Source organism: Ostrea edulis, chromosome 8 (assembly GCF_947568905.1).
Source record: "Ostrea edulis chromosome 8, xbOstEdul1.1, whole genome shotgun sequence".
NCBI lineage: Eukaryota > Metazoa > Mollusca > Bivalvia > Ostreida > Ostreidae > Ostrea > Ostrea edulis.
The window spans coordinates 52,200,584-52,457,540 of NC_079171.1; the positions used below are offsets into that span (position 1 = coordinate 52,200,584).

General features: G+C 39.7%; 3 protein-coding genes, 1 non-coding gene and 1 pseudogene across 4 annotated transcripts; 1 reads left to right on the forward strand and 4 right to left on the reverse strand.

Annotated features, from left to right (window-relative positions):
* The first annotated feature begins 80,321 nt into the window (after positions 1-80,321).
* On the forward strand, positions 80,322-243,468 carry LOC125661419 (uncharacterized). The gene is made up of 5 exons (XM_048893413.2): positions 80,322-81,628; positions 237,099-240,471; positions 241,415-242,123; positions 242,396-242,502; positions 242,876-243,468. Exons 2-5 carry the CDS (start codon positions 240,346-240,348, stop codon positions 243,050-243,052), a joined length of 1,119 nt encoding a protein of 372 aa, XP_048749370.2. The 5' UTR covers positions 80,322-81,628; positions 237,099-240,345; the 3' UTR covers positions 243,053-243,468.
* Positions 96,417-96,509, reverse strand: Trnai-uau (transfer RNA isoleucine (anticodon UAU)). Its single transcript has 2 exons — positions 96,473-96,509; positions 96,417-96,452 (listed from the first exon to the last, which is right to left on the reverse strand). It is a non-coding gene; the product is annotated as a tRNA-Ile (tRNA).
* Positions 108,553-109,542, reverse strand: LOC130049744 (integumentary mucin A.1-like). The gene has a single exon (XM_056147702.1). It carries the CDS (start codon positions 109,540-109,542, stop codon positions 108,553-108,555), a length of 990 nt encoding a protein of 329 aa, XP_056003677.1.
* LOC130049745 (mucin-2-like) lies at positions 141,308-143,608 on the reverse strand. Its single transcript, XM_056147703.1, has 2 exons — positions 142,791-143,608; positions 141,308-141,731 (listed from the first exon to the last, which is right to left on the reverse strand). Exons 1-2 carry the CDS (start codon positions 143,606-143,608, stop codon positions 141,308-141,310), a joined length of 1,242 nt encoding a protein of 413 aa, XP_056003678.1.
* A 2,956-nt stretch (positions 243,469-246,424) lies between the features above and the next one.
* Positions 246,425-248,473, reverse strand: LOC125680054 (uncharacterized; annotated as a pseudogene).
* Positions 248,474-256,957: the final 8,484 nt, after the last annotated feature.

The following is a 256,957-nucleotide window of genomic DNA, read 5'->3' on the forward strand; positions in this document are numbered from 1 at the left end:
CCATGCCACTATAATCGTATTTCGGCACTTGGTTAAAACTACCAATCGGCCGCACGGTTTTCTCATCATCGATTGTGAAGTAATCTAGCATACACCTGAATGAAGAACTATCTGTTTTTTTCAAGTTCAATCGAACGTATGTGTGCGTGTTTAAATTATAGAACGTGCCTAGTTGATACTCTAGCTTAACCAGCAGCCATTTGTCTTCCATTGTAATCGTTGTTGACATTTTTAAATGCTTGGACAGTGCATACAGTGTTTCAATTGATTACACAATGACCGCCAAATGCATCGGATCTGACAATATCAATTAGAAATCGAACGAGTTCGATATTTAACGGTCGGAGGCTATGGAGGGCCGTCCTCCGTGCCGCTCTAATAATATATATATATATACACCGTCAAAGTGCTGCCCTCTTATAGACTCCGTAGCTGTATCGAGTGGGGTTTAGACTCGTATATACTAACATATTTTTACGAGATGTGGGTTAGTTTTTGAGTGGTATGCAGTGTGTGTAATTATTGTAGAAAAATAAGCAAGTATTTATCTAAAATGTACGCGTTATAGGTTTTCGTGTTATATAGAAATACGAGATACAGGTGTCCAATTAGAAAACTATTCCAACAACATGAATCATATGTTTCCCGACGATAGTGTGTGCGAATCACCAAATGTTCACGATGCGCCCAATGCCGAATTGTTTAGATTGCAATCACAGCGTTTCGATGCATCTGATAAAGCTACAAGTGAAATTCATCTCCTGGGACAAATGTACGTACCGGGCTACCATAACAAACTAGAGAATGGATTTACGGGCTTTGATTTGGGACTGACGAACACAGATCAATACAGGATGGTCGATGGTCATATGCTCAGGGATGGTAGTTACCGCCAGGTTGTCGCGTTGGTGGACAAACCAAATCGATTGACTGGCAAACCTCTAGTGATCGGCAGTGCTGAGTATACCGACCACATGCGCAAATTGGTGGCCAGACAGAACTTCCGTAGAGAGTGTCCGATATGGGCGACACAATTCTTACATCTATGCATGGCGCACGAACCCGGACAGATGATATCCATGACGTGTGATCGCACCATGTGGTTAAAATTACTGCAAGCATTTAGTACGGCATTTACTAACAAGGAAGTCTTCATCCCGATACGCAGTCTTACGGAATTCCCACCAGTCTCCGAGGAGCGCAACGAGTGCCTCGCGTCGTTAAGCGAATATAAGTTCGTTATAATCATGACCGGAGACAAGACTGATGACAAGCAGATACGATTCTGGGAAAGGTTTGCAACGGGAATCCTGTTAGACACCGATTTCGATACGCACGCACCATGGGTTCGAATAAATGACTACCCGCCTAAGGTCATAGTGCTCTCGGACAAGGAACGATCGTATTCGCCGACTACCTTACAATGCACTGGACCAATCAGTGGACCTCAGTGACAATAGAAGTTTTATGTGTGAATTTGTATTGAATGTGATGGTAGACTTGAAGTTTATTCACTGTGGAGGATAATAAGGAGGACAGCTTTCTGACGGTGTATATATATATATATTATTAGAGCGGCACGGAGGGCGGCCCTCCGCAGACAGCTTCGATCCGAAAGTGGGTTTTTTCCAGACCTCGAACACGTTCGATTCTTTAGCTGCGGAGTTGCCCTCCGTGCCGCTCCAATAATATATATATATATACACCGGCAAAGGACTGCCCTCCAGTACACTCGATGAAATAACTTCAATTTAAAACACAACCCTAGTATTAGAGGCAGATATATATCATTTGTCAACTGCCAGACACGTGTTTGTATTTACATTTGATGTATTTTATATTTGTGAACAGTACTCGCATATAAGAGATTTAAAAACATTTTGACGCAGCACACGTGTTCATGATAGAAACATGTGATCCATTGTATCATAACACCGTGTTGGTGATAAAACATGTGCATAATTATATAGCGATACCACTGTTGGTGATAAACTATGTGTAACCCAGTATTCGTACCTCAAACACCTAGTGTTTCTGTAATAAACCATTTTGTTGAACACGTTTAGTTTTGTGCTTTTATATTATTCATACACTGGACAATCGTTACAATTTCTCGAACATTGTACGAACGTGATGACCATCGGCAGAAGTTTTGTGTAACCGGCACGTGAATGATCGTAACATTGTATATAGTTATAAATCGATACATGTTTCGTCATTCTCGCATCGAGTTATACGATATGATCTACATAAGAAAAAAAACGCAACCAGAATGTTTTGGGAGGTCTACAATTCATCAGGTTTATTATCCGAATCCATAATCTTGGACATGAATTTCTCAGCATTGATATACTTTAAAACATCGTCAATATTGACAAAATATCCCAAGATAAATGTGAATAATTTTAACACAATGCATATAATCAGAAATCTAACAATCATTCCTATAAAAACTCCCCATCTATCTGCGAGTGTGAGAGCGAATCCGATAGGTCCAGACACCACAGTGAATTCGGGCACCAACTCCACACGATGTTCGTTGCAATCCCACACTAAAGCTCCAGAGTACACCTCGGTGTAGGCATCCGGCAAGTCTGAATGTTCACTCATCGCACGCATACAATCCTTGAAACTAAACTCTTGCCTACGCGTGTTCGCTGATGATATTCCAGAATATTGTCTGTATCTGGAAACTGTTATGTTGGCCCCAACGTTAGATCCAGTAGTGTAATACTCTATGTTGATGAAGAAATCGTCATCGTCCACAAAACCTTTGGGTAATACACCGTATAAGTCTCCGAAAGATATCCTGAGATTGGAAACGTTCGGTATAGTAGCCTGATACATGTCGATACTCCCCCGGTAATTCAACTTGAGTCCATTTTTAAGTAGTAGACTGGTCATTTTGTCGTTAATTTAGATAACTGGTTTAAGATAGGGTATCTCCTCTCAAAATTATCGACAGATTTTAACACGGTTCTTCTAAACAGCGTACAAATCGATCCTTTGACAGATTGGTCTAAATCATATTGATATTTGGATATTTTCATGAATTCGCGATGTATCGTATTTATTATTAATATACATCGAGGCACGCTCAAGTTATTTACAGCGATCGCAGTTTCTATAGACAATTCGTGACGCTGTAATATGGCTACGATACCATCAGCCATCGTTCAGGAAGAGGCGATGCGAAATATACCTCGCGATGATAGCTTAGGACCATTTTTATTTAATAATCAGAACATCGTTCCAGCCGCACCATTTACAATATTCCCATTGGTGGCATCCAGTACCAAATCTATCAATGTGTATATTTGCTCACAAAAACCGATAGTAAATCTTCCGAAGATAGAAGCTAGAATCGTACCATTCAATGGTGTATCAAACGCTCGTGTTAACGTGGAATTCCTACATAAGAGAATTGTTCGAGTGGAAATCGCGAACGCTCTACTTATCGGGATAAGAATGTCTGATAAAGATAACACTGTGGTTTTTAACACGAAGCATGAAATTAATTCTATTATACAATCACTCAATTATAACCTTAAGAAGAACATTATGATACATTTACCGACAACGAAATTTTTCAAAGCGGATCTGATGTTGAATCATTTTAAAAACGGTGGTGCGTACTTGACTACACTACGAAAGAGAAACCTTAAGCACGATCACCCCATGGTTGCGCATATGGAAGAGTCGGTGCTATATATGAATGGCGTCAGTGAACACGAGTGGACAGCTACGTATTGTATGGACTTCTCTCAACAATTCATATTCACTCGTGAGGACACTACACAATTCACTATGGGATTCGATATCGATTCGATAGTATCATTAGGACGAGACGGGTGTATAGCACTCGGTCAACCTGTTTTGTTAGACCCAGATTGTGATATAGAGTATAAAGAATCTTGTGATATGTGTGCGAAATATAATAAAGATGTTGTGCTGTATATACGAGCTACCAAGCAGAATCGGAAGCACCGCAGTTAGACTAACATTGTGTAATACAAAAAAAATATGTAAATGGATCGGATTGTGATATACGAATACAAAATTTGGGGTTATACCATGGCCGCGAAAAATAGTGACGATTGCGAATTACTAGAGGTAGTTAAGGTTAGAGTTCAAGGAGGATACTGGATACGAAATGTTACCAATGTCACTTTTAGAGGGTATACCGACTGGACATTGTACACGAGACTCGCCGGCTCAATTGTCGTTCATAGTAGGTGTATATTATATTCCGAAAATAATAAGATGTTGTACTACTCAGATCGAGATATAAAGCATATGTTTGAAGGTGTTGGAATAAATTCGCAATCGTTATCGTTGAATGGAGTGCTACTAAATATAGTCGACAACACAAGATGTGAAGTTAAGAAAAAGCGTAGATCTCATGGTCCGAACACGTATATATTACATAAACAATCGTCTGTGATAATGCCTAATGAGTGGAGGATGGAGATCAGTAAACCTAATCCGCGCATCGATGGTGTGGTTATAACTGAGGATGGGCGATTAACATTTAATACTAGAGACAAGGATCTTAAAAAAATGCCACAACAATGTAAACACGTACGGGGATACACGATTGGATCTATAATAATCCCGACACATGCCGACGAATCGCCAGTGATCAAGTGGTTTATTAAAAGCCAAGACTTCCCTTGTTCAATGTGCAAAACTATCAAAATGATTGCTAAATCTAACCCACGCGTAAACGTTAAATTAGCACTTGCGGAATCCGAACTATTAATGAATATGTAATATTTAATACAGCACCGCTCATGTGATTTTTTTTATTAAATGGTATCGGAAAATAACGTACACGATACTGGATAGCAAAGTATTCGCACGATGATATCGACACTTAAAATCGCAACCTTAATGGTGGTATTTGGTACCATTAACTCCGTCTTGGTACCGTGCTTATGTCCGGATGAACCGGATGCTAACGGATGTCATAGATCGTCGATTAGTAGATGTTATCCACTACCAGTCGATGCCGATGGTAAACATGTGAATATTTTCATGGCTAGTTACGATATACGAAATAATGTCACCGGGGGCCTACTATACTGCATGAACAAAGCTAACCTGTCGGTATTCTCAGGACAATCGGCGCACACCTTTAAACTCTGTGATAATACAGGCATCCAATGCGGTACACGACACACTCTGAATTTGAGAGACTGTGGTTTCGCATCGAACACTGTTACGAGTTTCGAAATGCCAGTACCAAAACTCAGTCGAGCTCAAGATCAAACCACCACTGTCATAAACGCTTATGCTACAGATCAGGCTACAGCATATTCGAAGACCAAGGTGTATCCTGCGGTTATTCATTTCAACTTCAAACCTCATTTGGGAGATCACACGTCCACTAAGTATACGGGACTGAGTTCGTACACCGTGTATCAAAATTATAAAATGTCGATAAACATTGGATGTAGATGCCCCAACAGGGGTTTGCAGTGTATCGATATGTTAGCGACCATCAATGGAACCAAACGGTGCTTTAGCACAGTCTACGACGCGGATGATGTCACATTCCCAGATATTGACGGGGATCATATGACGGCGAAATTATTATTCGATGTTCATAGAACCATATACCCACACAAACAATTCATCATAGCCAGAGACCCTAAAGTCTCAGGTTCCGAAATATTGTGTTCGCACGCATCGTGTGACGAAAGTCTTGCCATTAAGATCTATGAAGTCACACATTTCGATGAGTGTTATCGCGGGAAAGGAATTGTTACACCAACAAACGAGGTGTTCATCTATCCGGATGGGAGTCTACCGGTATACGATGGAGCAATGACCGGTAACAGATTTGGTAAGACTTATCTGGACACGATCACAGACTGGTTGGAAGAACACGATAAAGTTGTGGCACATTCGGACACTGTTATCAATAAACGAGAACAACTCAGGAAAAACGAAAACCTTTTTAAAAATTCATTTAATTGGCTCGTACTGTTAATAGGAACGGGATGTCTCACTGCAGTGATTATCGGAGTATTGATTGTCAAAATGGTTCGCGAGAATAAGTATCTCGGATATAAAAAACTAGATGGGGATGATGATGACGATTACGATGATGATACGGATGTCGAGTACGAACATCCTATCAGCAATGATGAAGTTGTAAACCATTTAATAACAGCGAATCCGAACAGTGCCATCTTTAATAATGGTGGGTTTGCACAGGATGAATTCGATGACGACGATGGTGATAGTGTGGGTAATGTGAGTGTCATACACAAAGCTAAATTTGCTGAACGAAAAGATAAACCGTACGAGTCTGAGGAAGATTTAATGCCATGAAACTAAACGTTGAATATATCATAGTGTGTGTTTTTTTGTTATATTTATTAACATGAAATTATTGTGTATATACGATATCGCTATAAAAAATACAAAATGACAAACTCCATATACTATTTTGTTATTTTATGCACATTGGCGTGTCTTCGGTATGGCTCGGCTACCGAAAATCATGTATGCTATTGTATAGAAAACATCAATACGATGAATGTAGATTCGGACTACGGGTACAGATCGGTCAAATATGCACCGTTTTATCTCAATCAATGTTATTATGCTCCGGCAAATGATGCCGATCGAACCAAAGATGTTGTGGCGTACAGACGTTGGAAAGCCATATATATCGATCGTGTAGCACAAGTATTTAGACGAGTAGACGTTGTTAGACCGGCAGTTTGTGCGTACGGTCAATTTTACTACTTCACTAGAGATATAATGTATAGAAAACGTAATTGTACCAAACCCAGGAGCATAATGGAAGGATGCGTATTCAGCGATATTAAACATTATAAGAGCGATAACGGTTTCACAGGAATGGTGACATATCTAGATTCTACAGTGATTCCACGGGACGATTCTGTCGATTACCCATATCCACACTTATACGGAAAAGTCAATATAGATCCCAACCCGAATCCTAGAGATCCGTTTGTAAATACTGTGGAGCCTCATTATGTTAGGTATCGTAGCAGATTGCGAATCGACGATCGAATGAAAAAATATATTTATTCTGTATAAAATAACACATGGACATCAACCTCTCGATACTGAAACATTTGCGATTCGATTTTTTTGTAAAGATGTATAACCTGGTATATATAGCGGTGTTAATTACACTGATGAACTATACGTTTGCATACGACTGCTTATGTATCACGAACGTTAAACCAAACACGCCGACCGGCATTAATAGACGAGATCTGATAAATGGTGAATGCTTTTATCCACCAATCAACAATATTACGAATGAAGTAACCATGACGAGTTGGACCAGACCGGGATATGTTAACGGCGCGATTCCGTATGGTGTGGAGATCCTTAAGAGCGTATGTATGGGTACAGATTATACGTTCATATCCAACTTGGTGGATTTCACAATGGCGCAATGCATGAATGATAGACCGGCATCTGAAATTTGTTACGATCACGAAATCATCGATGGGGTTTTCGCAAACACTGGGAAATTTAGCATTGAAATGGGTGACGTCGCGACTAAATCTCTCCACTTACACTATCAACATGGACACGAAGTGTATCAAATTGGGCGTGAGAATGCTATGTGCGGATCTACGTGTCAGGATTTACCCGTATATGTAGACGGTAAAATCGTATGCTACACTGTAGCTTTAGAACGAGCTAATACTACTAATGTGGTAGAGTATATAAACGATCTTCAATTCTCGGTCATATGGACTAAATACATTAACAAACACATTTATCCGATAGTTAAGAATTTGGATGGTACATTTGGAGACGCACCCAATGCGCTCGCGAGAACATTGGATCGGAAAATTTTATATATACACAAAGACGACGAAGACAGTAAGCAGTACAACAGGTGTAACCGATTTAAACACTTCAAACCTAACTCATTACAACCTAGGCTAAACACTATCGCGAGTGTTACTAGAATCGGATATATACCAATATCGAATGTTGATGTAGCAAACGCCAAGACTTCGTCCACCAATGTCGTGCTCACACAAAACAACACGTTTCTAACGATACCATTATTCGCAGGAGTTGTGGGGACTCTGGGAGGATTGTTACTTTTTATTTGTACCATCAAGATTATGATGTTTTGCAAACGACGAGAGTTGTTATGTTATGGAGAATCACCACTGTCTTACGAAATTGATCATAAATGGTCTTTAGATTTCAACTTTAATTGAATATATGTATGTAACGATTGGTAAAATAAAAAAAATCACTATATATATCATTATACAATATGTTTATTATTTTTTAACAACGTAATATTAACAAACTTTGGCTTATAATGCATACAAATAACTAATTGTGTACTATATATAATAATATAATATTACACTATCTAACATCCATATTCCATTTGTGACGTACTATTCGGATGTCTCTCCTCCGCATACCCGACGATGGTTTGATAATCGACATCGAATATATGTGCGATATAAGTCATACATTTGTCTTTCAGATGTTGAACACTTTCATCAGCACATACAATATTGATTGCGGAACAAATATCAGATATGTACACATTAAACCTGGCACGGCTTGATTGCCTAACTCTGAACGCTATAGTTTCTATATTGCTAATCCCTCTTTCTAATAATTCCAAGAATATCCTACAGATTTGAACAATGGTTTCGGTACAGTTACCACAATTAGCATCGGCTATAATCGTGTTTATACAATTAACCAACATATTGATATGCAAACTGGACGGAATTTGCGAGGAGGCGAAGCCGCAGCTGTCCAATACACTAGCAACCATCGACCGACGCTTTATCGTATCTCCAACTAACCTAAATGTTATCACCGGACCTGTAGTCTCAAACATGCCTGTGGATTCTTTCGCAATCTCCCTCGTATGCGAGTCTGGTATGATATCGTACATATTGAAACCTAAGGATCTCATGGTGGCATAACCATCGTTTGTCAAGGTTCCGCTATTCACCCCATTATAATATACAGTGTTTACATACTCACAATAACACGCGTCACAAGGAAATTTGTTAGTCAATGACATATATTGTAATGTGTCCACTACAACGAGGCTGGACGCTCGTCTCAATGCGCACATGATGAAAAATCTACATATCGAACCTGATCCCTTCCCATCTATTTCCGGCCTACCTCGATCAGTAGGTATAGTTAAGCACCTTAATATAAACTTTGGACCCGTCTGGAATAGAAATTTGTCTACATATCCGGTACTCGCACACAACTTCACGCGTTTTTCCAAAATTGGTTTAATATTCCTTATGTATGTTTTGAAAGTATCGAAATTTTTAATCACATGCTTTCCGTATTCCAGCACATCCCTCTGTTTATTAATTAACCAGAACGACTCCGAACTCGTCACTCGAGTTTCCCATGCTTCCATAAACAATTGTTTATACTCGGGATCTGCAGATGTGAATTGAACGGGTACTAGTACAGTACCAGCTTCTTCAGTGAATGAGAAGTGAAGTTTCGTACATTCGTTGGAACCGTTAGTGTTAGATTTAATCATATCTTGTACAGTTTTGGTGTTATTCAGCTCTACCGACTCTATTTTCCTAATTTTCTGCAACATATCTAATTCCGAGAACTCGTGTCCTTTATACCGATCGGTTTCGTTAGATAACTTCATCGTCATAAATGCGGTTAGCATTCTTAACATTGCATCTTGCGACTGCTGTTGGGTAGTCATCATACACTTTAATAAATCGTTGTTGTTGCTGCTATTATCATGTTGAGATTTTGACACATCTCGGTCTTTCGACTTGTTGTTACTCTGTATGATACCAATGATAACTTCCATAAGCTTACTCATATCTAACGAATTATTCTTATCGGAACGATGGTCGGGTCTAACCGCTTCTATCAATTTCGCCATATCGGCTAAATTCACGCCACCACCACCGCATCCTTTACCACACCCGCCACCACTACAACCGTTACCGCTTCCACCAACATTGGTAGTGCGGTCCTCTTTTGATTGTTTTCTGCGATCATTGACAAGCTGGTCATACCTCTCCTTACACCGTGACGTATCTTCTTTCTGGTTATTCAATTTGCGTTTCAATGTCTCTATCGAACTATTCGCGGTGTTAAGACTTGTTTCCAATCGACTAATCGTACGTTTAGCAGACTTCAAATTTTTATTAGCATCTTTACATTCCTCTAGTTCTGAGTTTAACCTACGCATCTCGCGATTTAATTTCCCGATCGCATCATCTTTGCCGTTTTGTATTTTGGTAATTTCAGTATTGTATTGTAATTCCATATGTCTCAATTTACGTTCACCATCCTCGATTTTCGTTTTTAAACGTGTACATTCACTCACACTCCCAACTTGCTCCTTTGTGTGTTTTTTTGTTAATGGTGTAAATATTTGGCATAACTCTAGCCTTGTTGCTACGAATAGCAATATCATCGGGTGCTATTGTAGTACCAACGTTTCCGTTTACTGTGAATGTCGGACATAGGTGAAGGTTTTGTACTCCACATATACGCCTGCTAGCCGGATCTGCATTAGAATGCAGGCCTTTATGTATACCTTTAAAAAGAGACCATTTGTCTGATTCATCACCACCCGTTTGGTCGATATTAGCAATTACTGAATCTATCATCAAACTATTATAAGAACAGTTGTTAGCCAATAACTTGAAATATGCATCTTGGTATTTTAAACAATTGATCGCTAGCTCGCCGATATATTCGTAGGTTAGAGTTTTGCGCTGTACTACACATTCGCGCAAGTTTCCGCGCACCGAATTCATCATTGATTTGCAATCATCTATAGATTTCGCATGAGCAGCGTACCTGTCTTTACAACTACCATTGATATTTTTTCGATTGGGTATATCGCCAGTAAACTCGTGCAATATGCGGTCATGTATACGGGTTGAAAATTTGTCGTAAAATGGATGTGAATCAACATCCATATGAAATATACTATCCAAAGCCTGTATCAATTGTCCAGCAACGTCTCCGCGACAATAATTCGGCGCTTCGGTATTGATATCGGTATTGAATATCGCACGTATCTCACGTAATTGATCTTCATATAACTGCGCGTGCCAAAGTGAAGAACGCACACCTTTTTGAACATCATCCGCAGTTATTTCTCGACCAGTTAATCTACCCAACCCCTTAGTTGAAAACGCTTTAATGCGTTGAAGGTTATCTTTGCATATCTCACATTTGTTATTGTCGGTATTGTGTACTTGCAAAATTTTCATTTCTACGTCAGCCGGCTGTGCATTTGAGGATCGTTGGGGTAGATCTATCGGTTGTGATTTGGTAGTTGCGAGTGTTTGTCGGTTATGTATAGATTGTTGTTCTGGAAGTATAGGTTGTTGTTGGACAGGCATAGGTAATCGTTGACCATATGTGGGTGGTGGTTGGCTAATTGTAGGTGGCGGTTGACTAATTGTAGGTGGTGGTTGACTAATTGTAGGTGGTGGTCGAGAAGACACATGTGGTTGTCGAGCAGTTGCAGGTGATGGTTGGGTATACGCATGTGATTGTTGCTTCGCTCGCTTGGTTGGTTGGGGGTCATCTTCGGTTTTCACTTTTCTCACTTTACTATCATGAAGGTTTTCTGCGCCACCATCCAAAGATCGTTTATTATTCTCCATATAATTACCAGCCATTATTACATCTTCCGGTGCGCCACCCGGTGTATCGATTGATGCGCTGATTAAGGAAGTATTATTCGACTCTTGAGTAGACGATGGACCAGCTGCTTCGAGCAGTTTTAAAAAGTCATTATCGGACATCGGTGCGACCGATGGGATGGTAGCCGATGGGATGGTGACCGATGGGATGGGAGCCGATGTGCTCGCGACCGATGTAGTGGGAGCCGATGGGATGGTGACCGATGGGGTGGCGACCGATGTGTTGGTGGCCGGTGTGTTGGTGGCCGATGTGTTGGTGGCCGGTGTATTGGTGGCCGGTGTGTTGGTGACCGATGTGTTGGTGGCCGGTGTATTGGTGGCCGGTGTGTTGGTGACCGATGTGTTGGTGACCGGTGTGTTGGCGACCGATGTGTTGGTGGCCGGTGTATTGGTGACCGATGTGTTGGTGGCCGGTGTATTGGTGGCCGGTGCGTTGGTGGCCGATGTGTTGGTGGCCGGTGTGTTGGCGACAGATGTACTAGTCGCCGAATATGACGCGAGATTTGTACTCGAAGTGGTTGTTGGAACTTCGGGTGCAGCTGTAACTAACACAGAATGTTCTACATCCATTAACGCGGATAGTTCGTCATGGTGTATTTGTCGGTTAACATCATCTTGCACATTATGCGTCTGATCCGCAGTGGTACTCGTAACATGTATAGATCCTACAAGTGATCTAGACCCACCTCTTTTTCTTACAGTGTTGCGGTCCTTCGGAGACCTAGATCTACCCCTAGATGTAGACTTAGATTCATCATCATCGGTAGACTCACTATTATCATTGTGCTTACGTCTAATCGACTTCTTAACAACTTTTCTACTCTTCATATTGGTTTTTGGTCTATTTGACTGTTCGTGACACATTTCTTCATCTTCACAGTCCTCTTCGGAGTAGATATCTTTATCGCCATCTATACGATTACCTGTAATATGTTTATCACCACCGTTTACAACACCTCTATCCGCACCTTCGTCTTTATTCGTATCGTTCGTCGATGTATTCGTAGAAGGTGGTATATTTAATAACTGGGTAATCAAACTAAGCGATTCGTCGACCTCTTCGGCCACTTCCATTGCCTTGGTTACCATACCACCTAGTGATGTTGCATTAGATGCTATATTTCGCAGAGACTGCTCAGGACTTTGTTTCTGACCGAACGTATCAGTATCCGGTGTATAAGTACCGTCGAGACTTATTCCAAGCGCGTCATGTATATTGGAAATCGTGGACGTACTCGACGATTGTTGAGATGATACCGTACTTAGTGTATCATTTTGTGAGTCGCGACCCAATCCGAATATACAATTCGTATCAGGCGACTGCAATGATAGCGTACGATTACCGCTTTGATCTAAACTGATATGTCTAGCATCTGTACCCTGTGTTGGACAATAATTATAAATCGATACTGTACTCGAATCTTGTTTTTCCACTTGATGAGGATGCATTTGTGTCTCATCACAGCGACTACGACTAAATATATCACACATACTTTCTTGTGGTTGTGGTAAACAACTAGACATAGAATCAGGAGAAATGATGGTTGATGGAACCGATTGGGTGATCGAATCATCGTTTGGAAATGTCAGTTTCGTAGTTTGAGGTGTGTCTCGTGTAGATTTGTGCCATTCATAATTCCCGGCTCGTTGATAATCATGGTTATTATAATCAGCGTTGTGAGAGAAATCGAAACCTTGACCCATACTTTCTTGTGGTTGTGATGAACAACTAGACATAGAATCGGGACAAATGATGGTTGATGAAACCGGTTGGGTGATTGAATCATCGTTTGGAAATACCAGTTTCGTAGTTTGAGGTGTATCTTGTGTAGATTTGTGCCATTGATAATTCCCGGCTCGTTGATAATCATGGTTATTATAATCAGCGTTTTGAGAGAAATCGAAACTTTGTCCCCCTAGCGAAAAGTCTTGCAAACCAGTCTGTTGCGAATCGGGACGTTGCGATTCGAATGCTACCCGAATTGACGAGCCACTACCTATACTATCACGATTCGAGCTTTGAGTACCAATCGAAGTTTGCGATTTGTACGTCGAATTCCTCATATCAAATGACTGCGATTGTGAGCTTAGCGATGCATCATCAATATCATCAACTAGTGAAAAATGTAATGAATCGTTTCCTTGATCTAATCCATTGTCATCGATCAGTTTGTCATGAGCATCTTGAAATTCGTCATGTTCATCTTCACTAACATCTACAGAAACAGCTGTCTGCTGAGATTCTTGGTTTAGCGGTATTGTCGACTCGAGTTTTATCTCCAAACTACTCGTACTGTCGTTTGACATAATTACGAATATATGTTGAAACTAGAAACTTACATTAACGGATGTAGTTTAAACAGTTAAAAAAACAGTTAACAAATAGTTAGAATCACCAATGTCATGATCCACGCAGTGTGATGGACTCAATCAATGTATTCAATCTTGTCTTAAATGACGTAAAATTTCCTAAAAGCGTCTTGATATTATCAGTATATACTACGATATCTTCTTTGACAAGATTACAATATTCTCCCACACTAGCGTACAGATTATTCGCACCATTCGATTCGCGAGGTCGTATAGCACTAAATATTCTACTAGCCCAAGATATCACTTCTGGAGCGGTCAATGCTGGTGTTCTGCGAAAACCGCACTGGTTACTAACCTGTTCTAGTGCACTCTTTATATCTACATCTTTATCTTTTAACGCGCTTACGATTCGTTTTGCAGTTATTAACATTTGATCCAATGTGTTCGTTAATTCATTATCGATTTGACTAATATCGCCATATGCGAAATGATCCTGTTTCATTGGTTTAAACTTGTTGAGAATATCGAACTTAGCATCAAGTATGTCCGTGTTTAATTCACATATTAAGCTATGAATTATGCAACAATATTCATATGATCTAATGCATATTGTGGTTAAATAGGCCATCCTGCTAGATAGACGCTCTGTTTGGTTCGAAAAGTCGTCCGAGTTGTCTGTACGTTCGATATTCAGTTGTTCAATACGCTGGTCTCTTTCCGCAACTAATTCCGCCATTTCCGATATCCTTCGTTCTAGTTCATTGCAGCGTACTCGTAATTGTTCACATTCGCCCAATTGCTTCGTCAATCGATCGCAGTCCGTCTCACGATCACGTAATTGACCCTCAAGTGAAATTTTTACCGCTTCCAGCTTTTGGGTATCATTCAGCAATCCGTCAATTTGCACCGCGGTGCTAGCCGCGGCTTCCTTCGCAGCTTCGATACGTGTACGCAGATCTTCTTCCAACTCAATAACCCGGTTTTCTAGTTCAATAATTTTTGTATTTAATCTATCGTTCTCTTGTTTATATGCCAACAATGTTGTTTGGTACTGGTGTATATCGTTAGCAACCGAATCGTCCGCTGCACACATTTGGGCATTACGAGTTTCTAAAAGCCGAATATTTGTATCCCGTTGTCCAATAATATCCTGCAATTCTTTAATTTTTTCAACATACTTATTATTTAACTGGTCGCTTTGCGCAGCTTTTCCAAGCGCTTCCGATATCCTTCGTTCTAGTTCATTGTATCGTACTTGTAATTGGTCAAATTCGGTCAATCTCTCCCTCAATCGATCGCATTCCATCTTATACCTAAGCGATCCCTTCTGAAGCTCGTCGTTTTCTGTATTCATGTTTTGGAGGTCGGTAAGCAATCTGTCAATTTCATTCTTGTCTTCTGTCGCAGCTTTAATACGTGCATGCAGGTTTTCCTTCAAATCACTAACCTCGATGTCTAGGGCTGTAATTCTTTGGTTTAAACCTATAATACTAGCATTCCGTTGTGCAATTTGACCATTCAATTGTTCAACTGCTCCATCACACGTCTCTTTCGATGTACAAAGTTGATTTCGGAGATTGTCAAGTTGAGTTTTTAACGCACCATTCTCTCGATCCAATTTGTCAAATTGTTCGTCACGTTGTGCAATACGTTGATTTAATACAGTAACAGATTCTTGAGATGTAGTGTATTGTTGTTGGATATCGGCCAGTTCTTTTTGTAATGCATCGGATTTGGCAAGATACTCTTTTTCGTGTTCGCCTAACGTATCAGTGCATACTTTAATATTCGTCGTCAAGCGTTCAATAGTTTCTTCACATTTATTTTTTCCCTCTTGAAGTTTTTCAATTTCATTTTCGCAATCCTTTATTTGGGTAGATATCTTACCATTGCTTTCTTGTAATTGTTGCTTTTCAATTTTCAATCGATCACTCGTCTGGGTAACCCCTTCCAACTCGGTGCGTAACGATTCGATAAGTTTCGCATTGTCTGTTAAGCTACTATTCGTCACCGATGCTACAGCTTCCAATTCCGATACAGTCTTTTGATATTCGGCAAGTTTTTCATTAGCGATACCCAATTTGTATTCCGAATCAGTATAATGCTTATTAAGTTGATCACTATCGGCTTTCAATTTATCCAATGTCTCCGTAAGGGTTGTATTTTTTTCACGCTCAGTGTTTAATGCCTCTCTAGTGGAAGTTAAATTATCGTTTAAAGTTCCCGCTTGTTGTATAAATGCCCCCGAGCGATTCTTCAATTCTGACAATTCATCTTCACGTTTCTGTAATTCTTTAGCACTATTCGCATTGAATCTCTTAGCACCTTCTAATTCAGTATTTAATCGTGTCGACTCACCTTGTACAGTATTTAATTCGGTTCGCACTTTCGCCAAATCATTGTTAGCGGTCTCCAATTCGGACTTCAATCCTTCCGAAAGTTTTACAAATTTATTTAATTCGGCCGCATGCATCTTTTCCCTTTCGCTAGCGACTCCCATTCTGACAGATAAATTCTCATTATCTTTTTTTAAAACCGCCAATCTTTCTTCCGATGCTGCATAACGTCGTTTATATTCGTTAGCGGCTTGCAGTTCACTTTGTAACCGTGCAACTTCTTCATTGGTATCGCCACATTGTCTTTCATATCGCGTCAATTCCGACCGAATCCTTTCCAATTCATTAGTTACATCATTAATTCGTTTATCGTGAGTAGAATTTAATTTGGTAATCTCATCACTGAGTGATTTATTATGACTTTTCAGATCCTCTAATTGTGAATTCAACTGCGAAACAATATTATTGTGACCACCCTGTTGATCAGTTAAAGCCGATTTAGCATCACCTAATTCTCCACGTAACTGGCGAATAGTGTCATTCGTACTTGTTTGTAACTCTCTATATTGTTTCTCTATATCATTCAATTGTGCAGTTTGCTCGTTATATTCCCTAATCTTCGCACATCGCTCGCCTTGCAAAGTAAGTACTTGCGATTCAACAGTCTTCAATTTGGTACTTTTCTCAGATAATTCACCATATATAGTATCATAACGGTCACTTTTTACTTTTAATCTGTCTCTGAGATCAACATTAGTCTCGTTCAGCGATCGATTAGTGTTTAGCGAATCAGTATAATGCTTATTAAGTTGATCACTATCGGCTTTCAATTTATCCAATGTCTCCGTAAGGGTTGTATTTTTTTCACGCTCAGTGTTTAATGCCTCTCTAGTGGAAGTTAAATTATCGTTTAAAGTTCCCGCTTGTTGTATAAATGCCCCCGAGCGATTCTTCAATTCTGACAATTCATCTTTACGTTTCTGTAATTCTTTAGCACTATTCGCATTGGATATCTTAGCGCCTTCTAATTCCTTATTTAATCGTGTCGACTCAACTTGTGCAGTATTTAATTCGGTTCGCACTTTCACCAAATCATTGTTAGCGGTCTCCAATTCGGACTTCAATCCTTCCGAAAGTTTTACAAATTTATTTAATTCGGTCGCATGCTTCTTTTCCCTTTCGCTAGCGACTCCCATTCTGACAGATAAATTCCCATTATCTTTTTTTAAAACCGCCAATCTTTCTTCCGATGCTGCATAACGTCGTTTATATTCGTTAGCGGCTTGCAGTTCACTTTGTAACCGTGCAACTTCTTCATTGGTATCACCACATTGTCTTTCATATCGCGTCAATTCCGACCGAATCCTTTCCAATTCTTTAGATACCTCATCAATTCGTTCATTGTGTGTAGAATTTAATTCGGCAATCTCATCACTGAGTGATTTATTAGTACTTCTCAGCCCCTCTAATTGTGAATTCAACTGCGAAACAATATTATTGTGACCACCCTGTTGATCAGTTAAAGCCGATTTAGCATCACCTAATTCTCCACGTAACTGGCGAATAGTGTCATTCGTACTTGTTTGTAACTCTCCATATTGTTTCTCTATATTATTCAATTGTACAGTTTGCTCGTCATAGTCTCTAATCTTCGCACATTGCTCACCTTGCAAAGTAAGTACTTGCGATTCAACAGTCTTCAATTTGATACTTTTCTCAGCTAATTCATCATATATCGTAGTATATTGGTCATTTTTTGTTTTTAATTTTTCTTTGAGAGCAACATTAGTCTTGTTCAGCGATTGATTAGTGTCTAGCGTGTGCGATATCTGTTGAGCAAATTCAGTCGTTTTTTTTTCAGACTCGGCAGTTTTTTGTAATGCGAATCTGAGTCGCGTCTGTAAATCGGTCACGGTTTTATTAGCATTATCAAACTTCTCCTGTAGTGCCCTCGATTCGTCTGTCAAATCTATCTGTTTTCTATCATACTCAATTTTAAGCTTCTCGTATAATTCGTTAATTTTGGATAGTTCCGCGTTCACAACATTATTACTTTCTAGAAGACTTGTGCATCGTACATTCGATTCTCGCAATTGTCCTTCAATAATGGTCGATCTACCCAGTAAACCGTCGAGTTGCGATCGATGCGACGCGATAGATTTTTCTTTGAGACCAACTTCTGTTACTAGTTTGACAATTTCCGCATTTGCATTTGCTATGTCTGTATTCAATCTATCATTATCAGCTTTCATCGCAGCCAATTCGATATCATGGTTGTTTTCCACTACTCGTATTTGCTCAATTAATGTTTTTTTCTCCTTTGTTAATGTTCTGTTTGATTGTTTTAATTGTTTAAGTTGTGCTGTTTTTATATTTGTTGCATTATGTGAGTCATCCGTTCGATCATTTATCCTACCAATTTCATCTGTTAGTCTCTCATTCGATTTGAATAAGGCAGTCATGTCGGCACACACTTGGTCTACAGTAGCTTCAATATCGCTTTCGTTTAGTTGCCTGGAATGCGATCGCTTATCGTTGTTTACAATGCAGGCATTCAATTTATTCAAACATCTAGCGACAATCGTTGATTGTTGTTGGTTCTCCATGTTGAGATCTCCATATCTATTATTTGCCAAACCCAATAAACCATTAAGCCGATGAATTTCCGAGTTTTTTCTTGCTAATTCATCTGCCACTGTTTCGCGTAGATTAAAGGTGTCCGTTACGGATCTATCTCGTTGTAGAATTTCTGCAACGAATTCGCGTATGAAATCAATAATTCCAGCTTCGCTTCTAATGTTATTTGGTTCACATCCAAGGGCCAATCCAATTGTTTTTATATTTTCGACCTCACTTATATGGATTAGCGACTGACTATCTATAGTTTTCGCTATATGGTCAACGATTTCGTTTAAACGCACCGTATACGTGTACAATCCCTCTGTAGTAACATAATTTGGTAGTACTATCTTCTCGGTATCCTCCGCACCACTATCGATCATCACCAACTCGCTCAGCTTCGTATACGCATCCATACATTTTGAGGCGCACCATTGAAACCCTTCATCTTTAATCAGATGAAACTCCATTGTATCAACATCTTCTAATTCTGCTGTGATTATTTCAACATTAGGTTCACTGTCGCGTAAATATAAGATGTATTGTATAATTGGCATCCGCAGGTTGTGTACAACCTCGAATATCCTACCAGAACTACTATTTTCAGTATATGCAAGGTTGTAAGTAATATCCGACCCGTTTAGGACACCCTCCATCGTATCTCTAACATCCTTGTCGTAAAATGCAAGTGAGAATGATGCGAGGAGAATATTAATGTCCCCTAGCGCCACTTTAGTAATGCAAGTGGCGAAAACTTCCATCACTCGTTTTATATTAACTTTTTCTAGTTTAAACACGTCCTCAAAAAAATATTTTGCATAATGATGAGCTGCCGATAAACACGATGTTGTAATCTCCAACTTTTCAACCGCATGTCCAAGTTCGATAACTATGTTCGAAAGATCTCTCACAGTTTTGATTGTGTTGAGTCCTGTAATACAATATTCAACTGTATCTATTAGTCTCTGTATCATCACTGGATACACGGGTCGCTCTATGGGATAGCATAACAATGCATGTAATTTCTTTAGCGTAATTTGTAAACGATAGTCTAGTACACCCATAGCCTGCTGACTCATATGCTTAGCATCAATCCCTTCACATTGGAGAAAATTGGATAGGTAGCTCTCGAGCTCTGGTTTGCGGTGAGTCCACCCATTAGTATATTGATAAAAATCCACACTTAATTCATCTCGACCAAAATATAGATCAAGACTTTCAAACGAACTGTATTCCTCCATTGTGTCTGTCGCGGTTTTAACAATCTAGTGAAAACAGCAACAAACGGGTGTTTTTTATCATCGATACTCGATGTGGATAATTTATTAATAAATAATAATACAACAATCTCAACAATTTAGCTATACCATCGTTGATTTGTAGATTCGTCATCCGATGTATAATGATCCGAATCTGAACCGACATCTGTATTTTGTACACAGGTGGAATCTTCATGAGTATGCGCCATGACGGCATGTTTAACTTCATCGTATACATTTTTAGCCTTAAACATAGCCTCGACCATCATGCGTCCTTCCATATCTTCAGCCTTAACAACGGTTGCGCTATCTGAAGAGCACACAACATAATTTCCATTGGCGCTAACGTTACATTTACCAAATAATAGTCTTAAACAAGGAAGGATGTATGTGTTGATGGCGTTAACTCGGCTGCGCTTAAGAATAGTTATACCGTTTGTCGTTATAACTTTGGTGACAGGAAATACTCTTTCGACCAAAGATTTCCATTTACATTCCAAATCCACTCTCACAACCTCGATTGTATTGTGATCGATATTGGTCCGCATATCTCCTTTACAATACGATTTATCACCAAGGTCTATAATTCGTGGTTCCCATGTAACATGTTTGAACCGAGTTGTAGAATTCGATATTCCATCACGCATTCGAACTTGCACTGAGTCCATTTTTTTTAGCATGGACACTTTGTCGTTTAGTAAATTTACCGTGGATCCAATAACTCTATTGAGTTCACGTTTGTGTCGTCTCTGCAATCCTTGTTCTCGTTTTTTTATCTCCGCTAACGTTTCGGTCATGGTATCTACACTAGATTTGGTTTGCGTACCACCAGTTACGGTCGTTGTAGCTACCGGATTTGTCGTCCCAGACGGTCCCGCAGTGGCCCCAGTAGCGTTAGCTCCGTTTGTTGCGAGATTATGCGTTGCGCCGCTAGGTCCCGGCATGTTTCCTTGTAGAGAATTGTCGCTCATGCTGGGTAGCGGTTTTGTGAATAATGCATCCATCACTTCGTGCGCATTTGATTCCGTGAGTTGATTTCTCAACTCTCTATGTTGTAACAGCTGATCCGATACTTGTTTGTTCATCGTAGCAGATTCTTGTTGAAATGCGCTTAGTGCATTTTGCATAATCTCCAATCTAGTGGATTGAGATTCGGAGAAGTCGTTGACAGATCTCACGCTGTAGGCATGTATATCCGCATTTTTTATGTTCATATCGGCCAACTGCGTCTGTAAATCTTCACACATCGTTCCCGATTGCGCAAATAATTCTTGCATCAAATTGAACGTTTTATCAATAGATTTAGTTTTTTCAACATTTTGCTTGTACAGTTTTTCTCCTATACTGATAACATCCTTTAGGACTCGCTCAATCTTTTTGGTATTCTCAATTTTCGAATCAATTTCCTTTTTCATCGCACTGTTCAATGATCGTTCGACAATTTTCGAGTCATTGTACATTTTTTTGTACATTTCAGACGTCGCTTCTATAGTTGCTATTTTTTCGTTGAGTTTACAATTCTCTGCAATTTCATTTTGCATCTTGGTTGTTAAATGTTTCATTGTAGCCACCATTCCACGATTCTTTTCGGCGATAGCATTAACTAGCGATGCGTAAGTTTTGCCACCAGATGTTACTAACGTGGTTTTGTTACCCGTATTCACAATATCGCCATCGAGCAACCCCTCGCTAATACCATCGTTATCGGTTTGGGCGATCAGTCCATGAACGTTAATTTCGTGTTGAGCTTGGTCCACCAATAATGCGGGGTTTAAATGTGAAGTTTCCAATTCTGTTAATTTCGTAATCAAATCGTCGTAAATCCTCTCAGTTCGCGTTATGGTCGCATTAACATCTTCCTTAAGAGTCGCAGATTGCTTATTCATTATTTCGAGGACTTTATTTTCCAATGCGGCTAGCAAATATTGATCAACGTCATCTTGTACAACAACACCGTTTTGTGATGAATATGTGGCCAATCCCGACGTTAAATTGGACAACATGTTCGAGACATGCTTAAGGTTACTTCCATCCTGTTGTGTAGCGGTCAACAACGTTGATAGCGCGTCTATATCTATTAATGTGTTAACGCTACTATCTTCATCAACTTTTTTCATCAATTGGTTTTTGGCGGCTATGATTTGCGCGTGCTGATTAACAAACCCTGGAGTTATATCGTTAGTCAGCTTATCTAATATCTTCTGAGCCATTTCTGGTTTGGTTTTCGCAAGTTCTTCACGTTTTTTTCGAATTTCGTCCAACATAGTCTTAGTTTGCTCCTTAATCAAATCGTTAGTATCTTTTTCGAGTTTGTTTTGAGCGCGCCTGAAAGCTTCGTATTCCTTGAGATTCATTAGATCGATCTTAGATTGCGCAGCTTGATTAGCGTATTGAAACTTTTGAATCTCTCTGGCACGCTGACCTTCTTGTTTTAAGCGTTCCAGCTCAATCTTTCTTTCTGCTAAAGCTCTCTTTTTGTCTAAGAGTATTTGGTCGTGCACAACATTAGATTTGTTCCCCGATTTATCCGAACCACCCTTCTTGGTGCCATAATATTTATCATCTTCCATCGCGTATCTCGCCAAAGTCTTCAATCTTTGCCGATATTCTTTATCTGCGGGAGTGTCTTTCTCGACATCGGTAGCTATGAAGTTTTGTAAGTCTTCTATTTCAGACTCTATGCTCGATTCGACTTGAGGTTGCGTTCGATGATCGGTTATTATGTACGGTCTGGGCACAGCGTTTTGTTTGTAATTGATCCACATGTTAGAAAAGTCTATTTCTTCCGATAACAAACCATTGAAGTATCCAGTCTTACACACATTGTCGAATTTCTCGATGCTGATAGAAGTGGATCTATCAATTCCATCATGTAAGGTGTGTGAATCGAATTCCATTCGCATGACAGACCCATCGTCTCTCAAATTTCGTACGTCGTAACAGTGTAAATCGCCATCATTAGTAGATAATATGACGACGTCGTTAAAATTTGGTATACATCTGAGCGGTTCGTGGTAAAAGCACGCGTCATTGGGTCCTTTCAGATTCACTCGTCTGGTTGGTATATTGATGTAAGGTATGCAATTGAACACTGTCGCATAGTCTACGAATCTATCAATTGCGACTTGGAGTTCTGCAACTTGAACTCCTTCCATTATACTATCGGATATATTGTTGCAATATCTCCTGAAAATCTGATCGGCTAGCGTCGTGACATATTCGTCGACCGAGTCATTTTCCGGTTTGTTAATATGATCCAGGTACTGTCGTACGTACTCGACTATCTCATGTCGATCTAATTTGTACCTCGAGCTCGTTTCCATGATCGCAAACATGTATAAGCACGATTGGATCGAAAGTTCACTCTTGGCTACACCGTACATGTTGTTAAACCCGGACCATTGTGTATTAATCGAGTCTTCATTTTTCGTGTAATCGCTCACAAGGAATGGCGTTCCGTTAATCATATTTAGACAGTTGATTGATGTTTCTGTCGGGTGTATGAGTTTGGTACCCGTATATCTATCCATCAATATATCTTCATGTTTGTAGCGCCTCGTTGTCCTTATCGGGTACTCTTTCATAACAACAGTACCAATCCAATCTATAACATCTGATTTCATCGAGTTGCGCATATCTCCCCAAATAACAAGATCCCTTTCTACTATAGATTTACCTATAGATTCTTTGTTTCGCATGGTTCCGATGAGAGCATTGTAAGATGTTGTTATGTTGGCTAATTTTTCATCGCTTTCGATACACCTTCTTACTTTTGAGACAGATTGGTTATAATCTATATCACCACACATATCTGCAAGGACGCGCTTAATCCCTCTGGGTTGATTATCCATCTCACATTCTTGGTTTAGGTCCGAATCGCCTAATACCGCGGCATCAATCGACCGTATATTGGTCACTTCTGCAGACATCTTATTCCCAAAGCAATTCATGATCGTATCAGTGTGAGATTCGATACTATGAGATATAATTATAATAAATTAGACGACACAATGTTCAATATACATATTTGTTTTTATTATACATCACATATCAACGTTCACAAATTTGTCATAACCTATGTGGTTCATGATAGTTAATAGAAATTCCATGGTGTCTGGAAACTCGAATATGCCCCCAGTTTTGATAATCTTGTTCACTAGATTTGTGATAAATTTAACACCGTAATCATCATGTTTGAGAGCTTCTGTGGGCATTTGTGCAATTATTGTCAGATAGCTAAATGTGCCTTTGTGTTTCCTCAGACTAACGGTCTCTTTACTGTTCAAGAGGTCTGGGTATTTGGTGGCTATTATATGATTGAAAGATTCGTCGTGCAGGGTGGGCGGTTGAATTTTCAATTTCTTGGATTTGATAGTCGTCAGTTTAATGAGCGACGTATCTCTAACGTTTTGAAATAGTTGATCTAAACATTTCATTGGTTGCTGGGCGGACATATGGTCGCATATGTGTAAACGGCGAGCTATGTCTTTGATGTAATCCGGATTGTGAGTTAGAAATAATATTTTAAATATTCCCACAGCATATTTGGGCAGGAGTAATCCACTACGGAGTTCTATATCGAACATCATATCGTGTAGTTCATCAAATGATTCTTTGTACGGACTCATGGTGTTAATGAGGTACGATGTGTTGTCATACATCAAAACGTTTGGGTGAACCCTGGTCGACACCGATTCGCTGTGTATCAGAAAGTCCCGTTTAACTATGTCTGCACTCATGAGCTTCATGACCGGGAACGATTCCACTTTTATAACACACGGTTCGTGAAGTAGAAACCGTTCTCGAAAGGTGTGAGAGTTTGTATAGCCGTACTGCACACCTTGTATATGAACGTTTTGGTTCGATAACTTAAAGCCGATTTGGTTGTAGGTAAAGACACAGGAGTTCTTGAGATGCGGGACTGCACAGATGAATTTCGTTCGTATGGATGGTTCCCCACCCTTTATGTTAATGTTGATCTTGAGATCGCTGGTGTATTTGATGTCGGTATTTCGTTTTAAGTGTTTGTATTTACACCAGGTGCAACACTTGTATTTGATGACTAAATCCGCTAAGGGTTTGAAGATTATATTTCTCTTGCATATGTCATCGACTATGCTGATTGGTAGATGTATGACATTTCCGATATAATCCGCGCATATTTTGTGTTCGTGGTCAATTATGGACCTAACGACTTTGATTTTTCTGTAGATGAAGTCATTGTACGAATCCTGTCCGTATGTAGAACCGACATTTTTGTACTGCAAGATTTCCAATCTGTTACACAATTTCGGTTTTTCACAAGTCCGATGCATTTTACCATCCACCGTCGTCGTGACACGCATAGCTCGTTTTTTGTGAGTCAGAGGTTCACAGTTAGATATTCTGTAGTTGAAGGCTATGAAGTCTTGAGGAACCGCTTTACTCCTGCACATGGCTATGTTGTAAACTGCGAGTACGAAACCCAAGTCGCTGTCATTACCGGATATGGTGCCGGATTCATAGTCGCTGTAGGATCGCGTGATCTCAATCGTGCCGACAGATATATGTTCGGTTATGGTCTTAAGCACTAGATATTTCTTATTGTAGGGAGTGAAGTGAACTACATCATCCTGTGCGGTAAATCTCTTCCCCATCAGCAACATATCCTTTATGGCGTGGCACACTAATGATTTTAGGACATGGTGTGGACCAGCCCGATAAAATTGTGTGATTTCGTTGTTAAGAATCGCTAATTGATCCCTACCGGACATATCGAATGTGATGAGTTCTGTTGTGAATTTATCATACAATCGATCGGCGTTGGACTTGTACGAAGGTTTCGTCTCTCGACCATCCACAAATGCGGGTTCGATTATGTACCGATAACCGTCCTGTGAAAAGCACATTTTAACACAATGTTGGTTAAAGACAAATCTGGCATATCTACACGGAGACGATCTTGTAAAAAATTCCGTCGATGTTGTGATCACACGTTTCGTTCCAACTTCCATGCAATATTTCCCCACCGCCGGAACTGTGCGAACTCGCGTATCGATACTGATGACCACACCGGTTCCGAACATATCTAACACAACTAGTATGTGTAATATTGGAATGTGTAGATAATTCAATATGTACGTCAGTTGTAGGAAAATTCCCGTCGAATCTTTATCTGCATCAACGATCGGTGGTTCTAATAAAATGTCAACTATAAAATTCAATAAATCCCTGTCGTATCTAAATACACACCGTTCTTCTGGCGTCAATTCTGATTTACAGGCTACGTTGTATGGTTGTTTATAGCCAATCCCTCCCAAGAAGTGCGTATCCATATCTTCGAGACTGTAACACACATATCTCGAGTCGAAATAGTTTTGGACTAATGTTTTGACAAACCATTGTGTGAATGATATATTCGTCGATGTGTAAAACGAATACAGAACACCTCGTCTGTTTAGGTCTGGTTCATGTTTAAATTTCGACATAATTTTATAGATGATTACAACGAATTAAATGTTATCACATCGTTGCGAGTATCAATGCTGTTAAAAATCGAAGGAGTTCGACTTTTAGTGAGAACAATAGCTATGGAGGTTGCCCTCCGTGCCGCTCTAATAATATATATATATATACACCGTCAAATCTAGTCCTCCACAGTGTATTGAAAAATATCGTAGGATTGCTAAAACTCGTTAAAGGATAGGTTTATTCTGCCCATTTCGAACATCGTCGTTTGAAGCGATGTACACGTTTAAGTAAAACGTTATATTTTAATACATTTACAGTTTATTAACAATCTTTTTAAACCATTTTAAACCGTGTTTGTAGAAATGCGCTGTGCAAAGATGTCCAGTTTTATCACACAATGTCTCATTATCGCAGCATTATTCACAAATGTACATGTGACGACAGGTTGGATATTTGGCGATTCTAGACGGGTTATACCTGTCGCGACTACTACGACAACACCACGCCCTACGACTACACCTACGACTACAAGAGTCATACCAACCACGACTACAAGAGCACCCACCACGACTACAAGAGCACCCACCACGACTACAAGAGCACCCACCACGACTACAAGAGTACCCACCACGACCACGATCAGGACCGAACGTGCAGCAACGAGGTCTACCCCACCGCCAACCGAACCGTATATAGACTTAGCGGGTTGGTGTGGAACATCGTGTGAACGCGGCACCGGTTCTTCAGATCCAGATATTGATGGAGGATACGTGTTGCATTATAACGACGGGGGTACGAATTGTGTATATCTGGGCATTAACGATTATCGCAACGCATCGTCTAGAAAGGGGTCTGAATTCAACACAAATAGTGATCCTCAAATGAACAATTTATTGATGTCGTTTTTCTCCATGAAAGGCCTCCATGTGACTACTATATCTGGTAATACTAGACTGTACACCGCAAGACCGACGGACACATACAGGCCCATCTTAATACCGACTGGTCCAGTCAGATATTGTCATCGAACTAGTTATACTGGTAGAAAATTTAAAGCCGTATTCGTATACTATAAATCACGATTACCAAATGCGATACCTTGCGAATATCGAAAACCATCATGTTTTACCAATACTACACCACTTAGAACATGTCGTATGTAAATAAAACAAACTATCATCATATTTATATCATGTGTTTTTATTGTTATATACTAGATATTATATACAGCAAATATAGCGATATGATCATACTAGACGATTCATACGAGTGTGTTGTCGATGCAGATATGGCTGGGTTTGCAGGATTCCAAGGCCATAATTCCCACGCATCATTCGTGGATGTAGTTGCCGACTGTGTGGTAACCAACCAAGAATCATCGTCATCGTCACCTCCACCAATTACTAGTGTACGTTTAGTCGTTGTCCTGGGACTCGTAGATGATGAGTTTGTAGATGGGGAGTTTGTAGATGGCGATCTCGTAGATGCAGTTGTAGGTATCGGAGTCTTATATAGTCTTTGTAAAGTTAAAGGGTCATAATCTGTGTCACCAACAGGATTGCACGCATCCGATTCTCTCACGAGTCTACCGTTGCTAGCGTAATTGTCATACCTAGACACATTCGATGTCAACATGATTATATCATTAGGTGAATATATAGCATTAAAGGTCGATTCGGTTAGAAACCTTTTGCAAAGTTTAAAACCTATAAGTTCTTTGACCTTTAACACTTGTCGAAGTTCGCCATATTCGTTTGTCCCAAAATCTTCATATGGTACACCATTTTGTTTCAAAGCTGCTCGTCTACCTAAACTCGCCACATATGTTATTATAACATTTCCTAATTCTGTGTCGTATCTGATGTCTAAAATTTCGCTCGATAACAAAGTTTCTACAATGCATTTATATCTACCGGTTGATGATATAACGACAAAGCTTGGTTTTGATTCATATTGTTTTTGACAAGACGGTGCACAATAACCAATTGGTTGGATAACCGATTGTGTATCTCTCCTTTTCGAATATAATACCGGTTTAACACCGTGGTCTATATAGAAGTATGTATTAGCACAGGTTTTACGAATTGGATTTAGGGACGATGATGCATCCTCAGGTCGAATCCTACACGTGTCCACCATGGTCGATGGCATGTCTGGACATTCTGTCAACATGTATTCTTTGATACGTTCGTGGTCGATCAGTGCGATATGACCGTTCGAATCGCAAACTAAAATGTTTGGCGCCTGTATAGTACCATCTTGTGTATTGTAACGTGTGACGGACCCATTTAAGAACACAGATGTTTGTACATTCGTATCAAGGCTGGGTAAGTAATAACACCTATCATTAAAGTATGATCTGTGATTACAATATTGGTTATTTTGCATATTTTGAATTCCAATCCAATCGTAGCTCTTTATCGAACACATGCACATCATAATTGCACTAGTGTCACTAATCATGTACATTAGCATTAACGGTATCGATATGGTACTCTTCATTATGAACGATACGTGTAGAGATTTTTTTGTGGAGATGGTGTGTTGTAAACATATAATAATAAATATGCATGTATCATGAAAATAAACATTTAGTTAATATAGCATATACATAGCATTCATATATAATAGCATTAAAGATATACATTGATTACACACATTCATGGTTAACGTATTGGATGAACTTGGCGATAATAAATCTGCTAGTTTCCACGGCCAATCTGTCCAAGTCCAATCAGAGTTGGTCGCATTACTAGGAGTATCATCGGGGATTATTATCCAATCCTTTTCTGTAGTAGTAATATCGTCCCCAGTTGCATTAGTAACGGTGGGTGGTCTACTTGTAGTCGTGGTCGTGGTCGTAGTTGTAGTTGTAGTGCGTTTAGTAGTTGTAGGTTGTGGGTTAGGTTGTGGGTTAGGTGCTGGCGTTGGGGGAGGCGCTGGCGTTGGTGCTGGTGTTGGGGGAGGCGCTGGCGTTGGTGCTGGTGTTGGGGGAGGCGCTGGCGTTGGTGCTGGTGTTGGGGGAGGCGCTGGCGTTGGTGCTGGTGTTGGGGGTGGCGCTGGCGTTGGAGCTGGTGTTGGGGGTGGTGCTGGCGTTGGAGCTGGTGTTGGGGGTGGCGCTGGCGTTGGTGCTGGTGTTGGGGGTGGCGCTGGCGTTGGTGCTGGTGTTGGGGGAGGCGCTGGCGTTGGAGCTGGTGTTGGAATTTTAGTGGGGGGAGGACCATTCCACGGAAATGGTTTCCCACCAGTCGCCGGCGGTAGTTCTTCATAAGAACGATGAATCGTTTCTACACGGTGCCGCTTGCAATAAGCGTATGCTCCTAGACTTTTAAGCATAACTCGAGGACGTCCATACAGCGTTGTTCCATATTGTTTACCATTATTCTTTATAATCGCTTGTTTTCCTAACGACGAAATATATTTAAGTATAACGTCACCAACTTCCACCATTCCTCGAAGATCGAATACTTCACTCTCGAAATTAGTTTCGACAATACACCAACTGCCACCAAAATCCGATATTATTATAAATCCAGGGTTTGGAGTCACTTCTCCAGGAGCTGCACAAAGCGGGGCACAAAATCCTATATATGACATGGTATACGTAGCGTCTTGAACAGTATTGTATATTACAAAGTTTGAGGGATGCTTGGGGATAAATTTTACATTGTTACAAGTTCTTACAAGACTGCCGGATAAGGATTCTATATCGTTGGGATTATATAAACATGGTGTCTGAGCTCTTCTCAGCATATCTGGACAATCGGTTAACGTATATTTGCTCCAATACTCCGGGTGTAGTAACGCCGGTCTCCCATTACTATCGCAAATTAAGTTAGTAACTTTACTAGACGCATTATGATTGTACATCGAGTCGCCTATATATGCTAAAGATTGGCGACGATCATATATATTTATCGGTAAGTAATAACATCGGCTGTGAAAAGATACTTTTCCTCTACAGTATTTCCGGTTGTTATTATTATCCACAACTACCCATTCGTGGGCGCTTCGTGAACACATGCATTTCATGACAGCACCGACTGGTGCGATCAAAAATACCATTAACCAGAATTCACGCATTGTGGTGTAGCTACTTTTTATATATAACAACTAAAATTGTTACAAAGTTTGGTGTAGTTATATACAAAAAATGATAATACACAAATATACAAATCTATGTTGTAAAAAAAGTCTACATGATGTAAAATCGACCCTTTGGTCTGTGCAATTTCCAATCCAAACGTATCTCGCAGATACAGAATCGTTAATATAACATATATATAGCATTCATATATAATAGCATTAAAGATATACAATGAGTATATGTGTCCATGGTTAACGTATTGGAAGAACTTGGAGATAATACATCTGCTAGTTTCCACGGCCAGTCCGTCCAAGACCAATCAGAGTCGGTCCCATTGCTAGGAGTATCTGCGCGAACCATGATCCAATCTGTTTCTGTAGTCGTAGCGTTCCCAAGCGCATTAGTAACGGTAGGTGGTTTACTTGTAGTCGTATTCGTTGTAGTTGTAATTACATTAGGTCGTAGTGTAGGGAATAGTGTGGGGAGTGTAGGGGACGGCGCGGGGGCTTGCGTAGGGGCTGGTGTCGGTTGTGGAATTCTAGTCGTACTTTTGGTCGATGTAGTGGGAGGAAGGCCGCCACTCCTAAATGGATACCCACCCGTCGGTGGTGGCAGTTGGTCGTAAGCACGATGAATCGTTTCTACACGGTATCGATTGCAATAAGTAAATGTTCCTAAACTTTTAAGCATAACTCGAGGACGTCCATACACCATTGTCCCATACGGTTTACCACCACTCTTTATAATCGCTTGTTTTCCTAACGACGAAACGTGGTTAAGTATAGTGTCACCAAGTTCCTTAATTCCTTGAAGATCGAATACTTCACTCTCGAACTTAGTTTCGGCTAGACACCAACTGCCACCAAAATCCGATATTACTATAAATCCAGGGTTTGGAACCACTTGTCCACCAGTTGCACATGTCTTGGCACAATATCCTATATATGTCATGGTATACTTAGCGTCTTGAACAGTGTCGTATACTGTATATTCCGTTGGGGGTTTTGGATTAAATTTTATATTACTACAAGTTAGTATGAGACGTCTGGCTACGGCCCCGATATCGTTGGGATTGTACATACACTGCGGTTTAACTCGTTTCAGCATATCTGGACAATCGGTTAACGTATAACTACTCCAATAATTCGGGTGTATTAACGTCGGTATACCATTACTGTCACAAACTAAGTTAGTAACTTTAGTAGTCTTTGTATAATTGTATGGTATCTCGTATATCGATTCCCCTGTATAAACTATAGATTGGCGATGATTAAATATATTTATCGGTATGTAGTAACATCGGCTGTTAAAAGATACGGGTCCTATACAATATCTCCGGTTATCATTGTTATGCATACCTATCCAATCGTGGGCGCTTCGTGGACACATACATTTCATGACAGCACCGACCGATGCGATCAAAAATACCATTAAGCAAAATTCACGCATTGTGGTGTAGCAATTTTTTATACACAACTAAAAAATGTTACAAAGATTGGTTTAGTTATATACAATAATAATACACAAATATATAAATCTATGCTGTAAAAATGTCAATATGGGGTTAAAACCGATCATTTACTCTGCGCAGCTTTCCAGTTCAAACATATATCGCAGATACAATCTTTGCACTCGAGTTCTTCTTCGGGTGTGATGCTACAAAACTTCGAACACTGGCATGCTAACCACTCTCTCTGGGTAGCGCTACAAATTATATAACCAGCGATTCGGCAAGGATGATTGTTCATGTTTTTCACCATCTCCTGTTTCTTAAGAATATTCTCCTTTTTATAATGTGCGCAACCACAAGAACCCCAATGTCCTTTACAATATCCGCACACCATAAAATCGTCATCGTCTGATCCATATCGATCATTCGACATTGTGTAGCTACAAATTGGAGGACTGTTATTGGGCAGTATATCATATAGTATTGGAGCCAATGACAATGATCATGGGTTTATAGCAAATAAATCTAGAACACGTTAGATTCATTGGCTGCGGAGTTGCCCTCCGTGCCGCTCTAATAATATATATATATATACACCGTCAGAGAGCTGTCCTCCGGAGGCAGCGATGAATATATGCTCGTCTATGTAACACTCTCATTTTGAGAAACCGAGATGTAGTCTTGTGTGTGGATTGTGTAGTGAAGCTTGTTATATTTATTTGAGACGTCCGGTGTGGAGATATTTTGATGCCGACACGAGTTTAAGACACTAGTGTAGCGTAGAGTTTCTTAAGACGTAAAACATCGACATCATGCTCGCAGCGATCGTCATTCTAACGACGTGCCTCGTCACCGATATAGTGCGGGCTGCCGACCCATACATCGACTTATCTAGGACCTGTGGTTATTCGTGTAGTACCAGTACTGGATCGAGACATCTGAAAAAGGATAACGGTTATGTGCTACGAAACAGCGATGGTGTGGCGAAGTGCTTATTCATCCTACCAGATAGGATTGCTACCTCGCTACCTATCGGACCGGACTGGAGAATTTACGAATCTAAAGGCGATGAACGAATTAATAACTTACTGATATCGTTCTTCTCCATGAACAAACGGAGCGTCACATTCGCATCGAATGGTACGTACATACACACTCGATCGCCGGCGATTCTACACCATCCGATAGTGTCGCCGAATTTTAGAGTCAACTATTGCTACACCATCAAAACTGTAGCGAGTCGTTTCTACGGATTCCCGGTGTATTATTACTCGAAACGACCAAACGTTATACCATGCAACCACGATACGCCGTACTGCTTTGGGGATAAAATACCTCCTACAAATTGTAAATGGTGAATGGTGACAAACGACACGAGAGTACCCAAAATACATACAGAAACAGACAAGAAGTGCCTTTATGATGAGTTTTTCGTAAGTTCACGATTCACTGTGGAGGCTAATATGGAGGGCAGCACTTTGACGGTGTATATATATATATATTATTAGAGCGGCACGGAGGGCGGCCCTCCACAGACAGCTTCAATAATACTCGAACAGCTTCGATTTTTAAGGATATATATGTGTGTGAGATGTCTTACTTAATGTACCTTCGTTTCCCACAAATAAAAAATATACAGTAACAATTTGGTAACACCTTTATTTTTTACAATTACATGTTATGATGGAGTATTAAAAAATATGTTTACAAATATATACAGCACAACTTTCACATAAATTCATGATACACATATATAGCGAACATTGTGTATAAATATATAAACGCAATGGTGCGGCTTGCAGAACTAACTGGTGGATGTGTAGTCAGATCCCATGGCCAACGACCCCATCTATCAAACGTGATATTCCGAGATAATGGTGGTTGTGTAATTACCCAATAAATATCATCTGCATTCTGTTCATCGGCCAAATTGCCTCCTAGCACCAACACTAATTCGGGCTGTTTGGTAACAGGCTGTGTGGTAGTCTTCTCGTATATGTTGTTAACAACGTGCGCTGGTCGCCGAGTAGTCGTAGTAGTCGTAGTATTAGTCGTAGTAATATTGGTCCTCGTGACAATCGATGGTTTAGATGTTGAGCTAGTAGTAGCAGCAGCAGTGCTTGTGGATGTGGTAGTAGGTTGTATAATGATGGGTGCTATGCCAGAAAATTTGCGTAAAGTGTAAGGGTCGTACATTTTGAAATTTATAGGATTACATGCATCGGAATCTCTAACTAATCGACCGTTATTAGAGTAACTAGAACCGCTCGACTTGTGAGCAAACTTAAACATCAATCCGCTAGTCGATGATATAGCGTTATGTGTAGTCTCAATCTTAAACCGCTCACATAAAGAAAACGAATGTTGTTCTTTCACATTGTACGGTGTACGAGGACGCCCGTATATGTCGGACCCGAAATCTTCGTAAGCGCGACCGTACTGCTTCAATCTAGGCGCCCGATCAATACTATTTACGTACGTGAGTATAGTGTTACCCAAGTCGATTTCGTCATTTATATCATACATATCTTCCTCAAAAGGGGTCTCTATAAAGCATCTATAGCGGCCAGTGTTTGATCGCATCTTCACAACTCGCACTACAATATCCAATTGACTGCACAAAGAAACTAGGGTCCTCGTGTGTAATTTCTAACGTGCGAGGCTTGAAGTAAGATGGGTAAAATTCCACGTTGGGACACGAGCGACTCACACGGACAGCGAGGTCTTCCTCCTTGTCTGGATCGAATTTGCACTCTGCACTTACATTTTTGGGCATATCTGGACAATCCGTCACGATGTAACCCTTGAGATTTTCGTGATTGATTAAAGTTGGACGACCATTGGAATCGCATACCGTGATGGCACTGTATTGACCACCGTTCTTAACGACGACTCCTTTGAATAGAATCGATGCTCTATCATCCAATATGCTCCTCGGTAAATAATAGCATCTATCTACGTAAGTTGTCGAATTTGTGCAGTAACGCTTATTCAGTTCGTTCTGGTAGTCCACCCAATCGTATTCCCTCTTGGAACAGAAACATCTCATTGCGCAATCACCGTGTCCAAATGCGACCACTATCGCTATCAGCGATAAGTATACCCCATACATTATGTCTACAGATGCGTATAAGATTTTAAGCAAATGATAGTGGAATTTTACGATAAATATACTATTTTAAATAGTATCAAAAAGAAATATTTAATAAAAATAATATGACCAAATAGTAACAATTACTACGGTACGACAAAACGAACACGTTCGAGCTATTCATATAGGTCATACAAGTGGTACAGACGCGCGATCACAATGTCTAAACCTCAAGCGAAGACAGAGGTGCGGAAAATTTCCAACTCGGAAAGGAGAATCAGCAAGAGAATTGAACGGGCCAGCTCGCATTTCAATTCTAGCAACGCTTCTTGCTCGAAATCCAACCAGCACACATGTCATAAAATTGACTACCACTTTAAGTCCTTCATAAAGTCTTATGATGACTCGGTATACAACGAATGTGTTATGAAATCCGGATTTGTGAAATCTCCTGTCAGTTATAAGTTGCTAAATAGCAATAGGGAAATTTGTAACGTTTTAGGTTTAACCGGAGTATACAGAACAGACGCCGTAGAGGAGAACACGAATACGCCGGTCATTGCAATTCTGTGTCGACAAGGGAAAGAAAAAGAAGCATCGAAAGCATTTGCCGATCACAGATTCCAAAAAGAACTGGTACCTTCAGAAAGCTTCAATTATGCAAGCAGGTGCATCATACTCCCAAGAAACACCTTCGGTGACACAGCGAGACCGGTTGGTAGACCAACATATGGATAGACCGCCTACCAAGGTCATTCTACATCCACATAAAGCATATGTGGGTGTAAGACATACTGCCAATTCTATGCGTACACCAATCGTCGACTATACCGATGCAAATTTTAGATCCATGGATACACCCTTATTAAGGTGGTGTATGTACGAATATTACGTACCGAAAGAAGTGACCGAAGATATATTTTGGATGAGTGTCGCCAATGTGATGAACTTTTGTCATAGATTTATTTTCAAACAGAGTATTATAGATACCCCTTACACATTCATTATGCCCAAGGATAATCTCAGTTCGTCGATGAGAAGCGCCAGCAAGGATCCCAGAAAGAAACCTAGCATATGCGATCAAGCTATAGAGTCGCTCAAGTTCCAACTACCTATCACAGCCAATACTGTATTGAACAATCCCAGACAGAAACAAATCGTCGATGCTAAGGAATTGGTGTACGATACGTCCCTGTTGAACTTTTTACACGATATTCACGACATAACGTGTGTGAATCCTTTCATTTTTTGCGGGGAGATTGCGGATATATTGATGACGTACTACACTAAATTCCCAAACTATGACGGTAGTTACCCAATATTTTCCAACCCGTCGTTTATCAATTTTTTATTGAACCGATTGGAGTTATGGAATAAGTACCGATCGATAAGTGTGAGCGTCGATATACACGACACCTTCCAAAAGTGTTTGGGACCATACAACAATAGGTTCAAGCCTGGCAAGACTAGGTGTTTCATATGTCTGAATTGTTACGATGCTACCAACTTCTACGTTGCGGAAGCGTATAATTACACCGATGAATTTCGAACGGATATCACGTACACCTGCAGCGAGAAGAGCGTACACCATTGGGTTATACCCATGGTGATGCTAAATCATGAATCTCGCATGATTTATGCAGAATTAAAGATTCGCAAGTGTAGTACCACAACCAAAACTATAACCATGTATATTGCCGAAAACAATGATCTCGCCAAATGTACAATGTCGATGTTAGTAGACGGAGACTTTGTCAAAAAAAACGATACATCTCAGGATAATAATTATCGCTGTGAACAATTTACAATCGCCGAAGCCTGTGTTGGATGTTATCCCATCATGAAGAATGTCAAAGCGGAAGTCTGTGATGACGATGATGAATATATATATGACGATGATGATTACGACGATAACAATTTTGTGTAATATAAAACGATAAAAACCTCTAGAAACTGTATATAATGATTTATATAATATCACATCATATGTTTTTACATACATGAATAAAAAAATGAATTTATATCTTTTGGCATAATTTTTACTTCTAGCAATGCGAATAAACCAACGACACATAATGATAATGGAAATGCTAATATCGATAGTAATAGGATATTACCGGGTGGTATGAAATTTACGATGTCATCAATATGTCCTTTCATGACTATCGAATAATGTATGCAATATGCAAATAAAAACGCCCATATCAAACAGCATGGTAGAAAACTTTGTAACAATATAACTTGAAAGAAACTATCATAGTCCGCACCCTCGTACCCCATGTCTGGAAATAATACGGCCTCGTCGAATAAACTGTATAATATCACAGCCACCACAAATACGCCAGTCTGAGTCCTCTTAATAAACGCTTCCAAATTTCCAACACTGTGCGATAACTTGTTCATGCTAACTTCTTTATGTACGAATGCAAGTTTTTGGTCGAAGAAATGCGTACAGACTGCCAGGTATAGGAAAATTGATCTGGTGGTATATGTAGTCATCACCATAAACTGAGCCATTGTGAACTTGAAGTCTTTATCTATGTTGGTACTGGATGTGACGATGATGAACACTATGCTCACGAGCACGTTTACTATGAAAATCAAATTCGCCCAGTTCATGAGGTGGGCGAAGAATCTCCAACACTGTTGTCTCTTAAATGATCTGATCATGAAGAACATTATCACAAAAAAGTCATACATGAATAAAACTATTCCGGATAGCAAATTCACTACATCTTTAGGGCGCCAACACGCTCGATTTTGGTAAACCATCTTTGGGCCACCTCGTATATTAAACGAATTCTAGCGGAATTGTTAGCATTGGTGCAATTATCGTGATCGAGCATTAATAGTTCGAATTGGTTAAATTTAACCCATAGAATAAGCATATTGGCCCAGCAGCAATCGTTCTGTAATTTACTTTTTGTATCAGATCCCGGGCCTATAGCCGGATTCAGATTGGTCCAATGTTCGGGTTTGACACCGTATTTGATATACAATGCATATTGGTATAATCCGCAAACGGTATCGTTAGTCATCTTATGAATTTCCGGTATTATCGTGTATTGGGAGGGGGGTATTATCTTATGCTGTAATGAACATACCGTATCCGACAGAGAAGGGATTATTCGTCTCTCCATGAACTGGTGTGGAATAACGAACGCGTTCGACGATTTAGATTTAACTGAGTATTGTACACATTCGCCGGGTATCATATGCTTTATAGAGCAGTGTATGGCGTTAACTCGTGGACATTTATTCGCCTTCATATCAGTTATCTGATTCTGCCACCAGCTACTAGCGAACGAACATATCAAATTCTTGTGATAGCTATCATCGTCTTCGATACGCATACCGTGTAAGACGACCACCATCGATCCCTCGCATATCGGTTGTCGCTTAGCAACTGGAGCGATTTGATTATACAAATTGATAATATTACTATTATCATCAGCGTCAACGTCAGTATCAGCATCGGCATCATCAGCTGTATCATCATCATCAGTGTAAACATCGGCCGCATCAGATCCGTAGTCTACACCAGTCTCGACATCAGATTCATCTTCAATTTCATCTTCGATTTCATCTTCGACGGTATCGTCGGTATAATTAGAACCGTCGATAGGATCATATTCGCAATCTATCTCATTCGAAGCCATGTCGTATTTGTACGATCCGAAACGCGTGATGTACCATATAAATGATGAAAAATATGTAGATTTATTAGACAATATCGTCAGATCGATTGTATTGGGTGAGATTTGTAAAATAGACAACAAGGCGCCAAACATAGTTCTGACTGCCAGACGTCGTGTTTGGAGATTCATTATCAATGCGAAATATTTTGTGTCCTGCTACCCGTACAAAACTCAGACCGATCTGGATAAAGTGCTTATGAGGAAATGTAATGTGGAACCGTGTAGATACGATCCCAAGATAGAATCGGTGATCGCTGCTGGCACGTACACTGGTATAACATCATTCACAACCCTAAAGAGACGCGTGTATGATAAATATGAACCACTGTTATACGAATCCGTCATGACTAACATAAAGTCGCAACTACCAATATGCTCACAATACATCGAAGCGACACTTAAATCTATGGAACCAAACGATGACGGTTACATAAGACCTCACGACTTTACAGTGGTGTGTCTGTACCTCATGATGAATGGTAAACTCACATTCTCCAATCAAGTGGTGGGATCATACATATCGGGAGCATTTAACTTTATAGAATACATGTACTTGCAACTATACAAGATTGCGCACTTTAAATACAACTGCTTACAACGTAATGTGGTCGTGTTTGAGGATAGTCCATGCGACAGATGGTGAAATACGCATTTAAGATGACTTTGTGTATAATTTTGAAAACGGTATCGACACATCGGTGTGACGGATTTATATAAAAAACGAACACGTTGCATAAATTCATCGAGAATTTACTATATATGACTTTGATTCTCGCATTAAACATTCATATTCTGATACGATACTACCACTGAACGATAATGGGTAAAATGGTAAACAGCCGAGAATCCTATAGATTTAGTATACTGATACGCCGTGGCAGACCAGCGATTCGGCCAAATGTGCGTGATATAGAAAAAGAGGAAGAAGATAAATTGATAGCTGCTGCGAAAATTTCACATCCTGCGAATATGGCCATGGAGTATCCAAATCTGAGAAGTGTGAGAACTCCCATGAAAACTCAAAACGTGGAGCACATGCGGTTCGGAATAGATGAGTGTATGTGGGACGGGTGTGGATCTGGAGAATTGGAAAAATGGATCATAAATGGCAAATTCTTCTTGGATCATGTAGTCGACTCGATACCACTAAAACGTGATTGGTTACACGGATTTTGCCTATGTCGCGAATACGATGGTGGTGATGCTGTCGGAAACACATTTTTCAGCGTGAAAGGTGTGATTAGTTTCGATGCCGAGCATCAAGACTATGCATTAGAATTCCTGCGCACGGTGAGGGATAAACTGTGTATGATAAACATTTATAGTATGAACTATATCATAGATCGTCCGAATGACCTAATTGATGAAGAACCTTGTAGCCTGGATTTCATCAAAAGTAAACTCACAAACCTCACAAGCAGCGACCCCACCGGTGTGTGTTTTGGTTACGATAAAGACTTGATTCACCCACATATGAGAGCCGCCAAATCAGCTGTTCGCTACGCCACAAAACCGGACTTCTCGTTACTTAAGGAGATTATCGACCTCAAACCACACTACCTCCAAAAATGGGTGCCGTTCTTTTTCGACGTTGTTGAGAGACTAAAACACACCAAAGTTTTCGAAGATCCTATATCGAGATATAGATATGATGAGTTTAGAGTCTATCATACTGTGGTGATACCACCAAACTTTCTAGATGAAATCCCGGAAAATAGCATTGTGCGCTGCATTTTTAAAACTTGCATCTGTGCCGCAAGACATGACGATATAATGAAGTGCAAACTATCAATCAATGGGTTTCTCAGCAGAAAGTGTCCAAATATCATGATTCGTAAACTGGAGCCATCGGAGCCGGGTTACATCGGATGATTCTTAGAGACTAAACCTGTTATTATTTGCAAAAACATTATATGTCTGTGTATATCGTTATTATTGACAACATGTATACAAAATAAAACAAAATGTTGAATAACTTTGGTATTATAGTCTTTATTTATTATCGAATGTGGGGAAAGTAGTATCGACACATCGATGTGACGGCTTTAAAAAAAACGAACACGTTGCATAAATTCATTGAGAATTTACTATATATAAATTTGATTCTCGCATTAAATATTCATATTCTGATACGATAATACCACTGAACAACCATGTGTAAAATGTTAAACGACCGAGCGATCCATAGAGTCAATATACTAACACGCCGTTGCAGACCAGCGTTTCAGCAAAATGTGCGTGATATAGAAAAAGAGGAGGAAGATAAATTGATAGCTGCTGCGAAAATTTCACATCCTGCGAATATGGCCATGGAGTATCCAAATCTGAGAAGTGTGAGAACTCCCATGGAAACTCAAAATATAGAGCACATACAGTTCGAAATATCTAAATGTGTATGGTACGGATGTGGATCTAAAGACCTCGACACCTGGATCGTAAATGGAAAATTCTTTTTGGAGAATGTGATCAATTCGATACCGCTAAACACGGATTGGTTGCACGGACTTTGCATATGTCGCAGATACGATAATGGTGTTGCTACCGGAAACAGTTTTTTCGACCTGACAGGCGTGATGACTTTCGATGTCGATCATCTAGACCATGCATTAGAATACCTGCGCATGGTTAGGGATAAAATGTGTCTACTAAACAAGACTGGTGTCACAAACTGTCCGGATGGTAAATATTATGCAGAACATTGCGACCTGGATTTTGTCAACAGTTATATCAAGATCATCACATTCATCGACCCCACCGGTGTGTGTTTTGGTTACGATAAAGATTTGATTCACCCACATATGAGATCTACCAAATCAGCGATTCGCTACATCACAAGAACAGACTTCTCGTTACTTAAGGAGATTATCGACCTCAAACCACACTACCTCCAAAAATGGGTGCCGTTCTTTTTCGACGTTGTTGAGAGACTAAAACACACCAAATTTTTCGAAGATCCTATATCGAGATATAGACTTGATGAGTTTAGAGTCGATCATACTGATGTGATACCACCAAATTTTCTAGATGAAATACCGGAAAATAGCATTGTGCGCTGCATTTTTAAAACTTGCATCTGTGCCGCAAGACACAACAGTGTACTGAAATGCAGGTTAGCAATCAATGGATTTCTCACCAGAAAGTGTCCAAATATCATGATTCGTAAACTGGAACCATCGGAACCGGATTACATCAGATGATTCTTAGAGAATAAACCTGTTATTATTTGCAAACATTATATGTCTGTGTATATATCGTTATTATTGACAACATGTATACAAAATAAAAAAAACGTACTGAATAACTTTGGTATCATATTCTTTATTATTATCGAATGTGGGAAAACATGATAAATTACAGTATACAATTCAGTAATAAATACTAATCGTTATGAGCATGCTCTTCAACACTACGTCCGTTGTTAGCAGATCTTAGTTGAGCTCGTAATTCGGAAACCACATCTCTGTAAACTTCGTCTCTATAATATGCCGAAATTATAATTTTCAATAAGATGACCGGAACTGTTACTATAACGAACACGAAAGTTATAGCTTCGTCGTAACCCAATAGTCCGTTAATTTCAGCCTGTAAACTTATGGCAAACATCGCCACGGTGATGAGATGGAATATTGCGTGATGGGTGCATGATCTAAACATGAAAAAATCTAGAACGATGAGTCCCAAAAATAGGCAAATTCCCAGGATGGATGCGAATGACACGTCCCACACTCTGGATACATTATCGCTATCGATAGTGGTGGCTCGACACACGTTCATGATGAATATTATACAGTTGTGTGTCCATATTCCAAACACTAAGTTGACGGCTCCGCTATGGTTTAACAGTTTGTGAATATTCTTACGCTGGAAAGGTTTCGCCCAATAAAAAAAACTAGTCTTCCAACCCAAATGTCTTTTAGATATGGGCATGTCGTGAACAATTTCTATATCTTCGCCATATACCCCTTGGTTGATACGCTTGGCATATCTCACATATTGAAACCTCCAGAATATCACGAATGGTAGACCGGCTGTGGCTATTATACCACTTATGACACACAACGTTATAACCTCTCCTAGACCCAAGTCCAATTTGTATCCCGTTATTATGTCGCAAATCGTATCCACCATAGGCATCAGTTGTAATGTCATTTTCCCTATCAACACTTTCTTGGTGTATCGTTTTCGTGTTGTGTTATACGCACACAAACATGCTATGATGTATATCAAGTTTACGAATTGCATAATGAATACCCATGATGAGTAAATACGTGTTTTATAATACAAATCCTCCATGCTAACACTATTTGCCCAACGTTATACTCTCTATTCGAGAAAATGTTAAATGTCTATTCCTCTGGAAAACTGTATCGCGACCCTCCGGTTGAAATGCTTCGGCTATAACATTTACATAATCTGGTTTAATAATTAAATAATCATCATTGTGTAAACGGAATTTCACGTAGGCTGTGTAGTATTGTAGATCGAAACCGATTAATGGCTCGAAGTTATCTCGCGGACTCAAATCGTCAGTTAGGATGCAGTCGATGTAATGATCCACGGTGTTAAATTTAGAGGTTATTGAAGAACTATCGACTCCTACAATTTTTATATTAATATCTGGATAGCTCATCTTTAACGATTTAATCTTAAACTTGTGTTGGTTATAATCATTAGTGACGATTACAGCGTGCGTGCCCATGGCCATCATAAACCATACGTATACACTAAAATATCCTCAAGACTTATGGAAATCGTGCTCGGACACCTTCCGTCGTATATATGGGTATGGTTACGATGATATGGAATATATGAATAAATGTACAAATTTCGTGTATGAATTTATACAATCCATTTGTAACAAGGGATCGAATGGTGGATCTGAGCCTATAGCGACAAGTCGAGAACCGATATTATACACGAATCGTGTAGATAAAGGAAGAGTTGTACAAGGGGAGTATGGGGTATTGCTTGGTAAACGCGAACAGTATACCGCGAATAATCGGCTGGACGATTGTAAGTTATATAGATGGTTATCTCAACCATTTACTAATCAACCTTACATCTACGACTTTCGTGTATCCATAGAAGATTCTATCGCTAGAGTACGCATTGAAACTAACTTACGTATAAGAAAGTCAGATGATGATTCGGATGTGCATCCCGGTGACATATTGGAAACGTTATTGATACAATGTCCGGCTAAACTATGGTTCTTAAAAAATAATAGCTCAGGTACTTTTGAGACAAAAATATTATTAATAGAACCAGATTGTGTAAATCATCGATTATCGAACGAACGTTATATTTACGAATCTACAACTATATTTCGACAGTTGACGAATTCAAAATGTTCGTAATTATAATACACATCGTCCTTATCGCATTAACAAATGTGTGCTTGGCTGAGTACGAACCCGCAACTAATTCTGTAGTGTTCTTAAAACAAGAGCGGGTGTATTGTAGATCGAACATCATTCCACAAGCCAAAGGATTTGTTATGGTTAGCGTTTTAAATAAGAACAGGGTACCCATGCGATGCGCATATCTAGTCAACAGAGTGCCTATGAGACAGGGACTCAAACCTTTCGTGGTACACAGCGAACACGAAGAGACTGCCATATTGGCGGCGGGATTGGATTCCAGACTTACAGTCGATGATAAAATGGTTATTGTGTACAAGTACGCCCCCATGATATCGCAAGAATATCGATGTGTGGATACTCCGAACGGATTGGACTTTTATTGTTACAGATTCGACGGTTATGCATACAAGTGTACGGACATTGATAGTCGTGGTTCAAACGTTATGTACGCCATAGAAGTATCCAACAAGGCGGACTGGACGGTTGTTGTGGTACAATCTAAATCTGTACTAGATGGAGACGACATCACGTTTTCTAGCACCAACATCGAATTGAGCAACAATAGACTCAATGTGAGAGACAGCTCGTTCTTAGAAATTGTGAGTGTTGGAGAAGGTATTTGTATACAGGAGCAGATATACGATAAAATGTACAAGAGTTATCAGGAATATATCGCTGATGAAAAACAAGCTAACGATATCGATCGCGCATTTAAAGATGCTACGACCAGACATGACTATCTAGGGATCATATTAGCCGTCGTGTCTACAATTTTATTAATCGCCACAATAATAACGTGTGTCATCATCAGGGCTGTAGAATTTAAGTTCCACGCACAAGAATTAGAAGAAGATGATAATATCGCGAAAGAGTCGAATAAAGGGACGGATAAACTAAAACGAATCTTTGGCAAGGATAAAGATGCTGATGAGGACGACGAAAATGGTGGATATGCTACAATAGGAAAACGGTCTGCATTAGGTAGGATGCGAACTACAGCTAGAAACATTAAACGTAGAATTAAAAATGGTCGGAAACAGACAGATCCTCCTCGATATGACGATACTCATTATCAATTTGACGAACTGAATCAAGCGCCCGAACCTCCACCACTAAACCGTATACCCACTCAAAAAAATCGGATTCCTACACAAACTGATGCTGGAATTCTTATAAATCTCGATACCGACGACGAATCGGAAGTTTAAAATATAGAATGTCCAAAAAAACTGTTATACATTTTATTTGTTTTTTATATGGTCTAATAAAAATCTACATGATATATATAAACGCTGTTATATTATCTGTATTACAAACAAAGCTGTAGCATTGGTGAAATGTCGTATATATATATATATATATATAACACAAGTCTTATATAGTATAAAATGGACACAAATTGACTCATTAATGTTCTAAGATATTCTCAGAAGTGTTTTCAGGAAAAACTATATCATCACACAAAATGTTCATAGAACGCAATATGTTACCAAATTCTCGCGATCTCAATCATTACGTTGTCTTAGGTTTCTTAAATTTAGCAACCCTTGCTATGGCTCCTGCGCGAGCTTCAGTTTCGGCAATTCGTCTATTCTCCTTGTTATTGGGTACCCTTTTCTTTGGAACGGCAGTATCAACTTGCTTTGCGAGTTTACACCGTTTTTTAGTGTTGATGACGAAACTTGTAGGTTCTACTATCTTGTATTTATTAGTATCAGCCAATTGCATGTGATGTTGTGTCGAGTCGAAGAAATAATCGTCATCATCAGGATATTCCTCATCTGGATCGGCATCGGCGTTTCTGATCACGTACTTATCCACAAACTGTCGTAGTTTCTTTTGGTAACTTTTATTACTCTTCACCAACTCCCGCTGTTTACCAATAATGTCGTAATATCGTATCGCATTTTTCTTCTCATCCTCAGCTATTCTGCTCAACAGCTTAGTGCGCACATCAGCATCCTTAACATTACGCTCAATCTTCGATCTTAGTTCATCGACGTGATCTAAGTAATCTAACTTCTTATTATTCCACAAATATGCTGTACGCCAATGAGATAGTGTACTGATGGACACGCCGGAAAACTTATTTATCTCGTGCACAGTGAAATCTCCATGCATTAGCAAATACGTTAAAAACGTGCACGTAGCATTATCGTATGTGCGCGAAGTCGATGCTCGCCAAGCTATATTATCGATCAGATTAGCTCTATTCATCTCCGGAACACCATCTGTGTCACAGCTAGGTTGAGAGCTGGCACCACCAGTTGTCGGAAACGAACATTTGTACGCTTCCTTCTGATTAGGATTTTTTCTCGATTTGTTCTTGCTCATGATGATATTCACCTTATCCATTTGTGATAGATTCAAGTCGATCGCATCATTATCTACCTCGTCGGCGTACGAACCGTCGAAACCATTGATGTATCCTATAGCCAGCATCATAGCGTTCTCGCAGTCTATGTCACAAGTGTGATCATTCATCTTTTTGTTTTTTTGGAGTTTGGGGCACCTGCGAATATTGTGTGCGGTCTTACTAAACAATTTGTCTAAAGCCTTCATGTCATGATCGCTCAGAAAGGATATGTGTTCTACAAGAGCGTTTATGCGATTGCACATGATCATGGAAGATGCTACAATACGATCCCTCAAGCGGGCACACATTTGCACAGCAGGGTGTTCGCCTCTTTCTCCACCGATCTTATTCATGACATTGTGCTTGGGACACCCCTTATACTGAGTTACCTGACCGTTGTAGATCACCTCTGAAGATTTCATCATGTAACCACCCACAGCGTTAATGGCGAACAGATCCTTAAGTGGAAATGGCATGTTACCAAATAGAGTTTTCGGATCGATGTCTCGCACGTCCTTCACATCCTTAACCCTTGTGTTATTAATAACGGGCTCTATTATCGTCTTCCGCAATTCTCTCTGAGCGACATCATCACCATCGTCGGCAGATTGGGTTACTGTACCGGAAAATTTCTCTTCGAGGTTGGAAACGGCAGTTTGCGATATCACCTTACGCGTTTCATTCGCAAGCTTCTCTTGGGTCATTTTAGGAGTGTGCGATTTAGGAGTCTGTGATTTAGGAGTTTGTGATTTGAGAGTGTGACCCTTACCACTGTCGGGAGTTTCTGACTTACGTCTTTTACTAACAGATTCTTCATCATCATCGTCACTATCGTCATCCTCGTCATTTTCATCACCATCATCAACATCAGATTCGTTTTCGCTACCATCGGATGAGTCAATCGCTCGTCTGCGTACATCTTCATGAGCACGCCTAGCCGTTTCTTGACTTGATGATATGATATCATCGTTCTCATTATTTACATCGGTCGTGAAGTTCAAAAATCTGTCATAATACGATTTGTAATATGACACAGCGAGCAGGTCACCGTTGGTTGTTGTCAGTTTTAATGTGGCAGCAAATACCAAATGTTCGCTCAATTTAGATTTCAAGCCGGATCGTGCCTGTGTGAATAGTTGTGGTCCATACTTTGGTACTAACACTTCAATCCATTCTATATATTTCAGATAATCGGCTGTATTTAACGCTAACAAATACATTTCGGGTATCGACATACCGTCTACTACAGCTTTAGCCCTGTCGTTATTGCTCATACTACGATCACTTATGATCGCTTTCCATTTATTCATATTCTCTATAGCAGCCCTGGTCACACTCGGTCTATCTTTCTCATTGTGAATTTTGAACAAAAATGCCTCTACGAATCGCTTATTTGACAATTGCTTAAATCCCACACCACCATTGGACTTAGCTATTAGAATCTTGCCACATGTTTCAGAATCCTTATCCTCATACAATTTCTTGGCCTTAAATCGGTCCTCTAAGATCGATTTTATGACGGGGTAACGCTTAGCGTCACCATCGGCATCCCATAATTTCCCCAATCCAGACAAGAAATACGATGATATTTCACCTATTTTATCAAGTTTGGATGCCATGGCTATTTTGTTTATTAGAACCAAGCTACAGGTTCGATATATATTTTACACCGGTATGCGCAACAATATTTAGCAAATGCGTATGATATAAATAATACAAAAACTAATACATAAGTCTCCACATTTATTTTAATTTAGTATGCAACATTTTACTATAAGGCATGCGAGAAGTACATACATTCATAAGTTTGTTCAACAGTCTAACAATTTTTTTGCTATGACACGGTGTATCATCTCTTTCAACCAATCGTTTTTGTCTCAAACACGCCGTGTCTTCTAGTTCCCAATTAATATCGCCATACAATGCGTAATATAAACATATACCAACGTTCCATACGGCCATGTAGTAAAATAAGTCAGTATAGACATGATTACTTTGTTCGTACTCTGGTGGTAAATATTCTTCAGTGTAGACAAGACTGGATTGTCTCAACTCGTTCACGCGAACGCACCCTCCGAAATCAATGATGTAAAAGTTAAATTCGTCATCCACGAGAATATTATCGGGTTTAATATCCAACATGATAAACCCACCGCGATACAATATGTTTAACACAGTCTGAAATGTCTCGAACAATTTCTCAATCTGATCCACAGTCAATTTCCCACATTGTAGCAAAGTTCTAGATGGGATATATTCCATAATTATCACCCATGTTGAAGAACTATTGTCAAATGTTCGTACAATTTTCGGAACGTGCTTACACGATTTCAACAAATCTAAACAATCCTTTTCATTTTGAAAAAAGTCCTTCACTCCTGTAATTCGCTTCATAATATACTCCTTGTTTTCGTCGTATATATCGGCACATTTAACAACCATCGAGTTCTCCCTCTTATGGTAAACTTCTCGTTCTCTATAGCGATTAATGGCATTCATTTTCAAAAAGTATAAAATATATAGTATAAGTATATCGACTACGTAAAATATATATAATATATATATATATATAAAAAATTCAACCCATATTGTCTAACGACTGGTGAATAGAATTCTGTCAGGGATGACCGTCAGCCCCAGTTCCGCCTCGCGTCTCCAATCGTTCAATACTTTGAACACCGTCTGCTTTAATGCGTGTACATCATTGAATTTCGTATGGTCTGAGAATATATTGCGTATATTCGCAAATCTTGAGTTACTTCCTGAACCCGTTGTGAACACCTTAATGATGATCTGACAACACGTTTTCACCTTCAACTCATCAGGCATATTCCTTTTACCAAGACCTTTCTTATAATGGTATTGCTTGCCGACAATATGGCACACTTGATGACTCTTCGCCTCATCATCTTTGTAGCTAATTAAGTAGTAATCCAAATTGTCGCTATACGTAGGGTGATTAGTTTCCGATCCGGTCACAACATTCAATATGCCAAGTACCGCTTTTAGACGATCTATTATGCTTAGTCTAACGTACTGACATGCATGTAGTATAGTATGCTTGTACTCCCCGAGAAGCAATTGATGAGTGTTGTTGAATTTGACACATGTTCGACTGTCGCATCCGGTTACATTAGAATTTATATTACACATCACACCGTCACCATCCCCGACCACATGCAAGGAGCTTGTGATGTGGTATTCCGGTAGAACATCGCCTATATAGTGAACCATCTGCTGATGACAAGTGCGGTACTGATCGATGTACTTCAGTAGCTCTGTTATCTTCGCGATAATGCGATCCATTTGTGACGACACTGTAGTCTCGGTGTAACTTTTAATATCGTCCATGAACGTTCCAATCCTGTACCCGAACACCTCGGAGAACTTCTCGTTGATATTTCTCATCTCACCGCGATTCATACACGAATATAGCACGGACGCTATCAGCGCCCCGTTTAGAGGCTTAGACGACACTGTCGAGTTGGTCAAGTCGTACACGATTCGTCCCAAATCTTTCTTTCCAGTCTTATGTCACAATACGGCAGCAACATGAAACGTGGACATTGGTATGTCTTGATCTTGAAAGAATTCAAGTAATTTTTTAACGGATTCTAATCCTGTGGCAGCATTACTGTACGTGTCATCAAGCCGAACTCTGTGTTTTAGAGGTATTCCGCACCAATCACCCAATCCTAAACCAAGTTCGACGTTTACGTTTAGATTAGCAGAACTAATCATGGTGGTATTGTTTAGAACAGAGTTTAGTTCGTGCAGTTTGCGCCAACTAACCAAACTATCCTTAGAATTTAGAGGTATTTTTAAGACGACGCGTTTGTTGTGCATCACACCACTAATGTTCAAGAACGAACCGTCTGTGAAATACTCCAATCCATCATTATCATCGTTCGATAACTTAATAGTTACGATGTTACGGTTCCCATCCTTGTTATACACATGTACATCTAAGGTATCATCATTGTTGTCTATAACGGTGGTGTAACAATCTAAGATTGCCGCAATCTTTTCCAAATCGTCCCCATCGACCGGCCTAACATCGTCACTACTTCTCGAACTCATGCTTTATTAATCTGTATAACGGTATTATATTCGATATAGCCGCTACGTCTTCCTTAACCTTTTCTCTTACAAAATCAAACTTTGTAACGATATTATCAGTGCTGAAATTTGACATAAACAACTTCACTTTTTCACGCAAAACGCCTGGATAATTTTGTGGCTGGCGATCGCTACAAAATGTAAAGTGGTAACCGTTATATTCGAATATACGTATAGCAAAACACGCGAAATAAATATGTTCTTTTCTTGTTGGTATTCCATTCTCCATAATATCCCAATGTCGAAATGTTTTTTTGTAGACACGTCGACCGTGTTCAAATCCATCAAATTCGAAATATCTACGATCAGAGAAGTGAGATCTCCACATATCATCATTGACATCGAATGGTTTGGTGACACGATCCGATCTTGACTCTGCCCGACCCTTGGTCAATTTCCGTCTAATGTACAAGTTTTTTTTGCTACGATTATTAACCCATCGTTGTCCCCCACCGTTGTTGCATATGATCAACGGGAATTCACGACGCAATTCGGCCTTCCTCTTATAAATAGTGACTCTAGACATGTTCGATCGTCGATAATCAATGGTTATATGATTGAATTAATGTATGTGCGAATCACCTACTGCCAACCCCCAAAAAAATCGAACGAGTTCGAAGTATAACGAAACTATGTATTTTTTTAACAATGCACTATTTTTATCACATATAATTCAAAAAACAACATAACATAAATATCATCAACATATAAAATAACATTGGTGTATATAACGAATTAATCATAATACACATCGTGGGTACACTGACAGTATATAAATTTCTCAATATCGAACCATTTTAAGTCTAAGCACTTGGTGGGACACAAGCATTCGATCGCTCGCTTCATCGATATGATATCATCTTCTTCCTCAGCATCGACCAGATTGGTGTACAGACTCTTTATCAAACCATCTTCTAAACACGTAGATCTGTCTTCATAATTCATATACTGTTTTAAGCCTTTAACGAAGTCGTGGAAATTTGTATATGACAATTCTGTGGCTCTACTAGATAGACTCTTGATTTTCTTGATTATGAAATTGATACAGTCCACATACGTATCTAGAATGTCAGCTTTCTTGTCGCGATATTCACTGAACAAATCTATATCTAACACACAACTCCTCCTTTCATTACAAATCTTCACCAATCTGTTGGGTTCAAATTCGCACAGTACTGACACGAAACCCTTTATGGTGTAGTACGATGACAGGAAATTGAAGAATCGGATTTCCTTGGCACTGGTGTTCATATTCGTATCTGCATCAGGTCTCGTATAAATTTCGTACGAGTCGCATCCCGTACACATGTTTGTCACATTGATCATGTGCGTAGAAATGGCATTTTTGACGTCAATGGCTTCTGTAGAGGCGTCCTTACCGCTTATTCGTTGAATCACTTCTCCAAATGTATCAGGTTCGATTGCACAAACGGCATCCACGGCGCCTTTCGCGTCTCTATGTAATACACCGTTGACTAAAATGTCAACTTCGATGTTGATTGTGAGTCTCTTTAACAGACAATTTACGAACACGATGCCTGACACGTTCATTTCGCGCTCTATCCCGACAAACGATTTGATATGTTTGATAACCTTCGATGCCAATTCGTGTTTCTCGGGATATTGTACGCGCTTGTAGCAAACTAACTGTTCGCCAGTAGAGGAATCGACACCATCGAAACCGGTCGATTTGGTACTGGGCCAACACACCACGATCTCGTCACTATGTCGCACACGACCAATCATCTGCACCATGTCTGAAACGAGAACTGGGTTTCTGCGGTCTATAAATGTGTACACCCTGTCGAATTTGGTATCGGAGATGTCCACGCCAACTTTGAGGCAACTCGTGTAAATCAACAACTTGCACGAAGCGATTTTGTTCATGAAAGTATTCTTCACGTACGTAGTCGAGTCTCCCGTAACGAGAATAATTTCCTCGTCGGTTCTACCAAAATGTTGAGTAAACAACGCGTATATCATTTTGGCAGTTCTTTTAGTTGAGCATACGGCACTGCATCGTTTGTTCAACTGCACAACGTCGACAAATAACGAGTAGCCACCATCGTTAGATAATAAATTCTCGTCGTGAGATCCCAAATCTCCGGCATAGCACTTGGTGAAAACTGCAGCCAATCGATTCAGAAAAATGAATTCCTGACGCGAACTCAATTTTCTAGCGTTTGCTATCAGTACGTCTGCACTAAGGACTGCCTTAAATGCAGATTTCTCATCGTCGTTAGTCTTGGTGTTTCGAAATACGTTGTAAAACGTTCCCATACAGCTTGCTGAGATGGTCGATGCATTTTTTAGTTCTATAAGTTTAGCATTACACGTTATGCTCCTTGGGTAATCGTTAACTAATATGCGTGCCATACTAATTTTAACACCGGTCAAACATTGCATCATGAGGTCTATGTGCCAATTTGTCAAGTTAGCATCGCACGCTATGATGATATTGGCGTTGGATATAACTTTGATGAAATACGCTAAGTTCTTAGTTCTTTGATACGCATCCATAGTCCCAGTACAAACCATTTCCTTGAATATTGCATCCAACTCGTCCAGGAATACGACACTCCAATGCGCGTTTTTCTCAGTGGTACTAATGTCCAAAATTCTGCGTAATGACTGGTACTGTAGTACTAACTTTGGGTGATCTAAGTATGTGATTGGAGTTTCGCGAGGAATATCCCGATAGTTAATAAACTGTGTGTATTTAGAAACTATATCATTGGTATAAGTCACTCTAGTGGATAATATCAATGCGGACGATCGTTTATGCACATATCGGTTAAACGCTCTAGTTTTACCCGAACCCATGTGTGATCTACAAAATAGCACTCGTTTAAACGATTCATCGATACGATTGTCTTGATTGGTTGGTTTGGTAATAACGGTGTCGTATGGAGCGATGTATTGATTGCTTGTACGCACGACATCTATCCCGTTATACTCCTCGAGTATCTTATCGAATGTTTCCGATACTCCAAAACATATTTGCATCCTATCATCTATATACTTCCGCACGCCTTCGAATATCGCCGTCTGCTCGTACCCATCATCGGTTTTAGTTGTCTTGAATGCTCCGATATGTAATTCGTCGGGAGAACCCTTCCTCTTACGATTACGCATATTTTCGCAATAATATTAAGTGCGGAATTTTGAATTAATCAACGTATATATATGTACACGAGCACTACAAATCGAACGAGTTCGACATTTACCGATATATATGTGTTAATTTTTAGTTCACGATTTTAAGTAAAGCCGGAACATTACACCATGTCGAGCTGTAACCTCTATGAGAACCGTTCATTATATGTTCAGAGTATGATGTATGTAAAAGTGAACTATAACCAAGTGGCATTAAAATTCCCAATGGGGAAGGTGCTCGCTAGCAATAAACCGTTTGCAGAATTGATATCTAGATGCACAACAGACAAAAATGGTGATAACAAGATTCCAAAATTGGGCTGCATTCAACTCCACTGTCTATTGGTGGACGAAACTGAACCTGATGCGAATAATGAAGATGCTCCAAAACCCGACGAATGTGGTGCTATAATAAAAGACCGAACGGTTGTAATCAACTGCATTTGTCCAGGATACTCGTGTTACGTCGACCCTTCGGTAGATACCGGTGCGCTAAAAACGCCAGTATCTCGCAGAGTTAGCGAAATAGATTGTTTTGATGTGAAAACTAAAACTTACAAACTTAAGGACTTGTGCAATGTAACATATGCGTACAAGAATGCGCACGACCTACAATCTGTGGAGCCAGAATTGATTTTCGATAACAACATTGACGATATAACGTCGTTCACAATCAACAAGAATAATAGATTCTTGTGTGGGAAGTGTAAATCGGTAAAAGTCGATTCTTTGTGCATACCGTGTAAAGGATTCCGATGCTTCGATTGCCATAATCACGATGATACCCACTGCAGCATAGTGCGATACACAAAGTATATCCTCATAACGCAGAAGTTGATCAAGTGCACAACTCCACTAACGACTAAAGTAGGATCCGTATTGGCGGAATATGTGACATTCGAACATCCTTCGAATTTGGATTGGGGCGACACTGTTCAGCACGAAGTGCATATGAATGACAAAACTGTTCAATTCTTTTTTTAAAGTATAACGTTTTTTATTCATACACATGCATAATTGTCATACATTGTGTGAATTTTATAAAATAAAATGTTTCTTACAAATATAATCACATAATGTTTGTCTATTGTATACACAATAATAATGGTCTATACATAAAACAGTTAATTCGCCATAATCACATAATCTAGCCTCGCAACAAATGTTAGTTTCAATATGCAATCGTTCAGCAAATCCCCATTGTACGATCTCCGTTCTACATTGAACATTCTTTTAGCTTCTGGAGTCCTGGTGTCGATTATATTATCAATCGTGATAGGTGGGATTGTAGAGTGTCGTCCCCAAGTCTTGTTGTAAATAGCATCGAATGCTGTCACACCTTGCTTAACATCGGAACATGTATACTTCGATACAACATAATCGGAAGGTTGTATTGCATAAAACTCGTTTCCCGACGGTATGTAAATAATACACAGCCTATGATGACATTTACACAAATTTTGAGCTGATAACATCATGTTAGCAATTTCGCCCACAATAGCAGTATCGGTAACGACGACTATGCCAGCATCGTGCATACCTTTACTAGTAATGTTTGGACTAGACTCTAAATATCCGGCGTAACTGTTAGTTGAATATATCGAACGAAGCTGCGGTACCCATGTGCCACACTGCAAATACAGATTAGAGAAGATTCCGGCATAACACGTGAGCGTAATAAGCCTCATGTGATCTCGGAATCGTAATGAGTTTATGAATGCTATAGTCTCCATGTGTCGTAAGCACATTATTGATAAACTAACCTTCGATGAGGCTTGACCAATCGGATTGTCTAACTTTATACGGTGGTTACTTTGTAGTTTATCCACAATATCATAGCCAATTTTTACCATAATCATCGATCCGTGTATCATACACAAGATGTGTAGATATTTCACCCAATCTGTTCCACCACACTTCCTTATAGTCGGACGAACCGTATTTGTAACCTCGTACCAAGCTACAGGACAATTATACGGTTCGGAGGTTTGTTTCATATCGGCAGATTTGTAAATAAAAGTGTAAGGTTGTTGTATCATATATGAAAACTCCTCATTTAAGCATATCGCCGATACGGTCACATTATACGTTGGCGTCTTGTGTTTCTTATCGATTTCTGTACCGCTGCTACTCATCTTAATTGTGCAGTCGTAGTGGATTTGATGGCGGTGTTGGTCGTTAAGAAAGATTCACATCCAGTCTTAGTCTCGTATATGTAAGATAACATAGTGTTATTGGATGTATTTGATAAAACACATAAACAGATTTCCGCAATCTCGACGGCCACCAGCGCGCGAGTTTCTTTGCGAGAATTCACACCTAAGGTCGTAGATTTCATCGATAATTCTCTAATTGTACCTACACTATCGATTTGCATGCCGTACACTTGAGTACCCAGACCGTACAATAGGGATATTAATCCAGGGTACCATTGTGATATTACACAAGTCTTACCCATCATTAGACCATTAAGTTTCACCAACTCTCTCCCATTTAATAAAAACATTAGCACTTTGCACAGCAATATTTCGCACGCTATATGTTGATACATCCACGATGCGTAATCCGCAAACACCAGTACATTCGTCTCCTTGGTATAATCTATGGATAGGTCTCCATTTATTCTGGTTCTAAGTTCATGTTCAGAAAATAGTCCGTTCAGATCAACATCTATAAATCCGGATATGGAAGTCTGTGTAACTTTTATACCATTGACAAAATCGAAAAATGTTTTCATGTTCGGTACGTCCTTTCGTGTGTGTCGCCAGCTAAGCTTGTAACAATATCTAGCCAGAGTCATCGCTGTGTAATTACCATTAGAAATCGAATTGATCATGCTGCACATTCTATTTATTAACTTAATGTTCTTAGCCATCAATTTGGCGCGGCCAAGGTTCGATACATACGATGTCTCCATGTCTATACTAAACACATTATGCACACTTTTCAAAAATTCACCAGTATCTTTAATCAATTGTACCATGGGGATACCACCCATCACGAATCCGTCAGACTGATAATGGGGGGCAGATTCGCTCTCGTGAGTGTAGAATTTAACCGGATATTTGCACCAATTTACACACGAATGTATTGCTATTCGACTAGGAAAAAAGTTCTGTTTAAATACGGTCTTATGGTATGTATTCATCGATTTAGTAACACCTTTCCGAACGTTATCGTGTATGACCACGCTTCTGGTCAAGTATAGGATCGATACTTTTGCTTGGTTCATAGCTGCAGTATTCGATAGTGGAATCCTATTGATAAAACCGGCTCTGGTATGACCCAAAGGGTTTGCAGTTGGTAATGGCATATTGAAATCATTTTTGCCAGCCTTGTATTTGACAGTTCTAGTTCTCAAATTATCGAGACAAAACGCCTCTCTAACGCACATGTTCATTATCCGATAGAAACATCCATTTACCATTTCTGTGACTTGATTGGCGAGCATACTATTCGATATCCAACCCGGAGGTCCTTCTGGGTACTTATATTTCATGTTGGTGCGATTCTTGCGTTTCTTACCACCAATACTACCTCGTGGGTCTGTATAAAAATTATACCTCGGTTCATCATCCGGTTCTATATGCGACTTCCGAATAGGTATAGATTTGGGCTGTACAATGCGTATACCCACGTTAGGTAATATGCGTGTAAATGGGTCTGATTCTTGAATAATTTCTTGTTCAGCAAAACGCGATTTGATATCGGATTTTTTTTCACCCACGGATTTTAGTTTTTTTACAACGTCAGGATCTATCGCTATACATCCACGTCGATTCAAAGATCTCAATCTTCTTGAAAAATCTCTGTCCTCGGTTCCGATGTCGAACGTCATGTCTAATTGGATAGATTTTTTATCGGATTGTCCATCTGGTTTGCCAATATTACAATGTATAATTTCGTCGTTTGATACATTCGTTATTTCATCTTTATTCACCCGTCGTGAAAAAGATTCAATCGGCTCTGACGATTCCCCATCTAAAACCACACTATGAATCTTGTTCGGCATATGGTCAGCATCGTCGTCATCCATCTCTTCCATCACGATCGATTCGGTAGCATCATTGTTGCACACACGTTCATTTTCATCACATCCTGTAAACTCGCGTATAAATACACTTAATTGATCGGTCATATCACATATTGGTTTTTCATCGTCAGATATTTCCATCAATCCATAATCTTCGTTAGAATGGCTAGTAGTATAGAAATCATTATGATATACATCTTCATCATCATCGTCGAAATAACGACTCGACGATGGGCCGACATGTTCGCGCGATGGCTGAACTAAATCTTCAACATCAGTATTATCACCACTACTAATACCAATATCAGACAAACTAATCAATGAAGATGAACTGGAACGTGAACTATACGATGATTGAGGACTGGCCGGAATTTCAGACGGTGTGTCAGTTTGCGAACTAAGTGTTCGCTCACGGGTGGGACTACCATAATCGCTAACGCGCTGTACACGATGTGTTGTAAGATCTAGGTTTGGTACATCAAACGATCGTCGTTTAGTATCTTCGTATCCATCATCGCCATTATCATACTGACTCGAATGAGACCAGTTATTATTAGCGATGCGATAGATACTGGGGGGTTTGGAGGGGGATTTCGTATAGGTATATTTTGAGAATTTTCCGGTTTGTTCGATACGATCATCCAATTCAGATTCCTCAGAACTAGTGTATGTTTTGTTTTCACGTGTACGACATGTCGAATCACTAACGCTTGATGACTCGTATTCCGGCAATTGACCATCATCATCGTTGATATTGTCATATCTTGATCCAGTATATCCCCAAGCCGGTACCTGTTTTGATTGAATAGCTAATCTCGGGTCGTTTCGACATGGTGATTTATGTCGTATTGGCTCAAGCGTATATTCACTGTCTTCTAAATGACATTCTAGTATCGATCCATTATGATCAGAGATCTCGTGCCGTACGTTAGATATGTCAGACTGTGGGGTGAACGAATCGGACAAAAAATCGTCAGCGCACATAAATCCCAATCGATAAGGCGAGGTCTGTTCAACTGTACCATACCCCCAATCATGTACGTCAGACTGTAGATCGTGTGACGCAGGTTGATGTATCGGTGTAAGTATTGGCGATTCGAAATGATGATCGTCGTCAAGGGCAATTCGTGATTGGGTCGATTCATTCTGATTAAATATATGCGGGTCATATGTACTAGGCTGTGATATATGCGGGGCAGGTTGTGGAACGGGCTCGTTTTCAGTTACACGACCTTGCATCGAGCGTCTTTTTTTTGCTACATTCTGTATTTCTGTATCATCACCAGACGCAGTACGTTTACGTTTGTGCTCCACATTCATTTTAGGTCCCTGAACATTTTTAGACCCCTGGTCTTTGTTAGGTCCCGGTTCTTTGATAAGTCCCGGATCTTTGTTAGACCCCGGTTCTTTGTTAGGTCCCGATTCTTTGTTAGGCCCCGGTTCTTTGTTAAGTCCCGGTTCTTTGTTAGACCCTGCTTTAGTTTTAATTTTAGGTTCCAATTTACCAATAGCAATCGCCAAGCTGCTAATTAAATTATTAGCGTCTTCTAATTCGTCTAGGTTAAGGCGATTCGCATTATGCTCGGATCGTAAATGTTCCGTCGGTTGCGCAATTGGTCCAGTTTCTTTATATGTATTGTGGAGTATCGAGCCTTCGGGCACTTGTTGTGATGCAAGTTTCGGAATAGTTTTGTTGTAACCATTTATACATTTGTCGGTCTGCGATGTGCATTTCGAAGTAGTTCGGATGTAACCACTAGTACATTTGTGGGTCGATAGCATGGTACCTTCATTACCAGTTCTAAGCTTTGTTTCTTGATTCGCAACATAAAATGTGTTGCAAAATATTATCGAACGTTGTCTATTAGCCGGTCTACGTCGTGAGTTCGCACCGGTACGTGTGTTACATGTAACGAAATCATCATCGTATAACTTAGAATCCGTTGTGGCCACATTAATCAATGATCGTATGATGTGCTCTATCCAATCATTAGGAAGATTGAATATAGTTTCAGTAAACATATCTGCTGGCGAATGTCTAGCTATATTCACAATCAACATCATCGCTATCTCCATACTCATTATCTGTTGCCATTTGCGTGCTGCCGATATGGACGACATGTATGTCACGTTTGTTGGGTTTGTTACACCATGTTTTTCCATAATTATGGCGGTATGATCAGGAGCTAAATGATTCGGTGAATGTATGGTTATCATACGCTCACCAGTCATGTCAACATATGAATGTGTAACACACACGATATCGCAAGTCGCCCAAAATAAATATATCATTGGCCTTTGTAATTCAGGTTTGGGTTTTTCGGTAAGCGCGACGATACGTTCATCGAATATATAAATACGATCACTGAAATCGTGGTGTATTACGCTTAAACATGATTTGTAATAATCCACCCAATCACCATCCGTTACACCCACATCATCTATCGTCACTGTGTACGGATGTGTAGTCCGATCGAAAAAGGGTTGGTCTGATGCTTTGGGGGCATCTGTATGCATAGCATCCAAATCCCATACAATATCTGCATACACATCTTTGAAGAATTCGTCACGATTATCGATGTTTGTAATATGAAAGTTAATATCAATATCTGGACCAATGTAACATACTTGATCCAAATATACATGTTCCATTGTGACGACAATATCATCTTTCGACCTTTCGCATTTTTCATTATATCGATTATTACTTCTAGGATTCGATACATCTGCAACATAACAATCCGCCGAGGGTTCTACCATAACCGAGTTGATTATAAGAGCTGATTGATTTTCATAAGCGATCACACGTCGATACATCATATCCGATGGATATATTTTCCCAGTAATGATAATGTTAAAGAAGTCTCGCAATACACGTCTATAGTTTTCGTGCAATAAAGATATCGATTCTATCATATCACCAATTAAGTTAATTCTACAAAGAGTTAACGCTATTAGACACGATAATGGTCCACACAGTTGTGTACCGCCTTGGTTTATTGGCGATATGAAAAATATGGTGGACGTTGGTGAGAAAACTCTCTTCACTTCTGCCAAATCGATACTCGACGAAGTACTAGAGTATTGCACCACATCATACTCCCCATTGGTGAATCTCCCATGTAACACAACGAAATGTGCATTTTTATGAAAAAACACAATGTGGTCGCGAATACTGTTATTAATCGGTACAGTTGTATGACTTTGCATAATGTCGCTATGAACGATAAATTGGGAATGTCCATAGTTAAAGTTCAATATTGCAGCAAACCGACTAACACTATTGGCAGATTGTTGTTGATATATAGAATTAGAAGTTTTAGCCTCCGTGATAGCTATATTTCGCGCAAGTCGATCTGTCACATTATCGGTTCGCAAGACTAACTGCATATCCGACGGAGGTATTGGTCTTGCCATTTTGATTTCTGTTTATCCCCGATATCTTTTTCCAGTTCGATGCTAGCTCGTGTCTAGTTCCGTAACACATTGTTGAAAAGTACACACTCATTATAAAACTAATAATAAGATCGTCACTTGTGGTTCTGGTCTTCTTGCCAGAGTAAGTACGCGACGAGTCATCCATACTAAATGTTTGGGCTTGAAATTTAAATCTTTCCATCAGTAACAGATTTGATGATGTTGTACCACCTAAATGTGCCCATATTTTCACACGCCTGTTGTTACACCGGTTCATAATATGCCAAACAATTTGCGTTTTATTTTGATCCAGCCGATATCCCGGCATAACGGTATTTTGTGTCGTCAAGGTCATGGGATCTCTGTTGGAAACACCACCATTCGGAACGCTATAATATAGATACGATCGGTGTTTAACATTTTGATCCATATATTTCGATATCATGCTGTAAATACTTTGAGCACAAGCTTGTGAAGAGTTGTTTTCTAGTATTATGAAGTATTGTGGTTTAGCACCTCCATCGACATATTTATCAATGTGATCTATAGCACTTAACACCATCTTAGCGATATTGGTTTGAACGTTAACCATATCCTGCACTCTATTGAAAAGTTCTGCCATGTACAACACGATTGGTGTAACATTCCCGTTATGTTCTTCTACTCCAACAGCACACAATCCGTTACCCGACTGATCTGAGAAGTTGTAGCTCGGATCGATGTATATGTACACATACGACGGTCGATGATTAGTTGTACATTCGTAAGAACATATGTAGTTAATGAAATTTGCCGAAAACTGTTTGACGAGTATGTCTGTATCGCTACGATAAAACTCGTCTCGAGTGTTAACTAGGTCGGTCATGGTCACGATACCCATTTCGTCCGAGTACATCTTGTTGCTACCTGTTAAAACATCGGATACCAGCTTGTTGGTGAAGTCCAAATTGATATGTCTGGGTTTTGAAAATATTAGGTCTCTGCAACCACTCTGTTTAATCGCAAACTCCATGTGATCATCACATCCGCAGAAATAATTAACCATGATGAAATTGATCCCGCTATCTCGTTTAGTGAGTACGGATATGCAGTTTAATAACATTTTCTGAGTAGACGCTGTCGGACTGGAGTATATTCCAACCTTACAAGATTCTTTATGCGTCAAGGCCAATATCGAATGGGTGATTCTAGCACTAATCGTTAAGGCTTCGTCTATATAGCATACTTGGGGATCTGGTCCGCGAATTTCGTTCCTACCATGAGTAGAATCGAATACCGATGTGGTATTTCCTGGGTACACCATAATAAAACTGCAACCTCCTTCGTCTCGTTTTATTTTGTATTCAGCTCTTTCCACCAGAGCCCACTTGGCGAGAAACACTGTGACTTCCGAAGACATGCGTTTTGCATTTCTGAGATCCTTCGATACAAACATGACTTTAATATCCCTGTACGATGCTAGCATTGCTGATATTCCCAATGAAATGCAAAATGATTTACCATGTCTACGAGGTATAATTTGCATGTGATGTCTGCGCGTATACATTGCTATGAAATGGTCGATGTCATACGTATCCATTCCAATCATGGGTGTGAGAGCCATAACGAAATGTTTGAGAACCCCAGGAGTTGTCGATCTGATATAGTACATCAAATGTTCGTACAACGAACTCTTTTGAAAGGCTTCGAACAGTTTTCCATCATCTCTCATTAGATGCGTGGCGATATCTAGAGGTTTTCTATGCTTTTTAATTTCGTTTAAAATATATAGCATATGTTCAACATTCCCTTCGAATACGTTGTTGTCAGACTCCGACGCTTCGTTTTCTTCTGCATCCATATCACAATCGTCATCGAATGGGTCTCTCATATTTGGTCTCGTCACATATTGCGTACGATACGTGGCACCAATGGTCATATTGGAAGGGTCGTGCCACACCATTGTAGATAACATGTATTTCTCGTAATGGTTTTTGATTGCGGTAATGCACGTATCTACGTACGACATGTAGCCCCACATTAAATCGTTAGCACATTGTTCTCCATCTGAATTTCTAATGAACGGGATACCATAAGTCCCTCGAGGTGTAGTCAAGTACCGCATATTTACAAAAGTGCGTGACTTTTTTAACCAACAACAAATATATTTCCAAAAGATAAGTAATTTTATTTCTTCTAAAACAGTGTATAACTTACATATATAAAAATGCCAATCATTACATGTACGAAGGGTTGAATTTATCATCCAGTCCAAGATGGGTGATGTTCACAGTAGCTTTAATTTCCACGACAGCATACAAGTCGGCACCACTATCTTTGGCTTTAACAAAAACGCCATCCGGTGCCGATAAAATTCTCAGTTTGACAAGTTCATGCGAATCCTGTTTTAGTGTGTGTATCAACTCTCTGTCTACAACAATATCCGAATGATACGCGAGGAGTTTAAATGTGACAAAGTACGTGTCGTCGTTCGTCATCGTAAACTGTCCTTTGTTGAGAAGTTTGAATTTGTTGTTGATGAGGAAATACTTGACTTGAGATAGTAAGTTTTTGTCAGATATAATCTTCCCTTCCTTCGCTAGGTCCAAATCAATTGTGGTTGTAAAATCGTCGAACGAAGCTTCGCATTTTTTCATGTATTCCAGAGATATAAGATCGCTCGGTGTGGAATCACTGATGCTATCCAGTACCGCAAAGTCTTTTTTTATCACCAGTTTGCTGCTAGCATTGATATTCCTGAGTGACGAGGCGGTGAGTTCGAATGGATAAAATATCACTTGACCGGAATGTTTTTGTCGAACTGTTCGCTCATAAGGTTTAACCTTTCTATATCTATATTTACCCAGTCTCATATAAAAACGTCGCCTAAGTGGATTGGTGTTGAAATTTTCCATTATTTATCTCAAAGCGCATATACGATATTTGCATCAAAATAGTGAATATCACCAATTGACAAAAATGAATAGTCTAAAGTTATTCAATGGTTTTTCCGGACCGCAACATACGCGAGGCCCGTCGTATACGGATTCGGACATCGATAGGTTCGACTACAACGACCCCTTGTTAAGAGTTCTACAATTACCCAAACAGTTGTACGTGGAAGCGAGAACGCACGATAAAATCTCGATAGATGACTTCGCGCCTCAATTAACATACTTGGTTGGTCACTGTTACCTGTACCACACAACTAGATCTCTAGCCCAAGATCCACTAGGTTGCGCGTTCGCTATTTCACACACCGAACTAAAACCTGAGACCGTACGCGATTTCAAGTGGATGGTGAAAGTGGACACCACTCCTCCAGCAACAATCACTGTACCGGGAGCAGATACCCCTGCAGTTTCATCCGTCATGATTGGGTTCACAGCAAGTTGGCCCGAAATGTCCCTAACGATAGGGACAGAAATTGATACACAGTTGTATCAGTATTACAACAACATACTTAAACAGATGGCTCATATGCGCATCCCGGATAGAATTTACGACCACATGGAAACAGCATTGGATGCTAAGGTTGATTACAGCCACATCCAGTACTTACATATGATAGAGAGGTTTATACAGATGTGTAACGCCAGCGCACACTCTTCGACCATATCTCTCATTAGCGGAGGATTGATTCAGGCCACAGAGACATTGTTCAATTCGTCTCCGGATATAAGTACTCTACCCACAACTTGCGGGACTAGGCACAATTACAATAATGCTGACTACTCCCGCGAGCTCACCTTGAATTACCAGAAGAATACATTTGGTATGAATAAGGTTGGTACCAACATGGGGTCTGTAGCGTGGGTTAGACACGCGATAAACGTTTTCGAGAGGAACACGTGTATGACACTGACGCCGCACATACGACCCCATGTGATGTCCGAAGGTACGCGATACGATATAGACGGAGTTATCGTGTGTACCAAAGAAATTATCGACGTGATATCAAACAGTGCCAGCATCGAAAGTCATCGCGGCACACTTGTTCAACATCGAGGAGAAACTCAGTTCTCCGGTGAGGATCTAACCCCTATGACTAGCATGGCTACGGCCACATCTCTTAAACGAAATGGTGTAGGGTACGATTTTAAACCCGAGGAACACATGAACATCAAGGTAGCTACTGGTGACGCAGACAACTTCTTATTCCTAACGCATAAGAAGAATCGATACCTACTAGCAGAAGTCCATATTGGACCAACCAAGGTTGTCGAGAATATGAAGCATGCCAAACTGGTACACAACGCTTGGTATGACGAGTTTGTACCCACCGGTATCATATTCAAAGACTGTTATCAGCTGAACGGCATCAGTGCACACCACGTGCCTCAGGAGACCGTATATTACGATATCGGTCAAAATGTTCGTCACACACTATCCGTGTCTCACGCAGCTAGTTTCGTGCACTCCGTGATGGATGGCTACGCCTCTTTAAACAACAAACCCGGCGTCCCTTGCAACCTGGTGCCATTTCCGCATAAATCTTGGAAACAACATACTAAAGGCAATATCCCAATTTATTTGTGGAATGTCATAGTAAACAGTGGAGGTGCATCTACAACATTTCCGTTTGGACATCTAGCCACAGCACCCGCGGTTAGACGGGGTACTAATGCACACAAGATGTATTACCACAACGATTACATGATCGATAACTACTACATGAATGCATCAATTTTTCTATCCAATGCGCGCGTATTGTACAACACAGGAACCGCTTTGCTTGGAATATCAAGTCTAACATTCATGGCAGTCAACACCCGGTTGATTAATCGTCACATGATGCAAATGATTACACCTACGACTAATGGTTGGTGCGGAGAATTCGGTAGAGAGTTTAAAAACAGTCCAAAACATTTTGTTACCAAAATGAAAACGGCCTTGATGTCGATGATAAAGGGACTCGAATCTGATCGCGCCGAGTTGTTTGTTTGGTTGACCATAAGTCTAGAAAACAACGCCAGTAATCTACGACAACTATTGGCTTCTGGAATCAACCCTGGAATCGGTGTGAATTTCTTCAAACGCCGTTACGTCGAAACACACGGTATGGTGATAGCTCAACCAAATGCCCTGAATATAATCCAGGCTATGCACACGGCACACAAACAGACATATGCAAACGGCGCCAAAGTCGATAAGATCATATATTCAGGGAAGGCGACGTTCGCTCCGAATTCGCTCGGAACACCGTCCATCAGATCGTCGTCCGCCTACAAGGTCATGACTCACGGACACGACGCATCGGTGATATTCGACCCTAAGGATGCCAACCACGTCGACATAATGACCGACGTATATAGTGGTAACGATAGTACATACCAGATGAGTAAAATGTTTTTCCCAGTGCTAGTGAACCCTATGCAGGACAGCTACATTTTAGAAAGAGGAACGAGTCCGCTAGGTAGATCTCCTCTACAGTTTGACTCACAACAGAGTTTCGATGATGGTTTCTTCAACCACGCAGTGAATGATTGTCTGAACCCCGAATGTTTCACAACAAATCTAATGTGTGACAACATGCGATTTAACGCCAACATTTTAGGTTACGGACCTGATATGTTCAAGAAAGATGGTGGATTATTTTATCCGTACTGTAATTTCGTACCAGAACGGGCTACGATAATGCGGGAAGTTAAAATGCACAACAAGAATGTCGAATATGCTGGCGGGAACAATAACGGTTATTATCCAGGGAAATACCCCAAAGGTTGTACGCTCAATTCGTGGTCACCAATCAGATCTGACGCCATCGCATGCGCTTCTGCCAGAAAATGTGCAACGGACACTCAGCTTTTCACATCTAATCATAATATTAATAACAGTAATGCGATCCTTCACTCAGCAACTGACAATTTAGGTCTATGCTTTGCTTATACTGGATCTACAATACTCCAAGGCTTGGAAGCTAATACAAGAGGAGACTTTTAATCAGACAAGATCATCGATTGTGTATAGTATTTCTTGAACAATTATGGAGATTTTTAATACATCTTACGCTAGCGGATCATACCTAACGTCACAACATGACTTTCACAAGTTCGACAATAGCAACGCGATGCCCATGCTAAATGCCGAAACGATGACATTCAATAATGTGAGCTGCAAATATGAGGACCTTTTCATCCCTGCACCAAAGGATGCTAGTATCTCTTCTGACAGATTGTGCAAACTTAGCGTCGACCATTTAAATGCTGGAAAGGCGTATTGGCGAATGGGCGACCATATATTAAGAGGCCATGATGTTAGAATGGATACGAGAACGCAAGTTACCATTCGACATAGTGGAGTGGAAGCGTTGCGTGTCGGAAGTATCGGTCATATATTACCGCCATGCCCAAAACTACAAATGGAGAATAATAAATGGGATAGTCCTAAGTGGTATTTTAAAATATCACAAGTGGATGATGATATGTACTCCTTACCATTAGTCGTGTCTCAAGTTGAAGTATCGAACATGAAAGATGATAGTGATATGTTACATCGCGCAATGACCGACTACGTGAATAAGTATGGAGATAAGAATTACAAGTTATTGGACAAAACCAAATTCAATAAAGCATTTGCGAATGTACCGATCAAGTCTCGTTTTGCCAAAGTTTTAACTCCTTGGTATTTCAAACAGATATCGGTCATAAATAGCATTCCCCAGAGAAATAAGTTTAAGATTCTATCACGAGTGTCTCCTCAAACGGCGTACTTGGGTCAGGCTATGAATGTCAATCCCGGAGAGAAAATGCTGATAATGTGGTTGTAACATTTTGTTTGTATGCTGTGAACTATTTTACGCGCGCTGTTATATTCCGCCATCCTCCCCCAAATGATAATATCATTTGATTACATTGTTACATTGGGCATGTTTGTAATGTTATTGTTTTATATTATTTATAAACATATGCGTATTGCGATCATTTTATTAAATCTGTGTCACTATATATACCAGCATTTCTTAGTTTTGATATCAACATGGATGATAACAGGTCTATCGCAGTTGATGCTACCAAAGGATTTATCGAGGCGGTAAACCCATCGATAACCGAAGGTTTTGGATGCGAATTAACGTACGATAATGTCGGCAAAGTGATGGTTCTGAATACCATCACACGATCCAATCGGCAATATTCATTGACGCTCGAGGATATGTTTAAGACTACTCCGAATGTCGAACATGCTTCAAGCGCACTTACGTACGAATCGGGACTGGTTTCGAAGTATCTCGCGGATATCCTTGAGAAATGTAGAATATTGAACGAGCGCGTACCAATAGAATGCTGTGTGGGTGAAAGCCAATGTTAATTATTTGTATATTATTTATAAATGTGAAACTGTTCTATACCAATGGTGATTATATGACTTTTACAAGTGTTCGGTGCAAGTTTTACAATCAAGATGAAGTGTCACAGACTGCTAGGCTTGGTATGTACGTCGATACTTGTTGCGATATCGGCACTAGTGTTCATTTTAAATATGTTCACGGAAGTATACAACACTCAATTGATTTTCACCACGACTGAACACAAGTGGTTCCCTTGTCGCGGTGCGAACATCGTTATAAATTGTGCGCCTAACAAGGATTACCAATTGTTCAAAAAGAACGAGAGTACAAGCGTTAGAGTCGGTTGGGCGTTGATGATATCAACATTGGTTAGCGCAATAACATTCCTGGTTCGATACACTTGCTTGTGGAAGAAGATTGAAGACTGGGTGACAAGTGACGAGAATGGCATAGATTATACCAGATGGGTGAATTTAGCAATAAACCAGAGCGTCAAGTACGCGTTCATGTGTCACATGATTGGATCTATGGGTGTAAACGACTGGGTTTCAAACATTTGCATAATGGCGCTAGTTAGATTGTACCCAATATTCGTCAACAACCAAAATCGTCTAGGAAACCGAATTTTGCTAGTATTGACACAGTTGGGAGTGTGGGGCGTTCCAATATGTAAACTAGCAACTTCGTACACTTGGGCGAACATGGGAGGCATCCCCGTGACCGTGAGAGCCATCATTGGAGTCACTTCGTTCCACATATTTTCCATAGACTTAATCCAGGCTTTTCAGATTAACAAGTATAATCGTGTGGGGACCCATATTGCATACGACGTGTCTCATACATTTTTTGAATTTGGCGTAGTGTTTGCATATTGGTTCGCTCTGTTTAAAATATAATGTTGTACATTTTATGTATCCAATCTTCTTTGTATAATTTAAAAAGGTAAACACCAGTCTTGTAATATTTAGGATGAGACATTTTTTATTAATTGTACCATTTTGTATAACATGCATTAAAATAAAAAATTCATTGAAATCGTATAATTTTCCCATTATTTCTGTATATCACATCATAATAGCCATCATCGATACTCTTAGTGATTAAGAGTTTAGAGAGTTCGTCTTTGGCGTACATGTTTGGAACTCCAACGATGTTTGCAAAATCGACAGACATTATTGGAAAGAAGTCTAATTCCACAGGCCTGACACCCTGAATTTTACCAGATGTCATGTATATAAGAATCATACACAATATACAACAGTCGTGACTAGTGCGATCATCCGATCGATCGTTATCGCGCACTTCCCGATCGGCATTATCACGTTTAGGTTCACGTTTGATATCACTCGCAAGCAGATCTACGTAATCGAGGAAGTGCGATTTGCTTATAGCGTCATGTATACTTCCATTATACAAGCCGGGAGCTTGTGCTATACACATGTATGGTAGCTGGTCTACGTCTGCACCGACACCCCTATGTTGAAAATAGCAGTTGTGTCTCGTACACGGCGATGTGAGGTGCATGATCCAACCTTCTGGTAATTGAATGTTGAATAGATTTCCCAGATACGCAATTCTTTCAACTAATCTTCGTTGTTCCGGAATCATCGCTCTAATGCACTGTTCTTTGGTATATAGAGGTGGTGGTAAAGTTTGGGCATTGTTGACTGCGAGTCCAATATCCGTCGTGAATCGATTTATAAATTCTTTCGTTGCACAAGCGGGCGGTGCTATATCCACACCAAAATAAGGGTCAGTATTCTGCTTGGCTTCGATTTCTTCCAAAGCCCGCTTAAAGTGTAATATCGATTCATTAAGATCTGCATGAGACGATCCCGCCATACTCGAAATGACCGTGGTGGTAACGTCTGGTGTGATACCCAACAAGTCCGAGTTTTCCACAACTATCGCATGATTACACGTTGTCGCATTATACATATCTACAGCACTTAGCAAATACTTAGTCTGATTCTCATCTAACATCATATCATCGTTTATATCCACATCCATATCACAAGACATTTTGTTTGTTTTCTATCAATTATATTTTGGTCACAAAGTATAGTACAATACATACATAATATATACATCCACAGAGTTCAAAGCAATCGCGTTTAATGACAGTAATCAGTTAATTCATAGTAGTCCCATGTTTTAAAAATCAAACGCGTTCGTCGATATTAAATCTCATGGGAATCTTAGCTTTTGGAAACATCTTGTCGTAGGTAGCCTGAAAGTTTTCTGCGGCAAGCTGTATTGCACCATCATACTCCCCAATGGATGCATTTACATTCGTGTTCTGGAACTGTCTAAATCCAAGTCCATAAGATGTCGATGGTTGAGAGTTAACCATCCGACGATTCGGTCCAACATCTACGGTGTCCATATCCATATCATCGATGGGTGGACCAGCATTTTGTTGAATCATCTGATGCTGCTGTTGTTGTAGCTGTTGTGGAAGTTGTTGCTGAACCATCTGAGGATGCTGTTGTTGTAGCTGTTGTGGAAGTTGTTGCTGAAGCATCTGAGGCTGTTGTTGCTGTTGTGGAAGTTGTTGCTGAAGCATCTGAGGCTGTTGTTGCTGTTGTGGAAGTTGTTGCTGAAGCATCTGAGGCTGTTGTTGCTGTTGTGGAAGCTGTTGCTGAACCATCTGAGGCTGCTGTTGTGGCTGTTGCTGCTGCTGCTGAACCATCTGAGGTCGGCGCCGAGCGGTCTGAGGACGGGTCGGGGGTCGTTGCTGCACAATCTGAGGGTTCTGTTGTGCGGGTTGAGAATTTTGATGATCGAGTTGAGTGCTCTGCTGCATATCGGGAGGGCTCTGCTGAATGTCCCGATCACTCTGTTGAACGACCTGATCACTTTGCTGGATCTGTGACGATTCCATCTGAGCAGGTTGGGTTTGCATAATTAACCGGGGGTCTTGCATCGGTTGAGACTCGATGGGTCGCTCGATCTGAGCTGGATCCATCTGATAATGGTGTTCCATCGGTCGTTGTCGCATTCGCATCTGTGGTTGCATCTGTGGTTGCATCTGTGGTTGCATCTGTGGTCGCATCTGAGGTAAACGATCTTCGTACTGATCGATATACGCATCTTCAATATGACTCATTCGGCTTACCGGACGCCTATCCACGTAGGATCTAGGGTATCTAGACTGCAAAAATGTAGATCTACGGTCATCTTCCGGTAAATCTATAGGTCTAAAGTGATTTTGCTGAAATTGGGTAGTTCCGGCGGGAACATATTCTTCTGCATAATATCTGGGTTGATTGTACTCTCTACGAACCATTTTGGCCTGTGGGTAATCGAGATCGTAGTCCGCCGATCGTTTGTTAGATCGGATACGATCGTACCCGTATTGTTGAGGCCTAGGGATCGGTTCGTAGAATTCTGGATGGGGCAATTCTTGCGCCATGTAATCGTGATAGGCTACACGTCCAACATTCTCGTATTGAGGAGATAGTACTTTTGTGAGCATAGCGTCTGGTCTGCGAAATGCCATGGTTGTAATAATTTCGTGTTCGGGTTCAATGTTAGAATCAGCTGATGCTGTTAGGTACTTTGGTTGTAGTATGGGTTGACCGTACTCAGTGCTATGAATTCGATTCAAAGATAATTTTTGTTGCCGAAAGGGATATCTTAAATAATCCAAAATGTATACAGAAATATAATGGTTATACGTGCTACTACTAGTTCCATTATACAGGGGTTCGTGCGAAATGTTATTAGGTTTTGGTATGAATTCGATCTCTGTACCCATTCTTGCCGGAACATTCACTAACGCTAGGTGATCGACTGTACACATCTCGGTATTATGCGATAGACTAACGCTGCTAAATACATTTTTGAATATATCATCGAACGCCGTTTTAGATTTCTTTCTTTTGTAAAGTTTGTGCATTTTCTGTATAGCTTGCAAAAATGCCACTCTGTTGATTACGAATTCGACGCATATTCCCGCCGAAGTGTTCGTCACTTTATAAATTTCCCCCACTTTATCAAGCTCAGCATCGTGATCCACGGTAATGGGTATCTTATTGCTCCGCATATAGATTGTTAGTTGTTTGGCCATGTCATCATCGATGTGATATTTGCCGGGAGGGTTTGGGCACACATCTTCTTTGTGAGGACATTCGTCCCGACACCGTTTGTAAACATATGCTCTACAGTACAAGACTTTAACAATCTTATGCCTGTTCATGATTGAAGCGTTTCACTTATTATATCGTGCATTTTCTACACAAATATATAACTAATAACCGAATAATTTGTTTGATGATACATGTTTTTTAATTTGAGTATATCGACACAATAAGATACACACATATGATAGGTTCATTTCGAATATATAAGCAAACGTTCAAATTGTATACAATGCATAAAAAAACCACACACCACAGACTGCACCCAAGAGAGAAAAGTGATGGTCGCTAGCATATGTGTTTCTACTATCACAATCCAGTTCCTCGTACATTGTTTTTTTGTCCATAATTCCCGTAGCGAGAGTGCTAAAGAAGGTCGATGCTGCAAACAAGATCCACACTGACACCAGGGGATGTTTGGCTATAACGATAGTTTGTATACTGATGATTGTGATTACAGACATGCCAATTAGACACATTCCGAATATCGCCAGTACGGTGGCGAACATACAGGTACTGAGGTCTTTCAATCTAAAGCTTGGGCTGGTCAGAGCATAGTCCACTGGCAATTTAATCATTCCGATCGTGAAGAACGACAGACCCGATGCGATGGTTGGGTGTGTTGCGAGAATTGTGGGCGCGGAGTCTTCGTGTGGTAGGTAGATTGCCGTGAGTAGAATTACTGCATTCATGAACATGGATACGATATGTAGTAGAGCGCCTCCAGAGATGGTGTCTAAGAACGATTTGTCGAATAGCGACTGTGTATACTCGGCGGAAGACTTCGTGATGGTATTGTTGGTATACAACACATCGAGCATCTTGAATACGTCTGTGTTTCTAAACTCGTCATCATCGTGACGAATGAGTGGGAAGATGGCGAACATGGCAGTATACACGGCATACCAGCACGCTACTATGGCAAAACACACGAACGTATCTGTTTTATAGGTGGTGTCATTTTTAGCGAGCGATGGTAGGATAATTTGGGCTGCCGAATACAAGGATGTAGCTAATCCTACGAATCTCCATACTCCGGCAATCAAACTGTAAGGGAGTTTATATAACATGTTTAGAATGACTCCGGCCGCGTAGTTCATGAACATCACTGGTAGTATGAGACCGGTAATCCATTGTATCGAGATTGGTGATCCCCACGGGTAGTGTGTGCTGGTGTACACGATCCAAGGCGTCAAAACTAGGTTCCCCATGACTATGCGGACCATGTATCGCCTCATCTCCCACATATATCCGTACCCGGTGTTATCTGGGACGAAAACTTTAAGTCCAGCTGCAAACGATACGATTGAGCATACGATCAGGGTTATCGCTTGGGGTTTGTTGGCCGTCGATAACATGGTAACATTCTGGATGGTAATCATGGGTGGTACAATGGCAAAAAAGCATATTACTCTCAGCCACGATGCTAAAATTCGACTGGATGAACCCTTGGTGCGGGTCTTGGGTGAGGTCTGTTCAAGTTGACTCTCCACATCCAGCTTTACGGTACCATCTGCATTGACGTATCGAATCTTGTTAATGCACATGATGTAGCTTTTGATGTAATCTACCAAGAACTGCTGAATCTTCATACCTAAGAGTAAGGTTTGCTTGTGTTTTTTTAATATACGATTCAAATATATATAGTTATACGGTATTAAATGTGCAACACATTCGATGTTTGTCCGTACCCAATCTAAACACAGTGACTAATATCTCGAACTCGTTCAATCTTTATGAATACAATAGCTGTGGAGGTTGCCCTCCGTGCCGCTCTAATAATATATATATATATACACCGTCAGAGAATTGTCCTCCATAGCGAACTGGAGGGTAGCTCATTTTGTAGTCTACCACCGTTAAATTGAATAAAATATTTAGTGTATAACTCGTTTAATAGAGGTCTATGCATGTCATTTACATTTGTCGTCTCACTTTTTGTGAAACTAGTTTTCTAACAACACTTCTATCATATCATATGTAACAACAGATATTAACATGGCGTATATAACAGCGTACATGCAAACAACATACAATCGATTGATGATGATTATTTTCTCAGATGCAAATATTCTGCTGTAGTTCATGATCAATACGAATGTTCCCAGTATATTTGGCAAAAACATGGGCCAGGTCGTTACGACTAAGATTCTTTTAAACAGGATTATATACGCAAACATCACATCTGATGCCATACAAACGAACATGGCGGCAATCGCTGATATTAATGGGATGATGGTAGCACCCGTAGCGTTCTCACACTTTGGAATGATACAGTTGTACAGTGCATATAGGACTCCCACGAGCACCAGCGACCCCAACCCCATAATTCCATCCAAGATCGACACTTGTGGATCAACGGTATTTCCTTGAAGTAATTTATTATATATCGGAGCAACAATGTTCCAAGCTTGACTTCGTACTGTAACGAGACCAATGAATGTGCAGAGTGCAACGACACCGGTTACTGGCAACCAAATGAAGGCGCGTCTGAATTCATCCAATGATATCTTGACGTGGGGTTTTTGTAAGGCCATCAGTTCTTCGCCAATATCTTTTCTACGCTCTTTGAGTTCCTCTACACTCAACCCATCGTCTTGCGAGTCGATATTATACCCCCCAGCGAACGAATAGCACACAGTGGCTATCAGTATAGTCGGCAACTGTCCCGCAACAAATACTGCTGGATTGAATACGTTGTACGGAATTCTCTTGTATCTCGCGAACGAAGTTATTTCTATGATGGTTTGGAATATGCCGTGGGTTATCATTGCAAAAAATGCCCATTTTGTAACATTCACATTTTGCAATCGCGATAGATTGGTCACGATGGCTCCCGACTTGAAACTCATTATCGCTAGTGGAAATACGTATGGAAAACACCACGCAGGTCCCATGACCGTTTCTATGCCAAACGCGTGATATATATACCAGGGCATGGCTAGAAATAATCCAATGATGAGAGTGTGAGCGTTCCGATGCGCGTCTCGCAACAATATCATGTCTGTATATCGTTTGAAATCATACTGTCGTTCGTACGCCACTCCTAGTCCAAATGCGTAACATAATATTATCATAGCACCTTGGTTAACGAATGGGTTCAGAACACTCAACGGTCTACTCGATGATACACACACGACAAATGGAAACATCGTTAAGTAGCTCAGCGTGTATAAACTGAGGGCTGACACTGGTACATATTTTTCAACCGTTGGCCACAATATTCTTTTGTCATCATCGCTCTTTGGGAACGTCTCCTTCACAACTTTTACATCGGCTGACTCCATGTTGATGTCGGTTTTACAAATGCTATTACAACATGTATTAGCATCCTTTAAATACTGTCTTTTTTCAATATACGGGTTTCGTTCCCTGTTTAATATAAATTCTCGCGGCACATCGTTTAACATTTCAATTTGCATATCGGCAGGTGACATGGCTTCAAATTCTAATTTGCTCATCGCTCGCTTCGTGAATACGTATCCTTCCACAATCGGCGGTCTGTTAATCGCGTACCTCACATATTCGACATCTGGGAGGAGTAGCATGTGTGTGACATTATTCGAGTAGAATGATATCGTGAACGACCAATGCTGACTCATTTCAATCACATGCATTTTATACACGAGTCACAAATACTTCCCAAATCCTCAATACGTTCGAGTTCTTCACTGGTTATGATCTACCAGTCAGTTTAAAGTGGTGACCTCCGGAGGACAGCTCTCTGACGGTGTATATATATATATATTATTAGAGCGGCACGGAGGGCAACTCCGCAGTTAAAATAATCCAACGTGTTCGAGAAAAACTGATATATACAAAAAAATTGAAGTTTTCTTGCATTTAATGACAGTATTAAAGATCATGTAGTACTTATATAACTTGTTACAATAAATCAATGAATATAATAAACGACATGTCACATCAATGTATACAATGCTAGTCTACAGTTTATACATGTACATATACGTTTCCAATTAACACGATTGTAATTACAAAGCACAATTTGTGTTATGAACTAGCTGAGTTGCTACGCTAGCGATCAATAGTCCAATAATTGCAGCGACTACCATGTTTTGGAGCCACAAGTTTCGTTGCGATACCGATTGTGTTATATATGTGATAGATGCAAGTGTCGTAGTATGACCGATCACTCCGGCTGCTGCAGTCGCGGTCACAACCCACGATGGTATGAAAAATTGTAGTGTAATCATACAAAATGTTCCATACGCGAAACACGCTAATACTACGAAATAACACAGTGCCGTTAGAACATATTTGATTTTACCAGGCGGCTTTACAACTTTCTTCTTTATCAAACTGTCAAAGCCTTTCTCTGCATTACGATCGTAATAAATGAGTCCCGCTATAACCATCATTCCCCCTATGGCCACACCAATAACTCCGTCTACCGCGGACAATACAGTTAAACACATCTTTCCACATCCGGTCCAATTCTTCATTTCAATCAGTCTCAATTGGATAGATAACATGATTGAGAAGATGATATATGGTATTGCTGGAAACACGTGTAGGTACACATGATCTATGGGTATTCGGTTGTTCGCGAAAATGCCCGACCTAGCATTCAATGGTTCGTGAGGTTTGGATAGCGGCGTGTTACCGCCAGCATCCACAATAATCTTATTGTCCATGAGATCGCTACTTCCAAGCATGTTGGTCATAATTATTATCGCAATTATGAACACTATGTATAGACCAAACACAATAGCGGGTGCGTGACGAAATGTTCCCGATAGTCCGACATTAAGAATACACGAGGCGTTTACGATGCCAAATGCAGATCCGAGCATACACAATGCTATGTATGCGGGTTGTAAAACTTGCACCGATTCGAGGTGTTTCACACAGGACAAGATGGCCCCACCTTTGAATGATGCGATTGCTAGCGGAATGAGATATAAGTAACACACTAATCTACCAACAGCATCATCGAAACCGGTATACTGAAACATTGACCACGGGATCGTTGCGGCAACGGCCAATGAAGCTTGGGTCATGTGTGCGCTCATATCTGCCACAATCAGCCCATCATTCGAATCCAATCCTCCAATTTTAGGTACGCTAATCCCCAACATCATGCCGCACGCAAGAACTCCTACACTAACATCGTATAGTAAACTATTGTGTAAAGATAATGGTCTACTCGCCGATAGCACTACGAATATTGGGAATAACGCCATACATAACGCTAAGGTTATGCGTGCGCTTAAACATTTACTAATGTCATCGAGAGAATCGCGTTTGATTTCATTACGCCTCTCCTCCTCAACTTTGGGAGGCTTGTTTGTCAAGCCATTTATTATATTTATGGTCTTGGCGAGATCTACAACATCCTTCTCAGGGAGCAGTTCTGCACGCACGTCTAAATTTATGGACGAAAACTCGACGGATTCTGTATCCAATCCGTAATCTACATCAGACATTCCTATGATTGTTTCCCCAACACCCATGATGCATGTATATGTTTTTTTAAAATACAGTCCGTCGACTATAACATAATAAAATGTATATAGATCTAATTCATTTTAATATGTGAAAATAACATTTTAAGGCGGTGACAACAATTATATCACATTATAAAAAAATACAAGCATATGCGTATACATGAAGTTTTTAGTACTTTTACAAGGCGTCAATGTTCTCTACATTAAATCAACAACACACAAAACAATATCACTAGTTTTACACTTTCGTAAAAAAAGAAGTCATCTTTTTCATCCCGACCGAATGATCTTTTTTGCCTCTCCGCTTACTTGCTGGCTTAGACTTCGATTTCTTAAATGTTTCTTTCTTAACATCGGTATCTATATCCATGACAATACCACTGTCTTCACCTTCCCACTCCATAACGATAGCACTTTGGTCTGACTTCTTCGACTTCTTTGATTTTGTGGATTTCGACTTCTTAGATACGGGTTCTAAAGGGTCTACATCACAATCGTCCAGTCGCGTTCTCTTTTTATTGCACTTGTGTCGTTTAGGAACGATTCCTATGGTGGGTTCCGCGCTAATCCGCACACCATCGACCACGGTTGCTGGCTTATGGTCAATGATATTAACAGCATTATCCATCTTCGTCCATGTTGTGATGTCACGAATCGTCCTTGTGGTGGACTTAGTTTGTTTAGGACGACACAACTCACCGACCGCACTAATCCGATCTCCGGAGTCGAAGAAGTCATTCATGAATGTCAATTTAGTTGTGCGTTTGGCGACAACTTGATCATCGTCTTCTTGCCCACAGTCTTTCTCGATCGCCATTGGGTGTTCGCTCTTCTTATTACCAATGATGGTTAGCATGCTGTCTATTGATTTCGACACGATGGCGACATCCTTTGGTAATCTGCGAGCATTATTCGCTGCGCGTATTTGAGCCGAATTGTACGTAGAATTCCGTGGTTTTTGAGCCAAGTTAACGATCGATAGCGGTGGTGCAACATAGCGGTTTGAGGGCTCGCATCTTTTGGGGATCGTGAACTTGGTGTCTGCTCTATATACGCCTCGAATTAAATCTTCGAATTTGGCTCCGGTGGCAACATCCCAACACGTGCATAGCTGTAACATTTCTTGCATCACATCGTACATGATTTTCGTCGTGTGTAACTTATAACGGCCGTTGTTCTTCGTTTCGAACTGCGACACGGAGACTAACGACCATTCGTTACCTGGATTGATGGGTGTAATGAATAATTCGCGGATCTTAACTTTCGTGCTTTGTACGACCGGATCGTGTTCGTCGCACAATCTTTCGATCATCTTGGCCGACTTACTAGTGGTACCCAACTTGGATCTATCGTACGATGTGGTCTTACTAATACTGTGTAACGACAACGAATTCGAGTCCACATTCCGACCATCTGCCATATCTAAGATTGGCGATAATACGGTTTCACCAATGTAACGGTATATATCACCAACACAAGCGTTGATGTCCGAGTGCATCGCGGATAAATCCATGACTTTGGCCATGATCTGTTGCTGCAATGGCATGACGGCACGCGTCTTCACCACAGACAGTCCCTTCGACAGTAGGGCGTTATCCTTTAGTGGGATCATGCCCGCATATCCCTTTTGTCGATACTGTAGAAATGGCACCATGACTTTTTCCAGTTCTAAACCGGCCACACACGTGTTGATTGCTGTCAATTTTTTAATCATATACTTCGTCATTATCGCTGTAATGATGAATGCAGATCGATACTTGGGGTTATCTTTCATAGGTTTACTTTCCAATTCCTCGAGGATTTGTGCGGTTGCAGTTTCGTCCACTGCGAAATCTTCAGACTTGAAAAAGTCGCAAATATCACCTGCAGTCCATAGCGCCATTTGTGATATGGGTACACGGAATCTGAGGAACGTGGAGTCGGTATCACCGTACTGAATCGCCACTTTATCAGCACCGTAATTGTCCAGCAAAAGGGAGAGAAAAAAACTATGTTCATTTTATTTCCGACAGTATATTTTTATAGAGGAAATTTGTTTAGATATTTATTTATATACCTGGAATTTTTTTTTATTATGACGGACTAATTAAATGAACTATGATATATCGTGCGATCTAGGACGTTTCGGTGTTGGGCAGTAGTTGTCGTCAGCTCCTTCTTCCGATTTAGAGTTTGTAGATTTTCTGTCCGAAGCATAGTATTTGTATCTACATGCATTGCTTAATGTGTCATGTTCATGTTTGACAGAGACAAAAAAGTGTTTTTGTAGAAAGCACTTTGCAACTTCATTTATCAATAGTGTATGGTTTACGCTGTTTATAATATCGTTCAGCAGCTGTCTTTACATTGCACGCATTTCTACACATCTTTGTAATAAAATGTTATAATGATTACTTATAGGCCTAATCAAGCTCAGCGTTTAACATTATATCAGCTATGCATATAGAAATGTACAGCTTAATTTACTATTATACTGTGTACTAATCAGGGGCGGGTACAAAAGAGATGTCATGTGTAAAGAGGAGGGGGGTGAATTTTTCTTTAAAATGTTTATCCAAATGGAGGTGGGGTGGGAGTTGCAACCCCCAAACCCCCCTCTAAATCTACCACTGCTTTTGAATTCATTAATCAAAACCAAATAACCAATTTCATACACAGAGAAAAAATTATTATATTTTTCGTAATATACATTAGATACTGCAAGATTATTTTGCATGGTGATCAAGAATGATATTTTTTCATAACGCCTGAGTAATATAAAAACAAAGAAAATAAAACAAAGTTTGAAAAATAAAATCTAATTAGGGTGTCTGCAGATGTGTTTTAATTGGTCTCTCATATTCAAAGTCAGTAACTCAAAGATACATTTCTAGCGTTATAGGATTTGATCACGTGACCAACTTCATGTCATATCCCAATAACATTCAAAAATGGTATCTAATTTCTTAAATAACTTCAATTCAATTGATATACGTTTATGGTTACTCTTACATGTATATGTTGAAAAATGATGTGTTCTCCACAGGATTTGAACATAGGACCCCCTGCTTACAAAAGAAGTGCGTTATCCACTGCGCCACCGTGACTTGTTCTCGGTTGTGTATCAATTATATCTAGTTGTTCGTTAAGCTACAATGTATATATAATATGTGTGTAACATTCAACAATACATTTTTCTATCATAAACATTACATTGTAAGCAAGTATTTTGACATTATCTACGAACATACAACATTAATTTCATATTTATATTTATCGGCACAGCTGAGTTATAATTATCGAGATCGTTGATGACCTACGTATACTATATTCATGGCCAAAGTATATCTGACAATTCGCTGGTGCATACTGTTTTTTTGTTATTTGTGTTTGTATGTGTTTTTATATTATTATAATAAATGTCACATATTACGAACATCATTATTTTGTACATCATTTGTTAGATTTTGAAAATCTTATCATCAAGTCACAATGGCAGACTACCACAATGACGACGAATATGAATATGAATATCGCGATGATGCGCGAGAATTGCTTAACTACGATAGATTTATGAAATATCGTGTCTATCGTAATGGTAAATATGTTCATGTTGGAGGCGGTCTGGAATTCCATGATGATTTCGATATCGAATTATCGGATCTTGGTACCTTCATGGAGAATATCGATTTTTTGAATAACGACGACAAGCGGTATTCGCGAATTAATGACGATGATAGATTTGAATTGTATAGTAAAGTATTCGAAGACTGTGCGAACAGACTCGCATATGCCATTGTACAAGAAAGGTCGAAGGTAGATGGCGATAGTGTTGCGATCAGCAGTGTCGAAATTCGAGCAAATGCTCTGATGATCGACATCGGTAAGGATAAGCCGTGGAAGAATTTACAGTATACTCGGAGGCGTGATCCTAGCAAAAGTTCGGCGATATATATGAACCTAGCCAAACTGACCCTCAAATTTGTGAGTGCAGTGCTTAGTGTGGACAATCCAAAATTGTTGTTATTCAGTGGAGATCCTCACGTTAGGGTGGCACGTGACGTTAAGCCAGTATTCGAAGCTAAGCCAATATTGCGGAGAAAGAATCCATTAAGAAGGGCTAGACGTATTCGTCCGTCCGATAGATATGCTGAATTGGTGAGGTTATCGACAATGTGCGTGAACGAAGACCCATACGAGTCTGCTGACGACCTCGGGTTCGCGGTTGGTGTAGAAAACGAATCGTCGGATGAGTCTTCAGATGAATCGTCCGATGAGTCTTCAGATGAATCGCGGTGTGCTACACCGGATAGTCTATCGGATGATGCGACAGATGATAGCGACAACGACGATTGATGCGGTAGTATTTACTACTACGCAAATGTTTTTATAATGACATTGACTATTCTTTGTGTAGTTTTATCACACAACCTATCTTAGCTGTTTTAACTTTATTTACGATATCAACTTTTCGATATATAATACAATGTGTGTTTTTGTATATTATTTTAAATCTTATTGGGATAGTTTTATATATCGCAAAACCATCAAGAATAAAAAAAGTACAAGATGTTTAGACGTTTAGCATTGGTGTTTTGGTTCGTAGTGTGCACACTACAGTATGCATCGTGTACAGATGAAATGTGCGTATGTCTCCGTCATGCTAAACGGTTGATGCACGATCGTATATCACCATCAAACGACTTATGTGATACGAAGATGATAGACGAGTGTTATTACTTTCCTGTAGAAAACATTGGTGGCGGTCGGCTAACTTACAAGGTATCGTCATATCTGTTGGGTCCGATGCAACACATGCATGCTTTTGTCGCATGCGATTCTACTGGGAAGAATATATACATAACTAACGGTGTTGTGAAAAAATGTCATCAGCGCCCTAAATTCTTAACGAGCTGTAGAGCGTCCAACATCGATCGCGATTTGGAGAGATGCGTGAATGTTCCTGAACGACAAAGAACTAACTTGGGTTCTTTTCTTGAGACTGTGAATTTGGACTATGCTGTTAGACCATATTTCGAAACTTACGGTAAATGTGGATTTTGCGGTTCTGCATCGAAGTCTCCCGAATTGGGATATGTATTAAATATTGGAGGAGAGCATTCTTGCGTAAAGCTGACTACACCCGATCGTACAGACCATGTGGACGAAACCTCTAATATTCTCGAGATGGTGACCCAGTATTTGAAATTAACATTTTTCCAAGGGATTGGTTACAATGTGTTTTTGACATATGGTGTAAATGATACTATGATGCGAATGTATCCAACTACTAAGCACGACGCATATTACGGTTTAAACACGTCTAAGACTGATTGGGAGTACTGCGGTCGTTTGAGGTATTCTAACCTGAACGGAGAGATTTACCCGATATTTTATTCTGCTGTACGACCCGATATGTTATTAAGTGGTGGTCGTTTTTTCGACTACAAGACGACTTGTGGTTTTGAGAGGAACGAGTCTTGCTTAGTGTACGCAACCGATGTTCCTCAAGAGCAAGTGTTTAACCCTTACACGATTCGCCCAATTGAGACTGTTGGTCAAGATGTTTTACATCATGCTCCAATCAAGATTGTAAAGGACACTTCGTTATTGAGTTCCATTTTGGATAAACAGCGGTGGAGTTTAAACCCTATCGTACCTGCACCTTTAGGCATGCGAACAGGTCGTTCTGTCGAGTCCTTTGCATCCGGAGCTAGTTCTGCTGTAGGAGACGGCTTTAACGACCTGTTTGACGCTATTAGCAATACGATCATGTCTAACCAGAATAGCACCCATTCTGGCGTCGATTCTGTTTTATATATGTCAATCCTGTTGGTCATTTGTCAATTAATAACTACTGTTGTACGTTTCTGCATGTTTATATAATGAATAGCATGGTACAGTATGCAATAGATGATAATATACAATGATAATTGATAATAAAATATTGTTAAAGTTAATCGATTTTGAGTTTTTCTCAATTATCATAAAAGCCTTGTGGCGGTGTGGCATGAAGTGGATCCATATCTCTGTCGTCGACATTCTGCTCGAATTCAGGCTTGATGACACTGAAATATTCCCAATCTGTGTCTTCATCGGAGTATTCGTTTTCAGTATCGAGTGTATCGTATTCTTCGATATCCTCAAGTTCTTCAAGGTCTTGTTTCTCCACAACATTATCGTCACCAAAAAAATCTCTCAAGGTTTGATCAACTTCTTCAACAACATCTACTTGTGCAACTTCTTCCTCCACAACTTCATTCATAGATTCTTCCTCCACAACTTCTGGAACGCAGAGATTCGAAAAGTCTCTCAGTACGCATGGTACATATCTCCGCGGGATACTTGGTATACCTCGGTCCTGCACGGTTTTTGTTTCGGCAACCCAATCATCTGTATCGCGTGGTTCCTGAGAATCTCCGATAGCACTAGCTCCTATATCGGTCGCGGGATTGTTAAATATCTCCTCGAGCGCATTCTTCACGAGTTTGATTCTTTTGTCCCAATATTTGGCTTTACAGTCCGCTGTCCAACCTTCGGTATCTGCGTTCAGGGTTAGGGTTATGATTAGATCTTTGGACTCATCTCGATCAATCTCTGCATCCCAATCTTCTGGACCGGAATCGCACTGTTGGGGTTCTTGGAGATCATCCACTTCATCACGGTCGTTATCGGAACATTCGGCTTCAACCTTCTCGGCTTCAACCTTCTCGGCTTCAACCTTCTCGGCTTCAACCTTCTCAGCGTCAATTTTCGCAGCTTCAATTTTCACAGCCTCGATTTTCTCATCAACTATATCGCTATATAGATCAGCAATGCTCCGTACTACATTCTTAATTATATCACTCATTTCAGGATCAAGTGATCCAGATGCGAGTCTCTCAGTTTCAAGTTTTTCAGGTTGATTCATTGGGGAGTCCATGATCGTTTATTTAAAGGGTATTTGTTAACTGAAATTGGTATTGCAACTTTACAGTTATAAATGAAGGTATGATTTTCTAGTTCGAAGAATGATGTATTTATATGATTTGATCCCGCGGTCATACATCGAACACGTTCATTTTTTTTGCTACGAATGTTAATCCTCCGTGCCTCATCATATGTATATCAAGTTTTTTAATACCTCATTATTTTATACAAATAAATCTTCAAGCAAATACAGTTTCGTGTAAACAATTTTATCCATGTCAAAATATCTCAAATACAATAGCTCTCACACATAACTAACGCACACACGATTTTCTAAAATAGGGTCCAATATAAGCTTAAGTTTTTGAATCCTGCGTTCAAATATGTGTCGATTATCACTCATAATCATCCAGATACCAATCCGGTCTTCTTCGGGTATATCGTGCACTGTATTATTATCCAGATTAAAAGTCACACGCTTATTTTTACGGTTCTTCTTTTTATTCCTGCTCTGTCTGTAGGTCGAATTCGTTTCGATTCTCGACTCATCAAATGTATCAGTCCTAGTACTCATGATTCTATTCAATTCTCGATTAAACGCCGCCTGCAACAGTGCTACATCCATGATGATGATAAAAATCGTTATAATATACCACAAATGTATAGAACTCGTTCAATCTTATTACCCTGTGGAGGGTGTCCTCCTTGCCTCTCTAATAAATATATATATATATTGTAAGTGTGGTCGTTGTCCTCCACAGTTTGTGTTCGTCTGTTTGTCGGCTGTTTGTATTTGACTGTATTAGTTCGTTTTTTGTCTGTTCTGTGTGGTTATCGTTATAAAATCTTTGTTTGTTAATTCCTTGTCGTGGTTTTTAACCTAAGTTCCTTTTTGTAAGTCCTTGGTATGCTTTTTAAAGCTCCTTTCGCACTTGGTTTTTGTAACTCCTTTTCGTAACTCCTTTTGTATCAGTTTAAACTCCTGTTTGTTTGATTTGATAACTAATAGCATGATTTCGTTTTAGATGTTTTTTATATAGTAAAAGTTGGCACATTATAAACATGGTTGCATACATTCATAGATACAGACATATAATGGTGCAATGGTACAATGATACAATGGTACATGATTAGATACATAACTGTCATATATAGTTAAACTGTCATTAGCCGCTTGGCGCCCCTCATTGCCAGATCCATTTTTTCGCTATGGCGTCGTACCTGAGTGGTTCGTCGTCCTGGTTTTGGTCCCAGTTTTCTGCTTCGCTATTGCGGCGCGTGTGGGAGACTCCTGCATCCCAGTCGATGACGGGTGCGGAAAGTTCTTGTTTCACTACTACTACTTCTTCTTCTTCTTCTTCGTCGTCACTATCGAATGTGAGTTGATAGTGCGCATCGGTAAATCCATATTCGAGCATTGCCTCGGTATCCCAGTCTTCCGGTGGGCCAGACGGCTCTTCGCATTTTGGTTGTTGTTCGCTAACGTCCTCAGTTGCGAGTTCTTCGCTGTCTCCCGCATCCATCCAGTGGTGGGGGCGGTAAACGATGGTGCGACAACTGTCGGCGAGTTCTTTGGCCTTCTTGGCCGCGTTTCTTGCTCTCCTGGCCGCCCCCTTCGATTTCTTGGCGGGTGCCTTGGCGAGCGTCTCCCATTGGTGTTCTTGCATTTTGGAGCGTTGGACTTCCTCGGGATACCAATCGTCCACGGTATTACTGCGGAACATCTTGGCATTTCCGTCAAACTTGTCGGCCTCATCCGTAGTGAAGGACACGAACCATCCATTGAATTCGTTGCCGGATTTTTTCAGAAGCATGTTCATATCCATATTTGCGAGTTGTGGTATTAAATCCTTAGAAGATAATCCGTAGAATGTGATAGCAAGTCTTAATGCTGGAAGGCAGAAGGAATGATTTTGTAATTAGACAAATGAAGGTATATATATGTTTTGCGGCGGTGTTATATCGAACGCGTTCGATTTTTTTGTCATCGGTGTTAGGGGGCCGGTGTTTGTTTGTGGCTCGCGAAGGTGTTATAGACTCTGTGTTTGTGTGTTTTATGGTCGCATTATAGATCCTGCGCGTGTTTTGGTAGAATATATATCTTTCTCCTTTATAGAAGTCCCAGTGTTGATTATTTTGTGTGTGTAAAAGACTGCTAGAAAACTGGTTTTGGTTTTATAACAAGTTTTTATTGCGTGGAATGGTGTTTATATATATAACATACATGCATATATACATACATACATACAAAGATTGCACACATATGAAAAGTAGATATCGTTTTTTGGTGGGGCAGGTGATCGATCATCATCATAGCCCGATATCCGCCACCGCCGCACTCAGCGCATCGCTCAACGCTCGATCTGTCTCTGCGTCGATTTTGACAGGTTTTGGTCCACCGACGACTTGGTAGCACGACGAGTCGTTTGAGGTTACGGGTATAGTCTGTGTGTATGCGGGCACGCAGTCGGTCACTTGTTTAACGTCGAAGAAATCGTTGAAGTACATGGGTTCGTTGTTATCGTCCAGCTGCCAGTAGTCGTAGACTATGATCGGTGTGGTATCGGGCTTCATTGGTTGCCACGGCGGTAGATGCTCGTCTGGAGCTTCGTTGTTCCAACTCTGATTACTATCTGATCCCCCCTCCGCGTGCGGGTTGTACTTGACAGTTTGTCGGTCGTCGTCTATGACCACCGTTTGTGTCGCATTTGGTTTGGTGCATTCATACTCCATGTCGGATTCTTGCGGGATATTGTGGGAGTTCATCTTGGTTTTTATTTTGTGGTTGGGGTATGGTTGCGTGCGTGTTTGTATATATATATATATTTCTTATATGAAATAATATTGATGGCTTGGTGCGATGCCGATAATATACGGCAGTTTCGGAGGTGAATATATATACGAGTTGATGCGAGAACTTGTTCGTTTTTTTCTATCTGGGAGAAGTTTTGGTGTATATCGTGGCTACTGGGTGCCCTCCGGAGGACAGCTCTCTGCGATATATAATATATATATATTATTAGAGAGGCACGGAGGACGGCCCTCCACAGACAGCGTCACTAAATCTCGAACTCCTTCGATTTTTTAGAAGTGGGTTTTCCCCGGGTCTCGAACACGTTCGATTGCTTAGCTGCGGAGTTGCCCTCCGTGCCGCTCTAATAATATATATATATTATATACCGGCAATGTGGCCCTCCACAGTTAATCGATCGGTCGTGTTAATGTGGACGATTTTGGGTGTAAAACTCGAGTTATTGAGGTCCTTTGTTTGCTTTGTGTCGTGTCTTTATGTGCGTTTTGGGTAGTTGTTTAATAAATTTTTTACAAGTATAGAACACAAGCATACGATCGACGTTTGATAAGTCGCAAGTATAGAAACACAAACGTATGGTTGGTGATTTTGATGAAGTTTTTTTTACAAGCGCACACATCATTTGCCGACTTGCTAGTTTGATAAAAAGTTTACAAAGTGCATGTGTGTGTATCTACATCTATATCTATATATATGACAAACCCCATGGTCTAGCGTTCGTGTTCTAAGTGCGTGTTATATACGCAGAGAGAGAGATGGTCAGGCATAACCCGACTATATGGGTGGTTCAACCGAGTGCACTTTTGAGGTCGAAGGTCGGAGTTTCAAGATAGATAACTCGTGATAGGACTGTGTTCTGTCGCGCTATTTCTCTAAGTATGACTTGGTGTTTTTTTGAAATGATAACATCGCCCAGAACACAACCTCAGTCCAGAGTTACTAAGTAAAAACTTCGACGAACGACCGAGTTCAACTACCCAAAAATACACACAAAAACACACAAGTAATGCCTTTCTGATGGGTTTTTCATAAGTTTATCATTCGCTGTGGAGGCTCCCATTGCCGGTATATAATATATATATATTATTAGAGAGGCACGGAGGGCAACTCCGCAGCTAAAAAATCCAACGAGTTCGAGCTCGGGATGACCATCTTCGCAGCTCTATGTATTTCCCAGTTTTAATCCACAAATACTCCCTCGATAAAAAACCAGTGTATAATCTTTATACACTCCAACAATAAAGAGTCGTGTTTTTTAGTTTCAAACTTTTATATAAAAAACATATCAAACGAAATAGCAATAAAACAAGAACATATATACATACATACATACATAAAAGCATCACAGCAATTCAATCAATAATGTCTTGTACGAACAGTTCATTTACGTGGTCCCAGCACGCGTTTTGTCGTTAGTCTCAAAGTGCGTGCTCGAACCGTGGGAACTTGGTCTGCTACGGGCGCATCTCGAACCGCGGGGACTTTGCGTGGTGCTGTAACTTTGCGGACGACGGGCGATTCGTCGATGTCCGGCAAATCGTTATTATTGAATGTACCAGAAATGGGTGCATTGTCACTACTTTTCACATTGTCACTAACATTGTCCGTTGCGGTCGGAGCACTCTCAGTAGACACAGTGTTCGCAGCCACCACGTTCCCCGCCCGCCTCGTTAAACGGATGGGACGACCTCGACGACGACGAGGAGCAGCATCCACACGTCTCCTGCGACAAGCAGGGACATTCGAGCTCCCGTCCTCGTAAGTGAAACTACCATCATCCCCTTCTCGTATCACGACATTGTCCGAATCCTCATCACTCAAGAATCCGAATGTGGATGGGGCCCGCAAATACGGGTGAACACTTGCCAGCAAGGCCTCCTGTAACGCCTCGTCGTCCTCGTCATCGTCACGTTTTCGCTTAAGCCGCAGCGGGGAGACACGACACGTCGGTTTATCTTCCTGCGTACAAGTGTAGTTGGCAGAACACACCTTACAGTCACACATGTGCCCGCGACCTTTACCCTCGGATCCATCACCATCGTACGGTAAAGGCAGTACGTCGTGACACACGAATTGTATAATTGGCGTACACTTCGGGTATGTTACATCCTTCTCTCGAAATACTACCACCACGGGCTTGTGGGTCAGAAATGACAATTCAGTGTTCTCATTCACGGACATGAAACCACCAGACAAACACTTCAGGAATTTTATCAGATTCGAATCGTCCCCTCCCACATTGTCAGAACTCGTGTACAAGAAAATAAACTTAGCATCTTTCACCCTCTCGAACACACGAGCGAAATTCTTCGGGGCAGGAGCGCCCACACACACCAAGTCCTTCAGCGGCTCCTCCAGGAAATCCCCGAAGTAGCCGTAGAAATCTCTCCATTCGCTCTGAGGAGCACTGATAGAAAAGCGCTCTCCAGCACTAGCACTCAGGGTCACGCGCATGGAATCGAACCACGCAGGGACGGACTTCTCGGCATACTGGCGGAGAATCAGCTGGGTATTCAGGAACTCATGATGGCTCGAACCCAGCTGAATCGTGGTCTTATAGTCCAGTTGCATAGGTCCCGTCAACAACAAGTGGGTATCACCTTCAGCACCGGGCTTCTCGATCGCGTCCCGATCGCGGTCTGCGTTGATGTAATGGCGCAGACCGTCATCGTTCTCGCGAAGGCGCTCAAGTTTCTCCTCAGCCACACTGATCACGTCCAAACTGGCGCACACCAACTTGGGATTCTCTTGAAACCCGGGAGCGACCGACACAGGAGAGTCGTGTAGCACGTATCGCTTGACGAATCCATCGCACCCCGCCAATTCCATCATCACGTTTCCACCTTCCTCCATTTCGTCCTCAGACGCATCTTCCTCATCACTTATCAGTTCCACCACTACCACATCATCATCATCATCAGCATCAATAACATCGTACGCGACAGTCTTAACGACCGATGTAGTAGCGGGACTACAGTCGGCCCCATCGTCACACTCGCTGTCACCGTCGTAATCAGCCTGAGAACTCCCGTCCAGCTCGTCGCAACTGTACAGACCACTGTCAACACTTACGTTGCAGGCAGCGTCGTAATCCTCGCCGTCCTCACCATCATCCTCACCATCATCCTCGGAATCCGAGTCTGCCCCGAACGCAGGGTCGGCAGCAAAGTTCTTGATCACACACCCGAAGTAGTTCGGGCGATTGGCCAACATGCACACACTCTGGGCGCGAGTACCCTCGGGAGCCGGAGGACAATTTACGTCCGTCGCAGCACAGTCGTTAGGATCATCGTGCACCCAGGGAGCTCCGTACACCGTCGGTAACCAATTACCGATATGTCCGTCGGTGTCCGGATAATCGAACCGAGGGCGAGCGGGACTAACACTACTCGGCGACAAGTATTCCCGCTCGTCCTCGTCACTGCTTATGTCCGAATAGTCACACGCGCCGGACACGGGCGACTTCCTAGCAGATCCCGCGCCACTGGTACGATCCTCGTCCTCAGCATCGCTGATATCAGAGTAAATCGCCGGATCGCCCACCTCGCAGGTAGCAGCAGCAGCTACAGCGGCAGCAGAAGGACCGGCAGCACCGTCGCTACCCTTCACACTCTTATCCGGGTTCGGCCAGAACACTTCGTCACAACTGTAATCCATACTAGTGTCAGTCAGCACACTACTGGCATCGCTAGCGCAGCTGTCGCTCTCACTGCTGCTGCTATCACCGTCCGAATCGCTGTCGGAATCACTGGCGCTCTCGGATCCCTCGGGAGTCTCGGGTACCATCGCCTCGTTACACTCGGGACCACCCACGTCCACATCGGGACTGCCACCATTACTACTACTACCACCAGCTCCCTCGCTATCGCTAACAGTCACGGCGGGGGTGCTGGCGGATAATTGGTCCAACAGCGAATTAACATCATCCTGATCGTCCAACCAACTACTCAGGTCGATCTTGCTCTTCTGCGAGGCCAACAAACGACCGCCTCCCATCACAAAGTCCATCAGATCAACGCTATCGGCCATAACTAATAACAATCTATCTTTCTCTATCCAAAATACACAAACTATCAGCTACCATGCACAAACGCAAATCACCAACTCGCACTGCCCTCCATCTATTATACACCATAAACATCCAACGTGTTCGACATTTTACAAAACCATAAACATCAAACGCGTTCGACACACCATCGCGGGGCACCAGCCACGTTCACAGCCACACACCGGGGACCAACTACAAAACTATCGTACACCCGGGGGCACCCTCCCCGCAAACAAACAATCACAAACACACCCTCACCCACCAAAAACACACATCTCAGAACCACGGAACGCACTACACTCCCCCCATCCACACCAGAACCCTCCACACTAAACCCCAAAACACTACCCGCCCCCACACTCACCCCACACTACACTCATCCCCACAACGCACTCACCCCACATCGCACTCATTCAGCAACACTCACCACTCGCACAACACACACACATCAAAATTAAGGGGGGGGGGGGTCTGCGCACAAACAGGCCACCCCCCAAAACAACACAAAAAACACACAATACTCACTAACGTCCCACTCCGTCGCTAGGATATTTTTTTGGTCGGGGAGTCGGACGCGTTCGGTGAGGGCGGGACGGTCGTGCGGGCGGCGGATCCGGTCCGGGCACCCACCAAAACCGAAACAAGATCAGGGTTAACTTGTGTTGGGTAAAAGTTGTGTTTATTTTTTTTTGCGCGGGGTGTTGGTGTGTGTGATTGTGTTTGTGTTTTTTATTGTTTTTTTTTAATGGTTGTAGGGGGTGTTGTGATTGGAGTGGACACTGGGGTCGGTGGACACTAGTGGGGGATGAGTACGATCATGATACGGCGCCGGTATGGATAGTCGCGCGCGCGATAGATTCCGACCACCGGTGACTAGGGCGAATGTACACCGACTGCGGGGACACTAGCCGCCGTGCACACTCGCTGCGGGGACACTGGGGAATCTGTACACTCCCGCTAGTTACAGTACTCTCAACAAACTACAGGGTTGGAAAAGGGCCCTGCTCTTGGTTTGGTCGTTCTTGACTGCGAATGGTGTTTAAGGGTTCGCTCTTGATCTGGGCGTTTTTGACTGGGGGACTGTGTTTAAAAGCAGACTGAGTTTTTGGTCTGTGATGGGGGTGATGATGATGTGATGGGGTTTGAGTTGGGGAGGTGTTGTAGATTGCGCCCCGGTCTTGATTTGGGGAGCTCGGGTTGGCGATTGTGTTTAAGCAGGGTCGTTTTGGCTTGTGATGGTTTGCGATGGTTTCACGATGATGTTTGACGTCTGGATGGTTGGGGAGTAGTAGTAGTAGTAGTTTTTTGATCGGCGAGATAGATGTAGATGTGTTTTGTAGAAAGTAGAATGAGTAGGAGTAACATCGGTGCGTGTTATACGATCGGACGAGGGTTGGTCGAACAGGTGGTTAATTGGGTGTTTTTGGTCTATTTTGGCTGGATTGGGTCGTTCCGATGGATCGCTGTGGAGGGCTACTTTGCCGGTGTAATATATATATATATTATTAGAGCGGCACGGAGGGCAACTCCGCAGCTAAAACATCGAACGTGTTCGAGAGTGGGCGTGGTCGTTGGGGAATTCCCAGTTGGGACTGTCCCGAGTTGGCGGTGCGAGAGCTAGATGTGGGTGAAATGGGGGTGAAATGGGGTGGAACGATGGTGAAATGGACTGAAATGGGGGCGGAATAGGTGGCTACGGCGAGGTTTCCGTGCAATCGGTGCTCAAATTCGCAGCCATTCCGACCGATCGGTGCTCAAATTTGCAGCCATTCCGACCGATTCGCTCCCATTCGCCACACCGACGCACGGACCAACGGAGGACGACGGAGGACAGCGACCCGCGGTATATAATATATATATATTATTAGAGAGGCACGGAGGACGGACCTCCGTAGCGAGCGCCAAAACTAACAGCCGGACACTAATAACCACACGTTAAGCACATATATCGATACCGGTGTATAATATATATCGAAGAAGTTTGTTAAGAAATCACGAACGAGTTCAATATAATCCTAATTTTTTTACTATATATTACTTTAATTATCGTAATACAAACCATTCAATTTGTCGCACAACATTATAACTTAACCATGGCGATGTCAAAAGAGGTATACACTAATTATGTGGATATGATAATCTGTCCAAAATGCGAAACTCGACACAGCAAAACTTTCAAAAAGGCTCACGCGTTAGAATGTCCGGGAAAACCAAATGAACCAATGAAATACATTGGTAGACGTAGAGCTAATTGCGATTACTGCAATAAACTCATATGTGAGGGGTATATGAGACACCACTGTCGAAGAATGCACCAAGTCTATCTTCCCAAGAAGAGGTGTGGACGCAAATCTATCAAAGATGATTACAAGTTCGATGTGTTCCAAACATTATCCAGTATGGATGACGCCTTCGGTAAAGAATGTATGGACAGATTCCGGGACATATGCGCTAAAGCTTCCAAGCAAACGGTGCAACCGGATACATTGGAACTACCAAAACCACCACCAAAACCCTCAGCATCGAATGTTATATGCATGGAAACGTTCATTAAGCTGGAGCCTGACGAACTTGTGAACGAGACGGATACCCCGATACAAACTGAGTACATCACCATAAAAAATGAACCGCAAGAAGAAGATATAGACGTTGGGGTAGAAGAACCATTCGTCGTGCAAGAGAACGATATGGCCTCGTCATCAACGAGATGTGCGATAAACAAGATGCGCGACGCGATACAGTCGATTCCCAATAGTACCATAGCGAGTGTTAAACCTACAGAATCGATCGAATCTTCCTCGGGACACACATTGGATTCTGACAACATTCAACTAACATCTAATCAAATCAAACAATTAAAGTTGCGCCATAGAAGACAAGCTCGTAAGATGAAGCGACTAATAAAAAAGAACGACAGGAAGGCTGATAAATACAAGATCGACTCCCTCCTCAACGAATCTCGTAACGTCGGATGCTCAATAATATCCGATATTGTAAATATGGTGAATCAGATGAACGTTAAGTCCAAGATTGAAGTAAATTTCCACGCATCCGAGTGTAGAGCACGAATGGTGGAGAAAGTCTTATCTAAGAAGAATATGTTGATGAAATTGATAGATGCAATTTCTGCAGACTGTGACGTGGTTGATATGGCCCCTAACTCGGCGACGGGCAAAATTAATGGTAGTGATATAGTGTTTAGCTAATATATATACTCTCTAATGTAACCACATATGCTACAATTTTTAGTATCATTTTATGTACGCTTATATTTCGTGATAAATATCATGTATGATGCACCATGTCGATATAATAAAACGTATTATTAAACTATATCTGCATTCCTTACATTTTTTATAAGATATATATTGAGACGTATAATCATGATTTCCACACATGTAGTAGTAGTAATCTGGGTAACTATTATGGCGCATTCTGAAGCTAACTATTGCGCGTGTGATACACGAATGGACACGACTGCAATTGGAAATATGCAGTGTAATGCGGATAGGGATGTTAAAGTCACGACGACCCAATGCTTTTACTTACCAACCTTAGACTCGGCATTTGCGATAAAGATGATAGTCGACTCGCAGACTGAAGAGAACGCATATATCGTTGTGTGCAGTAACGAGGTTGGAGCAATTAGCAAACCCGTCTTGATACCCACAACCAACATTGAAAATTGTTATCATGCTCCGAATAATGACAGTAAATGTACATTGCGTAGCGTGGATACGATCATTGATTACCTGGGGGAATGTGTAAACTCGACGCCAGGATACTCGTTAAAACTGGATCATTATCCATATGTGCCATATTCAGCTGTAAACTTAAACAATTATATCAACAAGTATTATACCATTCCGGATCGCAAATGTAAAATCGAAGGGTCGACTGCTGAAGGAATCGTTGGTGTCGCGAATGAGATGGATACTTTTTGTGTACTGAATGGTAATGTTCAAAACGCCCCTCGACTGAACGTTGATAACGATAATAGATTGGGGTATCTAATACATTCGTATTCCGAAGGAATTGGAGTTGTTCAATTTAACGAGACGCACGTCATTGTGGGGAGAAACAAACGTCCTGACTGGTACTGGGTTAGAGGATCTTTCGATTACAATGTTACTTTAGATAACATCACAAGATCATCCATCGTACATAAGTCGCTGCGAGAGTATAAATTTTATACCATAGAACCGATAGATACGTTTGTTACCGGAGGATGTAATGTATATACACGTGCATTTTGGCTATCGTTGTTATCAGTATGTTTTGTAACAATGCTATATACTTTATGAACTATTCTGATGCCAAAAAAAAACATAAAAAAATCTGCTCCGGGTGAGGATCGAACTCACGACCTCCGCATGCCTTACGCCAGTCACTGATTATAAGTACGGCGCGCTACCACTTGCGCCACCGGAGCTCTTAACTCAGACCTTTATTTTTGTGTATATATGCGAGACGAAAACATGTAGTTGTATGTTATGCAATTTTATTTGATGTATAATAAAAATGGTATCAAAAGTGTACAAAACTAATTCTTCTTTGTATAATAAAACATACCAACATAAAAAAAAGTTCACAACACGAAATGAAAGTACATGAAGTTCATCAGTCACTAATTCTACGCATTCGAAATTTATTAAATTCGATAAAGTCTTTGTGATTGGTACCGGGTACCGTAGACTGCAATGATACATCCATTTTATTGTTGCTCATAGACATTAGTCTAGTGCAACAGGTCTCCAGTTTACGCCAGTCACTCTTCAATAATCGTCTATCGAGAGGAAATGTGTTCAGCATATTGTAAAACGTCAATATAGCGTATGGTAACAATTGGTTTTCTGCGAGAAATCCGTGGGGTGTTATGTGAGATGGTAAGTTTGGGTCGTTATGGTTGGTCCTGTAAGTTTTCATGGATTCGTTACTCAAACAAATCAACGTCCAATATTGGCGCGCATCAGTTTTAGAATCTGCCGGTGTCGATCTGGCTACCTGAATGTACATACCGCTAACTATATCGACAGGATACAGTGAATTGTCGACTCTTGTTACAACCATACGCATGGGGACTTTTATGCGATTTAATGGCACTGGATTAATTTTCGAATTGTAGAATTTGACCCCGGTAGAGCCTTTTGATATAGTATGTCTGCGAACTGCCGACCTCATCAATTTCATCTTCACACTGGTCCGTATCAATTCCGCATTACCCATTATCATAACCAACATTAACCCTATTAATCTCAAAGGGTGTCTCACACCGTCTACATACATGTGAATCTTGAGTGTACCGTAGGCGTTTGTGTAAGTCCACATTTTATACTGATCAATCACATTCGCGGTTAACGCAAATAACATCCAAGCATGTTCTCCTCGAAAGGTGAAGCGCACAAAGTCTGGTGTTATGTTTTTAAAATTCATTATAGTAGTCTTCGTCGCTATAAGTTGATAACGAAAACTCTCCTCCGTTGTACATCTCGCTATCATGTTCGTATTTGAGAAGCGAACAGCTTTGCGTCGACCATTCCGAACCGGAGATATCTTCCCATTCAGCCGACGTGCTAACTTCGTAACTGCGCCGTCCATTTAGTTTATGCCTAATCGTGCTAACGACACATCCCATTTTCTTAAAATAATATGTTATAATCTAAGTGAACCTAATGTAACTACAAATGTGTATATTTTATATAATAATTTTAAATTCGCAAAGACTTAACGTGTTTCTTATCCGAATATATGCGATATTTGTTGAACTCGATGGTGTCGGTACCTCTAGTAGGATATTCTTGATCTTTACACTGTGTGAACTTGAAATTCGAAGTCTTCATAAATCTGTCTACTGATAACTGAAGATCGTTCCAGATGTTTTCGCTAGATAACCCCTTCGTTGTCGCTTGGAATATATCGTAAAATAAAAACACTATATCTTCGATCCGCTTATCTTTAGAAAACCTATACGGGACAATATGTCGTTCACCCGTCTCTGGAACAGCGTTCTCGTAGACATGCATTGCACTATTGCTCATACAAATCAAGGTTAATGTTTCGAAATGTGTAGAGCCCGCGTATCCAGGATATCTCGTGATCTGAACATACATCCCATCAATACCTTCGGGTGCACACTTGCGATCTCTGTCGAATCTTATTATCGTCATCCTATCCAGATAGCTATCCACACTCTTCGCATCAAACTCGTTGTACACAGAGTCGTATCGTTTAGCGCAAACGCCTGTTGGGACCTTGTGGCTTTTAACAGGCTTCTGCAACGGCTTCATAACCATGTTGTCTACAGTATCGATATCGTCGCTCATCATAATTAAGTATAGTGCTATCCAACTTAAATTATATCGTACATATTCGCCATACATGTGTACCTCCTGACCATGTTTTTCGGTTTCATAACACCATATATCGTACTGTTTGACAACTTTTTTGATAATTGGTATGAATCGCATGGCATTATCTCCATACAATCTAAAATAGACACACTGGGGTGTATCGCGTGGAAATTTGTTCATAACACGCCTAATGTCGCGAAATTGACTATTGTAGGATTCTACTATCGTGTTGTATGTACCCACCGAATCCACAACGTCATTGCTATCGACATCGCCGGCCACCCGACGTCTTACTCTTTTGCTCAATCGTCTAACAAAAGCCATGGTTTGGAGTATCGTACTGTGGCAATCGTTTATAAAATTTAACACGTTTGATTATTATAGATTACTTTTCATATATATAATATAGTTTTTTTAAAACGTACCCGCGCGTCGCACGATACCCCAATAATGTATCCGGTTGTGGGAGATACATACACTAATGCGTGCTGGTTGGAATTCGAAGGTTCCGATCATGATGTACAAATTGATCGATTTGAAGATGCCATTATACTAATCGTTAGATATATGAACTGTGTGAACAAGAATCCTCGGTTATATATACTGAACGAAATCGTTATACCAGCTGTCCAAATACAATCAAAAAACGTACAGAGTGGTGAAATAACTGTTAAGTCTACAAAACCTTCCAAGAAGACGTGGACGTATGAAAGACTTACTGCTAAGGCACTGAGAGGTTATGATCAGTTTACAGTGATAACCACCAACTTAGATCGTTGGATGCATTGGGGTAACATTTGCATATCGGCAGCCACGACATTAACATTCTCGATATCAGATGGATTCGTTACATGTATGACACTATATGAAATTGAACCTCCGACCAGTCCCCGCATCACCTTAAATACTGACCAAGGAACTGGGGCTTTTATGTGCGGTGCGGGCGAATGTGATGTTATTATAAAAGACCGAGCTTGTGCTGTGAAAATAACTTACTCTACAGACGAACTATCATACAGTTGCAAAATGTATGTATGCGTTAAAGACTTAGCTAAGGCTACACAGACGATTAGACGACATCGTGCTAGCCGAGGGTCGGTTACAGTGTATGGTGATGAAGCATGTGTATCTTCGCAAAGTGATAAATTCAGCGACGATATGAAAGATATGAACTTTGATGTAGAATTTGTTTACAAAGATACAACAGATATTGTTATTTGAAAAACAGTTTATTGTTATGTATATATTTCTAGTCATATGTGTAATAAACATGTTAAGAAACGAACACTATATTTTGATTTCTTTATAGTCTTTAGTTTATAATCAAACATAATCGTTATCTCTGGCATGCTCGATATCAGTCTTGAGTGATGCTAATCTAAGCAGATCCTTCAGAGTAGACATGTCGACATCTTCGTCAGTCCCATCCCCCAGGTACTTGTACTTCACATATGGATCGTCTTTGGCTCCGTAGTGTATTTCTACGTATATCCGCCTCGGAAACTCCTTGGTGAACATAGTTACATCGTCCCAGTTTACAGGTTGGGACTTGAAATGTATCACAATAGCCTTTTGTACGGCACAATTGATCCCAGCCGCATCTGAATCGTTTACAGTGTACGCGTTACAATAAAGGGCTCTCTTGTCGACAACGAAGAATAGGCGAGTTAGATCGATGTCTACAGACTCGGTCTGTTGAACAAAGTATTCGATGAAATCTATAGGGTCGCACGATGATACTACTGTTAAATGAATACCATTGCTAAGCATCTTGCTTAAAACCTCGATATGTTTGTATAAATCATTGAAGAATTTTGGAGTCTTCCTTCTACCAGTACACCAACCGTTTTTTGGTCTGATCTCCACATCGTGAAAGAATGTCACTTGCATATTATTCGTAATTTCACGAAATGCAGTTACAGATGTATACGCCATGTTTTTTAAACGCTGTGTATGAGCATAGATAATACAAACAATGATGTATAAGTTTCCATTTTAGTATTTTAATATTTTTTCACATCAAACATATAACATATCAATCATCTTCATTTCTGTATTGAACATAGCATAATACACCTTTAATTGTATCAGAACGAGCCATGAATTGTGCCACACTGACCATCTCAATGAACAGTTGACGGTGCACTTGACCATTAAACAGTCTAATATTGCAACCGGTACCATTTAATGGCTTGGTTAGATACTGCCCGATATCCTCACAGCCAGCGAGTGTGTGGTTAGTGTCTTTGGGAGCGTATACTCGCCACGAAGTCTTCATGTTTCTCTGTACATCTCTGCATTGAGAAGCCGACATCCAACTCGGTGGTTTGGCGCACCTATTATTTGTCAATTCGTCACACTTGTCACCCTTCATAATCTTTAACCAATCGTATGCGTTGTTGGAGTTCATGTTTGGAAATGCAGATGTGATTGTCGTGGTCTTAACCTCCACCACACCCACAATCTTCGAACATTCCGACCCATATATATAATCATGTCCACTCTTTCGGAAATCTTTCTGAAGTTTGGATAGTTTGCATGCGGGGCGCACATCGATGGGTGGTCTCGCATTTGGTACAGGTTGTGGCTTATCGCGTTTTAGTAACACGAAATCTGGTGTCACTCCAACAATGGGACAACTGTCCAGCAATATTTTCCCAACACTCACGACCCTATGGTCTAAACCAAGGATTCTCACTGCAGCCATTTCTCCAAAAAAACCAGCAGCCTGTGCTGCTTCAGGAATATGTGCACCCCCTCCTTCTGTTATTTTAAATTTAGGGATGTGTAGAGCGGAATTGATCTTACCGCCTCCAGCTAACATGACTGCAGACCTCGATCCAACAAAAAAGTCTTTGAGTTTCAGCCATACATCTTCGTTGGTTGTAGATGTCATGTGTATAAATCTCGTAAATGCCTCGGTATCGTTCTTTATACAATCGTCCAATTCAAATCCGGTGTACACATTATCCAAACACGTCTTGGCGCGCTTTAACGCTATGTTTTTATCAACGAAGTATTCGCGGCATAGATAATTGCACAATTGTTCACCAATTCGCAACACCAAGTCGACTGGGAGTTCAATAGTTGCTACAATAACAGAGTCTAATTTCGAATTGGTCTGACTAAATACACCTTTGCGTAATTTGCCGGGTTTATCGTTTGAAACCTTCAACTTTTTCTTTTTGGGTTTCCAAGCAACGACCGATTTCTTACAATCGCCCTCATCGGATGATGAGAATGTGTGGATCTTAATTGCATCAGATTTGCGTTTTCGAACGATTGGTGCTGGTGGAACATACGTTTTCATGTAGGACTCGACAACCTCGTCGTCTGATGAAAATTGGTCGATCACAACTTCATCGTCTGATGGATATTGTTTGATTGTAATTTTATCAGCCATGTTTCAGTATATATAAAGTTGTAACAGCCCAATGATGATATACTGACGCAAAAAAAGTCTGATACCAGAGTGAATTATACTTTATATACTACATAATCTCGAACACGTTCAATTTTAGACATACAAGTTTATATAAGTAATTTTCATTTTCGCGAAACCCGTCATTTGGTTTAATGCCGATTATAAGTGTACACATCATAGTCTATATATATATCATTCTGTAACCATAACACATTCAGGCTTATCTCGTTTCGACGTCCTTTGCTCTGTCTTTTTTCTAGGCAACGAATCCGCAACTATAGGTAAGTCACTAATCGCCAATGCTTCGCTCGATCCATCACTAATGTTTGCGGTTTCTTGTGACAATTTAAACAAATGATTCAATACATGACTTCTAGTTTTAGTATTAACATTGGTTGTAACACACGATCGGACTAGTTCATGATACTTTTGAGATGGAATTATAGCGTCTGACGAATCATTCAAAAATTTAAGCACTATATCATATTTTGATCTAGATACACTGTCCAGTTCTGCATTTTCGAACATACTCTTGAACGAATTGCTAGCCGAACCAGCACCTGGATTATCGATGTCATCGTCATCGGGATTGGCGTTCCAGTTTGAGACGTAGCAGTTCCTCATATCTAAAGATATCAGTGGTGTACCAATAGTCGATTCGTTATCAGACTCGATTGCGCATGGATTGATAGATATAAATTTACCACCATTGTTATCAACAGTTACAGTATCAAACGTCCAGGATGAGTCATCAATCTGTCGACCCTTTTGATGACGATATCGACTGCATCGAGACATACATGGCACATATGTCAGAAGAGAAAGACACGTCTCCATATTGGAACTGTTTGATGATACCTTTCAATAATACCGTGCGTGAACCTGAAGATGATGTGGATAAAAAGCAAATCACTTTTAGTAATTGCGATTCATACCAATATTCTTTTTTATCACCAGATAATATGTGCGACATGCATACTTTTGCGGCCAAAAATCCCATTAGACTGAAGTGTTTCGGGATACTCAACGATGCGCGGAACGTCAAGTTTCAACACTTATATACAGTGATCATCGATGACTTTGAACAATTGGCCAAAGATAGATTCATGGTATCGAGAAGCGAGTTTGAGCTTATGAATAAGCTGTACGTGTACCCATTTCTGTCACTGCCGGTGTATAAAAATCGAGTGCGAGTCCATGGACAGTTCAAGTTGAACAACAACTTTGTTTCCAAACATCTGGGACTAATCAAGAATTTGCAGTACTTCGCGACTAACTGCGAGTTGAATCCATTGCGATGGGGTGCAGTCATAACCGCATGTATAAACGAAAATATCACCCAATTCTCACAAGGAGGCGCGCACGATTGGGTCGTGTACTCTCAACACGCCAAGTCGTTTCAGCAACCGAGCTCGTTCAATACGGACTATGTGACCATGGTGACACCAGCCGGAAACATGGATTTTTGGAGCATACAGCAGACTAGCGACACTTTAATTGCGTACACAAAGGCTTGTTGCGCGGTTGTGCGAGACATGGCTATGTTACACAAGAAAAGCACAATTCTCTTTGAAGCGTGCAATGCTAAAACTGTAAACATGGCTTGTACGACGGTCATAAACATGTGCTTTTACAGATGTTTGTCAAGGGAGCTACCAACAGCCAGATCATTGCTCGATTGTGCCAAAGCTGAAAAGGATAGAATTGTTGCCCTGTTTGGTGAAATGATTAATCGGTACGAGTCGGAATATCGTGATGATATTCGTGCGTATTACAGCGAAACTATGCAATATAAACAGATCGACAAACAAGAATACAAATCTCTCGACTCGTATAAGTTCGTTCCCACCGCAGAAGCGGTCAAGAACGGGCTGGGTAAACGTCACACAGCCTCGCAAATATTCCAAACCATCAATTCGAGAATCGCCAAGACTGTTGGAGCGACCAGGATTGGTGGAGAGTTGTTAAAAACTAACACTCCTGCTAAATATCTGTACAATGGTCAAATCAAAACTGTAAACTACTTCTTCTCTAGAGAACCTCACGTATCGACGGTATCTCACGAAGCCTGGGGAGCAGCATCGACAGTTCCTCTACTGACAACAATCTCGGACAAAGTTCACAGAAACTGCGTCGCGGTAATAGCACCAGACGGATTCGATGCCCCATTCCACAATAATAAAGAATTGAAGAACCAGATCTGTCTCATGTTGAAGCATAAAACTATAGCATCGTTCGACAAATTTGTGAAAATTTGTACTACACTCATAACCGATTGTAACTACGAATACAACGAAATGATCCAGAGGGGAGTTCCATGTTATCGGCTCGTTGTCGATATCGACATTACGGATGTGCAAACTATTGTCGGATTTTACAATAGACCTATCGATAGGAGCGGAAATGAGTTGCTGACATACAGATGGTTGTTCAGAGAGAGACTTATAGATTGCGCCATTGAAACATTCGATTTGGTTGGAATGAAGGTTAGCCGAGAGACAGCTAAATTTTACCTGTTCGAATCAATACCTCAGGCTGGTACTACCGTCAAAAAAGTCGGGTTGCGATTCATTGTCGAATTTGATGAATATATCCTCGCTGACTCGATTGTAGTTACCCACATCATAGACGTGCTGCAATGCGTTTGTCGCAAGAGTGGTCTAATTGAACTCGATGCGTTCGATACAGCGATGTATACAAAAAGCATCGGTGGATTAATGCGATTACCACTGAACGCCAAACGATCTGGTACCCAGTTGGTGAGACCGCTGATACCAATCATCACCGAAGCCTCCGGTGCGTTGGATCACCTGAAACCATCAATTGGACTAATACACAGAAAACATGTTGCGCCATCAAAATTTAATGCAGATACAAAAATGTACATTGTGTCAGTAACAGATACAGAGAAGTGTGAAGCTATAACGTCGCTCACAGACGAGTCAATAAATAGATCGCTACTGGAAGACAAATTCGCCAGTTCGGACGCGAATGTTGATGAAATCACTGGAGATTACTCATCTTTAATAACAGAACACATGATTCCAATGTTGCAGGAACACTTTTGTGAACACAATCCCACGTTCTTCTGTCAAAGAGGTTTTCCGCTCAGTTCACAAAGGTATCTAGTAGCGCAGCATTTAATTGGTGTTTGCGGGAAGAAAACTCACGTCGACGCCAGTAAGAATCAATGTGTGATTTATGTTTTTGTTAAGCCAGATCTGTGCAATCCTGAAAGTGTTATCTTGAGTGCGTCTGTGTACTGCCACGGTAGTGGATGCAAACGACAATCACCTGTTGTCACTGTTACTGTTGGTAGAATTGTTAACACCGTTGAAGATGCCAATAGTTTGCTTGAGGGTAGTGATGTTTTTTGACACTAACGAATCCCACCCTTCGTTATACATGACTTGTCCGAGATATTCGGTTGCACGAGTAAATGTGTGTATACGTTCCTTTTCCATCTGGTCGTAGACGTCTGATTCAATGGGTTTGTAATTATCAAGTGCTTCCATTACGCGGGCGAGCTCTCGTGCTTGTCGCATCTGCACATCCGATCCAGACATTTGTTTAGACATTTACAAAATTTGCAGCACCCGCAACAAAGAATGCAATATGTTAGCAATATTATTATGGCTAAACCGATCAAAATCCACGCATATAGTGGTAGAACGGGCAAGTCTTTGTCGATAATAATATCGTCTTCTAGTGCTGATACTATAACATCGGTTATTGAAGACATTGTAAGATCGAACGTGTTCGAGTATTTGTATACTGTTCACTTCGGTATGTATAGATTTTTTTATAATGACTGTTATATTATAACAAATTGATGATAATATATAATAAATTTTATTGAAATATAACACATGCATTTTATGTTCTTTACATCTTCATATATCTATAAACTCCCATATCATCCACTACAACAGGATCTCTTAATATTCCTCCAACATTCGCCCTAGAAGGTTTCATGAGGTATTTAGTATTTCGTCCGCCAACGTTACCGATATATTCTTCATATGCGTCGCGAATTTGGTAGAATTTCATCTCTCCAATCAAATGCCATTTGTAATGGAATCCACTTTTATATTGCAACGGGTCTCCTGTGCAATGATAGATGAAATGAGGTACTGGGGCCATGGACGCATATATACATTCGGGATCCCAATCTGGCTCCTCCAAGTACAGTGTAGATGTCATATTTCTAATAGAATCTTTTAAAAACCAATTTTTTAAGGCTATTTTGTTATCTGGTAGTAAGCTAGGTACCATTTGAAAAATTGAATACGGTATAGAATCACCACCTCCATTGGTACCAAGTCTTAAGTAATTCCATCCTTCACCGGAGTTAAAAATGTATAGAATATACTCCGTCAGGTTAAAACTTGGTGTTATGGGAGTATTAGCCCGAAATGCGTTATGGACTATAGGTAGCAAACATCTAGTTTCTTGCGTCGCTGAATCGGTAACTAGAAATCCCAAAGAAGATGCCCAGTGTCCTACAGTCCCGTCAAAAGTGACAGCTGCTTTCCACCAATCCGTGTGAGTCCAACACAATCTGGGCTTGTATTCCCACGGTTTAAGTGCCATTGTAACTTCATCTTCTATCAATTTGTTGATGGTTAATTGTGTGAGAAATCGTCCAGGGTTCAATGTGTCGACAACTAAAACGTTATCCTTAAACGTAGATCTGTTGAAGTGCACAAGAAGATCCGGGTCATCTTGCGCACTTATAGCTTTTGCAGCGAAAACTAATATAAGTGTAAACCACAACATTGTGATACCCATTATAAATTGCAATTGGGTCTATAATTGTATCTAAATAGTTTGATACATAGTTCTTTTTATAATAGTTCAGTTTATCACGAATGTGATACGTTTGTAGCTTCAAGTGTTTGACGTTTTAGTTCCTCTGCTCGACACCTTATGATATTTCTCCGATTTTGTTCAACCTTCAATGATTGATATTGTTTTTCGTATATATGTGAACAAACTAAGCCATCTCCTTGACTGTTATTGAAGTCTGTATTCATATGCGGCTCATCCTCCACTATGGTATGTCTACACGGTGAATACACTCGACCTATGCCGAAATGTGGCGAGTTAGCAATGCATATCGGGCAGCGTTTAGTACCACGCTCCTGAGCACAACATCCTTGAAATGTTACGTATGAAGCGAGTCTCGAATATTTGATACTATATTTCCATAATAGATCCAATTCTTCTTTTACACTCATGTGATCTTTACTAAGCCAGTAATTTAGAACTTCATGTATCATCAAATCTACGAACATCTCCACTGTGGGTGGCTTAATGAGAACCTTTTTAAGTTTGCGAGATAGTACGTGGTATAGTTGCATGTACATGAATCTGCGTATAAGCATCAGGTAGCTACATTCTTGGTACTTATCCACAGATTTCAGCTTGGTGGCACAGTATGCGTGCATATCTGTAAAACATTCGTGCTGACATATTTTGTCACTGTCCACACTAGAAACTAGATCGATCGTTTCTTTGATATCCATAATCGTGGTCATAATCGAGTTATCCTTCTCAGATCGCAATATGATAATATATATGTTTCAAATTCGATCGATAAAGAACAGTATATATAGTATATCGATGTTCAGTGTTTTATTTTATACAACACATAGTGTAATACTATAAATATAACAAACTTTTATAATCAGTACAGAACTTTTCAACACACATTAAAACAATATAGTATTATTATCATGAGAAGCTATTACAGAACATGTGACATGTGGATCTGCGTATAGGATCAAGTGTATGGGTATCCCAATCAACCCAATGTCTCCAGTGCTTTTATCGTATTCTACATGATCGTACTCAACGTTTCCGACATTTTCAGAATTGCATGCGGTGACATCCAACTGCGAGAGCCCATCTTTGATTTGGGTATATATCGAAGATACGCCGTCTCTGGATAGTTTGTAGTCTGTGAAATTTACGGCATTTTGTCGAATGTTGTCAACCATATTGTTTGGAAACATGATTGTTGAGTCAGTAGTGAAGGATTCGAAGTCGTTACATGTAAACACTCGTCCGGCGATCACCCGCCCTTGTGTGTCAAATTTCAAAAATGTAACTCTTTGTGATTTTGGAAAGTCGCACTCAATTCCAAAAAACCCCTTAGTGTTGCCGCGTGATGTGGAACAACCTTTCAGTCCGTACCACATATCGTAATCCTCACCCAGGGTTATATACTTATGTCTGATATCGTCAAAGCATAAGCTTGCCATACCACTAGTTGATGACACTAGGCCTTGTGTAATTGTATCTTTGTATATCGTGTAATAATCGAGCCGTAGGTTCTGTGGTGAGACGGTAGATTTCGTGGCGAAGTCGTACAATATGACATCATTATCGGCCGCTTGTTGTATAAATCTGGGATTCACACCCCTATTGTCGACAAAACCGTGAACACCAATGTACACACACATAGTAATAAGGAAACACCTAACAATATTACGTAGGAGGTTAGATCCATGGTATTGTCCGTCATAATTACAGACTTTTGTGATATGCATCATACATATATAACTATAACTAGCTTGTAAGTTTGTATATTTTATAACAAACAATCAAATTTTTTATATATAAAATAACGATTGGGAATACGTATTAAATAGTTCGGTTTCATCTGAGTCTGAAGACTGAGGTTTAAACAATTTGACTTAACGTCTGAACTTGGGGTTTATGGTACTCTCTTCTGTGTCAATTGGTTCTGGCGCAAGCGGTTCTGGCGCAAGCGGTTCTGGCGAGATTGTTTCTGGAGCAACTGTTTCTGGAGCAACTGTTTCTGGTACAACTGTCTCGGTTACAATTGGTGTTTCAATAGCTTCAGCGTGTGAGTCTTGAGTTGCGTTGAGAAGTGGTGTCGTAGATTCATTAACTTTCTCTGCGTCTGTAGCGTTTGCTACGGTATCATTATCTTTAACTACTGTAACAGTTTTAGGTGCTACAGTGGGTTGATCATCGACATTAGCCACTGTAACAATCTCCTCTACAACTTCGGGTGTAGTTGGCACTTCTTTAACTTCTACAACTTTGGGTGTAGTTGGCTCTTCTACAACTTTGGATGTAGTTGGCTCTTCTACAACTTTGGGTGTAGTTGGCTCTTCTACAACTTTGGGTGTAGTTGGCTCTTCTACAACTTTGGGTGTAGTTGGCTCTTCTACAACTTTGGGTGTAGTTGGCTCTTCTACAACTTTGGGTGTAGTTTGCACTTCGACTTTTTCAGTTGTAGGAGCATCTGTAGTTTTAGGGTGTTTTTCAACGAAACCCATTTCGGCGTTGATGTCGAGTATAGTATTATCAACAATTGTGGTCGTAGACATGTCTGTATTCTCAGAAGCGATCATGAATGTGATCACTGCCGGGCACCTATTTGACATTGTTACCAACTGTGGTGTAGTAACAATTCTTAAACTAGCAGTACACGCATCAGATGCTGGGGATTTAACATCCATGAGAACAGAAGACCCGCAGCCACCATTGATACAATATATGCATGCGAAATTGTACGGACTGTTGATGATTTGGTTGAATTCGTTGTTTGACGGGCACGATCCAGTTAGTGATGATACTATAGCTAGCACGTAGTACGTATTACGTTCTCTAGATATCACGTCGTATCTAGGTGTTTTCACTGTCAGTGTCCCCATAGATAGCACACTAGACACTAGCGTTGATAACGCTAATACTGCGCATACACGAGAATTGATACCCATTTTGTTAGGATGTGGTGTAAAAACTACATATAATCACTATACGATGTAAACTATAATAACAGATATATAAAAGAGTTGAATCATTTTAATATATTTTTTTAACACACAAATGTACACGCATGACAATAATGCGATCTCTAACACATACCATATCTACACATTGAACCCATACATGGAACAAACTTGCATTGGACTTGAGCAGATCCTGTTAAAATTTGTCCTTTTTTCACGAAAGTTATTTTGTCGAATGTTGTTCTCAAATGTCCAGATGTAACTTCTTGGAATGGTGGAATCGAAGATGTTGTGGCGCACCCATCCTTTACAAATGCGAACTCGTCTATAGTACACAATATTGGTTTTATAGAATACCGCGATGATGTATTGGCGTATTGTGCTACAGCGTTGATTACGATTCTAGGACCCGCATCTTCAACAAGCATGTGTATTCTGTCGATGCCGTGAATCGCATTAAATACTGTGGGGGCGCGATTAGCTGGTGGTAGGTCGACTACAACTAATCCTTTCTGTATCGAACCGTCGATTGTTACGTATTCGTAATTAGTCGATACTAGCTCCGATTTAAATTCGTCACCCTTAAACGTTCCTATGATGAATGGGATACCAATGCTAACGCCGCACTGATATAAGTCTATTTCCATAGGTTCTGTGAGTTGCTGTAACGTAGACTTACGCACACACCCTCCAAAAATGATATTATCGGTCAGTCTAGATGTGGGGACTCGAACTTGAGCTGTACCATATTCGCTAATGTCGTATATCATTGGTATATTCGAGTCGGTTATAGCGAAATTAAAGTACTTGCGACCATCGTACAATACTTCTACGTTTTCGAGACCCATGAGATGCGCATCAATATCGCATCTGTATAGGGCAACACCAATATCTATGAATTTGATGAATTTAGCAAAACCCGCGTTATTTCCAGATATGTGTAGGTATATTTTTTTGTCACCTTCATACACTTTGGTGTATTGCGTGGGATCTAAAGTTTTGACTTCGAACATCAATCGTTGTTTCGCTGAAAATGTAACGATTTTAGCAAGTTCGACACTCGAAACCCATCTGTAATTGTGCTCTCTAGATAGCTTGATGGTCATATCCTGAGCATTCGCACACTGTAGATATATAAAGACAATACACAGGATCGACGGTATACCATATTTATAACCCATGTTGTTGTAATACAGTATTGGCTAAAGTACTCAATCGTTCTACAAAGTTACAATTATTATTAGATTGTAAATTAATATTCGAATGCATTATTTCATGAGACCAAGAACATAATAATAAGAGTGAACATGGCATACAATTTCTTTGATTCAAATGTGTCACAATTAGTTTGGATATATTACCAGCACAGAAACTATTACTATCACTAAACTGTTCTAACAATTTCAAGTTCTTCAATCCATTGTAGAGGCAGAGTTTAGATCCTTTGTGGAACGCGATTTCTTCGTGTGTAACCCCTGGTATAGGAAATGCATTTCTGTTAGCTGCCAGCGCAGCTACCGTTTTATCGTTGCTGTTAATCAAGGATTCTGCAGCACTAGCGAACGTTGTTAAGTACCATTCGTCAATTTTGGGTTCGAACATTGTCAACTCGCATATCTTACACCTAGCGTACGACTTAATAATGCATGGTTTGATATTCTCAACATCCAACGGTTCGTCATCAGTTTCATCAATATCGCCATCTTCGGCATCACCATCATCGGCGAGAATTTCGTCGGTTAGGTAACTGTGAGCCTCTCGGAGTAGATTGTAATGGTTCACTTTCATATTCTTCATTTTGTCGACACATAGATCTATAATATTAACGACATCGCCAGTTACGGTATCGACTACAACAGACTTGCGTGTACACTTGCGTCTGTTCTCGGATATATTCTCGACAACTGTTTTAAATTTGGCACACGCACCATCGCATTGTTCTAGTTGTTTAATCGAATCTTTGAGTTCTCCCTTGTGGTGAGCGTTGAGTTGACCGTTGATTCTGAAATGTTTGGCCGCAGCAATATATCGTTCTGCAGAGGGATTTGGCGTTTCTGTGTGCAGAAAGCAACATCTCGCGAATAGATGATATTCTATCGCGTGAGGATTCACGTATTTTCCAGAAAATTGGTACAATATGGTACCCGCAGTCATTATTGTGACAGCGGTCATGGGCATACACAAGAATACCAAATTGAACAGATCTCTGCATGCACCGGTATCTTCCAGCACTAAGCATGTTGTGCACATGGGGACGTCACAACTATCATCAATTTCAGTCTTACACTTTTCAACATAATCGGTTAATGCCAGCACAAATTGGTCTGCTTGCGTTTGTTCGAATATCAACTGATATATTGTTGACATTTTTGGCGAGTTGTAATGGACACCCCTTAAGTCCGCTATTATTTTTCTGCCGATTGATATGTTGCACGAATGCGGATATAGCATGCCATTTCATTTCAGTGATATATTTAGCAATAGATAGTCCGTTTTTTTCACCTAATGGCTTAACTATCGCCTCTAATGCTGTCAATTTGTTTACGACATAGTCCTTATAATGATCCAAATCGAGACTGGATATCAACATTACGTTGACTCGTTTCATCTTGGTCAACAGTAGTTCTGCATTCTTGTTCAATTCCACAGTATCACTAATTGGTGTCACTGTGGACATATCACTTTGTGACGGCACTGAGTAGCGGTCTCCAACAAACTGATTCGTTATAAAAAAGGCTGGCATATTCTTACCAGAGTACTGCGTATCACGATTAAATTCCTCAAACATGGTCTCACCTGGCACGACCGAATCGAATGTGCTCATGAAGTCTTTGACCAACGGCGCATTGATATCCTCCTTTGATACTATCTTCATGGCGTTTTCGCACGCCCGATCAAATATCATTTTGAAACCCACAGCTCGATCTTTTCCAACTACACCTCTAACTATCAGTTCGTCGCTAAGTAAATCGCGCCCCATGTAAGAGTTGGCATCCTTGTAGGTGGCAGTGTTTTTTTTTAACTTATACTCGGTCTTCATTGGGAAATTTGGCGAATGTTTAAACTTGTAGTTGTTAACACCGCACACTGTAATCCCATCGGTCGTAATTGAAATTATCGATCTATCGGCGTTTGCCACTACAGTTTGTAAACACATGCAGACGCTGGCGTATTTTGTGAGATAAAACAATACTGGATCACCATGTTTGGCTCGACCGATTAGGGACACCACATTCAATTTGGCCTTCGGAGCATACTTTCGATTTTTCACGCCAGTTTGGAGCACTCTATGCACGTTAGAGTCTAGGTTGAAGTGTTTAATACATGTTGCGTAAAAATTCGAAAAGTCGTAACATGTACTACCATTGTCTGGAGAGTAATGCTTGCGACCCATCACGACGGCTTGTTTTTTGAACAGTTGCCATATGGCGTATTTATCAAAGTCGTCACAGGGTCCGTTGAAATCTTTAACCGTGCCGTCCCACGTTCTACTTTCGGGCGTATCGATAGATATGGTTTCTCCAGTGATATCCTTCACGGCACATCTAAATTTTTTATCAAAGCGGGGTGTCATGAGCGATACACACAGTTCCATCACGCGAACTATTCTGGGGTCTTGATTGGTGACGAGCGTAGTCTCATTCTCACCAAGATACTTTTGCACGTCTCTTCTGGTCGTGGCGAGACCACATTTTGCGTACGCATCTTTAATTTCTCGCAGCGATCCAGAGGCCACGATTCGTCCATTATGCGGTGTGCATATTATCGCTGGTGTTAAACGCGATTCCAACTTCTTGTCTTTCGCTTTATTTGGCGGTATGAACACCATGGGGAGCAGAGCTGCGTACTTCAAATCGTCGCATCGCACAACGTCGTAAGGGGCGTTGTGTACAACATCGTGGCTCATATTGCATATAATCCCTTCTATAGTCCGTTTATCACCCAAAGGCGCCAACAGGTCGACTTTGACACCTTGGGATATTATGTGGGTGCAGTTCTGCAATTTCGCATTCGATTTTGAAAATTCCTTGTAGTGGTCACCGGGGTCTATGAAACATACTCGATTGAGTATTTCATCACAAACGTTCCATCTGGGTGCGAGCATGCTGGCGAATGGTACCATTTCCTCATACTTAGCTTTGACCAATTTTATTATTTTGGTGTAATATATACCTTTGTGACCAAAAAACTGAGGTTCGAAATCTGAGCCGTGCATGAATATGAATCGTTTGTCTCTGGGTGTATAAAATTGCCCGTATCGATCACCGTTTGATATCAACACATGATTGTTCAAAAAGTTTGTAACTGTGCGGAGCGCATTGCTGTTAGCAAATTTCAAAATACATTCCGATTCTGTCACTTTGCCAGCACAATTAAGTCCCAGGACCGTAGACGTTGTAACATCATCGCAACAATTCATCTCTATCACGAGGTTCACCATAGCTTCCATGTATGTGTAGTCGAAACTTTGTATCTCGGAAATGTCAATGGATTTGATGTATCGGATGTTGAATTTGGTACACTGTTCATCATCGTCATCCATCGGCTCGTTTAGACCAGAAATTGTGTAGAGGTCTATGAAGCACATGGGTCTACGGTTGTGTTCAAACAAGTCGTTGACAGTTTCAACGCTGTCGACAGTGAATCCCGTGCTGGTAGGTCGACAATTGTTCAAAAAGTGTCTAACGTATTTGTTATGTTTGTAATTGACTAACGTTATACCCACATCTCGGCCTGGCTCCATATGAATCTTGGCTACCGCCCATAGTTTCGCATTCAAGATTTCGATATTTGGGACTTCAAACTGGGCCGAAGGACACATGGTTTCATAAACTTCTTTGAACATCGATAGCGTCCTAGAATGCGACATGAGGTCATCCCCGTACACCTCTGGTTGCTTAAAGTTGCGCCAAAGCATATTCGTGTACTCTACCCGTTTAGGGAGAGTGTATGTCCCAAATGAATCGTTGTTTGTAACGATCAGTTCGTCAATCACGAACTGCGAAATCTTCTGGCTCACTTGTTTAGGGTTGGTGAATATATCGTCTTGTACGTCTGACATCAATTCACTCAGTGCAACCATGCCACTATAATCGTATTTCGGCACTTGGTTAAAACTACCAATCGGCCGCACGGTTTTCTCATCATCGATTGTAAAGTAATCTAGCATACACCTGAATGAAGAACTGTCTATTTTTTTCAAGTTCAATCGAACATATGTGTGTGTGTTTAGATTATAGAACGTGCCTAGTTGATATTCTAGCTTAACCAACAACCATTTATCTTCCATTGCGATTTTTGCCGACATTTTTAAATACTTGGACAGTGTGTACAGCGTTTCAATTGATTACACAATAGTCGCTAAATGCATCGGATCTGACAATATCAATTAGAAATCGAACGAGTTCGAGGTTTAATGGTTGGTAACTATGGAGGGCCGCCCTCCGTGCCTCTCCAATAATATATATATATTATATACTGGCAAGTGCTGCCCTCATATAAACTCCGCAGCTGTATCGAGTGGTGTTTTAGAGACGTATATATTAACCTATTTGTACGAAATGCGAGTTAGTTTTTGAGGTGTACAGTGTGTGTAATTATTGTAAAATTAAGCAAGTATTTATCTAAGATATACACGTTCTAGGATTTTCGTGTTATATAAATACGAGATACAGGTGTTCAATTAGAAATCATTCAAAACATGGATCGTATGTTTCCCGACGATAGTGTGTGCGAATCGCCAAATGTTCACGATGCTCCCAATGCCGAAGTGTTTAGATTGCAATCGCAGCGTTTCGATGTATCTAATAAAGCTCCAAGTGAAACTCATCTCATGGGACATATGTATGTACCGGGCTACCATAACAAACTAGAGAATGGATTTACGGGCTTTGATTTGGGACTGACGAACGCAGATCAATACACGTTGGTCAATGGCAATAAACTCAGGGATGGCAGTTACCGCCAGGTTGTCGCGTTGGTGGACGAACCAAATCGATTGACGGGTAAACCTCTAGTGATCGGCAGTGCTGCGTATAACGACTACATGCACAAAATGTTGTCCAGACAGAACTTCCGTAGAGAGTGTCCGCTATGGGTGACACAGTTCTTACACCTATGCATAGTACACGAACCCGGACAGATGATATCCATGACGTGCGATCGCACCATGTGGACGAAGATAGTGTCAGCATTTAATACGAGATTTAGTAACAAGGAAGTCTTCGTCCCGATACACAATTATACGGAAACTCCGAAATGTAGCGATGCGCGCACCGACTACTTCGGAGTGTTAAACGACTATAAGTTCGTTATAATTATGATCGGAGACAAAACTAGTGACGAGCAGATACGAATCTTGGAAAAGTTTGCAACGGGAGCCCTGTTAGACACGGATTTCGATACGCACGCACCATGGCTCCGAATAAATGAATTTCCACCTAAGGTCATATTACTCTCGGACAAGGATCGGACATATTCGCCAACTACCTTACAATGTATTGGAGGTGACAGAAGACCTCAGTGACAATAGAAGTTTTATATGTGAATTTGTATTAAATGTGATGGTAGACTTGAATTTATTTTGATGTGTAGTTAAATTGGAGGGTAGCCCTTGCCGGTATATAATATATATATATTATTAGAGAGGCACGGAGGACGGTCCTCCACAGCTACCGTCTTCCCAAGGCTCTAACTCGTTCGTTTTTTAAGATTAGGGGAATTCCCCAAAGACCACACCTTCCTCGAACACGTTCGATATTTTAGCTGCGGAGTTGCCCTCCGTGCCTCTCCAATAATATATATATATTATATACCGGCAAGGGCTGCCCTCCAGTACACCCGATGAAATAGCTTCAATTTAAACACAACCCTAGTATTAGAGGCAGATATATATCATTTGTCAACTGCTAGACACGTGTTTGTATTTATATTTGATGTATTTTATATTGTGAACAGTACTCGCATGTAAGAAATTTAAACATTTTGACGCAGCACACGTGTTCATGATAGAACATGTAACCCGATTGTATCGTAACACCGTGTTGGTGATAAACTTGTGCATAATTATATCGCGATACCACTGTTGGTGATAAAATTGTATAACCATTATTTTTATCACAAACACCTAGTGTTTTGTAATAAACCATTTTGTTGAACACGTTCAGTTTTGTGTTTTTATATTATTCATATACGAGGCAAACGTTACCATTTCTCGAACATGATACGAACGTGATGATCATCAGCAGAATTTTTGTGTAACCGGCACGTGAATGATCGTAACATTGTATATAGTTATAAATCGATACATGTTTCGTCATTCTCGCATCGAGTTATATGATATGATCTACATAAGAAAACGTAACCAGAATGTTTTGGGAGGTCTACAACTCATCAGATTTATTCAAATCCATAATCCTGGAAATAAATTTCCCAGCATTGATATAACTTACAAAATCGTCAATATTGAAAAAAAATCCACAAACCAATGCTAAAAATCTTAACACGAGACATACTATCAGAAACTTAATAATCATCCATATCAAAAGTCTCCATCTATCTGCGAATGTGAGAGCGAATCCAATAAGTCCAGACACCACAGTGAACTCGGGCACCAAGTCTATACGATGTTCGTTGCGATTCCACACTAAAGCTCCAGAGTACACCTCGGTATAGGCATCTGGCAATTCCGAATGTTCGCTCATCGCACGCATACACTCCTTGAAACTAAACTCTTGCCTACGCGTGTTCACTGATGATATCCCAGAATATTGTCTGTATCTGGAAATTGTTATGTTGGCCCCAATGTTAGATCCTGTAGTGTAATACTCTATGTTGATGAAGAAATCGTCATCGTCGACAAAACCTCTGGGTAATACACCGTATACGTCTCCGAAAGATATGTTGAGATTGGAAACGTTCGGTATACTAGCCTGATACATGTCGATACTCCCTTGGTAATTAAACTTGAGTCCATTTTTAAGTAGTAGACTGGTCATTTTGTCGTTAACTTGGATAACTGGTTCACGATAGGGTATGTCCTCTCGAAATTATCGATAGATTTTAACACAGTTCTTCTAAACAGCGTACAAATCGATCCTTTAACAGATTGATCTAAATCATATTGATATTTGGATATTTTCATTAATTCGTGATGTATCGCATTTATTATTAATATACATCGAGGTGGACTCAAGTTATTTACAGCGATCGCAGTTTCTATAGACAATTCGTGACGGCGTAATATGGCTGCGATATCATCATCCATCGTTCAGGAAGGGCTAGTGCAAAAGGTGAAACACGATGATGGCTTAAGACCATTTTTATTTAATAATCAGAACATTGTTCCAGCCGCACCGTTTACAATATTCCCATTGGTGGCATCCAGTACCAAACCTATCAATGTATATATTTGCTCACACAAACCGATAGTAAAACTTCCGAATATAGAAGCTAGAATCGTACCATTCAATAATGTAGCAAAAGCTCGTGTTAACGTGGAGTTGCTACATGAAAGAATTGTTCGGGTGGAAATTGCGAATGCTTTACTTATCGGGATAAAAATGTTCGATAAAAACAATACGGTGTTTTTTAACACGAAGCATGAAATTAATTCTATTTTACAATCGCTCAATTATAACGTTAAGAAGAACATTATGATACATCTACCGACAACGAAATTTTTCAAAGCGGATGCGATGTTGAATCAGTTTAAAAAAGGTGGTGCGTACTTGACTACACTACGAAAGAGAAACCTTAAGTACGATCACCCCAAGGTTGCGCATATGGAAGAGTCGGTGCTATATATGAATGGCATTAGTGAACACGAATGGACAGCTACGTATTGCATGGACTTCTCCCAACAATTCATATTCACTCGTGACGACACTACACAATTCACTATGGGATTCGATATCGATTCGATAGTGGCACTAGGTCGAGACGGATGTATAGCACTCGGGCAACCCGTTTTGTTAGATCCAGACTGTGATATAGATTATATAAAATCTAAGGGTAAGTATAAAGGATATAGTAATACTGTGTTGTATAGGCGAGCTATCGAGCGGGATCGGAAGCGACTCCATCAGCCTAAACCGGTCTGATACAAAAAAACTATGTAAATGGATCAAATGGCAACATACGAATACAAAATTTGGGTTATACCATGGCTACGAGAATGGGTGATGATTTCGAATTACTAGAGATCGTTAAAGTTAGAGTTCAAGGAGGATACTGGATACGAAATAGGACCAATGTCACTTTTAAAGGGTATAACGACTGGACATTGTATACCAGACTCGCCGGTTCAATTGTCGTTCATAGCATGTGTATATTATATTCCGAAAATAATAAGATGTTGTACTACTTAGATCGAGATATCGAGCATATGTTTGAAGGTGTTGGTATAAACTCACAAGCGTTATCGTTGAACGGGATGCTACTAAATATAGTCGACAGCACAGGATGTACAGTTAAGAAAAAAAAACGTAGTTTCCATGGTCCGAACAAGTATATGCTGTATAAGCAAGTGTCCGTGATAATGCCTAACGAATGGAGGATGGAGATCAGTAAACCTAATCCACACATCAATGGTGTAGCCATAACTGAGGATGGACGATTAACATTTAATACTAGAGACAAGGACCTTAAAAAAATGCCACAACAATGCAAACACATACGGGGATACACGATTGGATCTATAATAATCCCGACACATGTCGATGAATCGCCGGTGATTAAGTGGTTCATTAAAAGCCAAGACTTTCCTTGTTCAATATGCAAAACTATCAAAATGATTGCTAAAGCTAACCCACGCGTAAACGTTAAATTGGCACTTGCGGAATCCGAACTATTAATGAATATGTAATATTTAATACAGCACCGCTCATGTGATTTTTTTTATTAAACTGTATCAGAAAAATAACGTACACGATACTGGATAACAAAGTATTCGCATGATGATATTAACACTCAAAATCGCAACTTTAATAGTGGCGTTTGGCACAATTAACGCCGTCTTGGTACCGTGTTTATGTCCGGACGAACCAGATGATAACGGTTGCCATAGATCATCGGTTAGTAGATGTTACCCACTACCAGTCGATACCAGTGGTAAACATGTAAATATTTTCATGGCTAGTTACGATATACGAAATAATGTCACCGGGGGACTACTATACTGTATGAACAAAGCTAACCTTTCGGTATTCTCAGGACAATCGGCGCACACTCTTAAACTCTGCGATAATACAGGCATCCAATGTGGTACACGACACACTTTGAATTTGAGAGACTGTGGGTTCGCATCGAACACCGTTACGAGTTTCGAAATGCCAGTACCAAAACTCAGTCGAGTTCAAGATCAGACTACTACTGTCATAAACGCTTACGCTATCGATCAGGCTACAGCATATTCGAAAACCAAGGTGTATCCTGCGGTTATACACTTCAACTTTAAACCTCATTTGGGAGATCACACGTCAACTAAGTATACGGGACTGAGTTCGTACACCGTGTATCAAAATTATAAAATGTCGATAAACATTGGCTGTAGATGTCCCAACAGGGGTTTGCAGTGTATCGATATGTTAGCAACCATCAATGGGACCAAACGATGCTTTAGCACAGTCTACGCCGCGGACAACGTGACATTCCCAGATATTGACGGAGATCATATGGCAGCGAAATTATTATTCGATGTTCATAGAACCATATATCCACACAAACAATTCATCATAGCCAGAGACCCTAAAGTCTCCGGTTCCGAAATATTGTGTTCGCACGCATCGTGTGATGAAAGTGTTGCCATTAAGATCTACGAAGTTACACATTTCGATGAGTGTTATCGCGGAAAAGGAATTGTTACACCAACAAACGAGGTGTTCATCTATCCGGATGGGAGTCTACCGGTATACGATGGTGCAATGACCGGCAACAGATTTGGTAAGACTTATCTGGACACGCTCACAGACTGGTTAGAAGAGCACGATAGTGTTGTTACACATTCGGACAATGTTATCAATAAACGAGAACAACTCAGAAAAAACGAGAACCTTTTTAAAAATTCATTTAATTGGCTCGTACTGTTAATAGGGACAGGGTGTCTCACTGCGGTGATTATCGGAGTATTGATCGTTAAAATGGTTCACGAAGATAAGTATCTCGGATATAAAAAACTAGATGAAGATGATGAAGATGATGATGATGACGACACGGATAGCGAGTACGAACACCCTATCACCAATGATGAAGTTACAAAACATTTAATGACCGCGAATCCGAACAGTGATATGTTTAATGATGGTGGGTTTGCACCGAATGAATTCGATGACGACGATGGTGATGGTGTGGACGATGTAGGTGTTATACACAAAGCTAAATTTGATGAACGAAAAGATAAACCGTACGAGTCTGAGGAAGATTTAATGCCATGAAACTAAACGCTGAATATATTATAATGTGTGTTTTTTTGTTATATTTATTAACATGAAATTATTGTGTATATACGATATCGCTATAAAAAATACAAAATGACAAACTTCATATACAACTTTGTTATTTTATGCACATTGGTGTGCCTTCGGTATGGTTCGGCTACCGAAAATCATGTATGTTATTGTATAGAAAACATCAATACGCTGAATGTAGATTCGGACTACGGGTACAGATCGGTCAAATATGCACCGTTTTATCTCAACCAATGTTATTATGCTCCGGCAAATGATGCCGATCCAACCAAAGATGTTGTGGCGTACAGACGTTGGAAAGCCATATATATCGATCGTGTAGCACAAGTATTTAGACGAGTAGACGTTGTTAGACCGGCAGTTTGTGCGTATGGTCACTTTTACTATTTCACTAGAGATATAATGTATAGAAAACGCAATTGCACCAAACCCAGGAGTATAATGGAAGGATGCGTGTTCAGCGATATTAAATATTATAAGAGCGATAACGGCTTCACCGGAATGGTGACATATCTAGATTCTACAGTGATTCCACGGGACGATTCTGTTGATTACCCATATCCACACTTATACGGAAAAGTCAATATAGATCCCAACCCGAATCCTAGAGATCCGTTTGTAAATACTGTGGAGCCTCATTATGTTAGGTATCGTAGCAGATTGCGAATCGACGATCGAATGAAAAAATATATTTATTCTGTATAAAATAACAGATGAACAACAACCTCTCGATACTGAAACATTTGCGATTCGATTTTTTTGTAAAGATGTATAACCTGGTATATATAGCAGTGTTAATTACACTGATGAACTATACGTTCGCGTACGACTGTTTATGCATCACGAACGTTAAACCAAACACGCCAACCGGCATTAATAGACGAGATCTGATAAATGGTGAATGCTTTTATCCACCAATCAACAATATTACGAATGAAGTAACCATGACGAGTTGGACCAGACCGGGATATGTTAACAGCGTGGTTCCGTATGGTGTAGAAATCCTTAAAAGCGTGTGTATGGGCACAGATTATACGTTCATATCTAACTTGGTGGATTACACAATGGCACAATGCATGAATGATAGACCGGCATCTGAAATTTGTTACGATCACGAAATCATCGATGGAGTTTTCGCAAACACTGGAAAAACTAGCATTGAAATGGGTGATGTCGCAACTAAATCTCTCCACTTACACTATCAACATGGACACGAAGTGTATCAAATTGGGCGTGAAAATGCTATGTGCGGATCTACGTGTCAGGATTTACCCGTATATATAGACGGTAAAATCGTATGCTACACTGTAGCTTTAGAACGAGCTAATACTACTAACGTGGTAGAGTATATAAACGACCTTCAATTCTCGGTCATATGGACTAAATACATTAACAACCACATTTATCCGATAATTAAGAATTTGGATGGCACATTTGGAGACGCACCCAATGCCCTCGCGAGAACATTGGATCGGAAAATTTTATATATGCACAAAGACGACGAAAATAGCAACCAGTACAACAGGTGTAACCGTTTTAAACCCTTCAAACCTAACTCGTTACAACCTAGGCTAAACACTATCGCTAGTGTTACTAGAATCGGATACATACCAATATCGAATGTGGATGTAGCAAACGCCAAGACTTCGTCCACCAATGTCGTGCTTACACAAACCAACACGTTTCTAACGATACCATTATTCGCAGGAGTTGTGGGGACTCTGGGAGGATTGTTACTTTTTATTTGTATCATCAAGATTATGATGTTTTGCAAACGACGAGAGTTGCTATGTTATGGAGAATTCCCAATGTCTTACGAAATTGATCATAATTGGGCTACAGATTTTAGCTTTAAGTGAATATATGTATGTAACGCTTGGTAAATAAAACATCACTATATATATCATTATACAATATGTTTTATTATTTTTTAACAACGTAATATTAACAAACTTTGGCTTATAATGCATACAATAACTAATTGTGTACTATATATAATAATATAATATTACACTATCTAACATCCAAAATCCATTTGTGTCGTACTATTCAGATGTCTCTCCTCCGCATACCTGTTGATGGTTTGATAATCAACATCGAATATATGCGCGATATAAGTCAAACATTCGTTCATATGGTGAATATTTTCATCAGCATATACAATATTGATTGCGGCACAAATATCAGTTGCGTGCACATTTAACCTGGTATGATTCGTTTGCCTAACTCTGAACGCTATAGTTTCTATATTGCTAATTCCTCTTTCTAATAATTCCAAGAATATCCTACAGATTTGAACAATGGTTTCGGTACAGTTACTACAATTATCAGCATCGGCTATAATCGTGTTTATACACTTAACCAACATATTGATATGCAAACTGGACGGAGTTTGCGAGGAGGCAAAGCCGCAGGAGTCCAATACATTAGCAACCATCGACCGACGCTCTATCGGATCTCCAACTAACCTAAATGTTATCACCGGACCTGTAGTCTCAAACGTGCCTGTGGATTCGTTCGCAATCTCCCTCGTATGCGAGTCTGGTATGGTATCGTACATATTGAAACCTAAGGATCTCATGGTGATATAACAATCGTTTGTCAAGGTTCCGCTATTCGCCCCATTATAATATACAGTGTCTACATACTCACAATAACACGCGTCACAAGGAAATTTGTTAGTCAATGACATATATTGTAATGTGTCCACTACAACGACGCTGGACGCTTGTCTCAATGCACGCATGATGAAAAATCTACATATCGAACCTGATGGCGTCCCATTTATTTCTGGGGTACATCGAGCAGTAGGTATAGTTAGGCACCTTAATATAAACTTTGGACCCGTTTGGAATAGAAATTTGTCTACATATCCGGTACTCGCACACAACTTCGTGCGTTTTTCCAAAATTGGTTTAATATTCTTCATGTACATTTTAAAAGTATCGATGTTTTCAATCACATGCTTTGCGTATTCCAGTATATCCTTCTGTTTATTAATTAACCAGAACGACTCCGAACTCGTCGCTCGAGTATCCCATGCTTCCAAAAACAATCGTTTATATTCGGGATTGGCAGATGTGAATTGAATTGGTACTAACGTGGTACCGGTTTCTCTAGTGTATGAAAACTGAAGTTTCGCACATTCGTTGGTGCTGTTAGTGTTAGATTTAATCATTTCTTGTACAGTTTTTGCGTTAGTCAGCTCTACCGACTCTAGTTTCCTAAGTTTCTGCAACATATCTAATTCTGAGTCTTCGTGTCTTCTAGACCGATCGGTTTCGTTAGATTGCTTCATCGTCATAAATGCAGTTAGCATTCTTAACATTGTATCTTGAGACTGCTGTTGGGTAGTCATCATACACTTTAATAAATCGTTGTTGTTGCTGTTATTATCATGTTGAGATTTTGGTACATCTCTATCTCTATCTTTCGACTTGTTACTATGTATGATGCTAATGACAACATCCATAAATTTACCCATATCTAACGAATTATTCTTATCGGAACGATTGTCAGGTCTAACCACCTCTATCAATTTCGCCATATCGCCTATACTCACGCCACCACCACCACATCCTTTACCACACCCTCCGCCACCACAACCTTTACCGCCTCCACCTCCATTAGTAGGTTGTTGTAGTTTGAGTTTATCGGTTTGTTTTTCCAAGTCCTTAAGCCGACCTCTAACCTCTTTCAGCTCAGACTTCAAACGGTCACGTTCGTTAGTTATATTGGATTTCTGCCCATCTAATTCTAATATTTTGCGATTAGCACCATTAAGTTGTCCTTCAACATCCTTATATTGTTTGTTATCAAGTCTTATCCTTTCTATAGTGGATTTAAGGCCTTCGATCTCCATGCGTTTTTGGTGTTGTACATTTTGGGTTTCATTTTTGAGCCCGAATTCACGCTCTCTCGATTCACGCGATAACTGCTCAATTTTCAATCTTAATTCTTCACACTGCTGCTTATAATCATCAGGCTCTTTACGGGATGATTTTTTAGCAGTTTTATAATGACTTGAATTCAATTTATGAGTCTTTATATTAACATCGATACTCTCGGGGGGAATTGTAGTACCAACCGGTTGCACTACTCGGAACACCGGCAAATTTGATAGGTTTGAATTCTTATTATACACATGCTTATTGATCTGCTCACAATGATCATGCATTTTCGCATGTGTGTCTTTAAATGCTTGCCATTTATCATCATTATCAGATGCGTCGATTTTTCCAATTACTGCATCCATCACTACACTATTATAAGAACAGCTGTCAACTAGTAACCTGAAATATGCGATTTGGTATTTAAAATAATTGACCGCTAGCTCGCCGACATAATCGTAGTTTACTTTTGGTTTTTTCTCTACATACTCATTGACGCAGTTTTGCACTTTAGCCTTAATTGATTCGCAGACAGTTATGGAATCCGCATAATATTTGTACCTGCCGCCATACCCACTCTTGATATCACCTCGATCGGGTATTGTACCCTGATATTCATGGTTTGCGCGATTATTTATACGTTTTCGAAATATGTTGTAAGGTGTACGATCGAGAAATTTCGCATGAACCATATTATCCAGAGCCTCTAACAATTCTCCAAAAACGTTTCCGGGACAATGATTCATATAATTTTCGGTCTCGGATTTGAATATCGTATATATCTCATGTAATTGATCTTCATATAACTGTGCGTGCCAAAGTGTAGAACGCACACCTTTTTGAACATCATCCGCAGTTATTCCTCGACCAGTTAATTTACCCAGTCCCTTAGTTGCAAACGTTTTAATGTGTTGAAGGTTATCTTTGCATATCTCACATTTGTTACTGTCGGTATTGTGTACTGGCATATTTTGCATATCTACGTCAGGCGGCTGCGCATTTGAGGATCGTTGGGATCGATCTATCGGTTGTGATTGGGTAGTTGCGAGTGTTTGTCGGGTAGGTATAAATTGTTGTTCTGGAAGTATAGATTGTTGTTGGACAGGCATAGGCGATCGTTGACCATATGCAGATGGTTGTTGACCATATGTAGGTGGTGGTTGACTAAATGTAGGTGGTGGTTGAGAAGACCCATGTGGTTGTCGACCAGTTGCAGGTGATGGTTGGGTAGACGCATGTGATTGTTGCTTGGTTGGTTGGGAGTCATTTTCGTTTTTCGTTTTTCTCACTTTAGCATCATGAAGGTTTCCTGCGTCACCATCCAAAGATCGTTTATTATTCTCCATAGAATTGTTATCCATTACTACATCTTCCGGTGCGCCACCCGATGTAGCGATTGATGCACTGATTAAGGGAGTGTTATTCGTCTGAACTACACTTGTTGAACCGGCTGTTGCAATTGTTGTTGCGAATTTTGGAGCAAATTGGTTATGAGTAGACGATGCGCTAGCTGAGACGACCGCTTCTAAGGTGACGGATTGGTGTGTTGAGATGTTATGATCGATTATGGGTGTGGTGGTTTTAGAGACAGTTGGTGTGTTGGTGACCAATGCGTTGGCGACCGATGCGCTGGCGACCGATGTGTTGGTGACCGATGCGTTGGTGACCGATGCGTTGGTGACCGATGTGTTGGTGGCCGATGTACTAGTCGCCGAAGATAACGCGAGATTTGTACTCGAAGTGGTTGTTGGAACTTCGGGTGCAGCTGTAACGAACACAGAATGTTCTGCATCCATCAACGCGGGTCGTTCGACATGGTGTGTTTGTCGGTTAACATCATCTTGTACATTATGCGTCTGATCCGCAGTGGCACTCGTAACATTTTTAGATCGTACAAGTGATCTAGACCTACTTCTTTCTCTTTCAGTGTTGCGGTCCTTCGGAGACCTAGATCTACCCCTAGATGTAGACTTAGATTCATCATCATCGGTAGACTCACTCTTAACATTGCGCTTACGTCTAATCAACTTCTTAACAACTTTTCTACCCTTCTTATTGGTTTTTTGTCTATCTGACTGTTCATAAAGCATTTCTTCCTCTTCACAGTCCTCTTCGGAGTCGATATCTTCATCGTCATCTATACGGTCACCTGTAGTATGTTTATCACCACCGTTTACAACACCTCTATCTGCACCTTCGTCTTTATTCGTATCGTTCGTCGATGTATTCGTAGAAGGTACTGTATGTAATAACTGGGTAAGCACACCAAGCGCTCCGTCGACGTCTTCGGCCACTCCCATTACCTTGGTCACCTTATCACCTAGCGATGTTGTCTTAGATGCTATATTTTGCAGAGACTGCTCACGATTTGGTTTCTGATCGAACGTATTCGTTGTAAAAGTACCACCGACAGTTATCCCATACTCTTCATGTATATTGCCACCCATGGACATAATCGACGATTGTTGAGTAGATGGTAACGTAGTTAGTGTATCATCATTTTGTGAGTCGCCACCCAATTCTAATCCGCCTAATATACTATCAGTATCGTTACTAACCAATGTACTATTCGTATCATTCGACTGCAATTTTGATGCACGATCACCGATTGAATCTAAACCGCTATATCTATATTCTGGACCCTGTGATACATGAAAATCATCAACCCATACTGCACTCGAATCTTGATTTTCCACTTGAGGATGATTCATTTGTGTCTCATCACACTGACTAGGACCAAGTATGTCATCCATACTATCTTGTGGTTGTGGTAAACAACTAGATATAGAATCGGTAGCAATGATGGTTGATGAAATCGATTGGCTGACTGAATCATCATCGTTTGGTAATACCAGTCTCCTAGGTCGAGGTGTATCTTGTGTAGATTTGTGCGATTGATAATTCCCGGCATTGTGCAATTCGGTTTGTTGATAATTATGGTTACCAGAATCATCGAAATTGACACTTTGAGATAATGGTCCCCCTCGCGAAATGTCTTGCGAACCAGCCCGTTGCGAATCGGAACGATGCGATTCGAATGCTACCTTAATTTGCGAGTCACCACCTATACTATCACGATTCGAGCTTTGAGTACCAATCAAACTTTGCGATTCTTCTTCGTACGTCGAATTCCTAAGATTAGATGGCTGCGGTTGTGAGCTTAGCGATACATCATTAATAACATTAACTTGTGAAAAATGCAATGACTCGCTTCCTTGATCTAATCCATCGTCACCGATCGGTTCATCAGGAGCATCTTGATATTCATCGTCACGTTCTTCTTCACTCAAATATGCAGAAACATCTGTCTGCTGAGATTCTTGGTTTGTCAACTCGAAATCTACCTCCGAACTACTCGCATTGTCGTTTGACATAATTACGAATATATGTTGAAACTAGAAACTTACATTAACGGATGTAGTTTAAACAGTTAAAAAAACTGTTAACAAATAGTTAGAATCGCCAATGTTATGATCCACGCGATGTGATGGAATCAATCAACGTCGTCAATCTTGTCTTAAATGACGTAAATTTTTTTAAAAGCTTGTCAATATTATCAGTATATACTACGATATCTTCTCTAACGAGCTTACAATATTCTTCCACACTAGCGTACAGATTATTCGCACCATTCGATTCGCGAGGTCGTATAGCACTAAATATTCTACTAGCCCAAGATATCACTTCTGGAGCGGTCAATGTTGATGTTCTGTGAAAACCGCACTGGTCACTAACCTGTTCTAGTGCACGCTTTATATCTCCATCTTTAGTTTTTAACGCATTTGCGATTCGTGTTACAGTTTTTAACATTTGATCCGATGCGTTCATTACTTCAGTATCGATTTGATTAATATTGTCATATGCGAATTGATCAAGTTTCATTGGTTCAAAATTGTTGATATTATCGAAATGAGCACCAAGTATATCCCTGTTTAATTCACATATTAAGCTATGAATTCTGCAACAATATTCATATGATCTAATGAATATTGCGGTTACAGATCCTATCCTGCTAGATAGATACTCTGTTTGGTTTGAAAACTTGTCCGAGTCTTCTGTACGTTTGATATCCAGTTGTTCAATATACCGTTCTCTTGCCGCAGCTGATTCCTCCATATCCGCCATCTTCTCTTTTAGTTCATCGCGGAGCGCTTCAAATTCGGTCAATTTGTCACCCAATCGCTTGCATTCCGACTCACGATCACGTAATTGGCGCTCAAGCGAATCTTTTACCGTTCCCAGGTTTTTGGTATCATCCAGCAATTCGCCAATTTGCATCGCGGTGGTAGCCGCGGCTTCTTTCGCAGCTTGAATACGTGTATTCAGCTCTTTATTCAACGCAGTAACCTGGCTTTCTAGTTCAGCATTTCTCCCATTTAATATATTGATCTGTTGTTCATATGTCGACAATTTTACTTTGCACTGTTCTATATCGGTATTAACCGAATCGCCCGCTGCACGCATTTCGTTAGTACAAGTTTGTAAATGCCGAATACTTGCATCCCGTTGTTCAATATCATCCTTCAATTCTTGAATTGTTTCAACATACTTGTTTTTTAACTGCTCGCTTTGCACAGCTTCGTCCAGCATTTTCGATATCTTTCGTTCTAGTTCATCGCATTGTGGTTGTAATTGTTCAAAGTTGGTCAATTTCTCCTTCAATTGCTTGCATTCCGACGCATAACTAAGCGATTCCTTCTGAAGGTTTTCGTTTTCTGTATTCAGTTTTTGGAGTTCAGCAAGCAATGTGCTAATTTCATTCTTCAAATCACTAACCTCGATGCCTAGGTCTTCAATTCTTTGGTTTAAACCTATAATACTAGCATTCCGTTGTGCAATTTCACCATTCAATTGTTCAACTGTTCCATCACACGTCTCTTGCGATGTATAAAGTTGATTTCGGAGATTGTCAAGTTGAGTTTTTAACGCACCATTGTCTTGATCCAATTTGTTAATTTGTTCGTTACGTTGTGCAATATTTTGATTTAATGTAGTAACAGATTCTTGAGATGTAGTGTATTGTCGTTGGATAGCAGCCAGTTCTTTTTGTAATGCATCGAATTTGGAAAGATACTCATTTTTGTGCTTCTCTAACGTATCAGTCCGTACTTTAATATCCGTCGTCAAGCGTCCAATAGTTTCTTCACACTTAGTTTTTTCCTCTTGAAGTCTTTCAATATTTTTTTCGCAATTCTTTATTTGGGTAGATAGCTTCCCATTGCTTTCTTGTAATTGTTGCTTTTCAATTTTCAATCGATCACTCGTCTTGGTAGCCCCATCCAACTCGGTGCGTAACATTGCGATACGTTTTTCATGGTCTGTTAAGGTGCCATTCGTCATCGATGCTAGTTCTGTCTTCTCATCAATGGTCTTTTGCAAAGATTTTAAATTGACATCCATTTCATTCATGATGTTTGTAGTTGTACTCAGCTCTTGTTTAGTCGCTTGTAATGCATCTTTCAATTCCGATACAGTCTTTTCAGATTCGGTAAGTGCTTTTTCCGTCGTACCAAGTGTCTTTACAGTCTCTTGATATTCGGTATCTTTATGTGTAAATTGGCTTATAGCGTCCGCTAATTCGCCCTCCTTTTGCATAATTTGCGCGTCACGATTTAGTATGTCAGCATGCGACAGTGCCAGTTTTTCATTAGCGATACCCAATTTGCATTCCGACTCATTATAATGGTTATCAAGTTGCTCAATATCGGCTTTCAATTTATCCAATGCCTCTGTAAGGGTTTTATTTTTTCCACGCTCAGTGTTTAATGCCTCTCTAGTGGAAGTTAAATTATTGTTTAAAGTTTCCGCTTGTTCTATAAATTTCCCCGAGCGATTCTCCAATTCTGACACTTTATCTTTACGTTTCTGTAATTCTCTAGCACTATTTGCATTGGATCTCTTAGCGCCTTCTAATTCCTTATTTAATCGTGTCGACTCAACTTGTGCAGTATTTAATTCGGTTCGCACTTTCACCAAATCATTGTTAGCGGTCTCCAATTCGGACTTCAATCTTTCCGAAAGTTTTGCAAATTTATTTAATTCGGTCGCATGCATCTTTTCCCTTTCTTTAGCGGTTTCTATTCTGACAGATAAATCGTCATTCTCTTTTTTTAAAACCTTGAATCCCGAGTCCGATGCTGCATAACGTTGTTTATATTCGTTAGCGGCTCGCAGTTCACTTTTTAACCGTACAACTTCTTCATTGGTATCACCACATTGTCTTTCATATTGCGTCAATTCCGCCTGAATCTTTTTCAATTCATTAGATACCGCATTAATTCGTTTATCGTGCGTAGAATTTAATTCGGTAATCTCATCACTGAGTGATTTATTACTACTTCTCAGCTCCTCTAATTGTGAATTCAACTGCGAAACAATATTATTGTGAATACCCTGTTGATCAGTTAAAGCCGATTTAGCACTACCTAATTCTCCACGTAACTGGCGAATAGCATCATTCGTACTTGTTTGTAACTCTCCATATCGTTTCTCTATATTATTCAATTGTACAGTTTGCTCGTTATAGTCTCTAATCCTATCGCATTGCTCACCTTTCAAAGTAAGTACTTGCGATTCAACAGTCTTCAATTTGATATTTTTCTCAGCTAATTCAGCATATATCGTAGTATATTGGTCACTTTTTGTTTTTATTTTTTCTCTGAGAGCAGCATTATTCTCGTTCAGCGATTTATTAGTGGTTAGCGTGTGCGATATCTGTTGAGCAAAATCCCTCTTTTTTTTTTCAGACTCTTCAGTTTTTTTAAATGCTAATTCGAGTCGCGTCTGTAATTCGGTCAAATCTTTATTAGTCTTATCAAACTTCTCCTGTAGCACCCTCGATTCGTCTGTCAAATCTCTCGTATCTCTATCATACACAACCTTAAGCTCCTCATATAATTCGTTAATTTTGGCTAGTTTCGCGTTCGCAACATTATTATTTTCTATAAGACTTGCGTTTTGTACATTTGATTCTCGCAATTGTCCTTCAATAATGGTCGATCTACCCCGTAAATCGTCGAGTCGCGATTGATGCGACGCGATAGATTTTTCTTTGATACCAATTTCTGTCATTAGTCTGCCTATTTCCGCATTTGCATTTGCTATGTCTGTATTCAATCTATGATTATCAGCTTTCAACGCAGCCAATTCGGTCGCACAGTTGTCTTCCATCATTCGTAATTGAGCAGTTAATGTTCTTTTCTCCTTTGCTAATGTTTTGTTTGAGTCTTTTAATTGTTTATGTTGTGCTGCTTTTTTACGTGTTGCAGTATGTGATTCATCCGTTCGATCAGTTAGCCTTTCAATATCATCTGTTAGTTTCTTATTCGATTTGGATAAGGCATCCATGTCGGTACACACTTGGTTTACAGTAGCTTCAATATCGCCTTCGTTTAGTTGCCTGATAGCCGGTCGATTATCGTTGTTTACAATGCAGGCATTCAATTTATTCAAACATCTAGCGACAATCGCTAATAGCTGTTGGTTCCCCATGTTGAGATCTTCATATTTATTATTTGCCAAACCCAATAAATTATTAAGTTGATGAATTTCCGAGTTTTTTCTTGCTAATTCATCTGTCACTGTTGCGCGTAGATTAAAGGCGTCCGTTACGGATCTATCTCGGTGTAGAATTTCTGCAACAAATTCGCGTATGAAATCAATAATTCCAGCTTCGCTTCTAATACTATCTGGTTCACATCCGAGGGCCATTCCAATTGTTTTTATATTTTCGACCTCACTTATAGCGATTAGCGACTGACTGGGTCTATGTTGCACTATATTGTCAATAAGATGATTTAAACGCACCGTATACATGTATAATCCCTCTGTAGTAACATAATTTTCTAACGCTACTTCCTCGGTAGGTCCCGCGCCAGCATCGCACTGTCTCAACTCGTCCAGCTTCCTATACGCATCCATACAGTTTGAGGCACACTGTTTAGTCGCTTCATCTCTAATCAGACTAAACTTCATTCCTTGGTCAATAACCCTGTCTACTATAGCAATATTAGGTGTACCGTCGAATAAGTATAAGATGTATTGTATAATTGGCATCATCATCCGTTGAAGAACATTGTATATCTTACCAGAACTACCTAGTATATTATATGCTACGTCGTAGACAATGTCCTTTGTTTTTATGACTTCAATCATCGTAGTCCTAACATCTAAGTTCGAAAATCCAAGTGAAAATGATGCGGTGAGAATTTCAACGTTCGCTAATCCCACTCTAGTAATGCACGTGGCGAAAACTTCTAACACTCGGTGTATGGAAACATCTTCTAGTTTAAACACGTCCCCAAAAAAATATTTTGCGTAATTGTGAGATGCCGATAGACACGCTAACGTGAGATCCAGTTTTTCGATAACATGTGCAACTTCGCAAACTTCGTTCGAAAAGTCTATCACATCTTTAATTTCATTAAGACCCTTAGTGAAATTATAAATCTGTGTTATGAGACCCTTGGTGACCGCTGGGTACTCCGTTTCGGGTGCGGGATAACATATTAACCCATGTAGCGTCGATAACACTCTCTGTAAACGGTAGTCTAATTCCTCCATACCCTCTATACTCATATAATCGTTAGCGATTCCTTCACGATCGAGGTGATAGCGTATGACTGCGGCGAGGTCATCTGTTCGTTGAGTCCACCCACTAACATATTGGTAAAAGTTCACGCTTAATCCATCTGGATTAAAATGCAGAGGTGGAAACTTATCGTATTCAACTTCCATTGTATCTGTCGCGGTTTTAACAATCTAGTGAAAACAGTAACAAACAGGTGTTTATTTCTATCATCGATACTCGATGTGGATAATTTATTAATAAATAATAATACAACACAATCCCAACCGTTTAGCTATACCATCGTTGATTTGTAGATTCGATATCCGATGTATAAGAATCCGAATCTGAACCGTCATCTGTAGGTTGTACACAGGTAGAATCTTCATGAGTATATGCCATGACGGCATGTTTAACTTCATCGTATACATTTTTAGCCTTAAACATGGCCTCGACCATCATGCGACCTTCCATGTCTTCAGCCTTAACGACAGTTGCGCTATCTGAAGAGCACACAACATAATTCCCATTGGCGCTAACGTTACATTTACCAAATAACAGTCTTAAACAAGGAAGGATATATGTGTTGATAGCATTAACGCGGCTGCGCTTAAGAATGGTTATGCCGTTTGTCGTTATAACTTTGGTGACAGGAAATACTCTTTCAACCAAAGATTTCCATTTACACTCCAAATCCATCCTCACAACCTCGATTGTATTGTGATCTACATTGGTCCGCATATCTCCTTTACAATACGATTTATCACCAAGGTCTATAATTCGTGGTTCCCAGGTGACATGTTTGAACCGAGTGGTAGAATTTGAAATTCCATCACGCATTCGAACTTGCACTGAGTCCATTTTTTTTAGCATGGATACTTTGTCGTTTAGTAAATTTACCGTGGACCCAATAACCCTATTGAGTTCACGTTTGTGTCGTCTCTGCAAGCCTTGTTCTCGTTTTTTTATCTCCGCTAACGTTTCAGACATGGCATCTACACTCGTTTTGGTTTGCGTACCACCAGTTGCGGTCGTTGTAGCTGCCGGATTTGCCGTCCCAGACGGTCCAGCAGTGGCTCCAGTAGCGTTAGCTCCGTTTGTTGCGGGATTATGTGTTGCACCGCTAGGTCCCGGTATATTTCCTTGTAGAGAATTGTCGCTCATACTGGTTAGCGGTTTTGCGAATAATGCATCTAACACTTCGTGTGCGTTTGATTCCGTGAGTTGATTTCTCAACTCTCTATGTTGTAACATCTGATCCGATACATGTTTGTTCATCGTAGCAGATTCTTGTTGAAATGCGCTTAGTGCATTTTGCATAATTTCCAATCTAGTGGATTGAGATTCGGAGAAATCGTCGATGGATCTCACGCTGTAGGCGTGTATATCCGCATTTTTAATGTTCATATCGGCCAACTGTTTCTGTAAATCTTCACACATCGTTCCCGATTGCGTAAATAATTCTTGCATCAAATTGTACGTTTTATCAATGGATTTAGTTTTTTCAGCATTTTGCTTGTACAGTTTTTCTCCTATATCGATAACGTCCTTTAGGACTCGCTCAATTTTTTTGGTATTCTCAATTTTCGAATCGATTTCTTTTTTCATTGCACTATTCAATGATCGTTCGACAATTTTCGAGTCGTTGTACATATTTTTGTACATTTCAGACGTCGCTTCTAGAGTTGCCAGTTTTTCTCTGAGTTTACAATTCTGTTCAACTTCCTGTTGCATCTTGGATGTTAAATTTTTCATTGCAGCCACCATTCCACGATTCTTTTCGGCGATAGCATTAACTAGCGCTGCGTAAGTTTTACCTCCAGATGTTACTAACGTGGTTTTGTTACCCGTATTCACAATATCGCCATCGAGCAACCCCTCGCTAATACCATCGTTATCGGTTTGGGCGATCAGTCCATGAACGTTAATTTCGTGTTGAGCTTGGTCCACCAATAATGCGGGGTTTAAATGTGTAGTTTGCAATTCGGTTAATTTCGTAGTCAAATCGTCGTAAATCCTCTCGGTTCGTGTTATGGTCGCATCCACATCTTCCCTGACGACCACCATTTGTTTATTCATTATTTCGGTGACTTTATTTTCCAAGGCGACTAGCAAATGTTGATCAACGTCATCTTGTACAACAAGACCGTTTTGTGATGAATATGTGGCCAATCCTGACGTTAAACTGGACAACATGCTCGACACATGTTTAAGATTACACTCATCCTGTTGTGTAACAGTCAACAAATTCGATAGTGCTTCTATGTCTAGTAAGGTGTTAACGTTACTATCTTCATCCACTTTCTTCATAAATTGGTTTTTGGCGGCTAAGATTTGCGCGTGCTGATTAACGAAGCGTGGAGATAGCTCGTTAGTCAGCTTCTCTAAGATCTTCTGAGCCATTTCTGGTTTGGAATTCGCAAGTTCTTCACGTTTTTTTTGAATTTCGTCCAACATAGTCTTAGTTTGTTCCTTAATCAGATCGTTAGTGTCTTTTTCCATTTTGTTGTGAGCGCGCCTGAAGGCTTCGTATTCCTTGAGATTCATTAGGTCGACCTTAGATTGTGCAGCTAGGTTTAAGGATTGAAACTTTTGAATTTCTCTAGCACGCTGACCTTCTTGTTTTAACTGTTCCAGCTCTATTTTTCTTTCGGCTAGAGCTCTCTTTTTATCTATAAGCATTTGATCGTGCACAACATTAGATTTGTTCCCCGATTTATCCGAACCGCCCTTCTTGGCACTATAATGTTTATCATCGTCCATCGCGTATCTCGCTAAAGTCTTCAATCTTTGCCGATATTCTTTATCTGCGGGAGTGTCTTTATCGACATCGGCAGATATAAAGTTTTGTAAGTCTTCTATTTCAGACTCTATGGTCGATTCGACTTGAGGTTGCGTTCGATGATCGCTTATTATGAATGGTCTGGGTACAGCGTTTTGTTTGTAATTGATCCACAGGTTAGAAAAATCTATTTCTTCCGACAACAAACCATTGAAGTTTCCAGTCCGACACACATTGTCGAATTTCTCGATGCTGATAGAAGTGGATCTATCGATTCCGTTCTGTAAGGTGTGCGAATCGAATTCCATTCGCATGATAGATTCACCTTGTCTCAAATTTCGCACGTCGTAACAGTGTAGATCACCATCGTTAGTTGACAATATGACGATATCGTTAAAATCCGGTATGCATCTGAGCGGTTCGTGGTAAAAGCACGCGTCGTTGGGTCCTTTCAGATTTACTCGTCTGGTTGGTATATTGATGTAAGGTATACAATTGAACACTATCGCATAGTCTATGAATCTATTGATCGCGACTTGGAGTTCTGCAACCTGAACTCCTTCCATTATACTATCGGATATATTGTTGCAATATCTCCTGAAAATCTGATCGGCTAGCGTCGTAACATACTCGTCGATCAAGTCATTTTCCGGTTTGTGGATATGTTCCATGTACCGTCGTACGTACTCGACTATCTCGTGTTGATCTAATTTGTACCTCGAGCTCGTTTCCATGATCGCAAACATGTATAAGCACGATTGGATCGAAAGTTCACTCTTGGCTACACCGTACATATTGTTAAACCCGGACCATTGCGTGTTAACCGAGTCTTCGTTTTTCGTGTAATCGCTCACAACAAAGGGTGTTCCGTAAATCATATTTAGACAGTTAATTGACGTTTCTGTTGGGTGTATGAGTTTGGTACCCGTATATCTATCCATGAATATGTCTTCATGTTTGTAGCGCCTTGTTGCTCTTAGCGGGTACTCTTTCATAACAACGGTGCCAATCCAGTCTATAATATCTGATTTCATCGAGTTGCGTATATCTCCCCAGATAACAAGATCCCTTTCTACTATAGATTTACCTATGGATTCTTTGTCTCGCATGGTTCCGATGAGAGCATTGTAGGATGTTGTTATGTTGGTTAATTTTTCATCGTTTTCGATACACCTTCTTACTTTAGTGATGGATTGGTTATAATCTATATCGCCACACATATCTGAAAGGACGCGTTTAATCCCTCTGGATTGATTATCCATCTCGCATTCTTGGTTTAGGTCCGAATCACCTAATACCATAGCATCGATCGACCGTATATTGGTCACTTCTGTAGACATCTTATTCCCAAAGCAATTCATGATCGTATCGGTGTGAGATTCGATACTATGAGATATAATTATAATAAATTAGACGACACAATGTTCAATATACATATTTGTTTTTATTATACATCACATATCAACATTTACAAATTTGTCATAACCTATGTGGTTCATGATAGTCAATAGGAATTCCATGGTGTCTGGAAACTTGAATATACCACCAGTTTTGATAATCTTGTTCACTAAGTTCGTGATAAATTTAACACCATAATCGTCATGTTTGAGAGCTTCTGTGGGCATTTGTGCAATTATTGTCAGATAGCTAAATGTACCCTTATGCTTCCTCAGACTAACGGTCTCTTTACTGTTCAATAGGTCTGGGTATTTGGTGGCTATTATATGATTGAAAGATTCGTCGTGCAGGGTCGGTGGTTGAATTTTCAATTTCTTGGATTTGATGGTTGTCAGTTTAATGACTGACGTATCTCTAACGTTTTGAAACAGTTGGTCTAAACACTTCATTGGTTGTTGGGCGGACATATGGTCGCATATGTGTAAACGGCGAGCTATGTCCTTGATATGATCCGGATTGTGAGTTAGGAATAGTATTTTGAATATTCCCACAGCATATTTGGGCAGGAGCAATCCACTACGGAGTTCCACATCGAACATCATATCGTGTAGTTCATCAAATGATTCTTTGTACGGACTCATGGTATTAATGAGGTACGATGTGTTATCATACATCAAAACGTTCGGGTGAACCCTGGTCGATACCGATTCGCTGTGTATCAGAAAGTCCCGTTTAACAATGTCTGCACTCATGAGCTTCATGACCGGGAACGATTCCACTTTTATGACACACGGTTCGTGAAGTAGAAATCGTTCTCGAAAGGTGTGAGAGTTTGTGTATCCATACTGCACACCTTGTATGTGAACGTTTTGGTTCGATAACTTAAAGCCGATTTGGTTGTAAATAAAAACACAGGAGTTTTTGAGATGCGGGACTGCGCAGATGAACTTTGTTCGTATGGATGGTTCGCCACCCTTTATGTTGATGTTGATCTTGAGATCGCTGGTGTATTTGATGTCGGTGTTCCGTTTTAAGTGTTTGTATTTACACCAGGTGCAACACTTGTATTTGATAACTAAATCCGCTAAGGGTTTGAAGATTATATTTCTCTTGCATATGTCGTCGACTATACTGATTGGTAAATGTATGACATTCCCGATATAATCCGCACATATTTTGTGTTCGTGGTCGATTATGGACCTAACGACTTTGATTTTTCTGTAGATGAAATCATTGTACGCGTCCTGTCCGTACGTAGAACCAATATCTTTGTACTGCACAATTTCCAATTTGTTACACAATTTCGGTTTCTCACAAGTCCGATGCATTTTACCATCCACCGTCGTCGTGACACGCATAGCTCTTTTTTTGTAAGTCAGAGGTTCACAGTTGGATATTCTGTAGTTGAAGGCTATGAAGTCTTGAGGTATCGATTTACTCCTGCACATGGCTATGTTGTAAACTGCGAGTACGAAGCCCAAGTCGGTGGCATTACCGGATATGATGCCGGATTCATAGTCGCTGTAGGATCGCGTGATCTCAATCGTACCGACAGATATATGTTCGGTTATGGTCTTAAGCACTAGATATTTTTTATTGTAGGGAGTGAAGTGAACTACATCATCTTGTGCTGTAAATCTCTTCCCCATCAGCAACATATCCTTTATGGCGTGGCACACTAATGATTTTAGGACATGGTGTGGACCAGCCCGATAAAATTGTGTGATTTCGTTGTTAAGAATCGCTAATTGATCCCTACCCGACATATCGAATGTGATGAGCTCTGTCGTAAATTTGTCATACAATCGATCGGCGTTGGACTTATACGAAAGTTTCGTCGCTCGACCATCCACAAAGGCGGGTTCGATTATGTACTGGTAACCGTCCTGAGAAAAGCACATTTTAACACAATGTCGGTTAAAGACAAATCTGGCATATCTGCACGGAGACGATCCTGTAAAATATTGCACCGATGTTGTGACCACACGTTTCGTTCCAATTTCCATGCAATATTTCCCCACCGCTGGAACTGTGCGAACTCGCGTATCGATGCTGATAACCGCACCCGTTCCGAACATATCTAACACAACTAGTATGTGTAGTATTGGAATATGTAGATAATTCAATATGTACGTCAGTTGTAAGAAAATTCCCGACGAATCTTTATCGGCATCAACGATCGGCGGTTCTAATAAAATGTCAACTATAAAATTCAATATGCTCCTGTCGTATCTAAATATGCACTGTTCTTCTGGCGACAATTCTGATTTACAGGCTACGTTGTATGGTTGTTTATAACCAATCCCTCCTAAGAAGTGCGTGTCCATATCGTCGAGACTGTAACACACGTATCTCGAGTCGAAATAGTTTTGGACTAATGTTTTGACAAACCATTGCGTGAATGATACATTCGTCGATGTGTAAAACGAATACAAAACTCCTCGTCTGTTTAAATCTGGTTCGTGTTTAAATTTCGACATAATTGTATAGATGATTACAACAAAATAAATGTTATTATGTTGTTGTGAGCATCAATGATGTTAAAAAATCGAAGGAGTTCGACTTTTAAGGAACAATGGCTGTGGAGGTTGCCCTCCGTGCCTCTCCAATAATATATATATATTATATACCGGCAATGTGGTCCTCCACAGTATATTGAAAGATAGCGTAGGATTGCTAAAAACTCGTTAAACGATAGATTTCTTCTACACTTTTGAGTATCGTCGTTTAAAGTAATATACGTGTTTAAGTAAAACGTTATATTTTAATACATTTACAGTTATTAACAATCTTTTTAAACCATTTTTAAGCTGTGTTTGTAGAAATGCGATGTGCAAAGATGTCCATATTTATCGCACAATGTCTCCTCATCGCCGTATTATTCACAAATGTACATGTGACGACAGGTTGGATATTCGGCGATCCTAGACCGATCGTACCTGTCACGACTACAACAACAACGACACCACGCCCTACGACTACAACTACACCGATCATACCCACCACGACTACAACAGCCATACCCACCACGACTAGACGTACAACTACAACGTCTCCACCACCAACCGCACCGTATATAGACTTAGCGAGTTCGTGTGGAACATCGTGTGAACGCGGGACCGGTTCTTCAGATCCAGATATTGATGGAGGACACGTGTTGCATTACGCTAACGGGGGTACGAATTGTGTATATCTGGGCATTAACGATTATCGCAATACATCGTCTAGAAAGGGGTCTGAATTCAACACAAATAGTGATCCTCAAATGAACAATTTATTGATGTCGTTTTTCTCCATGAAACGCCTCCATGTGACTACTATATCTGGCAATACTAGACTGTACACTGCAAGACCGACGAGCGCATACAGACCCATCTTAATACCGACTGGCCCAGTCAGATATTGTCATCAAACTAGTTATGCTGGTAGAAAATTTAAAGCCGTATCCGTATACTATAAATCGCGATTACCAAATGCGATACCTTGCGCATATCGAAAACCATCATGTTTTACCAATACTATGCCACTTAGAGCCTGTCGAGTGTAAATAAAAACTATCATCATCTTTATATCATGTGTTTTATTGTTATATACTAGATATTATATACAGCAAATATAGCGATACGAGCATAATAGACAATTCATACGAGTGTGTTGTCGATGAAGATATCGCTGGGTTTGCAGGATTCCAAGGCCATAAGTTCCACGCATCATTCGTGGATGTAGTTGCCGACTGTGTGGTAACTAACCAAGAATCATCGTCATCATCATCACCTCCACCAATTACTAGTGTACGTTTAGTCGTTGTACTGGGACTCGTAGATGGGGAGTTTGTAGATGGAGAGTTTGTAGATGGAGAGTTTGTAGATGGTGATCTCGTAGATGCAGTTGTAGGTATCGGAGTCTTATCTAGTTTTCGTAAAGTTAAAGGGTCATAATCGGTGTCACCAACAGGATTGCACGCATCCAATTCTCTCACGAGTCTACCGTTGCTAGCGTAATTGTCGTACCTAGACACATTTGGTGTCAACATGATTATATCATTAGGTGAATATATAGCATTAAAGGTCGATTCAGTTTTAAACCTTTTGCAAAGTTTAAAACTTATAATTTCTTTAACCTTTAACACTTGTCGAAATTCACCATATTCGTCTGCCCCAAAATCTTCGTATGGTACACCATTCTGTTTCAAAGCTGTTCGTCTACCTAAACTCGCCACATATGTTATTATAACATTTCCTAATTCTGTGTCGTATCCGATGTCTAAAATTTCGCTCGATATCAAAGTTTCTACAAAGCATCTATATCTACCGGTTGGTGATATAACAACAAAACTTGGTTTTGATGCATATTGTCTTTGACAAGTCGGTGCACAATAACCAATTGGTTGTATGATTAATTGCGTATCTCTACCCTTCGAATATAATATCGGTTTAACACCATGGTCTATATAGAAGTATGTATTAGCACAGGTTTTACGAATTGGATTTAGGGACGATGATGCATCCTCAGGTCGAATCCTACACGTGTCCATCATGGTCGATGGTATGTCTGGACATTCTGTCAACATGTATTCTCTGATACGTTCGTGGTCGATCAGTGCGATATGACCGTTCGAATCGCAAACTAAAATATTTGGCGCCTGTATAGTACCATCTTGTGTATTGTAACGTGTAACCGATCCATTTAAGAACACAGATGTGTGCGCATTTGTATCAAGGCTTGGTAAGTAATAGCATCTATCGTTAAAGTACGATCTGTGATTACAATATTGGTTATTTTGTATATTTTGAACTTCGATCCAATCGTAGTTCTTTATCGAACACATGCACATCATAATTGCACCAGTGTCACCAATTATGTACAGCAGCATTAACGGTATCGACATAACACTCCTCATTATGAACGATACGTGAAGAGATTTTTTAGTGGAGATGGTGTGTTGTGAACATATAATAATAAATATGCATGTATCACGAAAATAAACATTTAGTTAATATAACATATATATAGCGTTCATATATAATATCATTAAAGATATACATTGAATATATACATCCATGGTTAACGTATTGGATGAACTTGGAGATAATATATCTGCTAGTCTCCACGGCCAGTCTGTCCAAGTCCAATCAGAGTTGGTTGCGTTGCTAGGAGTATCCTCACGAATCAGCAACCAATCCTTTTCTGTAGTAGCATCGCCCTCAGTTGCATTAGTAACGGTAGGTGGTCTACTTGTAGTCGTGGTCGTGGTCGTAGATGTAGTGCGTTTAGTAGTCGTGGCCGTGGTCGTAGGTGTAGTGCGTTTAGTAGTCGTGGCCGTGGTCGTAGTTGTAGTGCGTTTAGTAGTTGTAGGTTGTGGGTCAGGCACCGGTGTTGGCTGTGGGGTTGGCTGTGGCGTTGGCTGTGGGGTCGGCTGTGGGGTTGGCTGTGGGGTCGGCTGTGGGGTTGGCGGTGATGGAATTTTAGTCGTTGTAGTCGTACGTCTGGTCGATGTAGTGGGAGGAGGACCATTCCACTGAAATGGTATCCCACCAGTCGCCGGCGGTAGTTCCTCATAAGAACGATGAATCGTTTCTACACGGTGCCGCTTGCAATAAGCGTATGCTCCTAGACTTTTAAGCATAACTCGAGGACGCCCATACACCATTGTTCCATATTGTTTACCGCCATTCTTTATAATCGCTTGTTTTCCTAACGACGAAATATATTTAAGTATAACGTCACCAACTTCCAACATTCCTTGAAGATCGAATACTTCACTCTCGAAATTAGTTTCGACAATACACCAACTGCCACCAAAATCCGATATTATCACAAATCCAGGGTTTGGAGTCACTTCTCCCGGAGCTGCACAAAGCGTGGCACAAAATCCTATATATGACATGGCATACGTAGCGTCTTGAACAGTCTTGTATATTACAAAGTTTGAGGGATGACTGGGGATAAATTTTACATTGTTACAAGTTCTTATAAGACGGCCGGATAAGGATTCAATATCGTTGGGATTATATAAACATGGCGTCTGAGCTCTTCTCAGCATATCTGGACAATCGGTTAACGTATATCTGCTCCAATACTCCGGGTGTAGTAACGCCGGTCTCCCATTACTATCGCAAATTAAGTTAGTAACTTTACTAGACACATTATGATTGTATATCGAGTCGCCTGTATATACTAAAGATTGGCGATGATCGTACATATTTATCGGTAAGTAATAACATCGGCTGTTAAAAGATACGAATCCTCTACAGTATTTCCGGTTGTTATTATTATCCACAACTACCCATTCGTAGGCGCTTCGTGAACACATGCATTTCATGACAGCACCGACTGGCGCGATCAAAAATACCATTAACCAGAATTCACGCATTGTGGTGTAGCAATTTTTTTATATATAACAACTAAAATTGTTACAAAGTTTGGTGTAGTTATATACAAAATAATAATACACAAATATACAAATCTATGTTGTAAAAAAGTCAACATAAGGTAAAATCGACCCTTTAGTATGTGCAGTTTTCCAATCCAAACATGTATCGCAGATACAGAATCGTTAATATAACATATATATAGCATTCATATATAATAGCATTAAAGATATACAATGAATATATGCGTCCATGGTTAACGTATTGGATGAACTTGGAGATAATACATCTGCTAGTTTCCACGGCCAGTCTGTCCAAGACCAATCAGAGTCGGTTCCATTGCTAGGAGTATCTGCGCGAACCATCATCCAATCTGTTTCTGTAGTCGCAGCGTTCCCAGTTGCATTAGTAACGGTAGGCGGTCTACTTGTAGTCGTAGTCGTTGTAGTTGTAGTTGTATTAGGTCGTAGTGTAGGGAATAGTGTGGGGAATAGTGTAGGGGACGGCGTAGGGGACTGCGTAGGGGACTGTGTAGGGAATGGTGTCGGTTGTGGAATTCTAGTCGTACGTCTGGTCGATGTAGTGGGAGGAGGGCCGCCACTCCGAAATGGATACCCACCCGTCGGCGGCGGTAGTTGGTCATAAGCACGATGAATCGTTTCTACACGGTATCGATTGCAATAAGCGAATGCTCCTAAACTTTTAAGCATAATTCGAGGACGACCATACACCCTTGTTCCATACGGTTTACCACCATCCTTTATAATCGCTTGTTTTCCTAACGACGAAATATGGTTAAGTATAGCGTCACCAAGTTCCTTAATTCCTTGAAGATCGAATACTTCACTCTCGAACTTAGTTTCGGCTATACACCAACTGCCACCAAAATCCGATATTACTATAAATCCAGGGTTTGGAGTCACTTGTCCCGGAGTCGCACATGTCGTGGCACAATATCCTATATGTGTCACGGTATACTTAGCGTCTTGAACAGTGTTGTATAATATATAATCTGATGGGGGTCTGGGGTTAAATTGTACATTACTACAAGTTATTATAAGACGTCTGGCTACGGACGCGATATCGTTGGGATTGTATACACATTGTGATCTAACTCGTTTCAGCATATCTGGACAATCGGTTAACGTATAACTGCTCCAATACTTCGGGTGTATTAACGCCGGCATCCCATTACTGTCGCAAATTAAGTTAGTAACTACACTAGACTCTGTAAAATTGTATTTTATACTGTATATCGAGTCGCCTGTATAAACTATAGATTTACGATTATCGAATATATCTGTCGGTAAGTAGTAACATCGGCTGTTAAAAGATACGGGTCCTATACAATATCTCCGGTTATTATTATTATGCATACCTATCCAATCGTGGGCGCTTCGTGGACACATACATTTCATAACAGCGCCGACTGGCGCGATCAAAAATACCATTAACCAGAGTTCACGCATTGTGGTGTAGCAATTTTTTTATATACAACAACTAAAAAATTGTTACAAAGTTTGGTGTAGTTATATACAATAATAATACACAAATATACAAATCTATGTTGTAAAAACGTCAACAGAAGGTAAAACCGATCCTTTATTCTGTGCAGCTTTCCACTCCAAACATATATCGCAGATACAGTTTTTGTGCTCAAGTTCTTCTTCGGGTGTGATGGTACAAAACTGCGAACACTTGCATTCTAACCACTCTGTCTTGGTAGCACCACAAATTATATAAGCAGTGGGTCGGTAAGACATCGTTCTCAGTCTTTCTATCCACTCGTGTTTTTTAAGAATATTCTCCTTTTTATAATGTGCACAACCACAAAAATCCCAAGCTCCTCTACAATATCCACACACCATCAAATCGTCATCATTCGACGCATACCGCTCATTCGACATGGTGTAACTACAAAATTGGAGGGCAGTTCTTGGCAGTATATAATATATATATATTATTGGAGAGGCACGGAGGGCGGCCCTCCACAGATCATATCACTAAACCTCGAACTCCTTCGATTTTTAAGAAGTGGGATTTCCCCGGTGCTAGAACACGTTCGATTCTTTAGCTGCGGAGTTGCCCTCCGTGCCTCTCCAATAATATATATATATTATATATCGCAGCTTACTGTCCTCCGGAGGTAGCGATGAATATACGGTCATCTATGTAACACTCCCCATTTGAGAAACTGAGATGTGGTCTTATGTGTGAATTCTGCAATAAAGCTTGTTATATTTATTTGAGGCGTCTGGTATGAAGATATTTTGGTGCCGACACGAGTTTAAGATACTAGTGTAGTGTAGTATTTTTAAGACGTAAACATCGACATCATGTTCACAGCGATCATCATTCTAACGACGTGCCTTGTCACCGATATAGTGCGGGCTGCCGACCCATACATCGACCTATCTAGGACCTGTGGGTATTCGTGTAGTACCAGTACCGGATCGAGACATATGAAAAAGGATAACGGTTATGTGCTACGAAACAGCGATGGTGTGGCGAAGTGCTTATTCATCCTACCAGATAAGATCGCTACCTCGCTAGCTACCGGACCGGACTGGAGAATTTACGAATCTAAAGGTGATGAACGAATTAATAACTTACTGATATCGTTTTTCTCCATGAACAAACGGAGCGTCACATTCTCATCGAATGGTACGTACATACACACTCGGTCGCCGGGGAATCTATACCATCCGATAGTGTCGCCGAATTTTAGAGTCAACTATTGTTATACCATCAAAACTACAGCGAGTCGTTTCTACGGATTCCCGGTGTATTATTACTCGAAACAACCAAACGTTATACCCTGCAACCACGATACGCCGTACTGCTTTGGGGATAAAATACCTCCTACAAATTGTAAATGGTGAATGGTGACAAACAACACGAGAGTACCCAAACTACATACAAAAACAGACAAGAAGTGCTTTTTCTGATGGATTTTTTATAAGTTTATGATTCACTGTGGAGGCTACCATTGCCGGTATATAATATATATATATTATTGGAGAGGCACGGAGGACGGCCCTCCACAGACACCGTCACTAAAGCTCGAACTCCTTCGTTTTTTTAGGATATATATGTAATGGTTTGCTTAATGTACCTTCGTTTCCCACAAATAAAAAATATACAGTAACACTTTGGTAACACTTTTATTTTTGCAATTACATGTTATGATGGTGTATTAAATATATTTACAAATATATACAGCACAACTTTCACATAAATTCATGATACATATATATAGCGAACATTGTGTATAAATATATAAACGCAATGGTGTGGCTTGCAGAACTAACTGGTGAATGTGTAGTCAGATCCCATGGCCAACGACCCCATCTATCAAACATGATATTACGAGATAATGGTGGTTGTGTAATTACCCAATAAATATCATCTGCATTCTGTTCATCGGCCAAATTGCCTCCTAGCACCAACACCAATTCGGGCCGTTTGGTAACACGCTGTGTGGTAGCCTTCTCGTATGTGTTGTTAACAACGTGTGCTGGTCGCCGTGTAGTAGTAGTAGTAGTAGTAGTCGTAGTAATATTGGTCCTCGTGACAGTCGATGGTTTAGATGTTGTGCTAGTAGTAGTAGTAGCAGCAGCAGTGCTTGTGGATGTAGTAGTAGTAGTTGTAGTAGTATTAGGTTGTATAATGATGGGTGCTATGCCAGAAAATTGGCGTAAAGTGTAAGGGTCGTACATTTTGAAATTTATAGGATTACATGCATCAGAATCTCTAACTAATCGACCGTTACTAGAGTAACTAGAACCGCTCGATTTGTGAGTAAACTTAAGCATCAATCCTCTAGTCGATGATATAGCGTTATGTGTAGTCTCAATCTTAAACCGCTCACATAAAGAAAACGAATGTTGTTCTTTCACATTGTATGGTGTACGAGGACGCCCGTATACGTCGGACCCGAAATCTTCGTAATTGCGACCGTACTGCTTCAATCTAGGCGTCCGATCAATACTATTTACGTACGTGATTATAGTGTTACCCAATTCGATTTCGCCATTTATATCATACATATCTTCCTCAAAAGGTGTCTCTATAAAGCATCTGTAGCGGCTAGTGTTTGACACAACTACAAAGCCGCGTACAGACGGATCGTCTATTGCATCTTCACAACTCGCACTACAATATCCAATTGACTGCACAAAGAAACTAGGGTCCTCGTGTGTAATTTCTAACGTGCGAGGCTTGAAGTAAGATGGGTAAAATTCCACGTTGGGACACGAGCGACTCACACGGGCCGCAAGGTCTTCTTCCTTGTCTGGATCGAATTTGCACTCTGCACTTACATTTTTGGGCATATCTGGACAATCCGTCACGATGTAACCGTTGAGATTTTCGTGATTGATTAAAGTTGGACGACCATTGGAATCGCATACCGCGATAGCACTGTATTGACCGCCTTTCTTAACGACGACTCCTTTAAATAAAATCGATGCTCTATCATCCAATATGCTCTTCGGTAAATAATAGCATCTATCTACGTAAGTTGTCGAATTTGTGCAGTAACGCTTATTCAACTCGTTCTGGTAGTCCACCCAATCGTATTCCCTCTTGGAACAGAAGCATCTCATTGCGCAGTCACCGTGTCCAAATGCGACCACTATCGCTATCAGCGATAAGTATACCCCATACATTATGTCTACAGATGTGTATAAGATTTTAGCAAACGATAGTGAAATTTTACGATAAATATACAATTTTAAATAGTATCAAAAAGAAATATTTATAAAAAACAATATAACCAAATAGTAACAATCGACGCGATATAACAAAACGAACACGTTCAATCTATTTTATACAGGTTATACAAGTGGTACAGACGCGCGATCACAATGTCTAAACCTCAATCAAAGACAGATCTACGAAAAAGTTCCAGCTCGGAAAGAAGAATCAGCAAGAGAATTGAACGTGCCAGCTCGCATTTCAATTCTAGCAACGCTTCTTGCTCGAAATCCGACCTGCACACATGTCACAAAATTGACTACCACTTTAAGTCTTTCATAAAGTCTTATGACGATTCGGTATATAATGAATGTGTTATGAAATCCGGATTTGTGAAATCTCCTGTTAGTTATAAGTTGCTAACTAGCAATAGGGAAATTTGTGACGCCTTAGGTTTAACCGGAGTATACAGAACAGACGCCGTAGAGGAGAACACGAATACACCGGTTATTGCAATTCTGTGTCGACAAGGGAAAGAGATAGATGCAGCAAAAGCGTTTGCCGATCACCGATTCAAGCACGAACTGACGCCTTCAGAAAGCTTTAATTATGCAAGTAGGTGCATCATACTCCCAAGAGGCGCCCTCGACGACACAGCGAGACCAACTGGTAGACCAACATATGGATAAACCACCTGTTAAGGTTATTCTACACCCGCATAAAGCGTATGTGGGTGTAGGACATACCGCCAATTCTATGCGTACACCAATTGTTGATTATACCGACGCAAATTTTAGATCCATGGATACGCCGTTATTAAGGTGGTGTATGTACGAATACTACGTACCGAAAGAAGTGACCGAAGATATATTTTGGATGAGTGTTGCCAATGTAATGAACTTTTGTCATAGATTTATTTTCAAACAGAGTATCATAGATACCCCTTATACATTCATTATGCCCAAGGATAATCTCAGTTCGTCGATGAGGAGTGCCAGCAAGGATCCCAGAAAGAAACCTAGCATATGCGATCAAGCTATAGAGTCGCTTAAGTTCCAATTACCTATCACAGCAAATACTGTATTGAACAATCCCAGACAGAAACAAATCGTCGATGCCAAGGAATTGGTGTATGATACGTCCCTGTTGAATTTTTTACACGATATTCACGACATAACATGTGTGAATCCCTTCATTTTTTGCGGGGAGATTGCGGATGTATTGATGACGTACTACACTAAATTTCCAGACTATGATGGTAGTTACCCAATATTTTCCAACCCGTCGTTTATCAATTTCTTATTGGACCGATTGGAGTTGTGGAACAAGTACCGATCGATAAGTGTAAGCGTTGACATACACGACACCTTCCAAAAATGTTTGGGACCATACAACAATAGGTTCAAGCCTGGCAAGACTAGGTGTTTCATATGTCGGAATTGTTACGATGCTACCAATTTCTACGTTGCGGAAGCGTATAATTACACTGATGAATTTCGAACGGATATCACTTACACCTGCAGCGAGAAGAGCGTACACCATTGGGTCATACCCATGGTGATGCTAAATCATGAATCTCGCATGATCTATGCAGAGTTAAAGATTCGCAAGTGCAGTACCACAACCAAAACCATAACCATGTATATTGCCGAAAACAATGATCTCGCCAAATGTACAATGTCGATGTTAGTAGACGGAGACTTTGTCAAAAAAAACGATACATCTCAGGATAATAATTATCGCTGTGAACAATTTACAATCGCCGAAGCCTGTGTTGGATGTTATCCCATCATGAAGAATGTCAAAGCGGAAGTCTGTGATGACGATGATGAATATATAGATGACGATGATGATTACGACGATAACAATTTTGTGTAATATAAAACGATAAAAACCTCTAGAAACTGTATATAATGATTTATATAATATCACATCATATGTTTTTACATACATGAATAAAAAAATGAATTTATACCTTTTGGCATAATTTTTACTTCTAGCAATGCGAATAAACCAACGACACATAATGATAATGGAAATGCTAATATCGATAGTAATATGATATTACCGGGTGGTATGAAATTTACGATGTCATCAATATGTCCTTTCATGACTATCGAATAATGTATACAATATGCAAATAAAAACGCCCATATCAAACAACATGGTAGAAAACTTTGTAACAGTATAACTTGAAAGAAACTATCATAGTCCGCATCCTCGTACCCCATGTCTGGAAATAATACGGCCTCGTCGAATAAACTGTATAATATCACAGCCACCACAAATACACCAGTCTGAGTCCTCTTAATAAACGCTTCCAAATTTCCAGCACTGTGCGATAACTCGTTCATGCTAACTTCTTTATGTACGAATGCAAGTTTTTGGTCGAAGAAATGAGTACAGACTGCCAGGTATAGGAAAATTGATCTGGTGGTATATGTAGTCATCACCATAAACTGAGCCATTGTGAACTTGAAGTCTTTATCTATGTTGGTACTGGATGTGACGATGATGAACACCATGCTCACGAGCACGTTTATTATGAAAATTAAATTCGCCCAATTCATGAGGTGGGCGAAGAATCTCCAACACTGCTGTCTCTTAAACGATCTGATTATGAAGAATATTATCACAAAAAAGTCATACATGAATAAAACCATTCCGGATAGCAAATTCACTACATCTTTAGGGCGCCAACACGCTCTATTTTGGTAAACCATCTTTGGGCCACCTCGCCTATTAAACGAATTCTAGCGGAATTGTTAGCATTGACACAATTATTGTGATCGAGCATTAATAGTTCGAATTGATTAAATTTAACCCATAGAATAAGCATATTGGCCCAGCAGCAATCGTTTTGGATTTTACTTTTTGCATTAGAACCCGGACCTATAGCCGGATTCAGATTGACCCAATGTTCGGGTTTAACACCGTATTTGACATACAATGCATATTGGTATAATCCGCGAACAGTATCGTTAGTCATCTTATGTATTTTCGGTATTATCGTGTATTCGCAGTCGGTTATTATCTCATGCTGTAACGAACATACCGTATCCGATAGAGAGGGAATTATTCGTTTCTCCATGAACTGGTGTGGAATAACGAACGTGTTTGATGATTTAGACTTAACTGGGTATTGCACGCATTCACCGGGTATCATATGCTTTATAGAGCAGTGTATTGCGTTAACTTGTGGACATTTATTCGCCTTCATATCAGTTAGCTGATTCTGCCACCATCTACTAGCGAACGAACATATTATATTCTTGTGATATTTATCATCGGCTTCGATACGCATACCGTGCAAGACAACCATCATCGATCCCTCGCATATTGGTTGCCGCTTAACAGCTGGATCGATTTGATTATACAAATCTACAACATCATAATAATCATCGTCATCATCATCGACATCACCATCGTAACTATCGTCTGTATCGGATCCGTAGTCTATGCCCGTCTTCACTTCAGTTTCATCTCCAATTCCATCTTCGACGGTATCGCCTGCATAATTAGAACCATCGATATTGATATATCCGCAATCCATTTCATTCGAAGCCATGTCGTCTTTGTACGATCCGGAACACGTGATGTACCATATAAATGATGAAAAATATGTAGACTTATTAGACAATATCGTCAGATTGATTGTATTGGGTGAGATTTGTAAACTGGACATCAAAGCTCCAAACATAGTTCTGAATGCCAGACATCGTGTTTGGAGATTCATTGTTAATGCGAAATATTTTGTGTCCTGTTATCCGTATAAAACTCAGACCGATCTGGATAAAGTGCTTATGAGAAAATGCAATGTGGAACCGTGTAGATACGATCCCAAGATAGAATCGGTGATCTCTGCTGGCACGTACACCGGTATAACATCATTCACCGCCCTAAAGAGACGCGTGTATGATAAATATGAACCACTGTTATACGAATCCATCATGACTAACGTAAAGTCACAATTACCAATATGCTCACAATACATCGAAGCGACACTTAAATATATGGAACCAAAGGACGACGGCTACATAAAACCCCACGACTTTACAGTGGTGTGTCTGTACCTCATGATGAATGGTAAACTCACCTTCTCCAATCAAGTGGTGGGATCGTACATATCGGGAGCATTTAACTTTCTAGAATACCTGTACTCGCAACTACACAAGATTGCGCACTTTAAATACAAATGCTTACAACGTAATGTGGTCGTGTTTGAGGATAGTCCATGTGACAGATGGTGAAATAAACACATTTAAAATGACTTTGTGTATAACTTTGAAAACTGTATCGGTGCATTGGTGTGACGTGTTTATAAAAAAACGAACACGTTGCATAAATCCATCGAGAATTTACTATATATAACTTTGACTCTCGCATTTAACATTCATATTCTGATACGACAATACTACTGAACAATTATGGGTAAAATGCTAAAAGAACGAGGAATCCATAGAGTCAATATACTACTACGCCGCCGTATTCCAAACCTGCGAAATGTGCGTGATATAGAAAAAGAGGAAGAAGATAAATTGGTAGATGCTGCGAAAATTCCACACCCCGCGCTGAGGGCCCAGTACTGTCCAAATATGAGAAGTGTGAGAGCTCCCATGAAAACTCAAAACGTGGATCACATGCGGTTCGGAATAGATGAGTGTATATGGGACGGGTGTGGATCTGGAGAATTGGGAAAATGGATCATAAATGGTAAATTCTTCTTGGATCATGTAGTCAACTCGATACCACTAAAACGTGATTGGTTACACGGACTTTGCCTATGTCGCGAATACGATGAAGGTGATGCTATCGGAAACACATTTTTCAGCCTGAAAGGTGTGATTAGTTTCGATGCCGAGCATCAAGACTATGCATTAAAATTCCTGCGCACGCTGAGGGATAAACTGTGTATGACAAACATGAACTGTACCATAGATCGTCCGGATGACCTAATTGTTGAAGAACCTTGTAGCCTGGATTTCATCAAAAGTAAACTTACAAACCTCACAAGCAGCGACCCTTCTGGTGTGTGTTTTGGTTACGATAAAGATTTGATTCACCCACATATGAGAGCCGCCAAATCAGCTGTTCGCTACGTCACAAAACCGGACTTCTCATTACTCCACGAAATTATCGACCTTAAACCACACTACCTCCAAAAATGGGTGCCGTTCTTCTTCGACATTGTTGAGAGACTAAAAAAACCCAAATATTTCTCAGATCCTATATCGAGAGAGAGATTTGATGAGTTTAGACTCGATCACACTGATGTGATACCACAAAATTTTCTAGATGAAATCCCGGAAGACAGCATTGTGCGCTGTATTTTTAAAACTTGCATCTGTTCCGCAAAATACAACGATGTCATGAAGTGTAAGTTATCACTTAATGGATTGCTCAGCAGAAAGTGTCCAGAAATTATAATTCGTCCACTGAAGCCATCGGAAAAAGGTTATATTAAATGATTCTTAAAGACTACACCTGTTATTATTGCAAAAACATTATATGTCTGTATATCGTTATTATTGACAACATGTATACAAAATAAAAAGTGTTGAATAACTGTGATATTATATTCTTTATTATCGAATGTGGGAAAACATGATAAAGTACAGTATACATTCCAGTAATAATGCTAATCATTGTGAGCATGCTCTTCAACACTACGTCCGTTGTTAGCAGATCTTAGTTGAGCTCGTAATTCGGAAACTACATCCCTGTAAACTTCGTCTCTATAATATGCCGAAATTATAATTTTTAATAAGATGACCGGAACTGTTACTATAACGAACACGAAAGTTATAGCTTCGTCGTAACCCAATAGTCCGTTAATTTCGGCCTGTAAACTTATGGCAAACATTGCCACGGTAACGAGATGGAATATCGCGTGATGGGTGCAGGATCTAAACATGAAAAAATCTAGGATGATGAGTCCCAAAAACAGGCAACTCCCCAGGATGGATGCAAATGATACGTCCCACACTCTGGATACATTATCGCTATCGATAGTGGTGGCTCGACACACGTTCATGATGAATATTATACAGTTGTGAGTCCATATTCCAAACACTAAATTGACGGCTCCGCTATGGTTTAACAGTTTGTGAATATTCTTACGTTGGAAGGGTTTCGCCCAATAAAAAAACTAGTCTTCCAACCCAAATGTCTTTTAGATATGGGCATGTCGTGAACAATTTCTATATCTTCACTGTATGTCCCTTGGTTGATACGCTTGGCATATTTCACATATTGAAACCTCCAGAAAATCACAAATGGTAGACCGGCTGTGGCTATTATACCACTTATGACACACAACGTTATAACCTCTCCTAGACCCAAGTCCAATTTGTATCCCGTTATCATGTCGCAAATCGTATCCACCATAGGCATCAGTTGTAATGTCATTTTTCCTATCAACACTTTCTTGGTGTATCGTTTTCGTGTTGTGCTATACGCACACAAACATGCTATGATGTATATCAAGTTTATGAATTGCATAATGAACACCCATGCTGAGTAAATACGCGTTTTATAATACAGATCTTCCATGTTAACACTATTTACCCAACGTTATGCTCTCTATTCGAGAAAATGTTAAATGTCTATTCCTTTGGAAAATTGTATCGCGACCCTCCGGTTGAAATGCTTCAGCTATAACATTTACATAATCTGGTTTAATAATTAAATAATCTTCATTGTGTAAACGGAATTTCACGTAGGCTGTGTAGTATTGTAGATCGTAACCAAGTAATGGCTTGAAGTTATCTCGCGGACTCAAATCGTCAGTCAAGATACAGTCGATGTAATGATCCACGGTGTCAAATTTGCAGGTTATTGAAGAGCTATCGACTCCTACAATTTTTATATTAATATCTGGATACCTCATTTTTAATGATTTAACCTTAAACTTGTATTGGTTATAATCATTAGTGACGATTACAGCGTGCGTAGTCATGGCTATCATAGACTATACGTATACACTAAAATGTCCTCAAGACTTATGGAAATCGTGCTCGGATACCTTCCGTCGTATAGATGGGTATGGTTACGATCAGATGGAATATATGAATAAATGTACAAATTTCGTGTCCGAATTTATACAATCCATTTGTAACCAGGGATCGAATGGTGAATCTGAGCCTATAGCGACAAGTCGAGAACCGATATTATGCACAAATTGTGTAGATAAAGGAAAAATTGTACAAGGGGAGTATGGAGTATTGTTTGGTAAACGCGAACGGTACGCCGCGGATCTTCTGGTGGACTATCGCAAGTTATACAGATGGTTATCTCAACCATTTAATCATCAACCTTACATCTACGACTATCGTGTATCCATAGGAGATTCTATCGCTAGAGTACGCATTGAAACTAACTTACGTATAAGAAAACCAGATGATGATTCGGATGTGCATCCCGGCGACATCTTGGAAACGTTATTGATACAATGTCCGGCTAAACTATGGTTCTCAAAAAATAATAGCTCAGGTACTTTTGAGACAAAAATATTATTAATAGAACCAGACTGTGTAAATCATCGATTGTCGAACGAACGTTATATTTACGAATCTACAACTACATTTCGTCAGTTGTTGACGAATTCAAAATGTTCGTAATTATAATACACATCATCCTTATCGCATTAACAAATGTGTGCTTGGCTGAGTATGAACCGGCGACTAACCCTGTAGTGTTCTTAAAACAAGAGCGGGTATATTGTAGATCGAACATCATTCCACAAGCCAAAGGATTTGTTATGGTTAGCGTTTTAAATAAGAACAGGGTACCCATGCGATGCGCATATCTAGTCAACAGAGTGCCTATGAGACAGGGACTCAAACCTTTCGTAGCACACAGCGAACACGAAGAGACTGCTATATTGGCGGCAGGATTGGATTCCAGACTTACAGTCGATGATAAAATGGTTGTTGTGTACAAGTACGCCCCCATGTTATCGCAAGAATATCGATGTGTGGATAGTCCGAACGGATTGGACTTTTATTGTTACAGATTCGACGGTTATGCATACAAGTGTACGGATATTGATAGTCGTGGTTCAAACGTTATGTACGCCATAGAAGTTACCAACAAGGCAGACTGGACGGTTGTTGTGGTACAATCTAAATCTGTGCTAGATGGAGACGACATCACGTTTTCTAGCACCAACATCGAATTGAGTAACAACAGGCTCAACGTGAGAGACAGCTCGTTCTTAGAAATTGTGAGTGTTGGAGAAGGCATTTGTATACAGGAGCAGATATACGATAAAATGTACAAGAGTTATCAGGAATATATCGCTGATGAAAAAGAAGCTGAAGCTATCGATCGCGCATTTAAAGATGCTACGACCAGACACGACTATCTAGGGATCATATTGGCCGCCGTGTCTACAATTTTATTAATCGTCATAATAGTAACGTGTGTCATCATCAGGGCTATAGAATTTAAGTTCCACGCACAAGAATTAGAAGAAGACGATACTCTCGCGAAGGAGCTAAGTAAAGGGAAAAATGAACTAAAACGAATCTTTGGCGGTGATAAAGATGATGACGAGGACGACGAAGATGATGGATATGCTACAGTTGCAAAACGATCTACATTGGGTAGGATAAAGGCTACAGCTAGAAAAATTAAACGTAGAATTAAAACTGGTCGGAAACAGACAGATCCCCCTCGATATGACGATACCCATTATCAATTTGGTCAACTGGATCAAGCGCCCGAACCTCCACCACTACACCGTATACCCACTCAAAAAAATCGGATTCCTGCACAAACTGGCGCCGGAGTTCTTATACAGCTCGATACCGATGATGAATCGGGAGTTTAAAATTAGTGAATGTCAAAAAACTGTTATATATTTTTATTTGTTTTATATAGTCTAATAAATCTACATAATACATACAAATGCCTGTTATATTATCTGTATTACAAACATAGATATAGCATTGGTGAAATGTCGTGTAGATAACAAGTTTCATATAGTATAAAATGACACAAATTGTCTCATAAATGTTCTCAGATATTCTCGGAAGTGTTCTCAGAAAAAAAAACTATATCATCACACAAAATGTTCACAGAACGCAATATGTTGCTAAATTTCCTCGCGATCTCGATTATTACGTTTTCTTAACTTTCTTAAATTTAGCAACCCTTTCTATGGCTCCTGCGCGAGCTTTACTTTCGGCAATTCGTCTATTCTCCTTGTTATTGGGCAGCCTTTTCTTTGGGTTGGCAGCGTCAACTTGCTTTGCGAGTGTACACCGTTTTTTAGTGTTGATGACGAAACTTGTAGGTTCTACTATCTCGTATTTCTCAACATCGCCCAATTCCCTGTGATGTTGTGTCGATTTGAGGAAATATTCCCTATCCATAGGGTAGTCCTGATCGGGGTCCGAATCGGCTTTTCTGATCACATACTTATCCACAAACTGTTGCAGCTTCTTTTGGTAATTTTTATTACTCTTCACCAACTCCCGCTGTTTACCGATAATGTCGTAATATCGTATCGCCTTACTACGCTCATCCTCATCTATTATGCTCAGCATCATATCGCGCGCCTTCTCATCCTTAACATTACTCTTAATCTTCGTTCTTAGTTCATCGGCGTGCTCTAAGTAATCTAACTTCTTATTATTCCACAAAAATGCTGTACGCCAATGAGATAGTGTGCTGATGGACACGCCGGAAAACTTATTTATCTCGTGCACAGTGAAATCCCCATGCATTAGCAAATACGTTAAAAACGTGCACGTAGCATTATCGTATGTGCGCGAAGTCGATGCTCGCCAAGCTATATTATCGATCAGATTAGCTCTATTCATCTCCGGAACGTCATCTTTGTTACAGCTAGGTTGAGAGCCGGCGCCGCCAGCTGTTGGGAACGAAGATGTGTACGCCGCCTTCTGAGGATTTTTGCTCGATCTGTTCTTGTTCATGATAATATTGACCTTATCCATTTGTGAGAGGCATAAGTCGATCGCATCATTGTCTACTTCGTCGGCGTACGAACCATCGAAACCATTGATGTATCCTATGGCCAGCATCATAGCGTTCTCGCAGTCTATGTCGCAGCTGTGCTCATTCATCATCTTTTTGGTTTTTTGGATTTTGGGACACCTGTGACTATTGTGGGCGGTCTTAGCAAACAACGTGTTGAGACCCTTCATTTCATCATCGGTCAGAAGGGATATGTGTTCCACAAGAGCGTTTATGCGATTACACATGATCATGGAAGATGCTAAAATACGATCCCTCAAGCGGGCACACATTTGTACAGCGGGGTGCTTGCCTCTTTCTCCATTGATCGTATTCATAACATCATGCTTGGGACACCCCTTATACCGAATCACCTGACTGTTGTAGATCACCTCTGCAGATTTCATCATGTAACCACCCACAGCGTCTATAGCGAACAAGTCCTTAAGTGGAAATGGTATGTTACTAAATAGAGTTTTCGGATCGATGTCCTGCACGTCCCTCGTATCCTTAACCCTTCTGTTATGAATAACGGGCTCTATTACTGTCTTCCGCAATTCTCTCTGAGCAGCATCATCGCCATCGTCGGCAGATTGAGTTACTGTATCGGAAAACTTATCTTCGAGGTTGGAAACGGCAGTTTGTGACATCGCCTTACGTGTCTCCTTCGCAAGCTCCTCTTGGGACATTCTAGGAGTGCGTGACTTAGGAGTGCGTGATTTAGGAGTTTGCGATTTAGGAGTTTGCGATTTAGGAGTGTGAGCCTTATGGCTGTCGGGAGTTTCGGACTTACGTCTTTTACTAACCGATTCTTCATCCTCCTCGTCATCCTCGTCGTCATCCTCGTCGTCATCCTCATCTTCATCATCTTCGTTTTCGCCACCATCATCGTTACCACCACTATCGGGCGATCCAATCACCCGTCTGCTTGCATTAGACTTTTCATGAACTCGCCTAGCTATCTCTTGGCTTGATGATATAATATCATCGTTCTCATCATTCATATCGGCCGTGTAGTTCAAAAATCTGTCATAATACTTTTTGTAATATGATACAGCGAGCGGTATCTCTTTACGTGTGGTTTCACACGTTGTGGTCAGTTTTAATGTGGCGGCAAACACCAAATGCTCGCTCCATTTCGATTTCAAGGTTTCTCTACCCTTAAATAGATTTTTTCCATATTTTGGTACTATTTCTTCAATCCATTCTATATACGACAGATAATCGGCTGTATTTAACGCTAACAGATACATTTCGGGTATCGACGTACCGTCTCCTATAGCCTGAGCCTTGTCGCTATTGTTCTGACTATTAGCTATGATCGCTTTCCATTTATTCATATTGTCTATAGCAGCCCTGGTTACACTCGGTTTCGCTCCCTCATTGTAAATTTTGAACAAAAATGCTTCGGTGAATCTCTTCTTCGGTAATTGCTTAAATCCTATCCCATTATTAGACCTAGCTACTAGAATCTTGTGATATGTTTCAGACCCCTTGTCCTCATATAATTTCTTGGCCTTAGCTCGATCCGCTAAGATCGATTTTATGATGGGGTAGCGTATAGCATCACCATCGGAGTCCCATGCTTTTCCCAATCCAGTCAAGAAATACGATGATATTTCAGCTATGCCCTGAAGACGAGATGCCATGATTGTTCGTTTATTATAACCAAACTACAGGTCCGATATATATTTACACCGGTGCGCGCAACAATATTTAGCAAATGTGTATGATATAAATAATACAAAAACTATGTATAAGTCTCCATATTTTATTTTAATTTAGTATGCAACATTTTACGATAAGACATGCGAGAAGTACATACATTCATAAGTTTATTCAACAGTCTAACAATATTTTTGCTATGACACGGCATGTCATCTCTGTCCACCAATCGCTTTTGTCTCAAACACACCGTGTCTTCTAGTTCCCAATTAATATCGCCATACAATGCGTAATATAAACATATACCAACGTTCCATACGGCCATGTAGTAAAATAAGTCAGTATAAACACGATCACAATGTTCGTACTCTGGTGGTAAATATTCTTCGGTGTAGACCAGATTAGATTGTCTCAACTGGTTCCTGCGAACACACCCTCCGAAATCAATGATGTAAAAGTTAAATTTGTCATCCACGAGAATATTATCGGGTTTAATATCCAACATGATGAACCCGCCGCGATACAATATATTTAACACAGTCTGGAATGTTTCGAACAATTTCTTAATCTGCTCCACAGTCAATTTCCCACATTGTAGCAAAGTTCTAGATGGAATATATTCCATAATTATCACCCATGTTGAAGAACTATTGTCAAATGTTCGTACAATTTTCGGAACGTGCTTACACGATTTCAACAAATCTAAACAATCCTTTTCATTTTGAAAAAAATCCTTCACTCCAGTAACTTGTTTCATAATACATTCCTTGTTTCCGTCGTATACATCGACACATCTAGCAACCTTCGATGTTGTCGTCTTATGGTAAACTTCTCGTTCTCGATAGCGGTTAATAGCATTCATTTTCAAAAAGTATAAAATATAGTATAATTATATCGACTACGTAAAATATATATAATATATATATATAAATTCAACTCCTATTTCTAACGACTGGTATATAGAATTCTGTCAGGAATGGTCGTCAACCCCAGTTCCGCTTCGCGTTTCCAATCGGTCAATACTGTGTACACCGTCTGCTTTAATGCGCGCACCTTCTCGAATTTCGTATGGTCTGAGAATATATTGCGCATATTCGCAAATCTTGGGTTACTCCCCGAGCCCGTTGTGAACATCTTAATGATGAGGTCGCAACACGTTTTGACCTTTAAGGCCTCAGGTAATTCTTTACCGAGACCTTTCTTGAAATGGTATTGCTTGCCGACAATATGACATACTTGATGACTACTCGCTGAATCGTCTTTGTAGTTTATTAAGTAGTAATCCAAATTGTCGCTATACGTAGGGTGAGTAATTTCGGATCCGCTCACAACGGCCAATACGCCAAGTGCTGCCTTTAGACGATCTATTATGCTTAGTCTAACATGCTGACATGCATGTAGTATGCTATGATTGTACTCCCCGAGAAACAGTTCGTGAGTGTTGTCGAATTTAACACATGTTCGACTGTCGTATCCGTCTAAATTAGAATCTATATTACACATCACACCGTCGCCATCCCCGACTATACTCAATGAGCTTGTGATGAAGTATTCTGGTAGAACATCGCCCATATGTTGAACCATCTGCTGATGACAATTATGATGCCGATCGACATACCTCAGTAGTTCTGTTATTCTCGTGATAATATGATTCAGTTGCGATGATACTGTAGTCTCGGTGTACGATTTAATCTCGTCCATGAACGATCCAATCTTGTACTCGAACCCCTCGGAGAACTTCTCGTTACAATTCTTCAACTCGCCGCGACTCATACATGAGTACAGTACGGACGCTATCAGTGCCCCGTTTAGAGGCTTAGATGACACTGTCGAGTTAGTCAAGTCGTACACGATTCGTCCCAAATCGTTCGCTCCGGTCTTATGCCACAATACGGCAGCAACATGGAAATTGGTCATTGGTATGTCTTGATCTTGAAAGAATTCCAATAATGTTTTAATGGATTCCAATCCTGTGGCGGCATTACGGTATGGGTCTTCAGACCGAATCCTGTGCTTTAGAGGTATTCCGGCCCAGTCTCCTAATCATAAACCACGATTGTAGTCTACTTTTAGATTAGCAGAACTAACCATGACGGTATTGTTTAGAACAGAGTTCATTTCGTGCAGTTTATACCAACTAATCAAACAATCCTTAGCATTTAGAGGTATTTTCAAGACGACGCGTTTATTGTGCATCACACCACTAATGTTCAAGAACGAATTGTCTGTGAAATACTCCAATCCATCATTAACATTGTTCGATAACTTAATAGTTACGATGTTAAAGGAGCCATCCTTGTTATACACACGTACATCTAAGGAGCCGTCATTGTTGTCTGTAACGACGGTATAACGCTCTAAGATTTTCGTGAGCCTAGCCAAATCGTCCCCATCAACCACCCTAGCGTCGTTACTACTTCTCGAACTCATGCTTTATTGATCTGTATAACGGTATTATATTCGATACTGCCGTTACGTCTTCCTTAACCTTTTCTCTTACAAAATCAAACTTTGTCACAGTATTATCGGTGCTAAAATTTGACATAAACAACTTTACTTTTTCACGCAAAACACTTGGGTAATTTTGTGGCTGGCGATCGCTACAAAATGTAAAGTGGTAACCGATATATTCGAATATGCGTATAGCAAAACACGCGAAATAAATATGTTCTTTTCTTGTTGGTTTCCCATTCTCCATAATATCCCAATGTCGAAATGTTTTTTTGTAAACACGTCGACCATGTTCAAATCCATCAAATTCGAAATATCTACGATCAGAAAAGTGAGATCTCCACATAGCATCGTTGATGTCGAATGGTTTGGCGACACAATCCGAGCTTGGCTCCACTCGACCCTTGACTATTTTCCGTCTAATATATAAGTTTTTTTTGCTACGATGATTAACCCATCGTTGTCGTCCACCGTTGCCGCAAATGATCAACGGGAATTCACGACTCAATCCAGTCTTCCTCTTATAAATGGTAACTCTAGACATGTTTAATCGACGATAATCAATCGTGGTATGATTGAATTAATACATGCGTGAATCACGTACTAACGGCTCCCAATATATCGAACGAGTTCGAAGTATAACGACATTATGTAATTTTAACAATGCACTAGTTTTATCACATATAATTCAAAAAACAACATAACATAATATCATCAACAGACATAACATTAATGTATATATAACGGTTAATCATAATATACATCGTGAGTACACTGACAGTATATAAATTTCTCAATATTGAACCATTTTAAGTCCGAGCACTTGGTGGGACATAAACATTCGATCGCTCGCTTCATTGACACAATATCATCTTCTTCCTCCGCATCCACCAGATTGGTATACAGACTCTTTATCAAGCCATCTTCTAAACACGTAGATCTGTCTTCATAATTCATATACTGCTTTAAGTTTCTAATGAAGTCGTGGAAATTCATATACGACAGTTCTGTGGCCCTGTTAGATAATCCCTTGACTTTCTTGATAACGAAATTGACACAGTCCACATATGTATCTAGAATATCAGCTTTCTTGTCGCGATACTCGCTGAACAAATCTATATCTAACACACAATTTCTCCTTTCATTACAAATCTTCACCAAACTGTTGGGTTCAAATTCGCACAGCACCGACACGAAACCTTTTATCGTGTAGTACGATGAAAGGAAATTGAAGAATCGGATTTCCTTGGCACTGGTGTTCATATTCGTATCTGTATCGGGTCTCGTATAAATTTCATACGAGTCGCATCCCGTACACATGTTTGTCACATTGATCATGTGCGTAGAAATGGCATTCTTGACATCAATGGCTTCTGTAGTGGCATCTTTACCACTAATTCGTTGGATTACTTCTCCAAATGCATCAGGCTCGATTGCGCGCACAGAATCCACGGCGTCTTTCGCGTCTCTATGTAATACACCATTGACTAAAATGTCAATTTCGATGTTGATTGTGAGTCTCTTTAATAGACAATTTACGAACACGATACCCGAAGTGTTCATCTCGCGCTCTATCCCGACAAACGATTTGATATGTTTGATAACTTTCGATGCCAATTCATGTTTTTCGGGATATTGTACGCGTTTATAGCAAACTAACTGTTCGCCAGTAGAGGAATCGATACCATCGAAACCCGTCGATTTGGTACTAGACCAACACACCACTATCTCATCACTATGTCGCACACGCCCAATCATCTGCACCATGTCCGAAACGAGAACTGGGTTTCTGCGGTCTATAAATGTATACACCTTGTCGAATTTGGTATCGGAGATGTCCACACCAACTTTGAGGCAACTCGTGTAAATTAACAACTTGCACAAAGCAATTTTGTTCATGAAAGTATTCTTCATGTACGTAGTCGAGTCTCCCGTAACAAGAATGATTTCCTCGTCGGTTCTACCGAAGTGTTGAGTAAACAATGCATATATCATTTTGGCGGTCCTTTTGGTTGAGCACACGGCGCTACATCGTTTGTTCAACTGCACAACGTCGACAAATAACGAGTAACCACCATCGTTAGATAAGAGATTCTCGTCGTGAGATCCCAAATCTCCAGCATAGCACTTGGTAAAAACTGCAGCCAGTCGATTCAGAAAAATAAATTCCTGACGCGAACTTAGTTTTCTTGCGTTTGCTATCAGTACGTCTGCGCTAAGAACAGCCTTAAACGCAGATTTCTCATCGTCATTAGTCTTGGTGTTTCGAAACACGTTGTAAAACGTCCCCATACAACTGGCCGAAATGGTTGATGCATTTTTTAGTTCTATAAGTTTAGCATTACACGTGATACTCCTTGGGTAGTCGTTAACCAATATGCGCGCCATACCAATTTTAACACCAGTCAAACATTGCATCATGAGATCTATGTGCCAATTTGTCAAGTTAGCATCGCACGCTATGATGCTATTGGCGTTGGATATAACTTTGATGAAATATGCTAAATTCTTGGTTCTTTGATACGCATCCATAGTTCCTGTACACACCATCTCCTTGAATATGGCATCCAGCTCGTCCAGGAACACGACACTCCAATGTGCGTTTTTCTCAGTGGTACCAATGTCCAAAATTCTGCGTAATGACTGGTACTGTAGCACTAACTTTGGGTGATCTAAGTATGTGATTGGAGTTTCGCGAGGAATGTCCTGATAGTTAATAAACTGGGTGTATTTGGAAACTATATCATTGGTATAAGTCACTCTAGTGGACAATATCAATGCGGACGATCGTTTATGCACGTATCGGTTAAACGCTCTCGTTTTACCCGACCCCATGTGCGATCTACAAAATAGCACTCGTTTAAACGATTCGTCGATACGATTGTCTTGATTGGTTGGTTTGGTAATAATGGTGTCATATGGAGCGATGTATTGATTGACTGTACGCACGACATCTATCCCATCATACTCATCGATTATCTTATCGAAGGATTCCGATACCCCAAAACATATTTGCATCCTATCGTCTATATATTTTCGCACACCTTCAAATATCGCCGTCTGCTCGTACCCATCATCGGTTTTAGTTGTTTTGGATGCTCCGATATGTAATTCATCAGGAGACCCCTTCCTCTTACGATTGCGCATATTTTCGCAATAGTATTAAGTGCGGAATTTTGAATTAATCAATGTATATATATGTACACGAACCGTACAAATCGAACGAGTTCGATATTTTACGATATATATATGTTTAATTTTTAGTTCACGTTTTTAAGTAAAAGGAAACATATTACACCATGTCGAGCTGTAATCTCTACGAGAAACGTTTGTTATATGTTCAGAATATGATGTATGTAAAAGTGAATTATAACCAAGTGGCATTAAAATATCCAATGGCGAAGGTGTTCGCTAGTAATAAACCGTTTGCAGAATTGTTATCTAGATCCACAAAAGACAAAAATGGCGATAACAAGATTCCAAAGTTAGGCTGTGTTCAACTCCACTGTCTATTGGTGGACGAAACGGAACCTGATGAGAATAATGAAGATGCTCCAAAACCCGACGAATGTGGTGCTATAGTAAAAGGTCGAACTGTTGTAATCAACTGCATTTGCCCAGGATACTCGTGTTACGTCGACCCTTCGGTAGAGACCGGTGCGGTAAAAACACCAGTATCTCGCAGAGTTAGCGAAATAGATTGTTTTGATGTGAAAACTAAAACTTACAAACGCAAAGAAATGTCTCGTGTAACATATGCATTCAAGGGTGCGCACGACCTACAATCTGTGGATCCAGAATTGATTTACGATAACAACATTGACGATATAACGTCGTTCACAATCAACAAGAACAATAGATTCTTGTGTGGGGAGTGCAAAGCAGTAAAAGTCGATTCTTTGTGCATACCGTGCAAAGGGTTCCGATGCTTCGATTGTCATGACCACGATGATACCCACTGCAGCATAGTGCGATACACAAAGTATATCCTCATAACACCGAAGTTGATCAAGTGTACAACGCCACTAACGACTAAAGTGGGATCCGTATTGGCGGAATATGTGACATTCGCACATCCTTCGGAATTGGATTGGGCCGACACTGTTCAGCACGAAGTGCATATGAATGACAAGACTGTTCAATTCCTTTTTTAAAGTATATTGTTTTTTTATTCATACACATGTGTAATGGTTATATATTGTGTGAATTTTACAAAATAAATGTTTCTTGCAAATATAATCACATAACGTTTGTCTATTGTGTACACAATAATAATGGTCTATACATAAAACAGTTATTTTTCCATACGCACATAATCTAGCCTCGCAACGAATGAAAGTTTCAATATGGGATCGTTAAATAAATCCCCATTGTACACTTTCCGTTCTACACTGAACATTTTTTTACTATTTGGAGCCATGGTGTTGATTATATTATCAATCGTGATAGGTTGGATTGTAGTCGGTTGAGTCTGAGTCTTGGTGTAAATAGCATCGAATGCTGACACACCTTGAGTAACATCGGGAGTTTTATAATTCGATATAACATAATCGGAAGGCTTTATTGCATAAAACTCTTTCCCCGAAGCTATGTAAATAATACACATCCTGTGTTGGTCATTACACGAAGTTTGAGTTGCTAACATCTTGTTAGCAACGTTGCCCACAATACTACCATCGGTAATGACGACTATACCAGCATTATATAGTACATTAGATGTTATCGAGGATCCATGAATCTGTAAATGTCCGGCATAACTGTTAGTTGAATATATCGAATAAAGATACGGTTTCCATATACCATAACCCCGATGTAATTTAGAGCTGACTCCGGTATAACACGTGAGCGTAATAAGCCTCATATGATCTCGGTATCTTAATGAGTTTATGGCCGCTACAGTCTCCATGTGTTTTAAGCACAGTATTGTGAAACTAACCCTCGAAAAAAGTTGGTCATTTAGCTCGTCTAACTTTATACGGTGGTTACTTTGTAATTTATCCACAATGTCATAGCCAACTCTTTCCATGCGCATTGGTCCATGTATCATACAGAAGATGTGTAGATATTTCAACCACTCCGGTCCACCACATTTTGTTACCACCAAACACCTATTTGGCATTTTAGTCTCGTACCAAGCTACAGGACATTCATATTTTTTGGAGGCTTGTTTCATATCGGCGGATTTGTAAATGAAAGTGTTAGGAGGTTGTATCATATATGAAAACTCCTCATTTAAACATATCGCCAATCTGGCTGTAGTATATATTGGCACCTTGGGTTCCATATGGATTTCTGTTTTGATGACAGTACTCATTGTGTTAATCGTGCAGTCGTAGTAGATTTGATAGCGGTGTTGGTTGTTAAGAAAGTTTCGAATCCAGTCTTAGTGTTATGTATGTAAGATAACATATCCGTATTGGATTGGTCTGATAAAACACATAAACAAATTTCCGCAATTTCGACGGCCACCAGCGCGCGATTTTCTTTGCGAGAATTCACATCTAAAGTCGTAGTTTTCATCGATAACTCTCTAATTGTACCTATGCTATCGATTTGCATGTTGTACACTTGAGTACCCAGACCGTACAATAGAGATATTAATCCAGGGTACCATTGTGATATTACACAATTCTTACCTAACATTAGCCTACTAACTTTCGTTAATTGAGATCCATCTAACAAAAACATTAGCATTTTACACAGCAATATTTCGCACGCTACATGTTGATACATCCATGGTGCGTAATCCGCAAACACCAGTACATTCATCTCCTTAGTATAATCTATGGACAGGTCACCATTTGTTCTGGTTCTAAGTTCGTGTGCAGAAAATAGCCCGTTCAGATCCAAATCTATGAATCCTGATATGGATTTCTGCGTGACTACTATATTATGGACAAACTTGTAAAACGTGTCGTTGTTATCCAATATGTCCTTTCGTATGTGTTTCCAGCTATGCTTGTAACAATATCTAGCCAGAGTCATCGCTGTGAAATTTCCATTAGAAATCGAATTGACCATGCTGCACATTCTATTTATTAACTTAATGTTCTTAGCCATCAATTTGGCGCGACCAAGGTTCGTTACATACGATGTCTCCATATCTATACTAAACACACTATGCACAGTTTTCAATAATTCACCAGTCTCCTTAATCAATTCTAGTATGGGAATACCACCCATCACGAATCCATCGGATTGACAAGTATTGGCTGATTCGCTTTCGTGAGTGTAGAATTTGACCGGATATTTGCACCAATTTACACACGAATGTATTGATATTCGACTAGGGAAAAAGTTCGGTTTAAATATCGTCTTATGGTATGACGCCATCGATTTAGTAACACCCTTCCGAACGTTATCGTGTATAACCACGCTTCTAGTCAAGTATACGATCGAGACTTTCGCTTGGTTCATAGCTGCAGTATTCGATAGTGGAATCCTATTGATAAAACCGGCTCTGGTGTGATCTAAAGGATTTGCAGTTGGTAATGGCATATGGAAATCATTTTTGCCAGCCTTGTATTTGACAGTTCTAGTTCTCAAATTATCGAGACAAAACGCCTCTCTAACGCACATGTTCATTATCCGATAGAAACATCCATTTACCATTTCTGTAACTTGATTGGCGAGCATACTATTCGATATCCAACCCGAAGGTTCTCCTGGGTATATATACCTCACACTGCTAATATTACGATTCAAACTCTTAATTGGGTCTGTATAAAAATTATACCTCAGTTCATCATCCGGTTCCGTATGCGACTTCCGAGTAGATATAGAGCTTGGTTGTACAACTTGTATATTCACTTTGGGTAATATGCGTGTAAATGGGTCTGATTGTTGTTGATTAAGTTCATAGTTATCGAAATGTAATTCGATATCAGATCGTTTATCTACTTTTTTTAGTTTATCTACAAGGACAGGATCTATCGCTATAGTTTCACGTCGATTCAGAGCTTCGCTTCTTCTTCTTAAAACATCTTTTTCATCGGTTCCGATATCGCACTGTATGATTAATGGGATAGATTCTTTATTGCGCATTCCACATGGGTCACTCGTATCACACCGCAGAAACTCATCGATTGGCACATTCGTTATTTTCCTTCTATCCACCCGTCGTGAAACACGTTTAATCCGATCATCCTCAACCCCATCTAAAACCGCATCCTCAACTCTTTTTTCTGTAAACTCAAATTCGTTGTTATCAGAATCATCTATTATGATCGATTCGGCATCACTATTGTTGTAAAAACGTTTGTCTTCATCACTACAGTGATTAACCCGTTTTATAAATTCGCTTAACATATTGGTCATATTGCCCATTGGTCCATCCTCGTCAGAGAAGTCCATCGATTGCTCGTCTTCGTGATAACTAAATTCCATATGGTCTACATCTTCATCATCGCAACAGCGGTTCGGCGATGGTTCGGGAGATTCACGTAAATGCTGATCACCATCGTCAATATCGGTACCACCACCACCATTACTAAGAGAATCGTCCGATGAAGATGAACTGAGCTGTGTACGAGGCGATGATTGATCACGGTTCGGACTTTCAGGCGTTTCACCGATCTGTGAACGAGGTGGTGTTCGGATTGGACTTTCATACGCTTCAACGAGCCGTGCGCAAGGCGATGTTCGATCAGGTCTTGAATCTTGGATCTTGGATCTTGGATCATGTCTTGGAAATTCAAACGCTTCATCCATTGTATTATTGGATTCGTCATCACTGGGATAACTATAGTAGTGTCCACCCTCATAATATCCCCAATCATTACGATCCAGCTCACGATCGTAATTGGAACCGAGGCCTTTGAGATAGATTTCCAAATCTGGGAATCTTCTGTCTTGTTTGGTATAGTCATTCGATTCATCGTCCGCAGAGCTAGCGCATCGATGTTCCGCACCTTCACGCTCTGTTGATTCACTATCGGTCGATTCATCCTCGTAGTCCGGCAATTCTTCACCATCGTCTTCACGAGGCCCTGGGTCCAATACAGTAGGCGTATCGTCGATACCAAGATATGGTGACATAAGCGGTTTCTCACACGATATCGGTTGTAATTGCGACTGTGGTTGCGGTTCGGGTCGATATGCTAATGTAAATGGTAGCGATTCGGAATGAGATCCAAAATTAAATTCTGATCGCACCAATTTATTCTGTCCAAACACATCAGACTGCGGGTTAGATATGTCAGGCTGTGGGGTAGGTGGGGCGGGTTGTAGATCAGGCCGATTTTCAATTGTTCCAACATCATTCGGGCGTCCTTTTTTAACCGCATTCGATTTTTCGGTAACAACATCACAACTATTTTCAGACTCACAACGTTTACGTTTGGATTTTGCCTTTATTTTAGTTCCCGGTTCTGTTTTAGTCCCCGGTTTTGTTTTAGTTCCAGTTTTCTGTTTGTTAATAAGCATTGATAGGTTGTTAAACAAATGTTCATGATCATTTAAATCGTCTAGGTTAAGGATTTTTGTATTTTGCGCGGATCGTGTAGGTCGCATCGGCTGTGCAATTGGTACAGTTTCTTTATACACATCGTGAATCGTCGAGGTTTTGGGTACCTGTGGTGATACACGTTTACATGTTTCGGCTTTCGAAGTAGTTCGGTTGTAACCACAAGTACATTTGTCGGTCGATAGCATGGTGCCTTCCTTACCAGTTCTAAGCAATTCTTCTTGATTCGCAACATAAAAGGTGTTGCAAAATGTTATCGCACGTTGTAGATTAACCGGTCTACGATGTAAGCCCGCATCGTCGTGTGTGCTGTATGTAACGAAATCGTCATCGTATAAAGTAGAATTCGTTGTAGCCACATTAATTATCGATCGTATGATGTGCTGTATCCAATCATTAGGAAGATTGAATATAGTTTCAGTAAACATATCTCCTGGCGAACGTCTAGCTATATTTACAACTAACATCATCGCTATCTCCATACTCATTATCTGTTGCCATTTGCATGCTGCCGAGATGCACGACATGTATGTCACGTTTGTTGGATTGGTTACACCATGCTTACTCATAATCATGCCGGTATGATATTGAGATAAATGATTCGGCGAATGTATGGTTATCGCACGCTCACCATTAATGTCAATATATGAATGTGTAACCCACACGGTATTATTATCTACCCAAGATAAATATATCATTGGAGAGGATGATTTAGATTCGGGTTTTTCGGTACATGATTCGATATTCCCATCATCAAATATATAAATACGCCCACTGTACTCGTGGTGTATTATGCTTAAACATGTTTTGTAATACTTCACCCAATCACCATCGTCTACACTGTCATCATCTATCATTACTGTGTACGGATGTATAGACCGATCGAAAAAAGATTTTTCTGATGCTTTGGGAGCGGTTGTATTCATGGCATTCAAATCCCATACAATATCTGCATACGCATTTTTGACGAAGTCGGTACGATCGAAGTTTGTACTATAGAATTCGCCATCTATATCTTGACCAATGTAAAGCACTCGATCCGCTGCCACATTATTTAATGTGACGATAATATCATCTTTCACTCTTTCGCGTCCTTCACTATATCGTTCATTACTTCTAGGCTTCGGTATATCTGCAACATAACGATCCACCGAAGGTTCTACCATAACCGAGTTGATTATAAGAGACGATGATTGATTTTCATGAGCGACCACACGTTGATATTTCATATCCGATGGATATATTTTCCCAGTAATGATAATGTTAAAGAAGTCTCGCAATATGCACGTGTAGCTTCCGTGCACTAAAGATATTGATTCCATCATATCACCAATTAAGTTAATTCTACAAAGAGTTAACGCTATTAGACACGATAATGGTCCACACATTTGTGTATATCCTTGGTTTATTGGCGATGTGAAAAATATGCTGGACGTTGGTGAGAAAACTCTCTTCACTTCTGCCACATCGATATTCGACAAAGTACTAGAGTATTGTATCACATCATACGATCCATTGGTGAATCTCGCGTGTAACACAACGAAATGTGCATTTTTATGAAAAAACACGATGTGGTCGCGAATATTGTTTTTAATCTGCACTCGTGTATCAGTTTGCATAATGTCGCTATGAACGATAAATTGGGAATGTCCATAGTTAAAGTTCAATATCGCAGCAAACCGACTAACACTATTGGCAGATTGTTGTTGATTTATAGAATCACAAGTTATAGCTTCCGTGATAGCTATATTTCGTGCAAGCCGGTCTGTCGCATCATCGGTTCGCAAGACTAACTGCGTATCCGACGGATGTATTGGGCTTGCCATTTTGATTTCTGTTTATCCCCGATATCTTTTTCCAGTTCGATGCTAGCTCGAGCCTAGTTCCGTAACACACTGTTGAAAAATACACACTCATTATAAAACTAATAATAAGATCGTCACTTGTAGTTCTGGTCTTCTTGCCAGAGTAAGTACGCGACGAGTCATCCATACTAAATGTTTGGGCTTGAAATTTAAATCTTTCCATCAGTAACAGATTTGATGATGTTGTACCACCTAAATGTGCCCATATTTTCACACGCCTGTTGTTACACCGGTTCATAATGTGCCAAACAATTTGCGTTTTATTTTGATCCAGCCGATATCCCGGCATAACGGTATTTTGTGTTGTCAAGGTCATGGGATCCCTGTTGGAAACACCGCCATTCGGAACGCTATAATACAGATACGATCGTTCTTTAATGCTTGGAGCCATACATTTCGATATCATGCTGTAAATACTTTGAGCACAAGCTTGTGACGAGTTATTTTCTAGTATTATGAAGTATTGCGGTTTAACACCTCCATCGACATATTTATCAATGTGATCTATAGCACTCAACACCATCTTACCAATATTGGTTTGAACGTTAACCATATCCTGCACTCTATTGAAAAGTTCCGCCATGTACAACACGATCGGTGTAACATTTCCGTTATGTTCTTCTACTCCAACAGCACATAATCCGTTGCCCGACTGATCCGAGAAGTTGTAGCTCGGATCGATGTATATGTACACATACGACGGTCGATGATTAGTTGTACATTCGTAAGAACATATGTAGTTAATGAAATCTGCCGAAAACTGTTTGACGATTATATCTGTATCGCTACGATAAAACTCGTCTCGAGTGTTAACTAGGTCGGTCATGGTCACGATACCCATTTCGTCCGAGTACATCTTGTTGCTACCTGTTAAAACATCGGATACCAGCTTGTTGGTGAAGTCCAAATTGATGTGTCTGGGTTTTGAAAATATTAGGTCTCTGCAACCACTCTGTTTAATCGCAAACTCCATGTGATCATCGCATCCGCAGAAATAATTAACCATGATGAAATTAATCCCGCTATCTCGTTTAGTGAGTACGGATATGCAATTCAATAACATTTTCTGAGTAGACGCTGTCGGACTGGAGTATATCCCAACCTTACAAGATTCTTTATGCGTCAAGGCCAATATCGAATGGGTGATTCTAGCACTAATCGTTAAGGCTTCGTCTATATAGCATACTTGGGGATCTGGTCCGCGAATTTCGTTCCTGCCATGGGTAGAATCGAATACCGATGTTGTATTCCCTGGGTACACCATAATAAAACTGCAACCACCTTCGTCTCTTTTTATTTTGTATTCAGCCCTTTCCACTAGAGCCCACTTGGCGAGAAACACTGTCACTTCCGAGGACATGCGTTTTGCGTTTCTGAGATCCTTCGATACAAACATGACTTTAATATCCCTGTACGATGCGAGCATTGCTGATATTCCCAATGAAATACAAAATGATTTACCATGTCTACGAGGTATAATTTGCATGTGATGTCTGCGCGTATACATCGCTATGAAATGATCGATGTCATACGTATCCATTCCAATCATGGGTGTGAGAGCCATAACGAAATGTTTGAGTATCCCAGGAGTTGTCGATCTGATATAGTACATCAAATGTTCGTACAGCGAACTCTTTTGAAACGCTTCGAACAATTTCCCATCATCTCTCATTAGATGCTTGGCGATATCTAGAGGTTTTCTATGCTTTTTAATTTCGTTTAAAATATATAGCATATGTCCAACATTCCCTTCGAATACGTTGTTGTCAGACTCCGATGCTTCGTTTTCTTCTACATCCATATCACAATCATCATCGAATGGGTCTCTCATATTTGGTCTCGTCACATATTGCGTACGATACGTGGCACCGATGGCCATATTGGAAGGGTCGTACCAGACCATTGTAGATAGCATGTATTTCTCGTAATGATTCTTGATTGCGGTAATGCACGTATCTACGTACGACATATATCCCCACATTAAATCGTTAGCACATTGTCCTCCATCTGAATTTCTAATGAACGGGATGCCATAAGTTCCCCGAGGTGTAGTCAAGTACCGCATATTTGCAAAAGTACGTGACGTTTTTTTAAACCAACAACAAATATATTTCCCAAAGATAAGTAATTTTATTTCTTCTAAAACAATGTATAGACTTACATATATAAAAAACATATCGATCATCACATGTACGAAGGGTTGAATTTATCGTCCGATCCAAGATGAGTGGTGTTCACAGTAGCTTTAATTTCCACGACAGCATACAAATCGGCACCACTGTCTTTGGCTTTAACAAAAACGCCGTCCGGCGACGATAAAATTCTCAGTTTGACAAGTTCATGCGAATCCTGTTTTAGTGTGTGTATTAACTCTCTGTCTACAACAATATCTGAATGATACGCGAGGAGTTTAAATGTGACAAAGTACGTATCATCGTTCGTCACCATAAACTGTCCTTTGTTGAGAAGTTTGAATTTGTTGTTGATGAGAAAATACTTGACTTGAGATAGTAAGTTTTTGTCAGATATAACCTTCCCTTCCTTCGCTAGGTCCGAATCTATTGTGGTTGTAAAATCGTCGAACGAAGCTTCACATTTTTTCATATATTCCAGAGATATAAGTTCGTTTGGCGGAGAATCACGGATGCTATCCAATACCGCAAAGCCCTTTTTTATCATCAGTTTGTTGTTAGTACCAATATTCCTGAGTGACGAGGCGGTGAGTTCGAATGGATAAAATATTACTTGACCGGAACGTTTTTGTTGAACAGTTCGCTCATAAGGTTTAACATTTCTATATCTATGTCTACCCATTCTCATATAAAAACGTCGTCTAAGTGCATTGATGTTGAAATTTTCCATTATTTATCTCAAAGCACATATATGATATTTGCATCAAAAAAGTGAATATCACCGATTGACGAAAATGAATAATCTAAAGTTATTCAATGGCTTTACCGGACCGCAATATACGCGAGTTCCGTCATATGCGGATTCGGACATCGATAGGTTCGACTACAACAATCCCATGTTAAAAATTCAAGGGTTGCCCAAACAGTTGTACGTGGAAGCGAGAACACACGATAAAATTACGCTGGATGACTTCGCGCCCTACTTAACGTACTTGGTTGGTCACTGTTACCTATACCACACAGCTAGATCTCTATCGCAAGATCCACTAGGTTGCGCGTTCGCTATTTCACACACCGAACTAAAACCTGAGACCGTACACGATTTCAAGTGGATGGTGAAAGTGGATACCACTCCTCCAGCAACAATCACTGTGCCAGGAGCGGACACCCCTGCAGTTTCATCCGCTATGATTGCGTTTACAGCAAGTTGGCCCGAAATGGCACTAACCATAGGAACAGAAATTGATACACAGTTGTATAAGTATTACAACGACATACTTAAACAGATGGCCCATATGCGTACCCCGGATAGAATTTACGACCACATGGAAACAGCATTGGATGCTAAGATTGATTACAACCAAGTGCAGTACCTACGGATGATAGAGAAGTTTCTACAGATGTGTAACGCCAGCGCACATTCTTCGACCATATCCCTCATTAGCGGAGGATTGATTCAGGCCACGGAGACCTTGTACAATTCGTCTCCGGATATAAGTACTCTACCCACAACTTGCGGGACTAGGCACAATTACAATAATGCCGACTACTCCCGCGAGCTAACCTTGAATTACCAGAGAAATACATTTGGTATGAATAAGGTTGGTACCAACATGGGGCCTGTAGCATGGGTTAGACACGCACTAAACGTTTTCGAGAGGAACACGTGTATGACACTGACACCACACAGACGACCCCATGTGATGTCCGAAGGTACGCGATACGATATAGACGGAGTTATCGTGTGCACCAAAGAAATCATTGACGTGATATCCAACAGTTCCAGCATCGAAAGTCATCGCGGCACACTTGTTCAACATCGAGGAGAAACTCAGTTCTCCAGTGACGATCTAACCCCTATGAATAACATGGCTTCAGCCACCTCTCTTAAGCGAAGTGGTGCAGGGTACGATTTTAAACCCGAGGAGCACATGAACATCAAGGAGACCACTGGGGATGCAGACAACTTCTTATTCCTAATGCATAAGAAGAATCGGTACCTATTATCAGAAGTCCATATTGGACCGACCAAGGTTGTCGAGAATATGAAGAATGCCAAACTGGTACACAACGCTTGGTATGACGAGTTTGTGCCCACCGGTCTCATATTCAAAGACTGTTATCAGCTGAACGGTATCAGTGCATACCACGTGCCTCAGGAGACCGTATATTACGATATGGGTCTAAATATTCGCCACACGTTATCCGTGTCTCACGCGGCCGATTTCGTGCACTACGTGATGACTGGATACGCCGCTTTAAATAACAAGCCCGGCGTCCCTTGCGACATGGTACCATTTCCACATAAATCTTGGAAACAACACACTAGAGGCAATTTCCCAATTTATTTGTGGAATGTCATAGTAAACAGTGGGGGTGCAACTACAACATTTCCGTTTGGACATCTAGCATCAGCACCCGTGCTTAGACGGGGCACCAATGCCCACAAGGTGTATTACCACAACGATTACATGATCGATAACTACTACATGAATTCATCAATTTTTCTATCCAATGCGCGCATATTGTACAACACAGGAACCGCTTTGCTGGGAATATCGAGTCTAACATTCCTGGCGGTCAACACCCGGTTAATTAATCAATTCATGATGCGAAGACTTACACCTACGGCTGGTTGGTGCGGAGAATTCGGTAGAGAGTTTAAAAATAGTCCAAAACATTTTGTTATCAAAATGAAAACAGCCTTGATGTCGATGATAAAGGGGATCGATGCTGAGCGCGCCGAGTTGTTCATTTGGTTAACCATAGGACTAGAAAATAACGCCAGTAATTTACTACAATTATTGGCTTCTGGAATCAACCCTGGAATCGGTGTGAATTACTTCAAACGCCGTTACGTCGAAACGCACGGTATGGTGATCGCTCAACCAAATTCCCTGAATATAATCCAGGCCATGCACACAGCACACAAACAGACATATGCAAACGGTGCCAAAGTCGATAAGATCATATATTCAGGGAAGTCGACATTCGCCCCGAATTCGCTCGGAACACCGTCCATCAGATCGTCATCCGCCTACAAGGTCATGACTCACGGACACGACGCGTCGATGGTATTCAACCCTAACGATTCAAACCACATCGACATAATGAACGACGTATATAGTGGTAACGATAGTACCTACCAGATGAGTAAAATGTTTTTCCCTGTGCTAGTGAACCCTATGCAGGAAAGTTACATTTTAGAAAGAGGGACAAGTCCGCTAGGCAGATCTCCTCTACAGTTTGACTCGCAACAGAGTTTTGATGATGGTTTTTTCAACCACGCAGTGAATGACTGTCTGAACCCCGAATGTTTCACAACAAATCTAATGTGTGATAACATGCGATTTAACGCCAACATTTTAGGTTACGGGCCCGATATGTTCAAGAAAGATGGTGGCTTATTTTATCCGTACTGTAATTTCGTACCAGAACGGGCTACGATAATGCGGGAAGTTAAAACACACAACAAGAATGTCGAGTATGCTGGCGGGAACAATAACGGTTATTATCCAGGGAAATACCCCAAAGGTTGTACGCTCAATTCGTGGTCACCAATCAGATCTGACGCCATCGCATGCGCTTCTGCCAGAAAATGTGCAACGGACACTCAGCTTTTCACATCTAATCATAATATTAATAACAGTAATGCGATCCTTCACTCAGCAACTGACAATTTAGGTCTGTGTTTTGCCTATACTGGATCTACAATACTTCGAGGCTTGGAAGCTAATACAAAGGGCGATTTTTAATCACACCAGACCATCGATTGTGTATATTATTTCTTGAACAATTATGGAGCTTTTTAATACATCTTACGCTAGCGGATCATTCGTATCGTCGCAAATTGAATTTCACAAGTTCGACAACAGCAACATATCACCCATGGTGAATGCTGACGCGATGACATTCGATAATACAAGCTGCAAATATGAGGATCTTTTCATCACTGCACCAAAGGATGCGACTATCTCTTCTGACGAGTTGTGTCAACTTAGCGTTGACAATTTAAATGCTGGAAAGTCGTATTGGCGAATGGGTGACCATATCTTAAAAGGACATAGTGTTAGACTAGATACGAGAACGCAAGTTGTCATCCAGCACAGTGGAGTGGAAGTGTTGCGTGTCGGAAGTATCGGTCACATAATACCTCCATGCCCAAAACTACAAATGGAGGGTAATAAATGGGAGAGCCCTAAGTGGTATTTTAAAATATCACAGGCAGATGACGATATGTACTCATTACCCTTAGTCGTGTCCCAAGTTGAAGTGATGAACATGAAAGACGATAGTGATATGTTACACCGCGCAATGACCGACTACGTGAATAAGCATGGCGCCAAGAAGTATGACTCATTAAACAAGAGTGCATTCAATAAAACATTTGCGAACGTACCGCTCAAGTCTCGTTTTGCCAAAGTTTTAACTCATTGGCATTTCGAACAGATCGCTGTCATAGATCGTATTCCACAGAGGAATAAGTTTAAGATTCTATCAAGAGTGTCTCCCCAAACGGCGTACTTGGATAAGGCTATGTGTGTCAATCCCGGAGAGAGAATGATGATACTGTGGTTGTAACATTTTGTTCGTATAATGTAAAGTATTATGTGTGCTGTTATATATTTCGTCTTTTTCCCCGAACGATCGTATCATTTGATCACATTGTTACATTGACCATGTTTGTAATATTATTGTTTTATATTATTTATAAACATATGCGTATTGCGATTATTTTATTAAATCTGTACTACCCCAAATATACCAGTATTTCTTAGTTTTGATATCAACATGGCTAACAATTCGATCAAGGTTGACGTTACCGAAGAATTTATCAGGGCGGTAAATCCATCGATAACCCAAGATTATGGGTGCAAATTAACGTACGATGATGACGGTAAAATGATGATTCTGAATACCATCACACCAAGTAATCGACAATTCTCATGGTCAATCGAGGATTTGTACAAGAGTACTCCGAATATCATACATGCTACAGATCCATTTATTTACGAATCAGGACTGGTTACGAAGTATCTCATGGAAATCCTTGATAAATGTAGAATATTGAATGATCACATGCCAGTAGCAGCCTGTGTGGGAGAGAGTCAATGTTAATTATTTGTATATTATTTATAAATGTGAAACAGTTCTGGTACCAATGGTATTATAGGACTTTTACAAGTGTTCAATACAAGTCTTCCAATCAAGATGAAGTGTCACAGACTGCTAGGCTTGGCGTGCACGTCGATACTCGTTTCGATATCGGCACTAGTGTTCATTTTAAATATGTTCACGGAAGTATACAACACTCAATTGATTTTCACCACGACTGAACACAAGTGGTTCCCTTGTCGCGGAGCAAACATCGTTATAAATTGTGCGCCTAACAAGGATTACCAATTGTTCAAAAAGGACGAGAGTACAAGCGTTAGAGTCGGTTGGGCGTTGATGATATCAACATTGGCTAGCGCAATAACATTCCTGATTCGATACACTTGCTTGTGGAAGAAGATTGAAGACTGGGTGACAAGTGACGAGAATGGCATAGATTATACCAGATGGGTAAATTTAGCAATAAACCAGAGCGTCAAGTACGCGTTCATGTGTCACATGATTGGATCTATGGGTGTAAACGACTGGGTTTCAAACATTTGCATAATGGCGCTAGTTAGATTGTACCCGATATTCGTCAACAACCAAAACCGTCTAGGAAACCGAATTTTGCTAGTATTGACACAGTTGGGAGTATGGGGTGTTCCAATATGTAAACTAGCAACTTCGTACACTTGGGTGAACATGGGAGGCATCCCCATAACCGTGAGAGCCATCATTGGAGTCACTTCGTGCCACATATTTTCCATAGATTTAATCCAGGCTTTTCAGATTAACAAGTATAATCGTGTGGGAACTCACATTGCATACGACGTGTCTCATACATTTTTTGAATTTGGCGTAGTGTTTGCATATTGGTTCGCTCTGTTTAAAATATAATGTTGTACATTTATAACCAATCTTCTTGTGTATCTTAAAGTAAACACCAGTCTTGTAATATTTAGGGATAAGACATTTTTATTAATGATATCATTGTATAGTATAACATGCATTAAATAAAAAATCATTGAAATCGTATGATATTACCATTGTTTCTGTATATCACAACATAATAACCATCATTGATACTCTTAGTGATGAACAGTTTAGAGAGTTCGTCTTTGGCATACATGTTTGGAACTCCAACGATGTTTGCAAAGTCGACAGACATTATTGGAAAGAAGTCTAATTCCACAGGTCTAACACCCTGAATTTTGCCAGAGGTCATGTATGTAAGAATCATACATAATATACAACAGTCGTGACTAGCGCGATCATCCGCTCGATCATTATCGCGCACTTCCTGATTGGTATTATCACGTTTAGGTTCACGTTTAATATCACCCGCAAGCAGATCTACGTAATCGAGAAAGTGCTGTTTGCTCATATCGTCATGTATGCTTCCATTATACAAGCCGGGAGCTTGTGCTATACACATGTATGGTAACGGGTCCAAGTCTGTACCGACTCCCTTCTGTTGAAAATAGCAGTTGTGCTTTGTACACGGCGATGTGAGGTGAATAATCCAGCCTTCTGGTAATTGAATGTTGAATAGATTCCCCAGATACGTAATTCTTTCAACTAGTCTTCGTTGTTCCGGAATCATCGCTCTAATGCACTGTTCTTTGGTATATAGAGGTGGTGGTAGAGTTTGATCATTATTGACTGCGAGTCCAATATCCATCGTAAATTGATTTATAAATTCTTTCGTCGCACAAGCAGGTGGCGCTATGTCCACACCAAAATAAGGATTAGCCCTTTGCTTGGCTTCGATTTCTTCCAAAGCCTGCTTAAAGTATGATATCGATTCATTAAGGTCCACATACGACGATCCCGACATACTCGAAATAACCGTGGTGGTAACGTCTGGTGTGATACCCAACAGTTCCGAGTTTTCCACAACTATCGCATGATTACACGTGGCTGCATTATACATATCTACAGCATTTAGCAAATCTGTAGTCTGATTCCCATCTAACAACATTTCGTCGTTTATATCCACATCCATATCACAAGACATTTTGTTTGGTTTCTATCAATTATATTTTGGTCACAAAGTATAATACAATACATACATAATATACATCAACAGAGTTCAAAGCAATGGTGTCTAATAACAGTAATCAGTAAATTCATAGTAGTCCCAGGTTTTAAAAATCAAACGCGTTCGCTGATATTGAATCTCCTGGAAATCTCCGCTTTTGGAAACAGCTTGTCGTACGCAGCCTGAAAGTTATCTGCGGCATGCTGTATTGCGATGTCACACTCCCCAATGGATGCATCCACATTCGTGTTCTGGAACTGTCTAAATCCAAGTCCATAAGATGACGATGGTTGAGACCTGATCATCTGACGATTCGTTCCAGCATCTACGGCATCCATATCCATATCATCGATGGGTAGAGCGGCGCTTTGTTGAATCATCTGAGGTTGTTGTTGTGGGAGTTGTTGTTGAAGCATCTGAGGCTGCTGTTGTTGTGGGAGTTGTTGTTGAAGCATCTGAGGCTGCTGTTGTTGTGGGAGTTGTTGTTGAAGCATCTGAGACTGCTGTTGTTGTGGTAGTTGCTGCTGAAGCATCTGAGGTTGTTGCTGTTGTTGATGCTGTTGTTGTTGTGGGAGTTTCTGCTGAAGCATCTGAGGTTGCTGTTGTTGTTGTGGAAGTTGCTGCTGAAGTATCTGAGCCTGCTGTTGTGGGAGTTGCTGCTGAACCATCTGAGACTGCTGTTGTGGGAGTTGATGCTGAAGCATCTGAGGTCGGCGCTGAGCGTTCTGTGGACGGGTCGGAGGTCGTTGCTGCACAACCTGAGGGTTCTGTTGGACGGTTTGAGACTGCTGTTGCATGAGTTGAGAATTTTGATGATCGGGTTGAGAGTTCTGCTGCATATTATGAGGACTCTGCTGCATGCCTTGATTACTCTGCTGAATGCCCTGATTACTCTGCTGAATCTGTTGTGATTCCATCTGACCAGGTTGGGTTTGCATAATTGACCGGGAGTCTCGCATCGGTTGAGACTCGATGTCCCGATCGATCTGAGATGGTCCCATCTGATAGGGGCGTTCCATCGGTTGTTGTCGCATTCGCATTTGTGGTTGCATCTGAGGTAAACGATCTTCGTACTGATCGATATACATATCATCAATATGACCCATTCGGCTTACCGGACGCCTATCCATGTAGGATCTAGGGTATCTAGACTGCAAAAATGCAGCTCTACGGTTATCTTCTGGTAGATCTATAGGTCTAAAGTGGGTTTGCTGAAATTGGGTAGTTCCGGCGGGAACATATTCTTCTGCATAATACCTGGGTTGATTGTACTCTCTACGAATCATTTTGGCATGTGGGTAATCCAAGTCATAGTCCGCCGATCGTTTGTTAGATCGGATACGATCGTACCCGATTTGTTGAGGCCTAGGTATCGGGTCGTAGAATTCTGGATGGGGTAATTCTTGCGACATGTAATCGCGATAGTCTACACGCCCAACATCCTCGTATTGAGGGGATAATACTTTTGTGAGCATAGCGTCTGGTCTGCGAAATGCCATGGTTGTAATAAGTTCGGGTTCGGGTTCAATGTTAGAATCAGCTGATGCTGTTAGGTACTTTGGTTGTAATATGGGTTGACCGTACTCAGTGCTATGAATTCGATTCAAAGATAATTTTTCCTGGCGAAAGGGATATCTTAAATAATCCAAAATATATACAGAAATATAATGGCTGTACGCAACACTGTTAGTTCCATTATACATGGGTTCGTGCGAAATGTTATTAGGTTTTGGTATGAATTCGATCTCTGTACCCATTCTTGCCGGAACATTCACTAACGCTAGGTGATCAACTGTACACATCTCAGTATTATGCGATAGACTAACGCTGCTGAATATATTTTTGAATAAATCATCGAACGATGTTTTAGATTTCTTTCTTTTGTAAAGTTTGTGCATTTTCTGTATAGCTTGCAAAAATGCCACTCTGTTGATTACGAATTCGACGCATATTCCCGCCGAGGTATTCGTTACTTTATAAATCTCCCCCACTCTATCAAGCTCAGCATCGTGATCCACGGTAATAGGTATCTTATTGCTCTGCATATAGAAGGTTAGTTGTTTGGCCATGTCATCATCGATGTGATATTTGCCGGGAGGGTTTGGGCACACATCTTCTTTGTGAGGACATTCGTCCCGACACCGTTTGTAAACATATGCTCTACAGTACAAGACTTTAACAATCTTATGCTTGTTCATGATTGAAGCGTTTCACTTATTATATCGTGCATTTTCTACACAAATATATAACTAATAACTGAATAATTTGTTTGATGATACATGTTTTTTAATTTGAGTATAGCGACACAATAAGATACACACATATGATAGGTTCATTTCGAATATATAAGCAAACGTTCAAATTGTATACAATGCATAAAAGAACCACACACCACAGACTGCTCCCAAGAGAGAAAAGTGATGGTCGCTAGCATATGTGTTTCTACTATCAGAATCCAGTTCCTCGTACATTGTTTTTTTGTCCATAATTCCAGTAGCGAGAGTGCTAAAGAAGGTCGATGCTGCAAACAAGATCCACATTGACACCAGGGGATGTTTGGCTATAACGATAGTTTGTATACTGATGATTGTGATTACAGACATACCAATTAGACACATTCCGAATATCGCCAGTACGGTGGCGAACATACAGGTACTGAGGTCTTTCAATCTAAAGCTTGGGCTAGTCAGAGCATAGTCCACTGGTAATTTAATCATTCCGAGCGTGAAGAATGTTAGACCGGATGCGATGGTTGGATGTGTTGCGAGAATTGTGGGCGCGGAGTCTTCGTGTGGCAGGTAGATTGCCGTGAGTAGAATTACTGTATTCATGAACATGGATACAACATGTAGTAGAGCGCCTCCAGAGATGGTGTCTAGGAACGATTTGTCGAATAGCGACTGTGTATACTCGGCGGAAGACTTCGTGATAGTATTGTTGGTATACAACACATCGAGCATCTTGAATACGTCTGTGTTCCTAAACTCGTCATCATCGCGACGAATCAGTGGAAAGATGGCAAACATGGCTGTATATACAGCATACCAGCACGCTATTATGGCAAAACACACGAACGTATCAGTTTTATAGGTGGTGTCATTTTTAGCAAGGGATGGTAGGATAATTTGGGCTGCCGAATACAAGGATGTAGCTAATCCTACGAATCTCCATACTCCGGCAATCAAGCTGTAAGGAAGTTTATATAACATGTTTAGAATGACTCCAGCCGCGTAGTTCATGAACATCACTGGTAGTATGAGACCGGTGATCCATTGTATCGAGATTGGTGATCCCCACGGGTAGTGTGTGCTGGTGTACACAATCCAAGGCGTCAAAACTAGGTTTCCCATGACTATGCGGACCATGTATCGCCTCATCTCCCACATATATCCGTACCCGGTGTTATCTGGGACGAAAACTTTAAGTCCAGCGGCAAACGATACAATTGAGCATACGATCAGGGCTATCGCTTGGGGTTTGTTGGCCGTCGATAACATGGTGACATTCTGGATGGTAATCATGGATGGCACTATGGCAAAAAGGCATATTACTCGCAACCATGATGCTAAAATTCGACTAGATGAACCCTTGGTGCAGGTCTTGGGTGAGATCTGATCAAATTGGTTCTCCACATCCAGCTTTACGGTACTATCTGCATTGACGTATCGAATCTTGTTAATGCACATGATGTAGCTTTTGATGCAATCTACCAAGAACTGCTGAATCTTCATACCAAGAGTAAGGTTTGCTTGTGTTATTTTTTAATATACGATTCAAGTATATATAGTTATACGGTATTAAATGTGCAACACATTCGATATTTGTTCGTACTCAATCTAATCACAGTGACTAATATCTCGAACTCGTTCAATCTTTATGAATACAATAGCTGTGGAGGTTGCCCTCCGTGCCGCTCTAATAATATATATATATATTATATACCGGCAATGTGGTCCTCCACAGTAAACTGGAGGGTAGCTCATTTTGTAGTCTACCACCGTTAAATTGAATAAAATATTTAGTGTATAACTCGTTTAATAGAGGTCTATACATGTCATTTACATTTGTTGTCTCACTTTTGTGAAACTAGTTTTCTAACAACACTTCTATGATATCATATGTAACAACTGATATTAACATGGCGTATACAACAGCGTACATGCAAACAACATACAATCGATTGATAACAATTATTTTCTCAGATGCAAATATTCTGCTGTAGTTCATGATCGATACGAATGTTCCCAGTATATTTGGCAAAAACATGGGCCAGGTCGTTACGAATAAGATTCTTTTAAACAGGATTACATACGCAAACATCACATCTGATGCTACACAAACGAACATGGCGGCAACCGCCGATACTAACGGCACGATGGTGATAACCGTAGCGTTCTCACACTTTGGAATGATACAGTTGTACAGTGCATATAAGGCTCCCACAAGTACTAGCGACCCCAACCCCATGATTCCATCCATGATCGACACTTGTGGATCAACGGTGTTCCCTTGAAGTAATTTATTATGTATCGGAGCAACAACGTTCCAAGCTTGACTTCGTACTGTAACGAGACCCATGAACGCGCACAGTGCGACGATACCGGCTACTGGCAGCCAAATGATGGCGCGTCTGGCATCACTCGATGTTATCTCGATGTGGGGTTTTTGTAAGGCCAGCAGTTCTTCGCTAATGTCCTTTCTCCGCTCCTTGAGTTCCTCTACACTCAGTCCATCGTCTTGCGAGTCGATATTATAACCCCCAGCGAACGAATAGCACACAGTGGCTATCAGTATAGTCGGCAACTGTCCCGCAACAAATACTGCTGGATTGAATATGTTGTACGGAATCCTCTTGTATCTCGCGAACGAAGCTATTTCTATGATGGTTTGGAATACACCGTGTGTTATCATTGCAAAAAATGCCCATTTTGTAACATTCACATTTTGCAATCGCGATAGATTAGTTACGATGGCTCCCGACTTGAAACTCATTATTGCTAGTGGAAATACGTATGCGAAACACATCGCAGGCCCCATGACTGTTTCTATACCAAACGCGTGATATATGTACCAGGGCATAGCTAGAAATAATCCAATGATGAGAGTGTAACCGTTCCGATGCGCGTTTCGCAACAGACTCATATCTGTATATCGTTTGAAATTATACTGTCGTTCGTACGCCACTCCTAGTCCAAATGCGTAACACAATATTATCGTGGCACCTTGGTTGACGAACGGGTTTAGAACACTCAATGGTCTGCTCGAGGATATACACACGACAAATGGGAACATCGTTAAGTAGCTCAGCGTGTATAAACTGAGGGCTGACACTGGTACATATTTGTCAACCGTTGGCCACAATATTCTTTTGTCATCATCGCTCTTTGGGAACATCTCCTTCACAACTTTTACATCGGCTGACCCCATATTGACGTCGGTTTCACACGTGCCATTACAACATGTATCACCATCCTTTAAATACTGTCTTTTTTCAATATAAGGAACACCTTTCCGGTTTAATATGAATTCTCGCGGCACATCGTTTAACATTTCAATTTGCATATCGGCAGGTAACATGGCTTCAAATTCTAATTTGGTCATCGCTCGCTTCGTAAATACGTATCCTTCTACAATCGGCGGTTTGTTAACTGCGTACCTCACATATTCGACATCTGGGAGGAGTAGCATGTGTGTGACATTATTCGAGTAGAATGATATCGTGAACGACCAATGGTAACTCATTTTGATCACATGTATTTTATAAACGAGTCACAAATTGGCCAAAATCCTCAATATGCTCGAGTTTTTCACTGGTTATGATCTACCAGTCAGTTTAAAAAGCTAACCTCCGGAGGACAGTACACTGCGGTATATAATATATATATATTATTAGAGAGGCACGGAGGGCAACTCCGCAGCTAGTGTTCCTTAAAAATCGAACGAGTTCGAGAAAGACAAATTATACCATTGAGTTGAAGTTTTTTTTGCATTTAATGACATTATTGATAGCATACAGTGCTTATATACTTGTTACAATAAATCAATGAATATAATAAACGACATGTTATAACAATGTATACAATACTAGTCTAACAGTTTATACATACATATACTCTCCAACTAACACAATTGCATTACAAAACACAATTTGTGTTGTGAACTAGCTGAGTTGCTACACTAGCGATCAATAATCCAATAACCACAGCGACGACCATGTTTTGGAACCACAAGTTTCGTTGCGATATCGATTGTGTTGTATATGTGATAGATGTAAGCATCATAGTGTAACCGATGACTCCAGCTGCTGCAGTTGCGGTCACAACCCACGATGGGATGAAAAATTGTAGTGTGACGATACAAAATGTTCCGTACGCGAAACACGCTAATGCTACGAAATAGAATAGTCCCATTAGAACATATTTGATTTTACCAGGCTCCTTTACAACTTTCTTCTTTGTCAAAGTGTCTAAGTCGTCCTCTGCATTATAATCATAATAAACGAGTCCCGCCATAACCATCAGTCCTCCTATGGTCACACCAACAACTCCGTCTACCGAGGATAATAAAGTTAAACACATCGTTCCACACCCAATCCAATTCTTCATTTCAATCAGTCTCAATTGGATAGATAACATGAGCGAGAAGATGATATAGGGTATTGCTGGAAACACGTGTATGTACACATGATCTATGGTTTTTCGGTCGTTCGCGAAAACGACTGACCCGGTGTTTAATGGTTCGTGAAGTTTGGATAACGGTGTGTTACCGTCAGCATCCACAACAAATTTCTTGTCCACGAGATCGCTACTTCCAACAATGTTAGCCATAACCATCATCACGATTATGAACACTATGTATATACCAAACACAATAGCCGGTGCGTTGCGAAATGTTCCCGATAGTCCGATATTAAGGCTGCACGAGGCGTTTACGATACCAAATGAAGATCCGAGTATACACAATGCTATGTATGCGGGCTTTAAAACTGGCACCGATTCGAGGTGTTTCACACAAGCCAGGATAGCTCCACCTTTAAATGATGCGATTGCTAGCGGGATGAGATATAAGTAACAGTACCATCGAAACCGATATATTGAAACAATGACCACGGGATCGTTGCGCCAACAGCCAGGGAAGCTTGGGTCATGAGTGCACTCATATCTGCCAGAATCATCCCATCATTCGAATCCAATCCTCCAATTTTAGGTATACTAATTCCCAACATCATGCCGCACGCAAGAACTCCTACACTAACATCGTATAGTAAACTGTTGTACAAAGATAATGGTCTACTCGCCGATAGTACTACGAATATCGGGAATAACGCCATACATAACGCTATAGATATGCGTACGGTTAAACCTGTACTAAAGTCATCGATACAATCGTGTTTGATTTCATTGCATTTCTCCTCAACTTTGGTAGGCTTGTCCGCCAAACCATTAATTATGTTTATGGCCTTGGTGAGATCTACCATATCTTTCTCAGTGGGCGGTTCTGCATCCACGTCTAAATTTACGGACGAAAGCTTGATGGATTCTGCATCCAGTCCATAATCTACATTAGACATTCCTACGATTGTTTCCCCAACACCCATGATGTATGTATATGGTTTTAAAAAAACCAGTTCTTCGACTATAATATAATAAAAATGTATATAGATCTAATTCATTTTAATATGTGGAAATAACAATTTAAGGCAGTAACGACAAATATATCACATTATAAAAAATACAAGCATATGCGTAGACATGAAGTTTTTAGTACTTTTACAAGACATCAATGTTCTCAACATTAAATCAACAACAGAAATATATCAATCCTTTAGACTTTCGCAAAAAAAGAAGTCATTTTTTTCATTCCCACCGAATGATCCTTTTTGCTGCTCCGTTTATTCACCGGTTTAGACTTCGACTTAACTGTTTTTTTCTTAAAATCGTCATCTATGTCCGTGACGATTCCACTGTCTTCACCTTCCCACTCCATAACGATAGTGCTTTGGTCAGACTTCTTCGACTTCTTTGATTTTGCGGATTTCGGCTTCTTAGACGCACGTTCTAAAGGATCTATGTCACAATCGTCCAGTCGCGTTCTCTTTTTACCGCACTTGTTTCGTTTAGGAACGATTCCTATGGTCGGTTCCGCGCTAATTCGTACACCATCGACCACGGTTGTCGGCTTATGATCTATGATGTTAACAGCATTGTCCATCTTCGTCCATGCCGTAATATCACGAATCGTCCTTGTGGTGGACTTAGTAATCTTTTTGGGATGACACAACTCACCGACTGCACTAATTCGATCTCCGGAGTCGAAGAAGTCGTTCATAAATGTCAATTTAGTTGCGCGTTTGGTGACAACTTGATCATCGGTTTCTTGTTCGCATTCTTCCTCGATCACCGTTGGTTGTTTGCTCTTCTTATTACCAATGATGGTCAGCATGCTATCTATCGATTTCGACACGATGGCGACATCTTTGGGTAATCTACGAGCATGATTCGCTGCGCGTATTTGTGCCGAATTATACGTAGAATTTCGCGGTTTTTGAGCCAAGTTAACGATCGATAGTGGCGGTACGACATACCGGTTTGATGGCTCGCATCTTTCGGGGATCGTGAATTTGGCGTCTGGTCTATATACACCTCGAATTAGATCTTCGAATTTGGCTCCGGTGGCAACATCCCAACATGTACATAACTGTAACATTTCTTGCATCACATCGTACATGATTTTTGTCGTGTGTAACTTATACCGACCGTTATTCTTTGTTTCGAACTGTGTCACGGAGGCTAACGACCATTCGTCACCCGGATTGATGGGTGTGATGAATAATTCTCTGATCTTAACTTTCGTACTTTGTACGACCGGATCGTGTTCGTCGCACAATCTTTCGATCATCTTGGCCGACTTACTAGTGGTACCCAACTTGGATCTATCGTACGACGTGGTCTTACTGATACTGTGTAACGACAACGAATTCGACCCCACATTCCGACCATCTGCCATATCTAAGATTGGCGATAATACATTTTCACCAATGTAATGGTATATATCTCCAACACAAGCGTTGATGTCTGAGTGCATCACGGCTAAGTCCATAACTTTGGCCATAATTTGTTGCTGTAAGGGCATGACGGCACGCGTCTTCACTACAGACAGTCCTTTCGACAATAGGGCGTTGTCCTTTAGTGGAATCATGCCCGCATACCCCTTTTGTCGATATTGTAAAAACGGCACCATGACTTTTTCCAGTTCTAAACCGGCTACACACGTGTTGATTGCTGTCAATTTTTTTATCATATACTTCGACATTATCGCTGTAATGATGAATGCAGATCGATACTTGGGATTATCCTTCATAGGTTTACTTTCTAAATCCTCGAGGATCTGTGCAGTCGCAGTTTCGTCGACTGCGAAATCTTCAGACTTGAAAAAGTCGCAAATATCTCCCGCAGTCCATAGTGCCATTTGCGATATGGGTACACGGAATCTGAGGAACGTGGAATCAGTGTCGCCGTACTGAATTGCCACTTTATTAGCACCGTAATTGTCCAGCAAACAATTGTTGATATTCGTAATACATTCTCTAGCTTTGGATGTTACGGCGGGCATGAAAATGTATGTATCTAACATCATCCCTAATATGCCGTACCGGCTGTTAATCTTCCGTTTCAGCGTGTCGCAAATTCTCGTCAAGCGATCCACTTCTTCTTTTGTGTTGGCCGATTTAATCATCTTTTTGGCGCGCATTCTGAAATTGATATCCGACTGGTACTCAACGATAGAAGGGCCTATGGCGCCAGTGCAACTTTTCAACGTGAATACGTAAAATAGGTTAACATATTCAATCATCTCTGGCCCAAGTTCCAGATATTGCTTATATGAAACGCCGTCATCGTCTCGCTTGGTGTTCGTAGCCCCGAAATCACGACCTTCCACCAACTGTGGGTTTTTGAGGATTTCTTTCAGAGAAGTGTGTCCTTGTTTGCAGATGTTTAATTCCACCATAATGTGCGGATATTGGCTTGCTATATCTAGCACGGACACAGCTTCGTCTAGAATAATTCCTTTAAGGTCGGGCTCGCCAATAAATGCGCCGGCGTATGGAATCTGTTTACCCGATATGGTATACTCCAATTCGGACATACTTTCTTTGATTGCGCTCATAACGCCATCGATGTCAGCTTGGGTCAAAAATTTGGTATTGAAGTAACCCAAACATCCCGAATCGTTGCCAAATTGAGCTTCTTTTGCTGCTCGCACAAATTCATCCGTGAAGTATTTTCCGTCTCGAGTCAAACGATCTTGAATGTACACTAACACGATTGACACATCTGAGTATGTTTTGTAATTGTCATAGTAACTTTTCCAGAGGCCAGCGACACACGTGTATTTCGAGAAATGCTTGATTGTCGATACAGCAAATCTGAGGAACTCGTCCAACACTTTGCGAGCCGCATCGACTTTCTTAGATCTCGTGAAGTACACGGAGAAGCGATTCCGTATAGCTTCGAATGGAGACAAGTCTATCGGATTCAAATGAATTGCCGGCATTAGCATATCCATAAAATCGATGGTGTTGAGCTCCTTCTTGTCGTAATTTGCGAGGGCTTCGATGATGGATTTATTGTTTCCGAACGCTTTCACGGCTTTTCTGTATGAGTACGCTCCACAATGATATTCTCTAATGACTTGCAGAGCAGAATCCGTTTTAACACAATTTATATCAAATGCGTTCCCAAAGTAATGCAGCAAGTCCTTAAATGTGTTCATTGTAGAAATGTTCATGCTCCAATAAACACCCTTGTCAACAAATCCGTGCCGTCGATTCGTCATGGCGTGCGACACTTTATGAGGCGCGGTAGCTCTGCCGCTCGCATTCACTTCGGCTGCAACACCTACAGCTCGCTCTGTAGTGTCGTGATACCCTATACACTTAAAATGTTCTCTAAGAAATAGCTCTGCAGTTAGATCGCAATCTATGATGTTGTACTTCGCCAACAATGGATCCTTAACCATGTGCATTTTCCACATGTCGCTATACTTCACATCAGCTTTGCGTTTGTTGAGGTATTCGTTGGCAGCATCGTCTAACTTGGTATCGTACACATCAAAAGCATCGATGTGGTGATACGCTTCGAATGTGTCGTGGGAAATTTTATAACACCACTTGGGTATCAATCCTCGTGGATACTTCTCCAGAACTCGCTCGGTAGCCTTAATTACTGCATTTCGACCGGGAATGTCACAAGCGGAACTGTTCAGAAATGACAAGCTATCTGCTAAGTCAATGTTGTAACGTTTGGCAGATCGTAATAACACGGGGACGTCAAACCCTTTGCCGAAAAAGGAGACCAAATAGCTCGGGTTGATTCGCAATATCAAAGAGCAAAATCGGTCTATCAGTTCCTTTTCTGAAAACACGGTTATCAGATTTGTGGGTCGAGATTCATCCATGGTCTTAGAAGCATTGGTCAACTCTGATCCCGACAGGCGAAAATCCGCACACGATGTCACCAAGTCGGAATAACGCTCTGAAATCGCGTTATCGTATATGGAGCCGTCCTGTTCCTCAGAGAATCCAGCATATTTCCCAATTCCAATCCACGATCTATCGACTATTTTATCCCCGACAGTTGTCGTGACACCAATCATTATCACAACATCATCAGTCTCCATACCGTCGTCATCCTTATCCACAGTTTCTATATCAAAAGTACAGACAACATTGTCTCGAGATAAAAACCTGTCAATTGCTCGTAAGGGTGCGCGGTTGCAACCTATAGAGAATACACAGTGTCCTTGTTCGATCAAGTGATGCCAGCGGTTACCGGTATTATCTCCCTCAACCATTATGGCATCAAACTCGGCATCGTCTGAATACACAATTCTAAATTGGTCCTCTAGTGGGGAAAAGTCAGAAGTTACACTGTCATGTTTCAATATTGTTCGTATCTGCTTGGAATGCAGGTACGAGATCACATCGTCCCACATGATAAACTGTTTCTTTTATTGCTAATTGTGTATTAAAATTGATGATAGGATGAACGCGTGTATCGATGCGTAAGTCTATTTAAATTTATTTTCGATCGGTACAGTAAGGTTAATGGTTAAGTAATAATGAATAATATAACATATATATACTCTAAACATCGAAGCGGTTCGAGGTTTTTTAAATGGCGAAGGTCGGATTTACTATGGAGGACATAACCTAACGTTGTAATATATATATATATTATTAGAGAGGCACGGAGGGCGACCCTCCATAGTTAACCATTACTAAACCTCGAACTCGTTCAATCTTTTTAAAATGGGATTTCCCCGGTCTAGAACACGTTCGATATTTTAACTGCGGAGTTGCCCTCCGTGCCGCTCTAATAATATATATATATTATATACCGGCAATGTGGCCCTCCACAGTGTTGACAAAACCAAGTCTAAATATCGATACAATGCATGAAATTAGCACCAATTGAACAATAATTGAGTAGTAGAGGATTGACAAGTAGTGTATTAAATTGTTACACACGTGTTCTTAAAAAATATATGCTTTGATAACAATTTGCATATTCGTTTACATATCGACACAACACACATGTTTGTAAATAAATGTGAATATATTATAACGCAACACTACTGTTTGCGATTTTATGTGGAATGTACTACATATTGCAATATCAGTGTTCGTAATAAAGTACGATGACTTCGATCGTGACGCTAGTGTTGGTTATAAATGTGAAATATCACTCCGTAACACTAGTGTTAGTGGCAAAAATGTGAATAAATCTATGCCGTGACACTAGTGTTTGTGAAAAATACAAACAATTTATATCGGAGAACTAGGGTTGGTGGCTAAAATTGTTGGTATTTTGGGGTCGCTAGTGAATAGTTGCCCAAATTTTATCACGACACTAGCGTTTGTGGAAAATACGAACAATTCACATCGTAATACTAGCATTCGTGATAAAATGCTGAATTATTTCGCGTCGTGATTAAATATTGACCAAATTCTATCGCGATATTAATGTTTGTGAAAATATGAAACAATTTATTATCATGATGCTAGCGTCTGTGAAAAATACAAAAATTTTATTTCGTGAGACTAGTGTTTGCGATAGAATATGGTCAATTTATATCGCAAAACTAGGGTTCGTGATGCAAATTTGTCGGTTTTTATCAGAGCTGCGGAGGTTTGATCACGTGGTTTTTGTGACGTCACGTATAAAGGAATGATAGTGTGCCCTCCGTGCCTCTCCAATAATATATATATATTATATACCGGCAAGGGCTGCCCTCCAGAGGACAGCTTAAAGTGTAAGCGATTGAAACGAACGAGTTATTCTCAGAAACCTAGCGTCTGTGATGAAATGTGAACCGATTTATGTCAGAAACATACTGTTTGTAACTGAAATGTTGAATAAATTATACACTAACACCATTATTGGTGATCAAATTATCGAGTTGCTATAGTTCGTAATCAAATATTCACCAACTACAGCACCAAACTAGTGTTTGCAACTAATTATTAACCAAATTTTATCATCGAACTAGTGTTTGCGAATGTTTGTGAAACAACTTATATCGTGTCACTAGGGTTGGTGACCAAAAACTCGCCAAATTGTTTCAGAGCTATGGAAGTCCGTCCTCTGTGCCTCTCTAATAATATATATATATATTATATATCGCAGCTTGCTGTCCTCCGGAGGGCGAAGACAAGCATTGAACCTCTCGCTATTAGAAGTGATGTGTAGATGTTTGTGTGTATATATCGCGCCACACCGTTGAACAACTCTTTAAAATGTTTTCGCATGTGGTCATAACATAGTATTAAAACGCCAAATTAATCAAAAATACGCAATACGGTGATGTTTGATAATTGGTTAAAAAACTAACGTGTTCTAGGTATAACGCCGCCATGTCGTATATAAGATTGCAATGTTGAATTACACAATACTGCAAGTTCGCAATCGACTAGCAAATCTTATCTACCCAGATAACCCCCCACATCTCTCCATTTACAATCATCCAGTTTATTTTTCCAAACTACAATCATGTCTGCTGAAAACAAGAATGATACCGACGTATCAGTCGAGGATCAGGACAAGTTTACTGCCGCCATCGATAACACCACCATGTTGGATAGGCAATTGTATGCAGTAGCTGTTAAATACGATCAGTTCGTGGACTATATAACTCCCCACCTAGAGCAGATCGCGGCCAGGACCGTGCAGATGAGCTTATCCAAGAACATGCTGGACATCCCAACTGCCTTCGTGTACCCGGAATTTTTTAAAGGGAACCTGGTCACGGAAGCGAACCAAACTAAGGAGTCGGGGTCCACCATCGTGAAGAGAAAAGGACCCGCCGTGATGAAGGTGAACAAGAATGTCATCAAAGAAGTTGAGCCACTACTGCTATCGAGTGACTCCACCATTATTGGTAGCAGAGTTGTAGACATTTATGATATGATATACAAATCTGTGTACAGAAATGCTGCACGAAAACCATCGGAATCGTTCGATAAGTTTGCAACCTCGATCACGGATGAAAAGTTTAAGTGTTACGAGCACGCATTCGTCAACCGTGATGTATCAGCTGGTGAACCTTGCATACCTTCAAACTGGCACGATTTGAAGGCGATTCCAACGGCCACGAAATCAAACGACTTAGCTATTCCTGACGACGAACTCCTCATCCTGCTCGGCTCGGATGCATACTTCGCCAACTCACTCATGAAGCAGAGACCTATCGTCCTGGATCGCATCGATGGGTTTAGCCACGATAAACTAGTTGACAAACTCGAGATTGTCAACTGGTATCAAGGAGAAGTTATGGATAATTCATTCGGTAGTTCGACGGTTACACCGGGCCATAGGATCATCCCCCAATCCACGGAAATCCTCAACAATCGGGTCGACAAACTGCTGAGCATGTTCTTCTTCATCGACTCGTTCGAAAATCCTGCCGAGAAGATAGCCCTCTTGGAAAGCTTCGTTACCAAGAAAGAAGTTTTGGTCAGCCAAATGATCGCATTGGCACTCGCGGCGATGAGGATAACTGATCATATGGGATCGGTCACCGAACCCTTCGGTCACAAGGGTGCTCGCACACCAATCGATTATAGATTTTCGGATAACCTAGACCCAATTCCAACCCACTCCATGATCGTCAACATGTTTCTGAATTTTAAGTCGGTTGTACTGTGTGCGGCCCCAGAACAGATCAAGAGCGGCGATGACAAGCAGTCCTCCAATTCTGTCGCTCTGAATTGCGACCACACCACGCACCTCAACAACCTAACAGCCCTATTTAAAGCTTTGGTGGATAGTCACATGTTGATCGCGAACCAACTTAATCTCATTCACATGTTCGCAGAAGAAACGCAGAGTTCTAAAACTAAAAGAACCTGCACTCAAGGATGCGAGGAGATGTGGTGTCCGAAAACACTCCTAAACACATTGATTATCCCGTCAACCCTTGAAACAAGAGACTTGAGTATCAGATCCAGAGAAAAGTATGGGGGTGACAACCAAAACATCGTGGTTTTACAGAACTCGAGATATAATACTGCATCGTCATTCGTTGGGCAGACGAACAATCGACAATCGAACCGTTCACAGAAGGTAGCGAACAAGGCGGAACCTGAGGATCAGAACGACAAATTCGAAATCCACCAAAAATTCACCAAGGCCATGGATGAATGTGTCCCTATGTTCCCCAAACTTAAACTGGAATCGCTAGCTCACGACAGCACGACGCCGGATATATCGTCAATGATGCTAACGTGGCTCTCTAACGTCGCGTCTATTGTTGACGCGAAGACCGATTTACCAACCAGAACAGACAATTGCGATAAAGCCTTGGTCACATTGAAGTGTGGATTGGAGCTTAGGAATAGATACCTTGGATACGGGTTATTCATGCCAATATATAGAAGTCATATGTACCAACTCGCGGCTGTCAATTTGTTGGTACACCTCGATGAGAGTTTCGGTGACTATGAGTTGTCTGGAACCAGGAATTCTAACATCGGATCATTCGGCGATACGCGAAATAGCATCAATCTATATAGAATGAAGATTCCTCAAGCGGTCAAAGAGAATGGTGTTAAGATGTCCAAGTTCGCAGATGACGGATCGATCGATGAGCAAAATGTCCACCATGCGCCAATTTCCTGCGGGAAAATAAAAGTTAGATGTGTATGTGAGCGATATGCTAAAGGATGCGACGTATCGGAAGCTAAATCTTTTGCTGGTGGAGTAAAAGCTGGATTCGGGACAGCGTCCTCCGAAACAGATCTAACGAAGGATGCTTATCAAAACCTACTGAGAATCATCTCAAATGTCATGGTGACCGCGTGCACTGAAACTTGGTACGCGGAACATCCAAAACCGGCAGATGATCTCACGCAGAGCTTTAACGCCCTGTGTGCGGACGACCCAGAACTATTAGACCTCTTAAACCAGAACGATGATTCGAGCATGTACACATCGTTTGCCATGGACGACAAAGTGGCATTTATAGATGAGTTGAGAAGTTCCCACCCAGACATCTATGAGGCTTTCAAGCACATGACGTCCGGAACGACGCAGCATATTAGAAACATGGAAGGATTATATCAAATGCTGTGCATGAACATGCTCAGATTGAAAGCTGGATATATTCCTGTGGATTACGTTAGTGGGAATATTACGCCATTCACCAACTTCACCCCGGTATATCTTAAGTCGAAATCTGATGTTAAAAAAGATGATGGATCGACACGTCACAGGTTGTACTGTGACACACCCGTTTACGCGACAGGTGTCGGGAACATCTACCGATCTGGATCCGCGATGTGGATTGCGTCTATCAAGCCGCATCGTCCAGAAGTTAGAACTGACAACGCCAGAATCTCTTATCAGTCGATATGTTCCATGGCTGGGATGAAGAATGATATTTGTGCGCAGGATATCATAAATCTTGGGATGAAAAATAAAGGAATTATCGCCATGGTTACTAAAGACAACAATGCTAGAGAAGAACGTCTAACTATTGGAAGTCTTAGGATCGAACTGACCGACTTGATTGGAGTGGTGGCTAAATACGGATTCCTAAAGCATAACATTCACCAAATCATAGAACTGATGATCAATGGACACAATTTTGGCGATCAAGATCACGTTAAGATCGACCCGATGAGAACCAATGATGTCTTGAAATGCATCGGTGATGGTATTAGTATTGGTCCAGTGTGCAAAGCGTTCCTATTAATGTGTTTTAGATCCATATCACTAGCCATGGACACTACAACTTTCAATGCGGAGATCGCCAAAATCGACACGAAGCTGGCAGTTATGTTGGATAAAATAAAGTCAGCAGAAACTCAAGCTGCCCAAGATGCTGCAGCGAAATTAAAATTGCACAACGAAAACATGATGACAAATGCGGCTCAAGAATTCACGCTAACTTCGAAAGATACATCCAACGTCATCAAAAAGTCTGGCGGTAAGAGAAAGCCTGCGACAGATGGTAAAACCAGTACCAAACGAGCGAAAGTCGATCAGGAATCTGGAGATGGGACCAATGGTGACGATGCGGAAATCGTGGACGATGATGACGGTGTTTATTAAAGCATCGATAAGACATTTGTGAATGTGGACTATTTTTTGTGATCATACTTATACATGTGCTATTATGACATTTATGCCGATTGTTTGAAAATAATATCGTGACCATTTCTCTGTATGTATTCTTATATGAAAATATTACAAATACAATATGTGAACTATATATACAGAATTTTATTTTCAAACACTATAGTGTGTAATATACAAAACAAACAGGGTTGCACATGGACTATATACAAGTACAAGGAATATTCATGGATTTAATATTTCACAAGACGATGGTTTGCGTCAAAAATCAAATCCTTAAATAACTTATTGTAATCAATGTTCACAATATTGAGGTTATTAAACCCGTCAACCTCTTCGATAACATTGGATCTGATGACACGACCGCTAGAATTGGTATGCGCTGTCCGTAATAATATCCAGTTGTATACAGTAACACATGATTTTGGTTCGATCACATACTTTCGTTGTGTGCGTTGGGTAGCGACAGTTCCAACAAAGTTGTTATAACATCGTTTCACTTGTTTACGAAATGATTCACAAACAGCGTTAGTCACATCTGAAGTCTTATATTCCAGAAACACTATCACCTTATCCTTAGCGCTATATCCCACAACGTCACATCTTGAACTCACACGTTTCCCCACACCGATAAACGGAACTTCGGCATACCAATTGACATTCGATAATGATGCGACTATAGAACTGAGTTTATCGTTAAATTCTGGCACGTAACTTAATGATTTTTGTTTTAATAAAGACGCTTGCAGATATCTATGCTTATCTACACCTCGTCTCATGGCGCTAGCAGGTCTACTCTTGGGATGTCTAGATTTATCAATCTTTTTATTCTTCTTCTTAGTCTTGTTAGTAATCCGTGATGCGGATTGCGAACCACGGTTTATATCCATTTAGATAGTCTTTGAAGTCTTGAAGTATAAAACGTGAAGGGTCGATTATGCGATTATTCGGAGCTACACCTTTTTTATCCTCGTCTATCAAAATTGATGCAGTAGTATATAGTACTTGTGAAGCACCTCTATATATATTCGAATTTATATCTAAAACCAAACCGTGGTTTGGTATGAAGCCTAGATAGTCTTGACATATTGGCAGACCTTCAACTCTTTTTGGGTATATCATAGACCGAGTGTTAGGTCCAATCGCGATATAGTAAAAACTTAAGGGGTCGAATACGAAATACTTAATAACGGCTTTATCATTTTCGTACAAAATAGTTAAATCGACCGCCCTGTGTGAAGATACATATCCTATTCTGGCGTACGTTACAATTTTAATTCCACTATATTCCTGCTTAAACTTATGACCGGTAGAACTTTCCAACCATTCCACGGGACTGTTGCACTCTGTGTATAGATATCGGACATCGATTCCGTTGATAGGAAGTTTTGTAGATGTGTTGATATTTGTAATCAGTAAGAATACATTAAATCGCACACCTGTGGGGTGATTCTTGCTAGGAAACGATTCGTCCTTTAATAACTTATCGGACGGTATCACAATGCCACTGTGTTTCTCAATAACTCCGTGCTTGTACGAAATTGCACGCCCGTGGATTCCAATGTGGGTCATAGTGCTGTGACCATTAGTTAGAGGTCCGTGAGATAGTCCTGACACTCGAAGCGAGTGAGCGAAAGACATTGGGTCGGACAAACTCTTGCGTATCTCACGAGTCACGTCGTTATCGCTATCCTTAGGGACGCTGTTGATTATACGCTCAAGTGTATCGATCGAGTACTCTGGTGCAATCATTGATCTGTATGTATCGCTGATGGTCCTTGTGAATGATAACAATAATGTTCCAGCGGGCGGTACATAACTCAACTTTTCGTCTCGCATAAAATCTGCGGTAAAAAATGGCATATGTGGATCTTCCTGATTAGATTCGTCCCCATCACTACTCGCCAAAATCTTCACTAAATCGTTATGGTAATAAGAAGGTTTTACAATTGCCATAATCGCTGCGATTGGATGTTCGGTAACAAACTTCGATCTACGGTGCTATCGTACACAAACTTAGAATTGCCCAAACGACTGATGTATTCAATCAATGGTTTAACCGCATCTTTGTGATTATCATTAATAATCAATTCGGCGGCGTATTTCGATTCATTATCAAATGGTGCAACTTTAACTATAATTCCAGAGTGACACCATACGCTGTGATAATCCATGCATGTATGTACAGATTGAGGGATCATTTCTTCTGGAACCCTAATAACTAGCTCGCTACCTTCAATCTCGTACTGTAATCTTAGTTTGCAAGACTTCACACCCGTAGCGGACATTGAAAACACTTCGTTTTTTTTGTTATATATAGTTATAGATGTCACATCTTCGGAATCCATATCAAACGATGTAAATTTTATAGCCGATTCCATAGATTCGATGTTCGGAAACCCTATTCCATACAGAGAGTATTTGTTCAATACTATATCAGTTAATAACACGAACACTTGTTTCGTCTGTGCACGTTTTGACGATATACTCTTTGATGGCACAACTCTCGCCGGTGCTTCAAATATGCTCCATATATAATTTGACGACCCATACAGTCTGTTTCCGAGCCTAGACCCCTGTATGATATCTATATTCTCCATCGTAAGCTAGGGATATATATATTAACCAAGATAGTATACAATTATACAAGATTTTATTATTACATTTCTAAAAACACACATATATTCAAAAATGTTATACAAAATACAAAGATCCGCAAAAATACCACAGTAAAAACTGTAGGAGTTTTATGTGTATGTGAACACAAAATGTACATAAATATATATCGCGATACAAGCTCAAATGTCCTCCTATATATGCAGAGACTCCACGCGTCCCAATTTTGGAAACATGTTGCTAATTCCTAAGTCATCGATTAGCTGTTCCATGATAGCGACGGTTGGGCTACTTATATGCATTTCATCAAGCTGAACTTCGCTAGACGATGTATTCTTCAAATGTACCATGATCAATTCGATTGCGCGCGCGTCATCCGGATTGATTCCAGTAAAAACTAAGTTGGTAACACCTTTTACAGCTGTGATGACATGTTTCGAATCGGTGAATTTCTTATGCTTGCAAATCTTGGGAATAGTCAGCAACACCCATAGTGGTATAGTGGTCAATGCCGGATTATTAGGTACTACATTCTTCCCTTTTCCAAAATCCATAACGAATGGTTCATCCGTACCCTTTTGCCACCTCAGAACACAAGCATCCTTCATGATGTTTTTAGCATCTAAATTCGCATCTAACAAATACACTTCGATGTTTTTACTCAATTTTAGATGGTGCATAGCGCTTTTCACTCCAGAATAACACTCACTCATCTTGTAGGGTTATATTTATCACCAATAAACGTATAACACACACAAATATGATACGAATATGTACATAAAATTCCAATAGTGGTAATATATAATAATAAAAAAAACACGTAGTAAAACTGTTACTAAACATAATACAATCTAGTCAAACTTAAGTATTTTCTGTCATAATGTGTTTTCATGACACAATCGATATGGTATTATCATCCATCAACAACGCCGTCATTAAACAATTCCTGTTTCTGATTCTAGTAAATCCGACTCTTCACGTGTACCAAGATTAAGACCACCAACACCACCAATTCCATCATCATAAAACGGACGCGTCGGTGCGCCAGCATTACTCGATTTCGGTCTGCCCTTGGACGACTTTGATGATTTTGGTGTCTTTGCAGATTTCGTTGTGTCCGGAAGTTCCCCATGTATTCTAAATTCATCAGCGTTACCTCGGCGCATTATATCCTGAACTGCGGCTGTACACGCTGATTTAAACGGGTTGGTTAATTGTATTCCACAATTAGGGGATGCCTCAAACCAATTCATATTATTTCTTGAAAATATCTCCGACGTCACATTAACCACAGTCTCTCTCGTTATACAAACTATATTTCTGTGGACTCCAAATGAACTATCTATGAATCGGATCGCCAATTCGTGAGCCACCTCTTCGTTCATTTTGGGCGGCGCACTAATGGTCTGTAAGAGATCATTTAAAAATGCTTCAGCAACCTTCGTTTCAGCATCTTTAGTATCACAACGATGCTCGCATACTGAGTCAGACCGACGACGTCCATCACGCCCAATACTGATATTGTCGACGTTACTATCGCCGGGCTCAGTATACTTAGTATGACTCCCACTGTCAATATCGTTAAGAAGTCTACCAGAGCTATGCTCATCACGACTATCAAATCCACGAAATCCATTTTCCATTCTAATTTGATGTAAATTTATTATATACACATATACACATCAATCCTTAGATTTATACACGATATCATACCGACGATGAATGTATAAATAAATCGTTTTTAATAGTATTAGAACGACCGTGCGAAGTGTTCGAACATTCAAAGCATGGTCGGATTGGTGCGTTCATACAGATTATTGATGTTCGCGCAATCATATAACGATCTCCTAATATACTGCATATACAAATCAATCGCGTAAGTGTCGATGGTCAATTTCTTGGCTGAATCGAATAGCTCACAAAAGGGGGTTGTTATATCACTGGGATCAAACTGGCTTGGATTACCATCGACTTTTCCACATTCTATTATGACTTCGTCAACCCATTTCATTATTTTACACATCGCGATACAATGGATGATCATTTCGTCCAACAAAACTGTAGACTTCTTCTTGAAAGTGACGTTATTCGATGTCAGGAGAGCTGCGATAAATGGCGAAATGATGTCGCTTATCGGTCCGGTATCTGTCGTCTCCTTTATGCGCTTAAAATGCTTAGCTAGACCATCTACAACGGTATTATACTCGCCAATCGGACCGATCTTCTGCTTATCATATTTATCCATATCAAGCCGCACGAGTATACGAAATGCATCTTGGATCTTCCAACTAATGACGTCTTGATATTTGACGACAAACGAACCAAAAGTTTTAAATAATGTTCCGATATCTGACATCTTAGCCGCATCAGCAGCTACTATATAACCATCACCATTAGGCTTAGTCGTAACTTTTTTAAAACGCCCAAGATCAGATATTTTCTCCAACGTTGTAAAATCGAATGCTTCCAATTTCCAGAATGGGTTACTCATATCTACCGAAGATCGTTCAACCATATTACTGAATTTATCAGGCTCTTTCTTAAAATCATCAAACACACTCTTTATCTTCGCACCAGATGACTCGGCTGTTACAGCCTCTAGTATACTCTTAAACTTGTCATTTATGAGCATTTCTCTCAATTCATTCATTCTCGAAATTATCAGTTGTAACGCTCCACACATAGAGTATCTATAATATCGAGATGATGATATTTCGGGGATATCTTTGTTGTCCATCGCGTGTTGTACTAACTTATTATATTCTGTACAGTGATCGTAAATTAACTGTATTAGCTGATTGTATGCGCTACACGATGATAACGCGAGGGGACCCCACGATTTTGCACGAACGAATCTACCTGACATGTACATATTTGGGAATGACGTGGTAGATGGTGAAGTCTCGAGTACCAGAATAGTAGCATACATAGTATCCAGTTTGAACCAATCCGGTTGTGCGACAATGTCGTATATATCACGCACTGAACCAAACAGTAAATGTCTATTACTGATACATTCTGGGTCTCGCATTAATGTATACCTGTCAGGATTGTGTGTGTAATCAGTTCCTGGATACAAAATATTACTGTAACGTACGTCTGTTGTACTCTTGGAACGAATAGGTGAAGACTCCATTATGGTCGATTGTACCGCAGCGTACAATGTTGTTAATATCAAAGCGGTCCACGCACTTTTGGTACATTCGTCTAGTGGAAAGTCATTCCCCTTTTCAGCAAGGTATCGTGTATACTGGATATAGAATGCTATCTTGAGCGGTAAGTCTTCGCGCAATATGCTGCGCATCGAGTCTTGGCAGAATAAAAATTTTAATACTGTACTCGTAAAATCATCTAGATGCATCTTTGGTTGCTTTAGGTCTTGGTCACAAATGTTGACAAGGTCTACCGATGTGTCGTGTAGTCTTTTTACCGAAGCGCCCAACACTTTTGTTGTATCATACATATCCACGTCTAGACCAAACTGATTAAAAGGATCGGTATATAGACAATCGTTATACTCGGGTAATTTTAGTAGTATATTACTACACACCGAATCATCGACGTTATCGATCATAGAATCGAGCGTACGAGGTGTTTCTATTATCAGCTCACGAAGTGATTGGTCTTTTGTAATTTGTACGTCATTATCCATGCGTACCAGTGTTCGGGGTGGATCGATCAAGACCATATCGTTTAGCTTATCCCACAATCTGATCATTTTAGCAATATCAACAATCTTCTTGAAATCTTCTATTTTCAATACTGGTTCGTTTTGACCATTCACAGGTATACCAATTGTCTTTAGCATATTACAATATCTAAGTCCATAATTCACCTCGTAACCATCGGTTGCGGTGAATATATCCTTATTATCGTCATCTGGTAACACCTTCGGTATGGTATCCCCAATTAAAAAGATGTCTGGTAACAGATCTACACATGATGATGGCCACGAATCTTTCGGTTGTTTCGACCCGTTTCTTACGTCCCAATAATTTTTGATCAAAGACTCTTGATTAATAGGTTCCTCGACAGGTTCATTGGGGAACCCACCCATTCGCCCACTAGTTGGTGCTCCAGATAACCTCAGCTCCTCCATCAGTTCTTGCAGACTTGAGAGTCTTTCGGATGGGTCTTCCTTTGAGCGCAATGGTATGCCTTTTAAACGTGGTCGCAATCCTGCTGCTGAGCGTTCTTCTGCTGCCCGTAATTCGTTTAGTCGTTTTTTCGTGATTGCTAGTGCCGCTTGTAAGCTTGCTGCTTGCGAACTTGACGAACGCGGACGACTAGCCGATTTTTTCGATGCCAGTCCCGATTTTCCACCACCATTAAATCTGTTAGATTTGTTTTTCGTCTTACTTTTCACAATCGGTACACAATTATTTTTATCATCACATATAGCGTCACCACAAGAATCTTCCGGTACGTACACTCTATTTCCAGGAATGTATCCATTACTGTTAGATATTTGACTGTCGAAAATCTTCAGCTCCGCAGGAGTCCGTAGAGTCTTCCCAACATTCGATAGAACACTATCGTGTACAGATCTAACGACCCAATTTAAGCATGGATGAAATTCACAATCGTATTCAATCGAATTTAACGCATTGTTGAGCCGATCGGCCGAGTAACTTGTAGCCATATCTTCAATTTATAAATCTTCACCTTCGATATAATTTAGTCACATGAACGTATAAATAAATTGTTTTTTTTAATAGTGTAATGATCGTACAAAGTGTTGAACATTGATGTATTATAGATTTACTAATCGCTGGAGCAGTCATATAGATACCTGAATTTCGTGTTGGGATATAACGATAATTTAACATACTGTGTATACAGATCCATTGCGTAAGCTTCAATATTTACGTCCGTGCACAATCGCATATCGTTCAATATCCCATCAAACGGAGAGACATCTGTAGCATTCGTATTGCAGTAGATCCATTTGGGGGTAGAATCGTTTTTGTGAGCATATGTGACGCTATCGAGCCATCTCATTATGCCATGTAATGCGGCGCAATGCGTAACCATTTCTCTCAACAAACCTTTAGCCTTCTTGCTGAAATCGTGACTAGTTGTGTTGGCAGCTAAGAGAAATGGTGAAATATGTTCTATTATCGGTACGTCAATTTTATCTGACGCTATCGATTTAAATAGATTTACCATGGTCTCGACCATATCATGTAACTGACCAAGTATAGGTTGTATATGGCGCCGTTCATTATCCAAATCATCCAATTCTTTATTAAATATATTTCTGATTCTTAAACAAATCGCTTTTTCGCAATTAACGACGAAACATCCATACTTATAAAACACCCTTCCGAGATTTATCATGCCAATCCCACATTCATTTTTTGAACTAATTTTGGTGGTATTACTGATTGGCTTAATAACAGGCAGTGTTATCGTTTTCAGCGATTTAAAATTGAATGATTTCAATGTCCAGCGTATCAGTTTTGGATCCGGTGTACTATCTTCAGATACTAATGAACTCGATCCCACATCTCTCTGAACCACATTCATAAATTCACTAACAGCTTCGTTAAACGCACCAAATAATTCGGTTAGACTCATACGGCGATCTTTCACAATTGCATCTGGAAACGATTCACTCATGCACATCGCCTTCAATTCCGTCATCCTCATAATTATCAGTCGCAACACTCCACACGCGGCATATCTATTAAATCGAGATGATATTATAGTGTCACCATTTCGCTTAATCATATACTCTACTAAATCATTGTAGGCAGCACAGTGTTCGGTAACTAAACGTATCATGGCATTGTATGCACTAGTTGATGATAACGATAGGAAATTGGAATCTTTTGTACGAACGAATCTACCCGATATGTACAGATCAGGGAAGGATGTTACATCTTGGGAGTTATCGAGTACCATAATAGTAGCATATAAATTATCCAGTTGAAACCAATCATCATCATATTTCCGGACAATGTCGAGTATGTCTATCACCGAACCAAATAACAAATGTCTAGCACCGGGAAATTCTGAGTCTCGCATTAATGTGTATGTATCATCTTTATTCATATAATCATAAAGATCTTGCGGGTTCAAAACACTGCTATATGGTTCCATTTCAACCATATTCGCAACTGTCATCGCAGATGATTTTATCGTGAGGTATAAATTTGTTAACATCACAGCTTCCCACACAACTTCATTGTGCTTAGCTAACGAAACTTGCTTTGTACTTAAGAATCGTATATAGTTAACATATGATAGTATTGTATACGGGAGTTCTTCGCTCAATATGTGACGAATTGAGTCCTGCATGAATATAATCTTTAAGACTTCGGTTACTTTATCAGCACAGTCAATACCGTCTTCAGTTTCGCTCGCTCGCGTATACTTATCAATGCAGCTACGGGTATATTTTTTCGATATCTCATTCATTCCATACACCGAATCGTCCAGCAGGCATCCAACATTACCGATATCCAATGATAATAAATTATCACTGCCTACGAATTCCAATTGTCTTTTTGTTTTACCACGTTCATCAAGGCGCATTAGCTCATTGCCGAAGTTGGTATTTGCACTAACAATGGTATAAGGTGTGCGTATAGTCACCGTCCCAAGTGTGTCGTCATACAAAGATACATGTTCTGATCGCATAGTGAAGTTAGACAACCGTGTCATCACACCGGTGTTTATCACTTTCCACATTCCGAACGCGTCATCGATACTAATCCCCATTGTGGTGTAATTCGTTATATACGTATGTACACGTTCCAATTCGTTTATAGCTTTTAATCGCGCAAGACACATTCTACGTCCATAATCCACTTCGTAGTTATCATACAATATCGTGTGTATATCGGAACCTTTTAATTTTAATTTTATGGCATGTCCAATCCTAAATATGTATGGCAAAATGGGTTCATATTTTGACGGCGGGTATATAGTCTTATTATTCATATTAGCGTACCCGTCACTCTTATCAAGAAATATCATAGTTCTATTTATCACGGGTTTATCGCTGGATGAACGAGGTATCTCAGTTTTACCGGCGTCGATGGTGAATGGTCTATTTGTGTTATTATATACTGTAGCGTTCGAAACACCTATCCCTGATAGATATGCTGGTTTTTTGGTTTGTTCATGCGGTCGCGGAAATTGCTTATTTGATGCGCGAGGAAATACTTGTTTCGATGGAGATGCCGATGGTATACCAGCAACAGCTTTGCGATTCTTTCTTTTCGCCTTACGACATTTAGCATCGCATATATCGTCACCACAATTATTTTTAGCATCGCATATAGCGTCACCACAAGAATCTTTTGGTACGTACATTCTACGTCCAGGAATGTAGCCATTACTGTTAGATATTTGACTGTCGAAAATCTTCAGTTCCGCTGGAGTCTGTAGAGTCTTCCCAACATTCGATAGCACACTATCGTGTACAGATCTAACGACCCAATTTAAACATGGATGATATTCACAATCGTATTCAATCGAATTTAACGCATTGTTGAGCCGATCGGCCGAGTAACTTGTAGCCATATCTCCAATTTACAAACGTACACCTTCGAAATAAATTTAGCTACACATTGTAATAAATATTTTATATATTTATTGGGTACAGTTTTACTCAGATCACATATAACTATAGCAAAGTCATTTCAATATCAAATATTGTAGTTAGTTTGTGATTTTGAGCAATCATGTCTACAAAAAGTAAAAAGAAGCCTAGTTGTAAGAAAACGATTTACAACCCGGATAGAATAACTCAATCTATAGTGGACAGATACACAACCGACATAACGGCGAAAATAATGAATTCGGTGATCGAGTCTATGCCTACCGAACATATGAGTCAAAATACCAAATTTGTGCAACAAGAAGGGAAACTGGGGTTAGCGATTGGTGCAATGCAACAATCCGTCAATAATGCTAAAATGTTTGATAAATCGGTTAAAAAATTCATGAAGTCTGCAAAATCAATTAAGTGCAACGATGATAAACATGACGACATGGCTGAAAAATGTAATCTTATAGAGGAGCAATTGATGAATAGGACTGCGTTGTGTAAGCAGATCACCAGTTCGAGTCTCCTACTATAGATTGTGTGTATAGATTTTTGTATATTATTATTCTGCAATATCGGTGTTTAAAACGTATCTACATCTGCAACACGGAATATTATATATATCATACATGATGATTGGAGTTGTTATGGGATTTTTAAACAATATGCACATAGACGAATGTGCTAACATCGTATCGTTTGAACTCACGTTCGATGATGAGATTATGTATATTTACGCCAATAGACTGGGGATTAAACTGGATTCGCCGTTGGTTGCTCAAGGAAATCATATGTTCTTCACGAACGTGTGGTGTGTTACGGAGAAAACATTTGTGATGACCGACGAATCTACAGTGAATATCATGAGGTATTCCTTCATACCGCCAGGACATGTTGTAGCACAACCACTAGTGTTGTACAATAGAGGTCTGGACGTAAAGACGATTTAAACTTGATGTTCGAAATAACCTAACTGTTGTATTAAAGTATATGTACAGTGCTTTTTTATATTATGTATTGGTATTATCAAAGTACGGTTATTGTATAGTTAAAGAAATAAAATCGTATAACATGCATTTTAATGCGAATTTATATCTTTTGGCATTGACGACATTGTGTATATCGTCGTGCTATGGTGATGGTATCGTTAATTTCGAATTCAACGGTGATAATGTGCACTATGGATCTACGTTACCTCAAAAGGTTCGCATTACAGGCACTTACGAAATTACAGAAAAAGGTTTGGCTGATTTTTACCAAGTGGGAACCTTAGATGCGATAACGGACAATTCGCCGTTTATAACAGATGGTAGTAATCCTAAGATAAAACAGTTTAATATGCGTGAGATATTTGGAGATGGCCCGTTCGTGTGTGCGACAGGAGTTGCCGGATTAATAGCTCAAATAGGAGAAGCGACAGAAATGTTGTCAGAAGGCAATCTTCGTAAACTAGAAGAATCTATGAATGAAGCGACACCAATCATGAGAGATGGTACTCCCGTATACACGAACCTAAAATTTATGAGCAAAAATCCATTACCATTTCTACCAGTCAAGACGTGCGCTAAACTGAACTTAGTCCAAGATGCAGTAGACCCTTACAAGGTTGATGACTTTCCAGGAAAACGGTACAAGTTTAATATAACTGCCACATACAAGTCCTTCGAGCCGATATTGTTTGTGGATTACTTCGGTGCGACACCGTTCCACTACAAGAAAACGTCGATGGAAGATGCCGGAGACGACGAGAGTGAATCGCTAAGGTTTTGTGAAAATTCAGTATATGGATACGAAACATTCACCGTGGAACCTAAACCTATATGTCCAACTAACATCCCGACAGACAATCGTAAAGTAACTGCCGGTATATTAACGCTATATAAACGCAACATGCAACCCAAAATTAGACCCGCAGCGATGTGTCAAAAGGTGATAACCACGGTTAAACACGAACAGCGACTAGGTATGAACTACTTTTACGATCGTGTCCAATATTACGAAAGTGTAGACCCACTGTTGTGCTGGAGAATGATATTGGAGAAAAAGTCACCGGCAGGTTTTTTCGTCGACACTCCTTCGTACGATAGTCGTGTAAGGATGTTAGCGACAGACAACAACAAGGCGTACGATAACAAATCTCCAAAGTATCAAGTTTTAAATGGTCAAGTTTCAGGACCATACAGTATATACGGAACGTTTTCACGTAACGTAACAGATTATATTATCGAATTTGCAACGATTCGAGTGCTACCACCTAGAATGGTGATTACGTCCGTATGGTCCGAAATTCCATCCAATAGATTGCGAGCGAATAATTACGAGTACCAGCAAGGAACTATAGTGTGGGACGCATTTAACCGCGATGACTTGTGTACGTTTGTGCCGAGATTATCATTACCCGTTGACGCCATAGAATACAAAGACAAGACGACCAACCGAAATATAACATACTTTCTATCTAGTAAAGAGAGTGGATTGTGGGATGTGGACGACGGGTTGTTAATCGACCGGAATATTGTTAGAGAAAGCATGCCGTGTATCAGAATGGCTGCAGGTGATAAAATTTATAGACGAGGGGTCGACGAACTTATCAAGTGGAGACAGACTAGCACCAGACCTAGAACGTATAACGCTTTAGGATCTACATATCACTCGCAAGCCAGTTACAACTCTATCGGCTCATCAGGATCTTCTAACGACAGTGTTAGTTATGTAGCTAAAGATTCTGGATCTTTAGGGTCTGGTAACAATACAGAAACTCAGAACGAACCTACTACTAGCAATACTCAGACTGGTCAAAATATCGTAAGTAAATATGACAAACTGATGAATAGCACCAATACAAACGGAATGCTGCTTCGTAGCGAGATGCATGATTTTATGAATTACATTCGTACTGAGCAAATGAACTACAACCTACACGCGAGAGCCATCAATAAATGTTTACAAGATCAAGTCACATGGGACCTGTACTCGAGGTTTTTAGAAACTAATCCATCGCAGGCTATTAGCAAGAGAATTGGCTATGCAGTGAGCGCTAGAATATCTGGGAATGGATTTTATAACGTAAAGCGTTGTGAAATGATCGAGGTGTTCGAAGTTGTTAAATTTTTGAGAACTAACGATACCAGGAACGTTACGTTTAACAAACAACGCGTACCACTTAGAACCATACTCATTAAGTTCGGTATCGTCCCAGACCCCAAAAAATGTCTTAGTTTTCCATTAGTAATTTTCAAATCGATTGGATTGAAGGGTGAATTGATAGGTCAGTTAACACCAACCAATGCTATTGTGACAGGCGTCAAATATCTCGAAGATTGTGCAGACAAGAGGGCTCTATATTTTAAAATTCACGGCAAGACATACGCGTTTTTAGACTATAATTATGCTGTTACGATAAGTCGAGATGAACTAAATAGACATATGCATGAAAACACTACGTCTCAATCAGAAAGTAGTAGTGTGGCACCAACTTCGATGGGTACACAAATGTTAAGTTACATTAGATTTATGAAAATTATCCAGAGCATTGACGAAATCAAATACGGACACATTCCGACCGGTAGAAGTGTGACTTCATTATATAGCGCGAGAGAACAGACTGACATCTCATACTCATTACACGATCTGTATGCCGAACAAAGATCTAGAGCTATATCAAATTCGAACTGGAAGAGAGACTGGTCTCTAAAGTATGGTCTCAATGAATACGATGGATGGTTTGAAAATATGCAGTACGCTCAGTATCTGATAAGTGTAGAGAATCAGAATTCTGGAGGAGCATTGGGTGGACTTGGTGGAGTACTATCGAGTATAGTAGACGCCGTTATAGATACAAATTCGAAGTTAGCTAACGGTATATCGAGTGCGTTCAAAAGTGTCGCCGAGGGAGTTGGAGATGGTGTTGGTGCGCTAGGATCCGGAATAGGACGTGCGCTATCAAACTTAATCTTACCAGCAGCTTTAATTTTAGGAGGACTATTGGTGGCTTATATAATATACAAGAAGGTGATAGCCAATAATGGTACATATCACGACCAGAGATATTTCCAACCGTTTCAAGCAAATCCGAACCCTACACCTTCGTATTACCCATATCTCAACACAAACCTCGCTATGCATCACGGAGTGGAATATCCAACACACATTCCTTTATCAACTCAACCAAATCGTATCGAACCCACCATAACGCAGACGGCGCGCCCATTACCAATAAAAGGTGTTGATGCCTCCGAACAGGAGTTCGTTAATACCCCCATGGATAACCAACGACATTTAGATCCCGAAAATGGTCAACCACCGATGGGACAACAAGTTACTAAATATAACGGTATGTCAACACCATCGACACAACCCAGACGACGTGGTATGATCGGTCGGTTAGCACAAGGTGCTGGTGCTTTGTTGAAAAATAAGATTGGTGGCAATAAAATGACCAATCAAGGTGTTGTGTATAGAGGGGGGTATAATGATCAGATGCTTAACAATCGACAATTTAACAATCAGCAATTTAACAATCCGGGATACACCAGACAAACATTTAACACCGGATACGACAATAATATTCGGTATCAACACGCAGTGTATCCGAATATGGGATATAACGCAGCTCCAAACAGATTCGATGTCGATACTATATATTATTAAACCTTCGATTGTGAGTAGTAACAAAGATTTATATATCATTTTACACATTTATTTTGTATTAAAAACAAATGTATACAGACGTACACAAGTGTTTTGTCATGTTATAGTAGTGGTACAAGTCACAAAAATGATCATTTCAATACATATATATAAAATTCAAGTCATATTAGAACAGCTGTAAAGGCTATACACAATTTGTCCATGGTTCAGTTTCACTTATTGTGCTTAAGGTTAACCTTAAGTGAGGGAACTTTCCTTGGTGGAGCGAACTTGGCCTTGGACGATGGTCGCTTTTTCTTGAAGACTGCAGAAGCCCGAACTCCATCGATCATGAATGTTGCGGGTTCATAATTGTCAGTCGACTCGTTATACATGTGCTTCACCGGCACCTGTACATGATTGGCGCGATTCGCTGAGACATCCTCGTTCATATCATCGGTTATTCCTAGCGAGATATACTTAGCTGAGGATGATATATCCAAGGTGGGTCGCTTTTTCAACCAAACCCACGGTAAGTCTGGGTTGATCACTTTGTACTTCTTAGCCAAGTTAACGAACTCTGTCCCAGCCTTAACGATGTCGCCTTCGAACAGGCAGTCGGTCCACGATTGCATTGACGTCTCCAATGCGATCATTGTCTTGCAGATATTGATTATCTTCCTGTCGATTTTTTGGTCAGCGACTTGCTTCAGGACTGCCGATTCGAACACGAACATGCATCGCACATCGTAACCCCTGTTTTTGGCGTAATCCTCCATTTTGGGGGTAAGGTTGCGGACAACGTTGAACATTCCCACACTGCCGGTGTTGATTATGTCGTCGGCGTACGATTTCATTTCATCTTCCATGCTGAGGGAATTCTTATCACTCGCTCTCTTCAGCATATTTGGATCCTGAGATGATACCTTGGACAATTCCATGGATGTCGACCAATCGATATTGTTTGGGCTGTGGGCGGTTATCATATTAACAGCCTGTTTGTGTAACAGACTGCTCTGTAAGATGTACCTGTCGCACCAGGATGTCACTCGTTTGGGCTCATGCTTACTGTTATGTCCGTTAGCCAAAACAGTCTTGAAGACTATCTCGAAGGCCTTCGCGAAGTCTCCCGTAGTATCGTATGCGGTCGGATTCTTCTCCAGAGTCAGCCTGATATCCTTCAACTTAGCTGTCTCCGCCGAAGGGATCTTGTCTCGCTTCTCCTTCTGACTCGACCTAGAGCTCGCTTTCTTGGGTGGTTCTGGTTTTGGTAGCGGAATATTCTGCCCCTCCATATCTTCCTCGCTGTCGCTATCAATGATACGCTGCTTAAGCCGGTTAACTCGCTTCAATGTGCTAGGTTTACTCTGAGCTTGGATGAAGTCTGCGGCTGTGACAATATTGGCTGTATCGTCACTAGCAACAGATTCACCATCATCATCATCTTCATCATCACCATCTTCTTCTTCATCATCTTCAGCTTCATCGACATCATCATCAATGAAGTCGTCGTCGCTCTGTGTAGGATTGTCATCATCTACAACATCGACGTCAACATCTTCCGATTCGGATTCAGATGCCATTGCTCGAACACGCTTTGTCGGTCTCTCAATCATCTCGGTATCAGATTCATCATCAGTCCCAAACAGTTCGGCGCTGAAAGAGCGTTTCATGCCTTTGTTGTTGGATACAAGAATGTTTGCCATTTTTACTATTGTTGTACTGTTCACTAGGTAGTCAACTAACGAATGATATCAACCTCAGTTCTTCGCTAATTAATATACACTATACCTAGAACACGTTCGATTTTAATGAAAACGATAGGTGTCACGAATACATGTTTTTATTGCCAATTTCAACTAATACTAATATTTCGATAACCATTCACAAATTGCCATGGAGCATCAAAACTCTATTCCTGATCTCCAGCAAGTCTTTTGTAATTTTGGGAAAGTCTGTCACTTGAAATGTTTTGCCAGCTTTATCACCATTTTCGTTCGCCGGTTGGAAAAACGCATGCAGACAATTTGCATCTTGGGCCCGTGTGATCCCGACCAACAAGGGTTCGGCCATCATGGATTGTGTTATTAGCATAATGTACTTATACGAGATAGACAGCGATTGCGAGGAGTCTATCGTTTTAATCAACATCAGCCGAATGGGGAAAAATACCATGGTGAATTGTTCTGGTGTGCTCTGTTCGGGATTTTCTTCCTCTTCTGAGTCTGTTTTGTTGGCGGAACCCAAGTCTAATATCCCACCATCGATCATGTCGGATATATCGTCTTCGTCCATACCATCCAAGCGCGAGCGTTTGTTAGTATTTCCGAACCCACCGATAGCCTTGCGCTTATTGTTTCGTTTGGTGAATTTGTTGACCGGGGGATCTTTAAACGCTTCCAAGTCTTGTCTGGTGAGTACATAATTTATGCGATACATCTTGCCAAACACTTGTTCTCGGTAAGCTATTTGTAAACAGTTTCTATACGACGATGTGACGATCACCACTTCTCCGACCATGAGTTTCATGTTACACCCCTTGGACAATTGTCCCACAATCATGAAGTCGTTGGTCGTATCTTTGATTATCGCGACAAGAGTTGCCATAATCTGACGTTCGATCGTCTCACCCATAACGTCACGAGCATCATCGTCCTTATCATCAGTATCGTCCATGAATACATCCGCGGTAGTATTTGTAACCCTCTGCAAGAAGGCTTTCGCTTGGTCGTAAAAAGCTCTAATGTTTTGTAATTGCGGGTGCGATATTTGCATACATTTAGTAATCGCTAAGTCCAAAAGCGTATATCGCGTCTTATAGGACATGTCCTGCTTGTGGTTTCTGTAGAAATCCATGAATGATTTGGCAGACATGGATACAGATTCTATGGTTATGTTACACCTATGGGACACAATGTACGGACACGCGGTGAGAACTTTTCTGGAGCCGGCATATCGATATAGATTTTCTGGTTTCGCTTCAATCTCTTCTTCGACTTCGGTCCCCTTCGGTTCGTCATCGGAATCTGATTTTTTACTAACCCCGCCGGTATTGAAATTCTGCCATCTATACACCGGGTCATTCGCTATGTCAACAATTTTTTCTCTATCCCAGCGATTTTCGTTACAAAACTCAACACTGTTATACGCGGCTCCTAGCACAACTTGGGGTTTGTATATGTGCTCTAGTTCTCCGGCAACTTCGTTATCCGATGGGTACAGGTAGTCTACCATTTTGAACACGGGCGTATCATCACCGCAAAGGGATTCGATTTTATTCGGTATGTCCACCAAATGCTTATGTCTAAACGCCATGTACACGAATCCATTCCATTTCTTGGGATTCTTCTCATAAATCTCCTTTGTTGGAACAAAGGCTTCTTCCTCGAAAACGTCTAGAAATCTACGTTTGAGCGAGTCTGGTATGATGGCCCCGTTTTCTAACCTATCTACAAATGTAGCGAGTACGGTGGCTCTCTCGATATCCCCCGAGCAACATCTTCTGTTGTACGAGTTCACAACGATCAGTTTGGGCGTAGATATAAACATTGGTAGTGTCACCATTGTAATCCCGCTGTAGTCGAAAAAGGCGGATTTCGACGGGTTGATCACACGACTTTGTGTCGCGCTACCGACCAAGACCAATTTGCATTTGTGGTCAAATCCAAACTTACGGCGGACGTATCTATGGTAGTATGCGAACATGATCACCGTGACGACATCGACTCGACCCGCTTCATCTATCACGTACACGTCGCTCTTCAGCTGTTCCGGAATCCTAGAGTTATATTCCATCTCCGTGGCCCGAATGAAGCTAATTAATTCACTGAGGTATTCTTTCGAATCTGGTTTCAAACCATCAGAAATGCCCATTTCTTCCCTGAAACTGTCAAAGTTGTACCGCATTTCAGCAAAGTCATCTTCCGTCATGTAGTGTTTTTTGTTAGCAAGCGCCTCATATCTAGTTTTGCAAGCCTTCTCAAAGTGTTCCTCCATAGACTCGAGGAATTTGGCGAACGTTAATTCATTGAAGAAGTTTATGGGGAGGTTGTGCAATCCGGCGGCAATAATGTCATTTATGTTCTCTCCAGCCTTTCGCACAGTCTCTGCATAAAACCTGAATATGGTTATGGATATATTCAGACAGTTATGAAACGCCTTTGGTTTCAACGACTTGAGTAAAGCTAAGCCAGCTTCGTTCGTGGGTGCCGTGAAATGAACGTTCACATTAGGGTTAACGACCAATTTAGCCATAGAGGTAGTCTTCCCGGTACCAGCGCTACCTTGCACCATGCAACATGTAAACAGAGAATTTGATTCTTCATATTTTACAAGATTGTTCATGTACAAACTATCTCGGGCATTCCACATAAGTCTAAGCATCTTGAATTATTGGGTGAGATATGTTATCAGTTGGAGTGTTAAGAACCAAATGGTATAGTTATATACACCCGCTCTAGATTGGTTTCGATCGGGCCGTTAAAAAATAAAGCCGTTCGAGATTTAAGGGCATTGACAAGTTGGTCAATATTGGTGGATACGGGGGGTATTTTGACGATATCATGTGTATAATTAGGGTTTTGTGAACGAATGCTATACTAGAAGTTGATATAGGTCATTGAGTCTGTATATATTTTATATGTGTACGTATGCAGATGATGAACGATCAATGTTTGGTAGATGGTTTTATCGGCTATGTGAACGTGTCGATGTGTAAATTGCATACATATACTAAATGGTGAACACAGAATTTTAGAAACAAACAACTACATCAATACATAATGGCTAACCCTTTAATAAACAAGTATATTTGGTCTGTACAGTACATATCATTCACTATCGTCTAATAGCTATGGAGGGCCACATTGCCGGTATATAATATATATATATTATTAGAGAGGCACGGAGGGCAACTCCGCAGCTAAATAATCGAACGTGTTCTAGGCTCGGAAATTACCACTCTTGAGGATTGAACGAGTTCGAGATTTAGTAAGGATAGCTATGGAGGGCCGTCCTCCGTGCCTCTCTAATAATATATATATATTATATACCGTAGTATGCTGCCCTCCATACTACCCTCCGTAGATAGCCAGTTTTGTATCGTACTGTTAATAAATGTGAATGAACGATAAACATCAGACATCTTTTGACATTTTATTCTGTGTTCTTGATACTACATAGTTTATTAACCACACGTCTAACATCATCTGTAACAAAAATAGTTTGACCATCACAAAATATTATATTGAAGTTTTTGGGGTTCACTAGGATTTCATTGGTACGCAATTGTAATTTCGGGTCATCGGTATTCATGAATACTAAGCACTCGCACGGAACCCGGTCGTATCTGTGCACCACGTATTGTTCTTTAGTGACGATCTCTAGCGCTAAAATGTGTGCCGCTATTTTACACGCATGCCATACCGATTTCAGAGTCTTTTCCATAATACCAACATTACCGTCTTGATCGGTGATTGTAGGTGGTACTGCATAATTTTTTGAAATCGAGTAGTTTGAATCCATCGCTCGTCCATTTATGAGGTTGAAATAATACCCCTTGGCGACATCGGATTGTCCGTTTACACTGATATAGTGATCGTCCTGTTCTATACTGTATATCGCCGCAAATAACTTGTCCGATCCGTTTACGTTCTGCTCTATGTTGTGACGGAACAATTCTGTGGTGTGGATGGCGGCTACCAGACTCGTGAATCGTACAAAGTTGAACTTACAGTCGTTTAACGGTTGCGACAGCACATAGTGGTCGACTAACGAATCTGGAATGTCTCTAAAATGTTGGAACGTCTCTAACCGTTCTACGATGGCGTGATTAAACGCGCAATTATACCCATCTGTAAGTCTCAATGCCCACGAAGACGATATTGATCCTGGCGCAATCTTCTTCCGTATCGACGCCAAATTTTCTGAGAAAGTGTCGTTTAACGCACGCAAACGCTTGTGTTCATACTGTTCTATGAATTGAAACAGCTCCGCATTCTCACTCTTTATCTGTTGTTTTATGGAATTGGTGTTACACATATTTTCTTCGTCGATCTCCTTTTGACGCTGTTCTATACAATTTTTGTACAAATCGATGTCGAATTTGTGTATAACCACATCGTTACATATCGAAGGGTCTGTGGAGGTATAAAATTTGGCCATTAACTCGTCACTCGGCACATAACTTGAATCCGACTGCGATATCAACTCTGACACTCTGATTGTTTCTGGATCCGAATCTTGCAAAGATTTAGCCACATTTAAACAGATTTTCAGCAAGGAAGATTGTGCCATTTCTTTTTGTCTATTTATTATTTATATACGTTAAATGTAACAGCTCGATATGCATTTTCGCAACAAATAAAACCTTTTCAGAGTACGCAAAATGGCGTACGTCAATAATTCTATAGTCGACTCGGTGTTATCCACACTAGCTCGTCACAATTTCAATGTGCATGAATACAAAATGAAACGTCGAGTGGCTAGCTTACCTAGCACACATCATCCAGATGTGGATCAGGTAGAGAAAGACCGATTCGTAATTCACCCATCTCATACGAATTTCTGGTCCAAGTTGTCCCCGAGTGAAAAGATTTTGTGTTCAATCAAACAACCTTTAATCGATATTTTAGATTATCGACAAACTCTAACTAAAAAAAGTGAGAGGGCTAAGAGATCAAGTGTGACCATACCGCTTCGGCCTACGTCCAATACTCCCCCAATCGACGTGGTTAAATGTGATACAGACGATGAGAGTGCGATCCTGGATCGTGAAGAGGAAGAAGCTAAGATAACAAATGCGACCCAACCGCTTCAGCCTACGCACAGTACTGTCCCAAACGACGTGGCTAAATGTTCTACAGACAATGCGAATACGATCATTACGACTCATACAAATGGAGTTACGAGAAAACTTACGATCATGCCATATCATAATATGCGCAATACTACCCCAATCGGCGGGACTAAATGTGCTACAGGCGATGCGAAAACGAACACTGGTTGTATAGTTGGATATGATGACGATTCTGATTCTGGGTCTGACAATGAAATAATCGATATTCCGACACACGATCGACGCTCGATCGTAATTCACGCTGACGGTAGCGACAGTGGTGACAGCGATGATGATGACATCGATGATGGTAACGCCACCGATGATAGTGACGCTACCAATGATGGACATGGTGATACCGATGGTAAACGTGGTGCTAGCGATAGAAATAATAACAATAGTATATACGAATATAGCGATGACGACGACGATAATGATGACTACCATGATGACATGACGACTGATCCTAGGATATTATACAAATCGTTGCGAGTGAGTAACTACGGCAGAACAGAAAACGATATCGCTCAAAACCTAAGCATGATGGCTCAATGCGATGATGCCGATACAACTATGGATTCACATTTCACTAATGTTATTCGCCAATATGGTCGATATAGCCCACGTCTGCATAACCCCCAACATGATCGGGTTGTATTAACCAACATGATTGGTATTGTGAATGATCTTGCCAAAACAGCGTCAGCTGTTGCTAAAGGTAGAGTAATATATCATAACGCGATACACAAGGCTATTGAACATATCCAAAATTTAAATACTGGCACTATCTACAACAATGATAGTTATATACAACAATTCGTATGGCTGTATAAGGCGTTATTACATAATAAATGTCGGCTTACGTATGCGAATGAACTTAAATTACAAATGACTCTATACATCTCAATAATGGAGCGATACTCGAATCATCCTATAGACTCGTACACTACTTTTAGACTCACCTCGAACACTGGTTTAGAAGACCCGCTATTAATGGTGCGTGATTACGATAAACTACTGGTTGTACCAAACATTACAGCACATACTATACCATTCGGAGAAATCATTCCAAATACCGTTAAAGATACACTTGTGCTTTACTCGACTGATAATAGAAGGTGTGATGATTCGGTTTACGATAAGCTAGCTGCAGAGTTGTGTAGCGCACATTTTTACAATTATGAGATCTATGAAGATACCGACATTTTTAGCAGATTCGATCGGCTAATTGGAGAGTTGAGTCGCGATATTCCAGACGTCGTTTATCCAATAGCTTTAGAATTTCAGAATCTTCTTCTTAATGATGACAATAAGTCGAATGTGCGTTTTAACGCACATATACGAGCATTGATACCTAAAGTTTGCGATTATATTCTGAGACACTTACTAACACTTTTAAACTCGATGTTCGATATTGCCAGATTGTTAGGATGCAGCGAGCAATTGCGCCGATGTATAGGTATAACTATTAGAAAAATTGAGTGTTATATGAGAATGGAACCCCGACAGTTGGGTATATTATCACAACAGCGATACCGTGCGAGAGACCTTGGTGTGTATGCCGGAGATACCAGTCAGATAGATATAAACGCGATGCTGAGCCATAAACGTGCTCTTAGTGCCATGTTGCGTAATCGGTGTGATTCCGCGCAATCTGTGATGGAACCTACAAGCTTGGGAATGGTGTTCTACTACATTCCGAGCATCATAAGTGGCGGGTTTATGAATGGGTTGGCCGACACAAGCGATTGTAAGAAAAACGCGATGTTATGGGTATTAAATTATGTACCAAATAACATAGCGAGACTGTTAGACATTATCGATCACATGACTTCTTCAGAATGGGATATTGTGAGCTATTATTTCGGTACATCTACAGTGTACATTCGCAAATGGATTGCAGCATGGCTTGGAAATATCGAGAAAATTAGAAATGTGCGATCCTTAACAAAAGATCCTGGCGAGTACGAAGTCGACGATTCGGATGATAAAGACATAGCGATGAAATGGTATGACGTGATGGTTCGTCTAAAGCTAATAGATTCCGACGATATTGCGTGTGCTACTCCAATACCAACTCGGGATTTTCAGACATTTAATACGGATTATTTCGTGCAATTACACGGATTTATAACCAAGGGCGACTTATCAGATTTTAATAGTATTCAATTAGGCGAGAGTGGAAATCCCGACACTTGCGAGTCCGAAGGCGACCTTGACGCGAATAGTGACACCGATTATGATCCCAATCGCGATTCCGATCAAGGTGGGAGTCGGTTTTTTCAGTCCAATTTGATTTCAAATAATCATACTACGGATGATTACGATATTGATGGCGATCATATAACATTCCCTGATAGAGTAAGACATGCAGATCTAAATTTTGATGCTCGTTCTGCTCGTTCTGGCTATGTAACCGGTGATGACAATTTGAGCGATTTGGATTTCTATGAAGATTCTTATTCGACACACCATTCGGACGACCTAGGTCGAGATCCTTCACGATCATCTATCCACACACCACCACTCGGCTCATATCTAGTATCATTAGACGCTGATCGAATGATCGCTGAGGACGAGACGGGATCTGAGTAACAATACCAAACAATTCTATTAGAACTCGCATAAAATATGATCGACACATTAGTTAACGTTGTATTTGGAATGACGTTGTCGGATTTAATGTGGCGCGCAACACTATGGGGGAGTGTTATCGTAGCATTGATGGTGATAATCGTTACACTATGCATAAACATGTTGACGATGTGTAAAAACTTAATCTTTCGATTTATAAAGTCCTTGTTAATCGGTACAGCCATATTGTCACTAGCATTCGATCTCAATCTATATATGTTAAAGATATCTCTGTGTTGTATATGCTTTTGTCAAGTTGTGTACGAAATCAATATGCTATTAGTGAATAGAGTCGATTGTAACACGGCACATGTTCTTTCATTCACCATACCGATACTTGGCATTGTACTTATTTGTAAATCTATATATATATATTATGTGAATAGTTAATATATATTGTGTACATAATCGATGTAATAAAACATGACTACAAATACAGTGTATATAGTTGTTTTATTTACAATATAGACTCAGTATTATAATTTATGTAACATTGTCGTGATTCAAAACACTCGTTGATACGTCTGGATATCTTGTGGACACTCCAATTTATAGTCTGCAATTCGTAATTGAATACGACATCTCCGAATATTGGCGATTCGCTCTTGATGGAAATACTGGTAGCATTATGGCGTGAAATATACGGCTCGAGTAAACCTTTGATGTTGCGAATTAACACACTTTCAACATTGGACGTGGTGTTACATTTATCTATAGATACTTCAAACGAACTCTTTATCACGGCACATATCGAATCCGATCTTTGAGAATAGGTCTGTGCGTGTAAGACACCTCTGTACGTGGCTGGACCGCTCAATAAATTTACATCATAACAGAATATTTGTCTCTTCATAGCATTTTGGTTATCGTATGTGACTCTCACGAATGCGAGGTTCGATACTTCACACGTCGATAACTGTACAACGAACAGCCCTGTATTTATATCGACATCCGCACCACAGTTCGTATCGTCATCCACGTATACTCGACCAAATCGAGCAGGTGCTTTCATCTTGCGAGTTAACATTTTGATACGCAACTCTTTTGTATCTTGGTCGTAGCTCAACACACTAATGTCGTATTCAGGCTGAATGATTCTGTACCATCCCACAGTAACGTACGACACTGTTAGTATTTCGTCCACAAGATCCGAGGAATATATTACCGGGGGATTGTCGTATCTGTAAGGTCCACTAAGCAACAAACCCTTATCGTTTTCGTCCTGCAGAGTATCACGTATAATCTCTGGAAATAGCACAATTCTGGACGATATCGTTAACCCATATGTAATATTGTGTCTATCGAGTAACGCGAACCAGAAACGAATTGATGGGGTGGCGTATAGTTTAGGATCGTCCTGATAACCCGAAACACGGTCTCGCTCCAGTGTATCGAACCGATATGCTATATCAATCCCACGACCTTGTTCCATTTCGCATTCGATAAATACGCACCACACATTATCAGAGTGGTCGTGAGGACATTCAGGTTTCAGTACATGACGATAGTCTGTGCACACTTCTTCGAATGATACAATCACAGCTTGGTTGTGACAGATTAGTGTCAGTACGTATAAAATGATCACAAACATTGTTATACAGATTGCCATCCTACTAAACATTCCATATTTTATATATACTCCGCACATATAAATAATAGTCTGAACAGTTTATCTATCTTGTGTACAAAGTTATAATATTGTATACAGAGTTATCTATCTTTATACAGAGTTATTTGCCCTTTAATTTATGCAAATTTTGACAACCTATACAAAAGTTTTTCACTAGTATTGGGTATGTAAGCGAAGTAATATAGTGGTATATAATGTGAGTCTAGAGTAGGCTTAAAATTAAAGGTTGTAGTGTATAACGTGACATATATAACTTATAAAGTTAAAACCGCGTAAATTATATATGCTTAGTGTAAGGGTTGTAGGTTTAGTGTAAGGACTGTAGGAACTTAATATGGATTTGTGATAGACTAACGGTGTTAAGCTAATATGGTAAGTTAAATTCATATATGACTCACACACATTTTTTGTGAATATAAAACATACATGACAACAAATATGAACTAATGCAGTTGTTTTATTACGATATAGACTCAGTATTATAATTTATGTAACATTGATGCGATTCGAAACACTCGTTGATACTTTTAACTATCTGGCGTGTACCCCAATTTATAGTCTTCAATTCGTAATTTATCAATATGGTATCTCCGAATATTGGCGATTCACTCTTGATGGTAATCCTGGTAGCATTATGTCTTGAAACATGTGGTTCGAGTAGACCTTTGATGTCACGAATTAACACAACATCAAGATTGGACGTGGCGTTACAATTATCTATAGATATTTCACGCTGAGTCTTCATCACGGCACACATCGAATTCATCCTTTTGAAATATTTTTGTGCGTGTAAGATACCTCTGTATGTGGCTGGACCGCTCAATAAATTCACATCATAGCAGAATATTTGTCTCTTCATAGAATTTTTGTTATCGTATGTAACTCTCACGAATGTAGTATTCGATATATCACACGTCGATAGTTGTATAACAACCAATCCTGTATCTATATCAACATCCGCACCGCAGTTCGTATCGTCACCCACGTACACTCGACCGAATCTGGCAGACACTTTCATCTTGCGAGTTAACATTTTAATACGCATCTCTCTTGTATCTTGGTCGTAGCTCAAGACACTAAGGTCGTATTCAGGCTGAACGATTCTATACCATACTACAGTAACAAATGATATCATCATGATTTCGTCAACAAGTTGCGCGGAATGTAGTATTGGAGGTGTGTGGTACCAGTAAACTCCAGTTAATGTCGACCCTTTTTTTTGTTCATCCATATAAGTGTGAACTATAATGCGTGTGAATAAATCGGCTCTGGCTGGTATTGTTAACCCATATGTAATGTTGTATCTATCGAGTAACGCAATCCAGTTGCGAAGCTGAGGATCGACACCCCTAGTAGGATATGCTGGATCGATCGCGGCACGATCTCGTTCCATCGCATCGAATCGGTATGATATTCTATGCCCACGACCTTGTTCCATTTCGCATTCGGAAGTCATGCATTGCGCATTTTCAACACCATCGTGAACACATTTCGGTTGTCGTACGCGATGATACTCTGTACACACTTCATTAATTGATAAAATTACAGCTTGGGTGTGCTGCATTAGTGTTATTATACATAGCGTTATTACGAACATCATTGTGCAAATTTTTTATTCGATAAAGACATCAATGCTATATAAAATATATATAAATAAACATAATAACGTGTAATTTACAAAATACACTAGTTATTCACGATATAAGTTCAGTGTTATAATTTATGTAACATTGTTGTGATTCGAAACACTCGTCGATACGTCTGGCTATCTTGCGGGTACTCCAATTCATAACGTTCAAGTCGTACTTTATCGATACGGAGTCGCCGAATATCGGGGAGTCGCTTTTAATAGAGACTCTATTATCGTCATGCGAAACGTAAGGATCGATTAGTCCTTCGATGTCACGAATTGCCACACTATCATTGGTCGTGGCGTTACAATTATCTACAGACATTTCGTACGAACTCTCCATCGCGGCGCATCTCGAATCCAATGTTTGAGAATATTTTTGTGCGTGTTGGACACCTCTATATGTTGCTGAACCCGCTAACAAATTTACATCGTAACAGTAGACTTCCCTCTTTAGAACATTTTGGTTATCGTATGTAACTCTCACGAGTGTAGTATTCGATACATCACACATCGATAGTTGTATAACGAACAGTCATGTATTTATATCAACATCCGCACCGCAATTAATATCGTCACCCACGTATACTCGACCAAATCGAGCAGGTGCCTTCATCTTGCGAGTTAACATTTTAACACGCAACTCCCTTGTATTTTGGTCGTAACTCAACACATTAACATCGTACTCGGGGTGGACAAGTTTGTACCATACTACACTAACATACGATACTGTCAATAGCCCGTTTACAATATCCGCAGAACTCACAGCCGGGGGTGCGTGGTATGCGTAATGGCTAGTTATAGATTTACCATTTGCCGTTTCGTCAGCTGTAGTTTCAACAACAACCTCTGCAAGCACCCGATATCTAGTTGGTACCGTTAATCCATATGTAATGTTGAATCTGACGAGTGGCGCAACCCAAATATGATGATTGTGGTGTGCACCATTAGTACTACGCGTATCCTTGAACTCATTATGTAGAGCCTGGTCTCGTGCCAGTATATCGAACCTATACGATATATCGTCACCACGACCTTGTTCCATTTCACATTCACAAATCGCACACACTGCATTTTCAGAACCATCGTGAGCACATTTCGGTTGTGGTACGTGACGAAATTCTGTACACACTTCATTAACTGATACTACAACAGCTTGGCTGTGACAGAGTATTGTCATCATGCATAAAATAATTCCAAACATCATTGTGCAATTTTTTATTATTCGATAAATACACCAATGGTGCATAAAAAATATAAATAAATAAACATAATAAATCGTTATTTACGATATATGTTCAGTGTTATAATTTATGTAACATTGTCGTGATTGGAAACAGTCGTTGATGCGTCTAGCTATCTTGTGGGTACTCCAATTCGTGACACTCAAGTCGTAGTTTATCGATACGGAGTCGCCGAATATCGGCGAGTCGCTTTTAATAGAAATCCTAGTATCGTTCTGTGAAATGCGAGGATCGAGCAAACCTTCGATGTTGCGAATTAACACACTTTCAACATTGGACGTCATATTACATTTATCTATAGATACTTCATACGAACTCTCCATCACGGCGCATCTCGGTGAATCCAATACGTGAGAATATTGTTGTGCGTTTTGGAAACCTCTGTATGTGGCTGGACCCGCCAGCAAATTCACATCGTAACAGTAGACTTCCCTCTTTAGAACATTTTGGTTATCATACGAAACTCTCACGAGTGCGAGATTCGGTATGTTACACGTCGATAGTTGTACAACGAACAGTCCTGTGTTTATATCAACATTCGCACCGCAATTCGTATCGTCGTTAATGTATATTTTCCCAAATCTAGCAGGAGCTTGCATCTTGCGAGTTAACATCTTAATACGCAACACCTTTGTATCTTGGTCGTAATTCAACACACCGGCGTCGTATTCGGGGTGAACAAGTTTGTGCCATACTATACTAACGTACGATAATGTGACTACTCCGTTTACAAGATCCCCAGAACTTACTGACGGGTTAGTACTGTACGCGTAATGGGAACTAATCGACTTACCATTCGCCGTTTCGTCAGTTATAGTATTGTATATAACATCTTCGAGTACCTTCACCCTGGTTGGTACTGTTAGCCCATATGTAATGTTGAATCTGACGAGTGGTGCAATCCAGTAATGCAAACTGGGGTGTGCGCCCTTAGTATGATATATATGATTGTACGCACTATGTAGAGCCCGATCTCGTTCCATTATATCGAACTGATAATATATATCATCACCACGGCCTTGTTCCATTTCACATTCACAAACTGCGCACACCGAATTATCAGAGCCATCGTGAGCACATTTCGGTTGTAGTACACGACGATACTCCGTACATACTTCATTAACTGATACCACCACAGCTTGTGTGTGATGTATCAGTGTTAGTATACATAACGTGATTACGAACAGCATTGTATATTTTTTTTATCATTGATAAAGACGTCGATGGAGTATAAAATATATATAAATAAAATATAATAAAGCGTAATTTACGATATAAGTTCAGTGTTATAATTTATGTAACATTGTTGTGATTCGAAACACTCGTTGATACGTCTAGCTATATTGTGGGTGCTCCAATTCATGACACTCAAGTCGTAGTTTATCGATACGGCGTCGCCGAATATCGGCGAGTCGCTTTTAATAGAAATCCTAGTATCGTCTTGTAAAATGCGAGGATCTAGTAAACCTTCGATGTTGCGAATCGATACACTTTCAATATTTGACGTCATATTACATTTATCTATAGATACTTCATACGAACTCTCCATCACGACGCATCTCGGTGAATCCAATACGTGAGAATATTTTTGTGCGTGTTGGAAACCTCTGTATGTGGCTGGATCCGCCAGCAAATTTACATCGTAACAGTAGACTTCCCTCTTTAGAACATTTTGGTTATCGTATGAAATTCTCACGAGGGTGTGATTCAGTATATTACACGTCGATAGTTGCACAACGAACAGTCCTGTGTTTATATCAGCATTCGCACCGCAGTTCGTATCATCACCGATATAAACTCGTCCAAATCGAGCAGGGGCTTTCATGTTGCGAGTTAACATGTTAATACGCAACTCTTTTGTAGTTTGGTCGTAACTCAACACGCTAACATCGTACACAGGATGAACAAGTTTGTGCCATATTATACTAACGTACGATAATGTGACTAGTCCGTTTACAATATCTCCAGAGCTTATTGACGGGGGTGCGCTGTACGAGTAATGGTTAGATAGCGATTTACCATTCGCATTTTCATCAGTCATGGCGAGGTATATAAGATCGTCAAGTACCCGCTGCCTGGTTGGTATTGTTAGCCCATATGTAATGTTGAATCTGTCGAGTGGGGAAACCCAGAAATGATGATTATGGTGCGCACCCCAAGTACTACGCGTATCCTTGAACTCATTATGTAGAGCTTGCTCTTGCGCCAGTATATCAAACATATACGATATATCGTCACCGCGACCTTGTTCAATTTCACATTCACGAATTACGCACACTATATTTCCAGAACCATCGTGAGCGCATTTCGATTGGGGTATGGGACGATAGTCTGTACACACTTCATTAATTGATACAATCACAGCTTGACTGTGACAGATTAGTATCATCATGTATAAAATAATTCCAAACATCTTCGTGCAATATTTTTTACTCTATTAACAGCTTTCACACTATAAACATAATATATATACATGACGTATAAATATATATAATTTAAAATCCGACATCAAATTATATCGGTTTGTAGTTCTTTTTTAATTCAGTGTGTATAATAGTTGATAAACAAATGGTCTATCCCATACGGACTGAAGTTTTGGTGCTCTAGACGTACTTTCATATCACCAGTACCACCCGAAATTCTTTCGACACTGTGAACAATTTTTTTTCTGTCTATATCTATAACATCGAGTATATCGGTCATATGGCGTTCGTTGTTACAATCGTTAATTGTTACATCGTAACCATCGTCTGGTAACTGATGCAATGATCCACAAATTTGTTTTAGGGAAGAGTTTGTATATATGGAGCTCAATCGTGTAGATACATATACGTGTGGTATACTTAATTGTAATACGGTATTTCTCACACTTCTAGCCTCTGGACTTTCGTTGTCGTAATATACCACAACAGTGCCTGAACGAATAGCTTCTTTACACGGTTCACTATCCATGTTGAAAAATAAGTCTGATCCTCTAACCGGCCATGAACAATCCTTATTTTCACCAATCGTAACCATCCCATATTTAGCAACGTGTCTGTAATGTTTGGATACCAGCGAGATAGCGAGGATTGAGTCTTGAAATGATTTGAGTTGTACGTCGTATTCTACAGGTATGAGTTTGAACACTGACGACATGTATTCTGATCTGGTATATAAAATTTCCGGAATAGCTACCGAAGAAACGTCGGTGATCCAGGTATTCGTTATGTGCGAATGGGTGAATACTCCACCGTTATTAGCTTGCTCCTCCAAGATCTTAGTATACGGCGATGGTGTAGCAGCCATCATATCTCGGGTAATTACGTATCCAGGCATACCTATAGCGTGCCAGTTTACACACAATCCACCGCAAGATTTGTGTATGTTAAAATCTGCAACTCTAGATTCATCACCTTCTATGTCGAATCTATATATCAAATCTGATCTACCAACCTCGACTTCACACTCTACAATTCTAGACGTATGACCTCTCATGGGGTATAAATTATCATTATTGCAGACTGTGTTGTAGTTAATTACAGTTTCTGCCATTACAACACTGTATTGTAACAACACGCATAATAATGGTATAAGCAACATTTTTAACTCAGTAGTATTGATTATACGGTTTATTCAATTCGTTAAAACATTTTAATATGATAAAAAAACTTTATATAACAAGATATGAAGTATAAGACAATGTTTTTATATATTATAGCATATAGAAATTTACAGACATATTTCTACAACTGTGCGCGAGCATTCTTGGGATTCATGATGCCGGTCAGAGCAGCTCGTACGTTCTCTGCATCCCTTGGTATCGCGGGTTCTTTAAATTTTGCTACATATGCTGGCGGTGTTGACGATATGATCTTGAGAGGTTGTCCCGGTATGGAAACGGTCAATGGATTCTTGGATAAATCTCTCTGTGTAAAAGTGAAGTTTAAGCTGGTAGGTCGACGGGGTCTTCTCAAGAATTTGGATTTCAATGAAGGCCTCTGTACTTCTTCTTTCACATCCTTATCGACGGGTTCTGGGACTGACGACTCGCGACCTGCTAACACCGTCTCAATCTCGTCTATCAACTTATCTTCGGCACAAGGTTCCACCGCGTCACACTTTTCACTATGACCGCTACCACCACTTGGTAACTCTTTCTGCACATTCACAGCTTCTAAGGATGTTTCTAAATCCTGTAGAGTTTCGATGGTCTTTTTTTGTACGTTCACCATCACTTCCGAAAGTGAATTTAGCTTTGATGGTTCGTCGGTCGATTGTGTGTGATCGATTATTTCGTCGTCGGAACTTTCTGAATCTGCTGCATTATCGACGAATTGATCGGCTATATTGGAACGGGCAGCTAACGTAAGTTCGTCTTCATTATAAGACAAAGCTGTGTCTGTGATATCATTGATATCCATTACTACGTGTACCTCAGGGTTGTTTGACTCCATGGTTTTAGTTTTGTATGTATTGTGATACTACTCGACGTTTTGTGATAATATACTATACAATGTTGGTGTATTATATTACATCGTGTGTTGAATATCGAACTGCTTCGTCTTTTAATATAGTTTTTTTTATTATATCTCGAATAGCTTGTGTATTCGGATATTGTGATAAAATAACTCAACAATGAAATTGTAGTATTGATAAAATATATTTTGCATACATATAAAGGGCATATCGTACACATTAAGAATATTACACATTACATTACAAATTAATACGGTCGCATACCAAGTTGCTTTAGTTTCAGTCTCTTGATACACGCGACTCTATGTCTATCAATATTATTTGGGGTATATAAGATTTTACACACATCACACAGTTCTTTTCCTAAAGATATAGTTGGGTTCACAGATAATTGTTTGCCGTATCTAGCAGAACATCGTCTGTAGTGTCGACTCCAATTATGCGTATCGTACTCTTTACAACATATGTTGCACATTTTATATTTCTTGGGTCGTTTATACGACCGGTGAGAGTCCGACGATCCCACACGCGAGCTGGTCTTATTCTTCTCACTCGACGTTTCACTACTTGCACTGTTCACATTGTCAAAGTTGAAATGTCTCGCGTCACAATCGTGGTTACTATCATTATCCATATGAGAATCGTAACTCGGGGTGCTCGATAGCGTACTCATCTCTGATTTAATTTCCGCTTCTATTTTAATCGCGGATTCTATGCGAAGGTCTTCAGCTTCTGCTTCTGTTTCGGCAATCTCGTGTTCATCTCTCAAAATAACGCTGAATCTTTGGGCAATGCCTGATGTTGAATCTGATGACGAATTCTTTAACGCACCAGATAGATCTATGATTAGTGGTCCGATATCACTATCGATACTGTCAAACCCAGAGGTGAAACCTCTAAAGATAGTTGATTCAGATTCATCGTGTATTTCTTCAATAGTCATAGTTGCGACTTGAGCTGCACACCATCCGCAGCAACGGCTACCAAGTATTTATAACATATTAACAGTATATAAACAAACGTGTTCGAGTTTTTAACATAACGTAAATATTGATAAGTTTAGTCAGTTTTTTTTTTAAATAATCGTATGATGACATATTTGGATCTTATTATATATAATTTTCACGATATTGGTAATTTTCTAGTTTGTCAGCTATCTCAATCACAGTTTCGGGTTCGTCATCGCACATATCATCATCATCGTCGTCACTATCAGTGACACTGTCTTCATCCTCATAGTAGTCTCCTGATCTTACACGTACTTCATTACATTCATTATCCCACGGCATCGTCCTTAATCGCTCTTTTAGTGCAATCATAGCTGCCATCTCCTCTTCCGGAGTGAGTTCCAATTCGTCGTATGATCTACATGATATTTCGTCATCAAACATCTTCAATCCAGGGTTGTCATTCATCATTCGCTTAACCATGAACTTAGCACCAGTTCTACCGATAACGTCGTACGCAAGTGCCGTTAGTCGTTTCACTTTAGCACTACCTTTAACAAAACGTGGATCAGATTGGATGAGCTCACTGACTGTAGTGATTGCGATTTGTACCAGAGCACCATTACTAAAGAACTCCTTATGCTTCCGCATCGAAATATTGACGAAACGAGCAATTTCTTGTCCAACCACTGGTAAAATCGTCTGGTACAGTTTAATCTTTTGCTCTGTTGTAAACCCGTACTGTTCATCTTTTAGCCAATCATTCGTCTCAAATACGTCACCTATCGCATAAAACAGTGACTGGGGATCCAGTAGCATATCGAATCCTACACCGAATTTTAGACCACCTTGTATCACTTCGTTCGGTGCATCATGACTTACGTACTTTATACTTTTACAATCTATACAATCCGCACACGACCCTCGCTTGAGATAAATATTATCGTCGAATTCGTAATCAGAATCATCCGAATCACAATATTCCGAGTCTGAGTCGGAGACATCAGATACCTCGTCCTCATACAACATTTCTATATGGTCTGGATCCGGTACGTAAACGGTCGAATCCTCCCATTGACTAAGAGCTTCCTCATCAAGTTCATCAGGGTCATTCTCCACATACGATCGAAAATCTTTATATAGGTCTTTTGATCTGTTATGTTTTGCGTTGAATAAACCTTTATATTGGGTTTTTGATCTGTCACGTTTTGCGTCGAATAAACTTGCCATATTGTTATATGGAGTCAAATTAACCAGCTGCTAATGCGAAACTTGTAAAAAATATATCACTAGCATTAAGTCAGTTTATATTTTCTATATAATATTAAAGTTTTTTTATCATTCGCAGTTATACACCGGTATCGATATATGTGCTTAATGTGTGGTTATTTAGTGTCCGGCTGTTAGTTTTGGCGCTCGCTACGGAGGTCCGTCCTCCGTGCCTCTCTAATAATATATATATATTATATACCGCGGGTCGCTGTCCTCCGTCGTCCTCCGTTGGTCCGTGCGTCGGTGTGGCGAATGGGAGCGAATCGGTCGGAATGGCTGCGAATTTGAGCACCGATCGGTCGGAATGGCTGCGAATTTGAGCACCGATTGCACGGAAACCTCGCCGTAGCCACCTATTCCGCCCCCATTTCAGTCCATTTCACCATCGTTCCACCCCATTTCACCCCCATTTCACCCACATCTAGCTCTCGCACCGCCAACTCGGGACAGTCCCAACGGGGAATTCCCCAACGACCACGCCCACTCTCGAACACGTTCGATGTTTTAGCTGCGGAGTTGCCCTCCGTGCCGCTCTAATAATATATATATATATTACACCGGCAAAGTAGCCCTCCACAGCGATCCATCGGAACGACCCAATCCAGCCAAAATAGACCAAAAACACCCAATTAACCACCTGTTCGACCAACCCTCGTCCGATCGTATAACACGCACCGATGTTACTCCTACTCATTCTACTTTCTACAAAACACATCTACATCTATCTCGCCGATCAAAAAACTACTACTACTACTACTCCCCAACCATCCAGACGTCAAACATCATCGTGAAACCATCGCAAACCATCACAAGCCAAAACGACCCTGCTTAAACACAATCGCCAACCCGAGCTCCCCAAATCAAGACCGGGGCGCAATCTACAACACCTCCCCAACTCAAACCCCATCACATCATCATCACCCCCATCACAGACCAAAAACTCAGTCTGCTTTTAAACACAGTCCCCCAGTCAAAAACGCCCAGATCAAGAGCGAACCCTTAAACACCATTCGCAGTCAAGAACGACCAAACCAAGAGCAGGGCCCTTTTCCAACCCTGTAGTTTGTTGAGAGTACTGTAACTAGCGGGAGTGTACAGATTCCCCAGTGTCCCCGCAGCGAGTGTGCACGGCGGCTAGTGTCCCCGCAGTCGGTGTACATTCGCCCTAGTCACCGGTGGTCGGAATCTATCGCGCGCGCGACTATCCATACCGGCGCCGTATCATGATCGTACTCATCCCCCACTAGTGTCCACCCAACCCAGTGTCCACCGACCCCAGTGTCCACTCCAATCACAACACCCCCTACAACCATTAAAAAAGAACAATAAAAAACACAAACACAATCACACACACCAACACCCCGCGCAAAAAAAAATAAACACAACTTTTACCCAACACAAGTTAACCCTGATCTTGTTTCGGTTTTGGTGGGTGCCCGGACCGGATCCGCCGCCCGCACGACCGTCCCGCCCTCACCGAACGCGTCCGACTCCCCGACCAAAAAAATATCCTAGCGACGGAGTGGCGTCTGCGAAGTCCTATATGCAGCCTATCTTTATGTACACTAACTCGTTATGTTCTATATTTGGGGATGGGTATTAAACATGGGGAAAATACGATACTGTACTTTACTCATGACATCAAAATATAATTATTCGATGATCATAAAACTAGCCCATGTACAACACGGCATGTTGACGCCCAGTCCCGGCCATTTGTTTACATGCATCGGCTCGGCGATCTGTCAAAACAGTGGCGGATCTGCATTCTTTGTTGATCATATGTTTACATAAAGTCAAGTCGTTAGATAATGCTATCGTGAAGTCCGCGGATCGAATAACATGATTATGCATGTTTTTAGGAAACACAATGTAATCACTTACCTAGTAACCCTGGTATTCTGGAAGAAAAACGTTTCTCGTGTGTTGTTTGGAAAAATTCGTGCCGCTGAATCCGGCCCGTTTATAAATTTGATTTTATAAATTGTTTACATAACTATTTAATTAATTTTCGATATGAGCAAGATTACAAACCACGAAAAATTGTATGCAGGAAAATATTATGTATTCAGACAACTCGTTGTCCAGATTTCGTCGTGGTTTACGTTCTTGCTCATAGTATAAAACTCAATACAAATGATTGAAAATCGATAAATTCCCATGATTTTCCAAATTATGCCAAAATTGGATCCCAATATCTTGCTAAAACAAAAATATTGGACTAAAAAAAACATCTTGTTACAGCAAGATAGGATAAAAATTAAAAGATGTGATCCATTAATTATAATTTTTACACATGTGTAATTTTCAAGGAAAATGGGGGCCAGCTTTTGTAGCTTGTCCTTTACGGGTTATGTTAATCGACTTATCTCCCTTTGATTGTATTGTGCTTCAATGGTTACGGAATTTATGTGACAGTTTAATTCATCGGCGAAATAAAAGTAATACGAGAAGATAATTGTTGTCAAGTCTTTTAACTACATGTATTTTATTTGCAGATTCAACATTTGAGATAAATTGTATTTGCAGATTCAACATTTGAGATAAATTCGACCTATCTTTAAAAGCAAAGTCATACAATATTGTTGATTATTGTCATCACAGATTTTCAATGATGATCATCGGAAATCTATAATTCTTTCCTCGATCAAAGATGTACATAAACTTTTCAAAATAATTGAGATATATGTTTTGAGATCCTATGTAAAAATCTATCATTTTATAATGTTTTATAAGGACATGTCTATTTTCAAGATGAGAAACTTATCATTCGATGCATAAATCACTGCATGAAAAACCACCTTTTGTATATCCAAAAGATGGACAAAAGGCCACATTTCATTCATTTTTTTTTTTACACCTTTTATGCTCCTTTAATTTTTTAATGAAAGGTACAAAAGATCAAATTTTGTACAGCTTTTGAATGCAAAAAAGATATCCAAATGGCCCACTTTTATACACCTTTTTTTACATAAATATATATTTTCCCATCTTTTTGAGAAAAACATTTTGTCTTTTTGCATCTTTTTACATAACAAAATCTGACCTTTTGATAACTTTGCCATTAAAAATTTCTACATTTATATACCTTTTATATACTTTTCAGATTTTGATATATCAACTTTTATTTACCTTTTCGTGAATGAAACTCATCTTTCTGCAACTTTTGCAGAGCTTTTAATGTTACAAAATGTCAACTTTTAACTACTTTTCTGCATTAAATTTCAACTTTCATGCAGCTTTTTTAAAGGTCAAAAAGGCCATCTTTTGACATCTTTAATACCTTAAATCTCCACTTTTTTTTATGGTATTCAGAGTAAGGAAACAATACTCAGACTCTATTCCTTTTCATATGTGCACAGTATAAATATTTGGCCAACTATTTCAGCAGTTCAGTGGTATAATAAAAGTACTGGGATCCATTGATTCGAAATGATCATACAAATACATGTGTAGTTTAAAACAACATTTTATTTGTGTAAAACTATACAACAAACAAATGGAAAAAAACCAAAACAAAATATGACTAGAACTTGTAAGTGCTAGACAGGAGTAAATTTAGTGTGTTAATACTTTTGACCTACATCCATCTTTACCCAAATCAAGTCTCAAAAAATCAATGACATTGTTTTAGAGAAAGGAGATTATTGAGTTATGTTTAATGCTTAAAATTCAAACAAATTTAATCCAGAATGTAGCTACAAAAAAGTTGACTTTCCCTGAGAGCATTAATTTAAGAATTAATTTGCATTACATGAGGAGTCTTGAGGCCTTATCATGACCCTTTTCTTAAGAAGAATTTTAAAAGATTTTTCATACATGTTCCCATGTAAAAATTTCATCCCTTGTTGTGGCCTCAATGTTTGTAGCCCAAACTTATCCCCTGGGGTCATGATTTTAACAAGTTTAATCTAATCTACCTGAAGATGCTTGCATGAATATGACAAATCTTGGCTTTGCTAGCGCTGTTCTTGAGAAGAAGTTTCAAGATTTTTCCTATCTATAGACCGATCTTAATTAGATGCTCATAAATATTCATATAAAACCGAAAGCGAGGCTAAGCTAGGTGTTCCCATATGTAAACAACATGGCGTGCTCCAGTGCAACTGCTACTACGACTGCTTTTACGAAGGATTTATCTCTTGTTCCCGATGTTACATTCGTATTCGTTGAGAATTTTATTAAATCTCAATCAACTAGCTCCGGAAAGGAACAAATGAATAAAGGTTTCAAGTACTACAGTGAGCAATATGTGCATTCTGTGTCGGGTAAGTTGTCAAAAATTTATACGACAACAATATAACAATGTACGATTTTCCTTTCTGGTGTTCTGGAAAAGCTGCAGTTTTAATAATTCAGTATGAGAGATTATCCAATTAACCTAATATAAGGCTGCTTTTTCAAAATGATGGACAACATGAACGGTAAATAATAAAGTTTATCACCCAAATCAATTGAAAAAGAGGGGGGGGGGTCCATTTTCGTTGTGCTTCGAGTGGTCTAATAATTTCAAGGTGTTTGTTTGCTGACCATACAGTTAACATTAATTATGCATTGTCTACTATCAATGTTGTCAGAGAAGAGTGGAAGCCTCTGGATTAATAATTTTCAATCAATTCAAAAGTAAAGGGAAAAAAGTTTCAAAATGATTTTTTATAAAAAGCATGATCATGTAGAATTGTATAAAATGTGTTTACATATAATTCATCATACATTACTTACGGTTTTTCTTTCTTCACGCTGAATACACACCGTATCATATAGAAAAATATGAAGATGTGGTATTGTCAATCACAATTATGTTATTTTTCAGTTTATGAAGATGATGAGGGTTGCCTTGTTAAAGGAAAATGTTACACATCACAAAGGAAAAATGAGTCTCCCTATGATGTAAAGGTATAAAAAATATAAAAAATAAGTTCTCCTCGGTTCATTTTCACTTAGAAATATTTAAAACAAATGTTACATACATGTACATATACTGCATATGTGTTATGAAAATTAAAAAATGGTGTACGTGCATGTAAAGATATAATTTTTAATGACATTCATCTAATTTCGTTAATTTTTATCCCTTTATAAATAAACATGTATTGGTACAATAAATTGTTTTATATGCAAAATTTTTATATAACAAACAACGTAGGTAATTTACTGTTTAATTGTGCATCCCTTTGGGTGCCCCTTCAACTTACTACTGGACTTTGTAATATTGACCAATCAAATGAATGTTTACATATCACGTGGTATATTCACTCAAGCCATTTTTTCTCTGGGAAGAAGACACGGAATTTTACAAACCACCTCTTCCCCGTCCACCACCCACATTTGTGATTCCAGCTAGCCTTTTTTATGCACCACCTTTTTTATATTTAGTAGTATTCTTAACATATATCTATTGGCTGGGCTACTTTTGTCATGTCATGTGATTAGTCATATTTGTGTCATGTGACTAGTCAGCATGTTTTTGGTTGTATGTTTTTACACTTTAACTAGTCAATTTGTAGTATTGCTATATTTTGTTTTTTAAGCCCAGCCAATTAATTGTCATGTAAATGTAGTTTAGTTTTTGTCATTTGTTAGATTTAATAAATGACATTGTCTCATGATTTGAGTCCTTTTCTTCATTGATATGAAATATGCAGTATATGAAATTTGATCAAAAACAAGCTGCGATTAGCCAGAATTATTTTCCTATTATTGCAGAAAATTTGTGGATATAAACATTTGTTTGTTGTCTCATTTGGTCATCTATATACATTTTAAGTACATGTACATTGTACATATACACATGTACATGCATATATTTCAATATTGAACTTTTCATTCCCTATTTTAGGTCTTGATCAATCAGGAACAAGTAGAATATTCATTCTGCACATGTGCCATTGGACAAAGTGGATATTACGGCCATGTAACAGCGCTACTCTACGAAATAGCCTTTTATAAACTGATGAAATATAAGCTTATTCCAACAGATATTGCAAGAACTTCATTACCCCAAACATGGCATGTTCCAAGAGGTGAAAAACTACAGGGAGAAAAGGTTGACAATATTGTTGTGCAAGGGTACGACCGGAATAATCCACAGAGAGCTACAAAAGGAATTAAGTCAACATTATATAATCCTATATGTGGAGAGGAGGAATTGGATGTGAATGGGTTTTTGGATGAAATCAAGGACCTAAACATCATATTTAACACATCAGTAGAAAATTCAACAGAAAGGGTGCAGACAAAATTTGGCAATTTTCAAAAAGGAAGTGTACTCAGCTATCAGCAGAAGTTAGCAACTGATTATGTTCTTAATCTGATGGAAGTTAATGACTTTCCAAATTTGCCAGTGAGGAATGTAATGAAGGATAATGTGTCATATGTACTGAGTGAAAATCAATTAAAAAAATTTGATTCCTTGAAATTAACAGAGCTTGAGAGCATTGAAATGGAGGAAAGCACCCGGGAGCAGTCGAATGATCCAAAGTGGCATAAACTGCGGCATGCTAGAATCACAGCTTCTTCATCAGGGGAAATTGCCAAGCGACGGGCAGGTAATTATTGCAAATAATACTTTTTAAAGTCTTTTTTTTCATAGATCTTTTTTAAAAACTGCAATGTAAACAGCAATAAAAATAAATTTTGGTATTATAAGCATTTGATTTAGAAATTTTCAGAAAAAAAAGAAAAAAAATAGTAAAATTTTCTTTTACTTAACAACATGTACAAAAAAGTTATTTACATGTACATTGTATCTCCCAACAAACATTGCTTATTGTTCATGTTGTTAAAAATTGTAAAGACAACATTTTGCATATTTTTTCAGATGGCAGAAAACTAGCAGAGAGGTTACAAACAGCTAGACGTTTTCAGTCTGCTGCTATGAAACGTGGCATTGAGTCTGAAGGTGTTGCTGCTCAAGCATATAGTGAGGTAAATTGTACTTTACTTGATGACATGTTACATGTACATGTATATCATTGACTTACATTTGCATCATATCCTTTCATTTTATATTTAGATTGACATATATATTTTGTTTAGAATGAGTTTTATTTTTCTTTCCGTGCTTGTATTCTACATAGGCAGCTGACGATTTTATTTAAAAAAATCAGATAAAGAATAACTGTCAAGGAGACCTCACACTGTCTACATGTACATACAAATAACGTATAGAACAGCATCCATGTATATTGAATCAGATTTATTGTGCAACTGAACCTGTTGATGAATTTACTAATTGTATTTTTACTGTTCTTTTTTTCAATTTTATTATGGACATTATTATTTTTATTTTTTTTTACAGAAAATGGATAACAATGTTAATCTGTATCCTTGCGGAGTGGTTGTTAGTCCTTTTTCTCATTGGTTGGCTGCAACTCCAGACAGGAAAGTTTACTGTCCATCAAGGGATCCACCTTTTGGATTGCTAGAAATAAAGTCCCTGGACACTGATGACTTGTCAAAAGTGAAATGTCTTTGAGAGGACAATGGACAATTAAAATTAAAAACAAACGATAACTACTATTACCAAGGTCAAATGCAAATGGCTGTAACAGGATTAGAGTGGTGTGATTTTTATGTATGGTTGGAAAATGTATCTCACTTGGAAACAATTTATTTTAATGAGCAGTTCTGGCAGTGTGCAAAAGACAAATTGGATTTATTTTTTCTGACTTATTATTTGGAATAAAATTTGTATTTCAGTTATTTGCTAAATATGTGATATTGTTAGATGAAATAAGAACAAAAAATGTGAAACATAAGTTTTATTTTTTCTGCTTTATTAATGGCCTTCTGAATAACGTAAGAAGATTGGCCACGGTCCACAACTGGTTCACTGATCCTGCAATTGAGAGTGGTACTGTTGATTGTAGTAGTTTATATTCCTTCACCCTCTTGGTATGCCGTTCAACATGTATTCTTAGTGATGCAATTTTCTGGTTGTCTTCTATTTGTGAAGCTGTGAATTGGCCATCTGCGCACAAGAAATGTGGTGTTGCCACTGAAATTCCGGTGTCTTTCAATACATTATTCAGGACAAAACCCTTATCTGACATTATTTGGTCACCTGTCTCCATGAGTTCAATAAGGCCACAGCGTTTAGTAATTTCAACATCAGACATGCATCCAGAATATAAAGAGGATATAAAAGTGATTGATCCATTAGGTGCTATTCCTACTAGACCCTTCCATGTGTTGTGGCTCTTGTAGGTTGAAAATGTTTTAGATGCAAGGGCCAGTGAGGATGGTCTTTCTGAGAAAATCTCGGTACAGTCTATGATGATGCGAGTCTTTGGATATGAACCTTTGAAATCATTAGGCATATGCTGCAATATTTTTTCTCGTGATGGCCAGATATTTATACCCCCCAACAAAAAATACATGTAATTTGCCCAGGTTATATTTTTCCTGCTTACTGTGGACTTATGGATATTAAATCGTACAGATAAATCATCAGATAGGAAACCACATTTCAATCTACATAGAAACATGAAGAGCTCGTCAATTGGGTCCATTGCTTTTGGTCTACCTCTACTACTCAATTCATCATCTTGGCTGTAGTAAACGCTTTTCATGTGAAGAGCGGTTGGTTTAATTGCATTGTAGAATGTAAGAAATAAAGCATAACTGGGAAATCCTGTGTAAAATTCTACCATTTCATTGTCAAATGAAAATCGGTTGATACCAAAGCGTTCGAGGGTCAATATTGTATTTAAAGCTTCTATTTCTTCATTCTTAGCTTTAATTTCTGATTCTTTATCTTCCAAAATCTTCTGCAGTTCAGCAAGCTTTGCACTACACTCAATATGGGGGTCTTTGTTTCTGTAAATAAAAAAACCCATAAAATAAACATTGAAAGTATCATGTACATATGTATTTAAATTCAAGAACAAAAACAAAATTGACTTTTCAGTATTGTCTCACTTTTCATGAATTATTAAAATGGAAAATTCAACTTCATACCATGTTGTGTGTGTGTAAAATTTACAAAACATAAATTGTTTATCAAGTAAATGAACATTTATCATTAATAACAGATTGTTACTGCATATACATGTTTGTATGTAATCATCTACACGTAAATGTTAATCTGTGAGGGGTTCAAACTGTGAAATTCTTCTTATGACACAAAATATTGTGTTTAATTTATCTCAGGCTGTGTCATATCTACTCACAAATACATACTTTATGCAATTATGTATTTTTATATGTGATTGATGGACAATTATTGATCATTATACATTAGTCACAAAGGCAAAATAAATTGAAAAAAAAATAATAGAAACAAGGTTTAGGGGCATGCACAACTTACCCATCTGATGACACTTCTGGCAAATTTTCATCATGTAAATCATCACTTGTTTGCAGTTCTTGGGAGGAAGAAGGTACATGTATCTCGGCTAATACTTTTTTGTGTTGCGAAGTCCTTTCTTTCGGTGGCTTTCTTGTATTGACTTCACCAGTCCACTGGAATACTGAAGGAACAGCGTCAGGCTTTAGGCATTTTCGGATAAGTGTCCATCTGAAGTCCTCAGTCTTAAAATGTCGTGAACACACAACAGTGTTACCTCCGATATAAACAGAAATATAGGAGATCCAGTTTTTTCATAGGTTTCGTTATATATAAGAAAATAGCATTTCAAATATATCAAAAAGTCGAAGTCATGCAGAAGTACGCAAACACATTCTACTATGCAAAAACAAACGTGATAGCTTACTCTTAAATAACCGCATAAAATATTTTTATGACTCTTTTTCGGGTAATTTATTTTTATGTTATAAATAACACGTTCATAGTAAATCAATTTCTAGTCCTTTTTTACCACAAATATAAAATAACAGCCGTTGTCGTATGAAAAATCATAATGTAAACAACGCACGCGTGCATGCATGTTAACCTTAAAAAGCGGCCCTTCATCCCGACGGATAGCAATACTCCATCATTTCCTCGGGTCAGGTTTTTTCAAGGATGGTATTTTATGAAAACTGAGTTCTTTGTGGAGCCTTGCGTTCCCGTTGCATTGCGGAACACAACAGTATTCATCGCGTTTTGGAATCGGCACTTCCTCAGCCATGTTCTAATTGTTGCGGAGGAGAAACCTAACTTAGCCTCGTTTTCAACTTAATGACCTGGGGTCAATGAATACATGAATATCTTTTGAGATCGGTCTATTCCCATGTAAGACTGAATGCCTTTTGTGTCCCTACCCAATTCCTGGGGAGGGGAGTGGGAGGGATTTGGAAAAAAAACTTGAATCAGCACTATCTGGGATGCTTACTCCACCTAGGCACCTGATCCCACCTCTGGTGTGTCCAGGGGTCCGTGTTTGCCCAACTATCTATTTTGCATTGCTTGTAGGAGTTATGAGATTGATCACTGTTCGTTATCTTCACCTTGCATCTGATGATGCTTCCATATTAACATGACCAATCATAACCCTGCAATTCTTGAGAAGATTTTAAAAGATATCTTCCAATATATTTCTATGCAAGCTTTGATCCTCTTATGTGGCCCCATCCTACCCATGGGGACCATTGTATGAACAAACTCCAATCTATACTATTGTCAGGAAGCTTCATTTAAGTTTCAACTTTCCTGGCTCAATGGTTCTTGAGAAGATTTGTAATTGACACCACCTTATTTTTGCCTTTTCTTGATTATCTACCCTTGGAAGAAGACACCGCCCTTCATTTGAACAAATCTGAATCCCCTTCACTAAAAGATGATTTGTGGCAAGTTTGTTTGAAACTGGTCCAATGGTTCATGAGAAGAAGTTGAAAATTTTAAAAGTTAACGCACAGTACACAGCACAGATGACGGATAAAAACAGATAGAAATAGGACACCTTATTTAATCTTTGTTTATCATCCACAAACATTCTTCTGGAAAAGTTAGGGGCTCCTTGACATGACTAGCTCCAATTCGTCGCTTTTGAAGAAGTCGCTTGCTCTTCAAGGAGCAAGTTTCAGGAAAGACCTTATCCAGTGTGCTCTTCACTTTGGTATAAGTGTCACTCTGCCAGGATGGGGGATGAGTAATGAATCCTTCTTCACACTCCTCATCGCTTGACGTATATTCGACTTTGAGTATCCTCTGTATCTGAGCTCTTCTCTGCTCTGTCTGCCACCCTTTGCTTTTTAGATGTTCGAGGGCTCGAATCCTGCGTTTAGCTTTCTAAGAAAAGATAACAAATATTAAATGCCAAGATAACTGAAGTTTTATACTTTCTTATATAATGATGTTTCACTGGATTTTTGCTTTAAAAAGTATAATGCACAACTAAAGATATATATAGTTATAGTTATGGAATCATGATAAAGACATACAGATGTTTACACAGTTTAAATCAGATAATATAATGTAATTCCACAGTTAATTTAGAAATTTTTATCATCAATTAAAAAGGGACACATGCTCATCAAATCATGAGATTGTTCTGAAAGGTACTCATTTATTACCTCCTTTCTTTCATATACGACTCTCTTCTGTTTTTGGTCCTGCAATTTGTTTTTTCTGCTTAATGTATCTTCCTGTTTTTTGACAGGAAATACCTTCGTAAACCACCTTAATATAAACAAAATTCATTATTATTATAGAGCAAAGAATGGAAATGTTATAATGAAAAGAGCTATATGTATCATCAGCAAAATAAAAGTGTTTATATATGTATATTTTTCATTTAAACTTACATTGAATTACTCGCTCCTCTACACTGGTATTCCAGCCTTTCATGAAAGTGGAGATATGAGATGACATCTCCTGGTTTTCATCATCCTGTGGTCTATTTGGTATATATGCATGATAGTTTTTTTTCATAATAAATGCACAACATTTATTCAATGACTTTTCTTCATTTAATTACTCAATATAATTTTAAGTTAATACTTTAAACTTAAGTTCATTAATTTAACACATAAAAGTAAAATAAAGTTTATTAATGAAGACATTAAGATCTTTAAAAAAAGAACAACCTTACTTTAAATGAAATTTGGGAGTTTTTGTCTTTACTACCTATATCTTTTTAGCTTTGCATACAGTTTTATTCAAATACAAGCTGATTTACATATTAGTCAATAGAAATTTTATTATATTCAAAAGATCAATATGATAGATACATATATTTATTTCATTGCAATTTAAAATCAGAGTAAGTACGTGGCATGACAAACTTACTTTTTTTCTCTCTCTCCACGTAAAACCTCTCTTTAAAACATCACCGTATCCATCTCTTACAGCATTCTGGCAGTACAATTTAAGGGAAAGTAAACATAGAGAGAAATTACTTGTAGTAGCTAGATCTACATATTTTTTTGAACAACATAAAGTTTTTGTGAAGTATCTTGGTTACAAATTTCATTTTACTTTTTAAAATATTGGACATTCTAAATTAAATGATGTAAATATTAAGGAATGTGAATAAGTCATTTACCCGTACACTTGGGGGAACATGTATTTTTTCTTCCCTGGAGTCCTCTCTATCAAGCTCTTTTTGTTCCAGGACTTTAATCCTCTCAAGTATTTCGTTTTGCTGCTTGAGCAGTGTGTCAAGAATACTTCTTAATGCTAAAAGAATTAATCACATATATATATATATATATATATATATATATATATATCTCAACCTATCTTGTACATGGATGATGATTTTATATTACTAAAATTACACTTGTCTTCCCTACCTTACACCAAATTCTATTAAAATTTCTTTGTTCAGTTGTTTGAATATTACACCCCAATGTAACATGTGTTCATCTTCATCATCGGGTTCAGCAACTGATGAACCAAGGGAGGCTACTGACACGTGAAATGTGGCATCAGCTGCAGCTACAGACTGAAAGAATATAACATATTTTTATAGAAGTGTATAATAGGGATTCATCTACTGAGTGTTCCTGACATGAAGAATTAATTCATCCATTTAAAAACCTTAATTGTCCTATGTGGAAGCAAATGTCAGGGATATTTCGTTACTAATTTCCAATTATATGTTCTTAATTATTTCAAGATGTTTAATAAAAATATGTTATGAATGTTATTGCATTCATGTCAATATAACGTATACCAGTACCTCTTCTGTATCAGTAGGATTTTCCAAGCCCCGGGCGCAAACCCACTGGAGGTCTTCTTGCAGTTTACCTATTCGTCTATACTGGTCACGGCTGATTCCTGCCATATTATTAAACTTTGTGTTCTTTGGCATTGTTCATTTGATGGAATTTTTAATCATTATTATACAACTGATTTCCATTCTTATTTTTTATTAAGTAAAAGAATAAAATCATACCAGTATTACATGATCTGTGTTGCCATAGTTCACATCCATCACACTGTATGGCCTCTTGTCTGGGGCGAACAATCTTATTGCATGCAATGCATTTGTCTGTGAGAATAAAAAAAATCAATGCACAAATAATTGTAATAATAACTTACATATTAACTAGCCGATAATTTTATTGTATGCATGTGAAATCCCGACATCTATATCAACTATCCATAGTATTTGATACAATATTATTATTTTTCTACAAAGCTACATTGTAAGTACCTTTTAAAAAGAATATTTCAGTATCAGTGATATCAAACTAGAGCAAAGCTCGTTTCAAAGCAACGAGAGGTCTTCCGTCGGAGCTGTGTAACATAAAGACCTTGAACTTGACCATATGTCCTTGGGTCAGGTCCTGTTGCTTCCAACAGTGTTTAAATATACTTTTTTCTACAAGGTGGGGAATGATTCCGCGATACCAGACTAAGTTCACAAAATCGAATGGTGTTGATAGACAGGTGCTCAAATGCATGTAGCACCGTGCATGCATGGATTTCGTGTTTCACAGTTCGTGATAATTAAGACAAGAGAAATTGTGATTGATATTGTAAATAAAACGTAGAAAATTAAATGACATTTGATACAGGAACCGTACATGAGTATGTGTGTTTGGGGTCTTACTTTCGCTTTCTTTCCCTCTTGATATGTTATACGTACCATCACCCGGGAAAAATTATTTGAAATACTTATCCAGTGTTTTTGCAAAAGACGAATACAAGTTTTTAGACAGAAAATAATCAACTGTGACAGGAAGAAAAGTACTGTAACGATATAAGTAGTTTGGCTACGCTGGTGATTCTGACTTCTCGTATGTAATTATGAAATAGTTTGAGAATTTAATATATGTCATTGAAATGAAGCTATAAAGGTGTACTATAAATTTTCATCGTAAGGTGTTTAATAAATTTATACTACTCAAGTACATGCGTGTATGATCTCATTCCACGAATCAGTCTTTTGAGGCGCACGTGTATGTGGGATTAAATTCTTTCAGCATTTTACTTTTCAGTCCCAATAATGAAGAAAAAATTACTATTTAAATTTATGAAATTTATGGCTCAGGACATAAAATAAAGGTTTATAGCTGTTACCAATATTTTATCATACAACAAAATTATGATAGCATCATATTCAGACTGAAGAGAATAATTCATCAAGTTTGAATTATTTATACATACAAATCAAATAAATTGCTCTCAAATCTTGAATATTTTATTAAACTTTAAAGCAATACAAGCTGTAACTGACGGAAAATAAATTAAAAAATAAAAGAACAAATAATCAACATATATGTGATTGAATATACATAACTTAATAGAGTCAAAGTGAAACTGAAGCAATAAACTCGTCAAATCAGCAGAAAATATAGATTCATGAATCATTGTCGTCCTGTCAGTATAATTCCTGCTCGCAACTTCCGATGTGCATTGACCTTGGGGGTCACCAGTTCGGAAAAAGCGAAAGAGAGGCACTGAGCACGTGTTAGATTTGTAAACAGTTTAACGTGCCAATTTTATAGAAAATTCACAATCAAAAATTCATTTGAGTGGCACATTTGCGTAATTATTACCTTTTTACACTTGCATAGTATTTCTAGTCATTCATGAAACAACGTAATATTTTAAAACAAACGGCACGTGTAGTTACTCGCGCCAGTTTCCGTCTTTGTATATGGCGTCGGTCTCAGCAATCCGAGTATGTTCGGCAATCACCGTTCCCATGTCCCTGTATACGACACAGTGGCGGTTTATACGAAACGTTCATTGTAGGTGTGCTCTCAAACAATATTCCCGTGATTATTTTGCAGATTTTTTCTTCAGATCTTGGGGAATATATTAGTTAAACCGGTAGGTGTTATTTGGTGAATAATTGGATAGTTGAAAAAATACCGTTAGTTACAGCTTGTATTGCTTTAATATCTATCTGTGTAAATACATGTAGGTATATTATGTACACAGTGCGCACAGAAGTCGCGTATGAATTTCACGCCAGGGGCACGTGCCGAAGTTACATAATTTGGACCAGGAGTTCTGAATCAATGTTTAATCAAAGTCATTGTTTTTAAACAATAAAACAACAAATCATTTGAAATAAGACTGGTCGGGCATGGGTTTCTGAATATTCTATACGCATGTTTAGATTTCATTTAATCATGATTATAAACTATTGATTTCAAAACATGTTCAGAAATAATTCGTTATGTTCGTAAAATGTATCCATTTTCTTTTTCACAACGAAGAATTTGAGTAAAGCTTGTGTGTTCAGTTAAAGTAGTGTGAAATTACAGATCGCTAGTCCAGCATCGATGAATCTCCGATATTAAACACACATTCAATTAGACATGATTGAGAAACGAACTGTATATTAAATTGCAGTTTTTAAAATTGATGCCTGACTCAATGCTCTAGAATTTTGAATTTAAAACAAATCAAAAGTAAGACCAGGGACGTATAAACAAGTATATACATCCCCGGAAAGACTGAATTATTCGAAAAATCCAATTTGATCAAAAACATAACATTCTGTGTTATATTTAGGACGACAATGTTTACTTTGTGTACATGCCCTAGTTCACACGCGATGGTTCCTCGAGGCGGTTACATAATTGTAAACAAAAACAAACCCCGCGGTGTGTGTAAGATGCGTGTAGTTAATGACTGAGTTATTCTATGCTTGAAGGTTTGTTTCTTCAATTAAATATATCGTTGTTTTAATAACAAACGTAGAAGAGATAACCTTTTCCTCTTTTTTCTTTGGAACGATTGTTTATATTAAAGCTACTAAATAATTTAAAAAAAAGTTGTCGATAGATGATTTTTAAAGGAACCATAGATCACGTTAAAACCTTATTTTAAAAGAATATTAGCATGGTGAAGATAACGAACAGTGATCAATCTCATAATTCCTACAAGCAATACAAAATAGATAGTTGGGCAAACACGGACCCCTGGACACACCAGAGGTGGGATCAGGTGCCTAGGAGGAGTAAGCATCCCATGTTGACCATTTCATGAAGTCAGATTTATCAATTAAAGCAAGTTTATTTAAGTTATACGCATATTTCCCCCCTTCAACTACCTAATGATACGGTTACCTGTTTGCGGGTCACGATTTTTACTCATATATAACACAATACTCGAGCAAAATATTATGTTTATGAGATCAATAAGATGTTAAAGGACAAAGAACCAGAGCCACGAATAGTCAAAAATGGCCCTTAGTCAGAACATGATATTATTCTCGGGGACAGAAACCAAGAATATCTATTTTTCAAATATGTTATCCTTTTTCCGATATCTTTTCATTTTTTTAATTTTTTTTTTTATTGACCTTCAAAGTACCCATTGTTTTGGCCAGATTGTTATTGACGTCGCAATTTTGCAACGTAACGTCACAATTTTACAACGTTTCGTGTACTTTTACATGAAAGTTCTCTAGGTATAAAAGTGAAACAAAAACACTATTCAGTGTAATTTAATTATGATATTGTAAATATTTAAATCTGTCTATGTTAATTCTATATTAAAACACACACCTATATAGTATAATTGTACATCTCTTTCTCCTCTCTCTGTTTGTCTCCTTCCCTCTCTTTATATTTTTTAAATTTTTATATATGAAACGATTCAACAGTTTTAAAGTAATATTAATTCAGTACCTCTTTACTTAGCTTTGTTATTTAAGTATGACATGAAGATAAACCCAATCCCAATATTTTAACTGTATAACCATTTATTGCACATACCGATATTTTTTTGGGGGGGGGGGGATCTTAAAATGTACACGAAAACACGGTGGATCCAACCGTTGACTTACGAATAAAATCTATTGACCTATGTGTGTGCGTTTCAATGTTACATGTAGTTTATGTTGGATATCGATCACTTCTTTTAAAAATCTTTTATAAGTTTGCGGATTTTTATTATTTGCTTGGGATGTTATTATTATCCCGCATGTACATGTAAACACGCCAAAAACAGTAATAGCCAGGCTTCGGACAGCGGCGTTATTTCAGACGCAATTTGCTACATGTACAACTTTGGACAGTGAGTAAACATTTTAATCCTATGTTTCACACTTTTATTTGTGTTTTCCTATCTAGGGAGTTACGTTTATGATGTGTGTGTGTGTGTGTGGGGGGGGGGGGGTAGGGAAATTGTTACAAAAGTAGCCATACATGTATAGAATAACACATGAACATTTAGTTCAACCATATGAATATAATTTATTTTACATTACGCTAAGAAAATGTTCACGTGAACTAATAATCAGGTAAAATATGTTCCATTTATCTAATTTCATTAGTTTCCTATCCGGATCATTTATTACAATAATATCTAGACCTGTGTGTATTTCAAAATGCCTTAATTATTATCATTAATTCCATAACATCTATGAAACGAATTCATTAATTAAAAAGTTTTATTCTGATACTGCTACATATAATAGAACCAAACTCCCTCCTCGCAAACAAAATTAAGCGGATGTTATTTTCACATAAATAGAAACAAGAATTTTATCAATCAAGGGGTTAGCACCATAAAATTTGCTTATCTAAACACTTTCACATTTCTTCCTGTCATTAGGTTTAGTTCTTATCTTACATAAAATGTATGAGGGAAACCTTTTTTCGTTATCAGACACTTCCTCCATGTTACAAACACTCAAACTAAATTAAGCAGGACAGTGGTTTAATAATGTGTTCAGTTCTTCCTTCTATAATGCTTAGTAATATTTTACTTAATTATGTAGGATAAAATATTTTAAAAATAAATACATCAACTTTTACTTCAAGAACCAATGTGATTCATATGTTCACCTCTATTTTAATCAGTACTTCTTTTTTCCATTTGTCTTTTTTATTTTGTTATAAGATTTGTGGTTTTGAATATTTGCTGTTGAGACTGAATTTTCAATGATAAATATAATTGGAACAATGAAATATACATTATTTTCGTTAACATTCTTTTTACATTATTTTTTTTTTTCATTTTCGAATTATTCATTATTATTATAGCTTTTTATTAACTGCCTTGTATTTTTGCTAATTAGATCAAATGTAATTCTGTTTGTCAATGAATTTCATTTAAAAGCAAAACAAGATCCATATTGCTAGATATATTTTTCGTATTCTTATTTGTATGTATTTCTATATATTGATTTCTGACGGATGAAATATGCAATGGACCGGAATAGCTGTGTGTCGAAATTTAACGGTACCCGATGACGTATGTAACACGTAAACAACGGAACGAATGTTGTAGATCTGTAGCTCAGAGACTTGTAGCCTACAGTCTATTCTTTATATTGTTATGTGGACGCCTAATTTTTTCTGGTACCCATATATTGTACTATAACTTTAGAAATCATTAGACAATACGGGATAGGCAAATATATCTTCGCATCTAAGTAGCCTATCGAGTTAGGCACCCCTCAGTCCTCCAAGTCTTTTTATGTACTGCGGCAGCGATTTCAACATGCTTATCAGTGCCAAGAAAACTGAATGCACGGAAATGAAACATGTGAAGCCAGATATTTATTAAATTCAACGGCCTTCAGATAATTAAAATATATATAGTGTGATAACGTATAAAGAACATGTGTGGAAGTAAAGGCGCGGCGCAGACGATGGGTGGATCTCGATTGTATCTGGAGTGGATTGGAGGACTTAGCTTCGTAACTGGTTGATCAAATAACTAAAACTGTTAACTAGTGCAAGGTTTTTGTAACTATCCCCAACATGGTTACATATATATTCAAATTCATAAATTGAGCATATAATCTATTTGAAATTTTGGGGGCAAAATCGATTGATGTACATAGCCCGATTCCGACGATGGCGCGGATCCGATTTTATTTCAATAATATTGTTTGAAATAATCATATTTTATTAACTTTGAATAATTACTGGTTTCGTAAAAAGACAATGGAACAATCCCCAACTATAATATTTAAATATTACGATTTGTATTAAACCTATAATTTGGAAAAGTATTCGGATTTCGTGCATGGAATGTGAAATTCCAGTTATTTGCAGAACATAAAAAGTAAAAATTCACTTATCTCCCAGGCCTCGATCCAAAAAAAACCTCTTAACTTCTAAGCAGTATGTAATATACTGATTTACAATTCATTAAGATTTATTGGATCGAGGCCCGGGGGTTATACAAATTTTTGGTGCATATTGTTGGATATTATCAACTTTTACAAAAATAACACATCTGTTATGGGTTCTGCATGTTATAATTTCTATATGCGTGAATTTTCGCGGAAAAAACACACTGGATTTATGAAGAAGAAAGTCTAAGCTATTTCATACCATGATGAAATATTGGAATGAAGATACTTTATTTTACTCAAAATCACAGGGCGATATTTGGGTATTCGTGGCTCTTGTTCTTTGCCAGCGAAAGCTATATCGAAATATTTACCGTTTTTGAGATATAAAGCGAAAAATGTGAAGATCCCCAGATCCCTAATTGAAGGGACCAGCCCCTTTATAGGGATATCACAAGAAAGCTCTTAACATTTTGCACAACTTTTGTTCTACACGTCTTAACAAAATATTTTTAGTTTAAAAGATACAAAGGAAAATATGCGTAATGTTTTGCTCCTTTAGGCGTCCTAATTTTTTAACCCTGTCAACCACCATTTCGAACGCTGTAATCAATAAACAAAAACCAAAAAACGATGTGCACAACTACAATGCTCCTACTTTTCATTTTCAATACATTTTCTGCTCAAGCTTATACAGTCTCGGAGCCTTTGTCTGGAAACCAAAGCCCCTATAATTTCATTCAAAGGGGAATAACTCGTGAACAGAAGATAATTTCTGAAATGTAGTACATGGTTTTAAAATTGGTCTGTAAAGTTGATAAACCCTGAAACTTTGAGCAAATCCATGCAGAAATGAGCGAGATATGAAGCTTCAAAGTTTGCGTCTAGGAAAAAGAAGGGGAAAAAAGAATAATAAGAATAATCTTAACCAGCACAATCAGTAGAAGGTCTTCCGTTGTTACGGAAGACCTTAATTAACGCATAACATAAGGAATATGAAATGTTTTATAGCGGTTTTCCAATTCGATACGACGTTGCTCAGAATGAGTACATGCGGTTCTATAAGATGTAATAAAAGTTTTATTTATAATAGATCATTTGTATAGAAGAATTACATATGATAACGTACATAGCATCTGTAATTTAACGTAAGATGCAACTCTGGAAGGAGAACTTGTTACTTTTTATTTGCGACTCTATAAAATATCAAGCATGTAGAATCGAGGGATGGGGTGGGAGCTGTCCCCTTTTTGTTAAACAATGGACATATTATGATGCAAATAGAGATATATTTCAATTACTTATTGGAAAAATATATCAGAATTGCTATTATTATTACAAATGTCAATATTAATATTTGATATATGACATTTAAGCGTAACAATAGAATGTCATGCCAGAAATATTTTTTTCTCCGTCCACGGAGTAGTTTTCCAGCAACATGGAATATATACTCCAAGACTCTGTTTCCATTCAAAGTTCTTAAATTGCGGCATATGAATTTTCGTTTTGAAATGCCTTTTGCTATAGTAACTATGTCACCTCTGTTTTTCTGTTATTTACGATTATTTATCTATATGAAAGAAGGGTAACATTAGACTACTATATTCTTTCAGCAAATAGAAACATGAAATTCACTTATTATGGGTGACAGAGAATGGGTGTGTTTCATATATAAATCAATATAGAACAGTTGCAGGCTATATCTTTTTACCATCAACAAATAAGTTATGGAATAATGTCTATAGATCAGAGAAAGTTTTTGATTATTTTTTTTTTTTACAAAAAATTAACACCAAAAAAAAAAACTAAGAGATCTAAAGATCTAAAAAATATTTTAGAATATTTTAGCAATAAGGAACAATGTGCTGCATGTATGTTCACATGTGACATACAACTAAATATACACTGTACAACAAAATTTATCTGAAATTGAAATTAATGAGTTACCCATCATATTTTTTGTCAATGTTCGTTAGTTAAAATGCTTAAAACAAAGCTGG

Bases quoted from the DNA above. Each gene is read 5' to 3' on its own strand.
- LOC130049744 (XM_056147702.1), bottom strand. From the start codon at position 109,542: ATGGGGACACTGACAGTGAAAACACCTAGATACGACGTGATATCTAGA.
- LOC130049745 (XM_056147703.1), bottom strand. From the start codon at position 143,608: ATGTCATATATAGGATTTTGTGCCACGCTTTGTGCAGCTCCGGGAGAA. The intron at 141,732-142,790 runs GTTAACCATGGA...AAATGTGTCTAG, and splicing joins TCTCCAAGTTCATCCAATAC to GTACGACAATTACGCTAGCA.
- LOC125661419 (XM_048893413.2), top strand. From the start codon at position 240,346: ATGAAGATGTGGTATTGTCAATCACAATTATGTTATTTTTCAGTTTAT. The intron at 242,124-242,395 runs GTAATTATTGCA...ATATTTTTTCAG, and splicing joins AATTGCCAAGCGACGGGCAG to ATGGCAGAAAACTAGCAGAG. The intron at 242,503-242,875 runs GTAAATTGTACT...TTTTTTTTACAG, and splicing joins CTGCTCAAGCATATAGTGAG to AAAATGGATAACAATGTTAA.